The sequence below is a fragment of the Loxodonta africana genome, chromosome 9 (assembly GCF_030014295.1).
Source record: "Loxodonta africana isolate mLoxAfr1 chromosome 9, mLoxAfr1.hap2, whole genome shotgun sequence".
Classification (NCBI taxonomy): Eukaryota; Metazoa; Chordata; class Mammalia; order Proboscidea; family Elephantidae; genus Loxodonta; species Loxodonta africana.
In genome coordinates this window covers 69,021,371-69,309,728 of record NC_087350.1, presented here as the reverse complement: position 1 = coordinate 69,309,728, position 288,358 = coordinate 69,021,371, and positions in this window count along the sequence as shown.

Here is a 288,358-nt window from a genome sequence, read left to right as displayed (position 1 = left end):
ACTGTTCAGCATTTTAGAATCCCTCAGCAAGAGCCACAGTGGACTTGTCAGAATCCAGTCCTAAGATCTCAGGAGGAATAACAATAAAAGATTGCAAAGTACTTGACGGATAAGTAGAGCAAAACTAGAGCAAAAAAAACAGTCCTGCACTAATTCTCCTGCTAATTCTTCTGTCTTTAATTTACGTAAAAGCAAAAACCTGCAAGAACTCCTGCTTGTGCAGCTCGTTCCAGCACCCAAAGAAAGCACTTACACATCTATCATTGCGTGCAGTGGCAGCTTGCCATTAGTAATTGTCATTTTCCCTGTTTGACTGATGAGGGAATTGAGACTCAGAGGAGTTAGTGTTTGGCCCAAGGGTGATGGCGATGAAGTTTCTGAATCCAATGCCTGCGCTTGTGCTGTGCCCGTGCCTGTTCCATCAGACTGGTGGTGATCCTATGGCACTTCCTGGAACTTGAGAATCCATGAATATAATTTTGGGCTGCTTTAGTAGAGAATGGGAGGGTCAAAAGGGCCCGCCCTACTCCTGATTCAACCACAGCAGTTCCAGTTTTTACTTATTTTATATACTGGATTTCATATATGATTTCATTAGAGTCAAGGCTCTGCACCCTTGAAAAGTTCTGGAAGTCACAGTTCCCCAGCTTTTAACTGAACGTTTCCAAACAGGCCCAAAGATCTTACATGGATTATTTTTATACACACTTGGTTCTAAAGTGGTTTGAACTTTGGATGGACGTTTATAGATAGTAACTTGGATTTCTCTGTCATTTGTGGCAAACCGACTTGGGGCATTAAGCTCAGTTAGTGTTCTGGTTGTACTCTTGAGTCCCTGTGTGACCTTGGGCAAGTCACTTCCTCTCTCTGACCTCAGTTTCCTAGTCTGTAAAATGAGGACATTGGACTAGATCATCTTCCAGGCCTCACATTCCTTTTTCAATAATTTATTTTATTTTGTTGTTGTTGAGAATATGTACAGCAGACCATACACCAATTCAATAATTTCTACATGTACAGTTCAGTGACATCAATTACATTCTTCAAGTTGTACAACTATTCTCACCCTCCTTTTCTGAATTGTTCCTTCCACATTAACATAACCTGACTGCCCCTTAAGTTTCCTATCTAATCTTTCATGTTGCCATTGTCAGTTTGATCCCATAAAGACAGTTCTTAAAAGAGCACATTGCTCAAGGCGATGTTAAGCTAAACTATTGTTAAGCTACTTAAGTTAAACTATTGTTAAGCCAGTTAAACTAAACTATTGTTTGGTTTTAAAACTTCAGGGGATATTTTTGAGTCAAGGTTTAAAGATTATCTCAGGGCAGTAATTTCAAGGGTTCGCTCAGCCTCCAAGGCTCCATAAAGTCTGGATTCCATGAGAATTTGGAATTCTGTTCTGCATTTCCCCTCTTTTGAGGATTCTTCTATAGAATTTTAGATCAAAATATTCAGTAATGGTAGCTGGGCACCATGTAGTTCTTATGATCTCATACAGGCCTGACATTCTGCCAAAGGTTGAAGGAGGACTGAAATTGTTGCAGTCTTTCAAACTGAAGTACCCTGGCTTACTGCCTGAAGGCCTGGGAGTAGGGTTGCTAGATTTAGCAAGTTAAAAGACAGGGCACCCTGTTAAATTTGAATTTTAGATAAACAACAATTAAGATTTTAATTTAAGCATATTCTGTGCAATATTTGGAATATTAAAAAAAAAAAAAAGCCGTTGCCGTCCAGGCGATTTCAACTCATAATGACCCTATAGGATAGAGTAGAACTGTCCCGTATGGTTCCCAAGGAGCGCCTTTTAGCTCTTAACTACTACACTACTAGGGTTTCTATTTAGGATATACTTATGCTAAAAAATTATTTGCTATATATTTGAAATTCAAATTTATCTGAGTGTCTTACAGTTTATCTGGTAACCCTACCATGGAGATAGACCATTCCCTCTATTCCCTTGGCAGGGAATTGAAAAAACAAACAAACAATCTTTGTTAATTTTGGTCTCATCATCTTGGCAAAATCTTTCCTTTTGATCTTTCAACTTGTGACTTCACAGAGCCCCAAAATATGAAATGGAGATGTTAAAAACAGCATTATTTCCAATTTATCTTTTAATTTATATGTTTGTATTTAAGAAATACAATTCTGTCTGTATATCATATTTTGTGTTTGCCTTGGGGGTTTTATTTTTCATATCTAAGGATCTAACAACTGGGTCTTTTCTTTCTTTTCCCTGCTTCATACATGTCCTTTTGGCCAAGGCCCACACTGACTTTATAAGGAATTCTGTTGGCTGCCTGAGTTTTTTCTTCAAACCTTATTATCTTGTGTTTTAACACACACACACACACACACACACACACACACACACACACACTCCTCCAATCCAGACTGGTACTTTTTCTTCTCAGCCAGTGATTGCATATGGCTGGTGGTTTAGCGATTGTGAAATAGTCTTGAAATATCAGTGAAGAAAGTGTTCCTCCTGCCTTTGTGGCCAAACTCCCCTCAGGAACTTCAGGTTTCTCTCAGCCTTCTCCTAGGGGCAGGTGGAAACACTCACTCAGGGTGGCCCTGGGCACGAAAGCAAGGTGGCTGGCAAGAGGGAGCTCCCTGTACACATTTGTACCTGTGCTCCTGACCTTTTTTAACACAAATATTATGTGGTCCTAATGGGAAATCACATGCAATTCGGATAGAATCAGACGGATACCTGAGGTACTGTGAAGTCCATAGCTGGGGAGGTAGGAAGGAGCAAGAACCTAGGTATAGGCAGAGAGCCCCTGGGTTGCTCAGTAGCCTTGGCCCTGTCATTGGCTCAGTGCTCGGAGGAAGGAGAGCTATTTGAGGAGGGAGGGTCAGTGCCGGAGGCAAGGTCAGTACTATGAGTCACCAGAGAGGAGAGAATGTAGTGAGCTGAGTGAGCTGGAGCCAGACCAGAGTGAGCATCACTTCAGCGATGACCCCTCCATAAGGAAGTGGCAAGTGCCTTGTGGGTAGGCCTCCTAACACTTAGCCACTTGGCATGGCTGTACACCTAGTACGGAGGGCTGGCCCCTACACCCTGGGCCTCTATGTGCTGGGCACCTCTGTACAAAGAATTGAAAGAAGCCGTGGCATGTAAAGGGCTTTACTTCCTGTTCTGCAAGGAACACACTGCAGTATCATGGGTTTTGGGGTCCATCTGGTCTTTGGGGGTTGGTTGAACTGATCTTTAAGAGATTTGCCAGTTCTTTTTTTTTTTTTTTTTTTCAATTTTTAATTTTTGCAACAGTTGTTCACTGAACAGAGGCCTGGAAATATGAAGTTCTGCAGCTTGGAGAGAACAGCAACAGAATAAGAAACAGAATACAAGGCATAATTTTTCCATGTGTCTTTACCTGGAGGGACTTTAAATGAGAAATGAAGATAAGTGTCAGAACACATAGGTATAAAGAACTTTCATTTCATTCTGCTCATGCAATAAATGCTTATATGTATACCAGATGCTGCATAGGGGACTAGGGGCACAGAGATGAAGTAGGCAGAGGACCTGCATTGAGAAGTTCATAGTCCAAGGGGGCAGACAGACAGGCCAACCAGCAATCCCTATGAACTGTGGGGCATTTGCAATGTGGAGGGAAGGGCCAAGAACTGCGGGAGAGCTGAGGAAGAAGTGGTTCATTTACCTCTGCTTATTTCTCTTGTGGAAGTGGCGTGTGGGGGTGGCTTGGACTATTAGGGCAGCAAATAGAGGAAGTATATATAATCAAAAATAGAGGGGCAAGGAGGAAATAAAAGTTCTTCTAATCTAACAGTAGCACCGAAGGGCCTTACAAGGCCAAGGAATGAGTAGCTTTCCCTGATGCCTTTGGAGTTGTGGATGTTTCTGCAACAGAGGGTCAGGCTCAGAAGGAACCTACCTTAGCCAAGAGGTAGACTTGTTAGATTTCAAAAGGAAGCGAACTGGGTGCTCCTGTGTCCCTCAGGAAGGGATACAGGGCTTCCCATAGGAGGATAGGGAGGCCGCTCCTAAAGGTTTTATGTTCCTCAATATGCCACCTGGTCTTGTCGCTACCACAGATGGGGACAGGCAGGGCCCATGAAAGACTACCGTTCCCAGACTCCCCGCTGAAGGTGTGAGAGCTCCCACCCCAAATGATCCCTCTGCTTATTCAGACTGCAGCAGTCTATGGCAGAGATAAGGCTAACCTGGGATAAGCAGCTCTACAGTGATCATGCCATAGGGCTCCCAAAGGCTCTGTGCCACGGAATGTAGGCGTGGTGTCTGTTGTTGACACTTGTTTCAATTCTATGGGGCCCTCCAGTTGGACCTCCAATCTTTTATCCACAGGCCCAAACATTCTTTTCCCGTCTGATAGTTCACAAAATAAACTCATCCACCTATCCCATCCATCTATCATGTGGTACACAATGTCCCTGGCACACTGTCAGCAGTCAATAAATATTTGTCCAATGGTGGCTAAATAACTGAATGAGTTTAGTGAATGAATGAAGAAAATATTAAAGAAGGTGATCATAATAAAATATAGTGGAGGACTCTTTGAGAGGATGTGAAATGGTGTTTGAGCCAGAGCTGTAGAAACTTAGGGCCTTAGCAGCTCTCCCTCCTCTAGGTATAGAAGTAAAAGGAGGCATCCAAGTAAAAAGGAACATGTAGGCAAGACCATGGTAAGTCATGAGGTCTATTTAGGAAAAGTCAAGCTAGTACCTAGGTTTGAGTAAAAGATGGCACTAGGTTTGTTGAAAAACAAATCAGGAAGACCTTAAATGACATGTGGTAGTGCTTGGACTTCATCTTATTGTAAAGGGAAACCATATAGATTATAGTGCACGACCTTTATTTCTGTAGAGGCTCAAGAATTTCCTTCTGGAATGCTTTTAAAGTATGTCTACGGCATTCTCGCCTTAGCTATAATACTTAAGATGCCCCTAAACAATTCTGTATTTCTGCTGAACATTTCTAGGATTTTTAGTGTGTCCCGCCCCCCTTCCCCCTTTTGCTTCTGCCTCTGCTATGTGTCCCCACACCATCTCAACTCCTTGCTACCTTTTACCCCACGCCATGGCCTCCAAAGTCCCAGGTTAAGGCCCTAGAAGCCAGTCACAGTAGTCACTAACCTTGGGTGAATCCCATGCTCACTTTTTAAAAATTTTGTTGAGGCCAGAGCAAAAAGAGGCTAAGAAACCATAATAGAATTCAATAATTCTCAACCTCTAATTCAGAGAGCTCCTTTAAAAACCCTCCTTGAGCTTACCCTGAAACCAATCCTCAGATTTCCCCACCAAGACAGTCTTAGCCAGGAGTGTCTGCAGATGAGTACAAAATGTTGACCACCTCCCAAAATAGTTATGATGAAATTTAGTTTTTATTATCCTTCTTTCTATGTCTTATTGACGGGAGTGGAGAGGATTGCAGGAATTAAGGCACATAGATAGAAAGCTGGATTTTTGGATATTGGGCAGGTCAGATTTATGGTTCATGGGCTTAGTCACATATTGGTCTCAGGGATGAAGAGCCTTCCCATTTTATTTTCCTGTCCCAAGAGCAGTGCACCTGCCTGTTTGTATTAGAGATAGACTGCATCCTCTGGGTAGCAAGGTCCAGAGAGTTCTTCCAAGAACCATTCTGAAGTATCTGCCAGCACGCTGCTGTGCATCTCGTGGGTGCTCAAAAATGCCTTGTTCAAAGCAGATTTTAAGTTATGACTAAAGCCTCATCAGAAAAACATTGAAGGGAATTCAAAATACGGAAAATTATTCATCAGGTACCTCCTTCATAGAACTTTCCATTCTCTCTGGCCCCTTCCAGTGCTCTTCCATTTGTGTACATGTGTATGTACTTGCAGTTTTAGTTCACGTTCAGCTTGGCGAACTGCCTTTTGTTCTCCACACCATGTTGTTACATCATCTTATAATGTCTGCCGAATATTCCATCCGGTCGTTATACCACAACCATTTCACCATATCAAGCTTGTTATAGTCATTATATTTATTTTTTTTTTCTTTTTTACTGACTGCAAAGAACACTTTTGTGTGCATAAATTTTTTATTCTTTTTGATTACCTTCTTTGGATAAATTTCTAGGATAGATGTACTGGATCGAAGGGTACATAGTGTTAAGGATTTTGTTATATGCTTTTATACTGTTTTCTGAAAGAACCGCACCAGAATATAGTGCCACCAGAAAATATGTATAAAATGGTGTTTTGTTGTATTTTACATTTCTGAGGTTAAAAATGTATTTGTTTCTTCTGTGCAATTGTCCATGTGTTAATTGATGTCTATTACTCTGTTGGGGCCCTAATTGTACTGGCTGTTTATACACCATAGATATTAAATTGAGCCATCTGTGCCATATTTTGGAAATAGTTTTTATTTTTACATTGTGTTTCTTTTTTATTGAAGATAGGTTATATTGTAACAGAGTTGAATTTCTTAATCCTTTGAAAGTTATACTATTTATTTTCTACTTATCAAATTAACATTTCTCCAAAATCGTGGTTATTCTGTTCAAATTCTGTTATGTTCTATTGATTACTCTTAATCCATGTGAGTTTTCTTTTTTATCATATAAGGTGTAAGCTAAATTAATTTATCTCAAAATTGCCACCTAGTTGTATTAAAAAAGCTTAAATTTTTTATTATTTTTGCTTTGTGATATGCTGTAACTCCTAATAGGTCTGATTCTTCTATTACTGCTTTTTTTTCACATTTTCTTTTTTGCATGTTCTCATTCATTCATTTTTCCTCTGAGCTTTAGATTAACTCGCCAAACTCTAAAAGGAAAGCACTTGATATTTGGACTAGTTTCCATTTAAGACATGCATTCATTATTGGGTGGGTCATGGGAGACTGGACTTGAGTCATTTCTTCTAAGTGGTGTAGTTAGATGGAAAGAGCACGGTCTTTACAACCAGACTGACATGGATATGAATTCCCTTGTTGCCACCTGCTAGTTTTTCCAGGGTACTTAACCACTCAAAGTTAGTTTCCTCCTAACCACACAGGGATAATAAGACCCACCTCAGAGCAGTGTCATTCTAATTAAACGAGGGAAAGCACATGAAACACTCAGTACAATGCTTACCACAATTTGGGCACTGAACTTTCATTTCCTTTTTAATTTCTCCAATCATATTCTGTAGCTTCATTTGAATTTCATTAAGCCTGCCCCAAATTTTTATGTATTATAAATAGATTCCTTTGTCCCTTTACACATTCACAGATGTTTCTTGCTATAGCTTATTGCCCTTTTATCTTGTATCCCTCCTTTTTGTGAAGCTCTTGCATCCCTGTGGATGTTTTTTTTCAGGTTTTGGTGGATTTTTGAGATAGACACAAGCAGAGGCTGTGTTCCTACAGAGATGCTAGAACATTGCAGTTCCTTGAGACATATTGAGGGTTTACTCTACCCATAGTCAGGAGCTACTCTTCATTTAGAAGAGCCCTTGTGATGCAATGGTTAAGCACTTGACTCCATAGGAAAAAGATGTGGCAGTCTGCTTCCATAAAGATTCACAGCATATGCAACCCTATGGGGCAGGCAGTTCTACTCTGTCCTATAGGGTTGCTATGAGTCGTAATCAACTCGGACGGCACACAATGACTCTTGGTTTGCTCCCTCCTGAACCTCACGCTGGAGCCCTGGTGGCACAGTGGTTGAGAGCTTGGCTGCTAACCAAAAAGGTCAGCAGTTTGAATCCACCAGCCACTCCTCGGAAACTCTATGGGGCAGTTCTACACTGTCCTATAGGGCCGCTATGAATTGGAATCAACTTGATGGCACTAAATTTGATTTTTTGGTTTTTGAACCGGGTTCTTGGGTCTCTGCTTTCTGCACCTCTTATCGACAGAGCTAAATTCTTCCAGAAAAAAATATTCCAGCTCTGAGGTGCACTTCTGCATCCCTTTACCCCGTCCTCAGCCAGAACCCAGACAACCTATGGTATTTTCAGATTGGGAACTTCTTTTGGTTGCCTGTGGACTTTTTGCCATTGCAAATACACATTTCCCAGGCAATTAGCCTACTCTGGAGCAGGATGGCAGTGGGCTCGGGCACCTGAGACCTGAGTTTTCACCTGGGCTCTGCCACTGTTTGGCTGCCACTCATTCATTTATTCACAAAAAAGATTTAAGGCCACTATATAACTATAGTAAAAATGTGGAAAGAACTTATAAGCAGGGAAGAAAGAAAATAGGAAAGTAGAGTCTGGAGGAAAAAAAAATGGAATCAGGAATAACAAAAACACAAAGTGCACTTATATAGAGCTTCCCCCAAATTTGACCTTGAGGCTCCCAGCAGTCAGAATAAATAGAGATATACTTTGGGCAAATCACTTAAGCTTTCTACATCTCAGTTTCATCATTGATAAAATGAGAATAAAAATAGCTCCCTCATACAATTGTTCTGCTGATCAAATGAAATAAGGGACATGAAACACATATAATGTGAAACACATAGAACCGACTCCACAAATGTTAGTTTTTATTGTTACTATTATCTCTCCTAGTGTGCTTGCTTTGAAGTTAGAAATCAGCAATGCAATTGGTGCTTAAATGGACTCAGCTCCAGAGGCTTTATCCCTTTTCCAGTGGGGTGCAGGCTGGGCGATGCTGATGTCGAGTCAACTACTCTACTGATGTAAGTATGGGGAGTGGCAGAATTCATATGCTTGAAACAGGTATGATGGCAGGTGAGGATAACGACTTTTTGTCCCTTTGTGTCAGATCCTTTCCCTAACCCATTTCCTAAGAAAAAATGGCCTAGATAGAATAGAATGCTAGAGCTTAATGGGAGCCTTGAGAGCTCATCCAACATACTCACTTTTCAGGGTGAGGGGAAGCCAGGAGGTTTCCAGCATTACACAGCTAGAATGTGATGCTCAAATTCCAGTTCTTTCTCTTAAAAGACCATTCATGGGAGGGGACTAACATGGAATCAAAAAAAAAAAAAATGTGCTGACTTATTTATAGCTTAGGGAAGTGAAAGTCAGTGAGAGTTCGGACCGTTCATTGTTATTACTTTCAGCCACTGGCATTGTTGTCCATCCTTCTTCTCCCCTCTGCTGGCCCTGGAAAGACAGGTTTCTGCAGCCGAAAAAGCCCACTGTAAAAGCTTAAATCTCCTGGAAAGTGTGGCCTTTTGAGATTTCCATCTGGTATGGAGGAATGTAGGTATTTATAGGGCCTTGTTTCCCTAAATGTTTTCATCCTTTAACAGAGTGGATCATTCCAGCACATCTTTAGGCTATTTAAAGATTTCTGAGGAGTACCTTCCAAGTGTGCACATGTGCCCTGGAATCTCACTGGAATACCAGTTTATTTTGAGGAGCAGTATTTGAGCACTCTGAATCACAGGCCATGTTCATCAAGTTGGAGACTGACGCTGCAAGATGTGCGGAGAGAGGCCGGGCCCCTCTCCTTCCTGTTCCTAGCAAAGGAAAGCCCATATGCCTGGGAGTAAGGAGCAGGGAAAATGGCTCTGATGAAATGATGCAGAAAGAGAAGTTGGCTCCTAGCAAGTGACTAATTCCTTTTTCTTGAGACTACTTTGTGCCCAATGTGTTGCTGGCACTTTCTCATGCACACTAAACTCAGCCTCACATCTGTCTGCAAGGTACGTGGTATTATCAGCCTTGCTTTCTTCATGAGATAACTCAGAGAGATGGGCTGACTTGCTTAAGGTCATGGAGCTCATAAGCCAGCCCAGATTCCAGGCTCCAAGCCCAGGGCTCTTACCTTGATACCACTGCCATCTGATCTAGGTGAAAACAAAACGAAAAACCAACATAAAAACAGAATCAATGATTTCCAAATGCTGGATTACCTCCAGTCCCTGACATGGCCATTTGGCTGCTGCTTTGGTGTCATCCTCTAGATTAGAACATGGTGGTATTAAATGACAGGGAGATGAGCGTTGACATGCTTTAGCACAATGGCGATGCAACTTGATGATTTTAGAGAATTTATTTTGGAGGTCTGAACCAGTGGAGTTTGTTTATCTGGCAAGTTATACTTCCTCCCCTCCTTCTCCTATTTCCCTTTCTGAATCGGTCACTTGGGATGCCCGTTTCCATGCGCATCTGTGTGCACTTGAGATCTGAAACCCAAGCCAGTGCCACCACCAGCTGCAGAAGCACGCCACTCACTGTCATTTTTGGAAACCAAAAATGACTGGTCATATAACTGTGATTAGATAAAGCTTGTAATTTGTGTTTGCTGCAGTCAGCGACGTGGTATTTTGGGACAAACAGCCACTCTATGCTACATATAGCTTGGAATTTGCGGCTTTTGTGTAACCCGCCATTGTAGAGCCAAGGAGGTAAGGGAAAAGGAGGGGAGAGAGAATGGGTGAAGAGACAGAGATCAGGAAGCCCCCTCAGTAGAAGACAAAGAACCAGGGGTGCTTCAGAGCTCAAGGGTCCATAGAAACTATGTAGTCGAATTGTCCTCAAGAAGGACTCAGTCGGATATTGCCAGACAGTGCCCAGCTCTTGACCACACAGCCCTCCTTTCCTGACAGCTGAAGCCACTTGACTCTCTGTGAGAGCCCTACCCCAGGCTCAAGGAGGAATCCTAATGTTAGCCAGGGCATTACTTAAGAAGCCAAGTTCAATTCTCCAGTGACTCAGCTTTTTAGTCTGGCTGATAGGCATTCTCTGACCAAATGCTTCAGTTCTAAAAGGCCAGCCTCCTTCCCTGTCCTCAATTGCTGTGAACAATGTCCTTCCTTCTTCTCTGAGTCTGAATCTCAGCTGGATAAAGCCTTCATTCACTCCCTAAACATTGACCTAGGACCTACACGTGCAATGCCAGGAAGACCACTGGGGATATAGAAGTAAATCAGCTTGAATTCTGACCCTCAAGTGGCTTATAGGCTAGATAAGAGCAGAAACTCTTTAGGAAGCTACCCATCTTGCCCTGACCAGGCCTTATTTTAGCAGGCCAGCTGGGAACCACCGTCAAAATCACCTAGTTGGAGTAGAGAAAAACAATTTGCCCAAGGAAGCATGGTGGTGTTACAAGAATATGGAGGAGTGAGGGGAAGGAGGGCTGGGCATACAAAACAAGATGTGTAGTGTAAAATGATCACTTCTGACAGTCAATGATCCAAATGCCCAGTTAGTAGCTTAAAATTAAAAGGTCACATCTCAGAAATTCATTAGTTTTTCAAGGTAACATGAATATGTAATCTAATCAACAAGACTGGGTGAATGTTTGGCAAATAAAGACCAATTTGTGTTCCGATGGGAATTTTCAAGGGCTAGAACAATTCTACAACATGAAACTAAAAATTGCTTAAAAGAAGAAATGTTACTTTCAAAATCAACTTTGTATTAGGAAATAAACCTTTTTCTTCTTTTGACCAGGGATAGAGTCAATGTGTAGTTATAGTCCTCTAACTTCTGAAGGCATGGGTTGGTGGCTCTACTGGGAACACGTTTCTCTTTGGTTCTGAGGCCAACAACTGGCTTCTTAATGTGATGATGCTGTCTTTGGTATCATTTGGGTTTCCCTTGAACTCTAGTTTAATTCTGTCTACCATTGACATTGCCATTTGCTTCAGAAATGATATAGAGTAGGGGACAGAAGAAAGGGCATTCTGCATCCTCATCCCTTTTTTTTTTTTAAATAATAACTTAGGATCCTTCATAAGTTTCACTAGAAAGGTCTTAGGCATTCCCACATCAAGTATTTTATAAAGTCTGTGTTTCATAAAACATGAGTTCTATAGGATTCTGGTAGGATTACAGGAGAAAAAGGGAGAACAGGAAACTCTAAGGTCAAATAAACTTTGGGAAATGATGACTTTAAATAAAGTTAAACAGGTGCTTTTAACATAAGTTAAATAGGTGTCTTTACTGAGTTTTGTAGTAAAGATATCTCAAACTATCGAATGCTCATATATATGGTGAACCTCCAAAGGGGCATACAATTGTAATGATTATAAAACTTATTTGGCCTTGGAATGTTTATTCTGAAGTTGGGGCAGAGTAGCACTCTGAGCTGAGTTTTATATTAATCCGATAGGATCATTATGATCAAATTTCTTCTAGTTTTCCAACTGATTGCTTGAGCTACCACATGGCCTGTTAGCGGAAAGGCTCATCTCTTGGAATCGTCCAGGAGTGCTATGCCTACCTGGGCCATTACTGCTCTTAACTTTCCCTGCTACCATGTTGCTGTAGAGGACAACTGTCTGTCTACCCATCCTAGCATACCATTATTGGTCCCATAGCCCCAGCCCCTTCCAAGTTGGGTTCTACCTTTACAGCTCTTTTTCTGTCACTCTCTCATACTCAGTCATTGTTCTTCAAAGCGGAACAGCTGTGCCTAGAGCTCTGGATCCACAGAGGCATCCAACATTGACAGCACATAGGACAAAACCAGCCCTTCCGAAAGACACTTAGACACTCCTGCTAAGCCTCTATACTCATGGCATGAAGTTCCCATTACCTTAACGTAATTTTATTTGAGGAATCAAGTTGTTCTTCTCTGCCACAGGACCTTGTTGACGTCATGCTGCCCTTTCCAGCAAGTCTCCCTAACCATAAATCTTGGAAAGCAGCATTCTTTGTGCAAATTGATTTATTTCCTTCCAGGGAACCAGATCTGTGTTGTGCCTGGGTATAGAAAAGTTGGCATAATTGGGCACCTCCATTTAACTTTACCTTTTGGACTACTCTGTTACACCAGTTTTGGAGACATCCTCTCCAGTTCAACTCTGTTACTTTACAGATGGGAAAACTAAGGCCCAGAGTGGTGAGATAACTAGGCCAAAGACATAGACCTAGTAGGTGGCAGATCCAGTATGGAACCCAGGTCTGCCTAACTCCTAATCCAGTGCTCTTCCCACTGTTCCCTCCATCCTTCAGGATATCCATATTTTAGTCACAGGTCATAAATTGAAATTGTAACATTCAATCTGTCGATATTTTAACTGCTATTTTCCTTGGGGGACACAAATATATATTAGATAAAGATGCTGACCTTAAAGAGCTCACTATTTGTGGAAGGGGTTAAAATATGTCATAGAAAATGCCAAGTGACTCAAGAAAGGAGCAGAAAGTGTTGGGGGAACTCCTTATCTGGGTAGCGCGAGATCGGTTTCCAAAGGGTGCAGGCATTTGAACTGACTCTTAGAAGAATTTGGACAGAGAGGAAATTGAGAGGCAAGAGCAAGAGCTCACTTCCAGCTGGGGGGCACCTGGGGCGATATCACAGAGGATATGGCATAAGAGCTAGGATTGAAAGGATGGGCTGGGTAGGAATTAAGAAAAGGCGTTTTAGGCAAAGGAGTCAGCATATGCTCAGGCCTGGAGGTTTTAAAGTTCCTGGCATGTGTTGAGAAAGGCTGCGAGTAATTCAGAGTGCTGAGAAGGATTGAAGCAGTAAGGCTGAATGACTCCATCACCATATAACTGTGTGTGATCAGCTGAAACACATTGACCAGGGAACTTTCTGGAATTGTTAGATTTTGAAAACTTCGCACACCTCTGGTATCTCTTCTTGATTTCTCTCTGGGCCATATATTTCTCAGGCACCCTTTAGAGTACAGTGAGCAGGTCAGAGTTCCTGCCCTTGGCTCTATCTTTACCGGATTTATAACTCAATTTCAAAATCTGTCTCCGTGATACCAAATATATTCATAAATTGTGACAAAGATACTGAGTTGTTTAGATTATATCAGGGAGGACATCTGTATATTTGGGAACATCTGGACAGTTTACAAAAAAAAATAATAAAAATACTTTGCATCTGAGTGTTTGGTATTGTGAGGACATAGACAAAGTCTGAATCACTAGCATGCCTTTTAGAGTTTGGGAAATGCTTTCTTTGGAGAAGAGAAGGAAACTGTCACTTGGGAACCTAACTCTGTCTCTCACCAACTTTCATTCTCAGTATCTGTTACATAGATAGTAAGCAATCCCACTTGAAATGTTATGGAAGTGGGTGGTTCATTTCCTATTGTTAAATCTTTGGAGTGGGGGAAAAAAAAGCTCTTTCTCCCCTTTTATTTAAAATCCAATTCATTCATTAAATCCCCAAAATATTTACTAAGTCCTTTCTTAGTTCCGGAGCCCTGGGTGTACAGTGGTTAAGAGATAGGGCTGCTAACTAAAAGATCAGCAGTTTGAATCTACCAGCTACTCTTTGGAAACCCTATGGGGCAGATCTACTGTGTCCTATTGGGTTGCTATGAGTTGGAATCAAATTAATTGCAACGGATTTGGTTTTTGGTTTTGGTTTCTTAGTTCTAGGCCCTGTGCATGGCCTTCAGACAGAGAGATGACTCAGACACAGGCCCAACCTTGCAGGAGATCTCTCTGTCTTATAACCAAGTAATCTCAACACAGAGTGATTGGATTTAATAAAGGTAAGTACACAATGCTTTGAGTGCACCGAGAAAAATGCTGCTAATGAGAGAGAAGGGGAAAGGACAAGAAAGGACTCATTCAAGGAGTCTTAAGGGATAAGTAGGAGTTCTCCAAGAGTTTGAGTAGGGGAAGAAGGGATCACAGGCCTAGGAAACAGCATTAGCACAGGCATGGGGAATGTTGAGGAAAACATAAGGAGTTTTGGTGGCTACTACTGGGTAGGGTGCAAAAGGGGCCATGGTGAGAGATTAAGATTAGAGAAGTAGACAAGGGCAATATCATGGAAGGTACCATGTGCTGTAAAGTTCAGGCTTTATCCCGTGATTCATGGAAGAAGCCTCAAGGACTCAAAGGCACCCCTGTTCTTATCTCCTACAGCTAAACACACACCAACCCTGTTGTTGTTATTGTTAGCTGCCATTGAGTTGGCCCCAATTTATGACAATCCCATGCACAACAGAAGGAAATGGTCCTGTGCTATCTCCATGATAGGCTGTGGATTGAACAGTGGCTGATTTTTTTGAAAGTAAGTCACTGGGCCTTTCTTCCTAGTCTGTGTTAGTCTGGAAGCTTTGCTGAAACCGGTTATGTATCATAGCAACACACCAGCCTTCAGTGACAGATGGGGGAGGTGGCTGCACATAAGGTACATTGGCTAGGAATGGAATCCAGATCTTCTACATGAAAAGCAGAAATTCTATCATTGAACTATACCAACTCTGTTACTGCTGTTAGTTGTTGTTGAGTTGATTTTGACTAATGGAAACCCCATGTGCATCAGAGTAGAACTATGATCCATAGAGTTTTCAAGGCTGTGAATTTTTGGAAGCAGATTGCCAGGACTGTCTTCTGAGGTGCCTCTGGGTGGGTTCAAACCACCAACATTTTGGCTAGTAGTTGAGCACATCACCATTTGCATCAACCCTGCTGTCGTGTACCATTCAGTCAATTCCAGTTCATAGAGTCCTTATATGACAGTGTAGAACTGCCCCATAGACTTTCTTTGGCTATAATCTTTACAGGAGTAGATTGCCAGGTCTTTTCTCCCATGGAGGCTCTGGTGGGTTTGAACTGCCAACGTTTTGGTTAGCAGCTGATGCTTAACGATTGTACTACTAGGGCTTCTTATACACCACTCTAAACTAAAACCAAACCAAACCCATTGCTGTCTAGTCGATTCCAATTCATAGTGACCTTGTAGGACAGAGCAGAACTGCCTCATAGGGTTTTAAAGGTTGTAATCTTTATGGAAGCAGACTGCCACATCTTTCTCCTGCTAAGTGGCTGGTGGGTTTGAACCCATGAGCTTTTGGTTAGCGGCTGAGAACTTAACCACTGCACCACCAGGGCTCCTTTACACCAACCATAGGACCTATCACTTCCACTCCCAGATACACAACCAAGAGAAGAAAAGTACCTATGACCACTAAGACATGTACGAGAATGTTCATAGCAGCTTTATTCAGAAAAGCCCCAAACTAGAAGCTACTCAATGTCTATCAACAGAATGAAGAAATAAATTGCAGCATATTCATACAATAGAATACTTTACAGCAATAAAAAATGAACAAAATAACGATAGCACTACATGGATGAATCTCACAGACATGTTGAACAAAATAAGCCATTCACACGTAATTCCGTTTGTATGAAGTTCAAAAATGAGACGATCAGTAGAGTTTGAAGTTGGAACAGTAGGTATGGGGGTGTGGTGTTGTAGGGTAAAAAAATCACAAAGTTTAGTAAAGCAAAAAGAAAGTTGTATTTGGCATATATTCAAAAAGGCAAAAGTGGGAAACGGACAACCATGCTGCCAGAGCTATGTCTGCCCAAATCCAAGGAAATATTACAGAATCAGCAAGAATGGGAAAACAGACAAGCACGCTGCCACAGCCATGTGTGCCCAAGTCCAAGGAATATTACAGAATAGGCGAGAGTGGGAAAACGGACAAGCGTGCTGCCACAGCTCTGTCTGCCTGAGTCCAAAGAAAGTTAAAGAATCATTAGTACATATTAACATTACAAAATAGTCAAACCCTTCAGAGCTTCACCTTTTCCTAGATTAGCTAGAAACAGTGCTGAGTCCAAAGAAAGTTAAAGAATCATTAGTACATATTAACATTACAAAATAGTCAAACCCTTCAGAGCTTCACCTTTTCCTAGATTAACTAGAAACTGTAATCCTACATTTTGAATTGCCTTTCTTAACAATCGTTGGTACAGGTTTCAGTAACTACCGTCAGGAGGGTCTTCATTTTTCCAACGAATTTCTATTCACTAAATGTTAACAGAGAAAGATAAGAGTGGAAAGTCTTTTGTGTTCTGTTTTATGTGAAAGTTTCCCTGAAAGATATTTTCCAAGGTTATTTTAGCCATTGTCTTTATACCTCCGGGCCCAGTTGATGTGTCCTTGTGAATCCTTGTGAGCCCTTGTGAGCCCAGCGCCAGCTGGGTCACATTCTCTATGCTCAAAGGACAGGGAATAATGACTCCAATATTATTTCCTAAAACAGCACTATTGGCTGGAAGAGGAGGGCACAAGAGAGCCTTCCGGGGTGCTACAAATGTTTTGTATCTTGATAGTTAAACCATTGTACATACAAGTAAAAACTCAACAAGTTCTACATTGAGATTAGCGAGTGCACTTTACTGAATGCGTGCTTAACTTAACGAAACAGTCAAACAACAAGTGTTAAAATAGCTCCTCTAATAGAATTTTAGAAATCCAATTGTAATATTCGCTAATATTACCCCATTCTCTTCCAAGTCCCTTTCCCTCCCCTTGACCAGTCATGTGTGTCATCTTTGTGGGTTTGGTAGAGACAAAATACCCCTTAACTGGTGGAGAAAAAAGGCAGCAACTGAATGGAAAGGCAGAAAAGTGCAACAAACATTTGGATCTCACCCTCTTTGTCACCTCAGTGATGAGCGTCTCTGTGTCACTGGAACTCTATTTACTTTACCTTCATCTCTTAGTCTGCACCACTCTTCCTTTCAGCCTTTAAATACAAATTCAGGTCTTTCTAATCCTGAACCAAAACCAAAACTAAGATCAAATAATCATCCCCTCCTCACCTTGACCCTACTGTCTTTCTAGCCTCCTTTCTCACCTTCCTCCTCCTTTTCTAAATCAAACTCAAAACAGTTTTCCAAACTCAGTCTCCACTTTCTCACATGACATCTACTCTTTAAACTAATGGATGCTTTTCTTTCCTTGCCTTTGAGGGCTCACCTTACTTGGCCTTGCAATTGCACTTGGCATCAGTGATAACTTCTACCACCCTGGTTGCTATGAGCTGGAATTTTTTTTGTTTGTTTTTTTTTGGTGTTTGTAACAGCCAATTCTTCTTGCTAATCTATGGCTATCACATACCGTGTGTGATGGAAAAGAACAGCTTGTAAGCCAATGTGAACGGAGGGGAGGGCCTGGCTGGGCCACATCCCAGGACGTCTCTCCTTCTTAGGCCAAAATTCATGAATTTGAATTGGAAATATGGTGCCAGTTTATTTAGGAACCCTCGTGCAACAGTTTATGTAACAGGCAAATTATAAACTGGTTCCTCTCTCACCCAAGTACAAAATGCCTTTGAGTGGAAGTTAAAAAAAAAATGTCTTGCTAGCAATTGCCTATCTCAGCTGCGAGTTTCTATGACATGTTCAGGCAATAGCTGTCAGCTGAGACTCTGAAGCCAAAGCGTGAGTGATGTGGTGTTCTTTTAAAGTTGGTGATTCATTTTATCTAAATTTGAATCCTTTAATAGTCCTCCTAAGAAGCTGGTCTGATTCAGAAAATCACAACCACAGAAAAATGGGATATGCCTTTTTTTTTTTAAAGATCATTGACTCTCCTTGGCGAGTCAATTACCTGAGAACTTGTTTTTGAATATAGTCCGTATTAAGAGAAAATAACTTTCTCACCATTCTCATTAAATAAACGTTGAACAAATATTTTACAACTGTTTTGAAGGTATTACAAATTCTGATCCTGTCAGTTCCCTGGCCCCCCCGCCCCCCCGCCCCCCCAACTTCACCCCCAAACCAAAAAAAACCCGGTGCCGTCAAGTAGATTCTGACTCATAGCAACCCTATAGGGCAGAGTAGAACTGCCCCACAGAGTTTCCAAGGAGGGCCTGATGGATTCAAACTGCTGACCCTTTGGTTAGCAGCCGTAGTGCTTAACCACTACGCCACCAGGGTTTCCACCTTCACCCCATGATGGATTAAATGTGGGAGGGGTTTGCAATGAGGTGGGAAAAAATTGTGCCAAGAACATATGGAAGAGAAAGGAAACTCACTCAATTCAGGTTACAAAGGGCATCCAATTAGCAAAAGGGCCAAAGGAAATCAAGTTTTGGGAAAACAGGCTTTAGAGTCTTTTTCAACATTGATTGCATTTTGCCATCACCTGGGTAGAACTCCTGGAGGTACAATGGTTAAGAGCTTGACTGCTAACCAAAAGGTCAGCAGTTCGAATCTACCAGCCACTCCATGGAAAACCTATGGGGGAAGTTCTACTTTGTGCTATAAGGTAGCTATGGGTCAAAATCAACTCGATGACAACAAGTTTGTTTTTAAACATTGATAGGTTAAGTCGCGCCTCCAGAGATCTTGATGTAGTGGTCCAGGCTATGACCTGGGTATGAGCTTTTTACACATTCCCCCAAAACCAAAACCTATTAGTGTCAACTTGATTCCAACTGAGAGCAACCCTATAGGACAGTGTAGAACTGCCCATAGGGTTTCCAAGGAACAACAGCTGGTGGATTCAAACTGCCAACCTTTTGGTTAGCAGGGGAGCTCTTAACCACTGCGCCACCAGAGCTCCTCAAGGTCCCCAGCTGATTTTAATGTGCTCTTTAGAGAATGGTCTAGACAGGGCTTTCGGTTCATTCCTGTTTGAACCCCTGCTGAAAATTTGCATTCTGACAAGTTTCCAGGAAGTTACACAAAAGAATCACCTGGGGATCTTGTTAAAATGTAGATTCTAATTCACTATATCAGGGTGGAAATGCAAATTCTCAGCAGGGAACTTGTTAGAAATGCAAATTCTCTGCAGGCCTTGGAAACCCTGGATCTAGCTGCTAGGAGGAGTCCTTTTCCCAGATAATCAAGGGCAAAACTCACTACCACTGAGTTGATTCCAACTTATAGTGACCCTGTTGGACAGAGTAGAAGTGCCTTATAGGGTTTCCAAGGAGCAGAAGTTCTCAATGTGGTCTCCAGACCAGCTTTATTAGCATTACCTGGGAGCTTGTTAAAAATGCAAATTCTTGAGCCCCAACCCAAACCAAATAAATCCACAAAACAATAACAACAACAACAAACAAACATAACCTTCAAGTTGATTCTGACTTCTGGCAACCCCATGTGTGTGATTCTGACTTCTGGCAACCCCATGTGTGTTTCATAGGGTCTTCAATGGCTGCTTTTTGTAAACAGATTCCAGGTGCCTCTGGGTGGACTTGAACCTCTAGCCTTTTGGGGTTAGCAGCTGAGTGCTAACCGTTTGCACTGCCTGGGGACTCTTAACATAAACCAAGAGAATCAGAAACTCTGGGGTGGGGCCCAACAATCATTTGGATGAAAGTTCAGTGGTTCCCAGCTACCAGCTGCAAAGCAGGAGAAAGATGTGGCAGTCTGCTTTTATAACGATTTACAGCCTCGGAAACCCTATGGGACAGTTCTACTCTGTCCTATAGGGTCAGTATGGGTCAAAATCAACTTAACAGCAATTGGCTTGGGATTCTTTGGGTTTATTTGTTTGTGTCCATGACATGGTGTTTATATTAAGGCAAGTGGTTCTCTATAGCATGTTAGCTTGGTGAAGATTTTTGTAATGTACTTAAGTAAACCTTTTCAAAATTATGATCTTTCCATGTTCTTCTCTTGATCTTATTTCTAGCCCAGGAGTCTTGGGTCAAGTGCCTGATGTGGAGTCGGAAGACTTAGTCTTGCTACTTCTTAGCAGTGTAACTTGGGTGAACTCAAACACAAGGGGAGCATCTGGGGCAACAAAGGTGACATCTGGAAATGTCGAACATAGGTATAGAGTGACACCAAACAGGTCCATTATTTCTTGGCTCATATCCCTGACACTTAGTGTGGGCTAAATGGTTGATGAAGGATGAGACACAAAAAGCCCCACTTTGTGCAGGGGCTCTGGGGTGCGGCAGGGCCCTGTGAAATAGGCTGGGTCTTTCTCTCTGTGGAAAGAGGAGTACCCTGCTCCTGTTCCTCACCAGGGTCTGCAGGGTGTGCCTTCTGCATAGTGACTTCTTCTACCTCAAGTGCCAGCCAGAGAGGGCCTCTTGCTTTCTGGCTGCCTTTCACTTCTGCTTCTTCTCTGACTCACATCCAGCATGTTGGCTCCAGGGACAATTGTCCCCTTCCTCAGAAGAGGCAGAGACTGAGAATCAACGCCTTTAGGGAGAGCACTTTGAAGACTGACTCTGCAATAGAGAAGTTAAGTTGTTTGGCTCACTTGATTTAGTCCCGTTTAGCAAATATTTCCAGAGTACCTGCTCTGAGCCTAGCCATGAGCCAGCCACCAGAGGAAACAGAGAGGATACACAGACTTTGTCCTTAGGGAGCTTTCAGTTAGGTGGAACAGACTTACTGGTGGAGGAGAAGAATCCACAAATGTATTCTGCCTGAGAGGTGCTATAATTACTGTGATTCTTTAATTTTATATTCAAAGTGAAAGCAAGTGAGCTACTAACAATTATGTTAGGGAAACAGGAGTAGCTTTACTTGGGAGCTTATTAGAAATGCAGATCTATTGCCCCATTTTGGACCTAATGAACCAGAATCTGCATTTTAACAAGATCCCAAAGTCTTAAAGTTTGAAAAGCCCCTCTTTGATCTTTGCCTAAGGGATCATAGAAAGCTAGAGATGGGACAAAGGAATCAACCTGGTGATGCAATGGTAAATGCTTGGCTGCTAATTGGATGTTTGGCACATTTCGAACCCTTGGGAGAGAAGACCTGGCAATCTGCTACCATAAAGAGTAGAGCCTAGGAAACCCTATGGGGGCAGTTCTACTCCATTATATAGGGTCACTCAACAATCAATGCCCATGGAAGCAGCAGTCAAGAAATCAAAAGATGTATTGTGTTGGGTAAATCTGCTACAAAAGACCTCTTTAAAGTGTTAAAAAGCAAAGACATTACTTTGATGACTAAAGTACACATGATTCAATGGTATTTTTAATCATCTCATATGCATGAGAAAGCTGGGCAGTAAAAAAGGAAGACTGAAGAATTGACACCTTTGAATTATGGTGTTGGTGAAGAATATTGAGTATACCATCAAGTGCCAGAAGAACAAACAAACCTGTCTTGGAAGAAGTACAGCCAGAATGCTCCTTAGAAGCAAGGATGGAAAGACTTCATCTCACGTACTTTGGGCACATTATCAGGAGGGACCAATCCCTGGAGGAGGACATCACGCTGGGTTCAGTAGAGGGTCAGTGAAAAAGAGGAATGCCTTCAGTGAGATGGATGGACACGATGGTTGCAACAATGGGTTCAGACATAGCAATGATTGAGGATGATACAGGACCAGGTGATGTTTCTTTTGTTATACCATACATAAGAGAAAAAGAACCTATTGCCGAGTGGATTCTGACTCATAGCAACCCCGTAGGACAGAGTAGAACTGCCCCATAGAGTTTCCAAGGAGTGGCTGATGGATTAGAACTGCCGGCCTTTTGGTTAGCAGCCTAGCTCTTAACCACACTATGCCACCAGGGCTCCATGATTTCATTTAATCCTCAAAAAATTGCCTTATTATATTCTTTTTACATGTAAGAGAGCCAAGGCCTCAGTTTGCTTAGCTAGTGAATAAATTGTAGAGCCAGGAGTATAACCCAGATCTCTCTGACCCCAAGCCCTGTACTCACTCAAAAGAATAAACTGCTTCACTGGGTTACTTACACATGGCTTCTTCCCAGCCTCTCCCTAGTTCCCTGTCAGCTGAATGGGTCATTTGAATTGGTCTCTTTAGGGCCATTTTTTTCAGGAAAGCCATTTCCAACCGGCTAAGTCCAACATGATGTCTGTCTTCAGCCCTCCTGAGGGCTTGGCCTCTCGGACAATATGTAAATGAATGGGTGTGATTGCATTCCAAGAAATCTTTATTTACACAAATAGGCTTGAGTTTGGATTTGACCCACAGGCCTGCTTGCTGACCTTTGCTTTAAAGCCTTTCTCCCTTCTCTTTTGAGAATACCCAAAAAACCCCAAACCCACTGCTGTTGAGTTGATTCGCAAGTATTCAGTAAATTTTAGCTACTATTTTTATCGTTATTGTCTACCCCCACCCCCAGATGAGAAGCTTGAGTTGAGGTCCTAGATCAGGGTCATAGAAAGTGAGCCTGGACTCATGAAGAAGTTTGGGTCCCTAGAGCCAGGATCTCGGTGAGGCAAGTGAGGCCATCATGGAAGTGCAGGGTCAGATCTCGTATTTATTTACAATTGTGACATATTCTTTGTCCTAGCCTCTTTTTTTTTTTTTGTATAATTTTCTATTTTTATGAACATTTCATTAAAATGTTAATTATCTTGGTAAATGAGTTTTGGTACCCCTTGTTTTAGGGTAAAAACATCACAAAGTTTAGTAAAGCAGAAAGAAAGTTTTATTCAGCATGTATTCAAAGAGGCAGGAGTGAGAAATCAGACAAGCATGCTGCCAGAGCCGTGTCTGCCTGAATTCAAGGAAATTATAGAATAGACAAAAGTGGGAAAATGAATAAGCATGCTACCACAGCCATGTCTGCCCGAGTCCAAGGAATATTACCGAATAGGCAAGAATGGGAAAACGGACAAGCATGCTGCCACAGCCATGTCTGCTGGAGTTCCAGGAATGTTATAGAGCTGTCAGTATATATTAACATTATAAATGGGTAGAACCACTGAAAGCTTCACTTTTTTAGATTGGCTAGAAACTGTGATCTTACATTTTGAATTGTTTTTCTTAAACAATCATTGGTATAGGTTTCAGTAAGACAATCAGAAGAGTCTTCATTGATCCAGCAAATTTTCTATTCACTAAATGCTAATAGAAAAAGATAAGAGTGGAAAGCCTTTTGTGTTCTGTTTGATTGGCTTAAGTGAAAGGTTCCCTAAAAGATATTGTCAAAGATTATCCTAGCTATTGTCTTTATGCCTCAGGGCCCAGTTGATATGTCTTTGTGAGTCCTTGTGAGCCCAGCTCCAGCTGGGTCACATTCTCTATGCCCAAGGACAGGGAATAATGATTCCAATATTATTCCCTAAATCACCCTTTAATTTTGCTCCTGAGGCCAGTGCCTCATTCTCACCCTATTCTTGGCTCTATGAGGACACTCCTACAAGGCAGGATTTGAGTTGATATGCAGCGTGGTCACCACTATCACACACCCCAGGAGAGGTGGATTTGTATTAACATGTCACATAGTCAGGTCTTAGACCTCTTGTGAGTCCTGACAATTTGTACAGGCTTCCGTTCCTCCGATAGGCCCTGACAAGAGCAGCCCTCTCCTGCCCAGTGCCTGGTTTGTGTGTAATAGGCATTCAGGGTGCCTTGAATGATATTTCTTAGCAAGGAATTTGACTTTTTTTCAGCCTGTACAGACTTTGGGATGATAAGTACACAAATGCCCGTGGATTCTGACTCATGGCAACGCTATAGGACACAGTAGAACTGCCCTACATGGTTTCTGAGGAATGGCTGGTGGATTTGAACTGCCAACCTTTTGGTTAGCAGCTGTAGCTCTTAACCATTACACCACCAGGGTTTCCAAAAGCCTTGGTAAAACCCTTCCTTGAGCCATTGCCTTCAACTGACTACCACCTCCATCCCAGGGTCACTATAGGTCGAAATTGATTCGAAGGCAATGGATTTTTTTTTTTTTCCATCCCAGTCAGTACCCAGAATACTAATGGATGTCGTAATTTACGTGAATTTTTTTTTTTTATGTGCCAGGTACCATTCTAGGATCTTTATGTATGTTCACCCAGTTAACCCTCTGTTATGGATTGAATTATGTCCCCCTAAAATATAAAAAAAAAAAAGGTTTTTTTTTTTTTAAATATATGTGGGAACCCTGGTGGCATAGTGGTCAGCAGTTCAAATTCACCAGGTACTCCTTGGAAACACTATGGGGCAGTCCTACTCTGTCCTATAGGGTCACTATGAGTCAGAATTGACTCAACAGCAATGGGTTTGATTTTTTTTTTTTAATTTTTATTGTGCTTTAAGTGAAAGTTTACAAAACAAGTCAGTCTCTCACACAAAGATTTACATACACCTTGCTATATACTCCTAATTGCTTTCCCCCTAATGAGACAGCACACTCCTTCTCTCCACTCTCTATTTTTGTGTCCATTTGGCCAGCTTCTGACCCCCTCTGCCCTCTCATCTCCCCTCCAGACAGGAGCTGCCCACATAGTCTCACGTGTCTACTTGATCCAAGAAGCTCACTTCTCACCAGTATCATTTTCTATCTTATAGTTCAGCCCAATCCCTGTCTGAAGAGTTGGCTTTGGGAATGGTTCCAGTCTTGGGCTAACAGAAGGTCTGGGGACGATGATCTCTGGGGTCCGTCTAGTTTCAGTTGGACCATTAAGTCTGATCTTTTTACAATAATTTGAGGTCTGCATCCCACTGCTTTCCTGCTCCTTCAGGGGTTCTCTGCTGTGTTCCCTGTCAGGGCAGTCATCAGTCAGGGCACCCTCTAGTTCTTTGGGTCTCAGGCTGATGTCCTCTCTGGTTTATGTAGCCCTTTCTGTCTCTTGGGCTCGTAATTACCTTGTGTCTTTGGTGTTTTTCATTCTCCTTTGCTCTAGGTGGGTTGAGACCAATTGATGCATCTTAGATGGCTGCTTACTAATGTTTAAGACCCCAGATGCCACTCCCCAAAATGGAATGCAGAATGTTTTCTTAATAGATTTTATTATGCCAATTGACGTAGATGTCCCCCAAAACCATGGTTCCCAACCCCCTGCCCCTGCTATGCTGGCCTTCGAAGCATTCAGTTTATTCAGGGAACTTCTTTGCTTTTGGTTTAGTCCAGTTGTGCTGACCTCTCCTGTATTGTGTGTTGTCTTTCCCTTCACCTAAAATAGTTCTTGTCCACTGTCTAATTAGTGAATTCCCACCTCCCTCCTTCCCTCCCCACTCTTGTAACCACCAAGAATATTTTCTTCTCTGTTTAAACTATTTCTCGAGTTCTTGTAATAGTGGTCTCATACAATATTCGTCCTTTTGCAAGTGACTAATTTCACTCAGCATAATGCCTTCCAGATTCCTCCATGTTATGAAATGTTTCACAGATTCATAATGGTTCTTTATCGATGTGTAGTATTCCATTGTGTGAATATACCATAATTTATTTATCCATTCATCCGTTGGTGGGCACCGTGGTTGCTTCCATCTTTTTGCTATTGTAAACAGTGCTACAATGAACATGGGTGTGCATGTCTCTATTCGTGTAAAGGCTCTTAATTCTCTAGGATATATTCTGAGGAGTGGGATAGCTGGATAGTATGGTAATTCTATTTCTAGCTTTTTAAGGAAGCACCAAATAGATTTCCAAAGTGGTTGTACCATTTTGCATTCAACGGATTTGATTTTTTTTGTTTTAAAATATATGTTGTAAATTCCCCATTTGGGAATGGGGTGTGTTTGTTATGTTAACGAGACATGATTAGTGTAGGGTAGTCAATCTCTTCAGATATAAAAGAGATTAAACAAGCAACCAGAGCAGAGATGGGGGAAGAGAGATGCCAAGCTACAAGATTATCCAGAAGCAGAAGCTCAGAAGAGACAAGGACCTTCCTCTAGAGCTGACAGAGAGAGAAATTCTTCCCCTAGAGCTGGTGCCCTGAATTCAGACTTCTGGCATCTTAAACTGTGAAAAAATAAATTTCTCCTTCTTAAAGCCATCTACTTGGGGTATTTCTGTTATAGCAGTACGAGATAACTAAGACGCCCTCATAACAGGCCTATGAAATGGTTATTGTTATTAACCGACTTTACAAATGAAGGAATTTAGACACAGAGAGAATATGTAATCCCTGCAAGGTCATACAGCTAGTAAGTGGCAGAGCTGTGATTTGAACTGCTGATACTATGTCTCTAGAGCCCACCTTAAAGCAGCGTCATCACTAGGGTTGGTGTTACCCAATGTGGTAACTCACGGTGCTATCCCTCAGGTGGGTTGAGCAGCTGGCCCCTCCCTGCCTCTCACCCACACCCAGCTCCAGGAGCAGGGTCAAGTGCTGTACCATGGTGCCCACCCCTCCCAGCCCCACACCCCATGGTTCTCCTAGTTCCTCCCCTCTCCCACTGGCCAAGGAGGGGAGGGTGGAGGGTGAGGGGTGGTGGCTGGGGGGTTGGGAGAGTTGGTGAGGGGTGAAGGGGTATGGTGATGAGTTAGTGCACTGGGTGACACCAACCCTAGAGAATGGTAGGCAATGGGGCAGGTGGGTGATGAGTTACCCCACTGAGTAACAGGTGACAACAACCCTAGTGATGCCATTGCCTTGGTGACCCCTTCTCTAATGGCCTGGCTCACCTGCCAATCCTTCCTTGGACCATTGAGGAAAGCCTGGTAATCTGTCTTATTTTACTGTGGCTCAGGGTGGGCTTACATGGGACTAAGCTCTAGGGGAAACAGAAAACTCTTCCAAAGAACTTACCTGAGGTGAGGTACAGAGACTCCACCTACCAGTATATTTGGGAAACACAACCCATTGCTGAATCTTACTAGCACAAGGATTGCCCCTCAACCTCTCTCCTTAGAGCTACCTGCCAATGCCCCTCCCAGCCTTCAAGGAGCAGAGGAAAAAACCAGTCATATGTGGTCATATTTCTACCTTTTGATCTCTGCGGCATGCACAGACTCTGCCCATTCCCACCTCTATCAACCTCATCAGGTCTCCCTTGCCTCTTGCCAGGATTATTGTGCCAGTCTTCTCATTGGTCAGACTATCCCTCCTCCTCCTGCCAACTTCATCCAAAGCTTTCAGTTTAATCTTATGAAAACAGCTCTTACTGTGTATGTCATGCTCCTGCTTGAACACCTTCCTTGGTTCCACATTTCTCAATGAGTAAAGCCTAATTCCTCAGCTTGCCCTGTTTGGCTACGCATTAGCACTCAGTGGGACCTGCTGCTCCACGCCTTTCCATGCCCTTCATTGAGTCCAATGGAAACTACCTGCTATCCCCCATGTGCTCCTCCTACTTTCCTGCCCCAGTACTCATGCTTACCACCGTGATCCCTCTGCCTAGAATGTCCTTCTCTTCCCCTTGCATGTTTAAGTCCTATTAATCCGTCAAGAACACTTCAAATTCCACCTCCTGCATGAGGCCTTCTGGATCCTGCTGGCTGATCATAATTACTTCCTTTTCTCAAATCCCACCACACTGCCCCTTTCTCATGGCTACTAAGTTTGTTTGCACTTTATATTATAGTTATTTACCTATGTGCTCCAGCCTGACCCCTCTCACATTTGCAGACCTCCTGAGAACTTTCTGCAAGGGAGGTAGCATGGTGGGGAAGGGAGAGACATGTGGAGCTGGAGAAGCTGTGTGTTCAAGCCTTTCTCAACCACTTGCTAATCACAGTGGGGTGGGGACCCTTACCTCTAAAGCCTGAGTGGCCCGAACATATGTAGGAGGTCAGGAAATAATCAGTGAGCAAATGGCAAGTCACTCCACCTCTCTAAGCCTTAGTTCCCTCATAGATAAAATGGAGATAAAAGTCTTAGTGATGATACGAATATAAGCTTACAGGATATTTGTGAAAAGTATTGTAAAGGAGAAAGTTCTTTATAAATATTGTTTTAAGTATTCTACTAGAGAATAGTCATGTATCTATAAAGCAACCTATTCAGGTTCCTGTAAAGCCCTAATGCTCCACTGAGTTTCCCAGTTTGGCCACTAAGAGCCCATGATGTGTTTTAACTACTCTGCAAGGTGTTATCATTTGTTCCCACATTTAATCCTTCTGATGATTAGGAGAAGGTACAGATATCATCCTCATGTTTTGGAAAACTAGACTTTCTGACTTAGTCGAGCTGCATCTCAGCCGCAGGAAACCATTTGGGCCCAGGGAGAATTGAACCAGTCTGGAAGGGAGGAGGAGAAAACTGAGCCTTGATGGGTTAAATCCAAGTGTTGCCTCCAGCTGGGTAGTCGAATGGATTTCCAGAATTTACTGGGGCTGTGATTCCCCAGCTGGGCTGGACACACAATTGTCTATCTCAGCCTTTGTGGGCCTGGACAGTGACTGTGCGGAGATGGAATTTCTGGGCCTGAACTGGCAGTGGTCTTGCGAGCCAGGAGTGGGGTAGCTCTGATGAGTAGATAATTAGGATGCTTCTTTCAGCTGGAGAGAAAGTCCAGAGCCTCACTCCAGCCATTATCCTGCCAACCCTAATAGAGCCAGATTGATGGATACAGCGGGAGGGAATTTGGAACATTCTTGTGCACACTATATCACACTCAATAACCGCCCGTGCACAATGTGGGACTTTTATAAGCCATTACAAAATCCATTTTGAAACATCTCTGGGTGCGACAGCCAGCTGCAAAGCATCTGAAGTATCCCTGACATTTGGGCTTTGGTGGAGCTTGTGAGAATGCAGGGACTCAAGTGTAATCGCGCGTGCACACACACACAAGCCAAGAGAACGCAATCGTAAGGGAAACAGATGCTAGCGTTACAACCCACTGTACATCTTATACTGTATTTCGGCAAACACACTAATCCTTCTTGTTAGACAAGAACAGAAACCCCCAAAATGCTTTCCATATGTACCATTGTCTTCCTGGCCCTTTAATTCTATCTCAAAAGCCCACAACTTAACAACCTTCATATTAATGCTAAACATATTACATCAGTCCTAACACTGATATGTTTAATATGAATACAATTAAAGTTGCTTCAACATAATCCTGGTAAGATAAACAGCATTGCTATTATTATAAACATCCTTGCAAGGTTTCTTGTAAAATATTATCAATACTAATAGAAGCCCCCCTCCCCACCCAGATACTGGGACTAAACAATGCCACTGCCTCCCTAAACTCCCCTACTAACAACAAATATATGCAGCGATTTAAACATTGATGCATCCAATGTAAACACCATTATAGCTAATGTAAAACAGTTACCCGGCCCGGCAGATCTTCAAGCAGAAAGTTGCTGAAGAGAAAGAACAGTTTCCTCGGCAAGAATGCATTACAGCCTGCTGGTGACATTTGCAATAGATTACTTAAGCCCATAAAGAAATGAAAATTGCAGGCCCACTTTGAGCCAGAAATGATGAAATTGGAGAGCACAGGCTAAGTACAGTATGACACAGACCAGCTTCTGCCCAGGATCTGCCAGGCCCAGTGGGTTGGAATGCAGCTTGGGTCTTTGTACATACGTGGCCTGTGACACATCACGTCCTTTTGGTCTTGCTTTCAGTACAGGCTCTCTACATGTGCATACGTGAAGCTGAAGACTGGCCCTTTCCGAGTGAAGAGCTCAAAAGGACTGGGGTTGCCCTAGTGTGAACATGTGGGTGGACTTCTCCCTACAGCGGTCTTGCCTAGCCAGCGTGGCACAGAACAGTGCCCCAGTTTCTACCTCAAACTTTGAAGGTTTTCTTTCTCCTTCAGTTTACAGAGAAGGCTGGGGCTTTGGGGAAGAAAGTAGATACTTTTCCAGAGTCTACAGCAGACCAGGCCAGTTGCCTTTGGGTTGATTTCGACTCATGGTGACCCCATGTGTGTCAGAGTAGAACTGTGCTCTATACGGTTTTCAACGGCTGATTTTTTGGAAGAGTCTAAGTGGGGTTATATTTCATTCATCTAACTCTTATCTTGCCTGATGCCTCTAAAATAGTCAGACGGACTCCTATGTGCCTCAGCAGGCCCCTGGCTCTGTTCACAACAACACTTTGGTTCATTCTTGCTGGTTTCCTCTCTCAACGGCAGGGATACACTTCCATGATTTTTTGGCTCCTAATCTCTTCCTTGTATTTCCCATTTTTGGAAACGTTTTGGGTGTGGTTCCAATGATTCCATACTTGCTCTTTTTTTATCCACCAAGATGGTACCTACTAAATCCCCAAACTCATCAAGCTCTGACTCTAGGGACCTCTGAAGGGTGATCCCACTCAGAACCACCAGCTGCGGTTGAGTTGATTCTGTTTATGGAGACCCAATACGTTTCAGAGTAGAAATGAGCTCCATAGGGTTTTCAACGGCTGATTTTTCTGAAGTAGATAACTACACCTTTCTTCTGAGGTACCTACGGTTGGCCTTGAACATTCTGTCTTTTGGTTAACAGCCGAGCATGTTAACCATTTGTTTCATTCGGGGACTCCAATCTCAGTCAGAAGCAACTCAAAATTTTCACCATCATCACCCAGTGGCAGAAGGTCTCGCTGCTACACTACGAGCCAGTGGTCTTGACTTCTCACTGCCCCTCAGTGGTCTCTCCAGAATATTTCCAAAGGGGAGCCGTCCCCTTTGGGGCTGGGCTCTACAATGTCCTCAGAATTACAAAGTTTCATCATGTTTCAGAGAAAGGAAAAGGAAATTGCCAAATTATTTCTCCCCAAAATACTTTAAGCCAAATAACTATCTCTCACTTAATAATTTTTTTAATGAAAAAGTCGGTATTCTTTTTGACCAGTGAAAGAACTTGTCTACTATCAAGCAATTGTAATGAATTTTCCTGTTGTGACTGTGATACAACCATATGTATGTGTCCTTTAAAGACATCATGTGTCCCTGTATTCATCTGGCACTTAGAGTCAGCTCAGAGTTTCTCAACTTGGGCACTCTTCACATTTAAGGCAAGATAATTCTTTGTTGTGGGGCTGTCATGGGCATTGTGGGAAACTCAGTCCTGCCCCCAGCTTTTACCCACTAGATACTGGTAGCATCCCCCTGATTGTGACAACCAAAAATGTCTCCAAATAGTGTCAAATGTCCCCTGGAGGGGTGGGTAAAATCTCACTCCCCAGCCACTATCCTTCCTTCTCCCCTCTGGTGAGAGTCACTGAGTTAGATCAACCAAAGGGTCTGATGAATAAATGAAGGCTAGCTCAGATGCAAATTCTGGTTCCCCCAATTATAGCCTCTGTGATCTTCTTGAGCAAGGAACTTAATCCTTCTGAGACTCGATTTCCTAGTTTATGAAGTGGGATTGAAGATATTCATGTACAATGAATGTTGGGAAATCACCTTGGTCTGACATACGAAAAGGACTTAGTAGGCTCCAAGTTCATGGTGGCTGTGATTCTTCTTGGCCCTAATTTGAGCACCTCCTCCTTAAATGAGCCCATGGAGACCCACAGCGTGGGCAGGGTGTGCTCATTCCCCCCAGAGCCTGGAAAAAAGGAGAGCTGAATTCCATTCCAGCTAAATATCGCATTATTAATGCCAGGCAACTCTTTCCTAATAAAACCCAAAACCATGTAAACACTAGTATAGCTTTCAATTTGTAGTCAGATTAGACGCCAGGAGCGTTTGGTTCCATTTTATTTTATTTTTAAAGTGAAATCTTTACAGTGGATTTGAATGAAAGCAAGCTATTTTCTGCCTTTCTGGAGAAGTGTAAGTTTTGGAAAGCAAGTTTCCCTGGAATGTTTCAGCTTCAATCAGGGTGGATGGCAAAAAAAAAAAAAAAAAGCTGGTTAAGTCACATGATAGAATTTCTGGGGCCCTGATTCACCAACTGGTCTAGGAAGTGTCCTGTGGGGTGAAATGTGCACAGAAAGAAGGCTTTGTGTCCCTCTAAAAGCTATTTTATGTTCTTGGAAAACTAGGTAGGTTTATATTTACAGTATTCATACTCTTTTGAATATTCTGTTTTAGCATCATAGGGTGCAAATGTTCTACTTCCAAAGTCACTCTAGAAAAAAAGTCATCTTAAGGTGGGGGGTGGGGTGGGATATAATTCCTCCCCCCAACATCTTCGTATCTGTAAAGGATGGAATTTACGTCATTATTGTTACTCATGTTAATGATTGCAAACAGCACCTGCTCCACATCCGTTGAGCTCCTCCTGTTGGGCCCTGGAGATCCAGGGATAAACGGTTAAATTTCCAGCCCTCAAGGAGTCAACAGGTTGGTGGGAGGGCAGTGGGAGGACAGAGACTGAGGGAGTCTTGGCCCATTCTTCCTCTTTCTTGTGAGAAGAAATTAGGTCTCTGAGGCTACTTGGAGTGGAGGAGACATTCTTATTCTTGAATCTCTAGGGGACAGCTGAGCCCTGAGCTCCACTCAGAGCCAGGGATGCATGAGAAAGCATGTGCACATTGTAGATGGTGAAGAATTTGAGAGCGGCACGGTTGAACTTCCCAGGGAACAGTGCTGGCAGAAGGGGAGCCCTGGAAAAACAGGCCACCTCTCCTCTGCCACCAGGGCTGGTCTCATGAAAATCGACAAAACACTCAGTAAGTTGTGGGCCCCTCTGAGAGCTTACCTTCCATCCACTGTCAAGCACAGAGTTGACCAGTCGACAGACATAGCTTGAGCACTATTCCAGGTTTGATGCTCAAGGTCTCATGTGTGCTGCTGTCTCTTCTCACTCCAACTGGCCTGGTTCAGGCCTTCAATTCTTCTAACTCCAATGACCTTGAGGATGCAGAGGTCTTCTTAATCTTTTTGTGCAGCAAGACCTTGTTTCTGGCAGCAGGCTGGTATTTCTACCAGCCTCCTGGAAATCTCTGCTTGGATGTTCCTCAAGCACCTCAAAGCCATCATTTGCCACAACCTCAAAATATGCTCTTCTTCCTGTGTTCGACTTGTCAGTTGTACTATTAACTAAGCAGTCAAACACCCCAGCCAGAAACTTGTGGGTCACCCTGAACTCTTTCCTGTGTCTATGCCTCATACCAAAGCAGACACAGTGACCTACTGATGCCACCTCCGTAATATCTCTCAAATCCTTCCACTTCCGACCATCCCCACTGCCAATGCCTAGTCCTGTTCACCTTCTGCTCTCCTGGATGGTTGCAATGACCTCCTCCTAACCATGCCCTGCTTCCATTTGCACTCCTTCTAAACCATTCTCCGGTATAAGTTCCCCTAGGAGTGTTAATCAATAGGTTGTTAATGTCAGATTGTCTGTCACCCCACTGAATGAATGAACTATACTAAAGGAAGTAATCTGTGTATAGCACACAGCCTGGTTCCTGGAATGGCTGGATGTCATCAGACCCAGTTTCTCTCCATATGCTGCTGCTGCCTTTATGTGGGCTTCATTCAAGCATGCTATTTGCCTCTGTTTTTAGGAGTTCTGTGTGGAAATCTGATGCTCTCAGCATTCCCATTCCAGAGGGAGTGAGAGAGAGATCACTAGATGAGTGCTCAGCTTGGAGGTAAGAGAACAGATTCAAGCCTCTACTTTGACATAGACCTTCTGTGCATTCTTAGCCAAGTGTAGGAGACTCCTAATATTTCTGTGGCCCCAACCTTTATTCTTGCTGTTCTGGTCCAGCCTGACTTCCTACTAAGAAATCACCCTCCCGAGTCTGAGTCCATCTAGTTTGAGTGGGCTTGGTCCTATCCCCACCTACACCCTGCCAAATGCCACTGGGGGCACACAGGTTCATGGCAGACAGACTTGGCAAGGAGGCTGTGAAACCAGGGCAGTAAGGCCTCTCAGATCTCACATCCATTACTGCTTAACCGCCTCTGCACTTTCCCGCAGGACCTAATGCAGGACTTCTAGGCCATCTGTGCTATTTGGGAAGACCATCTCCCGGCCCAGGTCTGGTGACAGAGAAAGGATGTTAAAGCAACAAGGAAGGGACTCATAAAATGAAACACATAACCCCAAGCCAAGAGGAACAGCCTGCCCTTGCCCCACAGCAGGAAGAAAGGGGAAGTTGATTGATTCTCTAAGACTCCCAGGAGAACTAGCTGGAATATTGACAGTAAGTGGGAGTAGCGTGCTGGCAATCCCCGCCAACTATGCTGGACCCAAACCTGAAGCATGTTGGGCAAGGGCAAAAGAAGAGGTCTTTCAAACTGGGGCTTGGCAGAACACACAGAGAAATTATTTGGAGAGACTCAGTGGTTCCACTTAAGAACTTAACTGTAACCAAGGAGAATGGGAATCCGCCTTTTCAAAGCAGAACTTTGTGGGGAGTTAGCTCTCCTGGGTTTGCTGGCCCTCAGTGCCATGTCCCTGATTGCCATTGCTAGTAGGGCAATCCCTATATGTAACAATTCCTAGAGGCTTGTGTGGAGAAAGAGTCTTTACCTAGAACTAGGAAGACAACAGAAACGTTTTCATTAGGAAGTTTAAACCCAGACTATGGAATGAAAACTACAGGCTTATAACAAACATCTATATAGGATTAACGATGTGCCAAGAACTCTTCTAAGTGATTCACAAATATTGATTCGTTTAATCCTCAAGTCATTTCTGTGAGATAGGTACTATTATTGTCCTCATCTTACAGATGAGGAAACTGAGGCACAGAGAGTTTGAGCTCACCCAGCTTATAAGTAGTAGAGGCGGGACTTGAACCCAGAGCCCATAGAGTCACTGCACTATGCTTCCTCATATACAATATAGACGTGTTTGCATAATAAAATTCTTAAATGGGTTTTGAATATTAACTTCTAAATTCTTCAGTAAGGCACTGATAAAAAGCCTTAGCCGGGCAAGCTTAGTCATTCAGAATTTGTACGTATATAAATTGTTTAGCTTTTTCCTGCTTTGCTGTAAAAAGTTGGTTAATCTTCTCTGTGGGCCTCACCATTCTTATTACCTGGAGTCTACATTACTTTTGAATTGGGGTTTTTTAAATTAATTTTTGAAAATTGGCTGTCTGCTAGTCCATTTACTCACCAAAAGAATAAACCAAACCCATTGCCATCGAGTCAATTCTGACTCATAGCAACCGGATAGGACAGAGTAGAAGCCCCATAGGGTTTCCAAGAAGTGCTGGTGGATTTGAACTGCTGACCTTTTGGAGTTGACTCGATGGCACATAACAACAAAGTGAAAGAAGCCTGTCTGAAAAAGTTACACGCTGTATATATCTTTAGTTTTCTGGAGCCATGCAGGACAGTTCTGCTTATTTCTTCTTGTGGCAGCCCTTCTGAAGTCAGAGGCCACTTTCTGTGATTTTTGTTGTCTGTTCTCCAGAGTAAGCATCCTCAATGGGCTGAGTTATGTCTTAAATGAGTTGTTTTCCTGATCTCTCACTTTCTTGGTGTCTAGAAGTTAGCACGATGGAATGGAAATATCAGACAGAGACAGAGCTCTGTTGGGGAAACTGTGTGACTCTGGCTAAGTCACTTCTCTGTCTCTCAATTTTGTCATCTGTATAATGGGTATATCAATGAGATAAGCAAAGTGCTGAACCCAGTGCTTGGCCCATAAGAGGTTAGTAATCTTTGCTTTAAGGAGCCCTGGTGGTGCAGCAGTTATAGTGCTTGACTGCTAACTGAAAGGTCAGTGGTTTAAGCCCACCAGTTGCTCCGCAGGAGAAAGACATGGCAGTCTGATTCCATAAAGATTTACAGCTTTAGAAACCCTATGGGGCAGTTCTACTCTGTCTAGTTGCTATGAGCCAGAATCTACTCAACAAGTTTTTTTTTTTTTTTGGTTTAATCTTTGCTTTCCTGATCATGTTCTTCTGGACATGGTTGATTTGCCCACATCGCTTTCAAATGTGGCTTGGAAGTGAAAGTAGCCATTTCCAGGAAGCCTGCATCAGGCCCCAGTACAGCAAAGTGTTTGCCTCCTTCATTTTATTTTTTAATTTTTAGTGTCCTTTAAGTGAAAGTTTACAAACCATTTAAGTCTCTCATACAAAAACTTAAATAACACCTTGCTATACACTCCTAGTTGCTCTCCCTCTAATGAGACAGCAGACTCCTTCCTTCCACTCTCTATTTTCGTGTCCATTCGGTCAGCTTCTGCCCCGCTCTGTTCATCTCTTCTCCAGACAGAAGCTGCCCACATAGACTCATGTGTCTACTTGATCCAAGGGGTTCGCTCTTCACCAGTATCATTTTGTTTTCTATCCCACAATCCAGTCCAATCCCTGTCTGAAGAGTTGGCTTTGGGAATGGTTCCTGTCTTGGGCTAACAGAAGGTCTGGGGTCCTTCTAGTCTCAGTCGGACCATTAAGTCTGGTCTTTTTACAAGAATTTGGGGTCTGCATCCCACTACTCTTGTGCTCCCTCTGGGGTTCTCTGCTGTGTTCCCTGTCAGGGCAGTCCTCAGTTATAGCTGGGCACCATCTAGTTCTTCTGGTCTCAGGCTGATGTAGTCTTTGGTTTATGTGGCCTTTTCTGTCTCTTGGGCTCATAATTACCTTGTGTTTTTGGTGTTCTTCGTTCTCCTTTAGTCCAGGTGGGTTGAGACCAATTGATGCATCTTAGATGGCTGCTTGCTAGCGTTTAAGACCCCAGAGGCCACTCTCCAAAGTAGGATGCAGAATGTTTTCTTAATAGATTTTATTATGCCAATTGACCTAGATGTCCCCTAAAACCATGGTCCCCAAACCCCCACCCCCTCTACGCTGGCCTTCGAAGCATTCAGTTTATTCAGGAAACTTCTTTGCTTTTGGTTTAGTCCAGTTGTGCTGACCCCTCCTGTATTGTGTGTTGTCTTTCCTTTCACCTGAAATAGTTCTTATCTACTACCTAATTAGTGGAAACCCCTCTCCCTCCCTCCCTCCCACTCCTGTAACCATCAAAGACTATTTTCTTCTCTGTTTCATGAGAGCTCAATAATAATGCAGCTTACCCAGATAACCCAGGATAAGCTCTCCATCTCAAGATCAGCTGATTAGCAACCTTAATTTCATCTGCAACCTTAATTCTGCTTTGCCTCATAACATACTCACAGGTTCTGGTGTTTAGGACTTTGGGCCATTGCGAGGCTATCATTCTGCCTACTACACACATGTTAAATAAAATGGGACAAGAAGAAACAGAAAATCTAAATAGTTATAACTTTACTAAAAAACAAGACAAAACCAACAAAAAATCAAAAAGACTGAATTAAAAACTAAAACCTTTCCCAAAAGAAAAAATATGGGAAAAGTTGAGTAGTCAGAGGCTGGAGGGAAAGTGCCACTCAGATCACCTCTGGTGATGCCTGTCTTTTAGTACAAGTGGGTAAAAAGGTAAAGGGCTGGTCCTCTGTGATTCCTAGAGGAGAATGAGCCATAGGGTATTGTCATGTATGACTTTTTCTGTTTGGGAAGACTAGAGGAGTAAGTTAGAAAAATTCTGAAGTCGTGTAGACCTGGTGGCTGACAGAAGAGAATGACCATCTCCAGAGAAAAAGGAAGAAAGGCCATGGTGCTGTTGTGGGTCTGGGAATGGTAGAAACTGTGACAGGTGTATGAACCCAGGCACCACAGCATGCAAAGAGGCAAAAAGTAGACTGTTATCAAGACTAACTCTTTGAAGAGCCCTGATGAGACACGCTGCAGGACATCATAGGCTGGTGGTTGAGAATTTGAAAGGGGATTTAGAGGCTAGGAGCAGAGTCAGAGAAATATTTTTTAGCAGTGGTTATTGTGATAGAATTATAGCTGGTAGATGGGCGTTGCCTAGTCAACCCATGATACCAAAAACAAAACCAGATCCATTGCTGTCGAGTTGATTTCGACTCATATCAACCATGTAGGACAGAGTAGAACTGCCCCATAGGGTTTCCAAGGAGCGCCTGGTGGATTTCAACCGCTGACCTTTTGGTTAGCAGCTGTAGCTCTTAACAACTACGCCATCAGGGTTTCCCAACCCACGGCAGGGGTAACAAAATATTTGTTAAGAGGTAAATAAGACAAAGAAGGGGATTGCTTGCCTGTGTATGAGAACCACAGCTTTAAGCACCTTAAAGATACTATATGATAATCTAAACAACTGATAAGCTAATTAATTTTTGACCAACAGAAGAGTTGCTTAGACTTACACCTAAAGTGTAAGCAGTACAGCCATATGGTCTGTGGTGAGAGAAGTTTAGACACTGAGAGTGTACAGTAGAAACGCTGGTAACAATGTGACATTGCTGGAGCACCCAGTCATGTGATCAGCGGACTTATATTTGGTAACTTTTTTTTTCTATTTCCCTTTTTTAAAAGAACTTTATTTGTGTTGTTGTTGAATACTCAGCAGAAATACACCAATTTAACAATTTCTTTTTCTTTATACATGTACAATTCAGTGACATTGATTTCATTCTTCTAGTTATGTAACCGTTCTCACCCTCTTCTTCCAAGCTGTTCCTCCCCAATTATTATAAACTCACTGCCTCCTAAGCTTCCTACCTAGTCTTTTGAGTTGCTATTGTCAATTTGATCCCATACAGACAGATTTTAAAAGAGCACAATGCTCAAGGCAGACATTCTTTAATAGTTAAGCTAAACTATTTTTTTGTGGTTTTAAGAAGACTTCAGGGAATATTTTTGCTTTAAGGCTTAAAGCTTATCTCAGGGCAGCAGTTTCAAGGGTTCATCCAGCCCCCATGGCTCCAGGAAGTCTGGATTCCATGAGAATTCAAAATTCTGTTCTGCATTTTCTCCCTTTTGTTCAGGATTCTTCTATAGAATCTTTGATCAAAATGTTCAGTAACAGTAGCAGGGCACCACCCAGTTCTGGTCTCATGGCAAAGGGGTTCATAAGCCAATTAGCCACACATTCCATTTTCTCCTACCATTCCTGACTCTCCTTCTCCCTCTTTTAGCTCAGATGATTAGGGAAAAATTTTTGTACCTCGAATGGCCATTTGCAAGCTTTTAAGACCCCAGGAAAATATGCAACAGACTAGGAGGCAGAACAGAAAGACTGAACACATTATTACGCCAGTTAACTGGGATGTCCCCTAAAACTGTGACCCTAAACCTCCAAACCAAGGAAACAATCCTATGAAGTGTTTGGTTGTACACAAGCAGCTTTAGCATCTACTCTTTTTTTTGGTCATCGCTTTAAATGTATCTATCACACAGCTTTTGCCAATTCAGCCTTTTCTAGGTGCACAGCTAACTGACAGCAATTACATCAATTGGCTGTGCAGCCCTATACTTCCTTAATCGATGTGATTTTTCTAACACCATAAACTGAAACTCATTACTCCATAGGCAATAACTCCTCTTCCTTTCCTCTTCCCTCCCACCCCTGTTAACCACTAATAAACTTTGTTCTTTACACATTTGCCTTCTTTTTTTGTCTATTTATAAAAGGTCATACAAAATTTGTACTTTTGAGATTGACTTATTTCACATAGCATAATGTCTTTAATCTCTACCCACATTGTAGCATGTATCAAGACTTCATTTCTCTTACTGGCTGAGTAGTATTCCATTGTATATATGTACCATATTTCATTTATTCATTCATCCACTGATAGGCATTTAAGTTGTTTCCACCTTTTGGTTATTGTGAATAGTGCTGCAGTGAACACTGGTATACAAGTATCTGTCTGAGTCTCTGCTTTCAAGTCTTTTGGTCATGTACCTAGGAGTGGAATCCTGGGTTATATGGTAGTTTATTTTTAGTTTTTTGAGGAACCACCACACTGTTTTCCACAACAGTTATACCGTTTTTCATTCCCACCAGCAATGGATAAGGGTTCCAATTTCCCCACATCCTTGCCAGTACTTGTTATTTTCTATTCTTTTCATCTTAGCCGTCCTATTGGGAGCAAAAGGGTATCTCTTTGTGGTTTTGGATTGCATCTCTCTGCTGGCTAATGAAGTTGAGCATCTTTTCATGTGTTTGATTGCTTTTGAATGTCCTCTTTGGTGAAACGTCTATTCAAGTCCTTTGCCCATTTTGTGATTGAGTTGTTTGACTTTTTGTTGTTAAGTTCTTAAATTTTTATATATATATACTTTGTTTATTAGGTTATTTTTGGATACATGGTTTCCAAAGATATTCTGCTAGTCAATAGCTTGTCTTTTCACTTTTTGGTAGAGCCTTCTGATGAACAAAAGGTTTAATTTTTTTAAGGCCCCATTTATTTATTTTGTCTTTTGCTGTTCGTGCTTTTGTTATCATGTTAGATAATCTATTGTTAAAAGCTAGGCCTAACAGCATTGCCCCTGCATTTTCTTCTAAGAATTCTATGGTTTTAGTTTGCACATTTAAGTCCTTAATCCATTTCAAATTTGCTTTTGTATATCATGTGAAGCGTGGATCCTGTTTCTTTTTTCTGCATGTGGAAATCTAGTTTTCCCAATACCATTTATTGAAGAGACTCTTCTTTCCTCATCAAATGGACTTAACACCCTTGTCAAAAATCAACTGATGATAGGTATGTGGGTTTATTTCTGGACTCTCAGTTCTATCCCATTGGTCTATGTGTTTATTGTTATATCAGTACCAGGCTGTTTTGATTACTTTAGCAGTATAAAATGTTACAAAATCAGGAAGTTTGAGTCCTCCTACTTTGTTCTTCTCTTTCAACATTACTTTAGCTATTTGGAATGGAGCCTCTTGTCATTCTATATGAAGTCGAGGTTTGGTTTTTCCATTTCTGTAGAGAAGGCTGCTAGAATTTTGATTGGGGTTGTATTGACTCCATAATTTTCCTATTTTGTTTTGATAGCAACCCATTTTAATATAAATTTACAAAGTACCTAATTGAGAAAGACTGGAAATGAAAATAAATAAATAAAATAACAGTCATTTACCAAATATAATCTGAGAAGCATTGTTCCAGACTACAGGTCAAGAAACTACAGCCTACAGGCCAAATCCAGGCTCATTTCCTGTTTTCTTATGGCACACAAGCTAAAAATGTTGTTCATATTTTCGAATGGTTGAAAAACCAAAAGAAGAAGACTATTTCGTGACATGAACATTATATAAAATTCAAATTTCGACGTCTATAATAAAGTTTTATTGCCATGACCATTCATCTATGAAGTATCTATGGTTGCTTTCATGCCACAATGGTAGAGTTGAGTGGTCAGATCAGAAACCATCAGACTCACAAAACCTCAAATATCTACTCTCTGTCTTTTTACAGGAAAAGTTTGCTGACTCCCTGGTTTTTTTTTTTTTCTGCTATCTATCTCTAAATACAATTATATGACTTCTTTTTTCCCAAGGAGACATAATTGCAATAGTATCCTACAGAAAACTTCCCCATACACAGTTTGGCACTTGCTTTCTTTTCTTTTTTTAAATTTGTATTTATTATTTAATTTCTGTATTTTAGATGAATGTTTACAGAATGAACTAGGTTCTCATTAAACAATTAGTACACATATTGTTTTGTGACATTGGCTACTAACTCAACAACATGTCAGTACTCTCCCTTCTTGACCCTGGGTTCCCTATTAGCAGCTTTCCCGTCCCCTCCTGCTTTCTAGTCCTTGCCCCTGTGCTGGTGTGCCACTTTAGTCTCATTTTGTTTTATTGGCCTGTCTAATTTTTGGCTGAAGGGTGAACCTCAGCAGTAACTTCATTACTGAGCTAAAAGGGTGTCCAGGGGCCATACTCTCTGGGTTTCTCCAGTCTCTGTCAGGCCAGTAAGTCTGATCTTTTTTTGTGAGTTAGAATTTTGTTCTACATTTTTCTCCAGCTCTGCCTAGAACCCTCTATTGTGATCTGTTTCAGAGCAGTCAGTGGTCATAGCTGGGCACCATCCAGTTGTGCTGGACTCGGTCTGGTGGAGACCGTGGTAGATGTGGTCCATTAGTCCTTTGGACTAATCTTTCCCTTGTGTCTTTGGTTTTCTTCCTTCTCCCTTGCTCCCAGCAGGATGAGATCAGTGGAGTATCTTAGATGGCTACTCACAAGCTTTTAAGACCCCAGACACTACTCACCAAAGTAGAACATAGAACATTTTCTTTATAAACTATGTTATGCCAATTGAGATAGATGTTCCCTGAAATCCTGGGCCCACAGCCCTCAGCCTAGTAGTTTGGTCCCTCAGGGAGTTTGGATGTATCTATGGAGTTTTCATGATCTTGCCTTGACAAGTTGTGCTGGCTTCCCCAGTATTGTGTACTGTCTTAGCCTTCACCGAAGTCACCACTTACCTATTGTCTATTTAGTGTTTTTACATCCACACCCCTCCCCTCCCTCGTAACCATCAAAGATTGTTTCTTATTATGTGTAAATCTTTACATGAGTTTTTATAGTAGTGGTCTCATACAATATTTGACTTTTGTGATTGACTTGTTTCACTCAGCATAATGCCCTCCAGATTCACCCACGTTGTAAGACGCTTTGCAGATTCTTCATTGTTCTTTATCATTGCATAGTACTCCATTGCGTGTATGTACCATAGTTCATCAATTCATCCACTGACAGGTGTCATGGATTGAATTGTGTCCCCCCAAAATGTGTGTCAACTTGGTTAGGCCATGATTCCCAGTATTGTGTGGTTGTCCTCCATTTTTCGATTGTAATTTTATGTTAAAGATGACTAGGGTGGAATTGTAGCACCCTTACTAATCCCTCATCCAGTGTAAAGGGAGCTTCCCTGGAATATGGCCTGCGCCACCTCTTATCTTAAAAGGAAAGGGAAGCAAGCAGAGAGTTGGGGACCTCATACCACCAAGAAAGAAGCACAGGGAGCAGAGCGTGTCCTTTGGACCCAGGCTTCCTGCGAGGGGAATCTCCTAATCCAGGGAAATATTGATGAGAAAGACCTTCCTCCAGAGCCAACAGATAGAGAAAGTCTTCCCCTGGAGGTGACAGCCTGAATTTGGACTTCTACCCTACTAGACTGTGAGGAAATAAATTTCTCTTTGTTAAAGCCATTCGCTTGCGGTATTTCTGTTATAGCAGCACTAGAGAACCAAGACAATGGACATCTAGGTTATTTCCATCTTTTTGTTATTGTGAACAATGCTGCAATGAATGTGAGTGTGCATATGTCTATTTGTGTGATGGCTCTTATTTCTCTAGGAGTGGGATTGCTGGATAATATGGTATTTCTATTTCTCGCTTTCTAAGGAAGTGCCATATCGTTTTCCAAAATGGTTGTACCATTTTGCATTCCCATCGGCGGTGCACATGAGTTGCAATCTCCCCGCAGCCTCTTCACATTTGTTATTTTCTGTTTTTTAAAATTATTCCTGCCAATAATGCTGGGGTGAGATGGTATCTCATTGTGGTTTTGATTTACATTTTTCTAATGGCTAGTGATTGCAAGCATTTCCTCATATGTCTGTTAGCCACTTGAATGCCTTCTTTGGTGAAGTGTCTGTTCATTTCTGGATAAGGATTTGCCTTCCCTGCATGCAGTGCTCCTGCCAAAGCTACCATTCATGGACTTACTGAATATCTTATCCACTGTCATGGCATCTCACACAGTGTCACTTCAGATCAAGACACTCACTTCACAGCAAATGAATTGTGGCAATGGGCCCATACTCATGGAATGGCCTTGTAAATACACAATTATGGCTCCAGCTTGGTGGCAATACCTTGCAGGATTGGGGCAATGTTCTCCAGGAGGCTGTATATGCTCTAAATCAGCATCCAATATATGGCGCTTTTTCTCCCATAGCCAGGATTCTTAAGTCCAGGGATCAAGGAGTAGAAATGAGAGTGGCACCATTCATTATTACCCCTAGTAACCCATTCACAAAATTTTTGCTTCCTGTCCCTTCGACTTTATGTTCTGTGTGTCTAGAGGCCTTAGTTGCAAAGAGAGGAATGCTCCCACCCAGAGACACATCGCTTTGGGCTCCATGTGCCTCTGAATGAACAGGCAAAGAAGGGAGTTACTGTATTGGCTGGTGTGATTGATCCTGATTACCAAGAGGAAATCAGATTGATATTACATAATGGAGGTAAGTTGAGTATGTCTGGAATGTGGGCAATCTCTTAGGGGGTCTTTTAGTACTACCATGCTCTGTGATTACTGTCAATGGAAGACTACAGCAACCCAATTCTGGCATGACTACTAATGACCCAGATCCTTCAGAAATAAGGTTTGGGTCACCCCACCAGGCAAAGAACCATGACCAGCTGAAGTCCTTGCTGAGGGCAAAGGGAATACAGAATGGGTGGTGGACGAAGGTAGTTATAAATACCAGTTGCAATCACATGAGCAGTTGTGGAAACAAGGACTGTAATTGCTATAAGTATTTCTGCCTTGAATGTGTGTTTGTTGTATCATATTAGACACACTTATGACTTTGTAATCGTCTTTATCCAGAGGTTGTGTATGGTTTAAGGTGATGTGTACAGGTGCCAAGTTGACAAGGGGTGGACTATGATCATTAAGGTTGTCTTTCAACTTGGCTGGGCCATGATTCTCAGTGGTTTGGCAACTATGATATAGTTTGGCAATCGTGTGATGATGTGATCACTTCTATGATGAGATTAGATATGATGTAATCACCTCTGTGATGGGATCTGCTGTGAGTAGTAGCTAACCAGTTGAAAGAAAGTTTCCTTGGGTATGTGGCCTGCATCGAATATAAGTGGACATTCTGGCAAGGCTCGTGGGCTTTTGCTTGCTCTGGATCCTGCAGCTGGCTCCTGTTCATCTGACCTCTGGTTCTTGGGACTCAAGCTAGCAGCTTACCTGCCGTCTTGCCAGCCAATCTTGGGATTCACTGGTCTTCGCAGCCTATGGTCAAGAGACTGCTGTCTGACCTGTTGATCTTGGACTTGCCAGCCTCTGTGGCTACTTGCATTAGAAACCTCCAGGCTGACTCACAGACTTGGGACATTCCAGCCTCTACAACCGCATGAACGATTTACTTGATATAAATCTCTCTATATAGATATTCATATGTTTTACTGGTTTTTCTTCTCTAGAGAACCCAGCCTAAGACTTTTCTGCTCTAGAAATTGTTACCAGCCAAGAAGCCTGCATTCTGGTGATCCAGTAGGAAACTGTTTGAAAGTCATCAAAACTAAAGCCTTCAAAGATCATCTTCTCAGAATCTAAGTTCTGTGCTAATCCCCATATGTCTGTCTCCAGTTACTGTCCCATGTACTGGGGTTTAACTACTGTCACACATTGCCTTCCCATTGGTGCCCCATGGCTGCCAACACGTGGCTTGGCTCACCCCCCATTTCCCAAGGAAATCTGCCTGCTGCTTTTGTTGCTCTGGGCATTCCCATTCATATTTTCACCAGCCCCGACCCTGCCTGGCTTGTAAAATCTGATGGGATCACTGCCCAAGGAGGTATGGCTGCAGGCGGGTGGAAGTGCCACTCAAAAGAGGTGGTAACATCTGAGCACAGGACAGGAAGATGGGAGATGGGCGGCACCTCACACCGGAATGCCTGGGCTGCCATTGCTCAGCTCCTGGATTTCCTGAACATGAAACACACACAGCTTAAAACAACTCATTAGCGTGCCTGGGGAAAGTTGAACAGTTCAGGCTTCATAAGAGTCCAGTGTTTCCTAGGAAAGAATTTTCAGAGGAGGGTGGCCTGGGTATAAGAGACATCTCTACATGAGCAAGAATATTCCATTGAGTACCTTGGCGGGAGCCAAGTTAGGTAAACAGTTTCATTACGCATGAACCACGTGAGAAGGAGTGAGTAGATGTCAGAGCTGTGTTTTTGAGTTTGGGCGCTCGCCCAATCCTTGAGCCAGTAAGGAGGCGGTTGAGGTACATACACTACAAAGAATATTGTGCTTGATGCCAAAAGGATATACCACTTACCTGCTGCATCGTTTTGGGCAATTCCCATTGCCTTTTGGAGCCTCATCTGTGAAATGTCTACCTCATGTGGCAGTTAGGAGAAGCACATTAAATAAAGCTAGTGAAGAGTTTTGTCAACTCTTCCAATGTAACCATGACTCTTCCAATGTCAATTCCAATGTAAACATGAGGGGTTATTATAAGGCAACTTATAAGAGTCATTGTTTTAGTTCCCTGTGCTGGCAAGGGAGCAATTCTAGGGTGGGGATTGGGCCAATAAAACTCTGCTTTTGACTTTTATGAAAATCATTTCAGATATTTTCTCAAGTTAGAGTCTCAGGTTGTAAGAGATCTTTAAAACCTTTAGTTACCCATCCAAACCCTACCCCAGCTTCCTCTGGTACTTGGCTTCCCCTCTGCCACATCCCTGACAGGATGTTTGCCAGATTCTGCTAACATACTTCCAGGGATGGGGAGCTCACTCTTTGCCAAGGCAGTCCCTTTCATCTTGGGATAGCTCAGGCCATTAGAAATTTCTTACTGAGCTGAAATCTTCTTGTTGGAATTTTACTTACAGATCCTATTTGTATCCCTTGTGTTCACCGAAAGCAAGTCAATAAATGTAGTCCCTGACTCCATAAGAACCAATCGAATTATCTTTATAAATTGCATTTACTTTCATACTTTTTTCCTCTTTTTGTTTCCCCTAAACTAGTTGTTATCAAACTTGCTTATCTCTAAACACCTTTACACCAAAAAAATATTGAGGACCCCAAAGATCTTTTGTTTATGTGGATATATATCTATCAATATTCACCTTATTGGAAATCCATTGCAGGCTAACATAAATAAACATTTCTATGGAGTCAAAAAAAAAAAAAAAAAAAAGAATGGTTAGTGGGAAGAATGGCTAAACAATGCAATTCTCTTTAGTGCCTGGCTTCATAGTAAATAGCAGGATTCTCATATCTGCTTGTTCATGCAATCTGTTGCTATTTATTATCTTTTTTTTTGTTGTTGTAAAAATATATATAACACAACATTTGCTGCTATATGTTATGTTGCTTGATGTGTATAAAGAAAATCCAACCTCACATAGACAAGTAGTTGTAGAAGGGAGGAGAATTTTAATAGACTTTTTAGATAATTATGAATATGTCATATAGCCTCTAGAAAATACTACTGTATATTTCTGAGAGAAAAGTGAAAAAAGGCAAATAACACCTAAGTAATTATTAGAAAAACCATTTTGACGTCATGGACTCCTGACAGGACCTTGGGGACCCTGAATAACATTTCCGAAATGAATACAAGAGCTCTTCCCTCTTATCCTGCTCCCCCCTCCTCCTTTTCTTTAACTATTTACCATTACAAACTACATTTCAAGGTAAAAGTGTGATTCCTATTTAGAGGTCTTTCAGGTAGAGCTTGATTTGACCATAACTCAGTTTTATTACAGCTAACCTTTCATCTTTCAGAAGTATATAACCATGGGTACCTGAGAAGAAGGAGTCCCTGGGTGGCACAGGTGGCTAAACTCTCAACTACTAGCCAAAAGGTTGATGATTCAAACTCACCCAGAGGCACCTAGGAAGACAGGCCTGATGATCTGTTGCTGAAGGTCAGAGTCTTGAAAAACCTTATGGAGCAGTTCTGTTCTGCTCACATGGGTTTACCATGAGTCATAATAGACTGGATGGCAACCTAGGATAGCAACAACAACCTGAGAAGGACAAATTAATACCTACGGTAAAATAACAATGTGGCCCTTAAGATAACAGCACAGGCCTGACAAAATATATTTCCCCTCCTTTGCAATGTTAAAGGTCGGGCACACATGGTCGGGCACACATGAAACATAGAGGGGTCTTATTTTACTTGGTAACTCAAGATAAGTGGCAACACTAACTAATAGCAGCAGAGCCCAACATCATGGAATGAGCACACAGAGCAAAGACTCCCAAGGACAGTCAGGCAGCAGCTTCTCCCTACCCCAGCCCCGCCATGTTGGAGTTGCCTCTGCAACGTCTGCACTACCTCTCAAGATGGGCAAGAACCCAAACTGTTTTGTGGGCTTGCTGGGAGGAGTATATGTGACATGGTCTGAGCAGGGCACAATGCAGAGATGCTTCCTTAGGACCAGAGCTTCATCCCTGGGTCCACTGCCTTTTTTTGTAGGAATAGGAGCCTCCAGGACCTGCTGTTTTCTATCTCTCATTTTTGACCCTCATTACAATGCCCAACTGGATTTCTGATCTTTTTGTGTGTGTACCATTAAGTTGCTGGGAAGTTGTTTTTCCTTTCAGAGATTAAGAGCCAACCATATATTGATCACCTATCATTCAAGTACTCTTCCTTTTAGTGTATATAAATGCCACTCCTCCATATCACATTCAGATCCCTGTATCCACATATGTCACAAAAATATGGCCAGACCCACAGTTAATACAAGCCTGTGCACTCGTTTCTAAGTGCACACCCCAGACTCTACAGGGGAGTCCTGGGTGGGTGGAGGAGCTGGGCCAGAGGACCTCTGTTCTCCCTTCCAAACCTGGCTGCTCCAGCTCCCTGAAAGTCGTTCACTGGCAGGGTACATTTGTTCAAGTGCATTTTGCTATTTGTGAGGAGAGAGGAAAGCGAGGAGAGCCATTATTTATTGAGTACTTATTATGTGCTAAGGCTTCCCATACCTTAATTAAATCCTAATTATACATGCAAGGTAGATACAGTTATCCCATTTCACAGATGAAGAAACAGGCCTAACAAAGTGAATAATAGGTTTGCCCGATATAATACAAGACACTCAGTTAAATATGAATTTCAGGCAAGCATATTCCATGAAATACTTCAAATATGCTCATATTAAGAGTTTATTGTTTATCTGAAATTCAAATTTAACCAGGTGTCCTGCACTTTTATTTAACTCTGGCAACCCTAAACAGGAAGTAACTGACCCAAGGCTATGCAGCTAATAATTAGTAGGGGCTGGGAGGTCCTTTCTGCTCTGTCTGGAGGTTCTCCACCCTAATCTTGTACTCCGATGTCAAAAACTTTATGCAAAATGGCAGAAAGTTTTCCCAGCTTTTTGCCAGCCCTCAAAAACTCAGAATCAAAACACAGTCTGGTATTAGCACCAGGTTAAAGGATGAGAGAAAATTTTTATTAACTATTTGTATGTTTATATTTTCACCAGATTTTAAAACCTCAGAGGCAGCACCTACATCTATGCATCCTGTAACCTTAGTGCAGTGCCATGCGTATAGGAGGTACCCAAGGGGAGCTTGTTCAGTGAGATGGAAAAAGCAGCCTTTGGATAAGACCAGCCAACTAATTTGACTTTGGATGACCAGGAGACTCTAGCTCTTAGGCCCTCTTCTCCTCTGGCTTTCTTTCATTCTGTCCCAGTTTTGAGAATGTGAAGGCAGAATCTCCGTGTAGGTACTTGGATTCTTCAATATCTAGACTGCAATATGAGAGCTTGAAAGGAAGCTTAGTCTAAAGAAATGGTATCTGATCTTTGCTCTATCCTTCATTAGCTGCTGAGATCTTTTCCCCAAATCTACCCTTTGGGAAGTGAAGGGATCTGACAATTTAGCCTTGAAACCCCCTTGGCTCTGTTGTTCTATGGCTTGATGAGCGTAGATGTCTCTGAAGGGGGAATGGGCATTTAGCAATGTGGACATGGTTTTGTGATTTACAAGGCTGAATTGTTATTTTTCTTGGTGCAAAGAGGGAATTAGACAGCAGGGAGAAATACATGGGCTGGGAGAAATTCTGGTAGCTAGGCACCCTACCATGTTGATCTCATCAGTAACAGTAATAAAAAATAACCATGCAAAAAATTATTTTCCCACTGTAAGCAATGACTAAGAAAATGCTCAAGTGACTATGGAAATTTAAAATGCTCATAGCTCTGAGTCCTACCATTATTCTGTAGGCTCCAATAGTGACCCCCTAAGGAGCCCAAAAGCCCTGGTGGTGGATTTGTTAAGAGCTATGGTGGATAATCAAAAGGTCAGCAGTTTGAATCCACCAACAGTTCCTTGGAAACCTTAGGTGGTGGTTCTACTCTGTCCTATAGAGTCACTATGAGTCAGAATCGGCCAACGGCAACAGGTTTGGGGTTTTGGAGCCCTGGTGGCACAGGGGTTAAGGGTTCTGCTGCTAACCAAAAAAAGGTTGGCAGTTCGAATCTACAGCCATTCCTTGGAAACCCCATGAAGCAGTTCTATGCTGTCCTGTAGGGTAGCTATGAGTCAGAATCACTTTGATGGCAATGGTTTTTTTTTAAACAGGTCAAGGTGCTCCTCTGAAAATTATACGTGAAGGTTTTAAACAAAGTATCTGCTCTGGGTTACTGATGCTCAAGGTAGATTGACTTCTTGGTGGTTTGTTGCAGAGGTATTGAGGAATATCTCCTTTTCCTTTGTTTTTTCTGAGCCAGGGAACCCTCAGCAGAGTTTTTGGGCAATAAGAGTTTATCATGTTAAGGAGACAGAGTTTTCTGTTTCACACACAGACTTTCATTCCCAAGGAATCCAAGTACCTACATGGAGATTCTGCCTTCACATCCTCAAAACTGGGACAGAATGAAAGAAAGCCAGAGGAGAAGAGGGCCTAAGAGCTAGAGTCTCCTGGTCATCCAAAGTCAACTTAGTCGGCTGGTCCTATCCAGGTGGCTGGGCTAGGGCAGGTTCAAATAACAGCCACCACATTGCTTCACGTGCTCCTTTTCAATCCTGATCCTATTTGCATCCAGCTCCTGCTTCAAGCTTGAACCCTGGGATTGCTGAAGCTCTGAATCCTCTTGTCCTGTCCAATAGAACTTTATGCAATGATGCAAATATTCTATACCTGTGCTGTCCACTGTGGTAGTCACCAGCCACATGTGACTACTGAGAACTTGAAATGTGTCTAGTGTGAAAAAGGGACTGAATTTTTAATTTATTTTAATTTAAATAGCTACATATGGCTAGTGCTACCATATCGGACTGCACATTGTCTAACCCTAGTCTGCTCTTCTCCATCACTGAATGCTCTCCATCTACTGACCTAATTTCCTCTTTTTCCTCATCTAAGCCACTGCCAGGAGACATCACACTGACTGATGGCAAAGATTCTGGACTAGAATTGAGAGGCTCAAGCCTTCCTTTCCTATGTCTCACAGATCTAATTCATTCTCTAATCTTTGGCAGTTTTCTTCTACCTGGCCTTTTAAAATGTAAGCTCGTTGGATAATTTGATGGACAGATAGTCTGTCTTCCTTAGTTGGCCCCAAACCTTATTTTCCTCCTTGAATTAACTTACTGTTTGTTATTATCTGAATTAAGTCTCAGGGAATCTTCCCACCCTTCTGAGCCATGTTCTCTTGCAGGAACCCCTCCTCCAGATTTAAAAATGTATTTTCTTTGAATCTGAAGCTGACTTTTCCTCCAGGGGTGTCATGAGGATTAACCTGGTAGTGTCTACTTTTCCTGCAAGGTTTTATCTATTTGACTTAACTGACCAGTTCCCACTCGCTATCCAGAAGGAGATGCAGTGTTAGTTCCCTGCTGATTTCTGCTCCCTATCCAGGTAAGAAGTTGTCAGAGTCTCTGCTTTTGTCAAAACAAGCATCTAGAAAGTCAAAGCTTTTCTCAAGTTTTTGCTCCCCACCATACCCAATATGGATTCTGCCAGTATTAGCTGTGTTGCGTTGTCGAGTCTCAGAGTTTCTCTTATTTCAAGACATACTGGAACACTGCTTCTTTACCAGTATACCTCTGACAAAACTGACAACAGAGGAAGAGGAAATAAAAAGAAAATTAAAATTTCAATAAGCACTTAAAAATTAGTTGGCCTTAGCACTCACCTTACATTATCTAAATTAAAATTTATAATGACTGTGCTTTACTGCTGGGAGAACAGAGATATAGAAAACTTATATGCCTCCTCTGAGATAAGGCTGTAAATACAACTACTGGGTTAAAAACCTGCTTTGGATGCCTGCAAAGTCTACTGTCCTTTAACTATTACAAACCACTCTGTTTGGTACAAATCACGGTTCAGTTGAATAATCTCACTCACATACACGCACACACATTGGGAAAAGAAATATATGCTGGGTAAAATGTACCTAACTCCAAACCTACTTCACCTGCAATTTGTTGGAAGATGGATAATGCGTATCATCTGAATCTTCAAAGAGCAAGAAGGGTGGAGACATCTGGTAGGGGAGATGGATGATTCCAATTTGCTATTTATTCTATTGATGATTGCTCATGGGGACAGCCAGAGTAGAAATATTGTTACAAGCTTGAATGTGCTGATTTTAGTTGACATAGGGAACAAGGTGTGTGTGTGTGTGTGTGAATTTTAAAGAGCAGATTGAAGCACTTTTCTCTCACTTGTAGTAATATTTATGTAGTATGTTAGAATTCAAAGGTGCTTGGTCCATTCATTTTTTTTGTTGAATCCTTACTACAGTCCAGTAAGGAAAGTATCAATGTGGCAGTTTCATAGAAGAGGAAACTGTGTCCCGAGGTGTAAAACTTGGATTGAACGCAGGCCAGTCTGAACCCCAGTCCTGTTCTACTTGAAGTTTGCCTGCAATATTTATGGATTTTGCTCCTCTTATTTAGTTGCCGTATACACTTATAATAAAAAAAAAAAAAATTTTTTTTATACGGCAACTAAATAGAACTTGGAAATGATAATGAGCAGAACACCACCCTCCGCAAAAAGAATAAAGTCCAATATAGAGCACTCAAAATAAGTAAATTGCAGCAACATTCAATGATATAGACAAATGTTGTTGTTTCTAGATGTGGCCAAGTCTGTTCCTATGTACAACAGAATGAAACACCACCTGGTCCCAAGCCATCCTCACAATCATTGCTATGTTTGAGCCCATTGTTGCAGACACTGTGTCAATCCGTCTCACGAAGGTCTTCCTCTTTTTTGCTGACCATCCACTTTAAAAACCCAAGTCACTGCTGTAGGGTTGATTCATTTCCTACTCATAGTGACCCTACCGGACAGAGTAGAACTGCCCTATAGGGTTTCCAAGGCTGTCCCTGGAGAAGGACATCTTGCTTGGCAAAGTACAGGGTCAGTGGAAAAGACGAAGACCCTCAATGAGGTGGACTGACACAGTGGCTGCAACAATAAGCTCAAGCATAATAACAACGATTATAACGATGGCATAGGACCAGGCAGTGTTTCCTTCTGTTGTGCATAGGGTGGCTACAAGTCAGAGCCAACTCTACAGGACCTAACAACAACAAGAAGAAGAAACTTTAAATAAGAAGACTGTCATGTCTTTCTCCCATGGAGCAAGCTGGTAGGTTCAAAGTGTTGGCTTTTTGGTTAGCAGCCAAGTTCTTAACCCCTATGCCACCACATTTACTTTGCCAAACAAGACGTCCTTCTCCAGGGACTGGTCCCACCTAATAACATGTCCAAAGTATGTGAGATGAAGTCTCTACCGCTGCTTCTAAGGAGCATTCTGGTTATACTTCTTCCAAGACAGATTTATTTGTTCTGGCAATCCACAGTATGTTCAATATTCTTCACCAACACCATAACTCAAATGCATCATTTTTCCTTTGGCCTTCCTTATTCATTGTCAAGCTTTCCCATGCTTGTGAGGTGATTGAGAAGCTCATGGCTTGGGTCAGGTGCACCTTAGCCTTCAAGGTGACATCTTTGCTTTTCAGTGCTTTAAAGAAGTCTTTTCTGCAGATTTGCCCAATGCAATACATTGTTTGATTTCTTAACTGCTGTTTCCATGGATGTTGACTGTGGAAAAATAAAATGAAACCCTTGACAACGTCAATCTTTTCTCTGTTTATTACGATGTTGTTTATTGGTCCAGTTGTGAGGATTTTTGTTTTCTTTATGTTGAGGTGTAATCCATACTGAAGGCTGTAGTTTTTTTTATTTTTTTATTTTTTTAAATTAATTTTTCTTAAGCTTCAAGTGAATATTTACCATTCCAATCAGTCTGTCACATGTAGGTTTACATACATCTTACTCCCTTCTCCCACTTGCTCTCCCCCTATTGAGTCAGCCCTTTCAGTCTCTCGTTTCGTGCCAATTTTGCCATCTTCCCTCTCTCTCTATCTTCCCATCCCCCCTCCAGTCAAGAGTTGCCAACACACTCTCCAGTGTCCACCTGATTTAATTAGCTCACTCTTCATCAGCATCTCTCTCCCCCCCACTGACCAGTCCTTTTCATGCCTGATAATTTGTCTTCGGGGATGGTTCCTGTCCTGTGCCATCAGAAGTTCTGGGGAGCATTGTTTCTGGGATTCCTCTAGTCGCAATCATACCATTAGGTATGGTCTTTTCATGAGAATTTGGGGTCTGTATCCCATTGGTCTCCTGCTCCCTCAGGAGTTGTCTGTTGTGCTCCCTGACAGGGCAGACATCGATTGTGGCTGGGCACCAACTAGTTCTTCTGGTCTCAGGATAATGTAGGTCTCTGGTTCATGTGGCCCTTTCTGTCTCTTGGGTTCTTAGTTGTCATGTGACCTTGGTGTTCTTCCTTTGCCTTTGCTCCAGGTGGGTTGAGACCAATTGATGTATCTTAGATGGCCGCTTGTTGGGATTTAGGACCCCAGGTGCCACAATTCAAAGTGGGATGCAGAATGTTTTCATAATAGAATTATTTTGCCCATTGACTTAGAAGTCCCCTCAAACCAAGTTCCCCAGACCCCAGGCCCTGCTCCGCTGACCTTTGAAGCTTTCATTTTATCCCGGAAACCTCTTTGCTTTTAGTCCAGTCCAATTAGGCTGACCTTCCTTGTATTGAGTGTTGTCTTTCCCTTCACCCAAAGCAGTTCTTATCTACAGATTGATCAATAAAAAGCCCTCTCCCTCCCTCCCTCCCTCCCCGCTTTGTAACCACAAAAGTATGTGTTCTTCTCCGTTTTTTCTATTTCTCAAGATCTTATAATGGTGGTCTTATACAATATTTGTCCTTTTGCAACTGACTCATTTCGCTTAGCATAATGCCTTCCAGATTCCTCCATGTTATGAAATGTTTCAGAGATTCGTCACTGTTCTTTATCGATGTGTAGTATTCCATTGTGTGAATATACCACAATTTATTTACCTATTCATCCGTTGATGGACATCTTGGTTGCTTCTAGCTTTTTGCTATTGTAAACAGAGCTGCAATAAACATGGGTGTGCATATATCTGTTTGTGTGAAGGCTCTTGTATCTCTAGGGTATATTCCGAGGAGTGGGATTTCTGGGTTGTATGGTAGTTCTATTTCTAACTGTTTAAGATAATGCCAGATGGATTTCCAAAGTGGTTGTACCATTTTACAATCCCGCCAGCAGTGTATGAGAGTTCCAATCTCTCCGCAGCCTCTCCAACATTTATTATTTTGTGTTTTTTGGATTAATGCCAGTCTAGTTGGTGTGAGATGGAATCTCATCGTAGTTTTAATTTGCGTTTCTCTAATGGCTAATGATCGGGAGCATTTTCTCATGTATCTGTTGGCTGCCTGAATATCTTCTTTAGTGAAATGTGTGTTCATATCCTTTGCCCACTTCTTGATTGGGTTGTTTGTCTTTTTGTGGTTGAGTTTTGACAGAATCATGTAGATTTTAGAGATCAGGCGCTGGTCTGAGATGTCATAGCTGAAAATTCTTTCCCAGTCTGTAGGTGGTCTTTTTACTCTTTTGGTGAAGTCTTTAGATGAGCATAGGTGTTTGATTTTTAGGAGCTCCCAGTTATCTGGTTTCTCTTCATCATTTTTGGTAATGTTTTGTATTCTGTTTATACCTCGTATTAGGGCTCCTAGGGTTGATCCTATTTTTTCTTCCACGATCTTTATCGTTTTAGTCTTTATGTTTAGGTCTTTGATCCACTTGGAGTTAGTTTTTGTGCATGGTGTGAGGTATGGGTCCTGTTTCATTCTTTTGCAAATGGATATCCAGTTATGCCAGCACCATTTGTTAAAAAGACTATCATTTCCCCAATTGACTGACACTGGTCCTTTGTCAAATATCAGCTGCTCATATGTGGATGGATTTATATCTGGGTTCTCAATTCTGTTCCATTGGTCTATGTGCCTGTTGTTGTACCAGTACCAGGCTGTTTTGACTACTGTAGCTATATAATAGGTTCTGAAATCAGGTAGAGTGAGGCCTCCCACTTTCTTCTTCTTTTTCAGTAATGCTTTGCTTATCCGGGGGTTCTTTCCCTTCCATATGAAATTAGTGATTTGTTTCTCCATCCCCTTAAAATATGACATTGGTATTTGGATTGGAAGTGCGTTATATGTATAGATGGCTTTTGGTAGAATAGACATTTTTACTATGTTAAGTCTTCCTATCCATGAGCAGGGTATGTTTTTCCACTTAAGTATGTCCTTTTGAATTTCTTGTAGCAGAGTTTTATAGTTTTCTTTGTATAGGTCTTTTACATCCTTGGTAAGATTTATTCCTAAGTATTTTATCTTCTTGGGGGCTACTGTGAATGGTATTGATTTGGTTATTTCCTCTTCGGTGTTCTTTTTGTTGATGTAGAGGAATCCAAGTGATTTTTGTATGTTTATTTTATAACCTGAGACTCTTCCAAACTCTTCTATTAGTTTCAGTAGTTTTCTGGAGGATTCCTTAGGGTTTTCCATGTATACGATCATGTCATCTGCAAATAGTGATAGCTTTACTTCCTCCTTACCAATCTGGATACCCTTTATTTCTTTGTCTAGCCTAATTGCCCTGGCTAGGACTTCAAGTACGATGTTGAATAAGAGCGGTGATAAAGGGCATCCTCGTCTGGTTCCCGTTCTCAAGGGAAATGCTTTCAGGTTCTCTCCATTTAGAGTGATATTGGCTGTTGGCTTTGCATAGATGCCCTTTATTATGTTGAGGAATTTTCCTTCAATTCCTATTTTGGTTAGAGTTTTTATCATAAATGGGTGTTGAACTTTGTCAAATGCCTTTTCTGCATCTATTGATAAGATCATGTGATTTTTATCTTTTGTTTTATTTATGTGATGGATTACATTAATGGTTTTTCTGATATTAAACCAGCCTTGCATACCTGGTATAAATCCCAGTTGATCAGGGTGAATTATTTTTTTCATGTGTTGTTGGATTCTATTGGCTAGAATTTTGTTGAGGATTTTTGCATCTATGTTCATGAGGGATATAGGTCTAAAATTTTCTTTTTTTGTAATGTCTTTACCTGGTTTTGGTATCAGGGAGATGGTAGCTTCATAGAATGAGTTGGGTAGTATTCCGTCTTTTTCTATGCTTTGAAATACCTTCAATAGTAATGGTGTTAAGTCTTCTCTGAAGGTTTGGTAGAACTCTGCAGTGAAGCCGTCTGGGCCAGGACTTTTTTTTATTGGAAGTTTTTTGATTACTGTTTCAATCTCTTTTTTTGTTATGGGTCTATTTAGTTGTTCTACTTCTGAATGTGTTAGTTTAGGTGGGTAGTATTGTTCCAAGAATTTATCCATTTCTTCTAGGTTTTCAAATTTGTTAGAGTACAATTTTTCGTAGTAATCTGAAATGATTCTTTTAATTTCATTTGGTTCTGTTGTGATGTGGTCCTTCTCGTTTCTTATTCGGGTTATTTGTTTCCTTTCCTGTTTTTCTTTAGTCAGTCTAGCCAATGGTTTATCAATTTTGTTAATTTTTTCAAAGAACCAGCTTTTGGCTTTGTTAATTCTTTCAATTGTTTTTCTGTTCTCTAATTCATTTAGTTCAGCTCTAATTTTTATTATTTGTTTTCTTCTCGTGCCTGATGGGTTCTTTTGTTGCTCACTTTCTATTTGTTCAAGTTGTAGGGACAGTTCTCTGATTTTGGCTCTTTCTTCTTTTTGTATGTGTGCATTTATCGATATAAATTGGCCTCTGAGCACTGCTTTTGCTGTGTCCCAGAGGTTTTGATAGGAAGCATTTTCATTCTCGTTGCTTTCTAAGAATTTTCTTATTCCCTCCTTGATGTCTTCTATAACCCAGTCTTTTTTCAGGAGGGTATTGTTCAGTTTCCAAGTATTTGATTTCTTTTCTTTAGTTTTTCTGTTATTGATTTCTAGCTTCATTGCCTTGTGGTCTGAGAAGATGCTTTGTAATATTTCGATGTTTTGGATTCTGCAAAGATTTGTTTTATGACCTAATATGTGGTCTATTCTAGAGAATGTTCCATGTGCACTAGAAAAAAAAGTATATTTTGCAGCAGTTGGGTGGAGAGTTCTGTATAAGTCTATGAGGTCAAGTTGGTTGATTGTTGTAAGTAGGTCTTCCGTGTCTCTATTGAGCTTCTTACTGGATGTCCTGTCCTTCTCCGACAGTGGTGTGTTGAAGTCTCCTACTATAAATGTGGAGGTGTCTATCTCACATTTCAATTCTGTTAAAATTTGATTTATGTATCTTGTAGCCCTGTCATTGGGTGCATAAATATTTAATATGGTTATGTCTTCCTGATCAATTGTCCCTTTTATCATTATATAGTGTCCTTCTTTATCCTTTGTGGTGGATTTAAGTCTAAAGTCTATTTTGTCAGAAATTAATATTGCTACTCCTCTTCTTTTTTGCTTATTGTTTGCTTGATATATTTTTTTTCCATCCTTTGAGTTTTAGTTTGTTTGTGTCTCTAAGTCTAAGGTGTGTCTCTTGTAGGCAGCATATAGATGGATCGTGTTACTTTATCCAGTCTGAGACTCTCTGTCTCTTTATTGGTGCATTTAGTCCATTTACATTCAGTGTAATTATAGATAAATAAGTTTTTAGTGCTGTCATTTTGATGCCTTTTCATGTGTGTTGTTGGCCATTTCATTTTTCCACATGCTTTTTTGTGCTGAGACGTTTTTCTTAGTAGCTTGTGAGATCCTCATTTTCATAATGTTTAACTTTGTGTTTGTTGAGTCGTTACGTTTTTCTTGGCTTTTTTCTTGAGTTATGGAATTGATATTCCTTTTTGTGGTTACCTTAATATTTACCCCTATTTTTCTAAGTAAAAACCTAACTTGTATCCTTCTATATCGCCTTGTATCACTCTCCATCTGGCAGTTCAATGCCTCCTATATTTAGTCCTTCGTTTTGATTATTGTGATCATTTATCTATTGATTTCCAGTTATGTGTATTATTTTGTTTATTTATTTATTTTTTAGAATTAGTCTTAATTTGTTTGTTTTTGTGCTTTCCCTATTTGAGTTGTGTTGATATCAGGGCGTTCTGTTTTGTGACCTTGTATTGTGCTGGTACCTGATATTATTGGTCATCAGGCCAAACAATCTCCTTTAGCATTTCTTGCAGTCTTGGTTTAGTTTTTGCAAATTCTCTAAACTTGTGTTTATCTGTAAATATCTTAATTTCTCCTTCATATTTCAGAGAGAGTTTTGCTGGATATATGATCCTTGGCTGGCAGTTTTTCTCCTTCAGTGTTCTGTATACGTCGTCCCATTCCCTTCTTGCCTGCATGGTTTCTGCTGAGTAGTCTGAACTTATTCTTATTGATTCTCCCTTGAAGGAAACCTTTCTTTTCTCCCTGGCTGCTTTTAAAATTTTCTGTTTGTCTTTGGTTTTGGCAAGTTTGATGATAATACGTCTTGGTGTTTTTCTTTTTGGATCAATCTTAAATGGGGTTCGATGAGCATCTTGGATAGATATCCTTTCGTCTTTCATGATGTCAGGGAAGTTTTGTGTCAGGAGTTCTTCAACTATTTTCTCTGTGTTTTCTGTCCCCCCTCCCTGTTCTGGGACTCCAATCACTCGCAAGTCATCCTTCTTGATAGAGTCCCACATGATTCTTAGGGTTTCTTCATTTTTTTAAATTCTTTTATCTGATTTTTTTTCAGCTATGTTGGTGTTGATTCCCTGGTCCTCCAGAAGTCCCAGTCTACATTCTAATTGCTCGAGTCTGCTCCTCTGACTTTCTATTGTGTTGTCAAATTCTGTAATTTTGTTGTTAATCTTTTGGATTTCTACATGCTGTCTCTCTATGGATTCTTGCAACTTATTAATTTTTCCACTATGTTCTTGAATAATCTTTTTGAGTTCTTCAACAGTTTTATCAGTGTGTTCCTTGGCTTTTTCTGCATTTATCCTAATTTCATTTGTGATATCTTTAAGCATTCTGTAAATTAGTTTTTTATATTCTGTATCTGATAATTCCAGGATTGTATCTTCATTTGGGAAAGATTTTGATTCTTTTGTCTGGGGGGTTGGAGAAGCAGTCATGGTCTGTTTCTTTATGTGGTTTGATATGGACTGCTGTCTCCAAGCCATCACTGGGAAACTAGATTTTCCAGGTAATCAGCTAAAAAAAATGCAGTCAGATCCCTATCTGAATTGTCCCTCTGGCTCCAGGTATTCGGATGTTAATGGAGCCACCTGGGGAGGGTGGGGGAGGGATCAGAGAGCTAAGAGTGTAGCACCACAGAATATAGAGCTGATCACCGCATTCATGCTCCGCCCTCGTCCGCCAAAATCCGGGCGGGACGGCTCCCCGGTTGGGAAGCTACTCTTCCCACTCCAAGACCAGTCACTTCCTCCCGGGGATCTCTCCCTCTGGTGCGCGGCACTGCTGGCGTGAACTGGCTGGGCGTCTCCCGCACGAACTGGTGGGCCCACCCCCAGGGTCTATTCAGGAGAATATAATTGGACCCCGCGCTCATGCCCCGCCCACTTTTGCCAAAATCCCAGCGGGACGGCTCCTCGGCTGGGACGCTGCTTTCCCTGCTCCGAGACCAGTCACTTCCTCCCGGGGACTTCTCCCTCCGGTGCGCCGCACCGCACGCGCAAACTAGGTGGGCGTCACCTGCACGACCAGGTGGGCCCGCCCCCTGGGTCAATTCGGGGAATATAATTGGACCCTGCGCTCACGCCCCGCCTGCTTTCGCCAAAATCCCAGCGGGATGGCTCCCTGGCTGGGACGCTGCTGTCCCCGCTCCAAGATCAGTCACTGCCTCCCGGGTGCTTCTCCCTCTGGCTGTGCCGCTACGCCGCCCGCGCCAAGTAGCTAGACTCTCTCCCGGGATGGGTTCGGGGGGGTAGGGCTGGGCCCTTTGTCTGTGCCGTCTGCCCGCCTGGGCTCTGCCCCAGATCGGGCTCCGAAGGTCACCTGCCTGGTACGCTGGCTCCTAGTTCTGAAAACGGTCGCTGTCTGCCTGTATTTGTTCGTTTTCCGTCTCTAAGTCTGTGCTTGTTGTTCAGAGTTCGTAGATTGTTATGTTTGTGATCGATTCACTTGTTTTTCCGAGTCTTTGTTGCAAGAGGGATCCGCGGTAGCGTCCACCTAGTCCGCCATCTTGGCCCCGCCCCCAAGGCTGTAGTTTTTGATCTTCATCATTAAGTGCTTGAAATCCTCTTAATTTTCAGCAAACAAGGTTGTGTCATCTGCATATAGCAGGTTGTTAATGAGTCTTCCTCCAATCCTGATGCTGCATTCTTCTTCCTTTAGTCCAGCTTCTTGGGTTATTTGCTCAGCATATAGATTGAACAACTATGGTGAGAGGATACATCCCTACTCACTCCTTTCCTGATTTTAAACCATCCAGTGTCTCCTTGTTCTGTTCAAACAACTGCCTCTTGTTAATAATGTAATAATACCCACTGCCGTTGAATCGATTCTGACTCATAGCAACCCTACAGGAGAGAGTAGAACTGCCCCATAGAGTTTCCAAGGAGCACCTGGTGGGTTTGAACTGCCAAACTTTTGGTTAGCAGCTGTAGCACTTAACCACTATGCCACCAGGGTTTCCAAAGTCATGTTAAATAAAAATAATTAGGTCCTAATTGCTTACCTATGGCATAATACCATTTTTGTGGAAACCCTGGTGGCATAGTGGTTAAGTGCTACTGCTGCTAACCAAAAGGCTGGCAGTTCAAATCCTCCAGGCTCTCCTTGGAAACTCCATGGGACAGTTCTACTCTGTCCTATAGGGTCACTATGTGTTGATGGCAACAGGTTTTTTTTTTAGTATCATTTTTATGAAGTTATAAACAACTAAAATATAAAAAAATACACTTTTTAGGAATGCACATAGATGCAATAAGATCATATATTAAAGAAGGCAAGGGAATGAGGAATATAGGATTTAAGGTGATAGTTGATATGGGTAAGGGAAGGCAGGGGAAAGAGTTGGCAGAGGGACTATGTAGTTAGATGAAGGTTACTGTTAAGGTTCTAATTTTAGTTCTGAGGGTGGTTTCGTGAATGCACACATTATTTAAAATAACTAATGAAATAAATAGAAGTGGCCCATGCGAGGATCAATGATCGAAATGTGTTATGAGTAATTCGGAGTAATTCAGTTCCGTTAACCTGTGGTTCAATAAGGAAAAAAAAAAAGTCTCTAGAAGAAGTTGTCTTTGGTTTAGCACAACTGGGGCTTATTTCTCACATAAAATCTCACAGAGCTTTGGAGGTTCTCTTCCATCTTGTAGCCACTCCAACTGGATTATGTAAACTTCCAGGTAAACAAAGGAAGAGAAGGACGCAAGAAACTTTTAACTCCCTCAGCCTGCAAATAACACAAGTCAAGTCTGCTCACAATTCATTGGGCCAAAATGATTTGCGTGAACCCAACCTAATTGCTGAGGAGACTGGGCAATGTAGGGAAGAAAATTAATATTCAGTGAACATTGTCTCTGCCACATTTCATTTATTTTCCTCATTGTAGTAAAGATGAGCATTTCTGGGTAAAATTCTATTTTTATCCGTCCTTCCTATAAGTTTTAAGAAGCAGCATAGCTCTGCGAAAGAGCTTGCGTTTGGCGTCAGATATATCTGAGTTTAAATCTTGACAATCCTCTAATCAACCTAGATGAACTTAGGCAAGTCATGTTCCTATTCTGAGCTTGTTTTCTTATCTGCACATTGGGGATAATAATCCTAATGTCGCAGGATTGTTGCAAGGGTGAAACTGGCTAAGGCCATTCAGATGTCCACTAATATGTCAGAGTCTCAGTAATTCACTAAATGGTAGCAACTATTACTATGCAAAGCTACCATGAAGTCATAGTTCAAGTTATCCAAATTTCAGTGTAGCTTTAAGATTTTCAATGATATCTTCCTCAATCATTGCTTTAAAATAAACCCACAAAGTCCTTGGTAGTGCTGCTATCTTGACCAGATCCCGCCTATTCTTGGAACAGCACTTGGAAGGCTATGTGTGCTGGAAACCTGGTACAAATAGAATAGATATCTCTTTCTCTGGCCATAAAGATATTTAGAATTGGCATCCCCAGGGAAGCGAGTAAATTTATTAGGTCCAGAGTGGTCTTCATAAGACTCATGGTCTCTTTTTAGAAACTCTTTGTATTAGTCAGGATAAGCTAGATTATGTTGCTGTAACAAACGTTCCTAAAATCCTAGTGACTTAACTAGAGGTTTATTTCTTGCTTGTGAGAAGCTTACTAAAGATCTAGGAGACTTTTCTAGGCCACTGCTCTACATGTAATAATTCAGTGATCTATATGTGAGTCATCTCCATTGTCCTGTAGCTATACTACTTGGAAAAATATTTGACATGGCAGGGAAAGTGGTCCTGGAGATGAATGCACTAGCAATAGCTTTAGCTAGGAAGTACACTTATCAACTCTGCACACGATACATTGGCCAGAATTAGTTATAGAGCCCTGCCTAACTGTAAGGGTGGCGGGGAAGTAGAATCCTCCTACATGCCCAGGAAAAAACAAAAATTAAATATGGGTGAGCACCAGAATTTTTTGCCCTGCTGTGGTTCTCCACCCAACTCTCACCAAAATGGACTGTCTTATTTGAACAAGGGCCAACAAGATTGTGTGTATGTAGGGTTCACAGAATAGTCCATATCCCTCTAACTCTTTACTCTTTAAAATCCTTTGAATAGCCTGCCTCCCTATCTTTGTTTATGTCGTTCCATTGGCCTAGAATGCATTTCCCCCTTCCATTTTTAAGCTTCCAAATTCTACCTGTTTTCCAGTGTTTCAGCTTAAATGCCACTTCCTCTTTCATCATCTGCTCATGGGTTTACTTTCTTATCTATTCTTTCATAACCCATTATTCTTCTTTTGAGATCTTCTTCATGGTTTTTTCCCCCCCACCCTCTAATTTTTTGTTCAAACATTTGAATGAGGCAAACACAGAGTACTGAAAAGGACACGTGGAACTTTATATCACAGTGAAAACCATCGGTCTGAAGATCAGGAAGTACAATTGCGTTCTTTACATGGATAAAATTCTGCCTGGCTTTTGAACTCACGATGTGACTGGAAATTGAGAAGAGTATGAGCAGAGAAAGGTCCGTGCATGGTGCAGTTAGTGCTCGACTGCTAACCTAAAGACTGGAGGTTTGAACCCACCCAGCAGTGTTGTAGGAGAAAGACCTGGTGATCTGCTTCTGTAAAGATTACTGCCAAGAAAGCTTTATGGAGCAGTTCTACACTGTAACACATAGGGTCGTCATGAGTTGGGATTGACTCAATGGTAACAGAAAAAAAAAAAAAAAGGAAATGAGCAGAGTAGAGAGTATGGCTTCCCCAAATCTACTCAGGAGGAGCTCTTTCCTGTACTTAACAACTATATCATTTACTTAGGTCTGTCGGTCTGGCCTATTGATATCTGCTGCATACCTAGGACAAAGAACAATTGGCAGCCAACTACTACTGGCCAGGTGGGGCTAACACTAAGACCCAGCTCTGTATCAAGGTAGCAGTTTCTGGAGCTCGTAAAACTTCTTTTGCAAAGTGCCATTGCCTGACAATCCACCTGAAACTTGATTGTCAGTCATAGCTAGGCCCAGTGTCCAAGCAGTTTGCTGAAGAGACCAGTGTTCTTGGGTTTCTTGTAGTCTGGGGACAGAAACAGAATGCCTATCAGTGATTGTTCCCTAAATAGCTTTCTTTGGGGCAAGGGTTCTTTGAAAGAGCGTTTCTTTCTTTTTTTAAATTGTGTTTTAAGTGAAAGTTTACAGTTCAAGTTAGTTTCACATAGAAAAACTTATACACACATTGTTATGTGACCCTAGTTACTCTGCCTATAATGTGACAGCACACTCCTCCTTTCCACCCCAGATTTCCCGTGTTCGTTCAACCAGCTCTTGTCCCTTTTTGCCTTCTCATCTTGCCTCTGGGCAGGAGCTGCCCATTTAGTCTCATGTATCTACTTGAGCTAAGAAGCACTCTCTTCAAAAGTATCACTTTATGTCTAATAGTCCTGTCTAATCTTTGTCTGAAGAGTTGGCTTCAGGAATGGTTTCAATTCTGTGCTAAGGGAGAGTCCAGGGGCCATGTCTTCTCTGGTCCCTCCAGTCTCAGACCATTAAGTCTGGTCTTTTTACTAGAATTTGAGTTCTACACTCCGCTTTTCTCATGCTCGGTCAGGGACTTTCTCTTGTGTTCTCTGTCAGGGTGGTCATTGGTGGTAGCCAGGACCCATATGGTTCTTCTGGTCTCAGGCTGATGGAGTCTCTGGTTTATGTGGCCCTTTCTGTCTCTTGGGCTCATATTTTCCTTGTGTCTTTGGTGTTCTTCATTCTCCTTTGCTCCAGGTGGATTGTGACCAATTGATGCATCTTAGATGGCCGAGTGCTAGCTTTTAAGAATTCAGACGCCACTCACCAAAGTGGGACGTAGAACATTTTCTTAATAAACTTTGTTATGCCAGTTGACCTAGAAGTCCCCTGGAACCATGGTCGTCAGACCTCCACCCCTTCTACACTGTCTCTTGAAGAGTTTTGTTGTGTTCATGAAACTTCTTAGCTTTTTGCTTAGTTCAGTTGTGCTGACTTCAACCCAATGTGTTGTCCTTCCCTTCATTTAAGATAATTCTTGTCTACTATCTAGTTAGTGAATACCCCTGTCCCTCCCTCCGTACTCTTGTAACCATCAAAGAATGTTTTCTTCTGGGCTTAAACCTTTTCTTGAGTTCTAGTAATAGTGGTCTCATACAATATTTGTCCTTTCGTGACTGGCTAATTTCACTGAGCATAATGACTTCCAGATTCATCCATGTTATGAGATGTTTCACGGCTTCATCATTGTTCTCTATCTTTGTGTAGTATTCCATTGCAGGAACATTTCTGATTGAAGGTTTTCTCATTGATCTACATATGGGAAGTAAAGCCCTTCTTGTTCTCTGCATCCATGGACTCTTCCTTTGTGGACAGCAGCTGTATAAATGTGAGTACTAACCAAGCTTTCAGGGCTAATACAGTCACTGAGCTCCCCTGACATGGGAAAGTGTTCACATACTTTCTCTTGCTTGATCTTTACAACAGCCTTGTAAGGTAGCGAAGGAGCCCTGGTGGCTCAGTGGTTAAAATGCTCAGCTGCTAACTGAAAGTTTGGCAGTTCAAATCCATCAGCTGTTCTGCAGGAGAAAGATGTGGCAGTCTGCTTCCACAAAGATTTACAGCCTTGGAAACCTTATGGGGCAGTTCTACGTTGTCCTATAGAGTTCCTATGAGTTGATATTGACTCAATGGCAAAGGGTTTGATTTTTTTGGTAAGGTACAGACTAAAGTTCAAAAACATATCCCCGAATCACACAACTGGAAGGCATATCAGTCAGATAGATATATGAACTCTATATCGTAGTTCATGTGGTCTTGGCTGTATTACCTTCCTAGGGTTGCCATAACTAAGTACAAACAAATGGGTAGCTTAAAATAACAGGAATTTATTGCCTCACGGTTCTGGAGACTGTAAGTCCAAAACCAAGGTGTCAGCAGGGCCATCCTTTCTCTGAAGGCTCTAGGGGAAGATCCATTCTTGCCTCTTCTTAGATTCTGGTGGTTTCCAGCAGTTCTTTGCATTCCTTGGCTTGTAGATGTATTACTCCAATCACTCCAATCTCCGCCTCCATGTTCATAAAACAGTCTTCCTTCTGTCTGCCTCTACTTGTCTTCTTCTCTTTTTATAAAGACAACAGTCATGTTGGAGTAGGGTCCACCATACTCGAGCATGACCTCATGTTAACTGATAATATTTTCAAAGACCCCATTTTCCAACAAGGTCACATTCACAGGTACTAGAGCTTAGGACTTCAACATATATTTTGGGGTAGGGTGGGGAGGACACAATTCAACCTATAACAGTAGTGAGCCATCAGATCTCTGTCCCAAAGTTTTCTTGTATTACGCCAGTGGATATGCTCAGGTTAGGTCTCATGTGAGGATATCTCCACCAGCTCTTCTCTGGTAATCAGTACAATTCCTGCTTCTTTCAAGAGGCGTCTTAGAGTCTGACTGAGGAGCTTATGGTGTTTTCTATGACTTTAATAACAACGTTTCCCATGTGTTCAGTATCTCACAATGGAGAAAGAATATATACATATTATCCCAATTAAATTTCATAACCATATTGCACCCAAGCAGAAGCTAAATAGGAGGAAGCTATGGCTCATAACAGGTTAAGCTGAAAGCCTAAGGGCACACAGTTGTTTGGGGTCATTCTGGCACCAAACCATCCTAATATCTAGGGGATGCTCTTTGGACTGCCACAATCATAGTGATAACACCCAGAACAGAGGCAGTGGACCCAGCAGTACGATCCCTATGCGAGGGTATCAGTTTACTCTTTACCTCCAGCTGTGAAATGTGAACAATAGCTCTACTATTTGGGGGTGATTGTGAAGCTGAAGTAGAGATAATTTTATATGAAAGCCTCTGGTCCAGCTCCTGGAACATGGAGATACCTTAATTAACCAAAACCAAACCAAACCAAACCCACTGCCGTCGAGTCGATTCGGACTCATCGCGACCCTGTAAGACAAAGTAGAACTGCCCCATAGCGTTTCCAAGGAGCACCTGGTGGGTTCGAACTGCCAACCTCTTGGCTAGCGGCTGTAGCACTTAACCATTCTGCCACCAGGATTTCCTTAATTAACAGGGTTGAAATATTAGCTGACTACCCCAGATGTGTGTCAAGATCATTCTTAGAGGGTTGGAAAGAAACTTTTTCACTCTATCACGGACCCTAATTAGTCATCATGTGTGCCTCTGTGGTAAGTGTGTTGTTGCGTTGTTAGTTGCCAAGTCAACTCCGATTCATAGAAAGCCCATGTACAACAGAACAAAACCTTGCCAGGTCCTGTGCGATCTTCACAATCGTTGGTAATCTTGAGTTCATTGTTGTGGCCTCTGTATATTTTGAGTTTTTTCCAACTTAGGGGGCTCATCTTTCAGCACTATGTTTTACTATGTTCCATTGTGCTCCATAGGGTTTTCATTGGCTGATTTTCAGAAGTGTATCCCCAGGCCTTTCTTCCTAGCCTGTCGTAGTCTGGAAGTTCTGCTGAAATCTGTCTACCATGGGTGACCCTGTTGGTATTAGATGTAGAAGGAGAAAAAGTAAGGAGAGGAGGGGTAGGGAAGGAGCAAGTAAATCACTTACGGATGCCCCTCTCTCCTTCTCCTTGCCTATTCCTTTGGCTTACATTGGAATCATTGTGGGTCATGGGGAAGCCAGAGAGGGAGAAGAGAATTCATTCATGCTTGACCAGTGTTTTACCCTAGTCCAGAGAAGGGTGGACTTTGTCAGAGCCTCACAAAGCACAACCACTGGGCTCTCTGGGTGATGGCTGTCATTAAGTATTATCTGGCTTTTCACAGCCAGCTGACTGATAAAAAGGATCTTGACAAGGAACCTACCATAGCAGTGGGTAGTTAATGGCACTTTCGGCCAAGCTCATTTTGGCATGAGAAACAGAGACCATAAATCAGAACTCTGACTTCTAGATGGATTTGATTTTTCAGATAAGGATGGTGGTTTCTAAGCCTTGAGGAATGTTGAAGCATCCTATTTCCAGAAGTTTTGCACTGCATGGTGCTTCCCTGGCTCCTCACACAAACACTTTTGATGGTCCTGGCAGCTCTTCAAGGTAGATGAGCCGGTCAGACATTATTGCCCCATTTTCTTGAGGAGGAAAGTGAGGCTCAGTGAGGAGTTTGCCCAAGCTAGCCAGACCTGACTCTCTGCTTCAAAGACTCTTGGACTAGGATTTCCTTTTCTTAAAATTTTGTTTGCGGACTATCATTGCAGAAAGTTTTCTCACCTTTGATTAGTATTTTTTGGACCAATAATCTAAAATGAGAAAATTGAAGCTTAGAGGGGTTATGTTCCCTGCCCCAAATCACACAGCTAGTAAATAGCACCAAAAAACAAAAACAAAAAAAACCCCAAACCTGTTGCCATGGAGTCGATTCCGACTAATAGCGACCCTATAGCAACCCTATAAGACTGAGTAGAACTGCCCCATTGGGCTTCCAAGGAATAGGTGGTAGATTTGAACTGCTGACCTTTTGGTTAGCCGCCAAGCTCTTAACCGCTGGGTCACCAGGGATCCAGTAACTAGCATAGCAGGGATGAAAATCCTGATCTGGTTTCCGCATCTGAATTCTTAATCGCTCTGCCAGTGTTTCTCAACCTAGAATTGATCCATGGTTCATTCTCAGGGAAACAAGACGGATCCCATTTTTAAAATGCTGAATTTTTGATGATGAAGTTAAAATATTTTACTTATTATAAATTAAAAATGACTTAAAAACATAGAGATAGTTTGAAATGGAGAGATTTCCTTTTAATATATAAAATAAGACTTTTGTTGCTTAAGTTTGTGGATCACAAAGTGGAGACTGCGTTCCACATCTGAGATCACTTTTGCGGGGTTCTATGAGGATTTTTTTCTTTCTTTTTCCTTTTGAAAGAGTTTATATATTACCCAACGGGGGCAGCATTGGTTCAGTGGGAGAATTCCATCCAGGAGACCAGGGTTCAATTCTCGGCCAATGCGCCTCATGCATAACCACTACCCACCCATCAGTGGAGGCTTGCATGTTGCTATGATGCTAACCAAGTTTCAGCAGAGCTTCCAGACTAAGAAGGACTAGGAAGAAAGGCCTGGTATTCTACTTCCGAAATTCAGCCAATGAAAACCGCATGGATCACAATGGTCTGATCTGCAGTTAATTACAGGGATGGCATAGGGCCAGCTCTGTTGTGCATGAGGTCACTATGAGTAGGGGGCTGACTGGATGGCAACTAACAACAACCTACATTACATAAGTCTCAGGAAGTCTGAACTGTGATTCACTGCCTCCCTATAGAATTTGTAGAAACATTTCCACATTTTCTTCTTGAGGACTCTGAGTGATGATTATGATCATTTTGCAGATAAGGAATCTGAAAAGAGCTTCAGATTTGTATCCAAGGTCACATATCTAGTATCTAACAGATTCTAGCTTCAATTCACATCTTCTGACCCCCAATTCATCCAAGCTATCTCCTAAGGAAAGGAAAAACATTGGTTTTGTAGCCAGAGAGTGAAAGGCCTCACTTTCTTCCTAAAAGACGTAGAGGCGAACAGATTCAAAGTGAGTGGAATGAAGAATGCTATAAACTTCCTTTTGGTTAATAGGGGGCCTCCTAGTAAGATAAGGAAAAGATGTGGATCCCGTCAGGTCTGGACATTCACCTGTCTGATAGCAGAACAATCCAAGGATTCTACAAAGTGATGAGTCCCAAATTCCACTGCGGTGTTTACAGTTCTGCAGCCAAGCACTGCACTACTTCAGCTCTAAGCAAAGGATTGTGCCTGTTTGCATCCACTGTCGTATCTGGACCGGTTCTCCCACATCTCCTACATGTGGTTTTCATATGGCTTTTATGAATGCAAGAAGTCTGTTTCAGCTTGTTCTAATGTTGCAGTGTTTTATCTGCCATAACACAGTGGTATCAACAGATAAATCAACTAGATAGGCTGAAAAAATTATGAGCAACTGTCCTGTTCTCTTCGCCCAGCCTAATTCATCCACAGGAAGAATCTACCTTGGGAGTTCCAAGGACAAGAGAGATGTTGGAATCCAGACCAGAAGAAAGAGCCCGTCCAATGACCCTATTATTCCTAAACTTCTGGACTGTTTTCATTTAAATCAATGGCAATTTTCTCTAGCATTATCCGTTTTCTGAACTTCATGATTCCCCTTTTAGCCTGTTTGTCGAGCTGCTTCTCATGTTCAGCTAGCGCTCTCTCTCTTTCTCCCTCTCAGTCACCTGGTTTGCTTAATGGGACTTTATGCTGTGAATCATGGCTTTCGGATTGCCTCCTCATAATATTTTTTTTACCACTAAGGATGTCCTTGTCCAGATCTCAGATTCACTCTTCTCCCTTCCCAAAAGGAGGAAGTTTCTAGACCTTTGCTAGAGTCCACACCACAAAAGGTCCCTCTCCCTCCCCTCCGCATTCCAGCATCCCCTGTTTTTCTCTTTGTTTCATTCTCAGAATCTTATTTGGAGTTCAGTGTGGAGAGTTGGGGAATGTTTGCTTTTGGGAGCTAGGCTCTGTAATCCTTGGTCCCTGAAGTGATTTTTAATAGGAAATTTGAAATCCTGCTCCATGTAAAATGGGCCTCAGATGCTGAGAAATTAGTATTCAAGGATAATTTATGATTTGTATCCCATAAATCAGTGGTATTTTTTCTACAAATCATTTTGAGATGCATATATGGTTTTAAAAAGTTTGAGTCAGGGCAGGGAATACTGATCGGAAGTTGAGGGTTATATGTTGAGCACCAGAGGCCTTGGTGGCACAGTGGTTAACTGCTCTGCTGCTATCCAAAAGTCAGCAGTTCAAACCTACCATCAGCTCCGCGGAAGAAAGATGTGGCAGTCTGCTTCCATAAAGATTACAGCCTTGGAAACCCTGTAGAGCATTTCTACTCTGTCGTACATAGTTGCTATGAGTTGGAATTGACTTTAAGGCAGTGGGTTTTGTTCTTGGCTTTGGTCCTGTCACCAACTAGTTATGTGACTTTGGCAAGTCTCCCCATGTTTCTGAGCTTCAGAGGGGTTATAAAATGGTTACATTACATTCTTCAACAATTAGTTCTTTAGTTCAACAAGTATTTATTGCCTGTCAGCTCTCTGTCAGGCACCATGCTAAGCATAGGATTTTAAAGACTGTTTCCAACTTTTACATGTTATGAGAATCTGAGCTCTTGATTGGTTACATTCCTTTTTTTTGGTCTAAATTTTTTTTTTTTTTTAATTTTTATTGTGCTTTAAGCGAAAGTTTACAAATCAAATCAGTTTCTCATACAAAAACTTATATACAACTTGCTATATACTCCTAATTACTCTCCCCCTAGTAAGACCTTTTGTTTTTAGTAAGACAACACACTCCTTCCATCCACTCTCTCTTTATGTGTCCATTCAGCCAGCTTCTGACCCCCTCTGCCCTCTCATCTCCCCTCCAGATAGGAGATGCCAACATAGTCTCATGTGTCTACTTGATCCAAGAAGCTCGTTCTTCATCAGTATTATTTTCTATCCTGTAGTCCAGTCCAATCCCTGTCCGAAGAGTTGGCTTTGGGAATGATTCCTGTCTTGGGCTAACAGAAGGTCTGGGGACTGCGACCACTGGGGTCCTTCTAATCTCAGTCAGACCATTAAGTCTGGTCTTTTTAACGAGAATTTGGGGCCTGCATCCCATTGCTCTCCTGCTCCCTCAGGGGTTCTCTGTTGTGTTTTCAGCTGTAGAAGCACATCATCTAGTTCTTCTGGTCTCAGGCTGATGTAGTCTCTGGTTATGTGGCCCTTTCTGTCTCTTGGGCTCATGGTTACCTTGTGTCTTTGGTGTTCTTCATTCTCCTTTAGTCCAGGTGGGTTGAAACCAATTGATGCATCTTAGATGGCCACTCGCTAGCCTTTAAGACCCCAGACGCCGCTCTCCAAAGTGGGCTGCAGAATGTTTTAATAGATTTTATGATGCCAATTGACTCAGATATCCCCCAGAACCATGGTCCCCAAACCCCCGCCCGTGCTACACTGGCCTTCAAAGTGTTCAGTTTATTCAGGGAACTTCTTTGCTTTTGGTTAGTCCAGTGGTGCTGACCTCTTCTGTACTGTGTGTTGTCTTTCCCTTCACCTACAATAGTTCTTATCTACTACCCCTCTCGTAACGATCAAAAAATATTTTCTTCTCTTTTTAAACTATTCCTCAAGCTCTTATAATATTTGTCCTTTTTGCAACAGACTAATTTCACTCCGCATAATGACTTCCAGATTCCTCCATGTTATGAATTGTTTCACAGATTCATCACTGTTCTTTATCGATGCATAGTATTCCACTGTGTGAATATACCATAATTTATCCATTCATCCATTGATGGGCACCTTGGTTGCTTCCATCATTTTCCTATTGTAAACAGTGCTGCAATAAACATGGGTGTGCATAGATCTGTTCATGTAAATGCTCTTAATTCTCTAGGATATATTCCAAGGAGTGGGATCGTTGGATCGTATGGTAATTCTATTTCTAGCTTTTTAAGGAAGCGCCAAATCAATTTCCAAAGTGGTTGTACCATTTTACATTCCCATCAGCAGTGTATAAGTGTTCCAGTATCTCTACAACCTCTCCAACATTTATTATTTTGTGTTTTTGGATTAATGCCAGCCTTGTTGGAGTGAGAGAGAATCTCATTGTAGTTTTGATTTGCATTTCTCTAATGGCTAATGATCATGAGCATTTCCTCATGTATCTGTTAGCTACCTGAATGTCTTCTTTAGTGAAGTGCCTGTTCATATCTTTTGCCCATTTTTCAGTTGGGTTATTTGTCTTTTTGTACTTGAGTTTTTGCAGTATCATGTAGATTTTAGAGATCAGATGCTGATCAGAAATGTCATAGCTAAAAAGTTTTCCCAGTCTGTAGGTAATCTTCTTACTCTTTTGGTGAAGTCTTTGGATGAGCATAGGTGTTTGATTTTTAGGAGCTCCCAGTTATCTAGTTTTTCTTCTGCATTTTTAGTAATGTTTTGTACACTGTTTATGCCATGTGTTAGGGCTCCTAATGTTGTCCCTATTTTTTCTTCCATGATCTTTATTGTTTATATTTTATATTTAGGTCTTTGATCCATTTCAAGCTCGTTTTTGTGCATGGAGTGAGGTATGGGTCTTGTTTCTTTTCTTTGCAGATGGATATCCAGTTATGCCAGCACCGTTTGTTAAAAAGACTATCTTTTCCCCATTTAACTGACTTTGGGCCTTTGTCAAATATCATCTGCTCGTACGTGGATGGGTTTATGTCTGAGTTCTCAATTCTGTTCCATTGATCTGCGTATCTGCTGTTGTACCAGTACCAGGCTGTTTTGACTACTGTGGCGGTATAATAGGCTCTAAAATCAGGTAGAGTGAGGCCTCCCACTTTGTTCTTCTTTTTCAGTAATGCTTTACTTATCCGCGGCCTCTTTCCCTGCCGTGTGAAGTTGGTTATTTGTTTCTCCAACTCATTAAAAAATGCCATGGGAATTTGGATTGGAGTGGCATTGTATCTATAGATTGCTTTTGGTAGAACAGACATTTTTACAATGTTAAGTCTTCCTATCCATGAGCGAGGTATGTTTTTCCACTTATGTAGGTCTCTTTTGGTTTCTTGCAGTAGTGTTTTTTAGTTTTCTTTACATTTTTGGTAAGATTGATTGCTAAGTATTTTGTCTTCTTGGGTTCTACTGTAAATGGTGTTGATTTGGTGATTTCCTCTTCGATGTTCTTTTTTTGGTGTAGAGGAATCCAACTGATTTTTTTATGTTTATTTTGTATCCTGATACTCTGCTGAACTTTTCTATTAATTTCAGTAGTTTTCTTGAGGATTCCTTAGGGTTTTCTATGTATAAGATTTTGTCATCTGCAAATAGAGATACTTTTACTTCTTCCTTGCCAATCTGGATGCCCTTTATTTCTTTATCTAGCTTAATTGCTCTGGCGGAAACCCTGGTGGCATAGTGATTAAGTGCTACGACTGCTAACCGAAGGGTCAGCAGTTCGAATCCGCCAGGCACTCCTTGGAAACTCTATGGGGCAGTTCTACTCTGTCCTATAGGTTCGCCGTGAGTCGGAATCGACTCGATGACACTGGGTTTTTTTGTAATTGCTCTAGCTAGGACCTCAAGCACAATGTTGAATAAGAGCGGTGATAAAGGGCATCCTTGTCTGGTTCCTGATTTCAAGGGGAATGCTTTCAGACTCTTTCCATTTAGGATCATGTTGGCTATTGGCTTAGTATAAATGCCCATTATTATGTTGAGGAGTTTTCCTTCTATTCCTGTTTTGCTGAGGTTTTTATCATGATGGGTGTTGAACTTTGTCAAATGTCTTTTCTGCATCAATAGATAAAATCACGTGGTTCTTGTATTTTGTTTTATTTATTTGATTACATTATTTGTTTTTCTAATGTTGAACTATCCCTGCATACCTGCTATGAATCTGACTTGGTTATGGTGAATTATTTTTTTTATATGTTGTTGAATTCTATTGGCTAGAATTTTGTTGAGGATTTTTGCATCTATGTTCATGAGGGAGATAGGTCTGTAATTTTCTTTTCTTGTGGTGTCTTTACCTGGTTTTGGTACCAGAGATATGCTGGCTTCATAGAATGAGTTTGGGAGTATTCCATCACCTATGGTCTGAAATACCTTTAGTAGTAGTGGTGTTAACTCTTCTCTGAAAGTTTGGTAGAACTCTGCAGTGTAGCTGTCCCGAACCAGGGCTTTTTTTTGTTGGGAGTTTTTTGATTGCCTTTTCAGTCTCTGCTTCTGTTATGGACCTATTTAGTTGTTCTACTTCTGATTGTGTTTGTTTAGGTAGGTAGTGTTTTTCTAGGAATTCATCCATTTCTTCTAAGTTTTCAGATTTGTTAGAGTACAATTTTTCACAGGAATCCGATATGATTCTTTAAATTTCAGTTGGGTCTGTTGGGTCACTGCCCATCTCATTTCTTCTTCGGGTTATTTGCTTCCTCTCCTGTTTTTCTTTTGTCAGTTTGGCCAATGGTTTATCAATTTTGTTATTTTTTTCAAAGAACCAGCTTTTGGTCTTGTTCTTTCAATTGTTTTTTCTGTTTTGTATTTCATTTAATTCTGCTCTAATTTTTGTTATTTGCTTTCTTCTGGTGCCTGAGGGTTTCTTTTGTTGCTCTCTTTCTATTTGTTCAAGTTGTACGGATAATTCTTTGATTTTGGCCCTTTCTATTTTTATGTGTGCATTTATTGATATAAACTGACCTCTGAGCACTGCTTTTGCTGTGTCCCAGAGGTTCTGATAGGAAGTGTTTTCATTCTCATTCGACTGTATGAATTTCTTTATTCCATCCTTAGTGTCTTCTATTACCCAGTCTTTTTTGAGCAGGGTATTGTTCACTTTCCAAGTGTTTGATTTCTTTTCCCTGCTTTTTCTGTTATTGATTTCTACTTTTATGGCCCTATGGCCAGAGAAGATGCTTTGTAATATTTCAATGTTTTGGATTCTGCTAAGGCTTGCATTATGACCTAACATGAGTTCTATTCTAGAGAATGTTCCATGTGCACTAGAAAAGAAATTATACATGGCTGCTGCTGAGTGGAGTGTTCAGTATATGTCTATGAGGTCAGGTCGGTTGATTGTGGCATTTAGATCTTGCGTGTCTTTTTTGAGCTTCTTTCTGGATGTCCTGTCCTTCACCAAATGTGGTGTATTGAAGCCTTCTACTCTTATTGTGGAGCTGTCTATCTCACTTTAATGCAGTTAGAGTTTGTTTTATGTATCTTGCAGTCCTATCGTTAGGTCCATAAATATTTAGTATGGTTTTATCCTCCTGGTATATTGTCCCTTTAATCATTATATAGTGTCTTTCCTTATCCTTTGTGGTGGATTTAACTTTAAAGTCCATTTTGTCAGAAACTAATATTGCCACTACTGCTATTTTTTGATTGTTGTTTGCTTGATATATTTTTTTCCATCATTTGAGTTTTAGTTTGTTTGTGTCTCTAAGTCTAAGATGTGTCTCTTGTAGGCAGCATAGAGACAGGTTATGTTTTTTAATCCATTCTGACACTGTCTGTCTCTTTATTGGTGCATTTAGTCCATTTATATTCAGTGTAGTTAGGGATAGGTATGAATTTAGTGCTGTCATTTCATGTCTTTTTTTTGTGTGTTGTTGACAGTTTCTTTTTTCTATTTAATTTTTTGTGCTGAGTAGTTTATCTTTATGTATTGTCTTTTCCTCATGTTCGTTGTTGTTGATTTAATTTCTGCTGAGTCTCTATTTTTTTCTTGTATTTTATTTTGATGTGTAGGGTAGTTTGTCTCCTTTGTGGTTACCTTAATACTTACCTCTATTTTTCTAAATTTAAACCTAGCTTTTATTTCTTTGTATCGCCTCGTCTTCCTCTCCATATGAAAGATCTATGACTACATTTCTTAGTCTCTATTTATTGTTTTAATGTTGTCTTCTTTTACATAATAACATCACTGTTTCCCTGTTTTGAGCATTTTTTTAATCTTGATTTACTTTTGTGATTTCCCTGTCTGGGTTGATATCTGATTGCTCTGTCCAGTGTTCTAGTCTTGGGATGATATCTGACATTTTTGATTTTCTAACCAAAGAACTCCCTTTAGTATTTCTTGTAGTTCATTTGGAAATATCCCAATTTTGCCTTCGTATTTGAGAGACAGTTTTGCTGGATATATGATTCTTGCTTGGCAATTTTTTTCCTTCAATACTTTATATAAGTCATCCCATTGCCTTCTTGCCTGCATGGTTTCTGCTGAGTAGTCTGAGCTTATTCTTATTAACTCTCCTTTGTAGCTGACTTTTCGTTTATCCCAGCTGCTCTTAAAATTCTCTCTTCATCTTTAGTTTTAGCAAGTTTGGTTATAATATATCTTGGTGACTTTCTTTTAAAATCTACCTTATGTGGAGTTCATGAGCATCTTGGATAGATATCTTCTCATCTTTCATGATATCAGGGAAGTTTTCTGCCAAAAAATCTTCAGCAATTCTCTCTGTATTTTCTGTTATCCCTCCCTGTTCTGGTACTCCAATCACTCGTAGGTTATTTCTCTTGATAGAGTGCTACATGATTCTTAAGGTTTCCTCATTCTTTTAAAGTTCTTTTATCTGTTTTTTCTTCTAATACATTGGTGCCAAGTGCTTTGTCTTCAAGTTCACTAATTCTGCCTTCCAGTTGCTCAATTCTGGCCCTCTGTTTTTTGAGTTGTTTAATTCCATAATTTTATAGTTATTTTCTGAATTTCTTATTGCTGTCTCTCTATGGATTCTTGCAGCTTATTAAATTTTTCATTGTATTCTTGAATAACCTTTTTAATTTCTTCAACTGCTTTATCTGTGTGCTCCTTGGCTTGTTTTGCATACTGCATGATCTCCTTCCTAATTTCATTCTGATGTCTTGAAGAGTTCTGTATATGAATCTTTTGAATTCTGCACCCAGTAATTCCAGGAAGGCACCTTCATCCAGAATATCCCTTGATTCTTTGTTCTGAGAGCTTGTTGAAGCGATCATGGTCTGTTTCTTTATGTGACTTTGTACTGACTGTTGTCTTTGAGCCATCTATAAGTTATTGTGTTAGTTTACTTTATGTTTGCTTACTGTATCTTAGCTTCTTGCCTTATTTTGTTTTGATATGCTCAAGTGGGTTGCTTAAGTGAGCTAGCTTGATTTCTTTTGCCTTTGGAGCTCTGACGTCCTCTCCCCAGATGGCTAGAGCTGTTATCAGGTTTTTTAGTCTAGGGGTCCATTCACTTTTCTTGTATGAATTCAGCTCAAGTTTCCAGGTAGCTGATCATCAGGTGTGTGGTACAGGCTCTGTTCTACAGTCTTAGAGGGGCAGGGGTGATTGGTGTAGGTACCAGTAGCTGGTTGCAGCAGGGGGCCATGGTCTGAACAAGGCAGGGGGCTAAGAATCATCCCCCAAGTGTCTTTGAGGATAGCCTGTCCCTCTTCTGTAAAGTGTACAGGTAGGTGGGTTCTGCAGATGGAACTTGAGCACACAATGTTTTTGCTTGTAAGGACTGGGAGGTACCAGTTATCTTTGGACCCCTGTCATGGGTAGCTGGGTGATCTGAGTGGAGCCACCAGTCCTTAGGCCCCTGATGTGGGTAGGTGAGGGTCCTGTTTAATAGGCAAAGCAGTGTCAAATATCAAACACCCAGCTCTCCACCACACAGCTGAAACAGTTGCAGCCTGCCAATAATGGCCTATTCCCCTGAAATAGGCCCATGCATGTCCATGCAGTGGGGAAAGGTATTCAAAGTCCATGGACCATTTATTCCTGGACAGGAGCCACTTCTGTCCTGAGTTCCCTAGGTTAGCAGAGCTGGAAAATGATCTTTTCTCCCAGTTGCGAATTTATTCCTTCTCCAAGGCTGGGAGGATGGCTCCAGATGCTCAACAGGGCCTATCTTAGGCCCAGGGAAATGGACAGCCACTGAAGCCAGCTTGGGGGCAGGGGGTGTGGTAAAATACAAGTAAGTACTTACCTTTTGCCAAGAGCACTGTTCTTCTCTGGTTCCAGAGATGTGAGTAGGCTGTGAGGCTGGCTGCCTCTCCTGTAGAAACTGCAGCTGAACACTACTCCCAGCCCGCCAAAGCCACTCCTGGGAATGGTGCCTGAGGGATTCTGGCGATTCAGGTCCAGCAACTCCTCTCCACTTCTGGACCATCTCTCCCTACCCCTGCCACTCAGGCTCTTTTCTAACTTTGCCTTTGATGTTCAGGACTCCTAGGTTGGCATAAATATAATCATTTCACTTGTTTTTTCAGGTCTTTGTTGTAAGAGTGAATTGCAGGAAGTGTCTGACTGTTCCACCATCTTGGCCCCCGTCAATTCATTGGTTACATTCTTATAGGATTGAGTGGAGAGAAAGGAACTACAACCATCTAATACTTATTAGGAGTCAGAAAGATCATTGTATTTGATCTTTGCACTGACTACGCATTTTACAGAGGAAGAAACTGAGGCTCAGATACATTGAACAGCATGCACAAAGTTACATTTCTTAAGTGGAAGAGCTTGGGCTGGAAACAAGGTCTGGCTTGGTCATTTCTCTGAGACTCACTGACTCCCTAAGACAACTAAATTTTATGCACATTTTTAGTATTTTCATATATTCCAAGAAACTTGGAACATGACTCTATCCCAGCGGAGATTGAGTTGCCCTCTCTAATTGATATAGCTACTTTCTCTTACCAGGTCAGGTTTCTTCCCAGATAGGAAAGAATTGCTGCACAGAGACCTATGCATGGGAGTAGGGAAGTGACTTTTGGTCCCCCTGGAATGTGGGCTCAGGCTCTTCAGCCTGCTTATACATCTGGAGAAGCATGTGTGAAGGAAGACATCTGATGTTTGGTGTCCATCACAATTCCTGCTCTGTCTTCTGTGTATGGACAACCTAGTGTAGGAGCTACAACTAGAAAATACCAGAAAGAGAATTAGGGGGGTAAGTTAGAGGGGTTGTCATTCAAGGTTCTTTCCATTTATGATTAAGTAGGAGACATTGGCGAGTTAAAGGCTTTGAGTTCCAAAGGGAAGACTTTAAAATGGTGAACTTCAGGTGACAAAATATATATCTATCAGGGTTAAATGCAGGAAACAGGTATCATTCTAGGTATTTTAAGTAGGGTAGAGTTTAATATTAACAACTGCATGCTTATAAAACAGTTGTAAAGAATGAAAGAGCAGGTTTTAGGTTGGGCTTCTTGGATGATTTCCAAACAATACATACAAGACTGACCTACAAGAGGAGCTACTGCCTTTGAGAGTGTCACTGCAGCTTGGCTGGTCTTAACTGGGAGCTACCATCCCAGCAATGACTGGACACCAGGAAGCTGGGAAATAGACAATTCAGGAATCAGGAAGTCAGATCAAGCACTACCACCACTGGCTTTGTCAATACCCAGGACCCTGCATAATAAACAGTACAGTGTGCTGCAAGATAACCACAGCTTTCCTGAGTAGTAGAGATAGCCAGAAACCAAAGAGACAACCTGTGCCTCACTTCTTCCTTTCAAGTCATATTAGTGCTTCTAATTGGCTTTCCAACCTCTTCAAGTGTATTTGTTGTTGTTGTTATGTGCCATCGAGTTGATTCTTACTCATAGCAATCCAATATGACAGGGTAAAACTGCCCCATAAGGTTTTCTAGGCTGTGATCTTTACGGGAGCAGATGGCCAGCTCTTTCTCCCACAGAGCCTCTGGGTAGGTTTGAACCACCAAGTGTTTAGTTAGAAGCTGAGTGCTTAACCATTGTGTAATCAGGGCTCCTTTATTCAAGTATAAGAAGGGTGAAATGGAAGTGAGAATGTCAATCCAAGTATCTACCACAAAGAGGGAAGATAATTCTTTGCAGAGATTCTTTCTTGGCACTATTTAAAACTCCAGCGGTAGAGCTTCCTCCAAAAATGCAAAATAAAACTACTTAAACATTAGACATTTGCTCCTTTGAGAGTAGATATCTTACCAGTAATGGAGGCACTGTTGTTCAGTCTCTATGTTCTCTTTGTCCCACTCAGAAAAGGCCCCGCCGACTATGCCTAACCCAGAGCCAGTGCATTTCTTTGCCTGAGCCCCACTCCCTTGGTGTCAAATTCAACCTACTAGAAAATTTTCTCATCAAAGAAAGTTGAGTCCACAAGCCAGAGTGGTACCGCAACTCCTTACTGGCAAGTGTATGTTCAGTTTCATTAAACACAGTCCCTGAGTACTAGTACTGTGTCAGGGCCTGATCTGGTTGCTGGGGAAACAGAGATGAATGAAACATTGCCAATTAGGAGGGACAGATAAGTAAACAGACCATTACATAAATGTTATGATGGATATAAGCCAGAAGGTGAAGGCACATAGCTAAACTTGAAGATCAGGGCAGATAATAGACGAATAGACCCCATAACTCCTCTTCGTGCAGTCAATTTGCTCTAGTTGACCACACAATCTACACCTTGGCACAAGGGACCAATTTTTCTTAGAGGCAATGGTTCTGAAGATCAAGGTACTCTGATAACTCCTTGCAGGCAGCTTCTGAAATGGCCCCCAGTGATACCCACCTCCTGTTATTCACACTGTAGAGTAACTTCCTCCCCTTGAGTGTGGGATGGACTTAGTGTCTTGATTCTAACAAATGCAATACAGCAAAGTGATGGGATGTCACTTCCACGACTAGGTTACAAAAAGGTATGACTTCCATCTTGTTTGCCCTCTCTCTCTCTCTGGCTTTCTCCCTTACTACCCCAGTGAAGCAAACTGCCATGTTGTAAGCTGCTCTATGGAGTGGCAAAGAACTGAGGGAAACCTCTACAACAGCCAGTGAGGAACTGAGGCCCTCAGTCCAGCAGCCTGTGAGGAATTGAGTCCAGCCAATAACCACTTGAGTGGGCTTGGAAGCAGATCCTTCCCCAGTCGAGCTTGAGATGACAGCAGTTCAGCTGTCTTTGGCTGTAGCCTTGTGAGGGATCCTGAAGCAGAAGACAAAGCTAAGCCCTGCCCAGATTCCTGACCTGCAGAAATTGTGAGATAATAAAAAATGTTATATTTTTTTCAGTTTTGGGATAATTTGTTGCACGTGTGTGACTTTGGCTAAGTCACTTTCATTGTTGGTAAAATAAGGCTACTGCATCAGATAATCTGTACGGCCCCTCCAAGGTGCATATCCTTAGGATTCTATGAAATTAAAGATGATTTTGTCTGTGTTCACTATGAATGTAGTACTGAATCATTTGCAAAGGCTGTGATTATAATGGAAGCAAATGGCAGAGTTGTTTAGTGGTTGCAGCCATTGGTAAGCTATGTCCTTCTGAAAGGAAAGGAACTGACACAGGGAAAGGGAGCAGCTGTGTTCATCCTTGTATAGGCTTTTCAACTACCAGAAATCCCCAGGCCATCCCATGAAAATTGGACCACCTCCCCATGTGTTACCACCATTTTGTCTTGTGATTAAACATTTTGGCTGGACCTGTCCTGTGTACCTCATGACAACTGACTCGTGTTATTTCTGATATCTAACTCTCACTCAGTCTCTTCTTTGCTGTCTCACATTTAAACTAGGCCAGTGGTTCTCAACAAGGGGTAATTTTGCTCCCCAGAGGACAGTTGGCAATGTCTGGAGACATTTTTGGTTGTCACAAGCTGAAAAGTGGTGCTACTGGCATCTCGTTAGTAGAGGCCAGAGTTGCTGCTAAACATCCTACAGTTCACAAGAATGCTCCTCAGAACAAAGCATTTTTCTGGCCCAGCTCCTCACAACAAAGAATTATCTGGCCCAAAATGTCAATAGGGCCAATGATGAGAAACCATGGGTTAGAATTTGGCCTCCCTTCCCTGGTAATGCCCTTGGTCTCCTGGTTAACGTTGTTACAGATTCCCCTTCTGTGTCTCCAGCCACTTTTGGTGAACCATCCCTTCTACCCAGTACATCCTATCCCCCCACTCCATACGCGTGAATCACTCCCTTCAGACATCCTGGTTGCATGAAAGCATCCTGGCCTGCCAGTGCTCTCTAACATCTCCTGTTACTTGGGAAGCACATTCAGTTGTTTCTATTCCTCCACCTCTCCCAAACTTCATCTGTCCCAGGATCTGAGGGGGACAAGATGGAGGAAGCCAAGCCCTAATCCATGAGTCAGTCCACCCAAGGTCAGTCCCTTTAGCAAAGGCTTCTTTTCATTTAGTCCCACACATAATGGCATCAACTCAGACCCACTGAGAACTCTGCTGACAGTTTCAGGCAAGGACGAGTGCATTTTCCAGAAGAACACAATGTATTCAGTCTTTCTGGAGACACCAGAAAGACAAATATTAAAATAATAAAAAAAAATAGAGTACTTGAAAAAACACTCAAAACAATCTTTTCTGTTTGTGTTTCTGGAAGAGCAGAGACGTCATTGTTAAGTTGTCATTTCCTTTTATTTCTTCAGAAAGCACTGACTGTGAGAAGAATGACTTCTGCTGACAACCACACCAGCTGGTGGACTGAGACAACATGCTCTGGGACGAGTAATCTGGGGGAGGGAGCCAAATTAAAGAATCCAAACAGAAGACTGAAAGAAGTTTCTCCTTATTGTTACAGGAAACTACGCTTTGTTGTGAGACGATTTCCAAAGATTTTTAATGAGCTAGAGTCTTGTTTTTATTTTGCCTTTCTGAGAGTAAAAGAGATAAGTACCATGTATCTGGGAAAGGTCTAATCTAAACTCTGGCGTTTTAAGTTTCGTCCAGGTCTGAGGTCTGCTTCTCACAATTTGCACCATCTTTGTTGAGATCAAGACCCAAGAAGTGGACCACGGAGAATGTTCTACTCAAAGGCATGCTCCTCGTGCTGATTCAGAGCTTCAGTTCTAAATCCTTGGTGCTTTTTCATCCTGGGAAAGCAGAGAATGAAACCTGAAGGTTATTGTCACCTTTGTTTGGTTCACTCATTCATTCATTTAATGAACATGGAAAGCCTAACCTATGTCAGGCCCATGCCAGATGGCAGAGGTTCAGAGGACCGGAAATCATGTCTGATCTCAGAAAGTTCATAGTCTTTGGAAAAGGGTAGTAACAGGGATAAGGAAAGACAGACAAAGGAACAATAACAATATGAGGAGGGGGAGATGAAGAATGGCCTGCCAGAGAAGATGACACATAAGTGGGGACGCTAGGCTTCTATATCACCTCTTCCAGTCTTTGCCTGTTCTTCTTAAGTACTTGAGAAACCATAGTATAGTTGCATTCTGACATCTTCTTTAAAACTCCACATGCATACCCTTGACTCAAGCCTTCTCCATCCTGGGAATTTATAGCACGGAAAAAAACACTAATCTAGTGTGTTTTGCAGCACTGCTTATACTGACAAAAAACTGGAAAATAAGTCAAAGAATTACAGAATAACTTATATTACATCCATATTATGGGAATTTTGCAGCTATTTAAAAAGAAAACAATAAAGAATGAATAAAGTTCTACGAGACAACTTGGTGGATTTGTTCACAAGTTATTGCTGAGTGAGAAAAGAAAGATGAACAAAAGTTTATGTGATATGCTACTATTTTTGTAAAACAATGACAAAAATCTCATGTACAGTGTATATGATTATACAGGTTATCTAGAGAATTCCAAAGAAGCCCTTGGTAATGCAGTGGTTAAAGTGCTTGATTGCTAACCGAAAGGTGGGTGGTTCGAACCCACCAGGCGCTCCACAGGACAGAGATGTGATAGTTGGCTTCCATAAAGATTATAGCCTTGGAAACCCTATGGGGCAGTTCTACTCTCTCCTTTGGGGGCGCTATGGTTGGAATCGACTTGACGGCGATGGGTTGGGGTTACAGAATTCCATGTTTGCAGAGAAATTTATGGAAGAGTGCACACTAGGTGGCTGTGCTGGGTGTTTTCTGTTTGCTTCCCAAATCCAATTGCTGCCATTCCCCATCCAGCTCTGTGCCCTGGAGGCTGATCTTTATGGGCCAAGGCTATAGTTCTGCATACACTTTGGCTTCTGGTTGGTTGGTAAGTTGGAGCCATCAGCAGATGAGAAGAAGGGAGGAAATGTAAGGTCGGGGTATTTTTCCCTTGGCTTCTTTTCAACCAAGTGGCTACAGGTAGGTGCCATCCCTTTACTGAAAGCCACAGCTCCTGGGTTGCGGGGTGGGGCGGGGGAGGGGGGGAGGTAGAACTCTTATACGACCCTTCTCTCCCCGTTTTGTAATCTTTATCTTTGGGCCTTCAGGCCTATAGCGCTAGCTGCTATTTCCAGATAGGGTCTTCACCCACTTTTGCTGATTTTTCTTAACCCTCTTCATGCCTTTAAAATTGTCCTTTATTAAAAGCTCCTCGGATACTCTGCATGAGTGTGCCATCTGTTTCTTGCAAGGACCCTGACTGATGCATGGAATCTGGGAGAGAGGGGTATGGAGGTGCGAGACACTAAAGGAGGGGAAAGGAGTGGGGAGCCAAGCAAATATGGAAAATAAAAAAATGTACTATGGAGTCAAATAAAATCATGTGCATGTGTTAGTGTATATGTAATGAAGTTAGATAAAATAATGAAAAGAAAAGAGATTAAAAACACAGTTCCCCTCTCTCCATCCTTTCTTTATAGCAGGGACCTAAGGAGCCACCAAGGATCCTGGCACTGCTCCCTGTGTTCACCCCTTCTTTTTGACCCACAGGCCTTTTGCCAAGCCCAGAATAGGGAGTTCTACGGACTTCTCTTTGGTCTGAGCCCAACTGAATGGAGGGAAAAGGGCGAGGTCTGTGAGTACACTTAGAAAGAAGAGACAGCCCAGGAGATGCAGGACCTCCTTGGATGCTCCAGCCACAGCACTTTTCTGCCCCTAGGCTTTATTCAAGCTGGCCATTAGGCTTGGTCCTTCAAAGTCCAGCTAACACTTTTCTTCCCCCAAAAGGCTTCTCAGACTGCCCCATCTCTACTCTTCAGAAAGTCTTAAGCACTCCTTTCTCTGCATTGCTCCCTTTTTCCATACAACGATTGCAGGTAATTGTTTGGTCTGTCTCAGGCACTAGAACAGAAGCTCTTTGAGGGTAGGCACAGGGTTTAATGCCCATGTATAACACCTAGCCCCAGGTCCTAGACCTCAGGAAGTACTCACTGACTGTGTATTCGGTTGGATTGATTGCTTGATTGATTATAGAGATTTCTTATCAGAATGGATCGCTGGAAGCTGAGCCAGTCTACTTCGTTGTTTTATGCTCAGAGACTTCTGAACACAGACAAGGGAAGTAACTTGCCTGAAGTCTCAGAGCTAGCCTAATGTAGAGCTGGGTCTGGAGCTCAGGCTGGAAGCTCCTACTCCAGTGCCCGTTTGGAGAGCACACATGGCCTCTCACAGTCTGACTCCTCAGCCTCATGACATGCTGGCCGGAGAGGCATGTGGCTAGAAGTGGCTCTTCCTCCTACGGAACTGAGCTCTACATGGCTTCTCACTTGGCTCAGACTCACCTTTCTGTGCCTGACAATCTCTGCCCCAGAATGGCCTCTTGTCACTAATCGCTCAGGGAGAAGCAGTGGGGGTATATCCCTGTGGGCCCTGATACATTATACTTTCCAGAAACCTAGAGAGAGGCATATGGAGTTGACAGTCCTGTTTTATTTCAGGAAAAAAGGGCTATGCACGCTGCATCAACAATCAGAGAAGAAATGCTTATTCATCTTTTTCTGGCTTCCAGAAAATTTACATTCTTTCTAACTCAAGGCCTGTTGCAAACATATCCCCGCAAAAATGATGACTCTGGTGATTTATGGCCCAAAGCTGACTCCCATCCAAAAAGACTCTGAGGCACTGTGGGCCCGAAAAGTAAGTTTGTGGCACACACACATACACCTATATGCAGACACATATTTTCTTTCTCAATAGAGCCTGGTCAAAACTTCCCCATTAGGCTGCAGACTTGTGGCATTGAGATTCACCTCACTGTGATTTAGAGAGTCTATCATCATGGGTGTTCTGGCCCCTGAATGAGAGCCATGCTGGGCTGCTTCTATCATGAAGTATTGCTCAAGGCAGCATAGAAAGAGATGCATCCTACAATACTGCTTTCATTGGTCTCCCCGCCTCCATTGAGCCTGTTGTCTCTCTTCCATCTTCTATTTATTGTCAGAAAGATTATTCTAGAACACAAACCTTACCACACTGCTCTCCTTTTTATACCACCTTCCAATAGCGCAATCCCCACAGCTCACATGACAAAACTGAAGGTCTTCTGGAACATGGCGTTCAAGACCGCTGCCAACCTCACCAGGCTCAGCTCTTTCTGTTTCTCCCCAGGCCCCCTGGGTCAGCCGCATGAGATTAGGCAGCTCTTCCCTGAACTCTCCTTTGTCTTTCACAGCATTGTATTTTTGCACATTCTTTTCTCTTTGCTGCCTAGGTTACTGTTTCTGGTTTTCTTCATTTAGAGATCTTCTGTACCTGGTTAGATCACTTGGGCAGGCAAAGACACGCCTTCTCTTCAAGCAAATTTCCTTTCCGGTGGCCTCACCACACTTACTGCTCAGGATGCAGCTGATTCCAACCAGTAGGTGCTAATGAGTGGGTGCTCAGCAAGCAACTGTGGCATCAATGATTAACCCAAGCTCTTTTTAGGAAGGGTGGTACCAGTCAGTGGAGGCTAGAGAGCAACTGTACCATCAGCATTGTGCTGGAGATGTGGAGTCACCGCATCCTCTACACTCTGAGATGACTTAAATTAGGATAATAATTTCCACCTCATTGCACCACCGAGAGGATGAAATGCACTAATGTTTAAAGTACTAGGTACCAGGCCTAGTACATAAAATCTGTTCAATAAACAGTACTTTCTTTCCATGACTAAGTTGTCTCATTGTCTTCTCCCTGGAATATTGACTTGCGGATTCTGTTGAAAGACCTTGATGTCTATAATGCAGTCAATGATAAATTGTCTCTAAAAGAAAAGTGTGAGATGTGGTTTTGCCTAAGGAGACAAGGAGTCATAAGACGTAGGTTCTAATTCTGGCTCTGACACCTAGTGCAAATCAACATGTCAGCTGGGCCATTTTCCTTCTGAAGAACCTAGGGGAAGACTTTCTTGCCCTCTCAGCTTCTGCTAGGCATTTTTGGCTAGTAGATGCCTCTTCACATTGACAGTCCTTCCTTTGCCTATCTCTCTGTGTCTCTTCTCTTACAGGACACCTCTCAGATTGGATTAGGACCCACTGACAATGGTATAACTTCATATTATTTAACTGATAACATCTTCAAAGACCCTATTTCCAAACAGAGTCAGGTGCTGTCAAGTTGGTTCTGACTCATAGCAACCCCATGCACAACAGAATGAAACACTGCTTGGTCCGGCAGTCACCGTGTTAATCCATCTCATTGAGGATCTTCCTCTTTTTCACTGACCCTCTACTTGGCCAAGCATGATGTCCTCCAAGGACTTGTCCCTCTTGATAATATGTCCAAAGTATGTGAGACAAAGCCTCATTATCCTTGCTTCTAAGGAGCATTATGGTTGTACTTCTTCTAAGACTGATTTGTTTGTTCTTCTGGCAGTCCATGGTACATTCAATACTCTTTGTCAATACCAATTCAAATCCATCAATTCTTCCTCAGTCTTCCTTATTCATTGTCCAGCTTTCGTATGTATATGAGGTGATTGACAATACTGGGGCTTGGGTCAGGTGCACCTTAGTCCTCAAGGTGACATCTTTGCTTTCGAATGCTTTAAGAGGTCTCTTGCAGCAGATATGCCCAATGTAATACATTGATTGATTCCTTGACTGCTGTTTCTATGGGTGTTGACTGTGGATCAAAGTAAAATGAAATCCTTAACAATTTCAATCTTTTCTCCGTTTATCACCATGTTGCTTATTGCTCCAGTTGTGAGGATTTTTATTTTCTGTATATGGAGGTGTAATCCATACTGTAGGCTATAGTTTTTGATCTTCATCAGTAAGTGCTTCTTTGCTTTCTGCATATCACCTTCCTCCAATACTGATGTTATACTCTTCTTCACATACTCCAGCTTCTTGGATTATTTGCTCAGCGTACAGATTGAATAACAGGATACAACCCTGACCCACACTTTTCCTTACTTTAAACCAGGCAGTGCCCCCTTGTTCTGTTCAAATGACTGCTTCTCGATCTACATACAGGCTCTTCATGAGCACAATTAAGTGTTCTGGAATTCTCATTCTTTGCAATGTTTTCCATAATTCATTATGATCCACACAGTTGAATGCCTTTGCATAGTCAATAAAACACAGGTAAGCATCTTTCTGGTATGCTTTGCTTTCAGCCAAGATCCATCTGACCTCAGCAATGATATCCCTTACTCCATATCCTCTTCTGAATCAGGCTTGAATTCCCTGTAGTTCCTTGTTAATGTAGTGCTGCAACCATTTTTGAATTATCTTCAGTTTTACTTAACTGTGATTATTAATGGTATTATTCCATAATTTCTGCTTTCTGTTGGATCGCCTTTCTTTGGAATGGCACAAATATGGATCTCTTCCAGTTGGCTGGCCACGTGTCTTCCAAATTTCTTGCCATAGGCAAGTGAGTGTTTCCAGTGTTGCATCCCTCTTTTGAAACATTTCAGTTGGTATTCTATTGATTCCTGGAGCTTTGTTTTTCACCAATGCGTGTAGCTTGGACTTCTTGCTTCAGTACCATCAGTTCTTGATCATATGCTACCTCCTGAAATGGTTGAATGTCAACCAGTTCTTTTTGATATAGTGACTGTGTATTCTCTCCATCTTCTTCTGATGCTTCCTGCATCATTCAATTTTTTTCCCATAGAATCTGTCAATATTGCAACTCAAGGCTTGGATTTTTCCTTCGGTACTTTCAGCTTGAGAAATACTGAGGACGTTCTTCCCTTTTGGCTTTCTAAGTCCAAGTCTTTGCACATTTCATTATAATAATTTATAATAATTTTCTTCATTTTCTCAAGTGCCCTTTGAAATCTTCTGTTCAGCTCTTTTACTTCATCATTTTTTCCTTTTGCTAGTTACTCTACATTCATTTCTACATTTCAGAGTCTCTTTTGACATCCATTTTGGTGTTTTTTTTTCTGTCTTTTTAATGACCGTTTGCTTTCTTCATGTGTGATGTCCTTAATGTCATCTCACAACTCATCTGGTCTTCGGTCATCAGTGTTCAGTGTGTCAAATCTCTTCTTAAGATGGTCTCTAAATTCAGGTGGGATATACTCAAGGTTGTACTTTGGCTCTAATGGACTTGTTCTGATTTTCTTCCACTTCAACTTGAACGTGCATAGGAACAATTGATGGTCTGTTCCGCAGTCAACCTGGGGCCTTGTTCTGATGATGATATTGAGTTTCTCCATCATCTCTTTCCACAGATGTAGTCGATTTGATTCCTGCGTATTCCATCAGGTGAGGTCCAGGTGTATGTTGTTGTTATCGTTAGGTGCCTCCAGTCATTTCCGACTCGTAGCGACCCTATGTACAACAGAATGAAACAGTGCTTGGTTCTGTGCCATCCTTACAATTGTTGTTTTGCTTAAGCTTATTGTTGCAATCACTGTGTCAATCCATCTCCTTGAGTGTCTTCCTCTTTTTTGATGAAGCTTTATTTTTCCAAGCATGATGTCCTTTTCTAGGGACTGATCCCTCCTGATAACATGTCCAAAGTATGCAAGATGAAGTTTCATCGCCCTTGCTTCTAAGGAGTATTCTGGCTGTACTTCTTCCAAGACAGGTTTGTTCGTTCTTTTGGCACTTCATGGTATCAGTATTCTTTGCCAACACCATAATTCAAAGGTGTCAATTCTTCTTTTGTCTTCCTTATTCAATGCCAAGTTTTCACATGCATATAAGGTGATTGAAAACACCATGGCTTGGGTCAGGCACGCTTTAATCTTTAAAGTGACATCTTCCCTTTTTAACACTTTAAAGAGGTCTTTTGCAGCAGATTTGCCCAATGCAATGCTTCTTTTGATTTCTTGACTGCTGCTTCCATGGGTGTTGACTGTGAATCCAAGTAAAATGACATCCTTGACAACTTTAATCTTTTCTCCATTTATCATGATTTTCGTTATTAGTCCAGTATGAGAATTGTTTTTTATGTTGAGATGTAATCCATACTGAAGGCTATGATCGTTGATCTTCATTAGTAAGTGCTTCAAGTCCTCTTCACTTTCAGCAAGCAAGGTTTTGTCATCTGCACAATGCAGGTTGTTAATGAGTCTTCCTCCAATCCTGATGCCCTATTCTTCTTCATATAGTCCAGCTTCTCAGATTATTTGCTCAACGTACAAATTGAATAAGTGAGATGAAAGGATACAGCCCTGATGCATACCTTTCCTGAGTTTAATCCACACAGTATCCCCTTGTTCTGTTCAAATGACTGCGTCTTGATCTCTGTACAGATTCCTCATGGGCACAATTAAGTGTTCTGGGCTCAAAATGAGAAGAAACATTTGCAAACAGCCATTAATAACTGGAACATGGAATATACTAAGAATGAATCTAGGAAAATTGGAATCATCAAAAAATGAAAGGAACATAAACATTGATATCCTAGGCATTAGTTAGCTGAAATGAACTGGCATTGGCCATTTTGAATCGGACAACGATATGGTCTACTATGCCAGGAATGACAATCCATGTGTATAAAAAATGTGTATAGTCTCTATTTATTTTGGTGAAAAGAGGTATGTGCAATGGATAAGTTGTTGGTGTTGCAAAATTCTCTCATGTGATCGCCCACATCATTTCTATCACCAAAGCCATACTTTCCAACTACTGATCCTTCTTTGCATCCAACTTTTGCATTCCAATCACCAGTAATTATCAATGCATCTTGACTGCATATTTGATCAGTTTCAAACTGCAGAAGCTGGTAAAAATCTTCAATTTCATCTTTGGCCTTAGCGGTTTGTATGTAAATTTGAGTAATACTTGTATTAAGGAGTCTTCCTTGTAGGTGTATGAATATTATCCTATCACTGACAGCATTATACTCCTGTATAGACCTTGAAATGTTCTTTTTGATAATGAATATGACGCTTCCTCTTCAATTTACTATTCCCGTCATAGTAGACCATATGAGTCTCTTACTGAAAGTGGTCAATACCAGTCCATTACAGCTCACTAATGCCTAGGATATTGATCTTTATGTGTTCCATTCCATTTTTGACAACTTCCAATTTTCCTTGATTCATACTTTGTACATTCCACGTTCTGATTACTAGTGAATGTTTACAGCTGTTTCTTCTTGTTTTGAGTTGTGCCACATCAGCAAACGAAGGCCCCAAAAGCTTTACTCTATCCACATTGTTAACTTTGACTCTACTCTGAGGAGGCCACTCTTCTCCAGTGGTATTTTGAGTGCTTTCTAACCTGAGGGGCTCCTCTTTTGGCACTCTGTCAGACAATGGTCTGCTGCTGTCCGTAGGGTTTTCACTGGCCAATTTTTTCAGAAGTAAATCACCAGGTCCTTCTTCCTAGTCTGTCTTAGCCTGGAAGTTTCACAGAAATCTGTCCACCATGGGTGACCCTGCTGGTATTTGAAATACCGGTGGCATACCTTCCCACATCACAGCAATATGCAAGCCACCACAGTACAACAAACTGACAGATGAGTGGTCTGTTGATTAGGACTTTAACATATCTTTTTGTTAGGGCTTTAACATATCTTTTGGGAGTCACAATTCAATTCATAACACACCCCTTTAATCCCAACTACAATTTCAGTGTTGTATGACTTTGGACAGGATACTTTACCTCTTTGCTCCTCATTTTTGTCTTTTATCAAATGACATTTTGAGAATCATATAAGTGAAAGTGCTTTGAAAACAGTAAAAAGATGTGCAAATATAAGATGTTAATTGAAGTCAAGGTGATTACCTACGTAATTCAGAAGGAAAAACTCTTTTGCCTCAACTGAATCATTTAAGATGTTTTTGGCTTTAATTATGCATATGCTTGCTTTAGTCTTCCAACTTACATTGTTTGTGTCAACACAGCTTTTGCATCTCAGAAAGGAATTCTGCCATGAAAATGAGGTTGGAAACTTCTTGCTCCTGGGTGGGAGTTTTTGAAGTATCATTCAACAATTCTTCACATTGGCCCTCTTATGACTAGAATTCTCAGGTTGGCCAGAGACAAAACTCATCTCCGATTTCATGGCAGTGCCTCTTGTTTATGTAATCCTGATCCTGTGTTCCTGAAGGATTATAGGCATGAAACGCCTTTAAAAACAGGCTGGTGCCCACCTCTATTTTCTAGTTAAAAAGAGTTATCTGCTGGGCAGTGTGACAAAATTGCATTGTGATTTCTGTTTCTCAAAGCAGAAGGAACACAATTCCTCCCCTAGAAGTCTTTAGTTTGGCAGTTGGGGTTGTTTGAGTTGTGATAAAGGCTAATATTTATTCAGCCAGTTTCCCAAATCTGACCTACTATAGTACTTGGAATCTGCTCAGTGGTGACCAAGTGTTAGTTATCTTTGTACCCTGTTTGTTATCATGGCCAAGAACCCCAGCTGGTATCAAATACCAATATATCATCCCTCAAGACTGGCTCGTTGAATCACTGCGGCAGGGTCAGAGCCGGAGTGGGGGGGTATATTTCCAGTTTAACTCATTCTAGTTTTAGCAAGATAATGCACAGAATAATGAGATCTGGGGGTTGGGTGGGGGTTAATAGTCCCAAGACATGAAGGATCTGAGGCCCAGAGAGGTTTAGTAACTTACCTGTGTCACTCTACTGGTTAGTTGCATAGTCATAGCTAGAGTTACCATTTATTGAGTAAAGATATGTGCTGGGTATTGGGCTAGGCACTTTGAATACATTACCTCTGTTTTCTTAACAATCCTATTATCTCCATTTCATAGGTGTAGAAAACAAAGCTCAGAGAAGTGAAACAGCATTTTCAAAGTCACACATATAGGAAAGCCTTACATATGCTCTGTACCTATTAGAATTTTTTGCACTGCAAGTAATAGAAGATCCACCTTAAATTGACTTACACTATAAAGTAAACGAGCAGCATCAGTTGTGCAGTGGTTAAGCATAGGCTGCTAACCAAAAGGGCAGTGGTTCAAGTCCATCAGCCACTCCCCGGTAGAAAGATGTGGCAGTCTGCTTCCCTAAAGATTTACAGCCTTGGAAACCCTATGGGGCAGTCCTACTCTGTCCTATGGATCACTATGAGTCAGAATTGACTCAATGGCAACAGGTTTGTTTGGTATAAATATATTGCTTACTTCATTGGCAAGTTCCTTGTTAGAGCTGGCTTCAAGTTTGATTCAAATGATTGGACTGGAACCTGGTTTCTCTCTTTCCTTTCTCAGACCTTCTTCCTTGGTATTGGCTCTATCCCAGGAAGGCTTTTTCCTATGATTGTGAGTTCAATGCCATCAGCTTATGGGGCTGCAGACTCTAGGGTACAAATTCAGTAAATATTAGAAAGTGTGCTTTGCAGACAGCTCAATTATGTCTCCATTTTTGCTGATTGACCTGATTTGGTTTGTTTGCCCATTGCTGAACCAATCACTGTGACCAAAGGAATAGACTATGCTGATTCATTTAAGTTAGTCAGGAAACACTGAATCCATCTGTGCCTACACAGCTGACTGTCTCCATTAACCTGACTTTACTATTGACTGTCGTCAGTTACATAAATTTATCATTCTACTATCTTTATTGTGGTAGCTTTACTCTTCCAGAGAACACTTGCCCAGGGAAATAAAAGTTACAGATTACTTTATTGCTCATTTCAAGAATTTCCTGCCCCATCTCTTCCCCCCTCAAAAACTCCATTTAAATGAACATCAGACTTGAAATTTTCAGTAAATACAACAAGACTGTTTACTCTGCAAGACTCTTTGAAGCCCTGCCTCAAAACCTTTATTTCGCTTTGTCTACCAGTCCCAAAATGTTGTATATGATCCTTATCCAATTCTAATTAAGCCTCCTCTACTGAAAAACTGAAAAAAAAAAAAATAGTTTTTTTTTTTTTCACCACTCTACTGAAAGCTCACCTTAAACTGCACTCCAAATTCTCTTAAACTGACTTTGCCCCTGTGATGTTAAGACTCTGTCAAGGTAGTACTTATTCTCCTTTGCCTCAGTGAGAATATTCCCAGCTTTGTCTTATCAACTGGTTCTTTTGGTGATACTTTCAGGGAGTCATCATTCAGAATTAATTCCACTCAAAACACATTACTGGGATATTCAGGGTACAGTTAGGAAGAGGGAGGAAGATGGATGCTGAGGACAACCACCAAATGTCCACACATGCTCCCTGGGTGGGGCTCTGGCCTATGAATCTTGCATGGGTAAACGTCTGAGGAAAGAGACCTTGGTGGTCAGACATTTAGCACTGCTCATTTGGATTTGCTTTAGGGAGGGGAATGCATGAGAAATCTAAGTAGCACCAGGGTGATGAAGGACAACATAGGCTCAGCTGGGACCATGTAAATGCATGGTCTTATCCCCAAAATGTCCCCTCTGTCCCCGAGAAGACTATGGACTTTAAAACAATGTTTTGGGCATTGGGGAGAGTCTGAGTCTATTTATGGCAATTTTGGGACAGTGGGAAGAGCACTGAGCTTGGAGTCAGAGGTCCTGGACTTTAGTTCCAGTCTCCTGCATTACCAGTTGTATGGTCATAAGCAGTCACATCACACTCTGTCTCTGAGCCTCAGTTTCTTTATTTTAAGGTGAAGATGGGAAAATCCATAATATTTTACTTTTGAGGGTCAAAGTGAATAACGGAAAGAAAAAATTAAAATTCAGAAAAACCATGTATATGTGAGAAATTTCACTGAGTTACTATTTTGACCATTTTGCCTATACTCTGGCCGGTATTTAGAGTTTAGGCCACAGGAGAGAGAAAAGCTAATTGCCCTAAGCCATGTCTACAACCTTGACTACACCGGCATAGTTCTCTTGACACTGCATACTTTCCCTATTTGTAGATGGTTTAATTTCTCCTGATTTAATTACTAGGTTGGGAAGTGGAAAGAGCACTGTATTAGTGTCAGAGAAGCAGGGTCTAAGATCACAGATTTGAGGTTACTTGATGTGTAGCTTTGGACAAATTACTTGGCCTCTCAGGGCCTTAATTTGCTCATCTGTAAAATGTAGAATATTCAGTCAATTCACATGACTATTGTAAGTATTGTACACAAGGCCTTATTTGAACCTGATACACAGATCACAATTTGATGTTTTTGTGACAAAATTACACTTTTGCATAAGGTATTTTTGCATACCAGTAACCCCAGAGAAAGGAAATACATGAGGGACTTCATCCATGTCATTGTGTGGCCTAATTGATTACAACAATAGTGACTTTTGTAATTCTGAGGATGAAACACCTGATGACTGATGCAGGGATAAATAAACTTATAATTGCAGGTATTTCTGGAAGTGATATTTCCTGGTGCTTTGGAATTCTTACAAAGTGGCAGTGATTGGGACACCTTCTGTGCCTTTGCATTTCATGGAATACTTTTGTGTAGCAAAGAATTTCACCATAATGTTTGTTTCTTCCTCCTCCAGAAGAACTCTGGTAAATATTCCTTCCCTTCATGATTGTAGGCCTTATAGTCACTCAACAGACTGCTCAGGAATGCACTTTGATGGTCTTGAATGTTGGAGGCAGTGTGAGCCTGTCTGTATACTCAGGTATGGCTACTGGTTTGTGTGGGTTATTTAATTAACATGGTTTCTTATATTTTGTGCTAGAACAGAGTGAAAAATTATATTCACCACAAAAAGTTAAGCATCATAGAACTTCACTCTATAAGGGGCTCTATGTGCTTTCCTTCATAGAGAATGAGAGAAGACCAGGAGCACTGAGCCTTCATATTCTGTAGCCATCCTGGCATTGATTGGTGATCCAAGTAGAATGAAATCCTTGACAACTTTATATTTTTCTCCATTTATCATGATACTTCTTATCAGTCCAGTTGTGACAATTTTCATTTTCTTGATGTTCAGGCGTAATCTATATCAAAGGCTGTAGTCTTTGACCTTCGTCTCTCAGTGCTTCAAGTTATCTTCATTTTTAGCAAGCAAGGTTGTGTCATCTACATATCACAGATTGTTAATGATATAGAGGGAGGTAGAGTTTCTGTACTTAACTCAAACTAGTAAAATGATGGTAACAGTAGACTGTGATAAGTTATGTATATATATTATGTAATACTTAGAGTAATACTAAAAAGGCTATACAAAAAGATATACTAAAAAACACTATCCAAAGCAAACAAACAAACCTGTTGCTGTCGAGTTGATTTTGACTCATAGTGACCCTATAGGACAGAGTAGAACTGCCCCATAAAGTTTCTAAAGAGCAGCTGGTGGATTCAAACTGCCGAATCCACCAGCTAACTTTTTGGTTAGCTGCTGAGCTCTTAATCACTACACCACCATGGTTACAAAAAGAAAAAGAAAAAGCACTATAGATAAATCAAAATTGAATTAAAAATGTTCATGTGACCCTAAAGAAGACAGGAAAAAGGAATAAAAAATAAAGAGAACAAATAGAAAAAATTAATAAAATGGCTTACTTAAGCACTAATTTATTAATAATTACATTAAATATATCTGGTCTAAATATACCAATTCAAAGACAGAGATTGGGAGAGTGGATTAAAAACATAGCCCAATGTGCTGTCTACAGGGCTGTAAGTAAAAAGATGGGAAAAAGACATTACATGCAAACATTAGTCAAAGGAAAGCAGAACTGACTATATTAATACCAAATAAAATAGCATTCAGAGCAAAGAAAATTTCCAGAACAGAGAGGGACATTATATAATGATAAGAGGGTCAATCAACCAAGAAGATATAGCAATACTAAATATGTACTTACCAAACAATATAGCTACAAAATATGAGAAGCAAAAACTGATAGAAATGAAAGAAGAAATAGGCAAACTAACAGTTATAGTTGAAGACTTTCAAAATCCCTCTTACAACAATTTAAAGAACAACTAGATAGATAACAAGGCTATAGAATAACTCAGCAGCACCATCAATCAACATAATGTAATCGATATCTATAAAACACCCAATCCAACAACAGCAGAATGCACATTCTTTTCAAATGTCCATGTAACATATCCTTGGCCTTAAAACGAGCCTCAAAAATTTTTAAAGAATTGAAATCATACAAAACATGTGCTCTTACCACAATAGAATCAAATTTTAAATCAATAATAGAAAGATGAGAGAAAAATCTCCAAACACTTGGAAACTAAACAATACATCTCTAAATGACCCATAGTTAAAAGAGGTCTCAAAGGAAATTATACATATATATATGTATTAAACTGAATGAAAATGAAAACACAGCATATAGAAATTTGTAGAACACAACTAAAGCTTCACTGACAGGGAGATTCATAGTGCTAAATGCATACATTAGAAAAGATGGAGAATCTCAAATTCATAATCTAAGCTTCTATGTAGAGAACACAGAAAAAGCAGAGCAAAATAAACCTAAAGCAAGCAGAAAGAAGGAAATAATCAAGAGTAGAAATCAATTAAATTGGAAACAGGAAAACAACAGGGAAAATCAATGAAAGGAAGAGCTGGTTCTTGAAAAGATCAATAAAATTGACAAATCTCTAGCAAGACTAACAAAAAAAGGGAGAGAGAATATACACATTACAGCTATCAGGAATGAAATGGTATACCACTACAGACATTGCAGATGTGAGAAGGAAAAGGTAATACTATAAACAACTCTATACACACAAATTTAATAACTGACACAAAATGGGCTAATTCTTCGATTAATACAAACTACCACAACTCACCTAATATGAAATAGATAATCTGAATAGCCCCATAGCTATTAAGGAAATTAAGTTTGTAATTAAAACTTGCAAAAAAAAGTGTCCAGTTCCAGATGGTCTCATTGGGGAATTCTATAAAACATTTGATTGGCTCAGGCATAGCAACAATTGTGAGGGTGGCACAGGACTGAACAGTGTTTTTTTCTGTGGTATATGGGGTCGCTATGAGTCAGAAGTGACTCAAGAGCACCTAACAACAACAACATAAAACATTTAAACAAGAATTAACACCAATTCTACGCAATCTCTTCCAGAAAATAGAAGGGGAGGAAATATTTCACAAGTTTTCTTTTTCAAGCTTACATAGTGCTGGAACTTCTAGCCAGTGCAATAGGGAAAATTAAAAAAAAAAAAAGGAAACAAACGGCAAACACATTGAACAGGTAGAGAAACTACATCAGTGATGCACTGCTAGTGGAAATGTAAACTAATGCCACCACTCTGGAAAGCTCTATGGCAGTTTCCTAAAAAACTAAGTATGCAAATACCATAGGAGCCAGCAATTGCACTCCTGGGCCTTTTCCCCAGAGAAATGAGGGCTTGTGTTCACAGGAAAACCTTTACACAAATGCTTATAGCAGTTTTATTCATAATAGCCCCCAAATGAGAAATTACCCAGATGTCCTTCAATGGGTGAGTGGTTAAATGAACTATGATACATCCATACCATGGAATACTACTCAGCAATTAAAAATGAACAAACTATGGATACATGCAACTATATGGATGGATCTTCAGAGAATTATACTGAGTGAAAAATCCAATCCCAAAGGTTGCATACTATTTTATCCATTTATATAACATCTTCGAAAAATTATGGGTTTGGAGAAGAGATTAGTGGTTGCCACAGGTTAGAAGGGCATGGAAGTAGGAGAGATTTGACTGTGGCTATGAAAGGGCAACATGATGGATCCTCGTGGTGATGAAAATGTTCTGTATCTTGACTGTATCAGTATCAATATCCTGGTTGTAATACTGTACTATAGTTTTATAAGATATTAGCATTGGGAGAAACTTGGGAAAGAATACACTGAATATCTCTATATTATTTCTTACAACTACATATGAATCTATAATCATCTCAAAAGAAAGCTAAAGTTTTTAGACAAGAGGATTGATCAGGATATCTGATTTCACTCAATAAAAGGGTTTGATAGCTGCTGCTTGACTGAAAGAACACAGATTGTTCTGGCAGTGCCAGCAGATGCCATTTGTGCAGCCTGTTTGGTAATTATACTCCAAGGATTCCGTAGTAATTACAGTGGGACTTACACTGTATTTCCCATGCCGGAAATCACCACATTCCCTTAATAACTGCTTAGGGCCAAACACCTTTCAAAGTGGAGGGCTTGTAATTGATGACTGACAGACTTTCAAGAAATGGATTAGCTCAATTTGGTGGTGAGATTGGTTAGAGTTCTGCACTTTTCTTTTGTGTTCTTCATGGCCATTAGTAAGATATACAGGAAAAGTGTCTTAGCAATGTCTGTAGTTTGTTTTCAAGGATGATAGCTCCAAAGTAGTGCTGAGATTCCCTATTAATTGCCAAAAAAAAATTAACTCAAGAAAGACGTGATCACAACTCCTTAGCTTATGGTCATTGTCTATGTTCACTTGTCTTCCAAACTGGAACCTTGGCAGGAACACTTAGTGCAGAGATCTCCAGAAGAAACGCTCTGTTCACCTGTATTGACTGCCTATAAAGTGCAGGGTATATCATGGACTTTATTCCCTTGAAGTTTCATAACAACGCACTGAGTTAACTACTGGTATGTCCATTTTACAGAAGAAAAATCTAAGACTCCAGGGAAGTAAAGCAAGTTTCCTGAGTTCCCAAGGGTAGTTAATGACAGTTGAAATTTTAACATGACTTACTTTGACCACAAAGTTCTATCAGTTTCCTTTTTGTCCCATAATAGCAGGTGTCCCTCAAAGTTCTCCAAGAAATTTATCTCAAGGCCAATAATAGAAGCAGGTCTATGAGCAACGTCAGCATTAAGTGGGAAGAGGAAGGGCCCTGTATTGTGGAAAGAGCCCTGAATTTTGAGATCAAAATCCTAGATTCTTGTACTGCTTTCAGCTCTGTGGCTTTTGTACAAAGTCATTCACTTCTATGAGCCTCAGTTTCTTCATTTGTGAAATAGTTGTAACAATTAAGTGAGAATGAATGTGAAGTAGCTAGCATAGGGCTGGGCATATGGCTCAATAAATAATTGATGGTATTGTTGTTAGGAATTTCTTAAGCTTAGAACAGGACAGAGAGGACATTGGCTCTAGTTAATCATTAACCCCTAGTTTACAAAGAAAAAAAAATTTTTTTTTTTTTTTTTTTTTTACAACAGGCACCTCTAGTCCACTTGCTTCTCAGAGATCTATTCCAGATACGGTGTAGCATAGGAGCTTCTCCATGACCTCTGAAGGTTGCAGGCTTAGGGACCAATTGAGCACTTCTAGGGCTTGCCAACCCATGGGTCAGTCTAGCTGCAAAGGGAATCTCACTGTCTCAAAGGCCATCTTCTACAGAAGTCTCCCAGACCTGGCGCCCTTCAAGTGTTTGCCCCCCTTTCTCTCAATCCAAGCTCACATGGCTTTTATTGTGGTTGCCTCTGTGACTGTCTCCCTACTAGAACTTAAACTCCCTGAAAGCAGTAGTCTGCTTCGATACCATGTTCTCAGGACCCAATACAGAGTCTACAAAAGAGAAGACACTCAATCCATGTTTGAAAGTAAATTAATAAACAGAAAAGCACAGACATGACTTGATGGAGTTCATGCTGATTTTTGCCTAGGAGTAGCCAAAGCCTAGTATTCACTGTACAGGCATGTTTGATGTCAGAGTGTGATGGGGATGTGTGACTGCCCCAATCATAGGCAATTTGTGTTGGGCAAACAGGGACTTTTCCAGCAGAGCTGATTCTATCTTATCACGCCTGTTAATTTTCATATTTGGCATTCAGTATGCACAAAGAACAATTCACGTGAGAGACTAAAGCACTCTGACTCCTTGGCTCAACCCTGTGATGTTCTCATGTGTTATTAGCATCACTTTTTTATTTCTTTCTCTAAAAGCAGAATCACAGCCTAATTCCCAGCTTGGGCTCCCAGAGGCTGTCAACAGAGACCAACAACAATGGAAAAAGTGTCTCTACTCACTTCCACACTCTTCCAATGTTATTGCAGAAGATAGGGCCCATGCTGGTTGGAGTTGCTGGTAGGGAGTGTGGAATTGGGAGAGTTGAGTATGGGAGAAGTATCCTGTACTTCCTTCTCTTCCCTTTCTTCCTTCCAGAGAAGACACTGTGGTTTTGAATCCCTGCTTGACCCTAGCTTTTGATTTGGGCGATCACATCATAGCCTGATCTTGAGTTTCTGAAGCTTTAAAATGGGGATAATAAGAGACATCTTTACAGGGTAGAGAATTATTCATCAATTTGGCCAGTGTGTAGTGATGACCTACTGCATGCAGGCCCTGCTCTAAGTGTTGAGAATACATCAATGCACAAATCAAACAAAGATTTCTGCCCTCATGGTTCCTACATTCTAGACAACATAAATCAGTAAATTATGTACAGTATTAGAAGGTGATAAATGATGTTAGAGAAAATTATGGCAGCAGGTGGATGGTGAAGGCTGAGAGTGGTGGGGGTAACAGTGTTAAATCAAGTCATCAGTGGGAGGCCTCCCTGAAGAGAAGACATTTGAACAAAGACTTGAAGTTAGTAAAGATCCCTGTGGGAAAGCATGTGAGGCAGAGGGGATAGAAAGCGTAAAAGCCTGAAATGTTGGCGAAATAGCAAGGAGGCCAGTGGAGCAAGAACAAAGTGAGCAAGTGAAAGAGTGGTAGGATGTGAGGTTGAGGAGGTGGGGCAGATACGTCAGACAATGCAGACCATTCTAAAGACTTCGTGTTTGTTCTGAGTGAAAGGGAAAGTCATTCAAGAGTTTTAAGCAGTGGAATGAACTGCTCTGACTTGACTTTTAAGGAGATTCCTTTGATGTTGTAATGAGGGAGCGTGTAGACGGACAAGTGAAGAAGCAAAAAGACCACTTAGGAGGAACTGAGCCAGCTAGAGTTGGGTTTGGAAAGAATCTATGTAATGTGCCTGGAACAATGTCTCGAACCGTGCCTCAGGGATGACAGGATATCAATAAATGAAAGTGTTACTATTTCAGCATGAACAAGAGACTCCTGCTTGATATACATGGCCCAGGCAAGGGATATACTTAGTCACCATTTCTTCTTGGTCACAAACCTGATGTGCTCTTTAGGGCAACTGTCTCCTTTGCAAGCAAAGTAATAAAACAAACCTCTGCTGTCTACAGTTAGATGAGTCTAGGCTCAAACACTGACTCCGTAACTTTCTCTGCGACATTTGGAAAGTTCCTTCACATTTCCCTGAACTCTAGTCTCAAGGCAAACTGGGAATAATAATAATCCCACCCTTGGAGGGTTATTGTGAGCATGTATATTGAAATAATATATGTAAAGTGACTGCCACATAGTATGCGCTAAAAAATGCTAGTTCTGTTTGTCATCCCTCATGCTCCTTCATGTTGGATTTATTTATAGTCTACCCTTCTCAAAATCATGCTGATTTCTTTTAAGTATTTTCTGATCTGTGAGTCCTGCTGAACTAAAAAGTTTTTTTCTTTTTTTTTTTGGAAGGGAAAACAATTTTTTAACCATACACAGTCTTCATTGAATTTGTGTGTTTAAGTAGTGAATATGGAGAACTGCTATTACATTCATAACTTTGTCATTCTGCAATCATCATTTTATCAGAACGAGTTTGTGATTTTTCATATTAAATGCTTCTGCACATAGTTTGAAAAAGCATATATCAACATTTAAATTTTTTATTGTGCTCTAAGTGGAAGTTGGAAACCCTGGTGGCGTAGTGGTTAAGTGCTACAGCTGCTAACCAAGAGGTCAGCAGTTCAAATCCATCAGGTGTTCCTTGGAAACTATATGGGTCAGTTCTACTCTGCCTTGTAGGGTCGCTGTGAGTCAGAATCGACTTGACGGCAGTGGGTTTAAGTGAAAGTTTAAAATTCAAGTCATTTTCTCATACAAAAACGTATACACCAATCGTTATGTGACCCTAGCTGCTCTCCCCACAATGTAACAGCACATTCCTTCTCTCCACCCTGCATTTCCTGTGTCCATTCAACCAGCTCCTGTCCCCCTCCACCTTCCCACCTTGCCTCCAGACAGGAGCTGTCCACATAGTCTCATGCGTCTACTTGAGCTAAGAAGCCCACTCCTCAGCAGTATCATTTTGTCTTATAGTCCAGTCTAATCTTTGCCTGAAGAGTTTGAAATAAAAAACTTTTTAATGTTTACTAAACTTCCATGCTTAATAAAATAGTCTCTTTAATTTTAAAAGGAAAAAATGTTGGAGGCCACTCCACTAATTGCTCTTGGCCAAATGCCCATGGAAAACTTGCTTGTTTGGATTCTAAGGCTGACCCAGTACCTAACTGAGTGCTAGACACGTATTAGGTGCTCAATAAATGCTTGTTGAATGAACATATGAGGCTGTAATCAAGGATCCACAATTCATGTAACTGATGGTATCTTGCCCTAATTATAGGTAAAGTGCCTGGAAGGAAATTAAGGAGTCACCATAATAATGACGCGTGTAATACTTTATACTTTTAAAGGGTTTAGATGTACTAAGTCACTTGATTCTTACACGGTTTTTAAAAATTGGTGTTTTAAAAGGTGTTTCTACATTATACAATTTTATACCTTCGATAATAGAGCACTAGGTTTGGAGTCCAAAACCCTGGGCTATAATTCAGTCTTCTCTAGGTGCCTTCTGTGTGGCCTTAGGTATGCTACTTACAGTCTCTGGAAAATCACATTTAAAATATAGTTGACCCTACAAGACAGAAAGGCTGAGAATGTCTCAGAAGTTAATGGACTGTGAAAACAGTTTGTGGATCTGCAGACCATGATGTACAGTGCACAGGTGATGGGGGGCTACAAGAACACAGACTCTTTCTTTTTTCACTGTTTAGCATACAGGTGAGGAGCATGCATCCTTGGGGAGAATATTGATTTAGTACAAATAATTTGCTTTATTTGACTATTTCAAACTATGAAAGTAATATATGCTTATCATAACAAGACCAATGATGCAAAGATAGATAACCTAAAAACTCTTTCCCTACTCTGTTTCCTCTGCGCCTCCCAGCTAGCCAAGACCAACACACCAACATGGATTCTTTCATCATTTTCTCCTTTCTCATTCATACACAATAAAATATAAATACACATACACCAGGCTCCATACTTTCCTTGAAATCGAATTATACTATGCATGCTATGCTGCGTAGGACATACATAAATATAAGCAGGCATATATAGATAAGAGGTTTATTTCATTGGTAAACAAATGTGGGATCATATTATACACACTTATCTGTACCTAGTTATTCTCACTGAACTCGACCTTCAGAAAATCCCTTCCTAAGTCAGTTGGTATTGTTTGAATTTATTCTTTATAATGGCTATATAATAGTCCATGGCTAAGAGAACCCTAACTTACTCAGTCATTTCCCTATTGAAGGGCTCTTTGAGGCTGAATCAGAGGTAACACGTTCTCCTTGTCCTGGACTTGGCTCAGGTGACTCTAGCTGGGTGGGTCTGGAAGAGAAAGGAAATAGTGCCATTGTCTTAACCAAACATTCCACATGGCTCTCTGTCGCCAGGCTGCACCTTCCAGACAGGTAAACAAATAATAGTATTCAGTGTGACACTTGCTGTAATAGACATAAGTGCAAGGGGTTATGGGAGCACAGTGCAGAGTTTATAGGAGTCTTCAACGAATGCTTATGGATTGGCTATTGAATGAGGCCTCTGCACTTTGAGGACAAACAGGAGAGAGCCACTACTTTTCCCTGGAGGAGTCAGGGATGCTTCCCAGAATAGTTGGGATCAAGTTGGGTCTTATGCGGAAGTAGAAGAAAGGGGAATTTCAGGCAAAGGGAGCTATGTCTATGAGTAGAGAAGTAAGAAAGTGTATGTGGAAGTTTGATGTGGTTGCATGAGAGAATTAATGAGACTGAGAGGAAGCAGGAGTTAAAGCTAGAGAGTCAGGCAAACTCTTGACATAAAAGGCCTTAATTGGCATGCTAAGGAGTATGAATCTTGGAGTGAAGGCAATAGAGAGCCAAGGGAAAATTGTAAGAGGGTCAATGATGAGGTCAAATACATCAAGACATACATTTTTGAGAAGTTGTTTATTAATTTTCCCAGGTCGTTGTGGTACAATGTTTTTATCTTTATGACTGCTTGAAAAATTTAGCTCCTAACACTTTAGCCATTCATGTCTCAGCTCTCGCTGCCCTCAAATACTACCAAAACATCAGGGAGGTTATGATGTAATGTAACAAAGCCTACCAGTGAGGCCATCAGAAACTAAAAAATGATTGCATATCAAATCAGTAGAGTTAGGTCACCTTTCCTGGAGCCCTTGGAAGAGCAAGCATAGGAGACTCTTAGCAGTTATTTACACCTATGATAAATGTGTTTCTGGAGGGTTAGATTTAACAGGTGGGAAGGAGAATGCTAAGGATACAAGGGAATCAAGAAATCAAAGTTCTCATTCTACTCTTAACAACTCACAAGTAACATGGGGCTCGGACCCCATGTGTTAAGAGACAACATCCTGGCAAGTAAACTGAATACTAAAGGCTTGTGGAAAATGTGTGAAGAGTTCCTCAGTTTTATGACCTGAGGTGGTATCTGGAATAGCATGGCTGGTTGAGCAGGTCAGAGATGTCTAGAACTACCCCTCTATCTCCCAGGGCTGGCCCATGAGATGATGCTGCAGTCTACTAATTAGGGATTTCTCCTGCACATCGGGTGAGGTGGCTTAATGAAGAAAGAGCTGCTGGTGTATCTTTTATATGCTCATAGCTTCCATCTTCACTTTCTGATTTGTTTGATTCTGTCTGATCTTAAAAGTCACATATGCTCACTATTGCAAAAGTTGAAACAAAACAAAATGAAAAGCAATAAAAGTAGAAAGAAACTGGAAACAAATTGTTCATACTTTCACAAACCAGAGACAACCTTTGTCCACATTTTGGAATGTTTTCTTCCTGTACTTTTTCTATGCAATTTTTATACAGTTGAGCTTACAACACTCTCACAAGCAACAAAAGGGCACAAAATTCAATGTAAGAATAAAATAAATCAATATCATATCTGAAAAAATTATGAAAAAAGCTTGAAAATCAGAAGAGCAAATTGAGTCTGACCTAATAAAAATTAATAGAACCAATAACATTAGTTCTTTTTTTATTGGAAGAAACGAAGACTTATTTAGCATCCGTTGTCTTATTTCTGGAAACAACTCTGCAAGGTAGGCATTTGTTGCTCTCTTTTTCCAGGTGAGGCGCACCTGGACATTAAATGACTGATGGGGGTCAAACAGCCTATAAGTGGCAGGTATGGTACAAACCCAGGTCTGGAGGGCTCCTAAGCCTGTGCTCATTCACCTCACCATTCTTTCCATCCTTTATACTCCACCTGGCTGCTTTTTACTTTAAGAGTTTAAAAAAAAAAGTCCTCTTAGGCAGACTGTTAAAACGATCAATTTCTATTAAGTTTTTTTCTGGAATTTAATATTCCAATAGTGGCTGTTCACTATCACTGTGGCTGCCTGTCACCTTTCGACCAGCATTTCTCTGAGTCCCTTGCAGCTAGGTCACGGAACGCGTCTTTGCTCCAGTAGTCAGATGCATCATGCAGAACCCGGAGTTGGAAGTGAGCATTTTGAAGAAACTGAATTGTGCTAACATGGGTGGTGACAGAGATGAAGAGTTTTAAGGAGCACCGGTCGTTGCTCAGCTAAGTCCTTGAGGCAGAGGTGGCACCAGGGGTGCTGACAGCAGAAGGTACATTAAAATTAAGTCCTTGGCATTTCCTGTTTGGTATTGCAGAAGCGGCAGTATTGATTCTCTTCTCATCACTCTTTCCACATTGTTGTTGTTGCTGCTGTTTTTTAACAGCTGTGTTGAGATACAATTCACATTCCGTACAATCCACCCACTTAGCTTTTAGAATATTTGCAGAATGGTGTAGTCATTACCACAAACAATTTTAGAACAATTGTATTACTCCAAGAAGAAACTCTATACCCCTTAGCCGTCACTCCCTTCCCCACCCGTATTTCCTCCACCGTAGTCCTAGGTAGCCACTAATCTACTTTCTGTCTCCATTGATTTGCCTATTCCAGACATTTCATATAAATGAAACCATATTATATGTGTTCTTTTGTGTCTGGCTTCTTTTGCTTAACATAATGTTTCCAAGGTTCATCCATGCTGCAGTTTGTATGATACCGTATTTTTACGCAAATAACGTGCACCTTTTACATTTGTTTGCCAGCTGTGCCCTTCCCCTGTGAGGTATTTTCATAAATGCTACTCTGTCAGTTTTTTTTTTTACTTGTTGCTGTAAATATTAGACATGATGATTAAGGTTGTATATCGACTTGGCTGGGCCATGATTCTCAGTGGTTTGGCAGTTATGTCATGATGTATTTTGGCAGTTATGTAATAATGTAGTTTGACAGTTATGTAATGATGTAATCATCTTCTATGATGTGATCTGATGTGATCTGCCAATCAGTTGTAAGGAGAGTTTCCTCAGGGGTCTAACCTGTATCCAGTATATATATGGACGTTTTGGCAAAGCTTGTTTGGTTGCTTTGGATCCTGCATCTGGTTTGTCATCATCTGACCTCTGGTTCATTGGTCTTGAGCCGGCAATCTGCCATATTGCTTGCCAATGTTGGGATTCATCAGCCTCCGTAGCCTGTGAGCCAGCGGCCTGCCATCTGAGCTGGCAATGTTGGGCTCGTCAGCCCCTGCAGTTATGTGAGTCAGGAGAAACCTCCAGCCTGACACCTGATCCATGGACTTAGGACTTGCTAGCCTCTAGAACTGTGTGAGCCATTTGCTTGAGCTAAATCTCTCAATATGTGTATGCCTCACTGGTTTTGCTTCTCTAGAGAATCCAGCCTAAGACACACACTTATGAAAATACCTCATGGGGGGTGGGTGCAGCTGGCAAACAAACATAGGTGTGCAATATTTGCATAAAAATACAGTACTTCACTCCTTTTCATTGCAGAATAATATTCCTTTGAGGTGTGGTTTTGAACACTGCTCTTGGAAGCTCAGTCTCAAGTTTGTTTTTCTGGCCTTCCTAAGGATTCTCTGATATTCTTTTAAATATCTTTCTTTCTTTTTTTAATTAGCCAGAGAGGATTCTGGTGTTTGCAGCTAAGAACTCTCACTGACATGTTTTCGGGTTTGTTAAGATTATTGTTTTAAAAATCTGTTTAAACCAAACTAACTGTAAACTAGATGATTTCTATGGGCCTCTTCAAGCTCAGATGTCCTACAAGTCTATAACCTTGTAGGAATAAACTATTAGCCTGACACCATACAGCACAGAAATAGCAGTTGACCTCAGGTACCTCTCTGACAGTGAGCTCTCTTAAGACTGAATTTTGGTTAGGAACCTCCCTTCCCATTTTGACAACTCCTTACTGCCCACCCTCTTTTCCTGGGAGATTCCATTCCCCATTCACCACCATGGGAGGCACCTAGGTCCTTCACCTTTAGCCAGGCATCTCCTCTGAGCTCCAGCCTCTTATCTCCTCCAACCCTGGGTCTCTCTTGTCCTTATTTTAAATCAAGCTTTGCCAAAGCAGAACTCTTCATTTTTCCTTCCAGCCAGTTTCCTCTCTGACTGTTCTCATTTTCCTCATTGGCGCCATCCTTGGCACTCTCTTGGCCAAGGATTGAAACCTCAAAGTCAGCTTTGCCGCTTCCCTCTCCTGTTATCAGTTCTCTTCATGCCAAAAAGTTGTCAAGTCCTAACCTTTCTTCCTGTTTAATATGTTCCTTATATTCTTTCCTCTTTATTTCTACTTAAACTATTGTTTCATCCAGGTCTTTGTTAACGCGATCTCAGATGTCTTAAGGAAATTACCGGTGGATTATGTATCTAGTTTCTTCTCTAATGCAGTAGACTTCAAACTTTAGACTGTGTACCTCTATCAGTAAAAAATTTGAATACACTTTCTCTCTCTCTATATATATAAAGTACATAATATATTATTTGTATAATATATACTATAGAAATAAATTATTTGCCTTTAAAACATACACACAAAAGTAATTTTTAAAAGCTTGAGATTTAGAAAATGACTACTAACTAGTTGTTATAAAATTTTTCTTCCCACACTACAGTGAATGATCTTGCCCAGGTGTGCGTCCCTCTTTGAAGACTGTCACTCTCATTGGTTCTCTGTAATCATGCCAGGGCATTCTTCCCACTGCAGATCTGACCAGAGTTGGTTACCTGCTCACAACTTACGAGGATTCCATTTGCCCATGAAACATCCTCCTAACACCTGAGCCGCTTCCTCAGCCTTATCTCAGGACAGCTCCGCTCAGGCCGGGCCATTGGTTTCTCTGAGCATGCCCAAGAAGTCCAGTCCCTAGGACTTAGCTTCAGCTTCTCCTGCTCTCCCACCTGGAAAGCCATCCCTAGGCCACCTTTCTTCCCTTTCCAGTTCTGAGCTTATATGATTGAGCATCACACATCAGAACACAAAACCCATGTCTCATGAATTATTAATATAAAAAGAAAAAAATATAGATCTCTTAAATATATTCATTGAGAACTTCTGATTTTCAAATGACTTTGACATGCACTTAACATTTACATGAGTAATGTAAATTGGTCAGAATATAAATTGGTCTGAGAAATTACCCCAATTTATAAAGGAAGAATTGAATTTCACAGATGTTGAGGGACTTGCCCAAAGCCACAGTTGTAAAAGGGCCAAGCTAGACCTGGAATCTAGGTTTGGCAGGCTCCAGAGTTCGTATTTTTCCCCACTGTCCAGTTTTCCTCTGTTAGAGTAGAAAAAAAAGAAGAGAAATAATGATTAAAAAAAAAAAAAAAGCCCCAAATGACTCTAGCTTAGTTCAGCCTCTGGCCTGCCATGCGTGGTCTCCCTTCCACCCCATTCACCAGTCGGAGCCTCCTTTTTCCACAAATTCAAGTTTCCCAAGTGGGGATAAGACATTCACAACTACCCACTTCACAAAACTGCTGCAGGATTAATGAGCTAATGTTTGCAAAATATTTTGAGCTTCAAGAAAAGCCAGGCGCCAAAGAACTACAAAGGGTTATTAAGACAGTAGACTTTAAATCCCCTTAACAAGCTCCCTCCCCTCAGAGCTAATCTGGTATGGATCATCCTTTCCCCTCCTAAAGCCCTGGATAGTTGCTCACCTCTGTGTCTCAAGGGTGAGAGTGACGACTCTTGTCTTTCTTCTTCCATTCCAACGACTTTCACTTCTTCTAAATTTTAATTTTAATATGGCATTTGGAATCCATCAGTGTGAGCCAGGATTGTGTCTAGGACAGCAGAACCTCCAAAACATTCAGAGAGTCCAGGGCCAGGGCCCGATCCCTAGATCGGGGAAAGTAGCTTGGTGAAGGGAAAGAGCACAGACTTGAGCTCACATACCCCTGCGTTCCATCCCTAGTTCAGTTCATTTGTAGTTGTGTGATCTTGGGCTGGATTTGGTCCATGGGCTATAGTTTTCTGACCCCTATTCTAAAGCACAAATCTGAGCATATCATGTCTATCTATGCTAAATGTCTTTCAGCTATTCTGCCACTGCCTGCAGGGGTATCACCCTCATCAACGGCATGTTGTCTGGCTCATCTCTTGACATTGGAATTTCTGTCAATCCTTGGTCATTCCTTGAACACACTACATTTTCCACATCCCTGCCTCATGTCCTGTCACATGCAGTTCATTTTTCTTTTCTTCTGGAATACACTTCCTTATCTTGTGGGCCTAGAGTGCTCATATTTAGCCCAACATCCAAAAATTCCCTCCTCCTCTCGTATTCTTAAGATCGCTCACCTATAAGTTAATTCCACAAACATTCGTTGTGCTTCTACCATGTGCCAGGGACCAGGTCAGAATCCAGGGAAATAGCACTGAGTGGGACATGATTACCCACTGAAAGCAGATGTGTAAACAAACAACTCCAATACAGTGGGATGATGCTATGATAGGGGAATGGACAGGATGCTGGGAGAAAACAAAGGAGAGACTGGGGACAGGGGTGGTGCCAAGGAAAGCTTCCTAAAAGAGGCTGATGGCTAAGCTGGGGTCTGCAAGTCACATAGGATTTAGCCAGGTGGAGGGTAGAAGATGCAAGGTAGAGTAACTCAGGCAAAGCAGGCAACATATGTGTAGATGAAACTGTTTTCAAAAGAGCTTTGAGTTTACACATCTCCCGCACTACACTGTTTACTAGACTACGACAGTCTCCAGATAACAATTTTTCCTTATTCACACATGGATAGATATCATGGCTTAGGCCAGGAATTGACAAACTGTGGCCCACAAACCAAATCCAGCCCAATGCCTATTTTTGTATGGCCCATGAGCTAGGAATGATTTTTACATTTTTAAATGGTTGAAAGAAAATCAGAAGAAGACTATTTCATGACATGTGAAAATGTGTGGAATTCAAATTTCAGTGTCTATAAATAAAGTTTAATTGGAACACAGCCACGCTCATTTGTTTTCGTATCATCTATGCCTACTTTTGTGCTACAGTATAGAGTTGAATAGTTGTAACAGAGACCATCTGGTCCCCAAAGCCTAAAATATTTATGATCTGGCCCTTTACAGAAAAAGTTTTTCAACCTCTGCCTTAGACTGTGGAATCAGGCTGCCTGGGAATGAATCCTGACTCTGCTTCCTCCTGCCTGTGTGACACTGGGCAAAACAACCTCTCTGTGCCACTGTTTTCTCATCTGAGGATTGCAAATGGGCTGTTATGACAACTGAGTTAACAACGTTTGTAATTATAAAATATTTAGAATAGTGCCTTGCTTGTAGTAAGCACTCAATAAATGTTAATTATTATGATTACTGTTGAGGCTCCAGAACCCGGCAGCAGGCTTTGCACACTCTATTATGCAAAGGGTATTGGTTGAAAGAATGAAAGAGTGAGCATGTAAGTGAAGGGAGGTGTGTTCTAAAGAGCCTCACCTGATTCTATGGAGCCTTTTAAAGAAAGTGGGTAGGGGACCGTGTCCTCACACTGCCTAATTCCACTTGTCTTTCCTCTTACTAGCCCTCCCAGAGCATCTGCTAGCAATCTGGGTCTTGTGGCCTTTTCCTTCTTGTGCTGTTAATTTTTAAATGAATTTTCAGGCTGTGGGTAATGGAGGGAAAAACAAAAGTGGGGGAGGGAATCTATAAAGTGTGTACAGTGAGGAGCCACATTTTTAGGATTTAACCACAAGGGATCATATTTCTGAAGAGTAGGGAGTCCCCAACATAATTTCTCTAAGAAAAAGAAATAATCATTTCTCAGGGCTCCCTTTTAAGTCCCACAGGGAAATGGTCCTCTTTAGCACTGGAACTTGTTCCAGCCTCTCAGGGAAGCCAGCATGAGGGCCATGGAACATAAGGGCAGCGCTGCTTATTTGTAAGCTGGATGCTTTTGTGGCTGCAAAACTCCCCTGTGGTTTGGGATAAGGCCGCTGTCCCTGGTGAAACATTTGTCCTTTAAACAACAGCGCAGAACATTAGTAGCACCTCCAGTGGATCTCTGAGCTCATTCTTCAGGGAATATTTGATCTATAAATTGACAGGGACCTCAATGATTCTGAGCCAATTGCTTTATTAAGTTATTACAGACTCTGCATCTAACAGGTTTTTATTTCTACATTTACCCCAAAATTAATCTGGGAGCCCCTGGAGGGAAGAGTCTGTGGGTTCATGTCTGCGTTATCTGTATATTCCCAAAAGTTAATACAGTCCAGCAAAGTAGGTGCCACCAACTATGTGTTGAGTTGGAGGGGTGGGTGGGGAACCAACAACAACAATATGGCGTCCAAAGAATTCTTTTCAATGTACTGAATCCCCAGAGGCTGAGTCCTATTAAAGAAGAAGCACTGCAGACTTGTGATCATACTGTGTTTACTTCCACCTTCATTCTTTGTTTTCAGCTCCACAGCCTATCCTGAGATGGGAAAGGGTGCAGCGTGTGACTCTTATTCATTTACCTCCTGGTACATCGAGAACTGGAATCTCGCTTCAACAGTAATTACTGAGATTATAGTTCCCTGTGGAACTTGTAGGGTGAGCTCCAAAAACAATTCCTCAAGCTTGTCAAACCACTGCACCGATTTGCTTATGAAAGGCAGTTCTAATCCAAAGGGGTAATTACAATATTAAGTGCCAAGCCTTGGTGTGAAGACTCTTGAGTCATAAGATATTAAGCTTAATTTAACTCCATTGAACAAGGCGTGCAGCATCATGCACTCAGCTTTCTGAGTTAAGGCGAGCCCAAGCTAAAAACATCACTCCAGGAAAGTGGACAAATTATTCGATCTGTTAGCCACTCAACTATCACAGTATTATACAAGCTAGGTCACTGGCCTTAGGGAGCTCTTTTCTCTCTGAATGCTTCAAGGGTTACTGAGCAAGATCCCACCCTACCTTACAAAGCTCTCAGTCTTGTTTGGCTGTAGCCACCAGGCCTAGGGTTGGACCTGAGCCGTTCATTCACTCATTCATTCATTCAATATATATTGAGATTTACAGCTTGCCAGGTCTTGTGCTGGGTATTGTGGATGCTGAGATACATAAAACATGCTCTAGGTCTTCAAAAAATTCACTGTTGGTTTGGGAAATTAGGCTCACAAACATGTGATTAACCTACAATGTGGAAGTGGTGTAATAAAAATATGTTCAGCAGGAATAGAAAAAGGACTGTCCCATCCTATCTTGGAGAAGTCAGATAAGGCTCTGAAAGGAGGTACCACCTGAGCTGCTTCTAGAAGGAAGATTAGGTACAAGAAGGTGTAGGGTGTCCCAGACAGAGGGGTTAGCATATGTAAAGGTATGATGAAGTGAAATAACTCTACATATTTCAAGATGGTATAAATAATTCACTGTGATTTTAAAACGTCGGCTATATTTTTTTATATGTACATATGTGTATATATATAAGAATGACCCCTGGTGGTGTAGTGGTTAGGTACTTGGCTGCCAACTGGAGGGTCAGCTGTTGGAACTCACCAACTGCTCCTCAAGAGAAAGATGTAGGAGTCTGTTTCTGTAGAGGTTACAGCCTTGGAAACCGAATGGGGCAGTTTTACTCTGTCCTGCAGGGTCACTTGCTATGAGTTGAAATTGACTCAATGACAGTGGGTTTATTTGTTTTTTGGTATACATATACAGATATATACAAGCACATGGATGGAAGCTGTGAAGAGGCCTAGGAAAGGGAACCAGGAGTTAGTTTTAGGATGAGTCTTGTTGGTCATATTAGGACCATTCCAAGCCCTTTTCCACAGGAACAGTGTCAGGACCCAATTGCTATATCTTGAGGAATCTCCACAAAAACATGGAGACAATCAAGAGGACTCCACAAACTCCTACTCTGACACATACCACACACGTAGACATAAGCACCTCACCTCACAAAGCACACAGGTGCTCCTGCTGGGTGTGGCAATGACCAAGTAGATGCATACCCTTTTATACATAAAGAAAATGACCTGCGTGCCCTCGGGGACACACCCTCATCTTACAACACAAGTGAGATCTGGGGGTCATTAGGAGCAAAGGAAGTTTTCTCATAAAACAAGCGGAATGATCAATCATAGTAACTGATGAATTGCCTCAGCGATGAATGCGCTGTGCTGCTTCTATCACCTGCTTGCATTAACAATTGAATCATCCTTCAATTTGTTTGAGGTACTAAGAAAAGAGGTGCCCATTTGAATCCATTTAGTTCAGAACTTTTTTTTTTTTTTTTATTGAGTGTAAAACCAATGATTCCCAGAGAAGGGAAGGAAAAGAAACATTTACTATGTACTTTTAATAGTCCAGGCTTTTAATATTTTAAAAAATTCTTAATTTATTTTTAGAGGCTCGTTTTCAGAGCAATGTTTGAGGTGGAAAAATTACTGTTCCCATTTTAAAGATGAAGACATTGAGGCTTAAAGGGGTTAATATCTAGCCAAGGTTACACAGAGATAGTGGATCAAGGACTAGGACCTAAAGCAGTCTGACCCATAACATGACCTCTGACAATAAAATGCTACTTTTTCTTCCTGATAAGAAAGGGGGAAAACAATTATGTTTTTGTTTTTTTTAATCAAATAATTTATTTAATATAAAACATGAAACATTTCGTCAAATTTATCATTTATCTATGTCAGTAAATAAATCGATCATGGGCCTGGTTGAGACATGGCCGTGGCAATTGCAGACCAGTAGGTTTGTATCAAGGAACCCTAGTGGAGCAATGGTTAAAGCACTCAGCTGTAACCAAAAGGTTGGTGGTTTGAACCTGAGCTTCAAACTGGCTCAACCCCCTGCTGAGAACTTGCAGCAGTAAATCAGATACAGTAAATCAGAATCTATATTTTAACAAGATCTCCAGGTGATTCTTATGTATACCTAAGAATCACGTGGGGTACATAAGAGTCACTCAGAGATATTCTTAAAATGTAGATTTTGATTCAGTATATCTGGGGTAGAAATGCAAATTTTCAGCAGTGACTTGAACCCACCAGCCACTCCTTGAGAGAAAAGACTTAGTGATCCGCTTCTGTAAAGATTACATCCTAGGAAACCCTATGGGGCAGTTCTACTCTGTCCTATAGGGTGGCCATGTGTCAGAATTGACACAACAACTGGTATGCCTCACTGTCTTCCTTCCACAAGAAGCCAGATGAGACCTGTTTGGCTGCTACTGTTCCTTAATTTAACCACCCTGCCTACTACATCAGCTGATTCTCATCATCATTTAGACTGACACCTGCCGTGGATTCTGGACTGAGGAGGTCCTGGGGCTAATGAGGCCAAGTTCATGAGCCTGATCTTCTCCTTATTCTACCCATGCCAGGTTGCAACAGAGGGGCTGGAGTTCATGTGTGCTGCCTCACAAAAACTCATCCACTCACAAGAGTCATCATTCTGAGCTTGGCATCAGTGACCAGAGGACTGGTCTGACCCAATGATCTGAGGCAGTTCCTGGAGCATCTGGCCAAGCCTCAAGCTTCCAAAATAAAGCCTGGTATTCCTTTGCCTATTTGGCATAGGAACAATTGGAGATTTCTTGGGTATGATCAGATTGGAAGGGTTTTTTTTTAAAACATTGATTCTAAATAAGGGCAGAGATTAGCATCACTCATGACACAAAGTAATGAGCAAAACACCAGTAATTATTGCCGATGTGCATTCAGTAACAAAAGTAAAATCTCAAGCGAACAGAAGGATTTCTGGGTGATTATTTATTCATTCAAAGAACTTGAAGAAAAAGTCTTACCCTTCTGGCTCAAGAGTTTAAATCTGACATATAATTCCAACCTAGGAATAAACCAGTGCTGTTGAACTCTACCTTGGGAGGTCATCAGAGAGGTTTGGAGATTTGGCACACAGGATTATATCAGTCAGACCTTTCTGATAGCAGATTTCCTGGGAGGCTGGTCTCTTTGATTGGCTAGTCATTTCCAAGGCTTTGGTATACAGTGTGGAAAGATCAACAGAAGGCTAGTCAAGTTTCTTGACTCAGGTCTGCTCAGGTCACCAGGTCAGTAACTCTGGGTAATTCATGTCCACTCTCTGGGCTTTAGTTTTCTTATCAGTAAAATAAAAGAGTTTGTGCTAGAAAGCCCCTCTCATAGTTATGACATCATCAGTTCAACATTTCAGCAGATATTTACTAAGCATCTACTATCTTTGGGACACTGGGCTAGATGCTGAAAATAAAGAGGTGAATTATTAATGGTCTCAGTTCCTGAGTTTCCATTATTTGGAAGGAGAAACATAGGCCTTGTGTGTGGCTCAAATGGTCAAACGCCCTACTACTAGCTGAAAGGTTGGTGGTTCGAATCTGCCCAGCGGCTCCTCAGAAGACAGGCCTGGCGATCTGTTTCTGAAAGGTCATAGCCTTGAAAACTCTCTACAACAGCTCTGCTTTGCACACATGGGGTTGCCATGAGTTGGAATCAACTCGAGGGCAACTAACAACAAAAACAGAGGAAGAGGCAGATTTTAACGCAACATGACGTATGCTGTATTAGGAATTTATACAATACATGATTCTATGAATTGTTCCCCTTACGTCCATTGATACGGACAAAATGGCTTTTGCATCAATGGAGTAAAGGCCATATTATGGCTGGAGTCTTCCGGATCAGAAGTGGGTTCAAAATTCATGGAGAGATTGATTTATTTGGTGAAACCGTTCAGTTCCCAGTGTTGTTTCTATTTCTTGCAACAGAGTCTTTTGTGTAGAGGCAATGACAAGCCATGGAGATAGAAGTTCCATAAACACGCCTGTTATTAAGCATTATCATAATGATCTGAACCAACCTGCTGAGCTTTTTGATGTCTGCTTAGCTCCACGGATTAAGACGAAAATCCAGGTGCGATCTCTATCATTGCTGCATTAGGATCTGTGGCCCATTAATCTCAGACTATAAATGACCATAGATAATCTCAAAGGCACATGTGCCATTTCACCTCCCGTCCTGGGGTTTCCATGTACTACCCCCACCCCACTCTGGCTCCCACAAGACTTGGGAGGGTTTGGGGCGGGGGAATCCAGCCAGGATGGTGTACTTTCCCTCTATTACAGTCATCAGAAATGTTTTCCAAGTGTTTCCCTTCAAACTGAATCTCCAGTGCCCATGGGCACTTTCCAAACAAGATACTTTCCAAGAGTAATATCTTGACGACAAAATCTGTAAAAGACGAAAAAAATAAAAGGGTGAGGGGATGTTTAGATATCGAACTACAAGCATGAACCAAATACCTAAACACACGGGAAAAGGATGTCAGGGACTGCTTTATTTGTCTACGGAGGTTAGTAAAGAGACATGAGTTCCAACCTTGGCCATGCTTCTTGTATTTGTGTGAGCTGGATGGTAGGGTAGTAGGACCATAGTGTTTGGAAACAGGTAAAACCAGATTCTGTCAAGAGCTCTGCGGCCTTCCTCATATTATTTAACTTCTTTGTGCCTCAATTTCCACACCTGTAAAATGAGACTATTAATATATACATCCCTGATAGGGTGGTCGTGAGGATTAGATAACATTATTTTAATAGCCGTTGAGTGTGAGCTGGAAAGAAGGTGTCCTATAAACCTGAGCTGTGTGTGCTCAGATCTAAGGTGAAGTGAACAAATGTATCACACTTATAAGCCTTGTCACCAGTGCCCACTCTCCTGGCTCCCAGGAGGGTACAGTAGGGACTTTCTCTTGCCCAGACACCATCACCCAGTTTCATTTGCTGTGGGGATGTGGTGATGCCAAGGGGCTAGCCTGGGAAAATATGGCCTAGCCTAGGGGTTGGGTTTCTCTGGATGGGTGATGATATAAGGAATCTACATCGGGCAAGAGCGTTAACTACCTGGTTTCTGAGTGCTCTGGCTGTCCACTCTCCTTTGGGCCAGGTACCAGCCAGAGGCCAGTGGGTGTCAGTGATTTTGAAAAGCATCCTGTCTGGAATAACCACCCTTGCATCTGCCCCACATGATACTTCCCCATTTCAGGCCTTTGTCTTTGAGGCAGGCTACATACAACACAGAACTAAACAACAACAATGAAATGATCCTGAAAGGTTCAACAAGGACAAGTTAACAAGAAAATTATAGGAAAACATAAAGGCTACACAAACCAAGAGAGAAAGGAATGTTCTATTGCTTAATGTATATGAAACAGTTTTGTAAACTGTAAAGTGCTTTTGCATATAGATGTCAGCTGTGGGTTATTATACCATCGTGATACAAGTATACTTGGACTCATATTTTGGTAGTCTGAATGTGCTCCTTGGGGAAACCCTGAAATTCTAATGAATGACCTGATTTTAGACTGTCTTTTAGAACTAATTGAAGGAAGGTGACTCAATTCAGATAAGCAAAAGGGATATCTTTGGGGAATTTATCTTTTTGTGTTTATCTCACCCCTTTCCTAGGGCTAGCGGAGAACTTGACACACAGTAGGCACTCCATGAATTAAGAACTTTATCTCCCTCTGTTTATTGGGTACTTGCTAATCATCCCTCACACTCTCTTTGCCTCCTTATCTCCCACTAAACACGCTCAATCATGCCTTTTGTGATTGTTTTCAATAAGGCAACACTGTACCTTACATTGAGGGGACACAGAGGACGCAAACCATGAGACACTTGGTGGTTCCTTTAAGTCAACCAGGAGTTTATTCCGGCAGGCCTGTTCCCTGAAAGGATGTCTCCCTTTAAATCCCCCAGTATACACAAGTTGCGTGTGTGAACATATGCTCAGATCTCCACGTTTTATGGAAATGACACAGAATCATTTTGCAACAAAGGAAGAGCTTTGGATGTTTTTTGAAGGTGTGGCAGGATGGCTGGATCTGGGCAAACCAGTTGAGTGGGTGCGCCCCTGAGCAACCTATGGACTACTCGAGAGGAAAATGAGAAACTAGAATGAGCCATGGGTTCAGAGACCAGAATAAGCCATGATTCTAGAAGGTACTAAGCATTCCTACCCATAATCCTGGATGCTGTACTCTTCACACCAGAAAATCCAGCCAGATGCAAGGAGGTGCCTAGCTAGTGGATGGTCTCCTGTTGCTCACCAGACTGAGAGCTATTCACACATTTCCACCTCACCGAGATCCTCCTTGTCAAAGAGCTTCCAGCTTTGTAGTTTTGGATCTGCCCTCTGAGAAGCCCTGGAGTACCCAAAGCTGCCCTAGGGTCAACTGAAGGGGAGAAGGGATGGAGCTAGATAAGTTTTTAAAGCCGCTACTTCAACTAAAGCAGCTCTGATTTGTTCTCTTCTGTATTGTGGAGTTCTTTTAATGATTTATTTTTAAGGAAAGAATACTTCTGCTCAAAAAAAAAAAAAAAAAAACCTTGAAATAAATTCCTTCTTTTTTTTTTTCTTTTAAGATAGACAAAGTAGCTCCAAGAGACAAAAAGTGAAATTGATCTCTTCAAAGTCATCAAAGATTTTCATGTGGCGTAAGTCAAGCCACTTCCTAGCTAATCTCTTGGCACATTTGACCCACTTTACCACTCCCTGTGTTTTGAAACATTTTGTCCTCTTGGTTTTCATGATAATACGCTCCTCTAGAGTCTGCACTTCAATATTGGCTGTTTCCTCTTGGTCTTCTTTGCTGGTACCAGTGCTCCACCTCCAAACGCTGGCCTCTCCAGGGCTCTGCTCTGGGACTGTTTCTCTTCTTCATCTCTATGCTCTCCCTAGGTGATTGTACTTACTCCCATAGCCTTGAATGCTGTCTGAAGGCCAGTGATTTTTGCGTGCATACCTACAGTCTGACCTTACCACTGAACTCAAGACTTGAATATCCAACTTCCTGTTTTCGCCACATGGAAATCCACTAGGCATCCCAAACTTTACATGTTGAAAACAGAAGTCTTACTCTCCCACCACCAATATATACCTTGCCCAGCTGTTCCCATTCAGCAACTGGCAAAAGATTGTCTCAAACACTAAGGTCCAAAACTTAGGAGCCATCATTGATTCTTTTCTTTCTCTTACTCCCGCATTCAGCATCAAGACTGTGGTTCGTAAGCATACACAAGCCCATCTCCACAGGTACCATCCTAACTTACGTATTCATTTCTCACCTATATCAATGGAATAACCTATTAACTAGTCTCGTTATTTGCACTCTTGCTTATACTTTCCTCATGATCTATTCTCCCTACAGCAAGTGAATCTTAGAAAAGTGTAAATCAAACCATATTACTCTCTGCTCAAAATCCTCCAAGAACTACCTGTTGCATTTAGAATGATACCCAATTTCCTTCCCTGGTACCTCTCCTACCTGAGCTCCAGGCACATAGGCTTTCTTTCTTCTGATTCCTGGAATACTCCAAGCTCAGTTTCACATCTGGCCCTGTAGTAGCTGCCCTCTCCTGCCTGTAATGCCCTTCCCGTGGATCTCAATCTCATGTCAAAGTGTTAACTCCTGACCTTCAGGGAAGCCTTCCTCAACATATTTTTTTCAAATGTAGACTTCCCAGGAACTCCCTAACATGTTTTCTTATTTCATTTCAATCATAGCACTTGTCACTATTCAACTTTTCTTTTTCTTTCTTTCTTTATTCATCATTTAATACACTGCCTCCCTCCTATTGAGGTCTGAGAGAATAGGAACCTTGCCTGTCTTGTGCAATGCATTCTTCCCAGCTCCTAGAACAGTGTCTGGCCCACAGTTGACATTTAAAAAGTATATTCAAGCAAATGAAAGAGAGTGACTTACCCAAAGTCACCCAGCCCTGGTGCAATCAGGGCTCTAATTAAACTGCCACACTCCAACTTCACTAAAGGACTCATGAGATTTACTCCTAGCGTCTCTGCTCAGGACAAAGTGTTTTATGGATGTACCTAACATCTTCCTTTCCATGGAGTAAAAAAAGAAATAAAGTTCCTTGAGATATAATCTTTGGAGTCGTGGGAATATTTTATTGCCTAGAAAATAATCTACTTACTCAATAAACATTTACTGAGGGCCTATTACATGGAACTGTGTAAAGCAAAAGGAGTATAAGAGGGAATAAGACATAGTCCCCACCCTTTTCTCTAGACAAGGAGAGAGACACCTAAGCAGGTCATGACAGTAAAAAAAAAAATTAGTGGATATAATAATAATAGCTAGCACTTACTGAGCACTTACTATGAATGGAGCACCCGTCTGAGGGTTTTAAGTGCCTTCACACATTTATTTCTTACAGCAATTCTACACAGTAAGTATTTACTATTATTCCCCTTGTTTAAAGTTGAAGAATCTGGGTACACATTAGGCTAGAGAACTAGTGTGTGCAGAATTGAGATTTGAACCTTGATAGTCTACTATGGTTCAGTGGTAGAATTCTCAACCTCCATGCGGGAGATTGGCCAATGCCCAGCCATCACCTGTCTGTCAGCGGAGGCTGGTGTTTTGCTGTGAGCTGAACAGGTTTCAGCAGAGATTTCAGACTAAGATGAACTGTAAAGAAAGACCTGGTCACCTACTTCCAAAAATCAGCATTGAAAACCCTATGGATCACAAATGAGCAGCATTCTGTTCCATTATACCCAGTTACCATGCCCTGGGGGCCAACTCAACAGCAGTTAATAACGACAAAATTGGGTTTTGTCCTCTCAGCCACTATGCTATACTGCCCCTCTCACAGAAGTGTGTAAAAGTGACATGGGGACACAAAGAGGATTTTTTTCCCTCTGTCCTTGGTGATAAGGAGGAGTTCAGTGAAGGCTTTCCTGTGGAGATGACATTTGCGCTGGGTTCTTGAAGGATGAAATGGGGTTCGCCAAAGGGAGACACTCAGGGGAGTATCCGAGGTAGTGGGAACAACTTGCTCAAAGGCACTGATGTGTGAAAGGGTCTGGTGTATCTGGAAACTGTGGAATTCGGTTGGCCAACACAGAGCGGGTAGTGCGGACGCGATGGGAGGTAAAACTAAAGAGGGAGTCAGAGGCCAGGGTGAGAGGTTTCTTGTATTACCAGGCAAGGAGAATGAGTTTTGCACTCTTGGCAATAGGGAACAAATGGAAAATTCTAGGCCAGTAAGTTTCACATTTTAAGCTTGTTTTAGAAAGGCCACAGGGGTCATGCTAAAGTGGGACAAGTGGAGAAAGGTAGAAGGAGGGTTATTTAGGAAGTTCTTGCAGTGGTCCAGACAGGAGGTGATGAGGGCCTGTAGACATAGTGGTTGGTCCTGTCTCCAGCAGGTGAAAAAGGTGTGTCTGATACTGTATGTGAAGGAGAGGAAGAGCAGCTGCTTGGCGTGAGCTAGGGGTGTTTGCCCAAAGTGTGCATGGGCCATTTCACTAACAGACAGGGTGGTCAGCAAGTCTCCCTGGCCTTTGGCTGACCCACTCTTTGACTCCAACCCACACTGCAAGGGCTCCAGAGACAAGGCCACCCAGCACTGCTGCGGCTTCAGGCCTTGATAGGAAAGGGCTTCTGTCCCATCGGTAACAGATGAGCCTCAGTCCAGCACTGAAGTGATGTCAGTGCGTGTTTGTCCTTCCCGGCTGTCAATGTGCTTTCACAACAGCTTTAATAACATGGTGATGTCACAGGAGATTGTGTTGGCATGTTTGGTAAAATGGTACACGTTTTTGCCTTGGAGATTCACAGTAAGTGAAGAGACTGTTTTTTTGTTAAATCTGGTTTAAGCATAGCATTTACTATAATTGTTTTGACCACAGAACCATGGTGTGTGTGTGTGTGTGTAACAATGCAAAAAACTTGAATGATTTTTCTAATGTTTGACTAAAAAAATGAAAGACATATGAACACAATCTACCATTCTAAGTATGGATATTCCATTTGGATTCTAATGCCATTAGCCCTTATCTTATAGATCTTTCCAAGCTGTGGGTAGTCAATTATAAGTTCATTTTCATGAACTTTTCCAGCCTTACTGCCTCCAATAGCCTGGCTTCTTCTTCTTCACCAAATTTGTGAGAATAGTCTAGGCTTCCTCCTACCTCCTGTTCTCTTTCTACCTTCTGGTTAATCAGACTTCACCCTGAGCTCGTCTCTAACACTACTCTCTCGGGTCACAGCTAAGCAACTCAAGCGACAATTCCAAAGATGTTTCTCAGATGCCTTCATTTTCTCTCTGAGCCAGTTGATAGTTTCAAAATAATTTACTCCTGGAATGCCATCTTCCTCAAGCTTTCAGAATATTGGACTACCCTGATTATCTTCCTAGCATCTCAGCCTCCCCTTCTTTGCCTCTGTACATCTGTCTTCCTTTCTTCCCTTATTCCAGATAATAAATGAGCTGTTGTTGTAGTTGTATGCTGTCAATTCCAACTTATAGTGACCCTATATGACAGAGTAGAACCTCCCCCATAGGGTTTTCTCGGTAGTAAGGCGCCCTGGTGGTGCAGTGGTTAAGAGCTTGGCTGCTAACCAAAAGGTTGGCCATTTGAATCTACCAGCCACTCCTTGGAAACCCTATGGGGCAGTTCTACTCTGTCCTATAAGGTCGCTATGAGTTGGAATTGGCTTGATAGCAACTGATTTGGTTTTTTAATCTTTATAGAAGCAGATCGTTAGGTCCTTTCTCCCACAGAGAAACTGGTGGGTTTGAATCACCAACCTTTCGGTTAGCAGCCAAGTGCTTAACCGTTGTGCCACCAAAACCAAACCCGTGGTCATTGAGTCAGTTCCAACTCATAGCGACCCTACAGGACAGAGTAGAACACCAGGGCTCACTAATAAATGAGCTATATTACTTATTAAACAGCTAGTATGTACTTTATGGAGACCCTGGTGGTGTAGTGGTTAAGAGCTAAGTCTGCTAACCAAGAGGTCCGCAGTTCAAACCCACCTTAGAAACTCCTTAGAGACATCCTTCTTAGAAACTCTATGCGACAGTTCTACTCTGTCCTACAGGGTTGCTAGGAGTCAGAATCGACTCCACGGCGATGGGTTTGGTTTTGTTGTTGTTTTATGTACTCAGTATTTCATTTCCTTGGATCTTCAACGGAGATTGGTAGCCTTAGACCATTTTACTTTTGAGAAAACAAGGATCAGAGAGGTCAAGACGCTTTCTTAAGGTCACACAGCAGTAAGTGGCAGGATCAGAATTTGCATTCAGATTTGTCACACTCTCAATTCTGTTATTTTCTCTACTCCTGTGTCTCAAACTGGGGCATGGGTGGCCCAGTTATAGGGGAATGCTGGCCAATTATAGGGGAATTTACTAGACTATTTATACTACTTAAACATTGTGGGGAGAAAACAAATACTTCAAAATATTTTCATAGTAAAACAAACTAGTCCGTAACATGGGCTAGAATACATATTCGAAAGATTTTTTAAGATGAAACTTGAAACTACAATCAAATGTGCTTCCTGAGGCAGTTTTGGGCCAAGTCTCCAGCCTCCCAGGGATATCAGTTTGCTCTTATTTACCATCAGGGCTACATCTGGGGAAAAGAAATGCTTATTTATAATATAACAGCTATAAAATAAATGGTTCTACCTTGTTGCTCTTCACTATAGGAGACATTATGCCAGGTTCTGTTTTTGTCTGATCTTTTTCTCAACTTTATTTTCGTGATTTCATTTATTCCTATGATCTTATCTCTAGCTTCCAATCTCCCTTTTGATGTATGCCATTCATTCATGTGTTCATTCATTCATAAGAACTTATCTGAGCTTCTGTTAAGAGCCTACAATACATTTCTATCTCTGTGTGTATCCAGAAACATCGACCTTCAGCCTCCAGCTAAAGTCCTTTGACGCACAGAAGTTTTTAATTTTGATGAAGTGCAATCTATCTATTTCATCTTTTGTTGTTCACACTTTTGGTGTTATACCTAAGAGTCCATTGTCAAAAATTAGGTCCCGAAGCTTTACCCCTGCATTTTCTTCTGAGTTTTTTATGATTTTAATTCTTACATTTAGGTGATCGATCCATTTTCAGTTGGTTTTTGTACATGGTATGTCAATCATTCATTCTTGCAATGTCAAATTTTCCTGGACTTCACCTTTGCCTTCATCTATAGAGCTAAAAGCATCTGCTGCCTAATTGCCCCCTCCTTTCCCATTGTGATCATCTTGAATCAGGCCTCCACTGGTCCTTGCCTACATCAGGGTATCCAACATGGATGATTTTAGCCTTTTGGGGACATTTGGCAATGTCTGGAGACAATTTTGGTTTTCACAATGGGGGGAGGAGTGTTGCTGGCATCTAGTGTGTAGAAGCCAAGGATGCTGCTGCTAAGCATCCTACAATGCACAGGGCAGCTCCCCACAACAAAGAATTGTCAGGCCCAAAATGTCAATAGTGTCACTGTTGAGAAATCTTGGTCTAGGCCATGGGAAAGTCTTGTTTGTTAGGCTCCTGCCTCTCTGTTTCTGGTTCATCCTCCACCCACCTTCCAGATTAAAGTTTGTAAAACATGTATCTTCTAATGTCACCCCCCTGTTGAAAACTGTCAATGTTTCCTAGCAATTCTCTCATGCTGTCATTCAAGATTCTCCCAAAGATTTCTAGTCTAGTTCCCACTCCCTCCCTTCATACCACATGCCCTGTAATTTAACTTGCTTGGACTACTCCTTCTCCCAGGGTATGCCTGCCTACACATCTTGCACCAACTATTTTCCCAGGATGTATCCTCTACCCTCACCCTCATACCTCCCATCACTGCCTATCATAGCCCTGCACCCCACTTCCAGCCCAACTGCAAAGAATACTTTTACTTTCTAATGTCTTTCCTGATATCCCCAAGTGGGTAATGCCTTTTCCAAACTCTGTTCTCCATGAGATGCCATCATTACCAATTGTATTCCCTTGAGGGAAGCAACTGAACCTTCATGCTATGGGATCTGCACAGCACAGAGCCTTACTTGGCGTGTTGTAGGATTTTGATTATAATGGGGGAAAAGATGATGTCAAAGGGAATGGGCTTTCATACAAGAAGGGGCAGAGAGGAGCATGAAGGACCACAGGGAATCAGATCTAAGGGCTGTGTGCCTGAAAACTGGTGGCCTGGGTTCATCTCTTCCCTGAGCCCTCCTCTTCCATTATAGGATCTCTATTAGTCCCTTCAATTTACTTTTCCTTCTTTCCTTTCTTCCTTCCTTCTTCTTCTACTTCCTTGATTTCCTTTTTTTAAAGGAGGAAGTACCATATTGCTGCCAAGGGGACAAATACTGGCTCTTTGTGAGAAAAAACTTAGATATAATGGTTTGTGGTCTTCCAAAGCTCAACTCTACCCAACAAAATCTTATTTCTTAATATTTAATTTTTCTCATTATGGAGAATTTCAGATTTAGTTAGCTGTTTCTCTTTGGAAGGATGGATAGTAAAAAAAAAAAAAAAAGGTTGAGAAATGTTGCTTTGGAATAAGGTAAAGGGTGTACACATGAACACATTTATATATTTTTAAAAGCCCACAGAAATTTTTTAAAAGGCTCTATTCTTTCTTTCATTTGTAAATAATCAGAGAAAATACAGGTATATCAACTTGGATTCTTAGTCCCTCACATATTACTTTCTCTATTTTGTAGATAAGGAAAATGATGCTCACACAAACGAACCATGTTTGTTTATCAAGGATCTCAGTGGAGCGCCTACTAATTTCATAGGATTTTCAAGATTTAAGGGAACTAATATAAGCAAAGTACTTAGAACTAAGAAGGTCACATGGTGGGCACTCAGTAATTTTATCCACTAGTATCAGTATTATTATTTTTAGCAGTAGTATTAGTATTACTACTAAATCCCAGGTTCTGAGCTGGGGCTGGGGGTAAGGCGATGGTGAATAAAATGGACATAGTCTTTACCCTAATGTAACTGGCAGTCTGGTAGGTGAGACAGGAAATCAAATCACTGTACCATGTTTAATTGCAAACTGATATAAGTGCAGGGAGCTGTGCAGTGTGTAACAGGAGGAACTGATTTAGTGGTGGGGAGGAGGAGGCAGAAGTAATGAGGAAGGCTTCCCTAGAGCAATGGTAATGAGCTGAGATCTGAAGAATGAGTCCAGTTAAGTGAGTGAATTAGGATGTGAAAAGTGCTCCCAGGGGAAGAACCAAACTATATCAGGGCTTCTGCACAGAGGGAACATAGTGTTTGAAAGGCAGAAATGACAGAGTAGCTGGACCCATGAAAGTAAGGCAAAAGTGGCTCAGGATGAGTCCAGAAAGATAGGTGGGACCTAAACAGGTCAGGTATTGTATACCATGAATGAGAATTTAATTTCATTCTAAGAGGAATTGAAAATCATTGAAGACTTCTAAGTAAGGGAGTGACATGCTATGACTTAGGCTGTTGTGGGGAGAGTGGGTTAGGACGAGATGAACGGCAAACATGAAAGGGGACTGATGAGTTAAGAGTTCTTGCAGTAGTTTAGGCCTAAAGTGATACCAGTGAAGATGGAAACAGGTATATACATTTGAAGATATTTAGAAGGTAAACGGAAATAAGAATGGATCACATGGTGAGGATGAATAAGAGAGAAGTGTCAAGGACAACACCTGTGTGTCTGGCTTTGGAAGATGCATGGATAGTGGCAACATGTCCAAGATTATCTAGTTAGTAATCAGCAGAATCAGGGTTCTGATCCAAAGCTTAGATCAATCGTCTGTAACTGCCACACAGCTGGCTCCCAGGGGCCAGGTTTGGTTTACTTCTGCTCCAGGTCCTGTTGACACATTATACCCTTGGATATGGGCCTCACAGAAAAGTTCTTCCAACACTGGAAACTTCTAACAACCTCTAGGATTTGGAGTTAGGGGACCTGGATTGAAATTCCTATAGCTTGTGCGGGCCACTGAATCTTACTGAACTTGGATCCTCATTCTGTTAAACAGAGATTGTCAAAATACTCACCTCTAAAGGTAATGTTGTGAAGTATAGAGAAGATGCATTCCATCTACATCTAAATTCAGGTACATCTGGTACATCAGGTACATCTGATTCTGAACCCTGGGTGACCACATTCCGGTCCTTTCCTCAAATCATTGTCGTGTCTTTTTCTCCAGAGGTTGCTCCTGGGGTGTAAGACTGAGAGGATCTTCTGGTTGGATATTCTTTCTCTCTGGGGTCAGTTGCGGTCCTTGCAAGTTAGAGCCTCCAGAAATATGTGGTTCATGACAAAAACCATTCTTCTTGCCATGCTTTCTCATCTGCAGCAGCCCATCTGTGCATCTCCCTCCTGCCATTGTTGAAATAATTTTTTTTGATCATGAGAGTCAAATGTTCCAAGGACTAGAACAGAACAAGAACACTACCACAAACTTGCTCTTACTAACACCGAAGGCATGGCTAATTCATGTCCTGATACATATTTGAAAAGCAAAATTCCAAACAAAGCATTCACTCAGTAGACATGTGATTTCAAAATCTAAATTTCCTTTTAGAAGGAGAGGAGGTACTTATATCAAACTCAAGAGCGAGAGCGAAGGGCCTTGGAAATGACAAGGACAGCAGATCTAAGTGACTAGTCTTGTCCTTCAACCTAACCAAACTACCCACTAGTGTGGACTTTCATCACTTAAACCTTCTATTCCTAAAACCACTGTCCCACTTCTTTTTTCCAAGCTAGTCCGTGCTTTCTAAGGGAACCTGATTTTGCCTGTGACCTTTGATTGATCATGGGGTCAATGTCTACTTATAGGAGAGAGTTGGAAGAAATTGAGAACAGATTGAAGCAGGTTTGAATCCTGGCTCGACTACATGAGTGAAATCTTCCACCTTATACCTATCTTATGCCTTTCAGAGTGACCGTCTGGACAAGGAGAATGGTTTAGAACTAAGCCTGTGACTGGCAAGACAGTTTGGAGCTGTGTTTTTCATTAGAGCGGTCCCTATCAGGTCGGTGCAGGCTTGCTGTCTTAAAGGAATTATTTGCTAAGGTTTTTTTAGGTCCAGATTTCCTGTTCCCCTTTTTAAAAATTAAGTTTTAAATAAAAACGTGTTTGTTTTTCTCCATTGTGTTCTGTAACTTTATCAAGTTAGTGAGTCCCAGTCTGAACTGGAGATACACCAATACAGCAATCCTGTCCTAATATGATATTCCCCCTGCACTCTGGAGGTACTTGGGTCTCCAAACTGAAAGCCACTCAACAAGGACCTCCTCCTGTTTTTCTAATTTGTGGTCAATCTTTAGATGAATACAGAGCAGTTCAGAGATGCCATGGAGAGGAATGAGAACAAAGTTTGTTGGCCAACTTTTCTTGGAAGTACAGGCTGCTCCCACCTGCCCCGCAAACTCCCATCTGAATCCAGCTGATGCTCAGAACATACCCCTTCCTTCATAATGCACTTTAGAACATAAACACAATGGGAAAAGAATGTCTAGTCCCTAAAAGTTTCAGGGCAATGTTCAGAGATTTCATCAATTGGAGAGTTTGGATTGAAGAACCTTCTGGGCTCCACCCAGACATGATATCCCAACTCCACATGTGTAGACAGTGAATTCTCATATGAGACAGGAGAGAAGGAATCTTATCAGACAAGATTTTACTGGCCAGGAGGAAACCAATCATTTAACCCAGACAGTGTGACCAGAGGAAAGAAATTACTACTCTATCAACTTATAAGAACTCGTTTCTAACATTCCAGCACCAGCTATATTATCAAAACACCCAGATTCTTAAGGACTCTCAAGTTTGGCTTAGAACATGAGTGAGACATTTATTGAGAACTACTGTGTGTCTTATACCACGTCAGGCACAAAGAAAAATGAGAAAACACAGTAAGTGCTTCAGAGCAGTGTCAGAATCTGGCACACAGTAATTGTTTAAACGTTCTGTTATTGTTGTTAGAAGTCACTGTTTTGGGCACATTTTCTCTCTTATGTCTGGTAGCATTTGACATAGTTAACTACCTCATTCTCGGACCTCTCTCCTATTAGAACCTTCTCCTACTTCTTGAACCATGACTTCTCCATCTCCTCCTCTGATGCCCCCTTCTGACTTTACATCACCTCTGGATGCCTCATTGGGTGAAGATATCCCAGGGCTTCATAGCTTATCTTTGTTCTCCCTTCCCCACCCTTTTCCTCTGGGTGCTGTTGAATCCTTATCATAGCATGGTTGATCATTCTCAAATCTGTCCCCTGACTGCTTCCAGGTGGTGAAGGTTTGGTTACATTAGTATTTCTTGTAATATACAACCTCTTCCAAATGCATTCATCTTCTTTCTCCAAGTCACCTCCAACTTACAGGATTCCTTTTTTGTTAGTGGCCAACTCTACTTCCTGGCAGTCTACTTCTGAAAATCAGCCAATGAAAAGCCTGTGGATCACAAAGGTCTGATCTGCAACTGATCATTGGGATGGCACAGGACTGAGCAGCATTTCATTTTGTTGTTCATGTGATTACCATAAGTCGGGGGCCGACTCGACAGCAGCTAACAATAGCAACAACAACCTCTACTTCAGCTCATTCAGCCTTACAATTGAGATTATCCTTTCCTAGTAGTTAGCTTTCTCCTCTGTGTAATTCTATCAATTAGTACTTCAAATATACATTATAAAAACAATTGTGCACATATATAATGTATAATATATACTATAATATACAATATACAATGTGTGAATATATATAATTAGTCTGTGTGCATGTATATACACACACAGACACACACACACAGTTGTTTTTATTCTATATATACACCACACATCATTTCATTCTTTTCTCTCTGGTTTCACTATAGTCTGTATTTTGGATTATGGCAGAAACCTTTTTAATCTCTCTTCCTCTTCTCCATGGGCTCCTGAGGGCAAGGGCCAAGGCTTATTCACATCCATATGCTGGATAGGTGTTCCATAAATTTTGTTGAGTAGATACATGACAAATGAATGGGTGAACAAATGAATAAACTAGCATGCTAACTTTTCTACCAGCAGTGTTTCCTTCTCCATTTAGTCATGTCCTCTGTAAGGATAGCTACCTCCTAAAAATCCCATCTTTTCCTGTTACTCTCATTCAAACACGTAAGTGGCTCTCCATTATTCTTTAGGCCAACTTTCAAACCACTCGACCCCTATTATCTTGCTCTGTCTGATGTCTTCTCCAATGCCACTTTCTCCTGCTATTTTCTACAAAGATCCTAGTGCCAGGCAGGTCTGGCTTCTGTCAGACAGAGGATTACTGAATACTCATTGTTTCTAGATCCTTTCTTAGGACTTTCCAATCTTCCTCTCTGACCATCCTAATCTGACCCATCATTCAGTACCCACATCCTAGGCCTTAGCAACAATGCAGCCCACACAGACAGAGCCACTTCTCCGAACTTCCCACACCCACGTGTCCCCTGCTTGGCTCTTCATCAAATGTTGCTTTTGAGGGTAGAAACCATGATTTATGTTTCTTTTGGATCTGGTCCACTGTTAAGGACAAAATTGATGGTCAGTAAAGTTTTATCAAAGAGAACTAAATTCAACATAAATTTTAACAAGAGAATTCTCTAAGGGGTAAAGGTGAGCTTGGTTCCTCTTATTTCCAACTAATCACTTAATGCGGAGTGGCTCAAACTCAACTCTTTGATCCTACCTGTCATGTAGATCCCTAAATGGTGATAAAAATGGTAGCAGCTGACATATTTGAGTACTTACGTCATTATGTACAAGGACCTGTGTTAAGTATTTTAATCATTGAAACAATTCTATGAAATATGTTCTATTATCCCACTTTACAGATGAGGAAACAAGCCCAAGATTCAAACATGCATCAAGCCCTGACCCTGCTTCATGCCCAAAACTAGATTCTGAAGATAAAGACATGAATCAAACACAGTCTAATAGAGAGTTACAGACTAGGCAGGAGAAAGAAAATGAATAATTACAATTCTGTTTGATAACTGTACTGTCAGAATTAGCGTTAGCACTTCCTTCGTGAAGTGAAGCCAGCAAACAACTCTGTCCAGTGTCTAAACAATGCCTTAAAAATAAGGTTGGCATTTTACTTCTGCAGTCTTCTCTTAAATAGGCCATGGCAAGTTCCAGTAGAGGGGCATCCTACAATATACCCAACAATATATTTTTCTACACTGTTAAGATCATCATCCACAAGGAAATTCTGAGAAATGATCACAGCCAAGAGAAATCTAAGGAGGCATGATAACTAAATGTAATGTGGTATCCTGGATGGGACTCTGGGACAGAAAAAGGGCATTAGAGAAAAACTAAGGAAATCTGAATAAAGTAGGAGCTTTAGTTAATAATAATGTATCAAAATTGGCTCATGAATTGTAACGAATCTACCACCAAACTTACCATGCTAATGTAAGGTGTTAATAAATATGGGATGTATGGGAACTCTGTAAGATCTTCTTAAATATTTTTTTAAATTTAAAACTCCTGTAAAAAATAAAGTCTATTAAAAAAATAATATCAATCCTTAAAAATAGTCTCTTGGGTGACTGGCAGGATGATGGGGCTGCTAAGACAGGGAACGTAAGCCAAAGAGTCTATTTGTGGTGGGAGGTGAAGAAGGGAAGATGGTGAGTTTGTCTTGGAGATATTGCCTTTCAGAAGCATGGGAAGTCCAGGAAATATCCAGTAGGCAGCTGAAGAGCTCGATTTGGAGTCTGGGGGCTGGGGGAGGAAGACCTGGGTTGGAGACACACACTTGGGAGTCATCATACACATAGGTGGTAGTTGAAGCATTTGATGTCCTAAACACCATTTTGGAGATCAGCAGCCAGCGACTCTGTTATTACTGTGTGATGGATGAGCTGAGGAGGCAGGGGGAGAGCCAGTTTGATTATAACTGCACAGCAGCTGGAGCCTTTCATCCTCGGGGGATAGCCAAGTCATCCTGTGAGCACAGACGCTGTGTTTTCCCTTATTCTGGAAGGCATTTCCCCAGACAAACTCTGGATATGATAATTACGCTGGTTAGTAAGTTGATTTAGCCTCAACTGCATACACAGGGATCCCACAACAAAATACTTCATGTCATTCAATATATTGGATTTTCTCTAAAACGAAATATTTTAATTCTTTCTTCCATAGTAGATGTAGGGTAATTACATTAGATGAAACTATTTTGATAAGCATCTTTCTTGAGGATGCAGCACCTCAGTGATTTTAAGACCTAAGTTAATTAGATATCTTAAGCTAACAAAAGCTTCCATTAAAAAAAAAAAAATCCTCAAAAGCTGCATCCCCCAGACTCTTGCTTTGCAGAGGAGTCAATGCTAAATACAGCTTTTATCCCCATCCAGCATCTTTTTATTGTTAATCATAGATGTCTGCTGCCTCTGAGATGAAGAAGGTACCCTACTCCCACACCCAAGGATGAAAAGCCCATCAACATGGTAAAATCCACGTTTTTCCATCGTTCTGGGTCTTAAATACACCAAGATATTAGTTTTTCTTGGTATTCAAGGAATATTAGTTTTTAGGAAAAGGACGTTTTTTGGAAATGTAAGGAGGATGGTCTTAGTGAGCAATGAACATGAAAAGATGTGCAGAAGTGGGGCAAAATGACCAGACTTCAGAATGTTCCTACTAATGGCTTTCTCAGAGAAGCAGAGACTACTGACAATAGACAAATACATTTTGAAAGAATTGCTTTATTATTTATAAATCCACTCCAAATCATGAGCACACACGCGCGCGTGCGCACGCATATACACACATTTCTTTGACTTCCAACCTGGATAACGTGAGGATAATTTCAACTCTCTTGAGTTCAGAGAAAGAAAAAGTTGGTAGCTGGAAAAGCTGCTGGGCAGCCTTGGCTCCTGGTAAAAGGCAAAGAGAGGGAACTATGGCTACAGAGAGCCCTTCGTTGAACTCCCGCTCTGCCTCTTATTGGTCTGTGATCATAGGTACACTGCCTAGGTCCTCTAACATTCAGGTTTCTCCTTTATGAAATCAGGATAAAGATATCAATCTCAATTTAAGAAGTACATGCTGAGTGTCTTCCAAGTATCAGACCCTGTGCTGGGGATATAGTGGTGAACAAGAACCCAATTGCTCCACTCCAAAGAAGGCGCATTTCAGAGGTCTGCTGTGAGGAGTATTCAGGGATATTGTATATTTATGTGGCTTGCACATGGATGCTGACCTACCAATACTGGTATCTTTCTCCCCTGCCCCATCAGGCTGGTGCCTTTAAACTTCCCAGAGATGAGCAATTGAACTTGAGCAAAAGGATATGCTAACAACAGGATATTTAACAGCATGAGGCCTAGGACTGAAGGGTATTATTTTACAGAGCTTCAGAATACTTTAATACCAAATGGGTTGAAAAAGCCAATGGACTTTGAGGCAATAAGAGCTCACCTGGTATCTTTGCCTTGTCTCTCACTAACTATATGACTATATGCAATTCGTTTCATCTCTTTGAAGCCAAATTCCTTCATTTGTAAAATGGAGACATGATTAATGACTGTTGTTGTTAGGTGCTGTCTAGTTGGTTCCAATTCACAGTGACCCTATGTGTAACACTGAAGGAAGCACTGCCCAGTCCTGAGCCATCCTCACAATCTTTGCTATGTTTGAACCCATTGTTGTACCCACTGTATCAGTCCATCTTGTTGAGGGTCTTCCTTTTTTTTGTTGACTCAGTACTTTATCAAGCATGATGCCCTTCTCCAGGGAATGGTCCTTTCTGATAACATGTCCAAAGTACATGAGATGAAGTCTCGCTATCCTAGCTTCTAAGGAGCATTCTGCTGTACTTCTTCCAAGACAGATTTATTTGTTCTTCCAGCAGTCCATCATATATTCAATAGTCTTCACCACACCAAAGTTCAAATGCATCAGTTCTTCTTCAGTCTTCCTTATTCATTGTCCAGCTTTTTCATACATATGAGGTGATTAAAAATATCATGGCTTGGGTCAGGTGCACCTTAGTAATCAAAGTGACATCTTTGCTTTTTAACACTTTAAACAGCGCTTTTGCAGCAGATTTACCCAGTGTAATAAGTCATTTGATTTCTTAACTGCTGCTTCCATGGGTGTTGATTGTGGATCCAAGTAAAATGATTGTCTTCAACAACTTCAACCTTTTCCCTGTTTATCATGTTGCGTATAGGTCTAGTTGTGAGGGTTTTTGATTTCTGTATGTAGAGCTGTAATCCATACTGAAGGCTGTAGTCTTTGATTTTCATCAGTAAGTACTTCAAGCCCTTTTCCCTTTCAGCAAGCAAGGTTGTGTCATCTACATAACACAGGTTGTTAGTGAGTCTTCCTCCAATCCTGATGCCCCGTTCTTCTTCATATAGTCCAGCTTTTCAGAGCATACAGGTTGAAAAGGTACGATGAAAAGATACCACACAGATGCATCTTTCCTGATCTTAAACCATGCAGTATCCTCTTGTTCTGTTTGAAAAACTGCTTCTTGGTATATGTACAGGTTCTGCATGAGCACAACCAAGGGCTCTGCAACTCCCATTCTTTGTAATGTAATGCCTTTGCACAGTCAATAAAACACAGGTAAACATCTTTCTGGTATTCTTTGCTATCAGCCAAGATCCATCTGACATCAGCAGTGATATCCCTTGTTCCATGTTCTCTTTTGTAACTGGCTTGAATTTCTGGCAATTCCCTGTTGATGGACTGCTGCAACCATTTTTGAATTATCTCCAGCAAAATTATACTTATGTGTGAAATTTGGATCTCTTCCAGTCAGTTGGCCAGGAAGCTGTCTTCCAAATTTATTGGCATAGATAAGTGAGCGGTTCCAGCGTTGCATTTGTTTGTTGAAATATCTCATTTGGTATTCTTTCAAAGCCTGGAGCCTTGTTTTTCCACAATATTTTCAGTGAGGCGTGGACTTCTTCCTTTAATACCATCAGTTCTTGATCATATGCTACCTCTTGAAATGGTTGAATGTCAACCAATTCTTTTTGGTTCAGAGACTCTGTGTATTCCTTCCATCTTCTTTTGATGCTTCTTGTATTGTTCAAGGTTTTATCCATAGAATTCTTCAATATCGTAACTCAAGGCTTGAATTTTTTCTTGAGTTCTATCAGCTTGAGAAGTGCCAAGCATGTTCTTTCCTTTTGGTTTCCTAACTCCAAGTCTTTGCCCATTTCATTATAATACTTTGTCTTCTCAAGCTGCCCTTTGAAATCTTCTGTTCAGCTGTTTTGTTTCATTTTTTCCATTTGCTTTAGCTACCCTTCATACATCATACATGAAGAAAGCATGAAGTATCACAGCAACATGCAAGTCACCAAGGGCGAGTGGTTTAAAGGGGAGGACATTTAAGCAGCACAATGTTACATTTTCTCAGAATCAGAAGCACCCCTCATCAGTTATCAACTAGCATCCCAATCTGCAGCCAATTTCTTTTGGCTTTTACAGCCCAGGATGAATTTCAGGATCACTTCAAGGACCATTGTGGAATTCAGAGAACTTTCATGATCTCCCCAAACTAGCATTTTAATCCTGTTATTCCTGGAGGTTTGAGTCAGTCTAAAGGTTGTCTTCATTTTTTCTCCTAAGAGTTCATGGAGTGCTCGTGGAAATAGACTCTTGCAAGCATCTCGAATGTTTTATAGCTTTTGAGATGAGCCTGCTGTAACTTCCCCGGGCTAGAATAAAATAGTAGAACTCACCAGAACTGAGTCATGTCTAACTACCATAATTTCATGAATTCATCGTACAGTGTCATGCTCTGTACCTTTGCACTTGCTTTCACTCTGTTTGGAGGAACTATTCCTCTCCTGTCTGCCTATTCATACTTTGAAACTTAGCTCAAGAATCCTTTTATGAAGACTTTCCTGATTCCCACCCTTCCTCCACTGTGCCAACAGACCTGGCTTCAAATCCCACAAATTGACCCTTAGTGAGTTCTCAAGAAATAATTATCTAAAAAAATGAAAGAAATAATTATTGTTTTCTCAGATTCTTGGAGGTGACCTGGTTTCTTCTCCAGCCTCTGACAATTAGACCAAGTGCAATACAGATCGTTGGAAATAAACTACGCAGTTGTGAAACCTTTGATTTGAAGCAAGATTCTAGATTGCACAAATGAGTTATGTAACTTTTTCATTGTGCAATGGGCAGGAGAACCTCTCAGTAAGCAAAGATTAGGAGGCTATTTCTGGTATGACAGCACCTCTGCCTCATTTCCAACAAGGCCATCACACTTCCCGGCCCCACATCATTCCCAGTCCAAAGCAGGCACTCAACACAGATATGCTGTTTCTGGGAGACAAGTAAACAAGCCCAGTGGGAAGAGGACCCTAGGAGTCCTTCCCCCTATCTTCTCTACCAGACTTAGTGACCCATTGGCAGAAACTCATCTTGGCTGCCCTGGAAACCATTTTCCCATCTTAAGATAGTAATCAGGGCACAGGAGGCAATCTCATTAATAATAAGACTGACTCTATTTAGAGGTAGGATGGGTGAAGGATGCCATCAAAACTCAACATAGTTATTATTATTTGATCATTATTATTACTAATCAAATGATTTGTTTATTTGTTCTGCTTTTTCATGGTGTGAAACCATGACTTAATATTCTTGGAAAACAATTCCTACTCGATATTTGTTCCTTTTATTGTTTCTATTTGGACATTCTTCTGCCAAAGATTTCTACCAGGGGAAAGAAAACAATGGAGAAAAATTAAAACGAAGGCCCCTACATAGAAACTCAGGCTAAAGGGGAATAATACAATCTCTTCACCCTGAGGCACGGAGTAGTTGGAGGGCCATGTTTCAATCCTTCTCAGTCTATCTCAATACCACCTTCCTCATAGGGCCTTCTCTTGCCCCCAATCAGAGGTGGCTTTTCCTCCTCCATACCTTGCTTTCCAAGGAGATTTATCATAGCTGTTTGTGTGTCTTAACACTCTTGATGCTGTTGTTGGGTGCCACTGAGCCAATTCTGACTCACAGTGACCGAATAGAACTGCCCAAAAGGATTTTCTTTGCTGTAATCTTCATGGAAGTAGATCGCCGGGACTTTCTCCCATGGAAATGGTGGGTGGGCTCAAACGGTCAACTTTTCGGTTAACAGCCAAGCACTTAACCTCTGTGCCACCAGGGCTCCTTTTAACACTCTTAGTAAATTTAAAAATCCTTAATTTTGGAGATGGTGGCCGTATGGTTTGGTGGCTAGAATACATGCTCTGGAGATGATAGTCAAACTTGGGTTCATATTGTTCTGCCATTGATTAGCTGTGTGACATTAGGTAAGTTACTCAACATTTTTGAATTGGTTTCATCATCTATGAAACAATGATACAACAACCTACTTTGCAAGTTTGTTGTGATGATAGAGTTAAGATAACGTGAATGAAAGGCTTGGCAGTATAGCTTAGTACTTGGGGATTAGACAACCTCCGCATTAATTAACTGGCAAGTCCTGTCAGGTTGTTTAACCTTTTAAGCCTCAGCTTCTCCTTCTGTAATATAGGACCAACAGTGCTTTACTCATAGGGTTTTTGTTGTTTATTTGTTTGTTTTTAATGTTCATAGCAGCTTTATTTGTGATAGCCAAAACTGGATACAATCTCAGTGTCCACCAATAGATGGACAAGCTGTGGCACATCCATACAATGGAACACCACCCAACGATAATAAAGAATGAATGACTGATACTGCAACAATGTTGATGAATCTCAAAATAATCACACTGAGTGATGGTGATGGTTTAGAGGGTATATTCATGCTGGAATTTATCAAATTATACTCTTTTGAGGTATAATTGAAATATAACAAGCATGTTTGTTATATTTCAATTATATCTCAAAAAAGCTGTTTTAAAAAAAATTTTTTTAAGGCATGAACTACTGAAACATACAACAATGTGGATGAATCTTTAAAACATTATGCTGAGCAAAAGAAGTCAGACTATATACTGTTTGATTGCATTTATATGAAGCTAGAAAAGACAAATCTAAACTCTTGTAACACAAGGCAGGTCAGTGGTTGCCTGGAACTGGGGATGGGGGATGAGGATGACTGGCAAGGGGTACAAGGGAACTTTTGGAGTGATGAGAAGTCCCAATGTCTTCATTGTGGTTGTGGTTACACAGGTGTATACATTTATCCAAACCCATCGAAACATGTATTCAAAATGGGTGTGTTTTATAAAGGGTAAATTATATTTCAATGATGTTGATTTTTAAAAAGTATTAGAGTATCTCTAATACTCTTTTACCTGTGACTATTGGAGGATGTGCTCTATAAAAAACAAGAGCTCAGTCAAAGAAAGAACAAGATATGGAATTTAAGATACAGGCAATTCAGTCCAGAGAGCAGATAAGAGAATTTCTGCAACGATGACAAAACGGAGTCCTAAGATAATATGTGTACAGTAAACCTAGAAAACAAAAAATTCCACATTGGGGCAGGATGACAAGGGGCTTCAGAAGAGAAGTTTCTAGGACAAAAAAATATTTCCTGTGTTTAAGCTGGAGAAAAATATAGAATGAAATTCTAACTCACAAAAAAAGACCAGACTTACTGGCCTAACAGAGACTAGAGAAATCCTGAGAGTATGGCCTCTGGACACATTTTTAGTTCAATAATGAAGTCACTCCTGAGGTTTACCTTTCATCCAAAGATAAGACAGGCCCATAAAACAAAAGGACACTAAAGGGGCATACCAGCCCAGGGGCAAGAATGAGAAGGCAGGAGCGGACAGGAAAGCTGGTAATAGGGAACAGAAAGTCGAGAAGGGAGAATGCTGACATGTTTTTGAGTTGGTAACCAATGTCACAAAACAATATGTATGCTAACTCTTTAATGAGAAGCTAGTTTGTTCTGTAAAACTTCATCAAAACTACAATAAAAAAAAAATCATTTGTGCCAGATTTGCCCAACACACACACATACACAAAAATGTGCTGTGCTTAATCTATAGGGTCACTATGAGTCAGCATCGACTTGACGGTACTGGGTTTGGTTTTTTTTTTTTTTTTTTAATCATGTGGATTGAATCATGTAGATTTCAAAGAGTGATTGGAGAAGACAAAGTAAAGTATTATAATGAAATGTACAAAGATCTGGAGTTAGAAAACAAAAAAGGAAGAAAACACCCGGCATTTCTCAAGCTAAAAAAAACTGAAGAAAAATTCAAGCCTTGAGCTGCAATATTGAAAGATTCTAAAATGGAAACCCTGGTGGTGTAGTGGTTAAATGCTACGGCTCCTAACCAAAAGGTCGGCAGTTCGAATCCGCCAGGCACTCCTTGGAAACTCTACAGGGCAGTTCTACTCTGTCCTATAGGGTCGCTATGAGTCAGAATTGACTCTACGGCAGTGGGTTTATGGGCAAAATGGGACCCTGGTGGTACAGGAGTTAAGCATTTGGCTGCTAACCAAAAGGTCAGCAGTTCAAATTCACCGGCTACTCCCTGGAAAACCTATGGGGTGGTTCTACTCTAGCCTATAGGGTCACCATGAGTCGGAGTCAACTCCACAGCAACGGGTATGTGCAAAATACCTCATAAGGTTTTGAGATTAAATAAGCTAAGAAATATAAAGAGTTTAGCACAGTTCTTGACATGAAGAAAAATGCTTCATTCATTCTTGTTTCCTTCCCTTCCACCTTGATCTTCTGAAGCATCCTTTGCAGTGCCTGGCAGAAAGGCAGTAGGTACTGTTGAGTTGAGATGATATTCTCTTGCCCAGATCATTACATGACAGCCCAGGCGTTCATTTCCCTTGTCCCAAAGTCTTATACTCTCAAGCATTTTTCTTTGAAATTAATTTCCATAGTGAAAAAAAAATTAGCTAAAATGTCTAAATGTAGCTAGTTTGGGAAGAGAAAGGAAATAAGGGTTATGACTGAATACACAGTAGAGAGAGAGAGCAAGAGTGAGAGGAAGAGAGATGAGGGTCGGGGAGTGACAAATGGGGGAAGAGACAGAGAACATCCCTGGCAGAGAATTGCTAGAGTAAACATGCCGAATCTCTATGTACAGAAACCATCTTTCTTAATTTTTGGAACAATCTGGGTTTCAGATATATATATATATATATATATATATATTTTTTTTTTTTTAATTATCAGTATGCTTCTCCTTCACTCACATGTCTGGAATTTTGGAGATGCAGTCACTGCTCCTAGGCTGGTTGGTTGTGGTGGAGGGAAGGAGGAGGTTGGCACATTCCTCACCTCACAGGGAAGCCTTGAATCCAGGAATCTGAGACCAGGGAAGACCCAACTTCACAAGCCCTGCTCAGAGGAAGCCCAGTTAGGCCCCTGCCAGCCCCACAAACTGGCGGCCACAACAGCCCAGAATGTGCCTCTCCAGAAAACAAGTGTGTCATTCTTGGTCAGAATTGTTCCTTCTCAGAGTCCTCAGGGGCCACAGGGCAGACCCTTCCGCAACTGGTCTGGCCACAGAGCCCAATCAAAGGCAGTTGCTGGGCTGTGGGCCATGCTGGGCTCTGCCAGCATCTCCCTCTGTTCCAGTGAGTCAAGCACAAAAGGCAGTCGGCAGAGCATCTTGCCCGGGGTCTCTGCTGCAATTAGAGCATGTAATTGGGAAATCCAAGATGATTCTATTTGGGAAAATTCTCTTTCACCAAAAACCAGTCAACTCTTAGAAACCATCTAGAAATCCCTGTCTTTAGCAATGCTTCCTTTGTCTCAAAACTGCCTTTGGGGGCTGAGGAAGAAAACATTATCTTCCTGTAGTTCTTTTACTTCTGGATGTGAATAGAAAGCAGCGACTGCCCTGGAAGGATTCCCAAGTCAGAGATATAACATTTTTACACAGGAGGTTTCATTGTATTAAAACTTTCTACCAAAAAGTGAGATAACTGCTTCAGCCCAGCCAAGGTGCCAGATGCCATTTTATTAAGAATCCCACAGAAGAACCCATCCACCTATCCATACATGATACCTCCAGAACTTCGGAAATTATACTTTAAAGCGCGGTTTTGTTTTCCAAGACTTGTTAGAATGGTAGACCATATTTCGGTTTACACTTTCACTTGTAAATCTACTGAGAAAATATGTAGACTTTGCTTTCCTCCCTCCCTCCCCTGCCCGCTGGATGTTCAGGAAATAGTGTATTTGTGGTTTCCTTATGTTAAGCAAAATTTCCCAACTTCTCTCTTCCCCCATCCCATCCTGGAATTGGGCTTTGCTTGGCAAACTTCTACTGAACACAAGGCCCTTATCCTATGGTATTGCCTCTCACATTTCTTGTCTGTCCTCTCCCCTGTAACAAAAATCCACCAGATTCTATTTATTCTTTTATTCTAGACTCCATCTAGTTTATTATCTCTTTTCTAAACCACTAAGGGATATCTTTAAATCACATTTTTCTTTGCTTTTCTTATTACTAAAGAGATTTCAAGTTATAATTTTTTCCTTCCACTTAATATAGTCTTAAAATCATCTACAAGAGAGGGAAGAGGAAATACCATTTTTGCACACATACACTTTGAGCTAGTATGTTCGTGAAATTTAGTGACATTACTTCTTACTACCCATGCATTTCAGCACAGTAGGCTTGTTGGCCATGTTTTTAGATCTAGTGGCCTGTCATTGGATACACTCTACCCGACAGGAAACCAGAACCACGCTTAAATTTCCTTTGAAGGTGCAACTTAAACCCAGGACAGTTGTACACAAATTGAGAACACCCGACTTTACCTGACACCTCGAATCCCTCTTCCTTATCACCGCAGTGAACAGATCTCTTCATACTGTGAAATTTCCTAACATCTCCTTGGTCCTTCCCTAAGACAAAATTTCAATCCAGACTCATTTCCTCTATACTCTTTCTTACCTTTTTTCTTGGTCATCTCCACCTGAACATCTCCCAAGCATAGGGTACCCCCAGTCCCACTTTACTGCTCTATAGGACCTGTGGGAAGGGAACTAGTGGGATTTGGAAGCTTCTCCTTCTTCCCTCCCAGTGAAGACCCTGCCCCATCTGGTGGCTGGTTGTGTGTCATTGATGACCACAGACAGGTCAGGGTGCTGTCAGGTAAAAGGTGTGGTCTGTGTTCCCTGTTATAAAAAAAAAAAAAAAAATTTGATTAATTTTCTTGGATTATTTCACTGACGTGTTATTTTAGATTTTTAGAAATTCCCATGCGATTGGGTATGTTTTCATAGCTTTTAATTTTTATCTGTGTTGAATTAAGGCCTAAGGGTAGGATATATATAATTTTAACTTATTTATTTCATCTCAGGCCTCTATGAGTTCTCTTTTTCTCCCTTTCTTCTCCTCTATCTCTTCTTTTAATGACTCCGTGGATTTTAAATGTAGTTTTCTCTGATGTCCATCAAATCTACAGAAACTTCTTCCCCTTCCTTCCTTGTTTCTTTCTTCCTTCTTTCTTTTCTTCGTTCGTTCATTCTTTTCTTCCTTCCTTCCTTTATTTTTTGTGTCCATGTCTTCATGTCTTTGATTCTTACATTTTTTCTTTCCCTATCTGGTCTGATATCTATAGATTTTGAGGTACTAATCTCAGCCACTCAGTCAAGTATTACTAGCTTAAAATCTTATTATTCTTTGGGTGGCCCTGAGTGCTGACTTACCCTCGCCATACTTCACTTTTCTCATTTGTAAAGAAGGGACAACCATGGCCCTCTTTCTGGGGTTGTGGTAACAATTACAAATCATGTTTTTAATGATTCATTACATTATTAACTTTTGAACTGACAGATACATTTCATATATAATTGTGTGTATATCAAATATTTTGTTTAAAAGAAAAGAAATTATGTTTGTGAGGTACTTGGCATGGTCCTCAAGAAATGGTAGCTACTGTTATAGTTATTATAAGTTCACGTCACCAGTCTATGAGAAGAAAGGTCTGCAACAAGCATTTATTGAGAAAGTACTCAATGCCCTGTGATAGGACGTTCAAAGATGCATATATAGCAACTTTCAACCCCAGGGAACTTATAATCTGTGGTAGCACATAAACACCACTAGCAAATCAAGGCATAGGCCCTGTCTGTACTTTAAAATAGTGCTTCCCAAACTCTTTCATGTCATGGCACTCAGAGGAAATAAGAATATTGGCACGCTATATTAGGCTAGGTTAGAGGGGATGTGGGGATATATACTTGGGGCTTGATAGAAAATGAATCACTATCTTTTCCTTATATTATAATTATGATGAAACGCAAAGTTTTAAGGCATATATTAAATATAAAATATGTATAAAACTTACAAATAAATGTGTTTAAGTTTTCCAATGAGAAATTGAGCTTGCTTCCATTAATATACCTTTTAAAAAATGTCAGTCTTTATGCTTAAACTGGCTGCAATCAATTCCTAACCATGATATTTTAATAATGGCCTCTTCATATTCTTGACATTAGACTGGAAACTTTTCACATAAAGACGATAACAATTTTAAAACATTTTTACAGCCGTTTAAGCATTTCTATAATTGGAATTATATTTGAAGACTCTAACACTCTTCCCTTTCTATAGGTAAGTATTGGATTGTTTATACTAACACAAATGGATTTTAAATCCAATTGAACTTCTTTATATCAAGATTTCAGAATAACGATGAAGCTCTACTTTGTGTAATGTACAGATGTTGTTAGAGCAGATGACTAGTAAGCCACTAAAGGGATTTGGGTATCCAGAAGACGTGAAATTAGAGACGAAGCTGCTTCTTGGAGCTGTACCCACCAGGATCCCCCAGTAGACTCCCCAGGCCTGCCCCACCCTGACCAACCATACTTTAGATTATGCCCCAAGGGCCTTGAATATCTGGAACAGGAGCTCCTCCAGGAGCTCTGTATGACCTTATCCACAGGACAGTGAAATTACAGGTCCTGGACTGGGGACTGAGCATAACCCACAGTTCCATGTGCTCTCACACTGCAAATGGCTCATTAAAGGCTACAGTGATTAAGGATTATTATGTTGTTGTTGGTAGTGGTGGTTGCCATCCAGTTGCTTCTGACTCATGGTGACCCCAATTGTTACAGAGCAGAAGTGATCCATGGGGTTTTGGGGGGGTCTGTAATCTTAATAGAAGCAGATTGCCAGGCCTCTTCTTCCATGGTACTGTTGAATGAGTTCAAACTGCCAACCTTTATGTTGATAGTCAAGCACAAACTGTTTACACCACCTAGGGCCCTGAGGGTGAGTATAGGGTCTTTGATTATGTATGTCTTTACCTGCAAAAATTTCTTAAAAGTTCGGACATTTGGGGTCAGATTATCCTTTGCTGTGGAGGGCTGGCACGTGTATTGTAGGATGGTTAGCAGCATTCCCAGCCTCTACCCACTAGATGCCAATAGCACCCATCCTACCAGCTATGACAACCAAAACTGTCTCTAGACATTACCAAACATAGCCAGTCCTGTTTGAAAGCCACTGTCCTACATATTAAGTGAGAAACTTGTAAGGCGTCTGCCCAGTGCATAGCATGGTGGTTATGACCTGAGTTCAGACCCTTCTCCTCCACTTGCAGGCTGGGTAGACAGAGAAAGGCCACTCAAATGCTCTGTGCATCATTTCTTTGGGAATGGGTATTGTCATCCCTATTAATGGGCCTACCTAACTGGACTATTGTAGAAGTCAAACAAGTTCTATGGTATAAAAATGCCAAGTCAGCTATAAAGAACTACCTATAGCTGCTTTGACACACTATTACTGTGTGGTGAGTGGTTTGATAATGAGGCTACATCGCTGAATTTAAATCTCTTCTACCATCCAAAGTGATTTGAGATATCTAAAGTGATTTGAGATATCTAAGTGTTCAGTACCTTTTAGCTCCTATTGTTATTGTCTGCATTTTATAGATGACGAAGCTGAGGTTCAGAGAGGTAAAGGAACTCACTTATATCACACAACATGATGCACGGAGCCAGGATCTAATTCAGACAGCACAGCTTCAGTGTTGGTGCTGTCTGTGTTCCCTATATTAGTGCGCTTTCCAATTAACACAACAGCCATTATCAGACATGAAACCATCCCTTCTGTTACCAAAGGGAATTTCCATTCATAAAATAGACCTCTGCCTTATGGTGAGGGTTACAAAAAGCACCACCAGAGAACTTGGGGTAAGAAAATATACTTTTCCCTTGCTCTCAACTCATAGACGAGATATCTCCTTAGGAATTGCTTGAAGGAAGTTGAAAATGAAAGGGCAGGGACAATCCCACCTCTCTGTATGAATCACTCACTTGAAGGGTTGAATTGTGCCTTCCACATCTGGGCTTTTTTATTTTTAACTTTGCCAGCCTTGGTTATTCTGGCTTCCTAGGGGAAACCCCGCTGGGGCCTATGGCCTCACTTGAAGTCCTGGCTATTATTGTGAGCATCGAGTGGGGCAGAAAGGACACATGTCCCCTTAGCTGGCTTCCCTTAGGGCTAGTTCCTGATCTGCAGGGTTCCAAGGTCTGAGCATGACAGTAATTCCCAAACACTACCCCTTCCCTAAACACACTCAGTTCAGTTGCCCTCTAGAGGAAACTTCTTCCTCTGGGTCTTGCCTGGCCTTGCAAATGGTGCTGAGCCTTCTCTAGCTCCCCATTTGTGGCCACGTGATCATCAGAAGGGCAGCCTACCCAGGGCACAGGGTTACATCCATCCCCGCAGCTCTTCTGTCTTAAGTGCCCCCTTTGGACACAGGGTTCCAGGATTCCAGGTAGCTGAGGATGGGAGTGGCACATGAAGACAGGAAGAACAGCTGCAGCCCTTTCTAAAAAAGACCAAGCCATATGGACCAAGGTTGGGTTAGCTTGGGCATACTGCCCTCTGGGAAGATGCCTGGCAAAGTCCTGAGTGTGTGTTGGGGATGCGGGAGAGCACGACCTTTGGAGTCAGGCGTACCTCATTTTGGAATCCCAATTCTGCCATGAATGAGCTCTCTGATCTTATGTTAATGCTGAAAGTTAGGAAGAATTAGATTTTTTTTTTTCCAGATGATGAACCATGTTCAGAAAGGTAGCTTATTTAACTTCTCCAAAGCTCTGTCCAATCAGGCTAATACTATCTGACTCATGTGAGGTAAGAGCGTGCAAGTGTAACATAATACTCAGCATATGACTGGTCAATATGTGCTATTTCATGTCCTTCCTTCAATAACTCTTTGTTGAGCACCTACTAGGTGCCACTATCCTGGGCACAGCCCCTAAATGGCCATCACTCTGCGTGTTATAATGAAACAAGTATGGAATGTGCAGTCAAGACCTGATTCTTACCATCATGTGACCCTGGGAAAGTCATTTCCCCCCTATGAGTCCACATGTTCTCATGGGTAATGTGGGAAGAATATTTATAGGATTATTGTGGTGACTAAATGAGATCATACACCTAGCACAGCACCTGGCATTTTGAATGAGTTCAATACATTTATTCTTTGCTTCTCTCTTTCTTCCTGTCTCCAACAATTGTATGTGCTTAGTACACATGGATCACTCATTTAGTACTAGAACCTCTTCAGAGATGGAGAACTTCTGAAACTTGCTCACTGTTGTACAACCAGTATTATTGTTGCCCCTCACATCAGCTGAGTGAACACCGGCATGACTGGGTGCCCCTCACACTAGTGCTATTAATACTAGTACTGTTGCGAAGGCCCCTCACACCAGCTGATACAGGTCACAATTTCCATCCTCTGTCTCAGTGGCACGCAACTCTGGCCATTAGAATAACCCAGGGAACTTTAAAAAAAGGTCAATGCCCAGGTCCCACTGCACAAGTTTCTAATGAACAGTCAGGAATGAAAAACATTGGCTCTTTTCCAGTGGCTCAGTTTTCATTTGAGGAGGCTAAAGCTCAGAGAGGTTAAGTGACTAGTTCAAGAGTAGTCTGCTAATACGGAGCCTGTCTGGGAATGTACGCCGAGTATCCCTGTTCCTAGCACAGCAATCTTTCCCTTATGCTTTGTTCTCTTACTGTCTTGGTCTCTCCTAACCACTTGATTGACTTGTCTGATTCAAAAAACATATGAGAATTGATGAGAGGTCCCCAGAGTTGGTCTCTACAGAGCAGGTTTCTCTCTGTTTGGCTCAGAACTTCATGGAGTATCTTTAATCCACAGACAACTACTGAGGCATCTGCCATCTCCCGGGCTCTGTGCTAGGCCTGGTGATGGAGTGTGAGCAAGAACGAGTGCCTGCTCTCAAGGAGCTCATGGCTGGTAATAAAGGAGACAGACACGTAAGTAATTGGTCAGCTAAAATACCCTGTAATAAATATCAGGATGGGCACGAGCTAGGATTGCTCTGGGAGCACAGAAGATGTACCTGACTCTGGAGGGAGGGGTTGGGAGGCATCAGAGAAGGCTCCACTGGGGATGCAACACTTCAGCTGAGTTTTGGAGAACACAGAGGAGTTTGTTGAGTAAATTGGGAGAAAGGTAACGTAGGAAGCCACTAGGGGATGTGAAGGTGCAGATGTATGAGAGAGCATGGCCTGCTGAGCCTGGTTGGGTGAGGTGGGGGGTTGGAGTCTACCTGGTGAAGGGAGAGATGAGGCTGTGAGATAGTCCGGGGCCAGGTTATACAAACCCTTGCAAGTGTCCACCTAAATAACTGGCCTTTACACTGTTGAGCCTGGGTGCAGAGGGGCCAAGGAAAGGCTTTAAGCAGGGGAGTGAACACCTCTGATGGTCATATGGAGGCTGGGTTAGAGGGAAAGACCAAAGGCAGGGAGACCATTGAGGGGCTGCTGTAGTAGTCCTAGAGAGAGATGCTGAGCTTCTGAACTTGTGCAGAGGCCCAGGAGATCAAGAGGAGTATGTAGGTTGGAGGAAGAATACTTTTTTAGGCACTATGACTGATTAGGTGAAGATAGAAGTAGGAGAAATTAAGAAAGAATTCAGGTTTCTGGCTTGGACAACTGGGTAGATGATACCAAGTGCTAGAGAAGAATTTTTTTCTTGCCCCTTTACAAAGAAGAGAGAAATAATGGTGCTGTATATCCCAGCCCTCTTCCTGTTCTGATTGGTCTGAGATTCTTTGTCGATTTCAGTAGGAGTCTTGCAGGCATGCTTGTTTGTATTCATTCATTGACTCTTTTCCAATGGCTCTTTTTTTTTTTTTTCTTTCATTAGAAGAATCTAAAGCTCAGAAAGGTCAAGTGGCTTGCTCTCTCCTTGGGGGGTGAGGGGAGGTAGTGGAAGAGGAGCCTCAATAGTCAGGTTAGGGCTAAGGTATAAATTAATAGTGAAGACTTTTTTCTGATACAAGCATGAAAAACTAGGTTTTTGAGGACCCACTCTGCATGGGGCCCTAAGCTAGAGACTGGGAGTGTCAGCTGAACCGAGTGCACCACAGCTCTCAAGGATTTTGCCATTTTGTAGACCCAGAGCAAGCTTTCTCAGGAGATCAACCCTCAGGGTCTGGTCTCAGATCACGATCATCTTGCCTCTGGCTATGAAGGTCCTGAGAGAGCACCCCATCAGTCTCCTTTCTGAGACATGCTTGGATCTAATCCCTTAGGAAGGGGATAGCCTGCTCTTATGACTCGTAAGTGGCTTGTTAGGATGAATCATGTTCTAATTTTCTAAGAGGGTTTACTTTTGGGGAAGAGTATTCCCTTTGATCTCATGGCTTAAAGTGTTTAGGTTTTGTCCAGTTAATCACGTAGCTGGTGTCAGGCTTTGCCAGACTCTATTTCTTTGGAGTTGTATGGCATTCAACGAGTTTAGGCACTAGCCCTGTAGCCAGCATTATTCCACTTCAATAGTAACCAGAGCTTGAACTTTCTCCAGCTCTTTGATGATAAATGGTCAATCAGCCTAGAGGTCAAAGCAAAAGTGGGGCATTCTAAAATGGCCCTTAGATTTAAGGGGTGAATTAAGGGGTGGACCTTTGAAAAGGTCATCCTCTCCTCTTCTCTCTTGGACCATTCCCATGTGGTTAAAAGTACAGTCCTGATGGGTTTTATTTTGCCTTAGTTTTTTCCAGTGCACAAAGCACTTTCATCCCACTATTGCTTTAACTCCTCAATTCATCTCTAAGAGGTAGACATGATGAGGCAGATGGGAATATTCTAACACTGATTAAAGGACTTACCCTGTATCTCATGGGGTAGAAGTTGCAAGAAGAGTTAACTAACATTTATTGAGTACTTGCTATGTGACATGTGCTTGATATAATACCTCATTTAATCCTCAAATCAACCCTGTGGAGTAGATATTATAGTACCTGTTGAAAAGATGAGGAAACTGAGTCACAGAGAGGCTGAAACAGCTATTCCAAAGTCCTCCAGCTCATCAGTGCTAAGCCAACACTGGTTCCTAGTCTTCTGATAACTAGCTCAGTGCTTTTATCTATTATGCTACATTTTAACTCCTCAAGCCTGACTGTAATGGGGCTAATAGCATTTCTGCTTGGTTGAATTTTGGGTAAGAGGAACTACAAATGGAAAAGTGAGTTAACTCTTCTGTTTATAGATAGATTTGAAAATCTGCTTTTCTTTATATATAAAATGACACAAGGCACAGACACATGAACCAGCTGCCCCAAGTGCTTCTGTCAGAAGTCTGAACATTCCAACAATCAGCCATGCTAACCCGAGCCGAGATTCCCAAAGCTTAATTGCATCACTCAAGACCACAAGCCAGGGTAGCAGCCAGTAAATGGAGATGGCCACGTCTTCTCAGCAGCTTGTTGCTCATTTTCCTCCTCTCGTTCGTGCTGCAGCCTGGTGAGGAGCTGGGCGCCTCATTGGCAAAGCCACCACAGTAACATTTCTGGGTCTGAGCAAACCCAGCTCAACTTCTTAGGCTGGCAGAAATTTTAATCCGAAGGAGCTGATAATATTTAACCCGTCTGACAGAACATGTGCGAAGTCAATTAAAAGAAAAAAGAAAGAAAGAAAGTAAAAAGAAAGACACAGATTCAAGGTAACTGAGCAGGAAGACATCCTTCTGAAAATTGAAAGAATGGGGCAAAGGCTTTCACTTCGGAACGCTCTGGCCTCCCTTCCTGACACTGTCTCTCAGGACCTCCAAGTATTTGCCCAGGGTCATTGGGTCTCAGCCCCAACTGACAGTGAAAGGGAAAGGAGTTAGGGCTACTGTGGACTAGGAGTGTATACCCTCTGTCTCATTTAATCTCCATCTAACTCCTCATTCAGTGTCTGTTGGAGCCCATTTTACAGTTGAAGAAACAGAAGCTGTGAGAGGTGCAGTAATTTGCCTGAGGTAACTGGCTGGGCTTGCATTTGAGCCTGAATCTGATTGGAAACTGAGCCTGTGATCTTTTCACCATTCCACACTGCCCCTTGGCATACACACAGCACTTTCTATGGCTTATCACACTTATCCTATTCTACTGTCTGTAATGGCTATTTACGAGGGTAAGTCAAAAAGTATCGCTACTAGCATTCCAGTTCATACATGCACAGGTTTATCCCAAACAAAACGTGTTTAAACATGTCTCTGTGATCAGTGGATGGCTTGACAAGTTCTCTCAGTAAAACACTTGTCTCAGTCTCGTTAGGGTGCCTTCAAAAACAAAAGGATACTTTCTGTGCCACGTAAAAATCAAAGATTTTGAGGTCAGGGCTAATATCAAGGTTTTAACAAAGCTCAAGGGGACATCTTTCCAAAGCATTGAAGCTTTGCAACAAGTTTATGTGAATGCTGCCGCACATAAAACAGTAGTTTTTAGATGGATCAAGTGCTTTAAGGAAGGTTCAGAAGACCTCAAAGATGAGCCAAGAGACTGCTCAGAAGGTTATGGTGACTGTTTTTTGGGATTCCAAAGGAATAATCTTGCTAGATTTTCTCAAAGGACACAGGACAATCACAGGGGCTTATTATGAAGAAGTTTTAAGAAAATTTAAAACTGTGTTAGCAAGAAAAAGGCCAGGAAATTTTGCGCTGAGGAATTTTTTTTTCCATCATGGCAATGTACCTGCTCATTCTTTGAGGGTAGCAAGGATTTTCCTATGAGAATTTCATTGGAAGACCTTAACGCATTCCTCCCACAGTCCTGATTAGACTCCTTTTTATTTTCTAAAATTCAAAGGACATTTAAAAAGAACATGGTTTGAGTCCCTCAAAAAAAAAAAAAAAGAAGGATGCCAACATTGCCATTTTGACATGGCATAAATTGAAGATTGCAGAGTTCTCCGGGGAAGGGTTAGACAGATGGAAACCATGCCTTTAGAAATGTATAGACCTAGATACAGGATATGTCAAGAAACTATAGCTTCATATTTTGATATTTTTGTTTAATAAAGGTTTCTATGATTTTGTAGCAATACTTTTTGACTTACCCTTGTATCCAAACCTTTTCTCTTCAGTAAATGAGCAGTTTAATGGCTCATTTATTTACTCTCTTGCTTAATCCTTCATTGCTCATCAGACCAAGCAAGGGGCCTTGCAAATACTAGGTACACAATAATTGCTCATTTTTACTGAATTCAGCAATTAGGCGTGCATTTATCCCATGATGGTTCTGGCCAAAGGCCAAAGCCCATTGGTTATGGGTGGCATTCCTTTTACCCTAATCTGGCTGACTCTCCACACTCCAATTAGATTTCTTGTCTTTCCTCATGGATGGTGGGAGCACCATTCAAGCAGTGAATTTTTCTATCCCAACAAAGCTCTAATCAGAATTGAGAAGGGAAGCTATGTTATCTGGGGCAGTTTACATTGGCAAGTAGCGCTTTGGACTCTACAAATTCCCAAATCTATCTTGCAGGATCTGTTTTCAATCTTTAGGCATCATAGGCATCTCCCGGGGCTGAGAAGAATGCTGTCATTTCGGGAGAGAGGACAGCCAAGAGCCAACTTGGCAAAGTCCAGAGGCATGTGAATTTGGAGCGACAACCTAAGGAACATGGTTTTACTAGAAGCATGCTTTTATTTCTCCTACAATCACATGCTGACTGTCTGTTTGCATGGGGAGACCTAGAGTGTAATGAGGGTTGTCAGAATTGGTAATTGAGGGGATCTGCTTTTCCCCATAGCTTCCCTGTCCTCCAGATGACAACTATGAAATATCACTTGGGTGGTTGGGGACTTTGTCAAGTCGGCGTTACAGGCCCCATTACTAACCCATTTCTCCGAGTCGATTCTGACTCATATCAAACCTATAGGATGGCTTAGAACTGCCCCATAGGATTTCAAAGGAGTGCCTGGTGGATTTGAACTACTGATCTTTTGGTTAGCAACCATAGCTCTCACAGGCAGCCAGAGCAAATACAGGCATAATTTGCTTTATGCCATGGGATGCAATTCTGACAAGATTCATTTAAGAAAATACTAACAAATCTTGGGCTGTGTTGGGCATGTGCTAGGTGACAAGGTTTCAAAGATGAATAAGACATCTTCTTGAGGAGCTTGTTGTCCAATGGAGGAGACAGACACAAAAAGAATTACTTTCTGGTAGAAATATCGCATGTGTCAAAATGAACATCTCTGGACATGGGTTGGAGAGTGGAGAGAAGGTAACTTCACAGAGAATGCCTGGAAAGGCTAAACAGAAATTCGTTAAATGAGCAGAGACAAAGAGCATTCTAGGAAAATGTTGTTGCTAGGTGCTGCCCCGCAACCTGACTCATAGCAAGCCCCTGTGACAGGGTAGAACTGCCCAATAGGGTTTTCTTGGCTATAATCTTTATGAAAGCAGATCACCAGCTTTTTATTTAGCAGAGCCACTGCGTGGATTTGAACCACCAACCTTTTGGTTAGCAGCCAAGCACTTAACCAATGAACCATCAGGCTTTTCTAGGAAGATACCAAAACCAAAGCCTATTGCCCTCGAGTCGATCCTAACTCATAGCGGCCCTACAGAGGCACACGAAAAGAACGGAGTGTTTGGGTAATTAGTACAATGCAGTGTGGCCTGGGCCAAGGTTGTGTTTGTGGGTGTGGCGGAGAAGCAGGAGATGTCACTGGAGAATTCAGTGGAGGTCAGGTCTCACACAGCCTCATATTCCACATCAAGAAGCCCAGGCACTCCCTTGTGGCAACAACGTGGGAATGACCCGGTCAGATGTGCGTAGTGTTTAACAATCACCCTGGCTGTACTGTGGCAGGTGGAGGAGGCCAAGATCCAGGAGGCAAAGAGACCAGAGATGGGACAGATACGGTGGTGCAGGCAGGAGGTGATGAGGGGTTGACCCAGGACAGGACGGTGGGACTGAAGAGAAGGGAAGGACTAGGAGATAGTTAAGACATATGCTTCGAAGATTGCTGCTATGTTATCCTGTAAGGAAATCTTCATTTTTTACCAAGAACTTTCCAAGGTTCTTGGGAATTTCCAAGCACATTCTCTTAAGGGACAATTCTTTGGTAAAGAGGTGCAGATTTTCAGAACGGAATGGATTCTCATATGCGTACAAGGGCTTATTAAAAGGGCTCCTTCATGCATGCTATCTTATTTGTCATTATGAGCATTCCCACAGGCACACATTATTATCATTTAAAATTACTTTTTTTCTGTTTATAAGAAAAATTGTAGCAACTATAATTGTAGAATGCTTGAAATACTTAAAAAAGGAGTAGGAAATTAGAACTGCCCTCATATCCAGATTGATAATTACAGTTAATATGTTGGTAACAAACTACTTATAACACAATGTTAAGTGAAAAAAATACAAAACAATATTTCAGTCTCAATTTTATAACAACAAAATATTTTTGTAGCATTTTTTGTTGTTACAAAATTGGGACTGATTTTTTAGCATTTTAGTATATATTTTTTGTTAGTAAATCAAATTCAAAAGCATAATTTTTAATTACTGCATAGTATTCCAACATATGGGTGTGCTATGATTTATCAGTACAATTAATTAGTACAATTAGTAAAATTAATTATCTGCTGATGGGTATTATGGACATTTAGGTTACTTCCAATTTTTGTTCCTTTAAATAGTGCTTTGCTAAATACCCTTTAACATATATTTTTGTCCCTTGAAATTCTAATTATTTCCTGAGAATATATTCCTAGAAGTGAAATCTCTGGGTCAAAGGATATGCACATTTTAAAGACTTGGTATTTGCTGCCAAGTTGCTTCCTGGAATTGCTGATTACCAGTCATCACACCTACCCTCAGTGCCGGCCTATATTACCCACTCCATTCAGCACTGATCATTATTTTAAAAAATCTTTGTCAATCTGATAGGTTTAAAATTATAGCTCATTTATCGGATTAATTTGCATGTCCTTATTACTAGTATAGTAAATTCTTATTCTAATGTTACAGATAAGGAAATTGAGGGTTAGTGACTTGCCCATACCACAGAGCTTATAAGTGAAGAAGCACTGTAAGCCAACCTAACCAGGACTCCTTGGGCAGTACTCATGCCACTGTAGGCGGCTGTCTCTTTTGGTGTGCAGAGAGTATTCCTAATTTCTGCATTGACAACACTGGGTTTGTTCACTGGGTTCCTTTCATTGGGTCACACCCTCAGGAGCTCACTGCATGTCAAGGAAGAGGGCACCCTTCCTCCCAAGGAGCAGGAGCAGTGGGTTCCTTAGCCTATCAGAGGACTCAACAGTGGGACAGTTCACGCCATGCACTGGGTGGAGGGCTCAGGTATGATATGTGCTTGGGTGACTGGCCCCTTCTCATGGAATACCTGGATGAGAAATGATACAAGAAACTGAACCCCATGTTCTTTTGTGAAGGAAAGTCTGGCCTGTCAGTCCTCTGCTGAAAGCCCCCCAGTGGTTCCCTAATTACTTTTAGGGTTTGGTCCAGGCTCTGGGTCTGGCATTCAAGGCCCTCAGAACATCTGGACCCCTGAAATGTTGTGGTCTCTTTATATTAGCATTGCTTGCTTACACTTCATGTTTCCTAGACATTCCTTGTCTTGGCTTCAATGTTACCTTCTTCAAGAAGCCACCTGCCTTGTCTGTGCTAACACAGCCCTCTAGCTTGTCCCACCTCAAGTCTTCACCTGGGGGTAGAACTGGCTGTTCATATGACTGCCATCCCTTCTCAAGGAAGGGGCGCTGTCTTACTCATCTTCAAACCAAGCACCCACCCATGCCTCAGCAGGTATGTTGCACACTCTAAATGTGCATTGATTGAATGGGTGTTGAAAGTTGCCAGAGAGCTTACAGATCTTCATTTGAGGCTGGCTATTTTTATTGGCTTATGCATTCACTCAGTGAGTATTTACTGAAGGGGCACAATGTGCCAGATGCTCTTAGGCACAAGCTGTGTAATAGACCCTCCCACTGCTGCATGGAGATACTCCTGTCTCCAGATGCTGCCAGTCTTGGCAACTGTCAGCTGTGTCCCTCTCTGGGAATGTCCTCAACTGAAGACAGCTGCCCAGCCCAAGGTTTCACCCCTCCCTGAAGGCAGTCTTCAGCCAAGACAGGTTAATGGGGATGTCTATAGAGGCCTGATCACCTTCCCTTAATGTCGGACAACTCTGAAATGCCAGCCCCAGCTCCAGAGATCTCCAAGGGACCAACTGAGGCCTTTGTGGCCACTGTGTTGCAGTTTGACTTCTCTTTCTGCTCTATCCTCCTTCTCCCACTCCTCCACAGGTTTGACCTCAAAGACACTCCCCAGAAAAATTCCTGCATGCAAATCTCCGTCTCAGAGCCTGCTTGCTGGGGAACCCAGCCTGCATCAGGGGTGAGTAAAACAGACATGATACCTGTTCTCACAGATCTTCAGGCTGGCTTTGTCTATCAGATGTGCATCTGTTTCTCCCTAAGAATAAATTTAAAACATTCAAGCCCAGTCAGCTCTGTTCACTGTGGCACATGCCAGTGGCCTGAACGAAGACCCTTGTAGCCACACCACTGCCTGCAGCCACCATTGAGGCAAGATCGGGCCAACTTTGCATCTTGCAAAAGATTCATATTTGTTCCATAAACCTGTTATTGACTGCCCTCTGTATCTCAGGTCTCTGTGCTTGTGCCAGGGACAGAAATACCTAAGATGTAGCTCTTGACTTTTAAGACCATAGTCCGGAGTGGAAGATGGACAAGAAACCAGACAGATGTGGATGTATGGAGATGTGTTCCAGGGAAGGTCTGCAGAGCGTTGTGGGGGTTAAAAGGAGGTGATGATGGACTGCTTAAAGGACCATGAAGACTTCCTAGAGAAGCAGAAGGACGGAATGTGGTAAGGGTGGTATAGATGGGAAAGGGAAGAGGAACTTCAGGTTGAAGAAACGTTTACATAAAAGCATGAATAAGAATGGGTGAAAAGGTCATTTGCAGTCATTTCTTCTTTTGAGTTCCATACTAGCCCATTGAGGTTGTCTGCGGGGATCCTTATTTCCATTTACGGATGGCAAGACCAAGGCCCTGGGGAGGACAAGCAGCTTGTATGCAGCCATATGACTAGGAAGAGGTTAGCTGTAAGTTGAATCGTATCTTCTGATGACAAATTCATGGTTCTGTCTATTGTACCATTCAGTAAACATTGACCAAGTGTTTCTTCAATACCCAGCATCGTGCCTTTTGAGGACTGAGAGTGATATAATATTAAAGTTTAACCCCTGAAGAGCTTGCATATAGATTAAAAAAGCTGATCATGTCAGAGGGCAAATGCTGAAATAAAGGCCCACGCAAAATGCCCTGGGATCACTGCAGAGGTTTTCCCAGGAGAACTGTCCTTCACTCTGCTTAACATTTGGTATCAGTGATTTGGACAAAGACATATAAAGTCCACTTATCACATCTGTGGCTGACACACAGCTGGGAGGGATAGAAAATATGATTGATGACAAAATCAAACTCCTCAATGATCTCAGTTGGCTGGAACGATGAGCCAAATCCAGCGAGATGAAGTGCAGCAGGGGTCCATGCAAGGGCCGGCATTTCCCTCCAAGCAATCAACTGCAAGAAAGAGGAGAGGGGAGCCCGGCTTGGCACCCAGCCATTAGCGAGAGATCTAGGGACTTTGCCAGGCCTCAAGATCAATTCCTACCAAGTACTTAAATCAGAAGTAAAAAAAACTGACACCTCTTTAGTCTGTGTGAAGATTCTACTCAAAGTCATGGCTCACATTTAATTGAACATTTTATAAATTATCTTGGTGGTGATTAACTGGGACATTTTATGAATCACCGTGGAAGTGGCGTGGTGGCCAAGCAACAGCATTCTTAAATGGAGGTATATACTGCTTATGAATTTCTTCAACCTGGCAGTGCTCCTTGAGCACCTACCATAATGCCAGGCCTGTGCTAGGTTCTGCACAGCATGAATGTTGGTCTAGGAAGCCCTGAGACCTTATCAGAAGGACCTACATTTAAATTACACAACTTACCAGTTGTGTGACTGTAGGAAAGTCATGGAGGCTTTCTAGGCCTCAGTTTCTTCATTTATACAATGAGCACAATCATTTCAATCTCATAGGTTCTTGCAAGTAATGGATGAAATCATGTATGTGTAATGTTTAGCACAGGGCTTGGTCTGAGGTTGGTATTTTAAAAATGACCCTTACTGGTCTGACTAAGACTAGAAGAATCCCAGCAGTCATGGTCCCCAAACCTTCTGTTGGCCCAGGACAGGAACCATTCCCGAAGCCAACCATTCCTGAAGACATGGATTGGACTGGACAATGTGCTGGAGAGAGATGCTGGTAAGGAGTGAGCTACTTGCATCAGGTGGACACTTGAGACTATGTTGGCATCTCCTGTCTGGAGGGGAGATGGGAGGGTAGACTATCTGGAGGGGAGATGGGAGGGTAGAGGGGGTTAGAAACTGGCAAAAAGGTCATGAAAGGAAAGACTGAAAGGAGGAAGCGGGCTGACTCATTAGGGGGAGAGTAAGTGGGAGTATGTAGTAAGGTGTATATAAGTTTATATGTGACAGACTGACTTGATTTGTAAACTTTCACTTAAAGCACAATAAAAATTATTAAAAAAAAAAAAAATGACCCTTACTCTTACAGACCAGGCAAATCCAGAGGCATCTATGTATAGACAGCAAGATCCCAGGTCCCTGGACTTGGATTCAGGGCCAGCCCTTCAGTCATCAGGTTGGTTTAGGGAAAGGGTGGTTTCTCTTTCTGTGATTATGGCCCTCCTCTGTGTGTGTGTGTGTTTGTTAAAATTTGCAAGATTAAGGAAGAATTCAGCCTTGGAAGACCTGCAGCATTAAGCAAATTAGAAACAGTCATCCACTTATCAGAATGGTGTCCCAGGTGGGCTTGAGGTCTCAGGTACAAGGAAGTAGTCACAATACCTGGATTAGGGCCAAAAGTCAAAGCTGTCATGGCATGGGACTGATTTCCTCAATTCTGGGCTTGAGTTCCCTTAGTCCACTCTGTTTCAGGTAAGGTTGGTTGGTCCAGGACCCAGGACACAGCTTAGCCTGAGGTGGAGATGAAGTGGTTCTGAGAGTAGAGTAACAAGGAAGAAAGAGCTTATATAGTTGTATTTAGTCCAAGAAAATAACTGTTCAGTGGGTTCTGCAGATGAAATGCCCATTTAACCAAAGCTATCTCCTAAAAAATGAGAATGAATGCTGTGCACACTGTGGAGTATACTCCTGCGGAAATGTATAAACTTGCAAGATTAGTGATCTATATCCAATAATTATTGAATTCTTATTATAAATTAACTGAGAAAGAAAAAAATGGACATAGAAGTGATAAACTCATAGATATTTTCTAAAAGGTGATTGCTCATTGTCTTAGTCATCTAGTGTTATTTTAACAGAAATACCAAAAGTGGATGGCTATAACAGAAATTCATTCTCTCACAGCCTAGTAGACTAAAAAAAAAAACCCACTGCCGTCGAGTCGATTCCAACTCATAGCAACCCTATGGACAGAGTAGAGCTGCCCCATAGAGTTTCCAAGGAGCACCTGGAGGATTCAGACTGCTGACCTTTTGGTTAACAGCTGTAGCACTTAACCACTACACCACCAGGGTTTCCTTCCAGTAGACTACAAGTCCAAATTCAGGGCCCCAGCTCCAGGAGAAGGCTTTCTGTGTTGGCTGTGGAGGAAGGTCCTTGTCATCAGGCATCCCTTGGTCTCAGAGCATCTCAGCTCAGGAACCTCAGGTCCAAAGGACACACTCTGTTCCTGGCACAGCTTTCCTGGTGGTATAAAGTCCCCTGACTCCCTGCTCACTTCTTTCTTTCGTATCTCAAAGAGATTATTTTAAGAGACTATGTAATCTTGTATATCCCATCAATACAACTGCCACTAATCCATCTCATTTCATCATAGTGATAGGATTTACAACACATAAGGAAATCACATAAAATGGTGAATAATCACACAATACTGGGACTCATGGCCCAGCTAAGTTGACAGATATTTTGGGGGGACACAATTCAATCCATGACACCCATCTACATATACAATGCAATATGTGCTGTAATATGGATCAAAGATGGCAGACTCCATAAGGGAGTATTTGTAGTGTTCCTGGTTGGAACAAATTCCCGTTGGAATCCCATTCTTGCTAGATAGATCAAAGTTTCTGCTATCTTGAGAGTCAAATATCTTTAATGATATACAGCATATAACATGAGGGCCAGGAACCTACATGGTGCTAACCATTTGAAGATATATGCTGAGTGCTGAATGGGTCTCCAACTCAATGTAAGGCTTTGTGCATGCCTTTAGTCCCAGCTCCTTCACCAGAAAAACGAGAGGGTTAGAGCAGATTCTCAAATATACATGCTTTAAAAGATGCTGGTCCATGATGAAGTGATTTCAAGTCTCTGATATCCTGATCAGATAAATTCCTGACTATTCCACTTTGGGCTACCAGGGAGATAAACTGCTCTTTGTTGTAGGTGGCTACACAGGGACAAAAAAAAAAAAAAAAAACGAAAAAAAACTGGAAGATCCTTTCCTGCTATCCTTACTGGCCAGACTCAGTGAATTTCCTTCCTAGCTCTGGGAGTAGAAAAAGGGAGAAGCTGCTGGAATTATGGTGAAGTTGAGTTGCTCATTCACTTCTCTAAGGATGCCCAGAATATTCTGAACTGAGTGAAGTCTCAAGAGTGTGTGCTTTCCATTCTCATCAATAGTCTCTTTGAAAATTGATTTTTGACAATAGTGTTAATAATGAAGTGGCAAAGCTACTTGTTGACTTACGGTCACATACATATTCTCCCAACTGACAACTTCTCTCAATAAAAATATTATCTACAATATAAAAAATAAAATTTTACATTGTATTTTATTTTAAAATTAAAAACACATCCTTTAAAATTATAGTATTATATTGTCCATCTGTAAAATTACAGTATTACGTTTCCAACTATCTTTTCTTGGAAAAATGGTTTTCCTTTCTGAGGTTATGTCCTTCTTTTTGGGGGAAGGTGTTAAAAATCCCCTTCCTTTTATGTAATGATTATAACAATTGACAGAAGCTTTTTTATTATTATTTTAAATAACTGCATTACTTGGAAGAATAAGAAGTTGACAAACCTATGACTGTTCCCCACTCAAAATTTCCCTAATCCATGAAATACAAAAAGCCCAGAAACAAATTCAGGAGGAATTAGTGAACTACCATATTTTTTTGCAAATAATGCACTCATGTCAATGGTGCACCTACACAGGTAACATATGCTGTGCACCTAGGAAGATAACAAGGAGTTGCACGGTTGGCAAAAATACATATAACGTTTGTGTCATTTGCATAAAACATGGCATATTCCTACAGTAAGGAGGCCATTTCTCCAACATGGCTTGAGAGGGCAGCCTCAGTTCTCTAGAGCCTTCTGTTGAATAGAGTTCTGCGCCTAGCTCCAGGCTAGGTACGCTATGGAGAATATGTTGTTGTTGTTGCCTGCTGTGGATTTCAACTCACAGTGACCCTATAGAACAGAGTAGAGCTGCACCCATAGGGTTTCCTAAGCTGTAATCTTTATGAGGGCACAAACTAATTTCTTTTTATCCGGGCCCAACACAGCTAATAAATATGGGATGAGTTGAATAGAATTGAACACTTCTAACCAGTTCATCTGACTCAGAAAAAGCCCAAAAAAGTCTTTGGTCTTAAATTTGAGCAGGAAACCTCAAAAAAATAAAATGTCATCTCCTACTTCCTGTCTTCCTACTTTGAACTCAGGACAAGCCTGAAATGGCCCCGTCTGAATTAGTTTTCTTTGGCCGAAGCCAAGACAAAGCCTGAGGTGTAGGTGGGAGAAGAAGAAAAAAAAAAAAGTCAAGCTTTCAAATTTGAAAAACAGTAAGAAGTGTTTGGCTAGGGTTTTTCTGAGGTTTGTGATGAAAACATGTTTGTTCCCATTTTATCTACTCAATTAAAAAAAAAAAAGTTGCAGTCAAGTCAATTCTGACTCAAGGCAACTCCATGTGGGTCAGAGTAGAACTGTGTTCCCTGGGTTTCCAAGGCTGATTTTTCAGAAGCAGACCACCAGGCCTTTCTTCTAAGGTGCCTCTGGTGAACCTGAACCTGCAACTTTTTGGTTAATAGCCAAACAGTTAAACTGTACCACCCAACCCAGTATGGAGGTGCAGAACCCAGGGGCTGGTCCCAGCTGACCAACTTTGGTTCACTGCAGCCCTGCCAACATTTGCCAAGCTCCTGCACTGTGCCAGGTGACTAGAAAGGCTTTGGAGATATCAGGGTGGAGAAGACCCAGGCCATGCCCCTGCCTGCCCTTGGAAGGACCAACATTTGGTGGTTCTCAGAAGGAGCGATGTCACTGGAACATAAAAGGGAGAAGGCAGATTCAGGCAAATGTAAAGACCACACCGCAGAAAATGATGATACCAAAGCAGAATTAGGCTTGATTGCGGTAGGTGCTGTAGGTGCCAAGTGAATTGTATTTTTCATGAGTTTATATTCATTTTCTAGTGATTATAATACTACTTTATAAAGTTGCAACATTTTGTTTTTGTTAAATTATTTAATTTCTCCAAGCTGCGACTTACTTATCTTTAAAATGGATGTTAACATGCATAGTAGCCACCTCAAGAAGTGTTTTTGCAATAATAAACCCGTTGCCATCAAGTCAATTCCAACTCATACTGACCCTATCGGGCAGAGTAGAACCATCCCATACGGTTTCAAAGGAGCAGCTGGTGCATTCAAACTGTTGATCTTTTGGTTAGCAGCAGAGCTCTTAACTACTGTACCACCAGGGCTCCTTCTCATCAACAGTAGATGAAAAGTGCTTTGCAAATTATCAGACATTATTTTATCTTCACCAGTTTCCTTACACATGGTCTAAAGCAGTGTTAGGTTGTAAGGAAAAAGTCGTGCAAAATAACTAGGACTTTTTCCAAGTCACATTTCCGAATTACTTGGTGACCCCACTTAGATCACTCTATTTTTCTATCCCATGTGCTTGATTTAGAAGACAGGAAAGATTGTATCTGCCTTATATCTACCTCCCCCAAAGATAGAGAAGGCGATTTAGAGGCCAGGATACAGTGAGTACTTATGGGAAAAATAGGAGGCAAGATCTCTCTCTCTCCTTCTTGATCTTTGCCCAAGACAGTTTTTCATAAGATATTTTTGTTTATTTTCTAAGACTTCAAGATCTCCAGCTTGGAAAATAAGGGCACTTAACTGCTAGAGTGACCCAGTTTTGATTTCAAACTTACAGTAACATGACAAATACTTTGAAGACAAAAGATTCATTTCTACCTTAGATACTAAGTAAGTACAGTACTGGGAAGATGGCTGTAGTTGAAAAAGCATCAGAGGTGGGGTCAGGGCACCTGGGTTTGAATTCCTGTTTTGGTTTTCATTAGTTATTTGACATCGAGCAAGTTAGTGCATTTCTCTGGTTCTTGATTTTCTTGTATATAAAATAATAATAGCACCCTCTGTCTTACAGGATTTGTGCTTACAGATACTCAGTGTACTTGCTCTTGTTGTAGATCATGAATTTGGAAAACGATGCTTTTTAGAAGACTACTTAAGCTCTATAAATCTTTATGGTTTTTCAATGGAGAAACATCTTTACCTGGCCTTCTCTATCTCCACTCACTCTCATGGTGATCTCATACTGTTTCATCTATAAGCTTATGATTCTCATCTACCTGGATAATCCACATCTCCACTTGAATGTCTAATAAGCATCTCACACTTAAGATGTGCAACACTGAACTCCATTTTCCCTTTTCAACGTGCTTCTCCCGGAGATGGTTGTCCTTATCTCTGGGAACGTCAACTTCTTCCAGTTGCTTAAGCTCAGAACCTGGCAGTCTTTTTCTTTGTGCCTCTCTTTTTCTCACACCCACATTTTAGAATATATCCAGAACCTACCACTTCTCACTACCTCTAATGCTATCACCCCAATCCTAGCCACCATTATTGCTTGCCTGAGTTATTGCAACTGCTTCCTGACTGGTCTCTCTGCTTTTGCACTTGCTCTTGTACGAACTCTTCTCAACATAGCAGCCAGAGTGATTTTGCACTACTTCTGAATTCAAAACCTTCTTAAGGCTTTCCACCCAATGGAGTCAAGCCAAGGCCAAACTTTTCACTATAGCCTCTCTCCGCCCCCACACCCACATGTCCAGACCCCTATTCTTCTCTGACCTCTGGCTCTCATCACTCCAGCCACACTGGTCTCTTTGGTGTCTCTGAGTACCCCAGGCTCTCTCTTGCTCAGGATTTTTGTTCTAATGGTTTCCTCTGCTTTCAATACTAGACTCCCAAAAGAGCTCCATAACTTGCTCTCTCATCTTCAATCATTGCTCAGATGTCACCTTTTCAGTAAGATCTTCCCTGACGACACTATTTAAACTTTCACTCTCAATTCCTGCCCTCCTAATCTCCCTTCCCTGCTATCCATAGCACTTTTCACCTTTCAACATTTCCTATGCTTTACTTACAACTAGAATGTAAGCTGACAGGCTGGGTGATTTTTGTTTTCCTTACTGATTTATTCCTCTATTTTTTTTTTTTTTATGACAATGCCTGGCCTTTGGTAGGTAACCAGTTGCCATTGAGTCAGTTCCAACTCATGGAAATCCCATGTGTGCCAGAGTAGAACTGTGTTCCACAGGGTTTTCAATGGCTCGTTTTTCAGAAGTAGATCACCAAGTCTTTCTTCCAAGACACCTCTGGGTGGACTCAAACCTCCAACTTTTTGGTTAGCAGCTGAATGTGTTAACCATTTGCAACACTCAGGGACTCCCATTAGTAAGTACTTAACAAATATTTTTTGAATGAATGAACGAGAATTGGAATTGAGCGTTCTACCAAATGCAAGGAGCATCAGCTCATGTACTCTTTACAACAACTGTTGGTTACCATTACTTCCATTTGATAGACTAATAAACTGAAGTTCTGAGAAAATAAGTAATTTGCTTGCATTTATAAAATGGGTGAGTTTATTGTCAGAGTCAAACAAATCTCGTAATTTTCAAATTCATGCTCTTTCTATTATGCTACAAAACATGAAAAGGATCTAAAATGTACACTTATTATTATTTTGTACCTGCCCTTACCTCCTTACATAGTCTCATTGAGCATCACACTCCAACTTTCTGTGGAGACAGCTAGATAAGAGAGAACTCTATGCCTGAGTACGTATCCTACAGAGATCTCACTTATACATTCCCCAACAGAAACCTCTCTGCCACCTCTCAGTTGGGGCATGAGAGTGTAGAAAGCCCTGCTGGGGAGGGCTGCTCTTTCATGCAAACATCTCTTTAAAAAAAAAAAAAATTTATTGTTTTTTAAGTGAAAGTTTACAAATAAAGTCAGTCTCTCATACAAAAATTTATATACACCTTGCTGTATACTCCTAATTGCTCTCCCTCTAATGAGACAGCCCGCTTCTTCCCTCCACTCTCTCTTTTTTTGTCCATTCCTCATGCAAACATCTTGACGAGCCCCTTGGTTTCATGTTTCAGCTCCTCAAAGCCTCCATCTCTGTCAGGTGGGCTTCTCTCTCTCTTTCAACTGAAACAACTGTTTTCTTTCCTTCCCACAGCTCTCATCTTCCTGCTCTTCACTTGATGTAGTGTCTGGCCACACAGGCCATGTTGGCTCTTTTTACTGACAGCAGCCACCAGTTCATATGGTTCCTATTACATCAAATGGTTACCTTCACTGAAGCCAGTCTGCAAGTGAGAGGATTGCAGACACCACAGATGTCAAATCTAAGAGACCACTCACGGGACTCCCACAATTTGCCTTGGCAGGTATGTTAGTCTTAATCAATGTGCCTTAAAAACCAAATTGGGTTGGACAAAATGCTGATTAATTACTCAGACTTTTTTTTTTCCATCTCCTTTTCCTCCGTGTTCAGTTCAGTAGGTTTTCAAGAGGCCAAGTTTCAAAGGCAGGCTGCTTTTTATAGGGAAGCAAGTTTGAGTTTCGTTCCTTTCCATTTGGGGGCTTGCTCTATGATGATATTTCCATGGGACGTGATGCACGTTATATTAGTTTCCTCAGGCTGTCATAACAAAACACCGCAAACTGGGTGGCTTAAAGCAACAGAAATTTATTCTTTCACAGTTCTGGAGGCTAGAAGTCTGAAATCAAGATGTCAGTAGGGCCATACTCTCTGTAAAGGCTTTAGGGGAAAATCTTTCCTTGCCTCTTCCTAGTTTCTTGTGGTTCCTGGTAATCTTTGGCATTCTTGGCTTGTAGACACACCACTCTAATCTCTTTTTCCACCTTCACATGGCCATTTTCCCCTGTGTCTGTCTCTTTTTGTGTCTCTTCTCCTCTTTTATGAAGACACTACTCAGATTGGATTGGGGCCCACTCTACTCCAATAGGAGTCCTGGTGGTGCAACGGTTAAGAGCTCGGCTGCTAACTTAAAGGATGGCAGTTTGAACTACCAGCCGGTCCTTGGCAACCCCACGGAGCAGTTCTACTCTGTCCTGTAGGGTTGCTATAAGTTGGAATAGACTCAACAGCAACAGGTTTTGGTTTTCTACTCCACGTGACTTCATGATAACTAATAACATTTTCAAAGACCTTATTTCGAAGCAAGTTTATATTCACAGGTACAGGGGGTAAAGGACTTCAGCATATCTTTTTGGAGAACACAATTCAACCCATAATACATGTTAACCCTTTGAGGAGTGAAAAATAAGGGCACAAGCTGTCAGTGCAAAGTGTATGAGTGTAGGACTGGATGAGGTCCTTGTAGCAAGATTGTGTTTTTTTATTTTCATTTTACAGATGGGGAAATGAAGCTTCAAGGGGCCAATTGACTTTCCCAAGGCTAGTAAGAGCCTGAGACAGAATTCAACCTCAGCTCCCTGGACTTCTAGGCCAGAGCTCATTGCCCAACTTTATAGCTGCCTGAGTGGCTTGGCACAAAATCAAGTAGGGCTTGTTCAAGGACAAGCTAGTAGCTTGCAATGGGACCTGATGGGACATGCTGCACTGAAACTGGCAGTTGGCATTGGGGCCCAAGCTCACTGTGTCACCATAAAGCTGCCACCGCTCCAGCTGGATGACACTGAAATGGACAGGAACAAAGGACCATTTCCTGCAGTGTGTAATGTCACCTTACCAGGTGACCCTCAAGGTCCAGGAGCTCTTGTGATGCATTGAACATGAACCTTCTAGAACAGTGGGTAGGTGAGAAAGAAAGCTCTGGGCCAAGAATGAGATTGGGAGGAAGGGACAAGTTATTCTAAAACCCCTTTCAGGGTTACTACCTGTAATTCTGGACCTTCGCACCAGGCTCTTCGAGGTCTTCTCATGCTCCACTCCTTCTTGACCACTATGTTCCAGCTACACTCATGCCCTTTCAGTTTCTTAGACACACCAAATTTTTTCCTACGTCAGGGTTCTTGGCAATGTTGCTCCCTTTACCTGGAAACTCTTCCTTCTGTTCTCTGTCAGACAACTTTGTAAGTTAGACACTCCTCCATATAGATGCCCCTATCTCAGGAAGTCCTTCCTTGGCCACCTAATTTAAGCAGTCTCCTCATCCTCTCCACATACACACACATACCTAAAACAAACCAAAAACCAAACCCACTGCCACTGAGTTGATTCCAACTCTTAGTGACCCTATAAGACAGAGTAGAACAGCCTAGTGTTTCCAAGGCTATAAATCTTTATGGAAGCTGACTGCCGCATCTTTCTTCCATGGAGCAACTGGTGGGTTCGAACTGCTGACCTTTTGGTCAGCAGTAGAGTGCTTTAACCACTGTGCCACCAGGGCTCCTCATGCACACATATTTGCTATTAATTCAATGCGCCCTTCTTTCGTGACAGTTATCAGTGTCTGAATACATCATCATTTGAAATGACTTGTGTTTTATTCTTATTCCACGGATCACATCTGTCTTCCTCATAGTCCAAAGATGACTGCCCTAGCCCAGGTATACATTTTTTTCAAGGCAGGATTAAAGGGGAGGGGGTAGTGAAGACCACATATGTCCCTTTTTATCAGAAACTCTGAAATTTGGCCAGAACCCAACAGAAATACAGATAAAGATTGATCTACAATGTGATCTACCATGATACGGTTTATGGAGTCAAAGAACTGGAATCAACTCACACAACCAAAGTAAAGGACTGATTAAGTTATATCTTTATAATAGGAAATCATGCAAACAACAAAATATTTAAAAATAATCCTTGGAGATATTAGAAAATGCTCATTTAAAATTTTAAGGAAGAAAAGCAGAACACTAAACTATATGATTCTAATATATACATAAATATAAATATATATATCGTATATAAAGCATATGTATAGAAGAGAAAACTAAAAGGGACTGTGTCAGTATTATCAGTGGTTTTTCTTTGGTGTCTTCCTTATTCTTTGCCTCTTCCACATTTTCTCTAATGAGCAGGTTTCATGGTTAGAATTAAAAACAAGAAAACAACTATTTATTTAAAAAAGAGCTCACTCTTGCCAGACTTCCACTCTGTCCATTCCTTGATTGTGCCCAATCCCCAGCCAATACACACTTTTGTCTAATTTGAACCCTGCAGTTGCTCCATGGGAGAAAGATGTGGCAGTCTGCTTCCATAAAGATTTATAGCTTTGGAAACACTATGGGGCAGCTCTACTCTGTCTTATAGGGTCGCTAGGAGTTGGAATCAACTCAGTGGCAGTGGGTTTGGCTGTTGGTTTGTTTTAGGTGTGCGTGTGTATGTGGTACACAGGAAGCTTCAGACATTAAACACCTGTAGCAAGTCAGGTCAGTTACCCTCGAGGCTAATTTTGTCCCTATTTACATCTCTTGTCCAGACATAATTATTAATTGTTCCCCTTTCCCTTTCAGAAGTCTCCCAACGTGAATGATAAATGTTCACCTTAAATTGGAGGCGATGGATAGGAACTCTGAATGAGGTCAGTGATTTAAATTGCCCTGGCACTCTCAAGCCTTCCAGCTTGCTCATGTTGCAGGACCCGGAAAATGATGAGGATGCCATGGGAAATGCTGCAAAGACCTTTCAGAGGGATGGAGAACAGGATTCAAAATCAAGGTTCATCTCTTACAAGCCAGTTCTCCAAGCTTCATCTCTTTCCTGAAAGTCAGGGACAGTTATGCCCATCTTCATGAGCTGTGTCCAGAAGTGAGGAGTCTATAAAAAGTGCCAAAGGGCCTGGCCTTATGCCTGGCATGCAGAAGTTAGCTGCCACCCCCTACTCTTGTCACACACAGTCTGAGGTTAATAACCCCCAATTAATCCCAGGGTTCCCCCAGTCTCTAGTAGATGCAGAAGCAGCAAGGAAGTGTCCTGGGATCAATGTCAGGGTGACTTAGAGATGCGGAGTGGTAAATAGCACAATCACATCTGATTTATATGCATGACTGTGTGGGAGGACTAGTGACAAGAATTTAGGGACTTTAAAAAACACAGGTACCACTTCCATCACTCAGCAGTTCCCCAGGCACATGGGCCATCTGCCAGAGGGTTCTCATAGGCTCTATGACATCTATGTGAGACAGTTCTTTTGGTAAAGGTTTGGGAAAATTCAGAGAGGTCATTGAGAAGTCCTGTGTAGAGGGACACCCTAATCCAAACCAGTGATGAGCAGAGTAAAGGGCCTGTGTTGGCTCATCATAGCTCCAGATCCCAGCCCTGCAGTGAAAAGTTAATGGACACACAGATTATGGGGACAGTATGATTTTGAAATTGATTAGTTTACATTTTTCTATCACATTTCCTTGCACAGAACCTTCTTCCCCCAGTTGGCCAGAGGCACCCATTTTCCTGGGAAATAGTTAATTTTTTTTTTTTTTTGAGAATGAATGCCAAGAAAAAGAGAGCCTCAGTGCCCACCTTTTGACATCTTCCCCTTGGTTGTAGTGGTCAAGCAAGAGTTTTAGGAGTTAGATATTCTTTAGAAGACAGCACAAAAGTTTCTAAATCCCTAAACTCCCCTACTCATCAAGAGCGACTTCAGGTGTATTACTGTGAAAAACTTGAAATATGAGGCAGGGAAGCCTACTGAACACACAAAGAGGAAGAAGAAATGCTTCTATTAAAGAGTTCATGGACAAGAGTAGGTGCAAGGCCTCCACATCAGTGTCCTTAAGACCACCACCCTTTGAGGTGGTCAACAGTTGGCAGGTAGTGGAAGGGGAGGAGAGAAGTGGGAGGTGAGAATAAAAGGATATCTCAGATACATATGATGGAATTAGAATATTTTCTTGCCTGCTTGAGTATTGTTACCCAAGTAATGATAACAATAATAACAATAACAGCAACAATAAGAGCTTACATCTGTGGGCACTTCATATGTGTCAGGTGGTTTTCTAAGTCCATAACATACACGATTTCATTTGACCCTCACAATAACCCCGAGTCGGATACTAATCCTCACTTCAGAGCAAAATGACAGATGTGGATTTCAAGCCCAAGAAGAATGAATGCAGAGTCTATGTTCTAAATCCCAGACTCCACTGCTTCTTAGTCATGGCACCGGCTTATATCTATTCTATACCAGGAGTCTCTGGATGGTGCAAACAGTTAATGAGATTAGCTGCTAACCAAAAAATTGGAGGTTTGAGTCCACTCAGAGTTGCCATGAAAGAAAGGTCTGGTGATCTACTTCTGAAAAATCAGTTATCGATAACCCTACAGAACACAGTTCTGCTCTAGCACACAAAGGACTGTCGTTAGTTAGAAATGACTCAACAGCGACGTTTTTTTTCCCCTCGACCTATACCAAATCCTATTTTAAGTACGAGTATTATCTCATTTGACCCTCAATAACCTCACAATGTAGGTACCATTATTATCCCTGTTTTACATAAAATCATACAGCTAGCCAAGTGGCATGGAGGGATTTGAACCCAGGTAGTCTGGATCTGGAGTCCCTGAGGGAGTAGCTGAGCCTCAGGATTCCACAGGGCCAGGGAAAGTAGACATGGGGAAGACGCTGGTCTCTAACCTTTGGGGGAGGAGCAGATGAGCCCATTAGTCCCCGAAGACAGCAGCACTGGATAGGGCTCAGCCCCAGAGAATACTCCCTAGGTTTTAAGATACTGTATTTTCACACAAATAACACCTACCTCCCCTGCATTTGTTTGCTGGTTGCGCCCTTCCCCCCTTCCCCACGAGGCACCCTCACAAGATCCACCATGCCAACCCTCTTCCACATGTTGCTGTAAAAAAAAATAGCATAGTACGCTTACAAAAATACCTGGGTGGGGAGGCACCACAGGCAAACAAACACAGAAGGCACATGTTATTTGTGGAACAATATGGTATGATGGACTCGAACCCTTTCTTGCCTGCTTGAGTATTGTTACCTGAGTAACAATAGCAATAACAACAACAATAACAGCAACTATGAGAGCTGACCTCTGTGGGCACTTCATATGCGTCAGGTGGTTTTCTAAGTCCATGACATACACGATTTCATTTGACCCTCACAATAACTCCGAGTCAGACACTAATCCTCACTTCAGAGCAAAATGACAGACGTGGGTTTCAAGCCCAAGAAGAATGAATGTGGAGTGTATGCTCTAAATCCCAAGACTCCATTGCTTCTTAGTCATGGCACCAGATTATACCTATTCTATACTAGGAGTCTGCCTCCCTTCTCTCTCCATCTTCATTAAGGCTTACCTGGATTAACTGAACAGGCTTCCAAATGATGCTTGTGTGTGATTTCTTTCCCTTGAGCCAGACCTTCACACTCACCTAAAACACAAATCTGACCCTATTTCTTCTCAGGTTACAAACCTTCAATGCCTCCCATTGTCTAGAGCAGCGGTGTCCAATAGAACTTTTTGTGATGATGGAAGTATTCTGTATCTGCACTGCCGGATACAACAGCCACTAGTCACATGTGGCTGTTGAGCACTTGACATATTGCTAGTGCCAATGAGGAGCTGAATTTGTAATTGTATTTAATATTAACTCATTTAAATAGCTTCATGTGGCTCCAAATAAAAAATCAAACTTGTTGCCGTCGAGGTGATTATGACCAATGGCAACCCTATAGGACAGAGTAGAAATGCCCCCCAGGGTTTCCAAGGAGCGGCTGGTGGATTCAAACTGCTGACTTTTTTGTTAGCAGCTGAGCTCTTAGCCACTGCTTGACCTGGGCTGGTAGCTATCATATAGGAGAGCGTAGTTCTAGAGTATGAAGTCCCAAGTCCTGAGCCTAAGGATAAAACAATTCCTGACCTGGACTCTGCCTTCTCCTCCAGCCCAAGTGTTCTAATCACTCTTCCTTCACCTGCAGCTGCTTGCAGCTTCCTGTGCCACCCACCTAACTTTGTGACTCCATGCTTTCACACACTAGGGTGAAGTGAGAGAAGCTCCTAGGGCACACAATTTAAGGAGACCCTCACTTAAAGGGTCTTGCAAGTGCAGCCTTTAGAAAGCCCTTTAGTGCTTTCCCTTCTTCATGAGTCTCCACTCATCCTTCAAACTCCACCTCAAGTGTCTCCTCCACCAGGAAGCCCGTCCCAATGCCCCCAACCAGAGCTGGATGCCTTTCCCTCCCTGTCATCTAGAGCTTTACATAAAATTTTGTCATCCCCCTTCTCGTACTGACTCCCTGGCTGCTTCTCCACCTGCCTCTCCTCTGGCTGGCCAGTTTTTTAAGACCAGAGGCATGTACCGTTCATTCACCTCTACATCCTCAGTGCTGGTCTGGCTGGAGAAGGTCCTCATTCAGTGAATGCAAATTCATTATGAACATCATTTTTGTGGCAATGGGGGTCTTCTGTTCACCTGGCCTGACCCACAGTTATAGCCCCCTAAAACCTCATAGTGTTCTAATTTGGGGCTGAAGCCAGGCCATGTGTCAGCAAATAGAAAGGAGGGAAGGAAAAGTTTTCAATCGTTCTCATGGCTTTAAGTTCTCTTCTAAGTTCAGTAGACTTCTCATACCCCAGCACCCCCAGACCCTCAACCCCTCCATCTCACATCCCTCCACCTTCTCTACCCCCTAACCCTTCATCCCCATAACCTTGCTCTGTTGGGCTCTGCCAGACTTTGGACTCTGTCCCTCCACTCTCCTCCACCCCACATCCACCTCCAGTATAAAATTGGATGCTGTTGGTTTTGACAACATTCTTGCTGTTGTTAGGTGCTGTCGAGTCAGTTCTGACTCATAGCAACCCTATGCACAAGAGAACCAAACACTGCCCGGTCCTGCACCATCCTTACAATGGTTGTTATGCTTGAGCTCATTGTTGCAGCCACCGTGTCAATCCACTTCGTTGAGGGTCTTCCTCTTTCCCGCTGACCCTGTACTCTGCCAAGCATGATGTCCTTCTCCAGGGACTGATCTCTCCTGACAACATGTCCAAAGTATGTAAGATGCAGTCTCACCATTCTTGCCTCTAAGGAGCATTCCGGTTGTACTTCTTCCAAGACAGATTTGTTCCTTCTTTTGGCAGTCCATGCTGTATTCAATATTATTCACCAATACCACAATTCAAAGGCGTCAACTCTTCTTCAGTCTTCCTTATTCATTGTACAGCTTTCACATGCACGTGATGTGATTGAAAATACCATGCCTTGGGTCAGGTGCACCTTAGCCTTCAGGATGACATCTTTGCTCTTCAACACTTTGAAGAGGTCCTTTGCAGCACATTTGCTCAATGCAACGTGTCTTTTGATTTCTTGACTGCTGCTTCCATGGCTGTGGATTGTGGATCCAAGTAAAATGAAATCCTTGACAACTTCAATCTTTTCTCCATTTATCATGATGTTGCCCATTGGTCCAGTTGTAAGGATTTTTGTTTTCTTTATGTTGAGGTGTAATCCATACTGAAGGCTGTGGTCTTTGATCTTCATTAGTAAGTGCTTCAAGTCCTCTTCACTTTCAGCAAGCAAGGTTGTGTCATCTGCATAACGCAGGTTGTTAATGAGTCTTCCTCCAATCCTGATGCCCCGTTCTTCTTCATATAGTCCAGCTTCTCATATTATTTGTTCAGCATACAGATTAAATAGATATAGTGAAAGAATACAACCCTGCCCAACACCTTTCCTGACTTTAAACCAATCAGTATCCCCTTGTTCTGTCCAAAAAACTGCCTCTTGATCTATGTAAATGTTCCTCATAAGCACAATTAAGTGTTCTGGAATTCCCATTCTTTGCAGTGTTATCCATAGTTTGTTATGATCTACACAGTCGAATGCCTTTGCATAGTCCATAAAACACAGGTAAACATCCTTCTGGTATTCTCTGCTGTCATCCAGGATCCACCTGACATCAGCAATGATATCCCTGTTTCCACATCTTCTTCTGAAACCAGCCTGAATTTCTGGCAGTTGCCTGTTGATATACTGCTGCAGCCGGTTTTGAATGATCTTCAGCAAAATTTAGCTTGTGTGTGATATTAATGATATTGTTCTATAATTTCCACATTCGGTTGGATCACCTTTCTTGGCAATAGGCATAAATATGGATCTCTTCCCGTCAGTTGGCCAGGAAGCTGTCTTCCATATTTCTTGGCATGGATGAGTGAGCACCTCCAGTGCTGTATCTGTTTGTTGAAACATCTCAATTGATATTCCATCAATTCCTGGAGCCTTGTTTTTCGCCAATGCCTTCGGAGCAGCTTGGACTTCTTCCTTCAGTACCATCGGTTCCTGATCATATGCCACCTCTTGAAATGGTTGAATATCAACTAATTCTTTTTGGTATAATGACCCTGTGTATTCCTTCCATCTTCTTTCGATGCTTCCTGCGTCGTTTAACATTTTCCCCATGGAATCCTTCACTATCGCAACTTGAGGCTTGAATTTTTTCTTCAGTTCTTTCAGCTCGAGAAATGCTGAGCGTGTTCTTCCCTTTTGGTTTTCCATCTCCAGCTCTTTGCACATGTCATTGTAATACTTTACATTGTCTTCTCAAGAGGCTCTTTGAAATCTTCAGTTCTTTTGCTTCATCAATTCTTCCTTTTGCTTTAGCTGCTTGATGCTCAGGAGCAAGTTTCAGAGTCTCCTCTGACATCCACCTTGGTCTTTTCTTTCTTTCCTGTCTTTTCAGTGACCTCTTGCTTTCTTCATGGATGATGTCCTTGATGTCATTCCACAGCTCGTTTGGTGTTCGGTTACTAGTGTTCAATGCATCAAGTCTAATCTTGAGATGGTCTCTAAATTCAGGTGGGATTTACTCAAGGTCATATTTTGGCTCTCATGGACTTGCTCTGATTTTCTTCAGTTTCAGCTTGAACTTGCATATGAGCAATTGATGATCTGTTCCACAGTCAGCCCCTGGTCTTATTCTGACTGATGATGTTGAGCTTTTCCATTGTCTCTTTCCACAGATGTAGTCAATTTGATTTCTGTGTGTTCCATCTGGTGAGGTCCATGTGTATAGTCACCGTTTATGTTGGTGAAAGAAGGTATTTGCAATGAAGAAGTCGTTGGTCTTGCAAAATCCTATCATTCTATCTCCGGCATTGTTTCTATCACCAAGGCCATATTTTCCAACTACTGATCCTTCTTCTTTCTTTCCAACTTTTGCATTGCAATTGCCAGTAATTATCAGTGCACCTTGATTGCATGTTTGATCAACTTCAGACTGTAGCAGCTGATAAAAATCTTCTATTTCTTCATCTTTGGCCCTAGTGGTTGGTGCGTAAATTTGAATAATAGTCATATTAACTGGTCTTCCTTGTAGGCGTATGGATAGTATCTTATCACTGACAGTGTTGTACTTCAGGATAGATATTGAAATGTTCTCTTTGATGACAAATGCAACACCATTCCTCTTCGAGTTGTCATTCCCAGCATAGTAGACTGTATGATTGTCCTATTCAAAATGGCCAATACCAGTCCATTTCAGCTCACTAATGCCTAAGATATCGATGTTTATGCATTCCATTTCATTTTTTGATGATTTCCAATTTTCCTAGATTCATGCTTCGTACATTCCAGGTTCCAATTATTAACAGATATTTGCAACTGTTTCTTCTCATTTTGAGTCATGCCACATCAGCAAATGAAGGTCCCGAAAGCTTTATTCCATCCTCGTCATTAAGGTCGACTCTGCTTTGAGGAGGCCGCTGTTCCCCAGTCATCTTTTGAGTGCCTTCCAACCTGGGGGGCTCATCTTCCAGCACTATATCAGACAATGTTCCGCTGCTACTCATAAGGTTTTCATTGGCTAATGCTTTTCAGAAGTAGACTGCCGGGTCTTTCTTCCTAGTCTGTCTTATTCTGGGAGCTCAGCTGAAACCTGTCCTCCATGGGTGACTCTGCTGGTATCTGAATACCAGTGGCATAGCTTCCAGCATCACAACGATACACAAGCCCCCACAGTATGACAAACTGACAGACACATTCTAATGGCTTTAAGTTCTCTTCTAAGTTCAGCTAGACCTCTCATCCCCCAGCCCCTCAACCCCTCCATCTCACATCACTCCACCTTCTTTACACCCTAACCCTTCATCCCCATAACCTTGCTCTGTTGGGCTCTGCCAGACTTTGGAATCTGTCCCTCCACTCTCCCCTCCTCACACCCACCTCCAGTATAAAATTGGTTGCTGTTGGTTTTTTGACAACATTCTTGAGGCTACACTTATTCCTCTACCAGTGCTAATTAGTAACTAAATAAACAGTAAGGAGGCCTCAGGATAGGCCCGCATGCAGGACTTTCAGACTGGGTGGGAAATGTCAAGATGCAATGACACTTCTGCTCTGAATCATGTCTAGAGAATGAAATGCTGGAGACAGCCAAATCCTGAAACACATGAGAAAAATAAGAGAATGGAGCACAGTTCTCCTTGGAGTTTCTGGGTCTTTACGACATGGCTGGGAGGAAAAAAAAAAAAAAATCAAGCCATGAGTATAAGTACGGCCAGGAGGCTGCCTTGCTAACACTCCCCAGGCTCTGAGTTTTTCTCGGGCGGGGGGGGGGCAGTGAACCTGGGGTATTGGTGATTGAAGTTTTGTGTCTGTGGAATGTCCAGAAGAGGTAAAAGGGCTGGAGGGTAAAATGTGGGACCCATAATTTGGAGCAGAAAATGGCAGCTACATGGGTTTTCTGGGTCAGGGCTCACTTCACAGTCAGGGGAACTGTAACCCAAAGGGGAGGTATGACTTTGCTGAGTTCACAGAGTACATTAGTATCAGGGAGCCTGGGACTTGAACCTGGGCTCCTTGACTCCCAAGCTGTACTCTTTCTGCTATAGCTCAACAACATAGGGGATTGGGTTTGGCAAACCCAATCTGACTTTCTTTCTAACTTCCTTCTTTCTTACTGTTCTTAAGTGTCTCCTGTTCCACCCTTATGGCTGCCCCTGGCAGAGAGTTGGCAGGCAGGGGGGTGGTTCCTAAGGAGCTTGCTATCCACTCTGAGGTCGCACAGCTTCTTGGGGGAGGGTGACTGGGAGAAGACCACAAGCTAGGGGCAATGACCTTGGGTCGAGGCCAGTTTCTTCCATTTATTAGGTCATGACTGTGGGCAAATCACTTAACTCTCTGGGCATCAGTCTCTCATCTGTGAGGTGGGTCTCGGAAACCTGACCTCGAAGGCCATTTGTGGGATTAAATGAGATAATGAATATAAAGTTAGCTAATTCAACAGCTCTGCTTATCACGTTAACTGCTACCCTGTGCCAGTCCTGGGCATGCAGGGCTGCTAGCTGGGGCCAGGAGGTTTTGCGTCCACCCTGGCTGGCTGGTAGCAGCAGGTGGGGTGGGAATGCCAGTGAAGGTGGCCCCACTGCAGATCTCAGACTAGAGGAGTGGCCTCATCCTCTTTGCACTCTGCTGCAGCCTCACTGCAAGCTGGATAGAGCTCCTCGCTGGCTCTGCCACACCCCCGCCCCCCTCAAGCCATCTGGAGCAGCTGACTCAAGCACCAATGAGATAATGTTTTTATTTGCTCTGTTTGTTTTTTGTTTATAAACTTGGACTCTGGGGAGAAGCTGGATCCAAGGCAGGTCTGAAACATGAAGGCTGGCTCTGAAGCTCACTACAGGACCACAGGGCCCGGGCTTAGCTGGGGAAAACACCTGTCATCCAGGACACCATACCTAATGATCCTGTCCCAAATGCCCTGCTTTTGCACTGATGTGATGCTTCTCCTCTGTGCCCCACCCTGGCCTGGATGCTTGAAAGGCAGAGGCAAATCCGGCCAGGATCCTGTCCTTGAGGCCCTCAGGGGCTCTCACAAAAGGCCAAGAAACTATTATATAACACGATATAAACAAACTATAAAAACAAAATGAGGCAGCAGAGGTAGAATTCTAGCCTTCCATGTGGGAGACCCAGGTTTGATTCCTGGTCAATGCACCTCAAGCGCAGCCACCAGCCACCTGTCGGGGAGGCTTGCGTGTTGCTATGATGCTGAACCAGCTTCAGTGGAGCTTTCAGACTAAGATGGACTAGGAAGAAAGGCCTGGCAGTCTACTTCCAAAACCCAGCCAATGAAAACCCTATGGATCACAACCATCTGGTCATATCTGCAATTGATCATGAGGGCAGCAGCACAGGATCAGTCAGCATTTCCTTCCACTGTGTCTGGGGTTGCTATAAGTCAGGTGCCAATTGCAGGGCAGCTGACAGTATCAATACCATAACAACAAAAACTTATTATTAAATTAGTTGGAGCAAATTCTCAAGAAAAATTAACAATTATTTGTATAAAAAGAAAAGCACAGGAGCTTTAGAAGCAGTGAGATGGCTTAGAATCTAGTCTTGGGGGGTGGGGCAGTGCAGTGGGGACATGTGGGAAGCTTTGGGGGTGTCTAATTGAGACCAGGAGACCTCCCTCTATACTGATGTGTAACCTCATCATATAAATACTCTCTGAGCACCTATGTGCTGGACTCCATGCTAGGCTACACTTTGAGGAGAACATAGAGATGCGTAAGACACAATCCCTTGCCCCGAAGGAAAACTTAGGTCTGATGGAAGAGAAGCATGAATAATCTCAACATTGTGAAAATCTTGAAGGAATAGGTGCTCCAACATTACAAGCTCCTGAACTTCCCAGAGCCTCAGTTTCCCCATCTGTAGATATATCATCAGTATTATAATTATACTTATTTTATAGGGTTTTTGTGAGGCTGAAGTGAAATGGTCCATTGAAAGCAGTTAGCAGAGCTCCTAGCCCTTGTAAGAGTTCCATAAATGTTACCTTGATAATGACGGTGATTGACAAGGTGTTCTCAAGAGCCACCAGAGTGGGGGGCAGTGGATGTGCAGGGGATGTGGGAGCACCAGAAAAGCACCATAGGGGAGGCAGCATTTGGGTTGGGATATAAAAGATGAGTAAGAGTCCAGTAGGCAGAGGAGTCTATGGGGAAAAAGGACCAGCAAGGAAGCATGAAATGGCATGCCATTCCTGGGAAATCATGGCAGCTTGATGTGGGTCAGTGTGGAGGCTGTGTTCCTTCTAGAGCACCTAGGTGTGGTTGGAAAGGGAAGAAGTCACTTCATGAAGGATCTTGAATGGTGATGTAAGGAGTACAGATTTTGTTCTGCAGGCCAGTGGCTTTCAATCCTCCCTCTTTCTCTCCTTCCCTCCTTCCCCCCTCCCCTCCCTCTTTCTCTTCCTTCCTTTCTTTCTCTCTTCGTTTTAACGGTGGGATCTTTTGTTCAAAAGCAATCTTAAACAGAAGCCTAATATAAAGAACAGTTTAAGACAGAACTGATGTTTGAAGGATAGCTAGGGAACGGTCATAGCCTGGGTTCCCCCCAGAAAGCAGATCCTGAGATAAGGGTTTGTGTGCAGGTGGTTACTCTTTGGGCATAATCTCAGGATTAGAGGACTAGGAAGCAGAGACACAGCGAAGGAAGAAAGCCAACACAAGGATGCTATATCTAGGTGAACATCGAAATGAGCAATGGAGGTTGGATTCTGCCTTGGGGGCAAGGGGAGGCCTCTGAAGAGTGTATAGAAGTGCCTCGAAATTGTCTGTAATCCACCTGCATCCCTCCGTTGACTAAGGATTGCCCAGTGGAATGGTAACTCCCCTGCATGTTCAGATTTGCCCAAGCATAGGTCCTGACTAGGTTCCCACTGGTGTCCGGCTTCATGATGTTAGAAAAGCCCTGGGCAGCATGTAAACAGGTGATAGTGCAGCTAGGGGCAGCGTGGAGTTGTTCTTCAAATTGAACTGCTTAGCCCAGAGCTCCAGAGGGCCTGGCTGCTCTCAGGCTGTGTCTCCATCCTTCAAGCTTCAGAGGAGGTATGTGTGGTTTGCTCCCGCACTTGTGTGTGCTTGTCCTGTGGTGCCGTGGGGGGCACAGATGCCAGGCCAGGCCTGGGGAGGTGAGTGCATCCCACAGCCTGCCCAAGAGGAAGTTGGTGCCATCTGTTCTGACAGTGTCATTCTGTGTGGTCTGCACCTCCATCCCCTGCTCCCTCATGCCCCTAGTGACACCGCTGATATGCAGGACCTCTGTGGTAGTGTGAGTGTGAGGGGAGCTGAGTAGACAGAAAGTCCATTTAGATGACTGTTGTAATAGGCCAGGTGAAAAGTAAGGATGAAGGAAACCAAATTACATAGTGAGATGGAAGAGGTGGTGGCATTTTGGAGAGAGGTGAGGGAGGTAGAATCTACAGGACTTGGTGACAGATTGGATATGGGAGATGAGGTCGAGGGAGGAGATTGGGAATGATAGTCAGGCGCCCCACTGAGGCAGCTAGACAGACAGTGGTGCTGCTAACATAAACAGGGAACCTACAAGGTGGAGAAGGTCTATTTTCCTTGAAATGGTGCAGGGACTTTTCCTTTTCCAGGTGGAGAGAAAAGGAGCCCTCAGCTTTCCTGTAAGCCTCTATTAGGCAACTCACTGTCCACATAAACCAGGAAGAAATTCCAAAGTCATGCAGTCTAGGGGCTCAGGGAGGGGGGCTTATGGTTTTTCTCCTCTATTTAATTTTATCTACAGAGACTCCTAGATTCTTTCTTTTTTCCTTTTTTTTTTTTATGCTTAGGTGAAAGTTTACAAAGCAAATTAGTTTCTCATTAAACAATTAATTCACAAATTGTTCTTTGACATTGGTTGCCAACCCCACGGTGTGTCAACACTCTCTCCTTCCTCCACCCTGGTTTCCCTGTTTCCATTTATCCAATTATCCTGTCCCTTCCTGCCTTCTCATCTTTGCTTTTGGGCCGGTGTGCCCATTAAGTCTCACATGCATGACTGAACTACGAAGCACTTTCCTCATGTGTGTTATTGTTTGCCCTATAGACCTGTCTAGTCTTTGGCTGAAGGGTGATCCTTGGGAGTGACTTCAGTACTGAGTTAAAAGGATGTCCAGAGGTTAGAATCCCCTGCCCAAACAAGCCAACAAACAAAAAGCATTTCTGTGTACTGCTTTAAGAGTACCCATGCCATTTTCCAGTTATTATCTCTTTAAGCCCCAATTCTCTTCTCATTTAATACAGGATGAAACTGGTTCACAGAGCAGTAAAGCAACTTGCCCAAGGTCTCATGGCCAATAAGAGGTGGCACCTGGGCCTGAAACTAGGTTTCCTGACTCTTTCCAGATCTACGATATAAGCTCAGGGATGGATTACATAATAAACAAGGTATGCAAAGGTGTAACTGTGCTTACTTACTAATCTGTAATGCAAGATTTCAGGTTATGCACTACAGACTAGTAAGTAAGCACAATTAAACCTGTACATACCTTGCTTACTGTAGGCCATTGCAGAGCTTGCTTACTGGTTTATCATCCCCTGTATAGGACTATCCATACTTTATTGACTACGCAAAGGCAATCAACTGCGCGAATCATAACAAAATTATGAATAACATTGTGAAGAATGAGAATTCCAGAACACTTAATTGTGCTCATGAGGAACCTGTACATAGACCAAAAGACAGCTCTTTGAACAGAACAAGGGAATACTGCGTGGTTTAATGTTGGGGAAGGTAAGTGTCAAGGTTGTATCCTTTTGCCACACTTATTCACTCTGTATGCTGAGCAAATAATCCAAAAAGTTGGACTATATGAAGAAGAACACAGCATCAGGACTGGAGGAAGACTCATTAACAACCTTCAATGTGCAGATGACACAACCTTGCTTACTGAAAGTGAAGACAACTTGAAGCACTTATTGATGAAGATCAAAGACCGAAGCCTTCAGTATGGATTACACCTCAGCATAAAGAAAACAAAAATCCTCACAACTGGACCAATAAGCAACATCATGATAAATGGAGAAAGATTGAAGTCATCAATGATTTAATTTTATTTGGCTCCACTATCAATGCTCAGGGAAGCAACACTCAAGAAATCAAAGACGTATTGCATTGGGCATTGCATTGGGCAGATCTGCTGCAGAAGACCTCTCTAAAGTGTTAAAAAGCAAAGATGTCACCTTGAGGACTAAGGTGCAGTAAGTCATGGTCTTTTCAATCACCTCATAAGCATGTGAAAGCTAGACAATAAAAAAGAAAAACAGAAGAATTGAATTATGGTGTTGGTTAAAAATATTGAATAAACAATGGACTGCCAGAAGAACAAACAAATCTGTTTTAGAAGAAGCACAGCCACAATGTTTCTTAGAAGCAAGGACGGCAAGACTTCGTCTTACATACTTTGGATATGTTATCAGAAGGGACCAGCTCCTGGAGGAGGACATCATGCTTAGTAAAGTAGAAGATTGCAAAAAAGAGCAAGACCCTCAACGAGATGGATGGACACAGTGGCTGCAACAATGGGCTCGGTTTACAGAAAAGAATGGACACAGAGATGTTAAGTAACCCCTGTTAGGCCTCTAGCTCAAAATTGCTAAAGGCAGGATTTGAACCAGGATTACCAGATATGGAATTGTTTCTTCCATGTCACGGTGACCTCTGTTCCTAGCATGAAGCCTTTTGATGAATCCTGCCTATGATACATGAAGAGGCTCAGGTTAGAGTGTAAGATTTAAAATCTTAGGTTTGTGGTTTTCTTTGGACAGTATGTTTTTCCTTTGTGTCCCCCAACTCTGAGTGTTTATTCATATATTATGCCATGGTTTGCTGGATACCTCCTATGTAATAGAGAGAAGACTGAGATGTGGTCTTTACTAACACCATAGCTTAGAGCCTAGCAGAGCGTGTTTCTAACTAGGATATGTACAAAATGAATAAACAAGAGTGCAGCTGTAAGCTCCTGTCTTCTCCAGGCCTACTAACAAACAGCCAATGAGACTGTTAGCTTACAAATCCAGCCTTACCCTGCCTGAGTCAACGCAGCACTGCCCTTAATTGAGGAGCTTGTTCAAATAGCAAGTATCTCTGAGAGGGGCCCTACCAGCCAGTGTCTGGTATCTTGTGAGCCGGGGGACAGCATGGGCAGCTCTGTGCTCCTGAACTTCTTAGAGCATATTCCCATCTAGGACAAGGGGTGCCAGTTGATATCCCAGGCTTTCCTTGGACTCCTGACATGAGTCCTGTCTCCTGCTTGGACAAGTGCCTGGTCTGACACCTCAGATCTCTTCCCTAGAGTCCTGAGGGCCTATCTCTTTCAAGTCTCCCTCTTCCTGGGGGCTGGGGCCTCCTCCCTCACCCTCAGTCATTGGATAGGGTTATATCCTAACCCAGGCAGGCAAACAGATTGGAGAAATGAAGACATCTGCCCCAGGGATGTCCTCTACAGAGCAGGTTCCTTTAAATCTCAGCATAGGTGCAGACCAAGCCTGAGACAGGAGATGTGGGCAGGTGGCTTTTTCAGGTTGCAAATAACAAAAAGTCAGGTGGCCTCCAGTATTGGGGTTTTGTGAAAAGACACACAGGGAAGTAGGGAAGCACCAGAAGCTGGGTGATCCTCTGCCAGGGCTCATAGAGAACAGCATAAGGACCCCTTGGGGAGCAATGGCAGCTTTGGCCTCTTACGAACCATAATGGGCTTCAGGCTCTGTTGATCCCTATGTTAGTGCTTCCCAGCCTTCTGCTTCAGCTTTTCTCTTTCTTTTTATCTCCAATTTCTTCTCTCTCTAGTATCAGCTTTTCTCCATGATATCTACTCTTTTTCACTTAATTTTCTCTGTGTGTCAGTCTAGAACTTCCCTAGAGAGACCTGATTGTGTCTGTTTCTCAGCATACAATATGCAATATTCCTGTAGGGCAGATTCTCAAGCCAGGCAACCGAGTTAGGCTGCAGCTCATACCTTATGTCTAGATTCTGGCTAGGTGAATCCTTTGCCCCATCAATTCTCACCAGGACAGAGTGGTCATATTACGCAGAGCAAGACAACTTATACCTAAACAACTATATCCTTGTAAATACTTAGAGTATCTTACATGCATTGCTACTACAGGCCAACAGGGATTGGCCTTACCTCTCCTTCCGTTAAGTCATCCAACCCTGCTGGTCCCAGAGCCCTCCTCTCAATCCCAAATGATCACTGAGTCCCAGTATACCTTATAGTCTAGCCCAGCTGAATGATTGCAGATTATACAAAGTAGTTTCCTATTTGTCGTGTGAAGGAACCAATGCTAAGAAAAAGAAGAGACCATCTGGCTTTTTTCAATTACTGCCCTTCTTTCTGGTTCATCAAGATCCCAGTTTCCTGTTTTTTCACCACATTTTTCATCCCTTTTATAAAGAAACAAACTTTTTTTCTCGTAAAATCATTTAGAATCTTGGGTTCAGTTGATTTACTGAGTAACAGTCCACATGTCTATCCTTCTTGCCTAATGCAGTTCTTCTGGAAGTCTGACTTGATTTGTTCCTCAACAAACATTGCTCTGCAATGACATATCAGATAAGGGTCTAATCTCTAAAATATATAAAATATATAGAAAACTTTAACAACTCAACAACAAAAAGACATGCAATCCAATCAAAAAATGGGCAAAGGACATGAACAGACATTTCATCAAAGAAGACATTCAGGTGGCCAACAAATATGTGAAAAGATGCTTGCAATCATTAGCCATTAAAAAAAAAAAAAAAAAACCTGCTGCTGTCGAATCAATTCTCACTCATAGCGACCCTATAGGACAGAGTAGAACTGCCCCACAGGGTTTCTAAGGAGCAGCTGGTGGATTCAAACCACCAACATTTGGGTTTGCAGCCAAGCTCTTAACCACTGTGTCATCAGGGCTCCATTAGCCATTTTTAGAGAGGTGCAAATCACAATTACAATGAGATACAATCTTATCCCTGCAAAAATGACAATGATCAAAAAACAGAAAACAACAAATGCTGGTGAAGTTGTGGGGAGACTGGAATTCTTATATATTGTTGGTGGGATTGTAAAATGGTGCAACCATTATTCTATGGAAAATAGTATGGTATTTCCTCAAAAAGCTAGAAATAGAAATACCTTATGATCCAGCAATCCCACTTCTAGGTATATACCTAAGAGGTATAAGAGCAGTGATGCAAATAGAAATATGCACGCCTGTGTTCATTGCAGCATTACTCACAATACAAAAAGATGGAAACAACCAAAGTGACCATCAACAGATGAATGGATAAACAAATTGTAGTACAAGCTTATAATGGAATACTATGCAACTGTATAGAACAATGATGAGTCTGTGAAACATAACATGGAAGAATCTGTATGACATTATGCTGAGTGAAATAAGCCAATCACAAAAGGGCAAATATTGTAAGTTTTTGTTAAGTGCTGTTGAGGTGGTTCCAGCTCATACCGACCCTATGTACAAAAGAACAAAACACTGCGGACTTTGCACCATCCTCACAATTTTTGCTATGCTTGATCTCATCATTGCAGCCTCTGTGTCAACCCATCTCATTGAAGATCTTCCTCTTTTTCGCTGACCAGCTACTCTACCAAGCATGATGTGCTTCTCCAGGGGCTGGTCCCTCCTGATAACATATCCAAAGTATGTGAGACGATGTCTCGCCATCCTTGCTTCTAATGAGCATTCTGGCAGTACTTCTTCCAGGACAGGCTTGTTCGTTCTTCTGGCAGTCCATGGTATATTTTATATTCTTCACCAACACCGGTAGCATCTGGGGTCGAGCTGCCACCTAAGATACAACTACTGGCCTCCACTCATATGGAGCAAAAGAGAACGAAGGGAATCAAGGGCTCAAAGAAGAAAATAGTCCACAGTACTAACAGCCCACACGAACTACAGCCTCTTCTAATCCGAGACCAGAAGAACTAAATGGTGCCCAGCACTACTGACCATTCTGACCAGTGACACAATAAAAGGTCCTGGAAAGAATGGGAGAAAAATGTAGAACAGAATTCAAATTTCTAAAAAAGGCCAGATCTACTGGACTGATGGAGACTAGAGGAACCCCAAAGACAACTGCCCTAACACAACCTTTGAAATTGGAACCGAAGCTATTTCTGGAGGTTAACTTTCAGCCAAATAATAGATTGGATTATGAAATGAACAATATCATCCACGGGTAATGTGCTCCCTTAAAACATCAACTACATGAGACCGACATTTACCCTAAAGCAAAGATGAGAAAGCAAGGAGGGGAAGGGAAGCTAGATCAATGGAAACAGAACAAACAGAATGGAAATAATGAGAATACTGACACATTGTGAAAATTGTAACCGAAGTCACAGAACGATTTGTATAAAAATTGTTAAATGGGAACCTAATTTGCTGTGAAAACTTTCAGCTAACACGTAATAAAATATTATTACAAATAGATAAATAAAAACATTGCTTTAGTGCAAGCCAGGCCCTGGGCTGGGGTCTGGGAACTATTGATCACCAGCCTCATCGATGTCATTATCGTCTCTAGTTTCACTGCCAGTTCCTTAGCATTTAGGAAGGAGCAGAACTATGACAGGCACCTTCCATTCATGCATTGTCTAATCTACACAATCCTCACACAGCTACTCAGGAAGGTAACTGCTATTATGTCTCCATTTAAAGTGGAGAAAATTGAGACACAGAGAAGTTAAGAAGATCAATTTGAACCTTGTGGAGTTTATAGAGTCCAGACTGGCAAATCACTGAGTGAAATGGCAGATGGCCCCCTGGTGACAAAACGTAACTCTGGATTGTATCTGCCCCTGCTGATACTGAATATGATTTGGATGCCTATTCTATGCCAGGCTCTATTCAGAAACTGCAATGTGGTCCCTTCTATAAGTGTAAACAAGATTACTTTCTAAGGGCTCCTCAGCTGCTCCCACCAAAACAGTAGCACTTCCAGCAACCAGTACATGCTATCTGAGCACACACACTAACTCTTCAAGATCCATTTTATCAACCCATGGGAACAATGGTCCACATCTGCCTGGAATCTCTTATTGTGTCTTGCTCTCATACATCTTTTATCTTTTGTTACAATAATAATTCTACAAGTTCAAGGAGGGCAGGTATCATTTTCTGCCTTCATTGATTCACTGATTTATTTCTTCATATAGTCCTGCATTAATTCAACAAATGTTTATTGAGCACCTACTCTGTGCCAGGTTCTGTGCTAATCAACAGAGGAACACAGGGTGAATAAGGTTTGTCCAATCCTCAAGAAGTGTTGGGTACATTTCCCCAAACAGGCAGTGGCTTCACGGGCTGAGTGCTCTCACCATAGAGCTGTAATAAGGAAGACGAGGAGTTTCAAAGATGAGGCAGTACCAAAGGGGTTGAGATCTACATGGAATACTTCAACATCTGATTAAGGAGTCTGAACTTTATCCTGAAGGTCATGAAACACAGGCTCAGAGAAATTAAAGAATATATCTGGTCTGAAGGGAGTCTATATACAATTTTGTCCTTTTAGAAAGGGACAAAATAATCAGGAAAGGGAACTCATCAGGAAAGCACTGACTGGAAGAGCTTTGGGAACAACACCATGTTTGGTGGGAAGAGATCAGACAAGAAAGAGGAAAATTACATTTGATGAGTACCTACTATGTGCTATTGTGCTTCATATATGTTATGTCAATCCATTCTCAAAATAGCCCATGGTAAAACAACAAGGATATGTTATTAATCCTATGTTGTTGTTATTAGGTGCTTTCGAATCAGTTCTGACTCATAGTACCCTATGTACAACAGAACGAAACACTGCCTGGTCCTGTGCCATCCTCACAATCATTGCTATAATTGACCCCATTGTTGCAGCCACTGTGCCAGTCCATCTCATTGACAGTTTTCTTTTTTCCATGACCCTGTACTTTGCCAAGCATGATGTCCTTCTACAGGGACTGGTCCCTCCTGATAACATGCCCAAAGTAAGTGAAATGAAGTCTGGCCATCCTCAGTTCTAAGAAGCATTGTGGCTGTACTTTTGCCAAGACAGATTTATTTGTTCTTCTGCCAGTCAACGGTATACTCAGTATTCTTCGCCAACACCATAAGTCAATTCTTCTTTGGTCTTCCTTTATCATTGTCCAGGTTTCACATACAGATAAGGTGACTGAAAAGACCATGGCTTGGGTCAAGTGCATCTTAGTCCTCAAAGTGACATTTTCGCTTTTTAATACTTTAAAGAGGTCTTTTACAGCAGATTTGCCCAATGCAATACATCCTTTGATTTCTTGTCTGATGCTTCCATGGGCATTGACTGTGGAGCCAAGAAACATTAAATCCTTGACAACTTCAGTCTTTCCTCCATTTATCATGATGTTGCTTATTGGTCCAGTTGTGAGGATTTTTATCTTCTTTATGTTGAGGTATAATCCATACTGAAGTCTGTAGACTTTGATCTTCATCAATAGTGCTTCAAGTTATCTTCAATTTCAGCAAGCGAGTTTGTGTCATCTGCATGTCACAGGTTGTTAATGAGCCTTCCTCCAGTCCTGATGCTGCGTTCTTCTTCATATAGTCCACCTCCTTGGATTATTTGCTCAGCATATAGATTGAATAAGTATGGTGAAAGAATAGGACCCTGATGCACAATTTTCCTTATTTTAAACCACAAAGTATCCCTTTGTTCTGTTTGAACAACTGCCTCTTGGTCTATGCACAGGTTCTGCATGAACACAATTAATGTTCTGGAATTCTCATTCTTTGCAATGTTATCCATAATTTGTTATGATCCACACAGTCGAATGCCTTTGCACAGACAATAAAACACAGGTAAACATCTTTTCAGTATTCTCTGCTTTCAGCCAAGATCCATCTGACATCAGCAGTATTTGTTGTTCCACATGCTCTTCTGAATCTGGCTTTAATTTTTGGCACTTTTCTGTCAATGTACCACTGCAACTAATTTTGAATTATCTTCAGCAAAATTTTACTTGCGTGTTATATTAATGATATTGTTCAGTAATTTCTTTCTGTTGGAACACCCTTCTTTGAAATGGGCACAGATATGGATCTCTTCCAGTCAGTTGGTCAGATAGCTGTCTTCCAGATTTCATGGCATGGATAATTGAGCTCTTCCACCTTTGCAAACATTTGTTGAAATATTTCAACTGGCATTCCATCAATTCCTAGAACCTTGTTTTTCACCGATGCCTTCAGTGCAGCTTGGACTTGTACCTTCAGTACCATTAGTTCTTGATCAAATGCTACCTCCTGAAACGGTTGAATGTCTACCAATTTTTTTCTGTACAGTGACTGTGTATTCCCTCCATCCTCTTTTGATGATTGCTGCATTGTTCAATATTTTGCCCATAGAATCCTTCAATACTGCAACTCGAAGTTTGAATTTTTCTTCAGTTCTTTCAGCTTGAGAAATGCTAAATGTGTTCTTCTTTTTGGTTTTCTAACTCCAGATCTTTGCACATTTCATTATAATAATTTACTTTGCCTCTTGGAGCTGTCCTTTGATGTTTTCTGTTCAGCACTTTTACTTCATCATTCTAACATTCTTTTTAGCTACTCCTCGTTCAAGAGCAAGTTTCAGAGTCTTTTCTGACATCCATTTTGGCCTTTTCTTTCTTCCCTGTCTTTTTAATGACCTTTTGCTTTCTTAGTGTGTGATGCTTTTGATGTCATCCCACAACCCATCTGGTCTTTGGTCATTAGGGTTTAATGTGTCAATTTTTTTCTTGAGATGGTCTGTAAATTTAGGTGGTATATATTCAAGTTCATGTCTGTCCGTTTGTCGTACTGTGGGGGCTTGTGTGTTGCTGTGATGCGGGAAGCTATGCCACTGGTATTCAGATACCAGCAGGGTCACCCATGGAGGACAGGTTTCAGCTGAGCTTTCAGACTAAGACAGACTAGGAAGAAGGACCCAGCAGTCTACTCCTGAAAAGCATTAGCCAATGAAAACCTTATGAGTAGCAGTGGAACATTGTCTGATATAGTGCTGGAAGATGAGCCCCCCAGGTTGGAAGGCACTCAAAAGATGACTGGGGAACACCTACCTCCTCAAAGTAGAGTCGACCTTAATGACGAGGATGGAGTCAAGCTTTTGGGACCTTCATTTGCTGATGTGGCACAACTAAAAATGAGAAGCAACAGCTGCAAACGTCTGTTAATAATTCGAACCTGGAATGTATGAAGTATGAATCTAGGAAAATTGGAAATCATCAAAAAATGAAACGGAACACATAAACATTGATATTCTAGGCATTAGTGAGCTGAAATGGACTGGTATTGGCCATTTTGAATAGGACAATCATACAGTCTACTATGCTGGGAATAACAACTGGAACAGGAACGGTGTTGCATTTGTCATCAAAAAGAACGTTTCAAGATCTATCCTGAAGTACAACGCTGTCAGTGATAGGATAATATCCATATGCCTACGAGGAAGACCAGTTAATATGACTATTATTCAAATTTACGCACCAACCACTAGGGCCAAAGATGAAGAAATAGAAGATTTTTATCAGCTGCAAACATGCAATCAAGTTGCACTGATAATTACTGGCAATTGGAATGTGAAAGTTGGGAAGAAAGAAGAAGGATCAGTAGTTGGAAAATATGGCCTTGGTGATAGAAACAATGCCGGAGATCAAATGATAGAATTTTGCAAGACCAACGACTTCTTCATTGCAAATACCTTCTTTCACCAACATAAACGGTGACTATACACATGGACCTCACCAGATGGAACATGCAGAAATCAAATTGACTACATCTGTGGAAAGAAACGATGGAAAAGCTCAATATCATCAGTCAGAATAAGACCAGGGGCTGACTGTGGAACAGATCATCAATTGCTCATATGCAAGTTCAAGCTGAAACTGAAGAAAATCAGAGCAAATCCATGAGAGCCAAAATATGACCTTGAGTAAATCCCACCTGAATTTAGAGACCATCTCAAGACTAGATTTGATGCATTGAACACTAGTGACTGAACACCAGACGAGCTGTGGAATGACATCAAGGACATCATCCATGAAGAAAGCAAGAGGTCACTGAAAAGACAGGAAAGAAAGAAAAGACCAAGGTGGATGTCAGAGGAGACTCTGAAACTTGCTCCTGAGCATCAAGCAGCTAAAGCAAAAGGAAGAATTGATGAAGCAAAAGAACTGAAGATTTCAAAGGGCCTCTTGAGAAGACAATGTAAAGTATTACAATGACATGTGCAAAGAGCTGGAGATGGAAAACCAAAAGGGAAGAACATGCTCAGCATTTCTCGAGCTGAAAGAACTGAAGAAAAAATTCAAGCCTCGAGTTGCAATAGTGAAGGATACCGTGGGGAAAATATTAAACGATGCAAGAAGCATCAAAAGAAGATGGAAGGAATACACAGGGTCATTATACCAAAAAGAATTAGTTGATATTCAACCATTTCAAGAGGTGGCATATGATCAGGAACCGATGGTACTGAAGGAAGAAGTCCAAGCTGCTCCGAAGGCATTGGCGAAAAACAAGGCTCCAGGAATTGATGGAATATCAATTGAGATGTTTCAACAAACAGATACAGCACTGGAGGTGCTCACTTGTCCATGCCAAGAAATATGGAAGACAGCTTCCTGGCCAACTGACGGGAAGAGATCCATATTTATGCCTATTGCCAAGAAAGGTGATCCAACTGAATGTGGAAATTATAGAACAATATCATTAATATCACACACAAGCTAAATTTTGCTGAAGATCATTCAAAACCGGCTGCAGCAGTATATCAACAGGCAACTGCCAGAAATTCAGGCTGGTTTCAGAAGAAGATGTGGAAACAGGGATATCATTGCTGATGTCAGGTGGATCCTGGATGACAGCAGAGAATACCAGAAGGATGTTTACCTGTGTTTTATGGACTATGCAAAGGCATTCGACTGTGTAGATCATAACAAACTATGGATAACACTGCAAAGAATGGGAATTCCAGAACACTTAATTGTGCTCATGAGGAACATTTACATAGATCAAGAGGCAGTTTTTTGGACAGAACAAGGGGATACTGATTGGTTTAAAGTCAGGAAAGGTGTTGGGCAGGGTTGTATTCTTTCACTATACCTATTTAATCTGTATGCTGAACAAATAATATGAGAAGCTGGACTATATGAAGAAGAACGGGGCATCAGGATTGGAGGAAGACTCATTAACAACCTGCGTTATGCAGATGACACAACCTTGCTTGCTGAAAGTGAAGAGGACTTGAAGCACTTACTAATGAAGATCAAAGACCACAGCCTTCAGTATGGATTACACCTCAACATAAAGAAAACAAAAATCTCACAACTGGACCAATGAGCAACATCATGATGAACAGAGAAAAGATTGAAGTTGTCGAGGATTTCATTTTACTGGATCCATAATGAAGAGCCATGGAAGCAGCAGTCAAGAAATCAAAAGACGCATTGCCTTGGACAGATCTGCTGCAAGGGACCTCTTCAAAGTGTTGAAGAGCAAAGATGTCACCCTGAAGACTAAGGTGCGCCTGACCCAAGCCATGGTATCTTCAATCGCATCATATACATGTGAAAGCTGTACAATGAATAAGGAAGACTGAAGAAGAGTTGACGCCTTTGAATTGTGGTGTTGGTGAAGAATATTGAATATACCATGGACTGCCAAAAGAACGAACAATTCTGTCCTGGAAGAAGTGTGGCCAGAATGCTCCTTAGAGGCAAGGATGGTGAGACTGTGTCTTACATACTTTGGACATGTTGTCAGGAGGGATCAGTCCCTGGAGAAGAACATCATGCTTGGCAGAGTACAGGGTCAGCGGAAAAGAGGAAGACCCTCAACGAGGTGGATTGACACAGTGGCTGCAACAATGAGCTCAAGCATAACAACCATTGTAAGGATGGCGCAGGACTGGGCAGTGCTTCGTTCTGTTGTGTGTAGGGTCGCTATGAGTTGGAACTGACTCGATGGCACCTAACAACAACAACAACATATTGAAGTTCATACTTTGGCTCTTGTGGACTTGTTTTAATTTTCTTCAGCTTCAGCTTGAACTTGCATAGGAGCAACTGATCGTCTGGTTTGTATTTGGCCCCTGGCCTTGTTCTGAGTGATGATATTGAGGTTCTTGCATTGCCTCTTTCCACAAATGTAACTGATTTGATTCCTGTGTATTCCATCCAGCAAGGTCCACATATATAAAATATATATATATATATATATATATATAAAAGTTGAATAAAGGTGTTTACAGATTTTTTTTTTTTAAGTCATTGGTCTTGCAAAATGCTATCGTGGGATCTCCAGCATCATTTCTGTCATCAAGGCCATATTTTCCAAATACTGATCCTTCTTCTTTGCAGCCACAGCAGAACTTGATAAATGTTTGTTGAATGGCAAATGCCGGTCTGGTGACTAAAGATCACCGTGGCTCAGTTCTCTTTTTTGCCTTGACTCATCCCCCCTGCCGTCTGCCAAGAACTGTTTCATGCTCAGCCTGGTTCCTTTCTCAAACTAAGAGGGACATTCAGAAGGCTGGCTGGCATCTGGTAGGAGGCCATTCTTTGTCACCTGAGGAGACAGGCAGTAATGGACAGGCAGACTCTGAAAAGAGACTCTGAAAAGAGAGCTGAGACATGGGAACTGAGGGTAGAAATCAGTCATGGAAGCCACTACTGGGGAGAGTATGGGCACATTTAGAGGGAGGGGCTCAACAGTGCCAGCTGACTGGCACCTTTGGCAGCAGGAGATCCTTATTTTAGCAATGCCTCTGAGCTTATGCAAGTATCACTTGGGTTAGAGAAGTAACAAGTTGAGGCATGCTAGCCACACAATTCAATAAGGCAGAAATGTCGGGCAAGAGACAGGGATGAAGGTTATGGATTTAGAAAGTGATAGATGGTAAAAAGGCCATGAAAATTTTTTTATGATCATTTTTTAAAATATATTTTCCCTGAGAAAAAAGCAAAATATTTCAACTGCAGTGAGCATGAAGACTCACAAAGAAAGACTACTGGAGAGTGCAGGCAGAGATGCGTCACTGAGGAGAGGAAGGGTACGTATTGGCGGGATAGTCTGCCATGCCAGCCTCTTCCATATATTCTCTCTAATCCACCCAACAGCCCTCCACAGCTGAGGTTGGTATCCTTATTTTAATGAAAAAGAAACTGACACTCAGGTTTTTTAAGTGATTCACCCAGACCCACAACACTAATGAATTTCAGAGCTGGGAATTATCTGTCCAAAGGACAATCATTCTACTGAGTCACGCTGCCCATGAGTCTCCCTGGTTTATAAATTAGTTTTCAACATAAATTTTATCTACATATTCCAGCAAAAGTCAGAAGGATAGGATCTTGGAGTGAATCTTTAATTTAAGGAGTGTTCTGGGAATACTTCCAGTCAGCTTTTCGTATTGGAGAGTGTCGCCAAGAGTGGCCTGGTTGCCCAGTCCATGGCTCTATTTTCCTTGGTCTTTGTGCAGCTTAAGATCCCATCGACCCCACCTCTCCTCTTGGTTGGCTCCACTGCCACCAGCCAGCATCCAACCTTGCTCTATCTCAGAAACTGATGCAAAAATCTCCTACTTGTTCTCCTTGCTCGAGGCTTTCCTCTCCCCTCTCCAGTCCATCCTTCAACATAGAAACCAGAGTGATTTTCCCAAAGCCTGGCTCTGCCTCATGTCACAACTTTGCACTCAAATACAGAAGGGCTACCTACTGCTTGCTTAGGAACCCTGGGGGAGCAGTGGCTAAGTGCTTGGCTGCTAACTGAGGACGGTGGTTCAAACCTACCAGTCGTTCCATGGCAGAAAGATGTGGCAGTCTGCTTCCGTAAAGATTACAGCCTTGGAAACCCTATAGGGCAGCTCTACTCTGTCCTATAGGATCACTATGAGTTAGAATCAACTCGGTGGCAGTGGGTTTGGTTTTTGTTTTGTTTTGTTTTGCTACCTCTTGCTGGTCATATTGAGTCTAGTTCTGTGGTCCGCCATTCAATGACCTCTGTAATTCTCTCAATCTCCAACCTGTCACCTTCAGTCAGTCAGAACTGATTAGTTACTGATTTCTAAACATTGCCTGCTCTGTCTCACCTCTGTGTCTTCTAAGAGTGAGTTTTCTTAAGGTTAATTATCAAAATATTACTGAAACTTTAAGCATTAGACGAATAAGCCCCTTTTCCTAATTCTGCACCCTTTCCCCTTTGCACTGAATACAGTAACTAAAAAAATGATTTTTGATCAAGCATTTCTTATGCATTCTTTCACATATTTATGGAGCTCTACTGTGTCCTGAGTTGGAATCGACTCAGCAGCAAAGGAGTTTTACTGTGTGCCAGACCCTGTGCTAGACAATGGACAACTGTTGGGCTGAATGGCAGGAAACTGAGCTATTACTATCTGGATAGAAATATTAGTGCTTAAGTCTCTTCCTGTATTGCAGTTAGCTAACATCTGTAGAGAACTTTACAGATTAAAAAGCATCTTCTTCATGTCCATGTTCTCAGTTGATCTACAGCACAAGCTGGTGAAGATATGAAAGTTGGAGGGTGTTACACCCATTTTAGAGATGAGAAGCTAAGGCTCAGAAGATTTGAGTGACTTGTCTTAGATCACGTAACCACGAATTAATGGAATGGCTTTGAATCCAAATCTCTTAAATTCAAATTGTTCATGCTTTTCAATCTGTCAATTTCTACAAAACTTGAAGTACATGTCTTTCTTTTACTTTTTCTTAAAATCAATTTTCACTTTTTTAACTAAATAATACATAAACATGATTATTAAAACATCAAATACTGTTAAAGATCTTATAACAAAGAAGAGCAATCTTTTATCTCTCCTTCTGTATTCCCTGGTTCTGACCCCATATTCAGGTATTCAACTACCTTAACTGGTATTTAAGCTATACTTCTGAATAATATTTGTATTATATCAATTTTAGACATTATCTGTTGAGCCGAATGTTATTTATTGACATTATCATAATACGGTAATTGAGGAATTCGTTCTCACACACCACTCACTATCCTAGTAGTTTTGAAGTGGCATCTCATTGTGGTTTTGATTTACATGTCCCTAATGGGGAAACCCTGGTGATATAGTGGTTAAGAGTTCAGCTGCTAACCAGTTTGAATCCACCACGGGCTCCTTGGAAACTCTATGGGGCAGTACTACTCTGTCCTAGAGTCATTATGAGTCAGAATCGACTCGACGGTGCTTTTTTTTTTTTTTTTGGAATGGCTAATGGTGTTGATCGTATTTTCATGTGTTTATTGACCATTTTGTATTAAAAAAAAGTCTATTAAGATTCTTTGCCCATTTTTAAACTGGTTATTTGTTTATTGTTGACAACTTTTTATATTTTGTAAGTATTCTGAAGACATGTCCTGTATCAGATGTATGATTTACAAATATTTTTTCCTATTCTGTGGGTTGTCTTTTCACTTTCTAGATAATGTTCTTAAAAGCACAGAAGTTTTTCATTCTGCATTGCACTTTGAAGAGTGGCATCTGGGGTCTTAATCGCTAGCAAGTAGCCATCTAAGATGCATCAATTGGTCTCAACCCACCTGGATCAAAGGAGAATGAAGAACGCCGAGGACACAAGGTGATTACGAACCCAAGAGACAAAAAGGGCCACATGAACCAGAGACTGCATCATCCTGAGACCAGAAGAACTAGATGGTGCCCAGCTACAACTGATGACTGCCCTGACAGGCAACACAACAGAGAACCCCTGAGGGTGCAGGAGATCAGTGGGATGCAGACCCCAAATTCTCATAAGACCAGACTTAATGGTCTGAGACTAGAAGGACCCTGGTGGTCATGGTCCCCAGACCTTCTGTTGGCCCAGGAGAGGAACCAATCCCAAAGCCAACTCTTCAGACATGGATTGGACAGGACAACGGGTTGGAGAGGGATGCTGGTGAGGAGTGAGCTTCTTGGATCAGGTGGACACTTGAGACTACGATGGCATCTCCTGCCTGGAGGAGAGATGAGAGGGTGGAGAAGGTTAGAAGCTGGAAAAATGTACACAAAAAGAGAGAGTGGAGGGAGATTGTGGGCTGTCTCATTAGGGGGGAGTAATTGGGAGCATGTAAAAAAAAAAGTAGCAAGGTGTATATTGGTTTTTGTGTGAGAGACTGACTTGATTTGTAAACTTTCACTTAAAGCTCAATAAAAATTATTTTTAAAAAAGCACAAAAGTTTTTAATTTTAATGAAGTCCAATTTTTTTTTCTTTTTAAATTTCTTCTTGTTGTTATATGTGGCAAGAAAACATAATAGAATATGAATTTGTGTTTACCATATGATAAGAAGTAGGAAAGAATGTGTCTGGAGTACGTGTTCCCTCTCCTGAGGAAGTTATTAAAGACTTCTTTGTTTCAACCCTGCGAGGGAAAATCACCTAGAAGATACTCCCACACCTACCCCCACCCTCAGGACTTTGTTTGAGGAATTTATTGAGGGAGGATGGTGTTTTGGATGGAGAAGGAGGCAGGACAGCCTACAAAGGAAATGAAGGTTATCATTCTAGAGCCTGGGTAGGTAGGTTCCTGCTGTGGAGGTCCCACAGGAACAAGAACTTATGGGGCATCCTGAGAAATGCTAGCACTCTACATGAATGCTACTGTATTGACCACTGAGAGTCAAGGCCTCAGATCCACTGCAAAATAGCCCAATGCCCACACTGACCATAATGGGAAAGAGTTCCCAGACACATGTTTATTTTTACATGTCAGTGAATAGTTATGGACTGAAGAGTAAATTCTCTCATTTGTCAAACTCCATGGAAAACCCCTGGATCTTTCTAAATTGCCTAGAAAGAAGACAGAGCTTGTTCCTATTTACCTTGCTGAAGTAGTGGTTTGCTTCTTGAACCTCAGTGTTGGGAGCAAATTCTTATCTATATGTACGCAACTCTAGAAAGTTTTTATCAGTATCCTCATATTTCAGATGATGAAACATGATGCCCCTCCAAAAAGAGGTTAAATAGTTACCCAAATCAAGATATCACTGCAAGTTGGCCTGAGCTCAGAAACCATGGTGGAACAATTACACTATGCTACCTTACCAAAAAATAATTATTAAAAAAAAAAAAAGAAGGCTATTTGTTACCAAGCGATTGCTTTATGCCAGGTGCTGGGCCAGATGATTGATTGACTTATATAATCTCCAACCTTTACAAGAAACTTTCACGGAAGATCTTACTTTTTAAATGTATCTCATCTAAGATAAAGCAGAAAAATGAGAACCGTTTTGGTAGTCGATAGAACTAGTGTCTAGCCACAACTCTGTAATTTCTTCATCTGTGAAATGAGAATAGCAAAACTTGCCTTTCGATATTAGTGAATGAAGCATTGAATGAGGTATTGGAAATAGCAGGACTTTATTAACTGTAAAATGATGTGCACACATGGACCTCGCCTTCTATTGAGATTGCAGTCTATACTGGTCATCTCAACTGAGAGCCTCTCTCTAGCAGTTACCAGGATACGGAGACATACATTACAACGCAGAGGGGACCAGGACACCAAGAGTTGGACACCGGGCTTGGAAACTGATTGTTTACATTTGTTTGCAGTCTCCTTGAAGCAGAGGTTAGGTCATAGCTCTTCTGGTCCTGGCAAAGTCAACTGGAAACTGCTAATGGCCAGTCATTCCATCTGATTGCTTCTTTCCAACCCTTCCCTGTATTTGGAGAAGCCAAACAAACAAGATGCGCTTCCATTACCACTCCAAGGAATCTCCCTTTGGAGGCTCTTCCAGGCAGCAGAAAGGCTGCAGATACATGTATGCAGACCAGCATAAGGCTCAGAGAGTGATTTCCCTGTAGAAATCAGTCCTGCGGAAGGTCCAAAGAGAGTTGCTTTGCAGGTGTCTGTACTCAGATGACATCAAGGCATTTGTCTGTGCTCTGAGGTTTCTGCTTGGCAGCCAGATTTGCTCAGGACAAGCTGCTAATCCAGACTTGTGAAGGAGGGGCCTAAGGTATTTGTCAGAATCACCACACTCAGCCTCACTGGATTCTCAGGGTAGCATCTCTGTAGAACCCAAAAAATATCCAGGCCAGTTTCTGAGCACAGATTGGCAGCCAGGCTTTGTCTAAGGTGTTGGGGGTTTCAGGGAAAATGTAGGAAACCACGTGGTCCATTGTCTTAGGTATCTGTTGTTGCTATAACAGAAATACCACAAGTGGGTGGCTTCAACAAAGAGAAATTTACTCTATCATAGTCCAGTAGGCTACAATCCAAATTCAGGGTGTCAGCTCCAGGGGAAGGCTCTCTCTCTCTGTCAGCTCTGGAAGAAGGTCCTTGTCATCAATCTTCCCCTGGACTACGAGCGTCTCTGCGCAGGAACCTCAGGTGCAAAGGACATACTCTTCTCTCGGCACTCCTTTCTTAGCGTATGAGATCCCCATGTCTCTCTGCTCACTTTTCTCTTTTATGTCTCAAAAGAGATTGGATTAAGATACTATCTAATCTTGTAGATCCCATCAATATAACTGCCACTAATCCATTTCATTACATCATAGCAATAGGATTTACAACACATAGGGAAATCACATCAAATGACAAAATGGTAGACAATCATATAATACTGGGAAACATGACCTAGCCAAGTTGACAGATATTTTGGGGGGACACAATTCAAGCCATGACATCCATCAGTATTGAGAAGAGTACCTGGGAAAGAAAGCATTTGTGGGACCAAATAAGCACCATGAGGATAGAGATCTGTCTTTTATTCTGTGTTTATTCTGTACTCCAAGGTACTTGACAATGCCTGGTACATATTGATACCCAATAAATACTAGTGGGTAACTGAGTGAATGAGTATTTCAGCTGTGAGTGGGTTGGTCTTATTTGCTGTAAGCCTTTGTGGAATTTAACAAAACCTTCTTATGGAGGAATTAATTCTGCACTAACTCAAAATTTTTTTTTCTCAACAAGAATTATGATGCCAGATGTGAAGGAAGAAATAGCCCTAGGTATGGAACCAAAAGTTCTGTGTCTGAATCCTGACTCTTCTCCTAACTAGTTGTGTGGCCATAGAGAAGTCACTTCAGGGTTTTGAACATGAATTTCCTTCTCTGAGAACTTAGAGTAATAATTCCTACCTCATAAAGCTTTTCTTTGAAAATTATATGAAAAAATGTGTGTGATTTGCCAGTACAGTTTCTGGGAGGTAGCAGTTAAGAGCACACACTCTGTCATCAGAGTGTGTTCAGGTCTTGGGTCTGCCACTTACCAGCTGAGTGTCCTTGGTCTAGTTATTTAATCTTTCTAAGACTAGTCCTCATCTCTAAAAAGAGGAAAGCAATCATATCAATCCCATTGGGTTAAAGGGAATATGAAGGCAAAACACTTAACATACTGTCTAGAACATGGCAAGCACTTAGTTAATCATATTAATAGAAAGTGGAAACAATTTCTCATTTGCATTTTTGCCTTTGATAAGATCTCCAGTGGTTACTGTTTCTTAAAAGACACTTCTCTTTTTTTTTCATGAACTTTAAAGAACATAGCGTCTCCAACCCATTGAGTTTCACTACAGAATTTTAATGTCAGCATTTTATTCTTTGCATTTTCCCTTCTCTTGCTTCTTTTGGAACAGAACCATTAAAATATCAAAGATTTTATAAACTGTATAACATTCTCTGCCCTTCCCCAGATCTACAGGATATAATCCAATTTCATGATGCAATTAAGAAAGAAAAGTAAACCAAAGGACACCTATCACGCTGTAGCTCCATGTGGCTATTTCTCTAGTATGATACCACAGAGAATTCTCAAATCAGACAGGGTTTTGTGCTTTGGTTTTCTCATCTGTCAAAAGGGGATTCCTGACTCACGATATTGGGGTGAGGCTCAAAATACCTGGCAAATATGGGAAAGCTTTTTAACCGGAGAAAGGTTGAGAATGCAGACACTATGATGTGGTCCCCAGAGCAAATTCTTCATGCGCCCTTCTTCTGGGCCACTTGAGAATGAAATACTCAGTAAGGATCCTCCCCTTTCCTGCTTAATGAATCATCCATAGCTAACAGAAAATTTATGGTTTCTTCTTCTACCCTGATTTCTGCCTATATGGATTTGCAGTATTTCCATGATCCCCTTCCTTCCACTAACATCTCCCCTTCTTATTCTGATGCAAAGAGGCTGCTCACAGAAATTCTGGAGGTTTTGTGCTAGATAGTTATATACACCTGCTGCTTTGCCATTTTAATGACTGCCACCTGGCATTCCCATAGGAAAGATCGTTCTGGCAAGAGAAGACCCCTCGTGCACAAACATCTCACTCCATCATTTATCATTTTCCTCTTACTTCCTGTGAATCCCTGGGGAGTGCTTGGATGAATCTCTTGGTTAGAGGTTGAGAGCAGCAGGGCCTGGAGGGCCCATAGCTACAGCAGGCTACTGTCTTGGCCACACAGGGTTCAAGACTGAGAGGATTACCTAAGCAAGGTTTCCTGCAGGCAAGCCTGGATGCAAACACCAGTTGTCTGTGTGCAAATAGCAAATCCATAGGTTCCAATATTCAAGATCAAGTTCAGGGTGTAAAGCTGGCTAAAACAACTTTGGAGCAGAATGGAAGGTTTAAGGCTGGGTTGACTAATAGGTGACATATTTCAGTCTTGTAACAGTGTTCTAGAGCATTCCACTGGGAAGAATTCCAAAGTCACATCAAGCTTAACAGAAAATCTTGTTATAAAGATTAGTGATGTTTGTCATAGACTTGGGAAGAGGGGTCTAGTAGCACTGTGCCCATAAATTTATCATCTTTGTTCTAAGTCAATTGTTGACTGCAAGGGCATCCTTGCTTTGTTTTCGTACATCAGTGGGTGTATAGCCCAAGCTATTCAAGCTGGCTTAAAATATCTAAGGCAAAGTGGAGAAAGGGTTGATCTAAAGATGTTGAGAAGGGAAACTTTTGTAGTGATGTGGATGGTTCACAGGCATGAGTGACTGAGAAAGAGCTATACCCCCTTTCATTTTCTTCTCCATTGTCTTACCAACCACCTTGCAGGAAGTTTATCAATACAACCCATTTGCTACATAAAAAAGTGCCAAGCACATGATTTTGTCTTTCCTCATAAGTCAGCTCATTAAATTCACATAACAAGTTTGTACACATGAAGTTCAGAGAGGGGAGTGGTTCTCCCAAGGTCATTCTGCCCAAAAAAGCCAAGCCCTTCAGCTTCTTTCTACATGGGGCTGACTTTTTGGTGTGACCCACTGCAAGTCAGAGGAGAGGAGAGGAGAAGCAGCCGTAACACAGACAACACCTTGGTTTCTCAAAACTGCCCTGTCTGGGCAGAACTCATGTCCTCAGTCTCCCCCTGGATCACCAGGCAACTCCTCAGCCCTTACACTCTGAGCCAGAACAATTACCCCCTGCACAGGATGTATGAACTCTGTGAGTGTGGTCATACCTGTTTCTGTTCAGCTTGTGTCCCCGATGCTGTGGACTGCCTCATCTGGGGCTGGTCTACTCTCCAAGGGCCAGGCCTTGGCCTAAAGATCAGGGAGACACAGCTCCAGTGAACAGCAACTAGCTCAGCTATATAAAAGGAAGCCTGGTCAAAATAACATGGACCTCTCACAAAGGGACAGGGCTCAACACTGTGGAAAGCCTACAGTGTTGCTGTCTGACTGATCCTCATAGTTCATGAGTTGATCAGAAGACAAAATATGATCCTCACAGAATTGAGAATCCAGATATAAATCCATCCACGTATGAGCAGCTGATATGTGACAAAGGACCAGTGTCAGTCAATTGGGGAAATAATAGTCTTTTTAACAAATGGTGCTGGCATACCTGGATATCCATTTGCAAAAGAATGAAACAGGACCCATACCTCACACCATGCACAAAAACTAACTCCAAGTGGATCAAAGACCTAAACATAAAGACTAAAACGATAAAAATCTTGGAAGAAAAAATAGGATCTACCCTAGGAGCCCTAATACAGGGCATAAACAGAATACAAAACATTACCAAAAATGATGAAGAGAAACCCGATAACTGGGAGCTCCTAAAAATCAAACACCTATGCTCATCTAAAGACTTCACCAAAAGAGTAAAAAGACCACCTACAGACTGGGAAAGAATATTCAGCTATGACATCTCAGACCAGCGCCTGATCTCTAAAATCTACATGATTCTGTCAAAACTCAACCACAAAAAGACAAACAACCCAATCAAGAAGTGGGCAAAGGATATGAACACACATTTCACTAAAGAAGATATTCAGGCAGCCAACAGATACATGAGAAAATGCTCTCGATCATTAGTCATTAGAGAAATGCAAATTAAAACTACGATGAGATTCCATCTGACACCAACTAGACTGGCATTAATTCAAAAATCACAAAATAATAAATGTTGGAGAGGCTGCGGAGAGACTGGAACTCTCATACACTGCTGGTGGGATTGTAAAATGGTACAACCACTGTGGAAATCCATCTGGCGTTATCTTAAACAGTTAGAAATAGAACTACCATACAAACCAGAAATCCCACTCCTCGGAATATACCCTAAAAATACAAGACCCTTCACACAAACAGATATATGCACACCCATGTTTATTGCAGCTCTGTTTACAATAGCAAAAAGCTGGAAGCAACCAAGATGTCCATCAACGGACGAATGGGTAAATAAATTGTGGTATATTCACACAATGGAATACTACGCATCGATAAAGAACAGTGACGAATCTCTGAAACATTTCATAACATGGAGGAATCTGGAAGGCATTATGCTGAGCGAAATGAGTCAGTTGCAAAAGGACAAATATTGTATAAGACCACTATTATAAGATCTTGAGGAATAGAAAAAATGGAAAAGAACACATACTTTTGTGGTTACAAAGGGGGGAGGGAGGGAGGGAGGGAGGGAGAGGGCTTTTTATTGATCAATCTGTAGATGGGAACTGCTTTGGGTGAAGGGAAAGACAACACTCAAAACAAGGAAGGTCAGCCTAATTGGACAGGATTAAAAGTAAAGAGGTTTCCGAGATAAAATGAAAGCTTCAAAGGATAGCGAAGCAGGGGCTGGGGTCTGGGGAACTTGGTTTGAGAGGACTTCTAAATCAATGGGCAAAACAATTCTATTATGAAAACACTCTGCATCCCACTTTGAATTGTGGCACCTGGGGTCCTAAATGCCAACAAGCAGCCATCTAAAATACATTAATTGGTCTCAACCCACCGGGAGCAAAGGCAAAGGAAGAACACCAAGGTCACACGACAACTAAGAACCCAAGAGACAGAAAGGGCCACTTGAACCAGAGACCTACAATATCCTGAGACCAGAAGAACAAGTTGGTGCCCGGCCACAATCGATGTCTGCCCTGTCAGGGAGCACAAGAGACAACTCCTGAGGGAGCAGGAGACCAATGGGATACAGACCCCAAATTCTCATTAAAAGACCACACCTAATGGTATGATTGCGACTAGAGGAATCCCAGAGACAATGCTCCCCAGAACTTCTGATGGCACAGGACAGGAACCAACCCCGAAGACAAATCATCAGGCATGAAAAGGACTGGTCAGTGGGGGGGAGAGAGATACTGATGAAGAGCGAGCTAATTAAATCAGGTGGACACGGGAGAGTGTGTTGGCAACTCTTGACTGGAGGGGGGATGGGAAGATAGAGAGAGATGGAAGAAGGTAAAATTGGCACGAAACGAGAGACTGTAAGGGCTGACTCAATAGGGGGAGAGCAAGTGGGAGAAGGGAGTAAGATGTATGTAAACCTACATGTGACAGACTGATTGGAATGGTAAATGTTCACTTGAAGCTTAATAAAAATTTAAAAAAAAAAAAAAAAAAAATATGATCCTCATTTGGTAAGTGAAGGACCTCAGGCTCCCAGATGTAAGATGACTTTTCTGAGGTCAGACGCCTAGTAAGTGAAAGCACTAGACACAAGCCTGGGTTTTCTAGCTCCAGACCAAAGAACTTTTCTATGCCCCACACTGGCCCTGAGAGTATCAGAGACATGCCTTGCCTTTTTGGACCTGAGGCAGAATGTGCCTCTTCTAATCTCTCCTTAAGAATAATGGTTACCATTTGCTGTATCCCTACTATTTTTCCAGATACTATTTCATATCTAAGTTCATTCTTTATCGTGAGGAAGAAATAATTTCACCACTCGCCTGTCAGTTTGTCATACGGTGGTGGCTTGAGTGTTGCTGTGAAGCTGGAAGGTATGCCACTGGCATTTCAAATACCAGAAGGGATGCCCATGGTGGACAGGTTTCAGCGGAGCTTCCAGGCTAAGACAGACTAGGAAGAAGGACCTGGAGATCTACTTCTAAAAAAATCATCCAGTGAAAACCTTATGAATAGCAACAGAACGTTGTCTGATAAAGTGTGGGAATACGAGCCCCTCAGCTTGGAAAGCACTCAAGATATGACTGGGGAAGAGCTGCCTCCTCAAAGTAGAGTTGAACTTAATGATGTGGATGGAGTAAAGCTTTCGGGATCTTCATTTACTGATGTGGCACAACTCAAAATGAGAAGAAACAGCTGTAAACATCCTTTGATAATCAGAATGTGAGATGTATGAAGTATGAAACTAGGAAAACTGGAAGTCATCAAAAATGAAATGGAACACATAAAGATTGATATCCTAAGCATTAGTGAACTGAAATGGACTGGTGTTGACCATTTTGAATTGGACCATCATACAGTCTACCATACCGGGAATGACAAACTGAAGGGGAATGGCGTCACGATCATCGTCAAAAAGAACATTTCAAGATTTATCCTGAAGTACAACTCTTTCATTGATAGGATAATATCCATACACCTACAAGGAAGACCAGTTAATACAACTATTATTCAAATTTATGTACCAACCGTGAATGCCAAAGATGAAGAAATTGAAGATTTTTACCAACTTCTGCAATCTGAGATTGATCAAGTGTGCAATCAAGATGCATTGATAATTACTGATGATTAGAATACGAAATTTGGAAACAAAGAAGAAGGATCTGTAGTTGGAAAATATGGCCTTGTGATAGAAATGAAGCCAGAGACATCATAATAGAATTTCGCAAGACCAAAAACTTTCTCATTGCAAATACCTTTATTCAACAACATAAACGGCAACTATACACGTGGACCTCACGAGATGGAATACACAGGAACCAAATCAATTACATTTGTGGAAAGAGATGGTGGAGAAGTTCAATATCATCAGCCAGAACAAGGCTAGGCAGGGGTCAACTGCAAACCAGACCATCAGTTGCTCATGTGCAAGTTCAAGTTGAAGCTGAAGAAAATTAAAACAAGTCCATGAGAGTCAAAGTACAAACTTGTGTATATCCCTCCTGAATTTAGAGACTATCTCAAGCACAGATTTGAGGCATCGAACACTAATGACTGAAGACCAAACGAGTTGTGGGATGACATCAAGGACATTAAACATGAGGAAAGCAAAAGGTCATTAAAAAGACAGCAAAGAAAGAAAACACCAAAACTGATGTTAGAAGACACTCTGAAACTTGCTCTTGAATGTACAGTATCTATAGCAAATGGAAGACTGCTGAAGTAAAAGAGCCAAACAAAAGATTTCAAAGTAGCTCGAGAAGACAAAGTATTATAATGAAATGTGCATAGACCAGGAGTTAGAACACCAAAAGGGAAGAACGCGCTTAGCATTTTTCAAGCTGAAAGAACTGAAGAAAAAAAACTAAGCCTTGAGTTGCAATATTGAAGGATTCTACGGATGAAATACCGAAAGATGCAAGAAGCATCAAAAGAAGATGAAAGGAATATAGAGTCACTGTACCAAAAAAAAAACAGTAGACATTCAACCATTTCAGGAGGTAGCATATGATCAAGAACCAATGGTGTTGAAGGAAGAAGTCCAAGCTGCCCTGAATGCATTGTCAAAAAAATGCTTCCAGGAATTGATGGACTATCAATTGAGATATTTTGACAAACAGATACAATGCTGGTAGCACCTACTCATCTATGCCAAGAAATTTGGAAGACAGCTACTTGGCCAACTGACCGGAAGAGCTTCATATTTGTGCCCATTCCAAAGAAAGGTGATCCAACAGAATGTGGAAATTATTGAACGATGTCATTAAAATCACACCCAGAACCCAGTAAATATCACAGGCAAATAAAATTTTGCTGAAGATTATTCAAAAACGGTTGCAACAGTACATTGACATAACTGCCAGAAATTCAAGCCAGATTCAAAGAGGACATGGGACGATGGACATCATTGCTGATGTCAGATGGATCTTGGCTTAAAGCAGAGGATACTGGAAAGGTGTTTACCTGTGTTTTATTGACTATGTAAAGACATTTGACTGTGTGGGTCATAACAAATTTTGGATAACATTTCAAGGAACATGAAGTCCAGAACACTTAATTGTGCTCATGCAGAATTTGTACATAGACAAAAAGGCAGTACTTCAAACAGAACAAGGGGATATTGTGTGGTTTAAAATCAGGAGAGGTGTGTGTCAGGGCTGTATGCTTTCATTATAATTATTCTGGGCAATTAGTATGCTGGGCAATTAGTTCGAGAAGCTGGACTATATGAAGAAGAATGCAGCATCAAGATTAGAAGAACACTCATTAACAACCCTCAATATGTAGATGACATAACCTTGCCTGCTGAAAGTGAAGAGGACTTGAAGTACTTAATGAAGAAGATCAAAGACCACAGCCTTCAGTATGGATTATACCTCAACATAAAGAAAACAAGTATCCTCACATCTGAACCAATATGCAATGTCATCATAAATGGAGAAAAGATTGAAGTTGTCAAGGAATTCATTTTACTTTATCCACAATCAATGCCTGTGGATGCAGCAGTCAAGAAGTCAAATGACATACTGGTTTGGGCAAAGCTGCTGCAGAAGACCTCTTGAAAGTGTTGAAAAGCAAAGATGTCATCTTGAAGACTAAGGTGTGCCTGATTCAAGCCATGGTATTTTCAATTGCCTCATATTCATGCAAAAGCTAGACAATGAATAAGGAAGCCTAAAGAAGAATTGATGCATTTGAATTATGGTGTCGGTGAAGAATATTGAATATACCATGGACTGCTAGAAGAAAGAACAAGTTTGTCTAGGAAGAAGTACAGCCAAGATGCTCCTTAGAAGCAAGGATGGTGAGGCTTTCACTCAGGTACTTCGGACATGTTATCAGCAGGAACCAGGTCCTGGAGAAGGACATCATGCTTGGTAAGGCAGAGGGTCAGGAAAAGAGGAAGACTCTCAACAAGATGGATTGACACAGTAGCTGCAACAATGGACTGAAACATAGCAACAATTGTGAGGATGGCACAGGTCCAGGTAGCGTTTCATTCCATTGCAAATAAGGTCACTATGAGTTGGAACCAACTGGACAGCACCAAACGACAACAGAAATAATTATCCAGTTTTCTAGATTAAGGACCTGAGGCTCAGAGCAGTTAAGCAACCCATCTGAAATCACACAGCTGGTAAGTGCCAGAGCTGGAATTCAAATGCAAATCTGACACACAACTCCATGTTCTTCACCCCCCGCCCCCATAATGAAATATCTCCACATGGTGAGAATCAACTTAAGTTTGCAGGCTGAATTCAGGAAATATTTTGTGTTGTTAGTAAATAAATTTCTTAATGAAAATATAACATTAGTTAATTTCCCAGAAAGAGCTAAAAACAGGAAAGCTGGTGATAGCAATAAAGAAAATCACCCGTTGCATCAGCTGGGCAATTTTCCTCTTGAATCTTCAAATCTCAAAGACCCAGAGATTATTTCTGATTATATCAGCAGCCACACAGATCCAGCTTAGGAATCTCGAAACCACAGATGTGACTCACATTTTGTTGTTATAACAGTAGCAAACACATTAGCTTGGCTTTAAAGAGCATTCAATGAAAAGCCAAGTTTCCAGAAACCAGTTTCTCAGTGTACTTGAAGCACAAAATCTAAGCCCTTCTGCTGATGAGTGTCCTTGCATGATGCTGTACATTATGTGACCTGACAGCTTAGCAAGACTGTATTTGCTTTTACAGACACCTTGTCCCAGCACATTCCATCTAACTTATAGCAAGTGACTAATGAGTATTTCACCATCTTGACATTTTGAGTTGCAAGCTATGGGGATTGGCACTTGAGTGAACAATATATTCAAAATGTTTTTTAAAAACTCTTATTACAAGGTAAGTCTGTGAAAATCATGAACAAGAATTCTTTTGGTCTTGTTCAGGATTGACAATAATGCTGGTCTATTCCAGGCATTAAATGGCACACTGGTGGCATACTGGTTAAGTGGCACACTGGTTAAGTGCTCAGTTGCTAACAAAAGGTCAGCGGTTAGAACCCACCAGCAGCTCCATGGGAGGAAAGACTTAGCAATCTGCGCCTGAAAAATTACAGCCTTGGAAACTCTATGGGGCAGTTCTACTCTGTCCTATAGGGTTACTATGAATCAGAATTGACTTGATGGCAATGGGTTTTGGGTGTGTTTTTGAATGAAGGAAGATGTCACTTCTCTTTCTCCTAGTATGTGCTGCGCTTTTTGTTATTTGGGTTTTTGTACTTAAAATCAGAGTTTTCTCATCATAGGTCGCCAGTGTGGGGTCTCAGAAGTGCTTAGAATTCTGTGGTGTTCACATGGGAATTGAAGACTCAAAGCATATTCCAGGAAATGGGAAATAGGATGGGACAGAAATGATTAGACTTAGTCAAACAAGAGTTCAATGTCAAGTTCTGCTCCTGACTGGCTGCATGATCTAGGAAAAGTCACTTACATCCACTGCACTTCAGTTTTCTTGTGTCCAAATGGGGGAAATATTTCTATTTCACAGGTGAGTCTGTGAAGATTGAAATGAGACGATGAATGGAAGGTGCCTGGCACATAGTAAGAGCTGAAAAATGCACAGTTATTCATTTGCTCATCTCTGTGAGAGCAATGGACAATGAGATAAACCATGAAACTGGTTTTCAAGGCAAGCAACAAGGGCTAGTAGAAAGAATAGTACATTGCTATTGGTCGATTTCGACTCATGGCAATCTCATGTATTTTAGAGTTGAACTATTCTCCAGAGAGTTTTCAAGGGTTGGGTTTTTGGAAATAGATCACCAGGCCTTTCTTCCAAGGTGCCTCTGAGTGGACTCAACCTCTAACTTTTTGGGTAGCAGTTGAGTGCATTAACTGTTTGCATCACCCAGAGAGTACAGGGGAGGATGAGATTTGGTAGGGCCAGAGTTACAGAAAAAGAAGGAGGGAGGAACTGTAAGGCCCTCTTATTGAATGCCTACTCCCATGTGCCAGGGATTAAGTGGGTGGCAAAGGAAACAGGATAAATTCTGTTAAAACAGACATAAGCGTCTAACTTGTATGGGCTGGTTTGACTTAAGAGCTTTGTTCTTTGGGTTTACTCTCTCTCCTGCTTATTTAGGTGAAATGGGAAGAAGGAAAAAGGAACGTATGCTTTTATTTACTTGAGGGAGGAAAAACAAAGAGAGAAAGACAGAACAGAACCTAATATTGGGCCATTAAAACTCTGGTAAAACTGAAATGACAGTGTTTTGAAATTTCTTTGGCGGGTTATAGGTTCCTAGACACAAAATGATAAGGCGCCAGAGGTCTAGTAGTTATTATTGGAAAATTAAATAAAAACATACAAAGATAAATACCTGATTTGATAGTCTTCTAGGTCTTGGTTCATTTACTGTAAGGGAAGTAAAAGCAGCTTTATTTGAGTTTGCATTTGTATTTACAGAGGAGTTTTATGTGAGTGAGTTTGCATGTACATGAACACCACCTTCCAAGAGATGCCAGCATCTGCAGATGGGGGACACGCTCCAGGTTTGCTCATAAATGTCTTTACCATATTTTGAGAGGTAATTCAACTGGCCTTCAAGGGCAGCTGGAGAGAAGATTCTAGTGACGCTGGGGACACGACCAAGCTTACGTTCATATAGAGGCTCAGCAACAAGACTTAGCAGCAGCGTCTATAAATTGGCTTTAAAGATTTATTTGAATGGCGTTGGTCAAAACATGAGTGTCCACCACCAAACGGCCAGTGTGGACCTAAATTGCATTATATCTACACAGTGGGGTGCATGGTGAGGCAGAATTCCCCCCTCCCTACTCTATCCTGAAAACTCCATTTGAAGTTTAGTGACCATTTCTTACTGTAGGGATAGCAAGTTATTTGAGAGCTATAGTCCTTTAGTTACGTAAAGTCTAAACCAGTAGCCATTGGGTCATCTACAACTCATGGTGACCCCACATATGTCAGAGTAGAACTGTGCTCCATAGGGTTTTCAGTGGCTGATTTTTTGGAAGTAAATTGCCCAGTATTTCTCTCAAGGCCTCTGGGTGGATTTGAACCTCCAACCTTTCAGTTAGCAACAGAGCATGTTAATTGTTTGTACCACCCAGAGACTTCACATAAAGTCTAGGGCCAATAAAACTCCTTGTTTGGAAGATGACATGGGTGAATGAGTGGGCATGTCGATGCTCTGTCCAGGTCCCCTCAGGCCCTATTTCCATTTCTATGCTCCCCTCCTCTGGCTTCTGGGTGCCTTTGTTTCTATCAGGTGGCACCCTTGGGTTACTGGATTCACTTTGCTCAAATTCTCAGAAAGCTGGAAGTCCCCAGGAGTTTACATCCTGCTGAAGTGTCCCTTTGCCAATGACTGACTTTGAGGAAGGACCTCAACCCTCAGCTCCCTTGTCTGGAGCCTGGATAACTCTGAGGCATCATTTACTCTCCAGTGGGATCAGGCTGAGGCTGAGTGAACTTTGCCTGAAATTGTACCCTTGCCGGGCTTCTTCCCCTTCCCTATCCTGCTTCCTCCACTCCTTTTCTAGATTCTCTTGGGAACACTTCCCTAAAAAATCATTTGTATTGGAATTGCCATCTCAGATTCTGCTTCTGGGGAGACTGACCTAAGACAGTGAACTAATCCAAATGCTTCATATTAATATGTTGTGTGTGTGTGATTTTAGCTATTGTAAGGCTCCTCTCTTGGTATGGAGTGGGTAGGGGAGTAATTGTAGCTCTCATTTGAGAGATTCTTTCTCTTTCCATGTTGAGACTGAGGCAGGTGTCCATAAAATGGGATTGCAGACTATAGATATGAGAGTAATCTCTGCTGGGAAATGTGAAGAAGGTGGCACTTTGATTCACAGTGAATGAGGATGGGGAGAGGGAGCAAGCCAGCAGCCTGGAATGGCTGATGGTTAAGGTCATATAAAGTGTCCTGAGACCTCTTCGTAGCTACTGTTTCAAGCTTTGGCAGCTGGAAGAGGTGACTGGTGGCCACCTTTACAATATGGGGAGCTTAAGGATTTTCCTTGGGAATTCCCTGGAAATCATGGGGACCATGAGATCCTGCTATTTTCAAGAGATACTTATAGATTCATTAGACATTTAGACCACATTATCATAAATTTATAATAATCCAAACAGACTAAAGAAATACTATGCATGCTTATAGACTGAGCTGCCTCCAGGGGTCAAGGGCTCCGCTCCCCTGGAGGCATTCAAACAGAGACTGAAGGGGCTTTTGGCAGGCATATTGTAGCTGGGATTCCAGTGTCCACTCACTGGGGCCAGGAATCAACGACATGATCCTTTGAGCTCCTGGGGATCAGTGATTTCATAACTACCTAGAGCATGAGCTTGGCAGGAACATTGAAACATTTGCCACTTTTCCACGTTAGAGAGCATTTGCCACCTTTCAACACATTCCTCAAAATTCTCTTAAGTCCCTACTAAAGAGAGACAGGGATTGAGGCTGGACAAGACAAAGGTTCAAATTCTGTGACTCACCAGGAAAGTGACAACCCTTTTCATCAGTTGCTGGAGTTTCATCAGTTCCCTGGTCTATCTGGCTTTTCTTGCACAAGGCTGGACATGATTGGAGGTTTGGGGCCCATCATGGGCAGGCTTGGCCTTGCCATATCTTCACTCAGGGTAGACATTTATTATCCCATCCGCCCCTCTGCTCCTTCCAAGCACACTTAATTACGCACCACTCTGGCCTCCACCACTGCTCACCTCACCTGGCTCCATCCTGCGGGCCCACCTCCTAGGGTTACTCCTCCCAGGTACATGTATTTCATCACAGTGCTGCTGGTACCACGTGAGGCTGAGTTTGAGTTCCAAGAATGATGTATAAAAGATAGCAAACACGCTTATAAAGTGAAAAAAATCTGTTTAAAAAAAAAAAGTGAAATAAGCCTGTCAGAAAAGGCCAAATAATGTGTGATCCCACTTATATGAAATATCTAGAATAGGCAAATGCAGAGAGACCAAAGTTTACTTGTGATTACCTGGGGCAGGTGGAGTTGGAAACGGAGTAGTTATTGCCTAAGAGGCACAGAGCTTCCCTGTTAAGGGTGATGGAAATTTTTGGAAATGGATAATGATGATAGCTGAACAACATGATGAATATAAATGTCACTGGATTGTAAGTCCCGAAAATGTTGAAATGGCCAGCGTTTTCTTACATCTGTATTTACTACAATAAAACAATTTTTAAAAACTTAACATTAGCATTGAGTGATATAAAACATCACCTCAACTTTTTTAATTCTTGATTTTTTAGTCTTCAAAAGAATAAAGCCTATTTGCAACCAAATCTTATTCATAAGAATTAAACTTCAAGTACATAATATGTTGTTTCCTGAAGTAGCAATGCTCGCTCTGGACTCTGAGCTGGGCTTTCCAGGGTCTTCTCATGGGATGATGGCTCAAGCCTATTTCTTCTTTTAGAAATTGTCAAAAAAAAAAAAGCTGAAAACCTGAGTGGGTTGGGAAGTGGGGAAGAAATTTCTCCCTGTTTGGGGAAGAGGGGACAACAAAGGAAGTAGCATGGGGTCTGCCTCCCATGTGAGGAAGCCATGGGATCTGGGATTGTGGAGGCCAAGAAAACGGTGATTCTTGATAAAAAAAAAAAAAGACGTGACCAAATGGTCCTTTTGTGGAAAATGCCCACCTGGAAACTCCTGTAAGATTTCACCAGTCAGGGTGGTGATAGGAAGGGAGGGGAGCGGGGTCATCCCCTTGATCGTCCCGTGTAGACAGTGCAGTCTGGAGGAGACAGGGTTACACTGTGTCGGGGGGACTCTACACTCTCCCTCTCCATTCACCCGAAATCCTACTGGGATATATTCTAATCTCTTTGGAACAGGCCGCATTATCTGTACTTTCAGCACAGCTCACGTTTCAAATGGCAGGCTGCGGAGAGCGATCTGATTGTTTTATAGGCTCAGCCAAGAGGGGAGCTCCAATTCCTTTCTCTTGGCCAGGCGCCCTCTGCGAAGGAGAAGACCTGCGGTGTATAGAGACTGGCCAAATGCTTAAAGATTTCAGAATACTTCAAAGGCAAGGGAGGAGCCAGAAACAATATAAAGGAAAATGATAAACATTCAGCTTAAAGACTGGCCGAGGTAAAATCCCTGAGAAATTAGTCCGAGCAGAGTTGGGGGCGATTCTCGGAGGACTATGGCAACGTTCCACGGTGTTGCACAACGTTCCAAGGAGCGATTCTTAGCCTTGTTTTAGTTGTGATTAGTATAGTTAACGACTCGTAGAGGCGGAAACGGAGCCCTGGTGCGAAAGACAAAGAGGGGAACTTAAGCTCCTGCCTGGTACTGTCCAAATTAAGAGCAGCTCATCTTATCTTGGCGGGGCGGGGGGGGGGGGGGGGGGGCGGAGACAGGGCTGGAGCCTCTACCCGTTTTGAAAATCCACTTTGGGGGCTATTTAATGAGCAGAAACAAGTTTGTTTTTGTTTTTAAGGCAAAACCATTACCATGAAATAGCTGTTAGGTTTGCGTTATCTCAGCTGTCCTCTCCTATATGCAAAGCTATCCCATGGGACTCTTATCCTTAGGGCAATGTTTGCACAAAGGCTGGGGGAGAGTCTAAGGGATCATCTGGAATATTTAGTTCAAAATATTGGAAGAGCTTAGCCTGACTGTCTGGGGAAGTTAAAGCCCTCAAGCAGAAAAAAAAAAAAAAAGAATCAATAGCTTTCATTTGACTTGACAACTACGTTATGAACTTATACTATGCGCCTGACACTTTTCTAGGGACACGGGATACACCAGTGAACAAAACAAAGATCCCTGCTCTACAAAGCTTAAATTCTACAGGGGGAGACAGACAAATGAAAGTCACAATAATAAATAGTTGTTAGAAGGTGAGAGCACTATGGAGGAGAAATAGTTGAGCTTGGGAAGGAGTATCAGGAGTGCTGTGTGGTGCTCAGGCAGGCATGCTGCGGAATTAAATAGATGGTCAAGTTTGGCCTCATGGAGATGGTGAGATTGGAGCAAAGACATGGAGGAGGTGATGAAGTTATCCTGGAGGTTTCTGGGGGAAGCACATTTCCAGGGAGAGGCAAGTTCCCTCAAAGGTTCAAATCAGCAGTGTGCTCCTTGTATCTGAGGAACAGTGAGGAAGCCAGTTTGGCTAAAGTGAAACGAAAAATGTGGAGATTTCAGAAGGATAAAGGGTTAAAGAGAGTCCTAAAATATCTTCAAGGCCACTGTGAAAATATTGTCAGGAGATAATATTGCAAACACTAAGGGTGAATGCTCTAGGGGACTTGAATAGCTCAGACAGGAAAAATATATAGAAAAAAAAATCATGCAATCTCTGCCTTCAAGAAGCTCACAGTGTAGTCGAGAGATAGGTAAGTAAACATAGTAATAACACCTGTGATAATAGATACTGTAGAAAAGGAAGCCTGTGATGCAACGGTAGAAAGGAGGAACTGGGTCCTGCTTGAAGGTACCAGAGAGGATTTCCTAGAAGAAGAGATGTCTGAGCCATTGTGTTAAGGTCAAGGAGAAGTTTGTTAGGCATTTTACTCTGCAGATCAGCCCATGGGGACACTGAGACTCAGAGGAGATAGGCGGCTTGTCCCACATTGTCCAGCACTTAGGCCACCAATCCAGTCTGCATCCTGCTACAGCAATTGCCTGGCTTTAGTTCAGACCCAGTCTCACCTCTGGTTGAGGCTATTCTCCGAGGCCATGGGAAAAAAAAAAAAGTTTTTGTCATAACAGAGCTTCTTATGATACACTGAGCTTGCTTCCTTGACTCTTGGTGTTACTGGGTGCCCCGTGTGGGGCTGCCTTTCAATTTGGACTCTCCGTCAATAAAATCAAGACTGTGGACATTGTAAAGATGACCCCATGCAAATGAATTTTCTAGGTGAGTAAATTCCAGAGCACAGCAAGGAAGACCTACAATCTAACAGAAAATATGTGGTAATTTAATTAAGGAGTCACTGGAAACTTAAGGTCGTCAAGGTAAACACCCAGAGCATTGAAATGTATTTGTCTTGGTAGAATATAAAGTTTGCAGAAGTTGGTATCAGGTAGGCCTGGGTTCATGTCTGGGTTCAATCGCTTATTAGCCATGTGACCCTGGGCCTCTGTTTTTCTTCTCTGTTACATGGGATCATAGTACTTGACCTTCCCAGGCGCAGGACTGTTCTGAGGATTATATATACAAAAGCAAGTGGTAGGCTGTAAATTACTGTACCTATGTTGTATGTTCTCATTGCAGAGGTGATTTTTAAAAAATTTTTACTGGTTTATTTGGTTAATATGACACTGTCTTCCAATTTTTTTTTTTTTTTATTTTGGCAGAACAGACTGCATTTGTTTCGATTTTTGTCTTAAAAAAGTTAAACAGCAATCCATGATCTTCTCTAGTTTGTTTTGTTACAGGTACCCAATAGTTATCTTCTGGGTCTATGACAGAACTGATATTTATCTTAATTAAACAAATTGCCAAATAACCAATGAGCGAACATTCCTAGTAAGGATTCTAGGACAGCCCCCACTGCCTTGTTTGACTGTCTCAGGGCTTTTTGTTTTGTTCATAATTAATTTTTTTTATTGTGGTGAATATATATATATATACGTTTGGAGATATATGTATGTGTGTATATGCATGTATATATACACACACACGTATATCTCCAAACATTTACCATTTCAACATTTTTTACATGTACAATTCAGAGATATTAATTACTTTCATCATGTTATGCTTTTTGCAGTCTTTTGAATTCTCAACATCTTTGAGTATTAGACATTCAAAACCTTAGAGAGAATCTTGTGTAATAACTTTATGTTACAAGTGAAAAAAGAGGGGCCCAAAGAAAGGATGTGACTTATCTAAGATTGTACAGGAAATTAGAGGCAAACCTTGGCCTGGGTTCCCTAACTCATCTTTCAATGCTCTTTCAAACAGATTACAGTAGAACCTGTAACCAGTAGAGCATGTGAGTGAAGATCCTTCCTGCTTCTGGCTGAGTCAGAGAGACAGGAAGTGTGATTTCCCCCTCAGATTCTTTCACTCAAACCCCTTGCATTCCCTTCCATAACAAACACTTTCACAGGTTTAAAAAGCATTCTCTCTTTTTTTTAAATAAAAGAATATTTAATAAGAACCTATTGGGTACCAGAACTATCGTAGGTTCTTACACAAAAACTGCTCCCTTTCATCCTTCTGATAACTCAATGAATTATTAAAAACCAACCAAACCAACCCCATTTGCCGTCAAGTCGATTCCGACTCCTAGCGACCCTACAGGACAGAGTAGAACTGCCTGATAGGGTTTACAAGGCAGTAATCTTTACGGAAGCAGGCTGCCACATCTTTCTCCTGTGGGGTGGCTAGTAGGTTCAAACCGCTGACCTTTCAGTTAGCAGCCAAGCGCTTAACCACTGTGCTACCAGGTCTCCTTGTGATTTATTAGTAATTTTTTCATTTCACAGAGGAGGAAACTGAGACTCTGAGACCTGAAGTGATTTACCTAAGACCACATATATGGGAGGTAGCAAAGCTGAAGCTGGAGTCCACATTTGAAGGCACCACACCGCAGTGTCTTCCCACCGTACAAAAAGCTGCCTGCGGTCCTTTCTCTTCTGGTTCCTGGCAGAAACCTAGAGCCTGCATTAGAAAGAAGCTGATTAAAGAAAGCAGCTGAAAAAATGGAATCCATCTTCATGAATAAGCCTGAGAAGTAGACTTAACATCACAAATTAGACTTTAGGGAAGACCTGATTTTCTTCCCCCTGGGGTTGCACTGGGTTTTGGGGATGCAAAAAACAGCGCTAACAATATTTTCCACATACCCAGCGACTTTTATCCTAAGCTCAATAAGATGTAGATAAATTATAGGTAGGCTTTGTGAGTGCATCTAACATGTAGCAACATAGGAGGGCCTGCAGCCTCCACTTAGTAACAAAAGCACTGGAATCAGAACTGTTTCTATCAAAGATGCTCAGCAGATGGGCTAGATTCATTACTATTGTAAATAGACTAAAACATAAAGAAAAGAGTGAAAAACCACTCGAATCTAGCTATCTAGATGCCATCACTGGTGACATTTTAGTTTATTTCTTCCTATTAGTCCCTGACTATACATTGACTAGAATTAGGCTGTATGTGAATTTCTGTATTTTGCTTTTTTCGCTTTGTATTATTAGTTTTATTTCTATGATATAAAACATGCTTCAAGAAGATAACACTTAGTGGATAAATCATATCTTGTTACTGATATATAAAAGAAAAAACATTTCAGAAATATCCTGGAGGGTTATCAAAGAAAAAAAAAAAAAGAGAAAAGAGCGAATGTAGAAAAAGTGAGATAACGTTCATGTTTCAGAAACAAAAGATAAGGCCTTTATGAAAGAAGACAGAATGGATTCTTTCCTTTCAGTAATAACCTAGCCTCCCCCGCCTTATTTAACATTCATGTGGTGACATTTGGGTTGACTCTGTTAAACTGGCCAGGTGCCATTGTGAAGAGGTTAGCAAACTTTCTGCAAAGGGCTGGTGGTGCAAGTGGCTAAGAGCTTGGCCACTGACTGAAAAACTGGCACTTTGAGCCTACCCAGACGTGCCTCCAAAGAATGTCCTGGTGATCTGCTTCCAAAAGGTCACAACTATGAAAATCCTACGGAGCACAGTTCGACTCTGCAACGCGTGGGTCTCCATGAGTCAGAATCAACTCAATTACAACTGGTAATGATCGCTTAGGCTTTGCAGGCCATACGGTGTCTTGTTACAACTACACAACTCTGCTATTGTAGCACAAATGCAGCCACTGACTATACGTAAACAAATGATCGTGTGTTCCAATAAAACTATTTATAAATGCAGGAGGTAGATGGGATTTGGTCCAGCATAGGGGATTCTTCTTCAGTCCTTGTCTGGGATGAGCTCTGTGCTAGACTCTGTATAGATATGGAGAAGAACAAAGTGTTTTGTGTCTGCCCCTTGACTTAGAGAGATAAGAAAAGACATCATTGCATTGCAGCATATTAAGAGCAACAAACACAGTGAACACAAAGTGCTGTGGGATCAAAGAAAAGGAAGCAAACTGATCTCCTCTGGACAAAAAGGAAGGCCTCAAAAAAGGAGGAATAATTAGTCTGAGTTCCAAAACCTGAGTGGGAGACCACCTACATGTGCCATTTCAGTTGGCTGTGTGTTGGGGTTCTTCTCTTGCAAGTTAAGTGGTCTCCAAGCAAACTCTCAAGTCCTGGATTTGGCCCCAAAGGTAAAATTTCCCAAGACACCGGTGGACACTTTTCAGAGTAAATTTTACTAAACCATTGCTTTGGTTTATTCCTCACCCTTGTTGGATCAACCTACAAGAACAGTGAATACTGGTATCTCTTTGAAGTCCTTTTCTGCTGTGCTCGTTCGTTGTGTATACATGTTATACAAGATACTAAAGATTAAATCATGGGGAGTTGTTTCAAGATGCAAATTCCATCCCCAGCTGTGGGGCAACTGTGGGCTCCATTTAATCTAGTGCATGTTTGTTAGGTGCCGTTGAGTTGATTCCGACTCATAGCGACCCTACGCACCACAGAACGAAACACTGTCAGGTCCTTTGCCACCCTCACAATCTTTTCTATGCTTCAGCCTGTCATTGCAGCTCTGGGTCAGTCCATCTCATTGAGGGGCTTCCTCTCTTTTGTTGACCCTCTATTTTACCAATCATGATGTCCTTCTCCAGAAACTGAACCCTGCTGATAATGTGTCCAAAGTATCTGAGACGAAATCTCAGCATTGTCATTTCTAAGGAGCATTTTGGCTGTACTTCTTCCAAGATGGATTAGTTTTTTTTTCTGGCAGTCCATGGTATATTCAGTATTCTCCACCAACACCATAATTCAAAGGCATCAATTCTTCTTTGGTCTTCCTTATTCATTGCCCAGCTTTTGAACACATATGAGGCAATTGAAAATACCACAGCTTGAGTCAAGCACACTTTAGTCCTCAAAGTGACATCTTTGCTTTTTAAACACTTGAAAGAGGTCTTTTACAGCAGATTTGCCTAATACAATGCATCATTTGATTTCTTGACAGCTGCTTTCATGGGTATTGATTGTGGATCCAAGTAAAATGAAATCCTTGACAATTTCAATCTTTTCTCTGTTTATCATGATGCTGCTTATTGGTCCAGTTGTGAAGATTGTCGTTTTCTTTATGTTGAGGCATAATCCATATTGAAAGCTGTGGTCTTTGATTGTCATCAATAAGTGCATCAAGTCCTCTTCACTTTCAGCAAGCAAGGGGTTGTGTCATCTGCATATCACAAGTTGTTAGTCTTCCTCCAATCCTGATGCCTTATTCTTCTTCATGTAGTCCAGCTTCTCAGATTATTTGCTCAGCATACAGATTGAATAGACGTGATTAAAGGATACAACCTTGACACACAACTTTCCTGACTTTAAACCACGCCGTACCCCTTGTTCTGTTCAAACAACTGCCTCTTGGTCTATGTACAGGCTCCACGTGAGCACAATTAAGTGTTCTGGAATTCTTATTCTTCACAATGTTATCCATAATTTGTTAAGATCCACACAGTCAAGTGCCGTTGCATAGTCAATAAAACACAGGTAAACGTTTTTTTGTATTCTCTACTTTTAGCCAAGATCCATCAACAATGATATCTGTCATTCTACATTCTCTTCTGAATCTGACTTGAATTTTTGTCAGTTTCTTGTTGATGTACTGCTGCAACTGCTTTTGAATTATCTTCAGCAAAATTTTACTTGCATGTGATATCAATGATATTGTTTGATAATTTCCACATTTTGTCAGATCACCTTTCTTTTGAATGGGCAAAAATATGGATCTCTTCCAGTCAGTTGACCAGGTAGCTGTCTTACGAATTTTTTGGCATAGATGTGTGAGCACCTTTGGTGCTGCATCCATTTGCTGAAACATCTCATTTGGTATTCTGTCAATCCTGAAATGGTTGAATGTCAACCAATTATTTTTGGTTCAGTAACCCTGTGTATTCCTTCCATGTTCTTTTGATGCTTCCTGCACCATTCAGTATTTTGCCCGTAGAATCCTTCAGTATTGCAACTTGAGTTTTGAGTTTTTTCTTCAGTTCTTTCAGCTTGAGAAATGCTGAGCATGTTCTTCCCTTTGGGTTTTCCAATGCCAGGTCTTTGCACATTTCATCATAATACTTTACTTTGTCTTCTCAAGCCGTCCTTTGAAATCTTCTGTTCAGCTCTTCTACTTCATTGTTTTTTCTATTTCCTTTACCTTCTCTGTATTCAAAAGCAAGTTTCAGAGTCTCTTCTGACATCCACTTTGGTTTTTTCTTTCTTTTCCAGTCTTTTTAATGACCTTTTACTTCCTGCATGTATGATGTCCTTGATGTCATTCCACAACTCATCTGATCTTCTGTCATGAGTGCCTACTAAGTGCAAAAGGCAGTTTTCCTGGGCTCCTACCCAGGATAATAATCAGCCTTCTGCTTCCCAGACCGCCTCAACCAGCAGCTGCAGAGAAATGGTCAAAGAGAAAGGTTCTGGGATGTTTGGTTCAGAGGGGGCAAAGGAAATGAGGAAGTGAAATGAAAGGGTAATTGTGTTGGCAGCGGGGGTGGGGGGGTGTTAAGCTGTCTATTTTCTCTTTTAGCAGGAATCCAGCTCAGGTGAGCATTAATGATTCCATTTCTATTCTTGTGAAGAATAACCAAGCTCTCCAGAGATTCTTGGAACAAAGTGCTATCTAAATACAGAGTGTTTTTCACCTACTTGCACATTAATCCCCCCAGCTCTGCCTAACCAGCTGCTAAGAAAAATGTTCAAGAATCCCAATAGATTCTCGTTACACCAGTGATGAGGGAAAGATGTGAAGTTGGGTGAAAGTGTCAGAGTGTTAGAAAGCTTTCTACTTAGGTCAGGGGTTTAGAAGATTTAAAAAATTACATATAATTAAAATATAAAAATAAACTTAATATTCAAGTCTTCTGCTTTTAAAATTTGGAACAGGGAACATACAGCTTATTTTTAAATAAGCAAATATTGGATATACAATGAGGAGTTAAAAGAGAAAGATGTTGAGAAGCAGCAAAATGACAGGGAGAAGATAGGAGAGAGAGATTTAAAAAAAAAGTTATCCATAGCAAAAGAGCAAAAATTTCTATTCAGGGAGGAAGATGGGAGGAGAGGAAGAGGGTAAAAGATGATGAGAAAAAAAATCAACTCTCAGTGAAGAGAGAGGAAGAATTAGAAGGGAGAGAAAATTAGAAAAAGAGTCATACCCATGTACCACCTCATAAGAAATTACCATGTGGATTCTTCCTGGGCAGAATGAAGGGCCATTATATTTGCTTTTTTTTCCCCACAATTTTCTCATCCTTAAACTCCAGAGGCTCTGATCCTAATGGAGCTGCCACAGCAGCCTAGCCAGGGGGAGAGTTCATTCTGGTTACTGTGCATTACCCATAATAAAATTATTTCAGAGGCTGAACAAAACCAAACCGAAGACCACCTTTTCCATGTGGACTGACGATGGACTAGAACCTGGGTCATTGGTTGGCAGCTCAACATTCTTCACAATGCTGAGTAAACAATGCATAAGACTCTGAAACCTGGCATTTAACGGTATACCAAGGACTGGGCATTTAGAAGCACTTTCAGCAAAGACAAAAGTCTTCTTTTGTATTGGAGAAAAACTGCATTAAGGAGATGAGGATAATGACATCTGAGTCAACACGTATTTATTGAGCGCCTACTGTGTGACATGCACAGTATTTGTCTCTTTACGCACACGTCATCTCATTTAATATTCAAAACATCCCTGTGAAGTCGTTATTATTATCTTCATTTTCTTGGTGAGGAGACTGAAACTCAGTGAGTTTATATGTGATTTGTCCAAGAACCTACAGCTACTAAGTGGTGGGTCTTGGTTGTGTCCAACACCAAAGTTCAAGCTCCTTCTATTATCTTAGCTCTTTTAACACCTTGGACCTACTTGGCTCAAGGATCCACTAGACAAAGGGACATTTGGCAATGTTTGGAGGCTTTTCTGGTCATCTCAACTGGGTGGGGGGGGTTATTACTGGCATCAGGTAGATAGAGGCTAGGGATGCTGCTGAACATTAACGCACAGGACAAGCACCCACAATAAAGAATTATTCAGCCCAAAATGTCAATCGCACCAAGGCTGAGAAACCCTGCATAAGAGAGAAGTCCCCCGTCACAGTTACTCTCCTAGAAGATCGCTGTTACAAGGACACTCAGATATAGCCACACTTCACAGATTTTAATACTTTAAGGACTCTGGAGGCCTCTTGGGTGGAAAAAAAGGGAATGTCAGCTTTTCTGTTCTGTTTGTTGCATAAATACAAGATTTTTGGCTCTGCAATCCTTAATCAGTTCCTTTTAATACAATGTATTGGGACGAAAAAAGAAAATCCTGTCCACACGTTATCTTCCTAAGACACAGGTAAGGGCACACCACTGCTAAACCCTTTCAGGGCTCCTATTGCCCCAGAATCAAGCTTGTTCATCCTTCCTAGCCTGGCATTTGGGGATTCCATGATACTGCTTCAATCTGTCTCTCTCAATTTTCTTTCCAACATCTCTCCTTTCCAAATATTTCTTAAAGTTCAACCAAACTACAATGCTTGCTGTTAAGGGCTGGAGGTGGACAGAGTTGTGACTGCGTTCACGTGCCTCTGTCATTTTGGTATAGCAAATCTTTTTTTCTGACATTCCTTTGACTTGTCATGTCACGGCCAAATCCTACCTATTCCTCAAGGTTCAACCCAAATGCCACCTCCTCCTCAAATTGTTCTCTGATTTTCCAATTTACAAATAAACTCTTTCACCTATGAAATCCTGTAACCCTTTCTCCATACCTCCAAATATGAATGTGTGTGCATGCATGTGAATTATATTTGAAATAGATGACACATCATATATAGAACGTTATCATAAATATGCTATGTAAATAAAATAATTTTTGGTATCCATGGAAGAATATCTATATAACTCAGTGGAAGAGAATAGAGAATGTAGAAATGAACTTGTGTGTATAATATAAATTTAATGTACAGTAAAAGGGACTTTTTAAATGAGCAATTGACTGTCCATTGAATATACTCATTATGTGTACAGCACTTTACACCATTTCAAGAATAGATCCAGATGGATTAAAAACTCAAATGTAAAAAGAACACTTTAGTTATATATTCTTGGGATAAGTAAGCCTTAACCAATATGCAAAAAAAAAAAAACAAGGTTAAAGAGGGAAAGCAATAAATGTGACTTAATTTAAATTTTAAAATTTCTGATTGGAAAAAGTTAACTGAAAAAGGTTAAAAAAAAAAAAAGAAACACTAGGAGAAAATATTTGTTACATGGAACACAAAGGATTAATACCAATAATAAGAGTTTCAAACTAGTAACCAAAAAATGAGCCCCTGGAAATGAGCCCAATCCTAATTTGGTGAGGTAAAAATCACTGCGTAATTGCATAATTTTTTATTACAAAGATAATTGAATCATAAAATATAAAACAAAAACAAGCAGGTTAAAATACAGATATGACCAAAAAGTGGTCACATAAAGTAGCTTTGTCTCAGTGGGGTACAGAGGGGCAGCTTATCTCCTTGACCCCAAGGTCGTTCATCCTCATACTTAAGGTTTTGTATATCTGTGCTTCATTGTGTATGACTTTCAGTTCATGCCCAGTGAGGACATATGTGTGCACTTGTGTTTGTACTCACAGTCAGTAAAGGCAAGTAGGGTTCAGGGCAGACCTTTGGAAAGATGATGGTAAACTATAATTTCCTCAAGCAAATATTTATTAAACACCTCTTTATGTCACGCCTTATGCTAAAATCAGGGAATACAAAAATAAAAAAGACATTCCTGCCTTGAAAGAGCTGTCTGTCTAGTAGGAAAGACAGACTCAAAAAGAGCTAAGAATGTACCTGAAATGAGGTCAGGACTATAAGAACACAGAGGAGAAAACAATTTCACCTAGGCTGCCAGGAAGGCTTCACAGAGGAGGTGACATTTGAGAAGGGCCTTGAAGTATGCAGAGAAGGGTGATCTAAGCAGGGCAAAGGTACGTGAAAGTGAATGAATTCAGGGGACTCGTCTGGCATTGGGTGTAGTGCAAAAGGGGAGGGAGGCAGAGGGCTTTATCCACGTAAGGGAGGGGTACTCTGCTCTTTATTCCGAGATTATCATTGTTATGGTCAGCAGGGGGGAAAGACTGGGTTGCTTCAACGCTTCATTCCTTTCCTGTGTAGCAGCACATCCTCACTTGCCAATGCCTATAAACTTGATGGGTTCCAAGTGTTTATGCTTTCGATGAACATTCCCCATATAGCTCACAACATGTGATTTTTCTGAAGCTCATATTGCAGCACTGCCATGGCTGGTTTTATATGGAGCACACTCAGGTGATCACTGAACTCCTGCCTGGTCAGGAAGGAGAGTTATTAGACCTTGGGGTTGACAATAGTTACAAAACCGCATTCATTCCAAGGCCACGGATTTGGAGTCTCATAATAGGGACAATGGCTGGGTTAAGATTTTATTTTGCTTTATCTATGAGAAAAAAACACATTAATAAGCAAATCAGTGATACAAATATAATTATTGAGTTGATGTTTTACTTACTTGAGAAAACTTTTTGAATGACCACAGAAACCATTTCCAATGGAATTAAACATATGTAAATTTGCTCATTTCCCATGAATTCTTATTGATCCCTGAATGCTGGTACCTGAAGGATGTTTTACAACTTGAGTAGGGGGAGGGGAAATACTTTTGCTTGTCCTTCTCCTATGGGATATGAGCACTGTCCAGATGACTTCTCACCTTCGGAACTGTAAGATAATAAACTTCTGTGGTTTCAGGCCATTAAATTAGTGGTAATTTGTTACAGCAACAGTAGAAACTTAATACAACAAGTACACAAAACAGAGAGGCTCCACAGAGCAGAGACCTGACAAGAAAATCCTACGGAGCAGGTTTACTCTTTAGCACATGGGGTCTCCATGAGTTGGAATTGACTCAATGGCAACGAATTTGGTTTGGTAGTTTTAATACCTGCCAGGTACACTTCTAAGCATTTTAAATGAACTAACTCTAATACTTAAAATCATGCTATGAGAGAGTCACTATTTTTATCCCCACCTTACACAAGGGGAAAACAAGTCACAGAGAAGGCTAAGTAACTTGCTCAAGCTTAACACAGGTACAGTGAGGCCCAGCCAGGATTCAAACCTGTCTGTCTGACTCCAGCTCCCTCCCTCTGATCATGACCTTCTAATGGGCAATGAAGGTGTTTAATCAGAAGGATTGAGGTTTGGAGAACAGGTTACAGAAGAGTGGAGGTCCATTTCTTTATTATTTGCTCTTTCTGTGTTGGTGTTGTTTATCAACAAGTAGACGGCAACATGTGAACCAAAAACCAAAACCAAACTTGCTGCTGTCAAGTTGACTCTGATGCACAGAAACCCTATAGGACAGAGTAGAACCGCCCCATAGGGTTTCCAAACCTGTAATCTTTATGGAAGCAGACTGCCACATATTTCGCCCATGTAGCTGCTGGTGGGTTCGAAACGCCGACCCTTCCATTAGCAGCCAAGCTCTTAAACGGTACACCACTGGGGCTCCTTCAGCAACACAGGAGAAGACAGAAGCCTAAAAAAGGCTAATGGAGAAAAAGGGAGTTGAAGAAAATAAAACAGAGAGGGCCAAAGAGATATTTCTCAAGGATGGATGAGTCTGCTGCAAACATTTCCAGTGAAATTTGCTGTTATTATTTCACAACCTACAGACGTCTCTGTCTTTCCTGCCTTTTGACAAGAATCAGGAACCACTTCCTTGGTCCATGCTTCCTGTCACCAGCAGTCAGTTGGTGCGTGTGTGGGTGTGCGTGTCTTTAATTCTTAAACACCGACATGTTTTCAGATACAAATTACAACATTTTTAGATCATTTAAAAAGCAGTATCATTTGGTCTTCTAGTGGAGCTCACTGCAAATCTACTATCATAGCACGTGTGCGACAAAGTTTCCATTGGGTCAAGGATCTTCTATTTGTTCCTTACCCTTGCCTGCTTAGGGATCTCCCAGATGGACATCTTAGAAGTAGATTTTGTGCTCACTCCAGATGAAATAGGACCTTATCTGAACACAATTTGTAACAAAACAAAACAGGCTGCATCTTTTGTTTTTAATAATTTTTATTGCGCTTTAAGTGAAAGTTTACAAATCAAATCAGTCTGTCACACATGAGCTTTATACACCTCACTGCATACTCCCATTTACTCTCCCCCTAATGAGTCAGCCCGCTCTCTCCTTCCAGTCTCTCCTTTCGTGACAATTTTGCCAGCTTCTAACCCTCTCTACCCTCCCATCTCCGCTCCAGACAGGAGATGCCAACACAGTCTCAAGTGTCCACCAGATACAAGTAGCTCACTCTTCATCAGCATCTCTCTCCAACCCATTGTCCAGTCCCTTCCATGTCTGATGAGTTGTCTTTGGAAATGATTCCTGTCCTGGGCCAACAGAAGGTTTGGGGACCATGACCGCTGGGATTCTTCTAGCCTCACTCAGACCATTAAGTCTGGTCTTTTTATGAGAATTTGGGGTCTGCATCCCACTGGTCTCCTGCTCCCTCAGGGGTTCTCTGTTGTGCTCCCTGTCAGGGCAGTCATCATCAGTTGTGGCGGGGCACCATCTAGTTCTTCTGGTCTCAGGATGATATAAGTCTCTAGTTAATGTGGCCCTTTCTGTCTCGGGGTCATAGTTATCGTGTGACCTTGGTGTTCTTCATTCTCCTTTGATCCAGGTGGGTTGAGGCCAATTGATGCATCTTAGATGGCCGCTTGTTAGCATTTAGGACCCCAGATGCCACACTTCAAAGTGGGATGCAGAATGTTTTCATAATAGAATTTATTTTGCCAATTGACTTAGAAGTCCCCTTAAGCCATCGTCCCCAAACCCCCGCCCTTGCTCCACTGACCTTCGAAGCATTCAGTTTATCCCAGAAACTTCTTTGCTTTTGGTCCAGTCCGGTTGAGCTGATCTTCCATGTATTGAGTATTGTCCTTCCCTTCACCTAAAGTAGTCCTTATCTACTAACTAATCAGTAAATAACCCTCTCCCATCCTCCCTCCCTCCGCCCTCTCATAACCACAAAAGAATGTGTTCTTCTCAGTTTATACTATTTCTCAAGATCTTATAATAGTGGTCTTATACAGTATTTGTCCTTTTGCATCTGACTAATTTCACTCAGCATAATGCCTTCCAGGTTCCTCCATGTTATGAAACGTTTCACAGATTCGTCACTGTTCTGTATCGATGCGTAATATTCCATTCTGTGAATATTCCATAATTTATTTAACCATTCATCCATTGATGGACACCTTGGTTGCTTCCAGCTTTTTGCTATTGTAAACTGTGCTGCAATAAACATGGGTGTGCATAGATCTGTTCGTGTAAAGGCTCTTATTTCTCTAGGGTATATTCTGAGGAGTAGGATTTCTGGGTAGTATGGTAGTTCGATTTCTAACTTTTTAAGAAAATGCCAGATGTATTTCCAAAGTGGTTGTACCATTTTACATTCCCACCAGCAGTGTATAAGAGTTCCAACCTCTCCGCAGCCTCTGCAACATTTATTATTTTCTGTTTTTTGGATTAATGCCAGCCTTGTTGGAGTGAGATGGAATCTCATCGTAGTTTTAATTTGCATTTCTCTAATGGCTAATGATCGAGAGCATTTCCTCATGTATCTGTTAGCTGCCTGAATATCTTCTTTAGTGAAGTACGTGTTCATATGCTTTGCCCACTTCTTGATTGGGTTGTTTGTCTTTTTGTGGTTGAGTTTTAACAGAATCATATAGATTTTAGGGATCAGGCGCTGGTCGGAGATGTCATAGCTGAAATTTTTTTCCCAATCTGTAGGTGTTCTTTTTACTCTTTTGGTGAAGTCTTTAGATGAGCATAGGTGTTTGATTTTTAGGAGCTCCCAGTTGTCTGGTTTCTCTTCGTCATTTTTGGTAATGTTTTGTATTCTGTTTATGCCTTGTATTAGGGCTCCTAACGTTGTCCCTATTTTTTCTTCCATGATCTTTATCGTTTTAGTCTTTATGTTTAGGTCTTTGATCCACTTGGAGTTAGTTTTTGTGCATGGTGTGAGGTATGGGTCCTGTTTCATTTTTTTGCAAATGGATATCCAGTTATGGCAGCACCATTTGTTAAAAAGATTATCTTTTCCCCAATTAACTGACACTGGGCCTTTGTCAAATATCAGCTGCTCATATGTGGATGGATTTATATCTGGGTTCCCAATTCTGTTCCATTGGTCTATGTGTCTGTTGTTGTACCAGTACCAGGCTGTTTTGACTACTGTGGCTGTATAATAGGTTCTAAAATCAGGTAGAGTGAGGCCTCCCACTTTCTTCTTTTTCAGTAATGCTTTACTTATCCGGGGCTTCTTTCCCTTCCGTATGAAGCTGGTGATTTGTTTCTCCATCACTTAAAAAAATGTCATTGGAATTCGGATCAGAAGTGCATTGAATGTATAGATGGCTTTTGGTAGAATAGACATTTTTACTATGTTAAGTCTTCCTATCCATGAGCAAGGTATGTTTTTCCACTTAAGTATGTCCTTTTTAAGTTCTTGTAGTAGTGCTTTGTAGTTTTCTTTGTATAGGTCTTTTACGTCTTTGGTAAGATTTATTCCTAAGTATTTTATCTTCTTGGGGGCTACTGTGAATGGTATTGATTTGGTTATTTCCTCTTCGGTGTTCTTTTTGTTGATGTAGAGGAATCCAAGTGATTTTTGTATGTTTATCTTATAATCTGAGACTCTGCCAAACTCTTCTATTAGTTTCAGTAGTTTTCTGGAGGATTCCTTAGGGTTTTCTGTGTATAAGATCATGTAATCTGCAAATAGAGATAATTTTACTTCTTCCTTGCCAATCCGAATGCCCTTTCTTTGTCTAGCCTAATTGCTCTGGCTAGGACCTCTAGTACAATGTTGAATAAGAGCAGTGAAAAGGGGCATCCTTGTCTGGCTCCTGTTCTCGAGGGAAATGCTTTCAGGCTCTCTCCATTTAGAATGAAGTTGGCTGTTGGCTTTATATAGATGCCCTTTATTATGTCGAGGAATTTTCCTTCAATTCCTATTTTGCTGAGAGTTTTTATCATAAATGGGTGTTGGACTTTGTCAAATGCCTTTTCTGCATCAATTGGTAAGATCATGTGGTTTTTGTCTTTTGTTTTATTTATATGGTGGATTACATTAATGGTTTTGCTAATATTAAACCAACCTTGCATACCTCGTACAAATCCCACTTGGTCATGGTGGATTATTTTTTTGATATGTTGTTGAATTCTATTGGCTAGAATTTTGTTGAGGATTTTTGCATCTATGTTCATAAGGGGCATAGGTCTGTAATTTTCTTTTTTTGTGGTGTCTTTACCTGGTTTGGTATCAGGGATATGGTGGCTTCATAGAATGAGTTAAGTAGTATTCCATCATTTTCTATGCTCTGAAATACCTTTAGTAGTAGTGGTGTTAACTCTTCTCTGAAAGTTTGGTAGAACTCTGCAGTGAAGCTGTCCGGGCCAGGGCTTTTTTCTGTTGGGAGTTTTTTGATTACCCTTTCAATCTCTTTTTTTGTTATGGGTCTATTTAGTTGTTCTACTTCTGATTGTGTTAGTTTAAGTAGGTAGTGTTTTTCTAGGAATTCATCCATTTCTTCTAGGTTTGCAAATTTGTTAGAGTACAATTTTTCATAATAGTCTGATATGATTCTTTTAATTTCAGTTGGGTCTGTTGTGATATGGCCCATCTTGTTTCTTATTCGGGTTATTTGTTTCCTTTCCTGTATTTCTTTAGTCAGTCTGGCCAATGGTTTATCAATTTTGTTAATTTTTTCAAAGAACCAGCTTTTGGCTTTGTTAATTCTTTCAATTGTTTTTCTGTTCTCTAATTCATTTAGTTCAGCTCTAATTTTTATTATTTGTTTTCTTCTGGTGCCTGATGGATTCTTTTGTTGCTCGCTTCCTATTTGTTCAAGTTGTAGGGACAGTTCTCTGATTTGGGCTCTTTCTTCTTTATGTATGTGTGCATTTATCGATATAAACTGACCTCTGAGCACTGCTTTTGCTGTGTCCCAGAGGTTTTGATAGGAAGTGTTTTCATTCTCGTTGCATTTGATGAATTTCTTTATTCCCTCCTTAATGTCTTCTATAACCCAGTCTTTTTTGAGCAGGGTATTGTTCATTTTCCAAGTAATTGATTTCTTTTCCCTGATTTTTCTGTTATTGATTTCTACTTTTATGGCCTTGTGGTCTGGGAAGATGCTTTGTAATATTTTGATGTTTTGGATTCTGCAAAGGTTTGTTTTATGACCTAATATGTGATCTATTCTAGAGAATGTTCCATGTGCACTAGAAAAAAAAGTATACTTTGCAGCTGTTGGGTGGAGTGTTACGTATAGGTCTATGAGGTCAAGTTGGTTGATTGTAGCAATTAGGTCTTCCGTGTCTCTACTGAGCTTTTTACTGGAAGTCCTGTCCTTCTCCGAAAGTGGTGTGTTGAAGTCTCCTACTATAATTGTGGAGGTGTCTATCTCAGTTTTCAGTTCTGTTAAAGTTTGTTTTGTGTATCTTGCAGCCCTATCATTGGGTGCATAAATATTTAATATGGTTATATCTTCCTGATCAATTGTCCCTTTTATCATTATGTAGTGTCCTTCTTTATCTTTTGCAGTGGATTTAACTTTAAAGTCTATTTTGTCAGAAATTAATATTGCTACTCCTGCTCTTTTTTGCTTGTTGTTTGCTTGATATATTTTTTTCCATCCTTTGAGTTTTAGTTTGTGTCTCTAAGTTGTGTCTCTTGTAGGCAGCATATAGACGGATCATGTTTCTTTATCCAGTCTGTGACTCTCTGTCTCTTTATTGGTACATTTAGTCCATTTACATTCAGTGTAATTATAGATAAGTATGTGTTTAGTGCTGTCTTTTTGATGCCTTTTTGTGTGTGTTGTTGACAATTTCATTTTTCCACTTACTTTTTTGTGCTGAGACGTTTGTCTTTGTAAATTGTTTGTTCCTCATTTTCATAGTGGTTGAATTTATGTTTGCTGAGTCATTATGTTTTTCTTGGTTTTTATTTTGAGTTATGGAATTGTTAGACCTTTTTGTGGTTACCTTAATATTTACCCCTATTTTTCTAAGTAAAAACCTAACTTGTATCGTCCTATATCGCCTTGTTTTCCTCTCCATATGGCAGTTTTATGCCTCCTGTATTTAGTCCCTCTTTTTGATTATTGTGATCTTTTACATAATGACTTCAATGATTCCCTGTTTTGAGCATTTTTTTCTTTTTAAAATTAATCTTAATTTGTTTTTGTGATCTGCTTATTCGAGTTGATATCAGGATGTTCTGTTCTGTGATCTTGTGTTGTGTTGGTATCTGATGTCATTGATTTTCTGACCAAACAATTTCCTTTAGTATTTCTTGTAGCTTTGGTTTGGTTTTTGCAAATTCTCTAAGCTTGTGTTTATCTGTAAATGTTTTAATTTTGCCTTCATATTTGAGAGAGAGTTTTGCTGGATATATGATCCTTGGCTGGCAGTTTTTCTCCTTCAGTGCTCTGTATATGTCATCCCATTGCCTTCTTGACTGCATGGTTTCTGCTGAGTAGTCTGAACTTATTCTTATTGATTCTCCTTTGTAGGAGACCTTTCTTTTATCCCAGGCTGCTTTTAAAATTTTCTTTTTATCTTTGGTTTTGGCAAGTTTGATGATAATATGTCTTGGTGTTTTTCTTTTTGAATCAATCTTATATAGGGTTCAATGAGCATCTTGGATAGATATCCTTTCGTCTTTCATGATGTCAGGGAAGTTTTCTGCCAACAGATCTTCACCTATTCTCTCTGTATTTTATGTTATCCCTCCCTGTTCTGGGACTCCAATCACATGCAAGTTATTCTTCTTGATAGAGTCCCACGTGACTCTTAGGGTTTCTTCATTTTTTTTTAATTTTTTTGTCTGATTTTTCTTCAACTATATTGGTGTCAATTGCCTTATCCTCCACCTCCCCCACTCTGTATTCCAATTGCTGGATTCTGCTCCTCTGACTCCCTATTGAGTTGTCTAATTCTGTAATTTTACTGTTAATCTTTTGGATTTCTGAATGCTGTCTCTCTGTGGATTCTTGCAGCTTATTAATTTTTCCACCATGTTCTTGAATAATCTTTTTGATTTCTTCAACTGCTTTATCAGTGTGTTCCTTGGCTTTTTCTGTAGATTGCCTTATTTCATTTCTGAGGTCATCCCTGATGTCTTGAAGCATTCTGTAAATTAGTTTTTTATATTCTGCATCTGGCAATTCCAGTATTGTACCTTCATTTGGGAAAGATTTTGATTCTTTAATTTGGGGAATTGTAGAAGCAATCATGGTCTGCTTCTTTATGTGGTTTGATATCGACTGCTGTCTCCGAGCCATCCATAAGATATTGTAATAATTTATTTTATATTTGCTCACTGAGTCTTATCTTGTTTTGTTTTCTTTCAATATATGTAGATGGGCTACTAGAATGCACTGTCTTGATTGTTGTAGCCTTTGAATCACTTATGTCCTCTCACCAGCTGGTTTGGGCTGTTACCAGAAATATAAGCCTAAGAGTCCATTCACTATTCTTGAGTAGAATAACAGGCTGCATCTTAGAATCATCTGGAGAATTTAAAATATACCAGTACCCAGGCCCCAGACCAAACCAGTAAAAACAGAATCATTAGGGGTGGGGTCTGAGTATGGTTATTTTTTAAGCCCCCTACTCCCTGGGTGATGCCAGTGTCTGCCTTCAATTGGGAGCCACGTTTCTAAGCTCGTGAGACTTCTTTCATCTTCGCAAAGAAGAAAAAACTATGGCTTTGGAGTCAGAAACAGTCACAGTGGATTCCTGTCTCTCTCCTTCAGTAACTGGAGAAAGCTGTTTAATCTTCCTGTGCTTCAGACCTTCATCTTGCAGTTGTGATTTAATACCTTCGTCATAGAGTTTTTGGAAGAATTAAGTGACATCAAACATGTAAAGCAGCTGGCACAGCCTGATGCATAGTAGGTGCTCAGTTAATTGAGTTTTTGTCTCCTTTTCCCACCTCCCCTTCTCCCCCTCATATATCCAGGGAGGAATTCTGCAGAGAAACAAGCCAGGCTGCTCACTGATGGCCTCAGTGTCTCCCTCTAGCCAGAAGGCCTACACACAAAGCCAGCTTCCCACAAGGTTGCCAAGTGCATTGGCCCCACACCTCTGCAGAGCAGCTGAGGCCCAAACTAAGCTCATTGTCTCCAGGCTTACAAAACTGTTTTCTCTCCTGCCCCATACCCAAGAGCAGCAATGGGGTGGTTCCTCTCCGAGAGTGTAACTCCATAGTCATCTGTCTGTCCCCTGGCCCAGCCACACTTTTGCACAAGGGCATTCCTGCAGCCTACTAACCCTTCTGCCTGTGAGATCCAGCTTGTACCAAGTGATGTGCAGTGGTGTGTGCCAGAACCTATTACTCAACACCACCTTTTCCAGCACTTGTCAGGAATCATTATTTTAATGTTTTCACTACTATTATGGATTGAATTTTGTCCCCCCAAAAATGTGTGTCAACTTGACTAGTCCATGATTCCCTGTATTGTGTTTATTTGTCTACCATTTTTTCATCTGATATGATTCTCCCATGTGTTGTAATCCTACCTCCATTATGTTAATGAGGTAGCATTGGTGGCAGTTATGTTAATGAGGCAGGACTCAATCTACAAGATTAGGTTGTGTTTTAAGTTAATCTCTTTCGAGATATAAAAGAGAGAAAAGGGAAGAGAGATATGGAGACCTCATGCCACGAAGAAAGTAGTGCCAGGAGCAGAGCATGTCCTTTGGACCCGGGGTCCCTGTGCAAAGAAGCTCCTAGACCACGGGAAGACTGATGGCAATGACATTCCTTCAGAGCCTACAGAAAGAGAAAGCCTTCCCCTGGAGCTGGTGCCCTGAATTTAGGCTTCTAGCCTACTAGACTGTGAGGGAATAAACTTCTGTTTGTTAAGGCCATTCACTTGTGGTACTTCTGTTATAGCAGCACTAGATAGCTAAGACAGCTACGTTGGTGAGGAATAATTCTGGGGAATGATTGTCCAATAATTTTCACTACTTAATCTCATAGACCTCAAGCCTCTGGTATTCTTCCACATGACCTATGTGTAGAAACTACTTGAGATGCATTTTGGAGTTTGACCTTCACAATGTCAGTATCATCTGGATGGTGCTCAGATTCCATATGAGAAGGAAAAGCAAAAGCCTTTCCCCTCCCACTACTTAAGAGTGCCACTTGGGTACTGGGAGGCTCCTGAGCTAATTCTACCATTATGTGTATAGCACATTAGGACCTTTTCACGGTTCTAAAAAATGCTGTGGTGTTGGTGAAGAATATTAAATATACCATGTATTGCCAGAAGAAGGAACAAATCTGTCTTGGAAGAAGTATAGCCGGAATGTTCATTAGAAGTGAGGATGGTGAGACTTCATCTTACATACTTTGGACATGTCATCAGAAGGGACCAGTCCTTGGAGAAGGACATCATGCTTTGTAGAGGGCTATTGAAAAAGAGGAAGAATGTCAATGAGATGGATTGACACAGTGGCTGCAATCATGGGCTCAAGCATAATGACTGAGAATGGCACAGAGCCAGGCAGTGTTTTGTTCTGTTGTACATAGGGTCACTATGAGACAGAACAGGCTCGATGGCACCTAACAACAACAAATTGGTTGATGCTGGGACTGGTACTACACCCCATTTCACCAAAGAAAGCTGAGGCGCAGAGTCAGACTTCAAAACTCAGTTTTTAAATTGAGCACAAAATCACACTAATATACTTTACACATTCCAAGGGGTGAGTCCCGGCTTTCCTTTACATACAGGCCTGTAGATGGGCTGTGACTCCTAAATGACTCAACTGAGACAGGGCCTGTCACTCAGGGGACACATGTTGCTATTGCTCTTTTAAAAAATGCCCACATCTAGACTAACGAAGCAGAAGGGCAAATGGAGAGGGACTCCTGCTCTCCCCAAATCTGTGGTTATCTTCAAGCTGTTGTAGATAAGGTATTTGTTGACAAAATATCTAGAAGATTGATGGACACTTTATTTGGATGAGAGATATTAATGTCTCCTCTGCAGTCACTCTTCCTCTTGGGGGCGGGGTGGGGGGGTGCCCAATGGCTTTTCTGCAGCATTTTCAGTTTAGCGTGGATGGTCAAGGCTCCTTCCTGAGCCCTGGCACTTCACCTAAAACCACGAATTCCGTTTCAGTAAGACAAATGAACAGATGTTTTCGGGGCCTGGAAAGCACTCCACTTTCCCAGCTCCAACTACTGGAGGATTTGAGCTGAATCTCTGGGTCTTGCATGAGCCAAAAAAAAAAAAAAAAAAGAGAGAGAGAGAGCTAGAGTGAGAAAGAAAGAGAGAAAATTCCTCCCCTCAGGGAGCCATGAGCAGCTACTTCATGAGTTGTTTGCTGACAGTCAGCGGACCCTTCAGAGGCACCATTTGGACCTGAGAGACTCTAAGCTTTCCTGCATCCTGATGTCACAGCTCACCTAGAAAGGTAGGTCTGAGGGGCCGTGGGAATCAACAACACGGCAGCTGCCCCTGAGATGATCCCTCAAAGACAGGTTTGCCGGGTGGTTATTGATAAACAAGACAGATGACTGACTGCCCTGACTCTGTAGTCACCAAAAAGCACAATGGATCCAGGAGAACTAGTTGCACGAAAGACACTGACTACAGGGCGAGGGCCTATATGCTTAAGTCACTAACATCCCCACTGTCTGGGAAGGAGTACATGGTATCCCCCTTTCACAAATACTGAAACTGGGGTCTTCCTCCCAAAAAACAACAACAAAAAAAGGAAAACCAAAATCTTTCCTAATATTTTTAGTTCTAAAAGCCACTGAAGGATGGAACGTTGACAGAACTCCAGTTTACACCCCTCAGCAAAAAGTGTGCTAGCAGATTCAGAAAAATCTTATTGTTTCTAGGAATCGTGAATGAATACCCATTTTGTGGCTATTTCTAGCTGTGTTCTACCTCACTATTAGGGGCATCCCCCAGGGAATTTTGAGCTGCCAAGTACCAATTAGACACTGACCAGGAGCATTTTTCTTTATTTTAAGAAGAAGCAATAACCAAATCCACTGCCATTAAGTTGATTTTGACTCATAGCAACCCTACAGGACAGAGTAGAACTGCCCCATAGGGTTTCCAAGGCTGCAAATCTTTATGGAAGCAGACTGCCTCGTCTTTCTTCCATGGAATGGCTGGTGGGTTAGTAGCTGAGAGCTTGACCACTGAACCACCAGGGCTCCTTAGAAGAAGTAATAAAAAAGTAATAGCCAACATAAAAGTTTCTCCATGATTAAAACCCACCTTTTTTGCTATCAGTTGGCAAAGCATTCTAAATAAAATGCATTCTTGTTTTCTCTTCTCAGGCTTGAGGTTGTTCTGTTTCCTCCACCTTGCTCATGGAGCAGAGATGGTAGAAGGAGAATGTGGGAGTCCTTGCTGAATCTGCTTCCTGGGCTATTGTGGGGTCAAACAAGATGATGGATGTGAACGTGTCCACAAACTCCCCAGCACCCTACAAATGCTGTTTATAGAAGTAGACGTAATTTTCTCATGCAAAACCTGGGGTGTCTTTCCTGAGCTTCCTAGCCTGGATGATGCTATTCTAGAATGCCCTGCACAATTCTCATTTCTTTATCATTGTTCCCTTACTTGAGGGAAAGCAACATAACTTACTGATCCTTGAAACCACTGTGCCAGTATAGGCTTGGTGGTCAGAAGTGCTTAATAAAGATTGGTAGAAGGAATGAGCAAGTGAACCATGCAAACCCTGAAGAGACCCTCCTCTTTCCTGGTTCTGGGGGCAAGGGGTCAGCCTGTGCTTCAGCCTGGAGGCAGCAGAGATCCAAGAGTCCTTCTCTAGAGAAGACCCTTCCTTGTCAACTTCACTGTGGACAAGAGACTTGTCTCTGCAGGGTCCCTCACACACAAAGCACAGAGGAGAACTACCTTCTAGAGTTATCCATCTCTGCTTTCCTCTGTCAATGAACTCTGTTTGAAATCCAGGAGGTGAACTGGTCTATGTCAGAGTAAGGCTGCTGTGAAGAAGTTAACCTCAATTAAGTCTTAGGACAGTGGTATGCTGGAGCCATCTCCCACTAGAGAAAGAGAGAAAGAGAATTACCAAATTTTCAGGAATTTTGCTAGCCAGTTGACGTCACGTTGGTGTCTTAATATCGGCCATGGTTGACAGTATTTACACCACGGAAACTGGCAAATGCTGCAACTGAGGCCTTTTTTTCCCCCCAGAGAGCAAGTTGTTAAATATTTTCCAGAACACCACTAACTTAGGGTCTCATTCAGGAGTGTATCCTCTAATTTTACTGGTGCTTTGTGGATTAGCTTCTCTTTTCCCATCCTTCCCAAATGCTTTTGAACTCTACCCCTTCACCCCTATTTCCTCTAGGTGTATATTTCTGGAGAAGTCTTGGTATTTATAATCACAGAAGTCAAAGTAGCAAACTATTTGTACAGAGCCCTTGTACTGTCTGAAGTGGTTTCACACACATTTCTTCATTTGAGGCTGCACCACAACCCTAAGAGAAAGGCAGAATTATGTCTCTTATTCTCGACTTGCAGGTGGGCAAACAGCAGTTCGGAATGGTTCCATGGAAACGATGGAGCAAGGTGAGGAGTAGAAATCAGGGATTTTCCCCACCACCTCGCTGCCTCTGAAAGTCACTGACGCACTACCAGACAAAAGCAGCCACCATCCCCAGTGGAGACTGTGGCCGGCTGGGGAGAGCCAAACTACAGTGAGCACAGAAACAGCTTTTATGTGGTTTGGGGCTGCATTCTGCGATGCTTTATGTAGAAGCAAATTGTCCTTTTAATTATTGTGTGGGCTGTACTGAAATAGACGCACATTCCTTGAGCCACTGGCAGCAGCCAGAGAGGCCCAGGTGTTCAGCCTGAAGATCCGCCAAGTTTTAGGCTTGGTGCTTATAATTGGGAGTGGTCTGCATGTTTCTAGGCAGAAAGTTTTGTTTTTTTTTAACTAAGCCTTTAAAATATTGCAAACGGGATGCATAATGGAATCACAAGGCCATTCACGGCCTATTCCATTATGAGAAAGCGCTCAGGACAAAGTCCTGGTGAGCAGTGAGCAGAGAACAGTGGGTGTTCACAGAAACATTAAAGGCCCGATGCTGTCCGCACTGATCTCAGTTACGGGAACCCCATAACTGTTGCCAAAGGGTAAACTCATCTGCTGAACAGTTGGAGCTGTTGCCTTTTGAAAAATCCTGATATATTCTCATATGAAATTTGATGCGAGGAAATGCGTTGGCTTATAAAGAATTGAGGTTTCCAAACAGTCAGAGTACAGAAAGAGCCAGACCCCTACGACATATTTCTCTCTGTTTTTCTGCCTTGGGGTCAAGGTGACAGCATTAATTCCGGGCCCCTTAAGGGGCACTGCAGGCAGATCAGTCCCCACCTTCCCCGCTCGCTGCCCAGCCTCAGGTGATCATGAACACCCAGCCCTCTGCTGCTGACTTTCCTCAAGCCAGGCTCCTCTCCCCTCTTCCACGCCCTGTGACTAGGACCCTCTGAGGCCCCACCTTCCCAGCACTCTCCCCAGACAACTTGAAAAGGAGGCATAAGCTCACCGTAAATATTGAATGAAATATATGCTATGGCTTTATAATGACTTCCTGGAGGGTACGGGCAAGTTCCGGGAAATCCCAGAGTGAATGCTGTTTCCTCTGCAGAGTCCCTACCCTCTTCTCTTCATACCATCAATGAACTTGTTCTTCGGTGAACTTCAGCTCCTCCGTTTAATGCTTTTTGTGGGGCTGTGAGTCTGTCTTGGTAGGATTTTTATCCAAGAGCCTCCCCTCATCCTGGCCAAGGGGGTGACATCTGACACCGTCTAAATCAGTCAGACTCTCTCAGGATTCTGAGCCTGGTACCACAGGTGGAAGAGGGTTAGGGCTCATTCCTCCTTGGGGCTGAGATGTGAGAAGCCTGTCCGCATTTCTAGAAACCTCCATCCTCAGGGGTGCCCTGGATCTTGTTTTCTCTTTGCCATACTTGCATATATTTCCTGTGAACTAATTTATACCCTTCCAATAAATTCCTTTTTTCCCCCTTAAGTTAGCCAGTAGGTTCCTTGCTCACAATAAAAAAATAAAACAAAGCTGAAATTGATAGAGTCCCCCAAAATGAAAATCTTACATGGAGGGAGTAATTCTGAGGCCAAGGCTCTAGCTCTAGTCCCAGCCCATTGGCATTTCTGAGCACGTCTGAATCCAGACTAGAAATGGCACGTCCTCAATCAGCCACTGTGAACCAAAGGGGTGGAGGGAGGAATAGAGAATTAACCCGAGAACAATGCAAAACTTTGGGTTGGAAGTGACCAAAACGTCGGTTTTTGCTTCACCCCCCCCCCCTCCAAGTTGCCATCAAGTCAATTCCAACTCTTGGTGGCAGTGTAGAATTGTGTTTCATAGAGTTTTCAGTGGCTGATTTTTCCAAAGTAGATTGCCAGACCTTTCTTCTGAGGCACCGCTGGGTGCACTCGAACCTCCAACCTTTCTATTAGCAGCTGAATGCATTAACCATTTACACTACCAGGGATTCCAACCAAAACGTTTATTAACATTAAATTACCACAGGCACCTGTGCGTGTGTTCAGTCATTTATAATATGAGGGGCTGGGCCAGATGGCTGGATCCTACAAGTCTATGATTTCATCAAGCTGGAGTTTTCATTCATTTGTAACCACAAACAGAACACCTCTGTGCTAGATACTGGTCCACAGACACGGGTCGGATGCAGCTTCTGCCATGGGGTGGCATGATTAGATTTGTGTCTGAGGAAAATAGTTCAGGCTGGCGGCAGAGAAACTATTCGGTGTTAGCAGCAGGGAACAAGCACAGCAATAGTCAGGGCCGAGGAGTTAGGAGGGGCCCTAGTGACCGACGGGTTACAGAGGGAGAAGCCCAGTGAGCCAGTTTCAACCTAGGTGCCTGTACGTCCCTGCGATACTGAAAAACCAAACCAAAACCATTGCCATTGAGTCAATTTCAACTCACAGTGACCCTATAGGACAGAGTAGAACTGCCCCATAGGGTTTTCAAGGAGCCGCTGATGGGTTCAAACTGCTGACCTTTTTGGTTAGCAGCCAAGCTCTTAACCACTGAGCTACCAGGGCTCCTGAGATACTAAAGGGCTGCCATATTTTCCTGTGATGTACTGGGTAGTTGGGAGAAAACTGAGCCACTGTGACTGAACAGCCTGTCTCTTTTTATTCTGTTCCTCAGCACCGATGCATTTCTCCTGGCCCCCCAGGGAGAACAGCCCCCCTGCCCCAGAGAACTGGGAGGCCACAGAGCAGACCTCCATGAACCAGCTTTTCGCATAGCCCTTGTTCTTAAGACCGAGAGATACACACAGCAGGAAACTGCAACTGCACGTAGGAAATTGGGACTACAAAATATTATTATGGGATTTTTCCTCCCCCCTTCGTTTTCAGTTGTTCATGATTCGGTCATTGTTCCCAACACACCACAACATGCTAACCGGTTCTGCAGGCCCTGGGATCTAAAGTGCACTGGAGCACCGGCCGTCTCGGTTCCTGGGGGGACTGCAGGCAAAGGCAGCAGGCCAGAAGGGAGACTCCTCATCTGTTCTCAGGGCCTCCCCGGGTTTTCTCTGGGGCTGCGGCTACCTCATGCTTCCCTGTTTTCTTTGCCCTCTGGGTACCTCTCTCTCTCCTTATCTCTGCACTCTCTCCCAGTCCCAGCATTTCCATTTGCTCCCTGGGCGGCTGAGTCTCTTACCCACCTAGCTCTCTTTGTCTCTCTGAAGGTGCATCTACGTCTCCTGCTCTCTGTGCTTCTGTTTCTTTGTCTCCTTCTGTCCCTGTGAGTTGCTGCCTCTCCGTGTTCCCTCTGCCTCTAGCTATCTCTGTGACTATCTCTGTATCTTTATTCCTTTGTGTCTATCTCTTTCTTTTTCTTCTTGTCTTGATCTCTCTCTGTCTGTTCCTCTTTGTTTTTTCACTGTCTCTCTGTCTTCTTTTTATCTCTCTCTCTTCTCTGTGTACCTCTGCTTTGTCTTCCTCTGTCTCCATGAGTTGCCATTTTTCTGTTTCCCTCTACTTGTTTCTTGTTTCTTTCTCTCTCATCTGCCTTTATCTGTGTTGTCTCTGTCTCTTTTCTTCTCTCCATTCCATCTCTGGGCCCCTGTCTCTGAGTCTCTCTATGTGGATCTCTGTATCTATGTTCTCACTGTGTCTCTGTCTCTCTCTTTATGTGTCTCAGGCTTTGTCTCATTTGTTCATCATAAGTTTCTGTCTTTCTCTCTCTCCTCTCTCGCTCTCATTTTCTGTTTCTCACTGTCTCTCTCTGGATCTCTTGGTTTTTCTTTCTCTGTTTGTTCTCTGTCACTCAACTGTCTCTCTTGGCTCTCTCTGAGTGTCTGTTCTCTCTCTCTCTCGCTCTTCACACAGCTCAGCAGCTTGGCCTATTTCCCAAATGAAATGGGCTCAGTTTCCCAGAGAGCTAATATTGCACGCTTAGGGTTAATTTTTCTCCCTCATCATCAACTTTTCTCCCAGCTTCAGAATCCCTGGGTCTGGCCAAAAGGGCTTCCTAAAAAGGGCCCACGTGCCATGGCAGAAGCCACCCAGCCACGCCGCCCAGACTGCAGTAAGGACAGCGAATTGACAACTGCAACATGCAATGTGCCTGGAATTTCTCTGGCGGCGCTCCAGCTAGTCAAAGCCAATTAATATTAAATCAATAGGCCAAATCGACGTTTTCAGAAGTTAGCTCAAAAAAATCCCTGAAGATTAACCAGCCTGTGGCCTATGCTAGGAAATTGTTACCACACCACTTTCTTGCCTTTTGAAAGTCCAGATGGGCAGATAAATCCAAAGTGGATCGACCACATCTGTCATTCCTCCACACAAATTACACCCCCTCCCGCCACTTCCCTCTTTCCTCTCCAACATGCAACGGCACTCGGAGCCTGGGCTAAATTGATATTTTATGCCGCGCTGTAGGTTTTGAATTTCCTATTGTATTAGCAGGAACCGCATCACGACCCCTGGGAGGCAAAGAGCCTGCACGTTCTGCGATCTGGCTTTTCCAAAGGCGAGAACCACTGCGGTGGGGCGGCCTGCCTTCTTCCAGCCACACCATGGCCAGGCAACAGTAGAACCCAGCACAGCTAGCTGCTTTCTCCAGTGTTCTGGACCAGTATTAAAAAAAAAGAAGAAGAAGAAGGAGACAAAAAAACCTGTTTAGGAGGCTGTTTTTCGTTTACAAACCTCCGTTTTCTACATTTGCTATATAATTTAGTCTCGTGCCCAGTTTCAAGGTGAGGCTATTTCTAAAGTCCTTTTCTGAGAAGGAAGTGAGAAGAGAATCAAAGAGGCCCGAGGGTTTCTTGGTATGAGTGTCTCCTATGCAGAGCAGACATTGTTGATGGAATCAGAACAGCTTGTGGGATTTTTATAGTGGCAGCGGTGGTGCACTGGAGGGATTCTTGCCTTCCACGACAGACGCCCAGGCTCAATCCCAAGCCAATGTACCTCACGTGTAGCCTCTGCCCACCTTTCAGTGGAGGCTTGTGTATTGCTGTGGTGCTGAACAGGTTTCAGTAGCGCTTCCACACTAAGACGGACTAGGAAGAAAGGGCTGGCGATCTACTTCTGAAAATCAGCCAATGAACTTATCTACAGATCACAATGGTCTAATCTGCAATTGATCATGGGGATGGCGAAGGAATGGGCAGCATTTTGTTTCATTGTGCATGGGGTCGCCAAGAGTCAGGGCTGACTCAGCAGCAACTAACAACAATGGGGTTTTGAGCCAAGTCTCAAAAGTTAATACTAATACCCCAAGCTGTCTGTCTAAATGGATCCTTGATATAAGGAGGATGGAAAGCCGATATCAGAAACTGAAAGTCTTGGGAAGAACCAAACCAAGTCGGTATTGGGGTATACTTCGGAGATCGATGTTCATACTGGCTTTGGAGTGTTTCATGGGTGGGGTTGTACAGGGATGTTCAAAGCCTAAGGACACGTAGCTCTGGATCAAAGTCAGCAGTCTTTCTAAGCCTAGGTTCTCTAACACTTATGCTTTTTAAGTAAAACCGTGTTTTCCAAAGCTTCTTTATGAAGAAAGTAGCCAAGCGAATGCACATTTTTTAAGGTTAGGGATATTCATTAAATGCTTATTTTCTCTCTCAGAGTGTTGAGGAAAACATACAGAGGGTGTTCCATTTTTTATAGATTGGGACTGCAGGAAAACTGAGGTTTCACATGAAAAGCTGAAATTGAAGAATTCCAGAGCTGGGAGCTATTTAGAGATTGACTCATCCTTCCTCTTGACAGATGAGGAAACAGAGTCCAGCAGATGGAATATCGGATTCAAGGCCACGCAGCAAGGGTTGGAGACAGTTACCATAATCGACACTTGTCAATTCCTAACATTTCAAGTCGGTCACGTGGCTGTTATGTTTCTGCATGTCAGTCTCAGAGGACCAGGGAACAAAACAATGTTGGCTGCATAGATTAGCACCCTGGGGATGGAAGCTATAAAATGTGGTGACTTGGAAAATTGAGAGATGCTGGACTTAGAGAAATGCATCTTGGGTTTTGCCTGGCTGTGTTGGCATGACAAGCAGTAGGCCTGGGCTATCATGAGATTCCCACACTAGTGATCTTCTGTGGTTTGCCCCGGGGTGCTGCTCTGCTCCTGACCAGAGTGTGGCTCTGGTAGTATTGCACCTCAGAATTCCCTTGCTGGCCTCCACACTGGAGCCTGAGAAGGTCTGGCTGAAAGATGTAGCTCCATGTCAACGCCTGGCCCTGCAAACCTGAGCAGCTTCTGTGCCTTCCTTACCTGGCCTGCCTGCTGCCTTGTCTTGATATTGGCTTGAATGGAATGGTCTATTGTTATATCTGTCACGTGGTGGAGATGCCCTGCTAACACATGGAATCATCAGCTTCTGCCACGTGCCAGACATGACCTCAAAGTACTGAAGTCAGAACGCCCTCGCCTGGACTAACCACTGTCTCTCTCCACCTCTCCTGCCACCTGCCACAATCACGCATGTGCAGACATACACTTACATGCACATTTCACAGGTTGGTAAATTGAATCCCAAAGAAGAGGAGTGACTTTCTCAAGAGCACACAGCCCTTGTGGCAGTGTTTCAACTCGAGGTGGAGACTTCGCCATACCAAGCCATCTCTGCATTTTCAGTTTCTAATCACTTTGGGTAATTGTTTGCAACCTACATTTTACAGAAGTGCATTCAAAGAAGAACAGCAAGGACAGATCTGGATCATTCCCTGTGCCTGCAAAGGAATTGGGATACAAAAATGTATTTGTAAAAAATGTTGAGTTAAAAAAGCATTAATGTTCATTAAATTCTTCCTAGTCCCAGTTGCCGATTTAATCATTTTATCTGTACTAACAGCCCCACATGGTAGGTTCTCGCATTTTCCAGCTTTACAGATGGGGAAACTAATATAGAGATTAAATTACTTGCCTGAGGCCATACTGCTAGTAATAGGAGAGTTGAGATTCGACCCAGGTGGTCTGGCTCCGGAGCCACACTTTTAGGTGCTTTGTTGGACTGTCAAAAATATTTGGGCAGACTAAAGAAACAGTCTGAATCAAACAAAATCATTTTTGTTGAAGAATAACCACTGACCTCTACACAGCTCTTTGCATGTAGCTTTGCATGTGTTATTTCAACATACAGCCTCTCACTCTCCGGTCAGACCTTGTGTGGGAGGCAGACTCCGAGAGGGGAAGCAGTGACTTGCCCAAGGGCCACGGCTGCTAAGCAGTCGAGTTAGGATGAGTCCAGTCCATATTAAGGACTATTAACTTCACCTCCATTTTACAGAGGAGAAAGCTGAGGCCTGGAGGGGTTAAGTGAGTTAGATAACCCTTCCTGCAGGGAGCTCAGCACAGGACACTGCACAGGGTCTGTGCTGAACATGTACAAAATCCTAAGTCCTGCTTTGTCTCTGGGCTGAATGATTCCAGGCCCCTTGGGGGGCACCAGGTCTCACTGCATTGGTGCTGGCGAGAGGAGATTTGTCCGTGATTCAGGCAGACACTATAGGAGAATGTGAGGAAGATGAGGATGAGGATGAGGAGTGAGGCACAGGGGGAGCAGGACAGAGGTTCCCTGAAAATCAGGGCTCCAGGCTCCTGTAGGCCGGGGATGACTGTGGACCCTTGATCTGACTGCCTTGGGGAGGGGGCAGAATGGCATCAACACAGGCATGCAGGACGTAGGGTTTTCCACCAGTCGACTTGGATTCAAATCCTAGCTCAGTCACTAGAATATTGCTTGGTTCATTTGCAGAATAAGGTGGAAATAATATTGATCGAGCCAAATCATGGGTGTTAATTGTGATAATATATTGTTTTCTTACTGATGGCACATATTGGCCTCCAAAATGTTTTTATTTCTCTTTCCCCATCTTCTCTCTGTGTTAAACTCTATCCTCCTTCATATTTATCTAGAGAAGACATTCATGGGATCTTATTTCTTTGCAAGATTGAAATAAAATTAAAAATCACTTTTAATGCCTCCCAAAAAAAAAATTTTTTTTTTTTTATTTCTAGAGTTTCAACTGTCTTGTACAACAGACGCGAAGAATAACAGATGGATTCAACAAGAGAAAAAAATACTCTTTCAACAGACAGAGCTGGCTGTGGGTCCTATGTTTGCCACTCACTACTCACTTGCTGTGTGATCCTGGTCACATCACTTAACCTCTCTGATCCTCAGGTTACCCTCCACATCACTTCAACGAGGCCATGCATGAAAGAGTACTTTGGAAAATGCTACCTAAGTGGGTTTATGACTAGATAAAGGAGAAATGGGAACCCAGAGAGAAGGGAGATTGGCAAAGTAGGGGTTTGCTGGCATCTTGTGAGCAGCAGCTGAAAGTATCTCTAAGTGCCCCACATGGTCAGGGTGCCCCACAGCCCTTTACTAAGTTGGTCATCCTTGTCCCCCCTGGATTTGACTGTTGTACCTTTCTAGGACTTGCATCCCTGAGGCTTAAGGGAGGAGAGTTTGATGCATGAGCTCCCAGCCTGCTCATCTACACACCCTCAGAGAAGCGTGCGGCTATTATACAACTGTGCTGACAAACACATCCCAGCCGCCTGACACAGGCAGTGTGAACTGACATGCATTCTCCTTAACTTGTCTGCGGGCTCTCTGTGTAGACTGCAGATGCTGAAATGCACGTGTTCCAGATGTTTATCTCCTAATTAGGAGTCTGATGCTCCGCTTACGGTAATGTACTTGTCTATGCTAATATATCCTCTCCCCGGAGGACCTGCCAGGGGGATTTAATGTAGTGAGAAAGAGTGTCTTGGGTGCGTTTTAATTAGGCAATTGTGCCCTAGTCACAGTGAAAGTCAGGTGCCAGGCATATTACAAAGCAGTTCAGCTCAAGAATCGTCTACTAAAGTCTGTTCTGAGATGAATGAGGCAGAGTCCTTGCTTTTGAGGGACTCTCAGCCTCTAGGGAGGGGACATGACAGGCACATGGCATTAATTAGCTTGCAAGGTGATCAGTGCCCCAGACCAGCTCTGTAGAATAGGCTGAGGACTGAGCAACTCCACCGGAGGCTTGGATTTCCGTGAAGGTGGGACAGTTTAGCTGGGCTTTTCATAGGGGGTGAGCAGGAAATTTCAGGAAGGTATGGAGCAGAATTGCATTCCTGGTTGAGGAAACAGCTTGAGCAAAAGCACAGAGGTGTAAAAGGGCAGGGAATGATTGAAGCGTGGCTGATGCTTGGGATATATGAACAGAGTAGGAGGGGTGAGCCTGGAAAGGTAGTTTGGGGACAGATTGCAAAGAGTCTTGAAAGTCATGCCAAGGAGCTGATCCTGTAAACACCAAAGCAGATATAAACCAAAACCAAACTCACTGCTATCAAGTTAATTCCAACTCACAATGGCCCCATGTGCTACAGAGTAGAACTGTGCTTCATAGAGTTTTCTTGGCTGTAATCTTATGGAAGCAGATCTCCAGGCCTTTCTTCTGTGGTACTCATAGGTAGGTTCGAACCATCAACATTTAGGTTAGCAGCTGAGTGCAAGCCAGTTACGGCACCTAACCAGTTGCCACTGAGTTGACTCTGATTCATGGCAACCCTGTATATGCTAGAGTAGAACAGTGCTTAATAGTTTTCAATGGCTGATTTTTTAGAAATAGATTGCCAGGCCTTTCTTCCGAGGTGTCTCTGGGTGGACCGTAACTGCCAACCTTTCAGTTAGCAGCCAAACACATTAACTGTTTGCACCCAGGAACTCCCAAAGGAGTTATGGCAGTGTTTAACAGAGAAGAAACATGATTAGGACTTTATTTTACGTAAATAACTGGCTGCAGACTAGACAACTGATGAGAGGAGTCCTGGGAAAGGAAGAAAGGAGAGACGCTGTTGCAGTACTCCAAGTTCAAGATGGTGGTGGCCTGAACTGGACAGTGGCAGAGGAATGGGCAAGTGTAGCAGACAGGATGAGAGAATTGTGATTGGATGGCTACAAGGGAGGGTGAGGCAAGTTCAAGGGCAGGATGATTCTGATATTTCTGCTGGAATGACTTAGAAATTGTCCATTAACTGAGATGAGGGCTTCAGGGAGGGTGCTAATGTGGGGGAATATGTGGAAAGAGGTGCATTGGAGATGAAGAGGGTCAATTTTGGAGCAAGTCCCCCTCTGTGCAGGGTGGGCTATGAGATTTTAGTTTGCCTAAGGAGAACTTCAGTTCCAAAATGCCCAGACTAACCTCTCACTGCAGGGACTGCGGCCAACTTTCTAATGCTCGGCTCCAGCCTTGCCTTCCACCAGCCTTCCCCATATCTCTCTAAGGGTCAAGGTATATTTCTCTCCAGCTCTGTGTTCCAGATCTCCTACCTCAACCTCTACTCACCCCCCTCAGTGACTAGGTCAGCAATTGCCTACACCCTTTCCACTGGGACCCAACCTCTTCCTCAGCCTTTCTAGCACTGTCTTTCCACACTGCCTCTCCTTCTCTCCTCTCCTTCCTCCTCTGCTTAGTGCCTTGACCAGGCTTGCCCAGGACTCTGAGTCTCTTACATTGTCTGGGCCCACGTTTGAGCCTGCGGATGATGGGGGGTGGGGTGTAGGTATGGCAACAACTCCAGATCTGCCCCATCACTTCCTCTCCCAATCCTGGACACCCCTTCCACCCATGTTCATGCTTTTGTTATCTTTCAGAAGAAGAACTTGTGCTTAGATGGGGCTACAAGTTGAGGCTTATGGAGAAGATTGTGAGGATGCTAATGGGCCTGGGTGGTTCACAGGCATTGAAAACTGGCCTCACTGTAGGAGGCAACTCCACAGTAAACCAATGACCCAGTAGACTTGGCATCCAGCAGGTCTGTCCATCTTTATTCACTCAATTTCTTTTTTCTCTCTTTTTTCAATCTTCTCCCTTCCTTCTTTCAGTAAGCATGAACAGAGCACTTCCTCGGTGCCAAGCACAAGAAGACACCCTGGGGCCAGGGAGGAAGGTATGGCTGGACCATGTCTCCAAGAGCACTGGTCTAGTGACAGGAAAGAAATCAGACACTCACAGTCTCTCTTCTTGAGGCCCACGACTGAGGAGAATCCAGAAATAGGAAATGAACAGTTTCAGAAGAGAGCTACTTGCACCGGGGAAATGATGCTGGAGCTGGCATGGAGAGGAGGGGCATTCAGGAGGAAGAAGGGCATTCTAGGCAAAAGCAGAGGTAAGAAAGATTGCGCCCCGTTCCTTTTTCACTTCCCCTCCCTCCTTTCTTCATGTTCCCTCCCCTCTTCCATTTTTTATCTCAATGAAATACTAATGAAATATTTTGACTATTGTGTGTCAGGTCCTGTGCTAAACGCTTACCATGTATTGTTTTTATCTAATGCTGCCTATGAAGGAAGGACAATTGTTATTCCCACTCTAGGGTTGAGGAAGATTTTAGGGGACATCCTTAAAATCACCTGGCTAGTGGGTGGTAGAGCTGGGAATTATATGACAGACTCTGTTTCCCCCACTCTATATACCACCTCCTGGGAGTAATTTTGTAATCTGACAAGCGTGTTTCTTCAGATCTGAATAAGTAACCACGGATTAATGCCTTCTTGACTTTATTGTTGTTGTTAGATGCTGTCAAGTCGGCCCCCGACTTACGGTGAGCTCATGTACAGCAGAACAAAACCCTGCCAGGTCCTGCGCCATTCCCGTGATAGGTTGCAGATCAGACCACTGTGATCCGAAGGGTTTTCAATGGTTGATTTTCCAAAGCAGATGGTCAGAACTTTCTTCCTAATCTTAGCTGGGAGCTCCACTAAAGTCAGCTCAACATCACAGCACCATGCAAGCCTCCATTGACAAATGAGTGGTGACTGTGCATGAGGTACATTGGCCAGGAATCAAACCCGGGTCTCCTGCAAGGAAGGTCAGAAGAATTCTCTCACTGAACTGAACAATGCGAATGGAGTAAGAAATGCACCAGGTAGGAAGCCAGGGGACTTGGTCCCATTATCTTGCTATAGCGATCTTGGATAAGAGGATGAGAAGAGGTCCTTCTCTTCTGCCTTCCCTGCCCTACAGAGCTTGGGTTTTCCCTGAGCAGAAGGAACGGGACCAACCACGCAGTCCAGAGTCCCGGCCCCACACTTGCGTAATTGCACAAGGCCCCAGCTTGGTTTAACACTCTGCTGTTGCCATCTTAAAATTCTTAATACTTTTAACAAAAGCCTCTAATTCTCACTTTGTACTGGACTCACAAATTGCATAGCTGGTCCTTACTGGGAAATCCACTTTTCTGGCCGGTCTCAGGTGAGGGTTCACTGTCGCTCTCTGGCTGCCTGCCTTCGAGTGATCAGTTCCCCTGAGGCCGACTGCTTCTTTGATCTGAGACACAAACTGGTTCCTGGGTCCTCACAGAATAGCAGAATGATGGTGTCCAGCACCAGGCGTGATTATCCAAATCATTTCCTCCTGTGACCAGGACCTGGCTTAATACTTCCCAGGTACCAGGTGTTCCCCAAATATCTGCATGTGGAAGGGTTTGGGTGGCTCCATTCTTTTCTCTTTCGATAAAACAATTAGGTCATTTAGGATGTGAAAAGCTTTGAAATCATGAAAGTACTTTATTTGAAGTTTGGGGAAGAAAGGACTTTTGATGGTGAAAAGAAAGACAGCTATTTCCATTTTAAACAAAGAAACAACAGGAGAGATTTCTATAAGATGGTAAAAGCTCAGAAGAGTCTATTGTCCATAATTTGGGTGAGAGACTCCACAGAGACACTCTTTAGCAGATTGAGACTAGGCCTGGTAGGGAAAATTGCAGGAAGAAATCTTTGGATTCGGGGTAATAAAGAGCTTCTAGACTCGACGGCATTGGGGTTTTGGTTAGCATTTGGAAATTTCTAGAGATGGATTTGACCAACTTAGAGGTAAAGCGTTTACCTCTGGAGGTGAACAAGCTGTGGGGTCATGTTTGTTTGATAGAGGGGTGGAGGAGCTCCAGGCATCAAATGGGCATTTAGATCAGATGGATTTTAAGGTTCTTAACAACCCTAGCAACCTGTGTTTAGTTGATTGTAATGAGTGAGGTAGACTGTATTTTTCTAACCCAGCGATTCTATAATTCTTTTTGGTTATACCTAAGAGCTGGGTTACCAACTTTCTTTTTATATTTCTGCAGGAGAGGAATGTAGAGCCCACACTCTTGTGTCTATGAACTAATATATAAGCAAAAGAATACTGATTGCTTCCAATTACTGTCACAATTCCATGATCCTAGCTGGTGACTTTCCTCTGAAAGAATAATAAATGAAGGAAATGAAAAACGCTCAATGCAGAAACAAGCCTTGCAGAACCTTTCAAGATTAACCAGATCAGAAAGTCAAAAAGGGTAGGCCTGGGTGGTGTTTCTACGTATTACTAGGACATGGTATCCCAAGATCTTAGCCTCTGGGGTGCCCACCTTCCTCACACAGAGCAGAGCTAACTGCATTAGTACGCACCTGGCCAAGGGCCTGAGAGAAGATGTTCAGGAAACACTAATGGAAACTTGTGTGACCCTTTAACACTACAGTGTTCCCAGCATTTCCTCAGGCATAAGCCACATCCTGGAATCCAGCAGCAGAGCAAAGGCACGTGAAGATGCAGCTGGAAAAAGCCTGTGTTTATTCAGTGGCAAGCACAGGTCTGAAGTCAGGAGGCCTGGATGCTCATTCTGGTTCTGTCTTTTAATACTTCGGTGGCTTGGGCCAAGTCTCTTTCCCTCTCAGAGCTGTAGTTTTCCTACCTTTAAAATGGGGGTAATAATAGTCCTACCTCATAATAGTAATTCTGAGGGTTGGATTAGCTAATATTTGTAAACTAATTAGAAAAATTCCTGAGACATTGTAAACGCTGATAAATATGTAGTCAATAAATATGGAATACCTAAAAAGTCACTAGTCTTGACAGAACATTTTAAAGTAGGCATTATCTTCACCATTTTACCTGAGGAATCTGAGGCTCAAGTAGATAATTGATGTACTTAAGGTCCGTATCCCACTTCTCCACCGCTACCAGGGTTACATCAGCTCCGAGGTGACTCCCAATTCTGTTATTCAGTGACTCTGTCTTTATAATCTGACAGCTCAGCCTGGTGTTCATTTGTCCCTTAGTTCTGGTGGGCACAAGCTAGATGCAGATAAAGTTCGCTTTCAAGCTAACCTCCAACTCTGTTGGTAGTGTGGAAAGCCATTTTGGCAACACCCTGTTGCTTAGTGTTAGCTGCAGCCTTGGATGCTCTGACAAGCTTTGGCTATGAAACTCCTGAGTGCCGATCTCCCTTATGTCAGTGATATGGAGTCTGGCTCTCCCAGTTCAGCACCAATCCTGATACATTCCAGGGTTTTCAAAATAAATGTCGAGTCCTGTTTCTCCCCTTGTAGTCTTTGTGGAGGTTAGTGACATCAACATCTCACAGTTTCCCAAGCTAGAAATGTCACTGTCATCCTCTCCCTCACTCTCCTATATAATTGGTCAGCAGTCTTGTCTGAGAGGAAAGTATCATCATACTGTATGAAAAACCTACATGAATTGCCATTACATACAAGATAAGGTCTAAACTTGTCACTCCAGGTCCTTTCAGTGTCAGTCCCTGCCTAACTTCCTCTTCTTCTCTTCCCCACTCTCCTTCCTCTCATTCCGCTCCAGGGCAGCCAGCCTTCAGCCAGAGAGAAGCACTTGTGCTGTTACTTGAACTTGCCAAGTTCTCTCCAGTCTCCCTGTTCCACATCAGCTTCTTCTACATGGAATGCCCCATCTTTCCTCATCTCTTGTTACTGTGGCTGAAGTGCCCCTCCTTCTATCTCACTCTGGATCCCATCTCCTACTCCTTTCTTAGGGACTTCATCTTTTCTCTGGTTTCTTCCTTTTCTCTCATCTTAAAAATTTGTGTCTCCCTCATTTTAACATGTTTCCCTCCATGCTCACCTTTCACAGCCAATAGTTTCTGCCCCTGATTCTTCACCTCCTATGTACCCCTCCATCCATTACAATCTGACTTCTGATCTTTCCATTCTACTGAAATTACTCCTTGTGATGGTTTCCCAAAGGAGCCGTGGTGGCACAATTGTTAATCACTTGGCTACTAACTAAAAGGTTGGTAGTTGGAACCTACCAGCCACTCCTTGGGAGGAAAGATCTGGTGATCTGCTCCCGTGAAGATTACAGCCTAGGAAACCCTATGGGGCAGTTCTACTCTGTCCTGTAGGGTTGCTATGAGTCGGAATCAACTCAACAGCAACAGATTTTTTTTTTTTCTTGTCCCTTGGTTTTACTTCTCATACATGCTTCTTTCTGCCTGGAACATTTCTCTATTCCATTTTCCTCTCCCAAACCTCTATTCATTTTCCTATGACTTCACATCTCTGAGAAACCTGTCCTGACTTCCCTGCTGCAAGGCTAGTGAGGCAATCCTCCTGGGTGCTCTATGGCAACCTAAACCATCTCTGCATCACAGTATCAATCATTCTATATTATTATTATTAACAATATTAACAGTAAAAGTAACATTGATAATAGCTACTTGTAATAGTTGCTCTCTGGGCCTATCCTTGAGTCACCTGCACGCATTTCCCCTACTCAAAATCTTCCTGTGCCTCTGCTTGAGGGTGTTCCTTGGTCACAGAGAGTGCATGTAGGGCAGTACTGGCAAGTTAACCTCAGCCAGTGAGGGATAAGAGTTGGTGGATAAATAATGCATCTTCTTTGCCCTGGTGGGAAAATTCTGAGGTGTGCTCCATACCGTGTCTCAAAGTCCCCAGTGGGGTTAAGCCTCAGTTGCCCACAGAAGTAACCTGCTCCTTAAGACACACTTTGTTAGCTTTCTTCCTTCCCCTGTGTCACTTCTCCACTCTCTCACAGCTTCCTGGCATCCTTTCCCAAATAAACTATTTGCACACATATCCTTGTCTCCAGGTCTGCTTTGGGAGTAACCCAAATTAGGACACAACCGCTTAGTCAGTACTTGCCAAGAGCTCAATGCTGGGTCAAGCTCTTTATAGGAATTACATGTTTTAATTCTCCTTGCAACCCTGACATAGGTGCTAATCTATGAAACTGGGGTAATAACACTTACTAGTAGTGCTATTACGAGGACTAAAAGGGACAATGCATATAAAGAACTTAGCACTTGGTAAGGACAGCAAGAGAAGATAAACATGAGAAACTTAGCAGTCATTTGCCCAAGATCAGATGGGTGATAAGTAGTATATTTTTACAAAATTCTACCAGATTCTAAAGCTCTCAGTTACTATTATAGACTGTGTTATCCGTTGTAATCTTCTGATTTTTATGTGCCTAGCACATAGCTGTCTTTCAAAAAATATTAGTTCTGTTTGAAGGGGTTCAAGGCCAGATACATAAGTTTTGGAACCTTACCTATTTGCCCACAGCAGACTGTAATCTCCCTGGGAACAAGAATCATGGTGTTCGTATTTATCCCTAGAACCTTGCATTCAGTAGACAGCAAGACATTTGTGTTGAAAGGAATCAATTCTCCCCACCCCCCAATTCTTTTCTGTATTCACCTGGGGGGAGTACTCATTACTGTAAATAATTTATCAAAAAAAAAAAAAAAAACCCAAACCAAAGCATTCACTAATCATAAAAACTATATATGACAAGAATACATCCTTTTTGAAAAGCCTAATTTTTGTTTGTTTTCCCCCCTTAGAGTGTTAGTGTATTTCTATCATGGGAAGGAGGCAAGCGATCAGTGACAAGCTCATGCTGGTTTTGAAGTCAGGATGACCTGGGCTCAAATGCAGTATTTTCACTGTATGACTTTAGAAAAGTACTTAACCTCTCTGATTCGTAGTTCTCTCATCTCTACAATAGTTATGATGATCATACCTCCTGTATTAGTTATGTTTGCATAAAAAATCACCTCAACAGTTAGCAGCTAAAAACAACAAACATGTATTATCGCACAGTTCCTGAGTCAGGTATCCAGGGGTGGCTCAGCTCGGTGGTCCTGGCTCAGAGTCTCTCAAGAGGTTGCAGTCAAGCAGTTGACTAGGACTGCAGACATTCGAAGGTGCGACTGGGGCTGGGAGATTCACTTCCAAGCTCACTCACATAGCTGTTGGTAAGAGGACTCAGTTCCTTCCCGTGTGGGTCTCTCACAGCAGGGCAGCTGACTTCCCAAGACAGAAGTATAGGGTCTTTTATAACCAAATGTCAAAAGTGACATACTATCATTTCTCCTGTGCTATACTGGTCACACAGACCAACCTTGGTACAATGTTGGGGTGGTGGGAGGGGGGTGGGATTACACAAGGATGTGAATAACAGGAGGCAAGATCATTGGGGGCATCTCGGATAAGACATCCCCTATATAGGGTTGTAGTCAGGGTTTTCATGTGCCTGGAATGTGGCTGTCTTTCAAAAATTTTAGTTCTGTTTTCTGGGTTCAAGGGCAGGTACATGGGTTTTGGAACCTTAAGAATACACTCCGAATTTAGGAATCACCCCAAAACAAATACCATCAAACAAATTTAGTTACTAACACATCCTGCCAAGGACTAGGCAAGTGATACTGGTTAACAGCCAACATTTACATAGCTCTTCATAGTCTCCAACACTTTATTTAAATTAGAAGGCTCAGTCATTTTTAATTTTATGTTGTCATATATTTCACTTATCTCAAAAACTCTATGATGTGTTAGTTATTATTGTCACACTTTCTGAGTAAGGACAATGAGCTTTAGGATGATTACGCAGTTTGTCCAAGGACACGCAGCCACCCAGTGGTGAAGTTAGGGTTCAAATCCAGGGCTTTCAAAGTCTACAATCTATTAATAAATTGCACTGCATTAGTGACAAATAACTCATTGTATAAAAATAAATAAATAAAGAGAAGGAAATATTATTGCCCTTTGCAGATTCTTCCACATAAGTGCCTAGCCGTTTCCTTTAGGATCTCTTGCACGTGATTGATTGGGGTGAGGTGGCCCAGCAGCTCCCACAGCTGAGTGCAGTGGTGACACCGAGGTGTGCAGGTATACCTGTGCTGGTATGATTGCCTTAGGGGATCCCTTTTATTATAGCACCCCAAGCACGGGCTGGTACATTTGTCCTCATCCCTCAAACACACCCTTCCAGGGAGAGGAAGGTGAGTGGCGACTGGATAAGATCCCTCATTCTGCAGATTCGTAGTAATTAGTAACAAGCAAACGCTTTCTGTCCAGGGCCTGCTGAAAGACCCAGTGGTGGATGAGGGCTGCATGGCCTTCAACCAGCAGAGAACCCAGACAGAGTCTGCCCCCACCAGGCTTCTGAGCCCTGAGATCAGTCAAGGACAGAAAAGATCCATGGGGGTGGCACTTATGCCAGGGACATAAATATGCTACCTTCATAGGTCACAATGACAGCTTTGGTGCTGCCCTTGGGCCAAGTCTACCACTCAACCTCCAAGCGCAGAACCAAAGAAGTGAGGACTTGGTTGGCCACGGGACAAGGTCTCAAGCTGCCTGCGCTGTCCTGATCATTTTGCAAGCCCCTCTCACCCAGTGTCGCCTGCAATCCCACCTATGGTGGGATGGGGGTTTGGGGTACTTCTTATCCCATCTGACAGATGAGGAGACTGACTCAAAGAGGTGCATGACTTGGCCAAACTCTAACAACTAATAGTAACCACAAAGCAATTATCTCTAAGCTATTAATTAACTTCTGTATATCTGCAAGAAACTGTTCCCAAAGTTGGGAAATCTTTCCTGAATCTCTATGCACCACTCATCACAGAGTACCCTGTAAAGCCCTACCTCTGCTCCCTGTATCGATGCTCTTTGACCTTCCCTCCTCTCATGCATCAGTGGGTCTTCTGAGGGTTACATCACATCCACAGAAGCTGGGAGGCATCTGTCATTTCTTCAAGAACAAGGCAGCGCCTCAGTGATGGTGTGGAGGAGCAGGCTTGAGCAAGAGGTGGAATGAAAACAGAACCTTGCTGACCTACTATCTTTGGGCATTCATTCTTCCCCCACCCTCTCTGCAGGGTTCCATGATGATCCCCCAGTACCCAGTGCCGTCTAGTCGATTCCGACTCATAGTGACCCTATAGGACCCTGGTGGCAGTGGTTAAGAGCTCAGCTGCTAACCAAAAGGCCGGCAGATCAAATTCACCAGCAACTCCTTGGAAACCCTATAGGGTCGCTATGAGTCAGAATCAACTCGACGGCAACGAGTTTGGTTTTTGTTTTTGAGTCCTTCATGAGTATATATGCCTCTAGCAATAAAGCTTCCAAATATATAAAACAGGAACTGATAAAACTGTGGGGAGAAATAAATAAATCAGCAAGAGTAGTTGGATAATTTATTAAATTTTATCTTGCTTTTTTTTTTTTAGGGGGAAGTTTATAGCTCAAATTAGTTTCTCATTAAAAAAATGTATACACATACTGTTTTGTGACATCAGTTACAATCCCTGTAATGTGACAGCACTCTCCCCCTTTCAGTAGTTGGATAGTTTTTATCTTGCTCTGTCCAGGACCCTCTATTGTGAGTCCTGTCAGAGCAGTCAGTGGTGGTAGCCGGGCAACATCTAGTTGTGCTGAACTCAGTCTGGTGGAGGCTATGGTAGTTGTGGTTCATTAGTCCTTTGGACTTATCTTTCCCTTGTGTCTTTGGTTTTCTTCATTCTCCTTTGCTCCCAACAAGGTGAGACCAGTGGAGTATCTTAGATGGCCACTTACAGGCTTTTAAAACCCCAGACTCTACTCACCAAAGTAGAACATAGAACATTGTCTTTATAAACTATGTTACGCCGGCTGAGCTAGGTGTTACTGGATACCATGGTCCCCACAGCCCTTAGCCTAGTAATTTGGTCCCTCAGGAAGTTTTGATGTGTCTTCCATAGGGTTTTCTTTGCTGAAATCCTTGTGGAAGCAGATTGCCAGGTCTTTCTTCCATGCTGAAGGTGGGTAGGTTCAAACTAGCAACCTTTAGGTTAGTAGTCCAGCACAAAACATTTGTGCCACTCAGAAATCAAAGGAGAGATAGAGGGATAGATAAAGTCATGCTTGTATGAATCCTATTCTAAGCTACTTCTGAATTCTCTGGGACAGGCAAATGTCTAGAGCTGATTCTTTCTTTAGTAGGCACTTTTGTGGGTTCTTTGGAGGGTCCGTTCTAGGCCCCTCTATCTTGTAGTTCTTAGGCAAGGATGGATGCAACACTATTCCAGCTGGTCCCTTTCAACTCCTTCCTCAGTCCAAAATTCCAGTGACTTCTCTCCCCTACCCTCCAGTTTCCTTTCCCACCTCAATGTGACACCACTGGATAGGTCAAAAGATATCACACATGCACACGTGCACACACACACACACACACACACACACCCCTTTCTCTCCCACATGGCCCACAATTTGTCCACAGGAAACACCATAAACCACTTGCTCCAACAACCGTGGAAAACAGACTGATGTCAAACAGACTCATTCTCCAGTCTCTGGCCCTAAAGCTTTTAGCCTCTCACTCCCTAGATTTCCCAGGCTGGGGACACCATTTTCTGTGTCCCTCACACTTCAAGGCTCTCCAAATAATCTAACTGAAGTCTCTGACATTTGTCTGAGATGGAAAGAACTTAGTACTGGAACAGCTCTCTCCAAGAAACTCTAGTCACAAAATTTGCCCTCTCCTTATTCACAGTGGTTGAGGGGATTCAAGAAACAAATAATAGCTTAGGATCTTGGCATCTTGGCAGATAGAATAGCATTGTCAAAACATAGAGACAAGGAAAAGCTTGCCTAGTTTCAGATCCTTGTTGCATATGATCTTAGGTGAGTTGTGTATCTTCTTTATACACCTCAATTTTATTATCTATAAAATGTGGGTAAGAGCAAGACTTAGTCATAGAATTGTTATGAGGATTAAATAAAATATTGCATGTAACACACTTCCCAAATACACAGAAGGTGCCAGCTGTTATTTTTGTAACAAACTGTAAGCCTCTGTATAAATAGAAGATGTTATCATTTTAACAGAATGACCCAATAGGTTTCTCGTTATGATTCTGAAATCAGAGCGTATAAATTTCCCCTAATCTCCGAGTGTAAGTATGCATGAGTATGAATCAGCTCAAAGAAGAGCTCTAGATAATTTTTATCACTATTTCCAAATAATTTGCTGACACTAATAACATTTCTACAGAAAGTGAATAGGGCTGCTCATCCCTTACTCTCTGGCGTGATCATCCATTCATTTCCCGGCTGCTGGAAACTGATGACAGGGCCCTGGGATATTTTTCCCTACTTTTGAGACTGACGAGTACAAATTCATCAACAGTCAATTCAAATGTCATCTTCTTGTGAAAGCCAGCGTCAACCACCCCTGCCCCCAAACACAACTCTTCCTTCTATTTTGTACAGTTCCCTCTTTTTATCTAGCTTTAAAGTATCTGGTTTCTGCCTGTCTTCATGGCCCTCTTGGATGAATCCCTTTGTCCTCACTCTTAAATATGACTGTCATTCAAGCCTCCATTGATCTACACTTGATGGCTAGGCTAAACTAACAATACACCTTATTTCTCCTCCCCTCCTTGGCCTGGCAGCCTAATTTTGGCTTTTGGATCCCCACTTGGATCTGATACTCCAGGGTCTCCCTATTCCTAATGGAAATTTAGAAACTAAACAGGAGTATAAGTAGAAGCTAAGAGAAAATAGAAAAGGGAATCCCTACTCTGGGGCTCGGGAGGGTGAGGAAGAAGAAAGCAAAGGAACTAGGATCTGTGCCTCGAAGGTTTTCCAGATGGAGATGTACACCCAAAAACCAAAACCAAACCCTTTCCCATCAAGTTGATTCTGACTCATAGCAACCCTATAGGGCAGAGTAGAACTGCCCCATAGAGTTTCCAGGAGTGCCTGGTGGAAACGAACTGCTGATCTTTTGGTTAGCAGCCATAGCACTTACCCACTATGCCACCAGGGTTTCTGAGATGTACACAGGTAAGTTTATTTAAGGCAGATAGAATAGCATTGGCAAAACATAGAGACAAGGAAAAGCTTGCTTTGACGACTAATGGTGGGAGTCTAGGATGGAAGGGGCAGAGAGAATGGTAGAAGATGAGAACTGGGAAGAGAGAATGAAGGCCAATGAATGCCTGGTTAAGAAATTTGGATTTTGTTATTTATGCATTGTGGGAATGGCATATGTTATTAAATAGGGAGGAATAGGGTGACAAGGTAGGAGCAGTATTTCAGAAAGATCACTCTGACTGTCAGGAAGGTGAATTGAAGGGAACACTCAGTATCATCAGCCTGGAAGGTCAAGCCTTAAGTCTGTTACAGCATAATGAATGTCCATCATCTCCATTTATACCCATCACTTATGGCTGAGGGAAGTCTCTGGAAATCAGATATTAAGGGAAGGATTGTTTGCATGGTGTGTGTATGTCCGGGGTGGGGGCAGGTGGGGAGGGTGTATGGATGTGGAGAAAGGCAGTGGGATACAGAAAAGAGTGCATAGGGTGTTTGAGCCTTGTAAATATTGGAGAATGAATAAAGCCAGGTCTGTCGGCTTTACTAGGGAATGAGGCAAGCTGTCCAGGAGACTACTGCTATGAGGCAAAAGATATAAGGGGCCGGGGGGAGCACACGGACAGGAGAGAAGGAAGCCAGAGAGATATGCAAGACGTTATCCTGGACTTTTGTGGCATAAGTGGCATCTGTGCTTTGTCAGTCAGCTCATTTCTTCTGATCTTGGCATTTCCCTGGCCTCTGTTCCTACTGTTTTGCAGAGAGAAGCATAAAAACCAGTTGCCACTGATTCGATTCCAACTCATGGCATCCCCGTGTGTCAGAGTAGGACTATGCCCCATAGGGTTTACAATAGTTCATTTTTCAGAAGTAGATCTCTAGATGCTTTCTTCCAAGGCACCTCTGGGTGGACTTTAACCTCCAACCTTTTGGTTAGCAGTAGAGCTTGTTAACCATTTGTACCACCCAGGGACTACAGAGAGGAGGGTAGCGATCAGTTAACGTGTGACTCCTTCTGGCTAGAATCCTCTGTTCTCGGTTAAGACTTCACAGCTCAAGTCCAGCCTCATATGCCCCTTGCAGGATGGGATAGTTGGTAATAAGAGTTTGATTAGCAGTCTGGATGGAGAACTGGACTTTGACTTCTGAATTATTCACTTCTTCCCCTGGCCCAGGGCCTTCATAAGAATGGTATGGAGAGATGGACCCTGGATATTGAGTTCAAGGATTGCTAGTTTTTTGGCTGATACTGTATTTTGCTTCTAAGTTCAAAAATATGTACAACCAAGACGTAATCTTAAGAATTGTAAATTTATCCTCTGCTCTCCAGAGAAAAGGAGTTACCAGAAAACATGTCATCAGCATGGAATGCTAATGGAACTCCAGGTCATTAGATTTTAATAAATCAGTATGGTTGAATGGTGGCTTAAGAGCCTTTCTATTTCCAGGAGAACTGATGGGATTATGAGAAAAGCTGGTAATGACTGATATCTCATGGCAGAATCTCAATTACCATAGAATTCATAGGAAGCACCTGATAGATTTACAGATGATTCAATTAGAAACCACATTTTTAAATCTCTCCCTGATGAGTCAGTGATAGTATCCTTTGGGAGCAAAGTCTGTATGTAGGGTCTCATGTACACAATAAATCTCAGCATCAAAGGGAAACAAAAGTCCCTTCAAAACCTCCATTTTAAATTTCTAGCCCAAAACAAAAAAAAGAAAAGTAAAAAATGGCACATTTTGCCTTGACTAGAACTTTCCAGACTAAGGGCAGGTTGGGATAAAACTGTTATTCTCATTGATATTTTTTTACCATTTATCAATCACTATAGCTAGGGGGCAGACCCCTGCTGACACAGTAGTTAAGAGCTCAGCTGCTAACCAAAAAGGTCAGCAGTTTGAATCTACCAGCCACTCCTTGGAGGCCTTGTGGGACAGTTCTAATTCATCACATAAGGTCAATATGAATCGGAAATTAACTCAACGGCACTTAACAACAACCCAGCTAGATAGAGGTAAATCGAATTCCATGGCAAGGTATATGAGGTCCCACACCATATGATATGTGTCATTTCTATGAGTCATTCATTCTAGCAAATTATCAAACCTGAGAGAATAGTGGGAGCCAGCAGATAAGAAGTGAAGGGCCTGGGGACCCTTGAGCTTACAGCTGGTATCCTGAGGGGATAGAGGGACACCCTGGTTAGGGTCAGGGAGAAGTGCTGCAGGTGCAGCTGGTGTCAGGACAGAAGTGGAACACAGGGGAACAGAATTGATAATAGATAACATTGACTTGATTGATCTTTATGGTTTGGTGTCAGACAGGTGGGATTTGTTTTATATTCCTATAGGTGGCAGTAGGTGAAGGTGGGAATTGCTTTCTTAGCAAAGGGGAGAGAAGGCACAAACGCCCTGGGGCAGGATGTAATTGGAGGTCAGAGTGGTTGGATAGCCACAACAAGTATACGTAAGATGTTAACATATAAAAAAAGAAATAGAATATAGCAATAATGTGCACTATGCAGTCAAATGAATAATTCAGTCAATAAATGTTAAAAGGAAAAAGGGGTTGAGTACTTTAAAACAGCATCAGGAGGTAGACTGGGATGGGAATTGAAAGAAGTCAGGATGGGTGGGGAGTGACAGTGGTAGAAGGGGTATGAGGGAGGTGGGGGGGACATCTAATTTAGGTTAGAGGTTCGGGGATGACATCCCAGAAAAGGTACTACATGAATTGAAAATGGAAGGGCCAGGAATTAGTCATGAAAACCAGGCAGAAAGAAGTGAAAGAAAATGATTCAGTTCAGTATGGTTGGGGTAAAGGGTACATGAGGCAGCTACAGGAGACGGGACAGCGAAGTTGGCAGGGGCCAGATAATGAGAGGCTTTGAAGGTCGGGCAAAGGACTTTTCAACCTGGAGAGAGCCAAGGCAAGAGGTGGTAGTGGTGGATGTTAGGAAGTATTGGGGCCTGCAGTAAGTTGCAATGGTCCTGCCGGACCTAAACACAGTCAAATTCAATTTGTAAAAACCACAGTCAGGGATAAATAAATCCTATCTGCCAACTCTATTTTACTGGAAAACAGTTTCTATGAGAATAAAAGGAAAAAGGCTATTTTACCCAGAAAGGGAACGAGGAGAAGTGTGTGAACCTGTGTGTATATGCGTGTGCACTGACCTGCAAGCAGAGGAAAGAGTAGAAGAAAAGAAGCCTGAGAAATGGTTTCAAGCATTTGCTAGCATTCTGGATCTGGAATAAACACGCCCTTTGAAATGTCTTCAGTGGCCAACAGAGAGGAAACAAAACTCCCCAAGAGTTCTCTAGCCCTTTTCTGTCACTATTCCAGGCTCCTTTCCCAACACACACATGTTCTCACTTGTCACGCAGTCAAACTGGGTCACCTGATCTCATTTGCATGTGTTGCTTTCTCCACCTGTGCTGTTTTCTCCCAGGCATCTCCAATCTCTCTCTATCCAAATCCTTTCCAAGTATTACTGAAACACAACTTCCGCCATGAAACTTTTCTAGATCCTCCACTGAGAAGACTCCCTCTCCCTCTTAACTCACATAGTGGTTGTCCACATTCTGTCTTGTATACATGGGATAGGGTCTGAATCATAAACAGATATTCAATACATATTTTTGAATGACTGAATATTATATTTGCATTTGCTTTTTTCTTTGTACTTAGAGTAAGATCTGAGCAGGTGTCTTACCTCTATAGACCTTCAGCACATGACAATTGTAGGTGCATAACTTCAACTCATGGCAACCCCATGTATGTCAGAGTAGAACTGCATCTCTCTCTATATATGTTTAATAATGTTTTATTGTGTTTTTGGTGAAAATTTACAGCAGATTAGGTTCCCATTCAACAATTTCTACACAAATTGTTCAGCGACATTGGTTACATTCTTCACAATGTGTGAACATCGTCATTTCTGATCTTGTTCCATTTCCAATAATCTTGCTTCCCTGCCCCCTTACCTTCTCATCTTTGTTTTAAAGTAGTTGTTGAACCATTTGGCCACATATAAATAATTTTTTTAAAGAAGCACAGTACTCATGGAGGATATTCTTCCTGAACCAATTTGTTATTTAGCTAAAAGGTGACCTCAGGGGATAGTTTCAGTTTAAGGTTTAGAGAGTATCTCAGGTTGATAGTTTTGGGGAGTCCTCTGGTTTCAACAAGTCCAGTAAGTCTGGATTTTTTTTTTTTTTTATTTTGTGGCTCTGTTCCACATTTTTCTCCCATTCTATCGAGATTCATCTATTGTGGCCCTGATCAGAGTGATCAGTAGTGGCAGCTGGGAGCCATCTAGTTCTTCTGGTCTCAGGGTAGATGAGGTCATGGTGTGTGTAGATAGTTCTATAGAGTAATTTCTAAGTCTTCGGTTTCCTTCTTTGTCTTTCGCTCTGGACAACTAGAGACAAATACTTGTATCTCAGATGGCCACTCCTAAGCTTTTAAGATATCAGGCACTACTCACCAGACTAGGATGTAGAACATGAATTTTATGAACTATATTATGTCAATTAACTGTGTTGCCCCACGAGATTATGGTCCTAAGCCTTCAAATCCAGAAAACCAATCCTCTGAGGAATGAGTCGGAATCGACTCGACGGCACTGGGTTTGTTTTTTTTTAAGGAGTATCTGTGACTGTGGCCCCTGTGTGCTTTATTGTATATGTAAATATATATGCATTCACATACATATACGCATACACATATATACACACTTATATATACATACATATATGCTCACATACACATACCTATACACATATATACTTACATACATACATATATACATGCAGGTATATTTTTGGGTTGTTGTTGAAAAATTATATATGTCATAGCAATTACCAAAGGTCCTTTTTTCTTGTGTACATCTTAGTGGTGTCATTTACCTTAGTCAAGATGTGCACACACTACTCACATCTGGTGTTATATCCATAGGGTTTTAAAGGGTGTGACCTTTCAGAAATAGATCAAAAGGCTTTCTTCCAAGGAGCTTCTGGGTAGGTTTGATCCACCAGCCATTCAGTTTGTAGTCAAGTGCTTAATCTTTGAGCCACACAGGGACTCCTAAGGTGCACAATAGGAGTTAGGTATTTTGTTCTTGTATTATTCACATGAAAAAGCAATAAATGAGCCTCAATTAAAACCAAATTTGGTGACATCATACAATGGCTCTAAGTTAGAAATGAAACTTTCCCCTGGGGAAGGACAGTGTTTGGAAACATGTGGGACATTTCTGGTTGTTTCATTGGCTGGTGGGGGCCCTACTCACATTTAGTGGCAGGGATCAAGAATGAGAAGTACCCTACAAATCAAGGGAGTAACCAGCACAACAAAAATATTGTCCCATCCCAAATGCCACCTGCTCCACTTAGAAAGAACTGCTTGCTTTAAATGATATGGAGAGTGAACATATTTTGAAGAAAGTTGTAGACCTATCTCTGGAGAAGCTAAAAGAAAACAAGAAAACTTTGTGCCGATGGCTTTTTTCAATCCTGCTCAGCTCTGTGATATTAATATTCTGGGGAATGTAAAATCCAGGCCAAATGGTCCAGCACAGGAGACCCAGCCCTCTGGCTCATGCAGAGACAGCCTTGGCGATCTCTGCTTCCATAGGAGATGGGTTCTCTCTGGACTGCACTGCCTCTGCTCAGGTGAAAGGCTGACCCTGTGCATTTTTTTTTTTTTTTTAACTTTTATTGAGCTCAAGTGAACGTTTACAAATCAAGTCAGACTGTCACATATAAGTTTTATACACCTTACTCCATACTCCCACTTGCTCTCCACCTAATGAGTCAGCCCTTCCAGTCTCTCCTTTTGTGACAATTTTGCCAGCTTCCAAATCTCTCTATCCCCCCATCCCCCCTCCAGACAGGAGATGCCAACATAGTCTCAAGTGTCCACCTGATACAATTAGCTTGCTCTTCATCAGCATCTCTCTCCTACCCACTGTCCAGTCCCTTTCATGTCTGATGAGTTGTCTTCGGGAATGGTTCCTGTCCTGGGCCAACAGAAGGTTTGGGGACCATGACCGCCGGGATTCCTCTAGTCTCAGTCAGACCATTAAGTATGGTCTTTTTGTGAGAATTTGGGGTCTGCATCCCACTGATCTCCTGCTCCCTCAGGGGTTCTCTGTTGTGCTCCCTGTCAGGGCAGTCATCGGTTGTGGCTGGGCACCAACTAGTTCTTCTGGTCTCAGGATGATGTAGGTCTCTGGTTCATGTGGCCCTTTCTGTCTCCTGAGCTCTTAGTTATCGTGGGATCTTGGTGTTCTTCATTCTCCTTTGATCCAGGTGGGTTGAGACCAATTGATGCATCTTAGATGGCCGCTTGTTAGCATTTAAGACCCCAGACGCCACATTTCAAAGTGGGATGCAGAATGTTTTCACAATAGAATTATTTTGCCAATTGACTTAGAAGTCCCCTTAAACCATGGTCCCCAAACCCCCGCCCTTGCTCCGCTGACCTTTGAAGCATTCAGTTTATCCCGGAAACTTCTCTGCTTTTGGTCCAGTCCAGTTGAGCTGACCTTCCATGTATTGAGTATTGTCCTTCCCTTCACCTAAAGCAGTTCTTATCTACTAATTAATCAGTAAAAAACCCTCTCCCACCCTCCCTCCCTCTCCCCCTCGTAACCACAAAAGTATGTGTTCTTCTCAGTTTATACTATTTCCCAAGATCTTATAATAGTGGTCTTATACAATATTTGTCCTTTTGCCTCTGACTCATTTCGCTTAGCATAATGCCTTCCAGATTCCTCCATGTTATGAAATGTTTCAGAGATTCGTCACTGTTCTTTATCGATGCGTAGTATTCCATTGTGTGAATATATTACAATTTATTTAACCATTCATCAGTTGATGGACACCTTGGTTGCTTCCAGCTTTTTGCTATTGTAAACAGAGCTGCAATAAACACGGGTGTGCATAGATCTGTTCATGTAAAGGCTCTTATTTCTCTAGGGTATATTCTGAGGAGTGGAATTTCTGGGTTCTATTTTTTTTTTTTTTTTTGTGGTAGTTCTATTTCTAACTGTTTAAGATAATGCCAGATAGATTTCCAAAGTGGTTGTACCATTTTACATTCCCACCAGCAGTGTATAAGAGTTCCAATCTCTCCACAGGCTCTCCAACATTTATTATTTTATGTTTTTTGGATTAATGCCAGTCTTGTTGGAGTGAGATGGAATCTCATCATAGTTTTAGTTTGCATTTCTCTAATGGCTAATGATCGAGAGCATTTTCTCATGTATCTGTTAGCTGCCTGAATATCTTCTTTAGTGAAGTACGTGTTCATATGCTTTGCCCACTTCTTGATTGGGTTGTTTGTCTTTTTGTGGTTGAGTTTTGACAGAATCATATAGATTTTAGAGATCCGGCACTGGTCAGAGATGTCATAGCTGAAAATTCTTTCCCAGTCTGTAGGTGGTCTTTTTACTCTTTTGGTGAAGTCTTTAGATGAGCATAGGTGTTTGATTTTTAGGAGCTCCCAGTTGTCTGGTTTCCCTTCGTCATTTTTGATAATGTTTTGTATTCTGTTTATGCCTTGTATTAGGGCTCCTAACGTTGTCCCTATTTTTTCTTCCATGATCTTTATCGTTTTAGTCTTTATGTTTAGGTCTTTGACCCACTTGGAGTTTGTTTTTCTGCATGGTGTGAGGTATGGGTCCTGTTTCATTTTTTTACAAATGGATGTCCAGTTATGGCAGCACCGTTTGTTAAAAAGATTATCTTTTCCCCAATTAACTGACACTGGGCCTTTGTCAAATATCAGCTGCTCATATGCAGATGGATTTATATCTGGGTTCTCAATTCTGTTCCATTGGTCTATGTGTCTGTTATTGTACCAGTACCAGGCTGTTTTGACTACTGTGGCTGTATAATAGGTTCTGAAATCAGGTAGAGTGAAGTCTCCCACTTTCTTCTTCTTTTTCAGTAATGCTTTGCTTATCCAAGGCTTCTGTCCCTTCCGTATGAAGTTGGTGATTTGTTTCTCTATCACATTAAAAAATGACATTGGAATTTGGATCGGAAGTGCATTGAATGTATACATGGCTTTTGGTAGAATAGACATTTTTACTATGTTAAGTCTTCCTATCCATGAGCAAGGTATGTTTTTCCACTTAAGTATGTCCTTTTTAATTTCTTGTAGTAGTGCTTTGTAGTTTTCTTTGTATAGGTCTTTTACATCTTTGGTAAGATTTATTCCTAAGTATTTTATCTTCTTGGGGGCTACTGTGAATGGTATTGATTTGGTTATTTCCTCTTTGATGTTCTTTTTGTTGATGTAGAGGAATCCAAGTGATTTTTGTATGTTTATCTTATAACCTGAGACTCTGCCAAACTCTTCTATTAGTTTCAGTAGTTTTCTGGAGGATTCCTTAGGGTTTTCTGTGTATAAGATCCTGTCATCTGCAAATAGAGATAATTTTACTTCCTCTTTGCCAATCCGGATGACCTTTATTTCTTTGTCTAGCCTAATTGCTCTGGCTAGGACTTCGAGCACAGTGTTGAATAAGAGCGGTGATAAAGGGCATCCTTGTCTGGCTCCCGTTCTCAAGGGAAATGCTTTCAGGCTCTCTCCATTTAGAGTGATGTTGGCTGTTGGCTTTGTGATGCCCTTTATTATGTTGAGGAATTTTCCTTCAATTCCTATTTTGCTGAGAGTTTTTATCATAAATGGGTGTTGGACTTTGTCAAGTGCCTTTTCTGCATCAATTGATAAGATCATGTGGTTTTTGTCTTTTGTTTTATTTATATGGTGGATTACATTAATGGTTTTTCTAATATTAAACCAGTCTTGCATACCTGGCATAAATCCCACTTGATCGTGGTGAATTATTTTTTTGATATGTTGTTGAATTCTTTTGGCTAGAATTTTGTTGAGGATTTTTGCATCTACGTTCATGAGGGATATAGATCTGTAATTTTCTTTTTTTGTGATGTCTTTACCTGGTTTTGGTATCAGGGAGATGGTGGCTTCATGGAATGAGTTAGGTAGTATTCCGTCATTTTCTATGCTTTGAAATACCTTTAGTAGTAGTGGTGTTAACTCTTCTCTGAAAGTTTGGTAGAACTCTGCAGTATAGCTATCCAGGCCAGGGCTTTTTTTTGTTGGGAGTTTTTTGATTACCGTTTCAATCTCTTTTTTTGTTATGGGTCTATTTAGTTGTTCTGCTTCTGATTGTGTTAGTTTAGGTAGGTAGTGTTTTTCTAGGAATTCATCCATTTCTTCTAGGTTTGCAAATTTGTTAGAGTACAATTTTTCGTAATAATCTGATATGATTCTTTTAATTTCAGTTGAGTCTGTTGTGATGTGGCCCTTCTTGTTTCTTATTCGGGTTATTTGTTTCCTTTCCTGTATTTCTTTAGTCAGTCTGGCCAATGGTTTATCAATTTTGTTAATTTTTTCAAAGAACCAGCTTTTGGCTTTGTTAATTCTCTCAATTGTTTTTCTGTTCTCTAATTCATTTAGTTCAGCTCTAATTTTTATTATTTGTTTTCTTCTGGTGCCTGATGGGTTCTTTTGTTGCTCACTTTCTATTTGTTCAAGTTGTCGGGACAGTTCTCTGATTTGGGCTCTTTCTTCTTTTTGTATGAGTGCATTTATCGATATAAATTGACCTCTGAGCACTGCTTTTGCTGTGTCCCAGAGGTTTTGATAGGAAGTATTTTCATTCTCGTTGCAGTCTATGAATTTTCTTATTCCCTCCTTAATGTCTTCTATAACCCAGTCTTTTTTGAGCAGGGTATTGTTCAGTTTCCAAGTATTTGATTTCTTTTCCCTAATTTTTCTGTTATTGATTTCCACTTTTATGGCTTTGTGGTCTGAGAAGATGCTTTGTAATATTTCGATGTTTTGGATTCTGCAAAGGTTTGTTTTATGACCTAATATGTGGTCTATTCTAGAGAATGTTCCATGTGCACTAGAAAAAAAGTATACTTTGCAGCAGTTGGGTGGAGAGTTCTGTATAAGTCAACGAGGTCAAGTTGGTTGATCGTTGTAATTAGGTCTTCCGTGTCTCTATTGAGCTTCTTACTGGATGTCCTGTCCTTCTCCGAAAGTGGTGTGTTGAAGTCTCCTACTATAATTGTGGAGGTGTCTATCTCACTTTTCAGTTCTGTTAAAATTTGATTTATGTATCTTGCAGCCCTATCATTGGGTGCATAAATATTTAATATGGTTATATCTTCCTGGTCAATTGCCCCTTTTATCATTATGTAGTGTCCTTCTTTATCCTTTGTGGTGGATTTAAGTTTAAAGACTATTTTGTCAGAAATTAATATTGCTACTCCTCTTCTTTTTTGCTTACTGTTTGCTTGATACATTTTTTTCCATCCTTTGAGTTTTAGTTTGTTTGTGTCTCTAAGTCTAAGGTGTGTCTCTTGTAGGCAGCATATAGATGGATCGTGTTTCTTTATCCAGTCTGAGACTCTCTGTCTCTTTATTGGTGCATTTAGTCCATTTACATTCAGTGTAATTATAGATAAGTAAGTGTTTAGTGTTGTCATTTTGATGACTTTTTATGTGTGTTGTTGACAATTTCATTTTTCCACTTACTTTTTTGTGCTGAGACATTTTTCTTTGTAAATTGTGTAATCCTCTTTTTCATAGTATTTGACTTTATGTTTGCTGAGTCGTTATGTTTTTCTTGGTTTTTATTTTGAGTTATGGAATTGTTATACCTCTTTGTGGTTACCTTAATATTTACCCCTATTTTTCTAAGTAAAAACCTAACTTGTGTTGTCCTATATTGCTTTGTGTCCCTCTCCATATGGCAGTTCTATGCCACCTGTATTTAGTCTCTCTTTTTGATTATTGTGATCTTTTACATATTGACTTCAATGATTCCCTGTTTTGAGCATTTTTTTTTAATTAATCTTAATTTGTTTTTGTGATCTGCTTATTCGAGTTGATATCAGGATGTTCTGTTCTGTGACCTTGTGTTGTGCTGGTATCTGATATTATTGGTTTTCTAACCAAACAATTTCCTTTAGTATTTCTTGTAGCTTTGGTTTGGTTTTTGCAAATTCTCTAAGCTTGTGTTTATCTGTAAATATCTTAATTTCGCCAGAGTTTTGCTGGATATATGATCCTTGGCTGGCAGTTTTTCTCCTTCAGTGCTCTATAGATGTCATCCCATTGCCTTCTTGACTGCATGGTTTCTGCTGAGTAGTCTGAACTTATTGATTCTCCCTTGTAGGAGACCTTTCTTTTATCGCAGGCTGCTTTTAAGATTTTCTCTTTATCTTTGGTTTTGGCAAGTTTGATGATAATATGTCTTGGTGTTTTTCTTTTTGAATCAATCTTAAATGGGGTTCGATGAGCATCTTGGATAGATATCCTTTCATCTTTCATGATGTCAAGGAAGTTTTCTGTCAGCAGATCTTCAACTATTCTCTCTGTGTTTTCTGTCCTCCCTCCCTTTTCTGGGACTCCAATCACACGCAAGTTATCCTTCTTGATAGAGTCCCACATGATTCTTAGGGTTTCTTCATTTTTTTAAATTCTTTTATCTGATTTTTTTTTCAGCTATGTTGGTGTTAATTCCCTGGTCCTCCAGATTTCCCACTCTGCATTCTAATTGCTTGAGTTTGCTCCTCTAACTTCCTATTGCCTTGTCTAATTCTATAATTTTAATGTTAATCTTTTGTATTTCTGCATGCTGTCTATGGATCCTTGCAACTTATTAATTTCTCCACTATGTTCTTGAATAATCTTTTTGAGTTCTTCAACTGTTTTATCAGTGTGTTCCTTGGCTTTTTCTGCCGTTGCGTTATTTCATTTCTGAGGTCATCCCTGATGTCTTGAAGCATTCTGTAAATTAGTTTTTTATATTCTGTATCTGATAATTCCAGTATTGTATCTTCATTTGGGAAAGATTTTGATTCTTTTGTTTGGGGGGTTGTAGAAGCTGTTATGGTCTGCTTCTTTATGTGGTTTGATATTGACTGCTGTCTCCGAGCCATCACTAAGATACTGTAGTGATTTATTCTATGTTTGCTCACTGAGTCTTATCTTGTTTTGTTTTCTTGCAATATACGTGGATGGGCTACTAGATTATGCTATCTTGATTGTTGTAGCCCTTGACTTACTTATGACCTATTACCAGCTGGTTTGGGCTGTTGCCAGATATATACGCCTGAGTCTATTCACTATTCTTGAGTAGAATCTGATTTTGGGTCATCAAGTGTGTGCTGCACCCTAACACCTATCCACCTTGAGAAGTAGTGGTGATAGTTGTGTGCACCAGATTCTATTAGCAGCTGGGGTTCGCACTCCAGGGGGGGCAGGATGCTGACAGGCTTCTCCCAAGTGTCAGTGATGTAGGTGTGTCTCTATTCCTATAGCACCTTGGTGGGAGGGCTCTGCAGCTGTGCCTTAGGCCCCCAATGCAAGTACCTCTACAGATTGGTAGGTGTCACCCTCCTTAGACCCCTAAGGCAGGAGGTTAGGTGGTCTGGGGGGAGCTTCAGCCCTCAGTTCCCTGTTGTGGGTCAGTTAGGGCTCTGTTGAATAAGCAGAGATATCAGACCTGGGAAACTTGTTTTTCCAGTAAATCCGCTAAAATATAATGCAGTCAGATCCCTATCAGAAATGCCTTTGCATTATAATAGCCACCTTGTTCTCTGTAAGGATAGAAGCCTGAGATATGGATCACATATGCTTGGCTGGAGCTGGTTCTGTGTTTTCAGTCCAATTAGAGAAGGATTTTTGGTCCCTGGGTTTTTTGTGGTTGCTTCTCTCAGGCTGGAAGAATGGGTTAGGAAAATACCAAAAAAAAGGGGGGGAGGGGAGAAGAAAAGCCGCGGAGCCGTTCTCCCTCTGGCTCAGGAAATTCCAATGTTAATGAAGCCGCCTGGGAAGGGGAGGGGAGGGTTCAGAAAAACGGAAGAGAGTAGCACCCCAGAATACAGACAAAGTTACTTATCTTGCTTGGGATGACTGTTTTATCTGAGATTCCCGAGGGGCGTGTCACCTATATGTGCTGGCTGGGTAGAAATTGCCCCTGAGGGTCTGGCCCGCAGAAGCCGCAGTCAGTTCCTCCGCTGCCAGTCCAAAGCCCAGCGTCAAGGTTCCCCTGCTGGGACGCTGCACTCCCAGCTCCAAAATCAGTCACTGCCTCCAGGGGACCTTTCCTCCCACCAGCTGCGTCACCGCGCCACCCACACAGACCGGCTGGGCCCCCTCCCAGGGTCAGTTCAGGGGAGTAGGGCTGCGCCCCATGTTTGCGCCGTCACAGATGTCGTTTTCAGCTCCCCTGCGCCTAGTCCTAAGCCCGGCGCCAAGGTTACCTGACTGGGACGCTGGCTCCAGGCTCCGAAAACAGTCGCTGCTTCCCCGTAGTTGTTCATTCTCCATCTCTGTCACTCAGGTCAACTCTTTAAATCTGTGTTTGTTGTTCAGGGTTCGTAGATTGTCATGTATGTGATCGATTCACTTGTTTTTCCGAGTCTTTGTTGTAAGAGGGATCCGAGGTAGCGTCTACCTATTCAGCCATCTTGGCCCCTCTTTTTTGTGCTGTTTTTTACTTCTGGAGAAAATGCATACATTTACATTTGGCACACAGATGATATTCCAAGTTACACTAGCAGCCCAACCTAGAGTTTTTTCTTCTTGTTTTTCTCCTAAGCTAATAGCAGGAGTTAGCTATAGGAAGCAAGACGTAGTTGGGGTGAAGTGATGTGGTGGTGGCTGAATTGGAGAGGAAGGGATGAGGGTGAGAGAATATTGGAAGGGAGAAGTGACAGACATGGCAGGACTTTGTGATGGCCCCTCCTCACTTCACCATGACAGGACCGACCACCTATGTTTGTGTGTGTGATAAAGATGTGGCATTCTGCTCCCATAAAGATTACAGCCTCGAAAACCCTACAGGGCAGTTCTACTCTGTTTTATAGGGTTGCTATGAGTCGGAATTGATTCAACAGCAACGTGTGTATGTGAGTATACTATGTGTATGTGTGTGTGTGTGTGTGAATGTATTTATGTGTGTGTGTGTGTTATATGAATTGATGTTGAGAATATAATAACTATACATACAAATATGTATAGATACCTTGTGCAAAGTTTCTGTGTAAACATACATACACAGATATGGCTGTTGCTGTACTCTCACAAACACTTTTTAAATTTTATTTTGTTGTTGTGGAAAATATACACAGCAAAATGTACACTAATTCAACTGTTTTCTACATGTACAATTCAATGACATTGATTACATTCTTGGTTTTACAACCATCCTCACCCTCCTTTTCTGAGTTGTTCCTGTCTCATTAACATAAACTCACTGTCCCCTAAGGTTCCTATCTAATCTTTTGAGTTGCTGTTGTCACTTTGATTCCTTATAGATAGTTCTTAAAAGAGCATAATGCTGAAGGCAGAGATTTTATACAGTTAAGCCAAACTATTGTTTGGTTTTAAGATTTTATACAGTTAAGCTAAACTATTGTTTGGTTTTAAGAAGACTCTAGGGGATATTATTGGTTTAGGTTTTAAAGTTTATTTCAGGGCAATAGTTTCAGGGGTTCTTCTAGCCTCCATGGCTCCAGAAAGTCTGGAGCTTGAGATTCTGTTCTGCATTTTCCCCTTTGGATCAGGATTCTTCTATAGAATCTTTGATCAAAATGTTCAGTAGTGGTAGCTGGGCACCATTCATTTCTTCTGGTCTCATGGCAAAGGAGGCAGTTGTTCGTGGATGCAATTAGCTGTGTATTCCACACCCTACCCCTATTTCTGACTCTTCATCTTCCTCTGTTGCTCCAGCTGAACAGAGACCAATTGTGCCTTGGATGGCACTTGCAAGCTTTTAAGACCCCAGGCACTACGCAATTAACTAAGAGGTAGAACGAAGGACTAAACACATTATTGAGCCAATTAATTGGGATGTCCCATGAAACCACCACCCTAAACCACATCCCATGTGGTGTTTGGTTGTACATAAGCAACCTCAGCAGCTACTCTTTTTTAATTATGTTATTGGCTGTGCAACCGTACTCTTAATCAATATGATTTTTCCATCATTGTTAACCCCCCAATAATCACCTTTTTAAAGTATGCTTCCTCTGAGTTCTGGAGCTCCCTGACAAAAGTGACAATATTTTATTTATTCCTGTGTCCCCTGTACAGAGGAGAACACCTGGTACTTTGTATCTTTCTTCTTTATACTTTGTATACATTTCTGTTTTATTCTAAAGCACATATAATGAAAAAGTCACACCCTTGCTACAGTCTATGCCACAGAATCTTGAGAGCAGTGGCTATATTGTGTTCCCTTTTGTGTCCCCCAAACCTAGCAGAATTCCACATACTCAGGAGGTGCTTAGTACGTTATGGTTGAATTAAATCAAATCAAGTCAGTGAGAATAAACTGAACATTGGAATCTCTAGTCTGAAAGATCAGATGCATGATGGGAAAGAATATATTTAAGAAAAGGAACTGATTGGACTGAAGGAATAAAGGGATTCTAACAGATATGTCAGAAGGTAAAATTACCTACCATGGAAGGGAGCGAGTATCTTGACAAAGAAAGTGCCCAGCCAGAGGGTAGAAATCTTGGCTTCGGAGATTTAGAGGAGACTCAAGCATAAATTCATGGGAGATTGAACTAACTGTTCAGAGATATGTGATTGGAAACATCTCAGAAGTAGATGGAAACATAAGGACTTTATGTAGTTGCTCTACTTTAAATACAGGTTCTTTCACAGAGCCTCAAGAATTTCTTGCCCAACTCATCCTGTCCTGCTCAACAAACTAGAGAAGGCACTAGGGATACAGAAAAGTAAAACACATTCTCCACCTGCAAGTCATTCCTAAAGCCATACCTTCCTCATGGTTAAATAATCCAAGATATTCTTTTTTTGCTTAAATGTTTTTGAGTTGGATTTCTGTAACTTAAAATCAAGAGAGTCTGGGCTAATAAAGATACCTACCAAGTGCCTTCTTAACATACCATTTAAATTTTTTTTTTAAATTTCTTTAACGAAATACAAAGACGACTCATATTTTGAAGACAAGAGGGTCCATTCAGTATTGCTTCCTTTCCCCTTCTCTTTAAACAAGCACTTGGAGGTCTGGCAATTCCCAAACATGTTTGAGGAAAGTTGATTCTTCTCAGGCAATGGTTTAGAAATGAGACTTTTTTTTTTTTTTTTTTTTGGTTAGGTTGCTAGTCTGTTTTCTTCTGGATAATTGACAAAAATGAGTGTACACACAGAGAGATTATTGATTGTCCAGGATGTTTGTCCTCAGTCAACAAGGAGTAGGAGAGGTACAGAGAGATAGACCAGCAAGACAACCTCCTCTCCCTCCTCCCATCAGTGGCCCTGTTCTGCTTCTTAGAGACAATTCTCAAAACTTGACATGGCCTGGCCTTGGCTCCCATTCTAAGTGAAAGGAGGAGTCAGGGAGCATTTAAACCAGACAGTCCTTTCTTCGCCTCCACAGCAGAAAAGATAACAGTGTTCCTTAGCTGGCTAGTCTCTCTGAGTTTTATTGTCTGTCTCTCTGAGGATTTAAATAAGCTGTGGCACAGCATCACTTTTGAGTTTTGACCAACACTCTAAGCATTAGTAACCATGTACTGCAGTCATGATAATACAGCTAGAATGCTCCTTAGAAATCAGAATGGTGAAATTTTGTCTCATGTACTTTGAACATGTTATCAGGAGGGACCATTCCCTGGAGAAGGGCATCATGCTTGGTAGAGTAGAGGGTCAGGGAAAAAGAGGGAGACTGCAACAATGGGCTCAAATACAGCAAGAATTTTGAGGATAGCACAGGACCAGGCTGTGTTTCGTTCTGTTGTATATAGTGTCACTATGAGTTAGAACCAACTTGATAGCACCTAACAACAACATTGACTTAATGATGACAGTCGTAATCATGATCATAATTTGTGCATATAAACGCATTCTGTGGAGAATACCAATGTACTATTTTCAATATGGCCCCTTCAGATTTTGTATTTCAATAAATATGTTTACAGTGAAAGCATATAAAAAAGAGCTCACCAATCCCAGCCTCAAATAGTCACATTTCTCTGTCTGATAGGAAAGTGAAAACACAGACTCATCTTGTTTTATTCCGGAAGTTAAAGCTCAGAGATTGTGCATTAGAAAGGCATCTGGTCAAAGGCTGAATTATCTAAAACACATTATCACAGATCTCTGGGCTGCATGCTTTGGTAGCAAGTTTTGCAATACGTTAAGTCTGTCTGCACAGACAAAGGGAAGTTGGCAATGGTCTCAGGTTCCCTGATTGTTTAGGTTGACAAATATGAAAGCCTGAAAAATAACACTGAGCACTTACTCTGTCTCAGACATTGCAGCGAGATTTTTGTAAGTATCACCACATTTTTCTGCACAACACCTATGTCCATCTTACAGGCGAGGTTGTTGAGGCTCAGAGAGATGAATTGTCCAAGGCCACCCAGCTAGTAATCACGGAGCCAGGATTTAAAGTCCAGAATTCATGCTCCTCGCTTAACAGAGCAAATGCTTCTCTGGGATTCCTTTCACCTGCATTGGGTACTCCCCTCCAGTGGAGCAGTTCCTACAATGGACTGTCATAATTTACATAAATCTCAACTCCCGTACCAGTCTCTGAACTCCTAGATGTGCTAATTTATCTCTATGCACTGCACACTGCCTGGCCATCAATGGGGACTCAGTGGGGGCTTGCACAATAATGGAATGAACAGATGCATAAATGAATGGATGCGTGGATGCATAAAGTAACAATAAAACAAAAAACACCTAAAGTAAATGGGTGCTTTCTTCCCTAGATCCTTAGCGATTCCTTCCTAGACCTCTTCTGATTGGCCTTTTCCCAGGTATATTGGTGATGATGCATCATAATTCCTACAATTTAGTGAACCTTTATAGAATAAAAAAATAAATAAATAATTTTTTTTTTTTCTTTGTAGAATGGAATTTCTGAAGGTCCTTCAGATGCAAACACGGCTTAAACCAAGCCTGTCTCAGAAATGCTCGCTATTTAGAGAGGCAGGCAAGAACATAATCATCCAACCAAAGCTGGTATGTGCCAAACAGAGGTTTGTATGAAGAGAAGAAACCATTTGATCAGGATTAGGGATTCCAAGGTTCCACAAAGCAGGTAGTGCTTGAATTGGGCCTTGAAGAATGAGTAGGATTTCAAAAAACTAATGTTTCGCCATCAGAGAATTTCCTTCTTTTTTCTAGGGCTTGCATTTGTCCTGTGTGCTCTTCTACATTTCTCGTTATTGAACCACATGGACAGGGAAGGGATTGAGAGAAACTGTGACAGCAAGAGCTGTCTTTGATGTAAGAAGTTGAACGAGGGTGTCATGGCTGGGAAGAGTGCATATCAATACCGTGTACTCTGGGGTGTGGGTAAATTTCCCACAGCACCATGACTGTCTGAGAGCATCTTTACATTTCTATGAGGATACCCACTGCCATCGAGTCAATTCCGACTCATAACGACCCTACAGGACAGAGCAGAACTGCCCCGTACAGTTTCCAAGGAGCGCCTAGTGAGTTTGAACTGCTGACCTCTTGGTCGGCAGCTGTAGACTTAACCACTACGCCACCAGGGTTTCCTTCCTATGAGGAATAGTCTACATTTCTTACCACTGTGCTCTCAGCAACTTCCCCTGCAGAGTACAGCTCTCCTTATGTCAACTGTGAATGGAAGTAATTTGTTTACGGTTAGCAGAGATCCTATCGGGCACAGAGGAGGCAAGGAACCACAGCTTATCATCCAATCTGCCACTGCCTTTCTGCGGTATACATTACCATGTTATAACCATGGAGCCCAGACACTTGGAACAAAACAGACGCATGGGCAGGCCATATAATCCTTCTGTTCCAAACTCTGGTTGCCATGGGTGGAAAAGGGGCCAAATGAGATACTCATCTGATTAAGATCCAATGGCATGACAAAACAGAGGCAAGCAGGGGCAGGGAGAATGCAAAGAAATCATAGGCTCTTGGGAGTTTGCCCACAAGCCCAAAGCCTGGGGAGAAGGTTGAGGCTTGAGGCTTCTAGCCAAGGGGTACTCATGTTTGAGAGATGAGACTGATTTCCTCCAAAGCTTCCATCAGATCTCAATTGGCAAACTGCCATATAACCATGGTCTTTGGTCTCTTGATACTTTATAAGCTGCAGGATGGTCTCTGTTCCCTCCTCTGTGTAGTTACAATCCATCCTCCAATCTGGTCTTTATCATCTCTTGCCCAGAGTATTACAATAATTTCCTCACTGTTTTCCCCGCCTCTGCTTTTGTTGTTGTTGGGTGTTGTCAAGTTGATTCCAACTCATAGTGACCCTATATGACACAGTAGAACTGTGTCATAGGGTTTCCTAAGCTGTAATCTTTGTGGAGCAGATCACCAGATCTTTTGGTTAGCAGGTGAGTGCCTAACGATTGCGCCACCAAGGCTCCTATGCCTCTGCTTTACCCCCCTCAAATCCATTCTACACATTGCTCACAAATCTATCCACAGCCTTCCTTTTAAAATCTATCACCCACTACATCATATACAGAAGCATTGTCCAATAGAATTTTCTGCAATGATGGAAATGCTCTATACCTGCACTGCCCAAAATGGTATACACTAGCCACATGTGCCCATTAAGCATTGAAATATAGTTAAGTATAACTCAGAAACTGAATTTTAATTTTTCTTTTTTTTTTGTTAACTTTTAATTAACTTACATTTAAATAGCCACATGTCTAGTAGATACGATAGCAAACCAGTTTCCAGTTGAGTCAATTCCAACTCATGGCGACTCCATGTGTGTCAGAGTAGAAATGTGGTCAACAAGGTTTCAATGAATGATTTTTCAGAAGTAAATCACCAGGACTTTCTTCCAAGGCACCTCGGGGTGGACCCAAACCTCCAACTTTTTGGTTATCAGCCAAGCGTGTTATCCATTTGAACCTTCTACAGACTCCAGCTACCATATTAAACAGTATAAATCTACAGTATACCCCTTAACCTGGTACTGAAACCCTTTATCATCTAGTCTCAATTTACATCAAACTGTCTCATTTCCTACCACATTTTCTTACCTGATTTCTCAACAAATCAGCTAAACTCTTTTTTTTTAAACCTCTATACCTTCCCTCTACTCAAGCATCCTTTTCCACATCCTCTACTTAATACTTTTCTATTCACATGTCAAGACCTAGATTAAATGTTAACATCCTCTGGAAAGCCTGTCTCGACTTTTCTTCTCCCACATAATAAATCACTCCCTCCCCTGTTCTCTCAAAGCTCACTTCACCTGTTTCTATTATAGCACGTATCACATTGTATTGTAATTATTTGTTTACCCAGGCCTCTCACCCACTAGTCCAGGAATTCCAAAAGGGAGGGACTAGCTCTTATTCATCTCTGTAACCCTATCACTCAAGGAAGCTCACAAGAGTAAATGTGTGAGGAACAGACGCTAACATGAAAAATGAATTCATCACTGAACCAATCAGTGTTTTGCTCAAAGAGCTCCCTGAACTGACAGAGCCATAGGTACGTGTTTGCACCAGCAAAGCCACTGAGGCCAACCCATGATGTCAGGCACAGATTTGTACAAAGGTGGCTCTTGTTATATGGAAGGTCAAAGTGGAATTCTCAAAACCACTTTAAATCTGAAATTACTTGGACCGGTAGAGGGGGTGGATGGTGCTAGGACTGGGAGGTTAAGTTGGAAGGTGATGGGAGCTGCAGATGCCTAGAAGAAACCAGAACCCTGAGGCCTCCAGTGTTCAGGATCTATAGCAGAACAAATGTGAATGTGTTTGCCCAGGGCCCAGCACCAATGAGGGACTCTACCAAAGAGAAAGCCATCCTTCTCGATTGTTGACAGCTTATGCAAAATAAATAAAATAAAGGAAATTTTTTAAAAAAAAACTGTGGGAAAATACACTTGATCGGGAAGCAGAGATTGGGCATGAGTGGCAGGAAGGACACCAGTGTCCCCAGGCATCCAGGTAAATGTAGTGAGAAGTTAGACTGCCTGGTTAATATTCCTCTAGCTCATGAACCGTTTTCACTCATATCTTCTCTATTATTGAAGTATTCTTCCTTAGTGAATCCTGTGTGGTTCACATTTTGCAGATAAAGGGCCTCAGGTACTCGCTGAAGTCATGGTGAGCACAGGCCAAGCCAGAAGTCAGGCCAAGTCCTCTGTTTCCCCAGCTCTGCTCTTTGCTCCACACTGAGCTACTTCTGCATTAGACACTTGGGAGGAGGGTGCCTCAGGGATCACACATGTCAGGTTAATAATTAAAAATGAGAGTCTGTTTGAGATGGGTTTGTGTTATCTCTGGCAACATCCACTTAGAAAGCAGCCTAGTTAAACCCTGGAAAAAGCAAGCAATTAGATGATACATATGCACATACACACATATATTCATCTCTTTGACAAAGACACACACCAAGAACATTAAAATGCCTGACATGGTGGATCTCTCTTTATTTTACAACTGTGTGCTTTGGCAGCATGTAGTCATTGTATGTTATTCAGAAAAAACTAGAGTTTAAGACCAAATATGATGGTTGTAGTAGGGACTAAATTATCCGATTATTCATTCTTGCATTTGTCTACTTAGCTTCTCTTTATTAAGTACTTTATGCAGGCTCTATGCTGGACCTTGTGGATAAAAACAAATAAGAAAGGTAAGTCAGAAAAACTATTCTTAAGACCTTTCCAGTTATTATTTCTCAAGTGAAATAAATATCACCTCTCTATATGGTAGGTCCAGAAACCATAAGCCATATTTTTTCCCTAGAAATTCCCCAGGTGACCTCTCAGATAAATTCATATTCTCCAATCAACAAACCCATATATGTTTATAAAACAATAGTGCAAGAGAAGGGGGGAAGAGGTCAGAGAAGAAGGTATGAATGAGCACAGAGAGTTACCATTTATCAATCTGTAAGAACTGGAATTTATTTTCCTTGGGCCAAACAAAAGGCACAGTAATAAACCAAATCTTTTCTATTAAAATTGCACATATGCATTTGTATCATTCCAGGCTGTATCCAAAAAGGATTAGAAATCAGTTTACAATAAGGTCCAGACATATAAAAAGTTCACTAAAAAATAAACGGTAAGGCAGAGCCAAACAAACGAGGAAAACTCGAAGATCTGTGGACTTCAACAAATGATTGTAGGACAAATGAATCAGTGTATCAAAGAATCATTGACTGTAGAGTTACAGCAAATACAAAAGCAAATTTCATACCACTGATGCAGGTGACAATGAATGCAAAAAGCTCAGTATGTAATCTTAAAGAGCTAATCAATGAAGGTAAGGGATGGGATCCAAATTAACAGTCTTCTCATCATTTCATTTTGAGTGAATGACACACAAAATATGGCAGAGACATCACCAATATTCAGCCTGAACACATCAGTATAGCTGATCCACTTGTTTTCAGCCAAAGTTGATGGTGATTGGTTGATGGATGGTAAATATTCTGAAAATCACTCCTGCAGAAGGAAAAAATATACCATTCTTTGCTTGAACTTGTCTTCCCTTTTTTCATTTGTAGATTTAAAAAATAATAACAGAAACTTGGAATACCATTAGATTACATCACTGTATTACTTTACAGTCTGAAGGGTAGCTCTTAAGCGGGTGGATGTTTGTGTTTGTGCAAGAGCCCAGTCTCCTCTTACAAATAGTTCTTCGAACCCATTGTTGCTGTTGCTAGGTGCCGTTGTTGTTGCAGCCACTGTGTCAATCCATCTGGTTGAGGGTCTTCTTTTTTGCTATCAAGCATGATATCATTCTCCAGGGACTGATCCCCCCTAATAACATGACCGAAGTATGTGACATGAAATGTCACCATCCTCACTTCTAAGGACCATTCTGGCTGTACTTCTTCCAAGACATGTTGGTTCATTCTTCTAGCAGTCCACAGTATATCCAATATTATTTGCCAACATCATAATTCAAAGGCATCAATTATTCTTCTGTCTTCCTTATTCATTGCCCAGCTTTCACATGCATATGAGGTGATTGAAAACACCATGGTTTGGGTTTGGCATACCTTAGTCCTTAAAGTGACATCTTTGGTTTTTTTTTAACACTTTAAAGAGGTCTTTACAACAGATTTGCCCAATGTGATGCGTCTTTCGATATCTTGACTGCCGCTTCCATTGGTGTTGGTTGTGGATCCAAGTAAAATGAAATCCTTGACAACTTCAATTTTTTCTCCGTTTATCATGATGTTGCTTATTGGTCTAGTTGTGAGGATTTTTGTTTTCTTTATGTTGAGGTGTAAGCCATACTGAAGGCTGTGGTCTTTAATCTTCATCTGTAGGTACTTCAAGTCCTCTTCACTTTCAGCAAGCAAGATTGTGTCATCTGCATAATGCGGATTGCTGATGAGTCCTCCTCCAATCCTGATGTCCTGTCCTTCTTCACATAGTCCAGATTCTTGGATTATTTGCTCAGCAAATAATGAATAAGTATGAATAAGTATCAGTGGATAAGTATGGTGAAAGGATACAACTCTGACACACACTTTTCCTGATTTTAAACCACACAGTCTCCTCTTGATCTATGTACAGGTCTCATGAGCACAAGTAAGTGTTCTGGAATTCTCATTCTTCCACATGATCCACACAGTCGAAGATCTGTGCATAGTCGATAAAACACAGGTAAACATATTTCTGGTATTCTCTGTTTTTAGCCAGGATCCATCTGACATCAGCAATGCTATCCATCGTTCTACAGCCTCTTCTGAATTTGGCTTGAATTTCTGGCAATTCCCTGTCAATGTACTGCTGCAACTGCTTTTGAATGATCTTTAGCAAAATTTTCCTTGTGTGTGATATTAAAGGCTCTAGGAAATAACAGAACACCAACTGAGATATTTCAACAAACAGATGCAACTGCAGCACTGGAAGTACTCACTCAACTATGCCAAGAAATTTGGAAGAAAGCTACCAGCCAACCAACTGGATCAGATCTATATTTATGCCTATTCTTCTGCTTAGGAAATCAAAATATCAGAAAGTTGCTTGATGACCCCGGAATCAGAGTAGGAAGAGTACACCAAATTTTCTTAATTATTGGCAGTGCCCTTGGGTTTGAACACTGATGTTTTCTTCTGCAATCAAACCAATAATTTCTTTAATAAGGATCAGCATAAAGCTGGCTCCTATGAGGTGGAGGTTAAAGATGTCTCAAATGTCCAACTTTTCCAAGCTGCTGTACCACTCCATGATCTCCAACATCAACTACTCCCTCTCCCCTCAGTACTCTGCCTTCTGTCTTTGGGTTCCCTAATTCACTGCAATGTCTCACAGAGCTTATGTATAAAGGAAATGGCTCAAACATTGTGGAAGCTACGTTTGAATCTGGGAAGTCCCAGATTCATGGGTCAGGCATAGGTTTCTCCCTGGCCCTCAGTCTCTGCCCAAAGGCACTCAGCTTTCTTGCTTCATCGGCCCAGAAGTCCACTGTGTCATATCCTGCAGTCTCTTCTGTGGTCTCTCCCTCTGGTCTCTCCCACTTGTCTCTCCTTCCTTGGTGGTGGTGGGCTCTTCTTTCTACTCTGGAATTGGCTCTCTTTTAAGGCAAAGCCGACCAGACCCCTTGGTGGGCCACAATTATCTTATCTGCACAGCCCCCAATCACCTGGGTGGCAGTTACAAGACCATGGCGAGAAAGGCCATACTAAGTAATTCATCACACCACAGCAATACACAGAAAAACCTCCAGAAACAGAAGATCAAAATCTGGTGTGAGTGAGTCAAGATATCATTTCCCCTGCAGCCTCACTGCCTTTACCAAAGTTTTTAGATGAAGCGCATGGTTGCTGAATAAGCCAGCCTTGACTCTTGTGTCGCCAACCATATCAGTAATAGGAAACCTATCCAAATCTTCAGGATTTGGTAATAGCAGTAGAGAATATCAGCGTTCTGCTATGATTTCTATTTACACTTATCTGCTTCTCTCGGCTATTGAGTAATGTCAAGAAAAACAGAAAGAGTATAAGTTATGGCTTCAGAGCTCACCAATAAATTCTATTTCTAAAGGAAGAGGAGAAACCATAAAATCTGTCAAAAGTCTTTATAGACAAATTGTTGCTAAGCATGACCATGCTCCTGAAACACATGGATGGTCTTGAGATGCAGGGTGCTAGCCAAGACTTCAGATGCTGTGGGGATTGGCCATTATCCTTGCCAGACAGGCTTGTCCATCTTCCCATCAGTTGCAAGACATTTAATAAAAACAGGCTGCATTAATTCATGCTTGTTTTATAGACTGCTCCACAGGGCCTTGACTGGGTAAGGCTGCAAGACACGGCCATGCATGGCAAATGGCTGAGCAGATGGTTTCAGTTTAGATAGTGGCTGTCAAGGGTTTGGTGCGAA